Genomic DNA, 244780 nt, shown 5'->3' on the forward strand with positions numbered 1-244780 from the left:
CTGAAACTCTAGCAAACACCAGCTAAGAGAACTGAGATAAAAAGCACTGTTTTGATCCCTTTTACTGGAAACCTAAAATACCATATTTCTTTCTGCAGATAAATACATCTGAAATAAATAAATATAAAATTATTAACTAGTTAAGGAAATTACCTTTTAAGCCTCCACTCTGAATCTTATCATCATATGTAAACTTCCCAAATTATACGGTTAGGAAGTACCACTCTCTGCAATGTTCCCTACTCATTTTTACACTATTCATTTGCATTTGGAGGCCAAATTATTTGTGGGAAGGAGTCCATTGGAGTAAAGCCTGAAAAAGGGGGGTAATACAAAGAGGAGAGAATATAATTAAGCTCCTAAGAAAGGAGGATTGCTCCACCTATAGCTACCGCTCTGCTGACTGAACTGTGAAGCAGCAAGAACGGCTTGTTTCCTATTGTGCACTGCCTATGAATACGGAGTTTTAAAATTGATACCTTGACCAAGTCAATTTTGGATATAATCTATTTACAGTTGTTCAGCCTTCCATACAGGGCTTTGTTCACTCTATTCTTTGCAATTTCTGCCATGCAAAACAAATGATTCCTGGTCGAGTTAGAACTTAACTCCTATACATTGAATTTCTGAAGTGATTGGTTTAACTTTGAATCATTTGTAATTTTTGAACTACAGACACAACACACAGGGTTTACTGTTGAGAATCCGAATTTTATTTTTCCTTTTAATAACATGTGCATCAACCTAACTTCCAAGAAAAAAAAAAAAAAGGCATGCTTAGAATGAGCTCAGCTAAAAAGGAAAAAAAAAAAAATATATATGTAGCCCATAAAAGAAAGAAGTCATATTACTGTGGGGGACGAGGGGGTGTCCGGACTCTTAGATGGATTTTTAATCACATTAATTTGTATCATCTATTTGTATGTTTAAATTACAAATACTGATCTCAAAATGAAGACACCCCATCCCCGTTTCTTAAATTTATACAAAGAGATGTGAAAAAAGTACTGACTTAACATTAGCCTTTTGCTTGGGAAAAATCTATAGAAATACAGCTGAAGGTATTTTTTCCTATCCATAGCACATATAAATAAACGTGGTCCTATTTCTTTAGAAATAGATTTATAGTTGTAAAGTGGCTGTGTTTTACAACTACAAAAATATTAATAATTGCATGGTGCCTGCTTCAGTGAGGAGTTATCACCAAGCAGCACTGGTTAGAGGGAGTTAACCACTGAGGTCATCTCCAAACTCAGCACAGAACATGGAGCGGGGCTCTCTACTCCCTTTCTGTTCACCCACCAGCCCTAGAGCTGAAAGACACGTGAAATGTTCTTGACTCTCATCTACCAAATAACAATGTAGACTGCTACTGGCTGTGTAAAACAGGATCTACCTTTCTTATCAAACAGTATAAAACAAATATTTACAGAATTCTCAATTTCTGAAATACTCTGTGATATCCTTCCAACTTTGTATATTAAGTGTCCTCAGATCTTGAGAGAAATCACAATGAAGGCTATATTGATGCTAAATTAAAAAAAAAAAAAGTGGGGTGGCAAGGGAACTGTTACCAAAACATAATTCTAAAAAAGCTGAAAATTAAGTAAACTATAAAATAAAAACTGTCACACAGTGGGCATTTTTATTAGAATAATAAAGGTTCAATGAAATGGCAACAAAGCAGAGATAAATGAGAAAGACAATTTAAGTCAAAAATGGCATATTTCTTTGCTTTAAAGTCCGTCAGCCAGTAAAGAAGTATTTGTATGAAACACATGAAAATGCTGTGAAGGTACAATAACTGAACTGCAATGAATCAAATTTTATGTTTTTCTTTACACGTTCAGCTAAGAGGGAGATAGCCAACATTATTCTGTTGAAGTAATTTCTATTTAAAATAGTCTTATGACAGAAGGCCTTTTCCTGAAGCCCACCTGAAGTGCTTGACAACAGTCTCAATGAAATTAGTCAACCGATTATTCTTTGTCTTCCTTACCCTGTGTCACAACCCAGTAGCTCTGTCAACAGGTTAAAAAAACCCACGGTTAACAGAAAACCCGGCTTACCTATACAAAATAAATGAATTTCAAATGGGTACAGAAAGGACAAAATGGTCAACGGAAGCACACAGGGAAGCTGCTGCCGACTTGGCTTCTAAGACAGCCCTCTCAGCTGGCAATGAAGGGTAAGACCTCTTCCACTGGATGTACCCGGATTGTTGTAATCCGAATTCACCTGTTTGAGGCGCTCTTCTGTTAGCTAGTCCTCTTTCACATGATAAATGTAAACTCAATTTTCATAATCAGATAGCTACTGCATATAGAACATTACAGATACAGACAACAACTTAGCGGGTTACCATCATCTTATATACAACTGATAGCTTTTCACAACATCTAGCATTTTTTCCCCAGAAAAAAACTGACACTACATCAGCTAATGAATTAGTTGAACGCGTGCCACCACAAATGAGACAAGCAGGAGAGCAAGTTTCTTATCTTCAAGGACTGAATCTAACGGCCACACCACTTGTATTATTTCACTTTGTCACTTCAATACAATAAAATAGGATTTTAATGCCATTTCCACTGTTCTTGCATTTGAAAGGCAACTGATGGTTAAAGTGCCTTGAACACGCATAAATTATTTTTATCCCATGACTTTATTTTATGTTTAGAAAGGTGGAACAGCAGAAGGAAAAAAGGCAGGACAAGAGACTCTGGAGTTTTTTTCTTCACATGTATGCAGAGGTGATTATATTATGAGTAGGATTCTGCAAAAATAAACATATTTGATAAATTAAGGTATGAGGAGACAAATGCAAAATTTCTAAACTTTATTACTGCATGATCATAAAAATATTGAAGTTTAACTGCCTGTCTGCTAGTTGTATTAAATTCAAAATATCACCTACTGTAACAACAGAATAATTTTATTAACATGATGTGTGAATCAAAAAATACTGTAATTAATTTTTATGGAAAAAATTTAAAAACATATTAAAGTCGATCAGCAGAAGGAATCTGTGTATGACTGTGTTGGGTATAAACATCTTCAGCAATTATCAGAATGAATTACTTAAAACTACCAGGCTGAGGAATCCATACATGTTAAAACTATCATTAAGAAACTATTCCTTAAAGTTCCTGGTAACTTTTATAAAATGGTCAGAATGAAGCAAGGCTACTACCATTTTGCCACATTTATTCTTTTCATTGGATTTGCAGGGTACAAAACAGAATTACTAACAGTTCACAGGGTTATAAATCCCAAGGGTTGGGAAGGGCCGTAGAGATTAAAGACAAGTAAGGAACAAAGAAAGTTGGGATGGTTTCCTCATAGACAAATATCATCACAACTTAGCTCTTGGGACTGCCCTGGACTCCACTTGAGACAGACACTCTGGCAGGAAAAGGCATGCTTCCAGTAGCAATGGTAATACTAAGATGTCACACTGACCCGCTTAGGGAAGTGACACTCACCATTATGTAAAACACTGGCTGGCTTTAGGCTTCCTCATTTCATTAAAGACAGAAATGCAGCTTATGTTTTTAATGGGTTTCTGTGATTTTCATGAATTTCCTCCCCCGCCATCACCCCAAACCACATTTATAAACAAAAATTTCAAGAGAACTTCGGTGCTGAAGAGGAGAATCTTCATATCAAAAAGGCTCTCCAAATGTTTATTTCTAACATTAACTATTGAGTAATTATGATGAGGAAGATATAACAACCTTAATGACTTTAAAAGAAAATTTTCATACACTGAAGTTGTATAAAACATTTATGAACACAGACACTTAAAAACAATGAATTATTTTTGGATTGTGTTCAAGATGATTGATATTTAGTTTCTAGATACATTTTGTATACATCCATATATACATCTGTCTTAACTTCAGGGAGAGACACAGAACAAAGTAACAAAGCATTACTGGAAAGCTTTCTAACTCCTCCCTCCCTCATTCATTGCTGGGATGCTGTTCTGAGTGATAATGGTCTGAGCTGTGCTTCCTTTTCTAGCTTGCTTTCTCAAACATACTGTCCCTCCAGTAGAGGAAAATAGGTAGTTTGGTTAAAGGGCCTTTTCTGAAATGAATGCAGCAGCTAGGGAGGGAATCTCTTACTTTTCTATTCCTTCCAGTTCTGACTGTGTTGCAGGCTGCCTACCGGGCAAGGCTCACAGATAAAGTGATTAATTAAATATTTTAAATACACGATAATGTCTTAATTATAGCATTTTCCCTTTCTCAACTTTTTCAATAAAAGCAAAAGACTTACTAATTATAATTCTTTAGCAATAATTAGCAGGTTACTAAGCTACTAAGGCAAGTCTTTATACATGTAATACTTTATCTGGAACATACTTCCAATGCCAGACTATAAAATTAGACAAGAGTCCACACATTCAGAAGAGTACTACATACTAAGGCTATCTGAGTAATTTTAAACAGGGGAAATATTTTTAAACATAAGAGAATAAGATTAAGAACAACTGTTAGGATTACCAGTCAAGCCAAATAAATGCTTTGCAACTTAACATACATATAATTATCAATTAAATGTGAACAATGAGGAATAAAATGAGAGCTAGAGTTCAATTCTTTACATGCAGAAAACTTGCGAGCCATATGCATATTATGAAATAGCTTAGCTTTGTTTACCTTTGTTCTGTTCAAAATGAGTTCTAGAGGATATTTTTAGTTCAGCCAGAAGACAAGTATTCAAAAGGAACATTACACATATGAAATGTAGAATTAGTTTCAGAGATCCCTGCCATTAAAATTATTTAATTACACTAAAATTGTTATTAAGGAACAAGCAGGATATAGTCAAGTACAATGATGAACTATAATAATAAGTTAAAAAATATAAATTTTGCATCTAGTCAGTACCAACGCAGTAAGAGGACTTTTACTTAACTTATTACCATTTATTTCTCCTGATGAAGAGCTTCAATAAAAGCATCAAGTTTTTCTTGAATTTCTCTAACTTTCTCTGCAGAGATAAAAAGACAATAAATTAGTTAAAAGTGAATTTATTTTTCAAAGGCGACACAAATCTTAGAAGATAATTATCCAATATATGGTCTGGGATACTCTATTTGGGAAAAGGGAAAAAAATTCCTTTAGCACCCCATACCCCCTTATGTCCAGAAAAGGTTAAATTGGACTGTAGTAGTAGTTCTTAACAATTTTTTGGAAAGGGAAGGAGTGTGGGATTTGTGACAGACCCCTTTCAGAATGCAGTAAGAGTTATGGAATCTTACACAGAAAAATGTATGTATAGATACATATGTAATTGCATATAGAATTTTAAGGAGTTCTCAGGTTCTCTGGAGTCCAACCAAGGACTCAGTTAGCAATATCTGGAACAGAAGAAAATATAAAATAAAATAATGAAACCATTTTTAAAAATTAAAAGAGAATACAGGTGAGCATTTAACAGGCCTTAGACTGGAAAATGATTTTTTAGGATAAACGGGAAATACAAAGGATAAGATTACCAGTATGACCACATTAAAATGTACATTTTATATGTCAAAACAGATAAAAGAAATTGTAGGAAATACTTGCAACAAACATGAAAAGGGCAAAACACTTCAAAAATACATAGAAAAAACGTACTTTTCTAGCTATAAATGAATAAAGTTTAAAAACACTATAGGAACTGAAGACAGACTTACATTATTTTATTTGATTTTAGATTTTCATGTTTATAGGCTTCCAAATAAAATCTGTAACTTCTCTCAGAGATATAAAGATTTCCTTCACAAATATAAACTAGTCACAGTACATGTCAATCTCCAAATGTTAAAAAAATGGACGTTGTGATTTATTCTACTTCACTGCTAACTTAATTATGCAACTCCCCCTTTAAAATATAGCTTGTGGTAAGCACAGTAACAAATATTTTTGTCCTTTTAACACAATTCTACATATTAGTGGGAATTATCAATTACAGTGAAGTGGTTCAAAACTATCGATCTAGAGGCAAAACTGTAAAGCATTCTGCATTATATCTATAGAAAAATCATTATAATATTCAACATGTGTTATCTTTTAAAAAAATATTTATTTATTTACTTATTTTAGAGAAAGAGTGCTTTCAAGTGGGAGGCGGGGCAAAGGGAGAGAATCTCAAGCAGACGGTGCTGAGCATGGAGCCTGATGCGGGGATCATCTCATGATCATGACCTGAGCTGAAACTTCAGGTTTCAGACACCCAAGTGACTGAGCCACCCAAGCACCCCAACATTTGTATCTTTTATATTTAAAAATAAATAATCTGCAATTGAAGACATAGTATTTCTATCAGTGAGACAGCAGTTTTGATGAATAGCCAATGAAAGGAAGACCTGTCCTCTTCACGAATTCTTACTAACATTGCAGGAACTCAACAAAGCCTACATGGCTGCATATCAAGAATATGTCTTCATCTTTTTTTGCCAGTAATTTAACACTCCTACCTCTTCGTATGACTCTGAGACTAACACAAAATCTATAGGGAAAAAAAAAAAGTGTATTGTTTTAATCAAACTATTTACTGAGCAAACATGAGAATAGTTATCGCAGAGATGGCAATAATTCCTTATATGTGAAAGTAAACTAGAGAAACCAGAAACAATAATCCCAACCCATCTCTTAGAAGTTTAGTCTGTACTTTTTGATAGTCAGTACTATTTGTAAAAGAAAAGTCAAACCAAAAATATACATCCTTTCTCAAAATAAGGTCATATTCTTATTTTTAAAATTAATTCATTTGTTGCTTAGAAATAGCTTCACCTATTTTCTTCAGTGGGTATTTACAGAGTTCCACATAGTGCAGTTCATCAGCTGAAGAATTTTTTTAAAAAAAGGGAGATTAGGAGAAAAGGAGTTTTCTAAGTTGTCTCACAGAATTTTGGAAATGAACAGGGTTTTTAAAAAATCATCTGGTTTAAACAGCACAACACATGGAAATCTAAAACAGGTGTTTAAAGCCTTGGCAGCTCCTCTAAACATTTCACTGTGAACTATTTCTACTTGGGAAAGCTGTACTGTGTAAGAGGAAATCTGATTCTATTTGCTCCATGATCTGCGTACAATCAGGCAGCTGCAGGGCCAGCTCTATCCATCCTTTTGCCCTGTCCCTGACCTTCATCCTCAGCTGGACAGACGACCTGTGAGCGGGTGGTACAGTAGTATCACTCACAGGAGACTGTTCAGAGCAAGGTCTATTTGTATTGAAAGAGACCAAGGGCCACTCTTTTTTTATTTTTTTAATATTTATTTATTTATTTTTATTAACATATAATTATTTGTTTCAGGGGCACGGGTCTGTGATTCATCACTCTAACACAATTCACAGCGCTCACCAGAGCACATACCCTCCCCAATGTCCACCACCCAGCCACCTCATCCCTCCCACCCCCTCCATTCCAGCAACCCTCAGTTTATTTCCTGAGATTAAGAGTCTCTTATGGTTTATCTCCCTCTCCGGTTTCATCTTGTTTCATTTTTCCCTCCCATCCCCTATGATCCTCTGTCTTGTTTCTCAAATTCTTCATATGAGTGAGATCATATGATAATTGTCTTTCTCTGATTCACTTATTTTGCTTAGCATAGTATCCTCTAGTTCCATCCATGTTGTGACAAATGGCAAGATTTCATTTCTTTGATGGCTGCATAATATTCCATTGTATATTTATACCACATCTTCTTTATCCATTCATCTGTTGAGGGATATCCAGGCTCTACTTTGGCTATCGTGGACACTGCTGCTGTAAACATCGGGGTGCAGGTGCCCCTTCGGATCCCTACATTTGTATCTTTGGGGTACATAACCAGTAGTGCAATTGCTGGGTCGCAGGGTAGCTCTATTTTCACCTTTTCGAGGACCCTCCATACTGCTTTCCAGAGTGGCTGCACCACCCTGCACTCCCACCAACAGTGTAGGAGGGTGTCTAACTGTGAAGTCTGAATCAAACTCAAATTCTTCTAAAATTAGAGACACGCAATGTTTTTTTCCAAATGAAAGTAAAAAGACTTACCTAATTGATAACAAAACCACAGAATAAAATTGCCAAATTTCCCTTTCAAAAAGTTGTTTTTTTACAAATTTTATAATTGGAGCATCAAGACACCGTGACACTATACTCTGAAACCTCAAGAATGACACAAAGGGTATTTGAGTAAGTAATTAGGAAGTAATGGGGATAGATGAGAAGAGAGGAGGGGGTGGAGGTAAACATTAAAAGAAAAAAGAATAGTTGTGATAAACATATCCTTTTTACACTAACTTTAAAAATTCACTTCTGTGTTTGTTCCTTCATTTTCTACAGTGCACTTAATGGAGTGACATGGGGACAGAGATGCTATCCTGCCTTTGAGAAGAACTCCTTGATCACCTCCTACCTACCTCATTATAAGTCTATGAAGTGTCTACTATATTTGGGATGATTTTAAATCCCACATTTCACTTGGTCCTCATACGACCAAAAGTGTCACTGCCAAAGATGAGGATATTAAGCCCGGAGAGTTCGCTTTGTGACATCCCTCTGATCAGAAACATACTAGATCTGCTACAGACTCTAAATGGTGAGAAAACCAATGCTATTATTTCAAGTGTATTTGTTTTAAGTTTTACCTTTTATGTGAAGTAAGACACACTGTGGTAAAAGTTAGGGAATGGACTAGTTACCAAGCATGTTCCCAAGTAGTTCTGTGCCTAGGAATGACTAAAAAACATATAATAAATATTATTACCTCTTGAGGAGACTAGATCTACACACATTTGAAGAAATCCTTGGAAAACAATACAAAAGTATGAAACTGGACAAAAAAAGTTCAGCATCTTCAGTGTCTACAATATCAGACTCAATATACATGCTCAATAAATACTTGACAGGTGGTAAGCGAAGTTCCCAAAAATAGAGCACAGAAAATAAAGGCTGTAGGTTATTAAGAAGGAAAGTATCACTTGACAGGCTTCCTGGGTGTTAAGCCAATGACGCAGAGGGCAGACGCCAGGAGCACAAGAACTACAGCCAGCCTGGGAACAGGAGGCAGGGTACATACACACTGACAATGAAGGTCAAGGAAAGCTGGTGGGTCACCTGAACCACATAAGCAACACAGAACAGAGAATACTCGGATCCAACAATACAATACCGGTGGAAAGAGAAACTTCCATTTAATTATTTCACTTTATTAAGAAGACTAAACTATGCTGACTGTGCACGCGCACACACACATACATACACACAAACACAGAGCTTTAGAAAGTAGACTGATTTCATTCTTTGCAAAGAAGCTATATTACAAATAATAAACAGCATTATTTCTTATATTTGAATTCATTCATTTTAAATTCTAAGTTTTCAGCACTTCTTATATACAAACTATGCCATCTAACTGCACCCAGGAAATAGTTATCCATAAAAATAAGGTTAAGTGTTAGCAACTAAAACTTTCTACTTTCTGATCCTTTCAAATTAATGTCCCAGTATTAGTGTTTTCAAATTCTAAGATCTTACTGTATTTAACTATTTAGAAATTACTTTCCCACGGAAATGTGTGTACAGATTAGCATGGCTAATTACAAAACAAACTCCTTTTTCTATTAAATATCTGCACTAAATATTTATAGCTAGAGAATTCTTATAAAATTTCAGATTAACTTGATAAATTAAACCAACTCAGGAAGGGATTAACAAACCGCTATTTCTGTTTGAACTGCTATTTCGGTTCTGAAATAGGCAATTCTACATGTAGTGAATACGGAGTCTACTTTCCATTTACCCAATGTTTACTTAAAAGATGAACTATTTCAAACATCAATTCATTGTGCTTCTTGATTGAGTCATGAATATTCCCATAATCCCCACCTCATAAACCGTCCGTCTCAGTGAATGAAGTTCCTTCTCTTTTTTCTTTTCTTCAGATGACCTGACACCCATTCATGTTTTGGGTCTCTTTATCTCCACATGAAATGATACTGCTACTCTCAATTTCTTTTTGAATCTTCTGATACTTGCTCAAAAAGTCTCAAATATAGACTAATCTGTAATTAGGTTTTGAATACACTGTGAATACCAAAAGGCCAGACCTGGGAGAAGGTTCACTTCAGTGGTTAATAACAGTTTAGAATAGGAACAAAGAATCACACACAAAACACTACCACATGCGCTGAAATAAATCTTTTACAACTTGAGGTTTTTAAAGAAAGCACAAAGAAACAAACTGTAAACTTACTAATACAGTGTACTTTAAGCAAACCACACATCCAAAGATTAAAACGTACCTTAACAGAACTGTTTTATAACATGCTGCATACATACTTTGTACCAAGCTTGAGGACACCTTGTAGGTGAGATTCTGCTATAAAAAAGCTGTTCACTAAAGGAACAGTTCTTAACATGTAATATATGTTGCTCCTAAAAAGGTTTGCTTTTTATCAGACAATTATACTATAAGTGCTCTTTAGAAGTTCAGTATTTAGAGGAATTATCTAGAGAACAGGGAAACAAGGAAAAAAACAAATGAAAAAGGTAACAAGAGACCAGATTTAAAGTTCTTAAAGGTATAGTCAAAACAGATTTAGCACAAGAAAAAATGTGCACCTTTTACAGTCGAGAGGAAAAACCAAAGAGATAGTCAAAGGTGTATAGCTAAATCTAATACTTATCTTCTGAATCTTGGCACTGTAGTTTTTTTTCCCTACAAACAGGCATGACTATTTTTAAACAGTCATTAATGAAGACGAACAGAATACTTCTGCTTGTTACAGAAAAAGGAGGCATTATTTCCTATGTTCTGGAAAGCTGTTTGAGACTGATATAGTAATTTCAAAGCTGGGTGGGGTCCCTGACTTCTAGGGGTCCGCTAAAGGTGGTAATAGAGTTGTCTGGGTTATTTCCATTGTCTCAAAAGTTCAAATGGAAATCTTTGGCCAGAATTACATCTACTCTCAGAACAATTATTATTTAGGCAGATAGAAGATATAATTGTAACTCCATGTTTCTTTCTTTTTTTTTTTTAAAGATTTTATTTATTTATTTGTCAGAGAGAGAGAGAGAGAGCACAGGCAGAGGGAAAGAGAAGCAGGCTCCCCACTGAGCAGGGAGCCCGACACGGGGCTCGATCCCAGGACCCCGAGGTTTCTTATGAAAAATATATTACTGTAGACAGATCTTCCAAAACACAGGACTTCACAGGAGTATACAATGAAAGGAGTGTTTGATGACAACAAATGTTAGAAACCCCTGGACTAACACCCCTAATAATCAATGAAGTAGTAATTTTTTTGGTTTTTATAAAGATGAGAACATAATGGATTAAAAGCTATATAACAGCGTGGTCAGGAGAAACAAGGCTTCTAGCCCTGGCTTTGCCTTTAACTTCATGATCACAGTCATGTCACAGCCCCAGTTTCTTTATCTATAATATGAAGGAATCTATCCAGAAGAGTTCAAAGCCTGTATTGCTTTAAAACTTAGGACTGAAATTTACTATTCTAACTGATCATATGTTTTAACTGCATCCTTTTTAAACTTAATTGTCTTGTTTGTGCCTTAATATTTTAATTTATTTGATATTAAGCTCTGAGTAAAAATTCAACTGCAAATGACAGTATTACTCTCACAGGGCTACATAATTTTAGAAACATCAGTTTTATACTGTTGTTTTTTTTCCCCCAGGAATCAGTGTGGGACTGCTTGCATGAATTATCTACATACAAAAAAGTGTCATTTAATATCACTTGGCCTAGCACAGAACTTGCTACGCAATAGATGCCTATGAATATTCATTTACTGTTGAGTAATCTACTTAACCAAAACATGAATCAAACACTAAAGATGACTATTTTAAAAATTTGCTGCAATCAGACCCACAAAACAATCTGATTTAGAAAGAAAGCTGCCTTAAGAAAGTCTATGAGATAAACTGCAACTTAGGTCTGGTGAATATATAAATAAATTCAGCTTTCCTTCTCTTTCTCTTTTTCTTTCTTTTTAAAAACTCTTAACTGTAAGCATTTCTACCAGGCTCTTTTGGCCAATATAACCAAAACATCCTAAAACACTTTCATGATATATTAAAGCTAATTCTCCAAAAGACTTCAGTATGAATGAACACAGAGTAGCCTTACCCTCAGGTCTTTCACTTTTTTTTTTTTTTTTAAAGATTTTATTTATTTATTTGACAGAGAGAGAATGAGAGACAGAGAGCATGAGAGGGAGGAGGGTCAGAGGGAGAAGCAGACTCCCTGCCGAGCAGGGAGCCCGATGCGGGACTCGATCCAGGGACTCCAGGATCATGACCTGAGCCGAAGGCAGTCGCTTAACCAACTGAGCCACCCAGGCGCCCCTGGTCTTTCACTTTTATAAGCAGATGGCAATTGTAATGTCATCTCAGCTAACTATTAATGCTTATGGATCTGCCCTTAATTAATAGAGTAGCTCCATTCCAGGTGTTTGTCATTGTCAATGAGTATAAAACCTTGAACTTTCTGCCACCTGATTATTACAAGGCTCAGCTGAAAAAAGAAATCATATGCATGGAAGACTGTATGGGGGATACTAGATATTAGATACTACGGAAGTTCATCTTTAGATAAGTCAAATAGCTATGTATCTGGACTGCAATTTATGTTATTAGCCTACATTGAGCTGAAACCAAGTTAAGAGCCCCATGAAATTCATGATTATCTGTAGTCATTTGATTTACTCTATCTTATATTATAAATCAGTGTTCTGTCTGTGAGGATGGATGAAATTTCCCTCAGGCGTTGTATACCAGGAACACCTATGCTTCCACTAAGCAACTGCTCTGTCCGACAGTCACCAGCAATGCCACGTAATCAACTTCGCTTTCCATTTTGCATCAGCTGTCTAGGAAACTCAGAGCTAAATTTGTAGGTTACCTGCAAAACAGAAGAACCCCTGAGCAAGCATTTTGAGGGGTACCAATCTTATCCCAAGTTTCACATTATTTCACCTGCCTTACCTTTCTCTTTCCTTTCACCCAACTTTCCACTTAAGCACTTTTACATTTTGTACAGGATAGATCTTTGCAAACTGCCTCAAACCCTTTTTGAAATAGGGCAGGGAATAAATAAACAAGCTAAAATACTAGTTCATAGAAGATGTACCATGAGGTGGCTGATTCATACAACACACTATAAAACTTGAAAAGTGGTCTTTTTTTGCTGGTAATGTTTTTAAAATCAGTATTTTAAAAACATTTTGGGGAGACAATATTTGTCCTATTAACCTTCTCTAAGTAATTTCTGCATGGGAGAAAAAAATATTTTTATTTCTGCCCAATGCTTGGAAAATCCAATGATATAAATATGGATACTTAAAGCATTTCTTTTTAGCAATCAAAGAAAAAATAATAAATTTTTATGGGACTCATGATTGTCTTTAAAATGTAAAAGTTAAACTCTAGCATAAGATTAATAATCATCTGTGAATTATTTTATTCTGTATCCAGTACATAAAACAGTCCATATTAATTACATCTATCAAATCAAATTATGGTGAAGAAAATCTTTAAAAGTTATTTTATATACTAAGTCATTAATGATACATTGCTTTATTTGCCCCCCAAAAAGTTTAAATAAATACACTATTTCAAAATGAATACATTCCTTTCATCTCCACAGAAAAATCTAAACATCAAAATAATTTCTAAACTATGGTTTAGGTAATTAATTGAGAAGGCTAAAAAATCTTTAGCATAATGACCAGTAAAATATTTGGTCCCAATCAATTAAGAAAGTTTGAAAATAATCCATTTTTTTTTTTCTATTTTCCTCTTCTTCTTTAAAGTATATTTTATTCTGAATTTTGTTAGAAGGAAAGTTGAAACATTTTAAGAAAAGGAAAACCACCCAGGCAGCCCTTAAAGAGACAGGACATCATTTATCACCTGCAAAGACAGATTTATAAGAAGAGGGCCCCTTCTGTTCCTTTAAGACTGCAAAACAGATGGGAAGTGAATGGACAGTCAATGGGACAAGAAAACACATGGGAGGTGCTGCTGTATGTATGTTCCCAGCATAAGAAAGAGGTCAAGATTGTAACTGCATGACTGGGTCCTGGAAAGGGTCTTTCTTCAAGCTGTTACAAAGACAAACGCTGTTCCTCATCCTGCTGTCAAACTGTTATAAATATTGGTTTGTCAAAAGACCTTCAGTGCTGAAGCTTTAAAAAGGAGGCGTAACAGATGAATGAGTCACAAGAAATGATTCTTAAACAGTCAGCTCTTTAATGTAATTTTTAAAAGTAAAAGAAAATATGAGAATAGAGACTGTAATTCTGATTTATGAACCTAACCAAAAGTTTATGAAAAAAATATGGAACTAAAAATTGCAGGTTTTAATAAAGTTATGAATTAAGTGAGATGAAAAACAAAAATGAAATACAATGATACTTCTTAACTAAGATGCTGCACTAGGACAAAGGATTATTATTAAACTTATCACGAGAAGAGCTAAGAGGAATTCATGTTTTATTAGGCTGATTCTGTAAGTTTTCAGTTATTTCTCACTACGACCCTGTAAACAGGTATCATTGTTGATGTTGATTCCAGAAGTCAGAATAAGACTCAAAGAAATGAAAATAACTTCAGAATTAGTTTTACATATTCATTAATTCAGAAAGTCACCTTTACATTTTGTCACAATTTCTTATTACCTACAGAAAAGGAAAATCACAAAATTGAAATAGCAATACAGAATACACAGATTTATAAACCTGTATATTTATCTTTTTTGAAGAATGAAACCAGTACATATGTCTTTAGAAGACAAATTCATTGTTCTAGATTCTTAATAATTAGTTTAGGAGAGTAGGCTCAGAAACTAGCACATTGAAAGTAATATAAAAAAGGAAGCCAAATTATATGAATTTGATCACCCACAAGCACAAACCCAAAGACTAAAGATGAGCAGATCCCAAAACAAATCTAAAAAGACACTATCTCTAACACATGTTGTTAGCCCCAGCTTTGCCATAAATATTTATGCAACTAGCTAAATTGTTTCCCTCAATGATCATTAATTTCCCCATCCAAACGACGGGGGACAATACCTTACAAGCCTCTTATGCCTTTACAAGGCAAACATGGACAAATATAACACTCTCTGTAAAGCGCAAAGCTCTATACAAATGTCAGAGACAGTTGTAGAGCTCCAAGCAGGATTTGGATCCCAAAGTACCAAATGCTGCAGTTACATGGGAATAGATACTTTCTATTCCTTAATGCTCACCTAGCTCACTGCTTTCCCTTGATTGTCAGCAATCTTGGAAAAAACAAATTTGGCAGAAGTGAGAATAAAAGATTACAAAGTTAAGAGAGTGGATGGTTAAAGTGGAGGTAGCAGGCAAACATTCGAAGGTTCTTCTGGATAAGAAAGTCAAGATCAAGGCAGAGTGCACGGAAGAATCAATCCAATGGTTTTAAGATGGGGATGACGTGAACATCTTTGGAGAAAGGACAAACATAATGCAGGCATAAGCACACACAGGAAGTGCCAGCGTCCTGGATACAGGTGGGGATTAACTTTCAAAGCAGAGTGATTTTCTGTGTATGTTTTGCTACAATATAGCCTTTGGAATACCTGACCTATTTAAAGTAACTAGTACCATATGAAGAAAAAGAGGAGAAATTTAGCTTACTCTGATAAATGAGAGACCAGAAATAGGAGCAATGGCAACGAAGTGAAGACTGGTAGTATAAGAGAAAGCCAAGCTAAGATCTCCTCATGAAAAATGTGTTCCAGAAATGCCCAGAAATTATGTCCCTAAGACCACATTAAAATTTTTGCTAGAATACAATGTTACAGTTGGTTATCTCTGGATAGTGGCAATTGTTTTAAAAAATTCTGCTATCTCTAGTTTCTAATTTTCTTTTCAAAGACTATTTATTTGACAGAGAGAGAGGGCAAGCACAAGCAGGGGGAGCAGCAGGGGGAGTGGTAGAGGGAGAGGGAGAAGTAGGATCCCCACTGAGCAGGAGCCTGATGTGGGGTCGAAAGGCAGATGCTTAACAGACTGAGCCACCCAGGCGCCCATTATTATCTAATTTTCCACAATGCATATATATGTACTAGTTCTGTGATAATAAGAGGGATTAAAACAAACACCTGAAATACTGGTAGTGTACTTGGTGGAGACAGGTAGTATGTACCTATGACTCAGAGAATGAAGTGGTGCCTCAAGGAGACTAAACAAGCGAGGTTAGAAAGACTTGAATTCCTTCACCCAGGAAACAGACCTAACTGAAGGGAATAAAAAAACCAGCAAACTCGTTTCTACAATGCACAATACTAAGAAGAGATGAAACAGCTGTTCTAAGAGAAATGAAAGTGGACTATTTTCATATGTAGTAGGTAACAATGAAGCAGGGAAAATCTATTCTCTTGCATGGGTTGCATGAGCTTGAAAACTTCACCAGTTTAAGAAAGATTTCAATTCATTTACAGATGACAGATCCACAGTTGGCATTTACTGGAAATCAGAAGAATTCAAAGTGAATCCCAACCACTAACGAAGACCCCATGATGAGCAATTACCGTCTAGTCCCATGAAATGTCTCTTGTCATCACAATCACCAAGAAATTATTTGGGAAAATATTCGGTCACTTTTAAGACTGATTATATCATGAATTACCTTTGTCATTTCTATGAATACAATAATTAAGAATATGAAATTTCTAAGGTAATTCTGCATTATGCTTATTTGGGAAAAGAGAGTTTAGAAATGTATAAAATAGTAAACAGTTAAAATTTCTTTTGCCTTTAACTCCCCTCTCCAACTACCCTGAGAACCCTACTTCATAGAGGTTACCAGTTCAGTGTGTACCAATTCATCCTCCATGACCATTCCTTTTAAAAATATTTATTCATATCCTGCTTAATTTTATTTAACATAGTGTTCCACAGGCCGGTAGACTGTTTTATGATTAGATTTGGTTTTCAATGACTAGATTTCGTTTTTTTCCATCTTAGCAAGGGAGAGAATACATAAAACAATTAAAAAACAAAACAAAATTTAATCCGAACTTTAAAGATGTTACTTCATTCTAGTACCTTCTTAGTAGCTCGGGCAAAAAATTTGAATTTCTAGCTGAAAATATGCACACTGGCCCTTTTATACATAACAATATACACATAAACACGTATCACAACATGTAAATAAAACCTACTTCAAAATGATAAACAAAGACCTTTCTTTATTCTTTTTTTTTTTTTTTAAAGATTTTTTATTTATTTATTTGAGAGAGAGAGAATAAGAGAGAGAGCACATGAGAGGGGGGAGGGTCAGAGGGAGAAGCAGACTCCCCGCTGAGCAGGGAGCCCGATGCGGGACTCGATCCAGGGACTCCAGGATCATGACCTGAGCCGAAGGCAGTCGCTTAACCAACTGAGCCACCCAGGCGCCCCGACCTTTCTTTATTCTTACTTTAAATAAGTTAAAATGTGAGTTTAAGGCAAAAAGAATATACTTGCTAATAAGACACTGAATACCAGTAGCCTGTATAAGATTACAAAGAAGTAAATACCATTTTAATCTTTACCAATTTACCAATATCCTCAATGTTGCCTTTAAAAGATAGACTTAGGCCATGAAAAATGTGCTTGATTCTAAATGCCCCATTTTGAGTCTGGATTTTCTCATCAATAACCTGGAAAGCACACCTCAGGCTCGTCACATGGAATTCTGTGTGTAAATAACTACTTCTCTAACACAGAGGACTCTCCCTGAGGATTACTTTATTCTCTGTGCGGCCTTTCTCTCTTTTTTTCTCTCTCACTGCAACACAAAGCAGAGTCTACTTCACCTATGCAGACTCAAGGTAAAAATAATCCTTCACTATCTTCCTTAGTTTGTCAATTTCACCTGACTATAAAAAATACTATTTCACAAAGGCAAAATGTAAAATTCAACTGCTTTTACCCTGAACAGATGCCTTAAAGACCTCAAACACTGGTAACACAAAACAGAAAGAAGTTTATCTTATTCTGTATCAACAAGAGAAACATTCCAATCTTTCCATTTTTTAAAATATACTAATTTCTACTAATAACCATTCCAAAAAGTACACAAAGATATTAAAAGTACACAAAAATATTAAAGAGAATGAAAATAATTCCAATCAACTTAAAAGTGCCTAACAAACATAAAAAGTTATTAAACTGTTTTGGTAAATTGGATGGATTGGCAATTAGGAAATCACTGGGGACCTACTAGAAGAAAGTGGTTTCATTAGGAATGAAAGCCATATCACAAGATGTCAGCAAGGGAGTGGGTTGGTGGAGACAGGGGCCAACGTAGCAGATGCAAGCTGTTCTACAAAAGAAATGATATGGTAGGGGCGCCTGGGTGGCTCAGTTGGTTAAGCAACTGCCTTCGGCTCAGGTCATGATTCTGGAGTCCCGGGATTGAGTCCCACATCGGGCTCCCTGCTCGGCAGGGAGTCTGCTTCTCCCTCTGACCCTCTCATGCTCTCTCTATCTCATTCTCTCTCTCAAATAAATAAATAAAATCTTTAAAAAAAAAAAAAAAAAAAAAAAAAGAAATGATATGGTAGCTTTCTGGCATGACAGAGTGTTAGAAAGGTTCCTTACGATAAGAGTTAGCATCCTTCTTCCTCTTTTTTAAGCCAGGAGGTGGAGGACGCTAATAAAGAGTCTGTATTAAAAGGTCATGATTAAATAGTCATTGAACACATACAGTATATACCATACAAGATATGGTGAATTTATGAAAGAACCAAATCACTTTAGCAGAAAAGATGAATCAAAATAGACATGAAATTTTTTTTAAAGATTTGAGAGAGAGAGTGCGTGCACAAGCGGGGGAGGGGCACAGGGAGAAGCAGACTCCCTGCCGAGCAGGGAGCCAGATGCGGGACTCAATCCCAGGACCCTGGGATCATGACCTGAGCTGAAGGCAGGCGCTTAACCGACAGAGCCACGCAGGCAGCCCCCCAATTTTTCTTTCTTAAACTGGTTATTTTAGTTGATCTACAGTTGCCTACAGTGGGAAGTCTGCCTTCTGCTCAATTAAACCACACTGGCAGTACCTCAGTAAGGTATTCAATCACTGGAGGAAGGTAAGTAAGTAGGGAGAAGGAAAAGTCCTGGTTGAGCAAGTGATAATAGTCTGGATGGAAGTAGGCACAGTGAGAGACATAAAAAACAGACAAAGGGAAAAGACTGCTTAGAAATGTGCTAGAAGCAAGGAGAGATGAGAAAACAGTACCGAGGTCTTACAAGTATTGGCCAAAAAGAAATGTAGTAACAGTAGTCAGATATAAGTGAAATTACAGGGGTTACAGTCCTTATACTTTGTGTTTTCTCTCCAGGGCACCTTACTCTATCCTCCGTGATTGTGCCTTTAAAAAAAAAAAAAAAAAATCCTCTCTGGGCCTTTGTATCTAGAATTCTACAATTCAATGCCACTCATTCCTTTTTCAAATCTCTTAAAAATTCATTTTCTTTGGTTACATCAACAGACACAAAGTGAATATGCTACTACAGATAGAGTTCAAATAACTTACCAAATTTTCAACAGTCACACGGTTTCTAAGACTCTACTAAAAGAAGATGTATGTCAATTTTATCCCAATTAATAAAACGACAATTTTTAATTGCTGTGAATAGGAAGAATTCTCTAGAGTATGGACTTGGGGGCAGGAGAGTGGGTAGCGGTGGTGCCCAGCAAAAATCCCCTATGGAGACTTGTTAAAATTTGCATGCCAGAGCCCTACCCCTAGATAAATAGTTTTATTTTTTTTATTTTTTTTTAAAGATTTTTATTTATTTATTTATTTGAGAGAGAGAAACAGCATGAGAGGGGAGAGGGTCAGAGGGAGAAGCAGGCTTCCCGCTGAGCCGGGAGCCCGATGTGGGACTCGATCCCAGGACTCTGGGACCATGACCTGAGCCGAAGGCAGTCGCTCAACCAACTGAGCCACCCAGGCGCCCAGAAAAATAGTTTTAAATATGAGTTCCCTTTTCTATAATTTTAAGTTCCAGATTCTGAGTATAATAATCATTTTTTACGATAATTTTCAGCCTCACACTACTTCATGGCCACTATTTTCATCCATAATGGCCCTTCAAAGATATGGCAGGTATGGAAGAAGTTTAGGAATGTGGAGTAACCAACTGAAATTAAATTTGAGAGTATCCCGTTAGTCTTCCTTTCTAAATAAGGAACAACAAAATCATTCTGGCTGAGGGTTCCATCTAGATATGTTCTAACTACTTTTTACTCAAGTTTTAACATGGCATGAAGATACATTTTTAACTATCCTATAAATTAGAATTATGCTTTATTTATTTAAAGTCACTGGTCTTTTTTTTTAAGATTTATTTATTTTAGAGAGAGAGCGAGTGTGCACACACATGGGGGGGGAGGGGCAGAGGAAAAGGAAGAGAGAATCTCCTAGAGCAGACTCCCCGCTGAGTGCAGAGCCCAATGTAAGGGCTTGATCCCAGGACCCTGAGATCATGACCTGAGCTGAAATTAAGTCAGCTGCTTAACTGACTGAGACACTCAGGCACCCTTAGAATTGTTTTAGATCTAATAAAAAATCTTAAAAAAATTTTTAATTGAAGTATAGTTGACACACAATGTTACATTAGTTTCAGGTGTATAACACAGTGATTCGACAAGTCTGTTCTTCTATGCTCACCACAAGTGTAGCTACCATCTGTCACCATACAACGCTATTATAATACCATTGACTCTATTCCCTATGCTGTACCAATAAAGGATCTTTTTAAATTTGAGCAGCTATGGTGCATTTCTCTTCCAATTTTAGCTTTTAAAATGGCAGTACTGGTTCATTCTAACGTCATGCCCTTTATATCACCATAATTTCAAAAATACACTAGGAACAAAGTTTTCATTCTAAGAATGATTTCTGTTAGTGAATATCTGGTAGCTCAGAGAAAAATAAAATTTCCATCTAAGCTTTTAAAGTCAAAACTGAATCTCACACACACTAAGATACAAAGCTGGTAACTGCTCCTTTCTAATTATCAAGAGAAAGCACAGGATGGATTATAAGAGGAGACTGGGAAAGTGAAGAGACCCAAAGACAAGCCCCACCAGCACTGTATACCCCCAAGAGAAACAAACTTTAAGTTTTAAGAAACAACTGCTGGCTGTCTGGGAGATGCCCAGGCATCAACCAATAAAGCACAGTCAACAGAGGCGAGAGGCCGAGCACGCTGCTGTGACTCCTACTCTCCAATCCCCGGGCTCCAGTGAAAGGCCAGCTGTTGCCACCTGGTGCAGGGAGTCAGCAGAGCAAATTAACTGCAGGAGAAAAAGGCCGCGGATACTGGAAAACTCCAACTGGCTAGGCTCTATAGGCTATACTATTTTAAACATTGGGGACATCAAACTGTATCATTAAAATAAAATAAGCCTATGCAATGACAGCCCAAGTAAAGGAGTTTATCACTGTTTCACATTTCACTAGTAAACAAGAACGGAAATATGAAGTTAACTAATTTTTACCGAAGCACATCTTCAATTCATATAAAGTACAAGAGGCAGGAAGCAATACACTGAAGCCTATTATCACAGATTTCAATACTCCCAGTGCAAAACTCCCCACCGCCCCTCAACTTAGAGTAATAGTCTTTATGCTCAAGTAAAGATTCTCTATCTGTTCCAACTGGATCTTAAGACTTTAAGCATAAACACATCACACTGAAAAGCTGTGTCTCAATTTTGGGCAACTTACATACTACTTAATTAACTATGGTGGAATTTGATAGAGTATAATTTGAGACAAGTTTAAGTCATAAATTAACTTCTTCAATCAGGTCAGTGGCTTGCTTTACACTTTAGTGTTCCCTTATCCAGATATTCTATCAAAGTTTTCATATCATTTGGGAGTTTAAATATTAAATCACTAATGTGTATGTTTTTCTGACCCACTCTGTAAAGGACACTGTTAACTATAACCTTCCAAATGTAAAGGACCATATTTTGTGTAATTATATTTTTCAAAGGCTTGAGTTTTGTTCTCAAATTAGTTTGGCAGAGTAGTTAAAAGACCTGAACGCAAATCCTGGCTTTACCACTTACTACCTATGTGTTTCTAGGCTTCCATTTCTTTATCTATAAAATAAGAAAAATGACTACCTATGAGAATGCATATAAGGCACACACACTAACATCAGGCACAGGGAACGTATCCAAATATTAATTCATATTCGTAAACAGTTTCAAGTTCTAATACAAAAATGAAAAGAAATAGATTATAAAATAAGAAGGGAAGACTGTAGATCTTAGAGATCTAAATGATTTGTAATGCCCCTTTAATTCCTGGATATCAATGTGATTCTCTGATTATGTACACAGACAATGAAAAGTAATTTGGGCTTTAGTGAACAAAAATTGAGAAAGAAATCTAAGCTCTATATCCCAAGCAATTGATAATAAAGGTCCAAAACTCACAATAACCTAGTTAACAACTGACACAACATTCATATAACAAATAATAAAAGAATTCCATGCTGTTTTGCTGGACTTCAGTTTAGCAACATTACAGCAATTGTTACCAGCGCCCAAATACTCCATTTCCAGGGTGGGACAGAGAATAAATTCCAAAATGTCTGTGAGATGTTAGCATTGTCATTTGTTTCATATGATGACAATCATAAAACAGATTTTATAAATCATAAAACAGTGCATTATGGAAAAACTTTGAATTGAGCTATATACCATACCAATCTTCCCCTCTTCAAAGAAAGCATTTAAAAATATAGTCTGTTTCAATAAATATACTAAAAACATTATTACAAATTATACTGGGAATCCAAATAGATTTTATCTAAGTGGACATTGTATTTATCTATAAAAAAATCCTTTAAAATAAAATTTGCTATAAAGTCAAAAGAATTTCATCAAGGTCATGGCATATTTCAACACTAAATAGTTCTAAGTGTAATTAGATGCTGCACATAAGGAATTTAGGTGGAAAGATGAGCTATGCAGGACGTGGGGCACCTGGCTGGCTCAGCCGGTAGAGCATGCGACTCTTGATCTCAGGGTCATGAGTTCGAGCCCCACATTGGACGTGGAGCCTACTTAAAAAAAAAAAAAAAAACAAACAAACATCTAGGAGGTAACTCAGCCTCAACATATTCAGAAATCATATTTTTTAAAATTCTCATTTTCTCTAAATTATTTTCATATGACTATGATCCATTTACATAAACAAATCCAGTTATAAAAACAAAATTAAACCATTTTTTACCTTTTTTAATGTAAAAATAATTTCAGATATGGAGAAAAGTTGTAAGAACACTACAAAGAATATATTTTTCCTGAATAATTTACTGTAATTACATCTCATAAACCCCAAATATTGTATTGTGTACTAGCTACAAATACAGATATCTTCCTAAATAATCCCACTTTTACAATCAAAATTTAAAAATTAACACTGATATATCACTACCATGTAACACCCCATTCAACTTTTACCAATTGTCCCATTAATGTCCTGTACAGCAACAAAATTAGGTTCAGGGTCACACACTGCATTTTGTTTTCATGTTCTTTAGTCTCCTTCGACCTGAAATACTTCCTCACTATTTTCTTGTTTCTCATGATCTTGATACATTTGAAGATTACAGGCCAGTTATTCTGTAGACTGTGCCTCAATCTGGGTTTGTCTGATTTATCTTCATGATTGGATTTAAGGTACACATCCTTTGGTAAAAATATCCAAGAAGTGATGCTGGGCATTTTTTCACTGCCATTCTACAAGGTGGCACACAGTTCTAATTTCACCATTACTGATAATATTAACTTTGACAGCTTGATTAAGGTGGTTATTGCCAGGCTTCTTCATTGTAAAGTTACTCTTTTTTCTTTTTTAATTATTTTGTGTGGAGATACTTTGTGTGATTATACAAATATCCCATTCCTCATCACTGATTTTGTTCATTTATATAACTATTTTATTCAGTGGGTTACAACTTGTACTTGTCATTATTTATTTTGATACCTCAATTGTCCTAGTTTGGCCAGCTGGAGCCTTTTAAAGCTGGCTTTTGCACCTTGCTGACATGTCCCCTTCATCCTTCAAATACTTCCTTATTTTGTCATCTTAGGATGCTCCAGGTTCATCTTTCTTGCTCCAGCTATGGAATCCACCACCTCTCCAAAGAGTCCTGTTTCCTATGTATGACTTCTCTTCTTGAGACTAGAAGGGGGTAGGCTCTTGTTTCATTTCTTTGACCTTCCTAACTCAGGACAATCAGTTGATGAATCTCCAAAGTAAAGTGGTGAAAGGATTTAAAATCGAGCAAGTTTAATAAGATTGGCAAAAAATATGATGCACCAAACTTTCCCAAACTCCACAATACTCTACCCCTGTACTATTTTGAAATTGTAGTAAAAGCTCTTTTGACTGTTTCCCTTTCTCTAAATTCCATCTACACACGATATTCTAGTTGAATATGCTATATACTAAAAACTTTGATCCAAGTAATACAGTAGTTACTGTTAAAACTTTGAAAGTTTTCTGGCTAAAAGAATCCATGACCATATTCCCAAGTGTTACACTAAAGATAAACAGTATAGAAAAGGTACTCCCAAGAGTCTTTTCCAACTAATAGACAACGTCATGGCTCATCTCCTCCTTTAGTGTGAACGATGAAGCTGAGTCACTGGTGAAACACTTGCTTCCAAGGACGTTATTTGGTACATTAAAATGACCATAATTTTATATGTACAAAAACAGTAAATCATTTCAAGGGAGTCATAGAGTACTTTCTCAGGAAAACGAGCAGGATAACGTAAGACTTGGCTTGACAGTGCACAAATCTGTGTTAGCAATTCACTTTCTTGAAATAATCAAATTGGGACTGGAAAGTAATGGGGGTTATATAAGGCTCTCTTACAAAACATGAGAAAAGACATTATTTTTCATTACTTAAAATTATATATGCTGGTAAAATTCAGTGAAGTATTTTGCTGTCTGATAACCATGTCCTGAGGGATACAAAAGAAATAGATTTGTACACCTTGCGACACTGACACACCTCTTCCTGTAACAGCACTAATATAGCATAAAATTGTGAAGCAGGGACTTGCAAGTGGTTTTTGAAGTAATTCTCCCAAAGCCCCTCCTAGCAATATAATAACTACTGGAGTCATTTTTACAAACAAGAGGCTAAGACTCTGAGAGATACCCTGCCTAAGATAACACAGCTAGTGAACGGCAGTTCATATTCAAACACAGATCTTCTGCGAGTTAGCACAAACTTAATTATTCTGATAAAGTGACATGAAAGAAATTAAAAGAAAAGCAAAAGAAAATGGAAATAAAAGCTAAAATGAGATACGTTTTTAAAAAAAGACTATTTAAGGGAAGAGAGGACAGAAAGAGAACAAATGACAAGAGGCAGCGGCGACGGCGGTGATGGAGCGCGCTGCTGAGGCGCGGGGTGTTAAGCAGGACAACCGCTGCTTTCTCTTGGACATTTTAGGGAGCGTATTGTAGTGACCTAAGTTCAGATTAGAAATGGTTTTCAAATGTGATGAACTTTCTTACATATCAGAAAAATCCTAAGACACTAAATTTAAGTATATACTGAAAGGAAAAATACTTTGTTTCATGAAATTAAATGAGGGGAAACTTGTACCAAGGTAAGCTCAAACAGAAGGACCAACCTCAGTATTTTTATTTTTATTTAATATTACTCTTTCATGGATTTCCTTGGGTTCTCAAGGATCTAAGTAAATCTTAATATGCAATCCAAATACCTTAAAGCTAGGAACCAACTAGCATTCAGGAAAGAACCAAACATCCCCCCCAAACAAAGTGAAAAGGTGATCAGGAAGGCCAAGCTAGATTGGAGGTGGGGGAGGGGTGGCAGAAGGGAAAGCCTTGTGGGTCTAGTGTAGTTGTTAAAGCCCGACCTGGCTGAAGAGGGTGTTCACATGGGGGTGCTGGGGGCTTGACCCAGTAGTGAGGAGAGTAGCCCTGTAGGAGGGCAGTCCAGTCTGGTGCACAGTATGGGAGCATATGTAGGGTGAAGGGGTTGTCCTCTACAAAAGCATGGCCTGGCTTCAGGTGAGGAGGATGTCCTGCTGCAGGGGAAGAGGTGGGAAGGATAAAGGGGGATACGTCTGGTACACAATGCCAGAGCATGAGCTCAGTGAAAAGGGTGTCAATACAGGGCGAGTCACTGTGGTGGTGGCCTGGAGTTGGGTGGTTAGAGTCTGAACTGGGTGAAAAGGATGCTGTGCAATGAAGGGAACAGTGACAAGTTTAGTTACATACAGGAAGACTGATCAAAGGAAGTAAATATTAAGGAGACTTGGAGACAGATTTCTCATGGTTAGAAAAAGGAGAAAACTAGGATGAACTCTGTACTACTGAATTAAAATGGGAAGTATCAGTGTCAACTTATGATTTTCAATACAGACATATACCTATGGTTAGGAATATAGATGTAAATGTGTGTAAATGTGTCTACACACACACACACACACACACACACACACGCATGCAAAATCTGTTCCCCAGCTCTTTCCATTGAGACGGTCTGGGAACAGTGATATTCCAGTAACAATCAGCATATCTAGTTCCCCACTCTTGATTTCTAAATACCATTCTCCAAAAAAAGGAAGCTGGATTAGGGAAAGTACAAGATGAGCGTGGAACATCTTGTTACATGGAAGGACAACACTAGGATGACACATGACACTTGAATGGGGTCTGAAAATTAGATGCAGTAATGTATCAGTGTCAACATCCTGATTTTGATGGTTGCATTATGGTTGCTAGGAGAAAATCCTTGTTTCTAAGAAACACACATTAAAGTACTTGAAAATGATGGGGCTACGGGTCAGCAACTTTCTCTCAAATAGTTCATGGAAAAAAGTTCTTGTATATACTTTTCTCCAGTTTGTGATTAAACGGATGAATGGATACGGGGAAGGAGAAAAGGCAGTCAGGTGAAGGGTAGGAAGAACTACTTACTGAGGTCTTCAGCCAGCTGAACTCGTTTGCCAGTGAGCAGTTTTACCTTCTTCTCGCTGTCTTCAGCAAAATCTTCCAATACCTCTTTCACATTTTTCTCTAATCGCCTGACTGTTCAAAGTAAACAAAAAACTTGAGGAGCATCATTTTTATGAATGCACAGGGAGGATAAATTAGCAATATTTGGAGAGTAAGTCCCAATTGTTCTCATCATGTTAGATCTATTCAGTTCCGACTTCTCACAGATATAGGGAGAATCTGTACCTGTCATACAGTACTTTTATCCAACATGAATCTAATACATATTTCAGAGAAAGTCATATTCTCAAGTCCTAACACTTTAAAGAAGTGAGGATTTCCCCCAAAAAACTTAAGTGTTGCTTAGGAGTCCTTTTCTAACAGTTTTTGTGTAATGAAGGGAGACTCCTGCTATGTTTTATCTCCCATCTTTTCCAATTATGATTTATTTTCGTTAATATTTTAAGGGCAGATTATAGTTCTTAATTTTTCTAACAAGTCTATTTTTTTTAAATTTATTTTTAATTTATTTGATAGAAAGTGCGCGTGTGGGGTGGGCAGGGGTAGAGGGAGAGGGAGAGAGAGAGAATCTCAAGCAGACTCAATTTCATGACCCTGAGATCATGACTTGAGCAGAAATCAAGAGTCAGAGGCTTAACCAACTGAGCCACCCAGGTGCCCCTAACGAATCTATTTTTAAAGAAGTATTTTGATATCCTTCCATTAAAAATGAGTTATTACTATTTTTTTGATGTTAGAAAGTGGTCCCTCTGTGGCTTACCTTCAGTGTTTGTAAGTTGCTGCCTTAAAGTATTTGCAGTGATAGCAAGCATGCGCTGTATTCGCCAAAACAGGACGACATCATTGCATTCCAACTGAAATTTAGGTAATTAAAATTACCAGATGCAAATTTAAAAATGAAAACCACGATCATAAACACATATGACTACTGAAGTTAGTACCTATACCCTAAACTTTAATAAAAACCCTCATATTTACCTAATAGATGTATTCCTATTGTAGATATAAGCCACTGAATCTTTTCTGCACAGGTCCATGAACATCTGCATGATTTCGCGTCAATCTGCCCCCCCCAACCACAGAGGTTTGATTCCAATGACAAAGCAAATAAACTTGGGAAGTAGAGAATTGCACGACATTATATACAAGTAGAAATTCATAGCACATACCCTTAATTTTTATTTAATTTCAGCTAACAACCATGTTAGCTTAAATATACCCTTAGGTTAACCTCTTTTCTTTGTGCACTCAAGCCAGTTTTGAAATGCAATTGTATATAAAAGTAAATTAATAATATGTTATGTTTTAAAAGAAGCTTATTCTATAGAAAGGCCCCTCAACAATTATGCAAAAAACTTGCCACTTTTTACATAGATATATTTAAATACAAATTTATTTTAAGCTGTAGAAAACTCAAAAGCTTATTTTAGGGGTCTCAAATAAGATCACTGACTAACAGAGAGCTCTTTCAGAAGGATACTTTAAAAAGCATTTCTGCTTGTAAGAAAATGCTCAAAATACATGAGTCTGCTGCCACCTAGGGGTTACTCTGTGAAACGTGGCATTAACGTACAACCTTATATACTTCTTTTAAATAATTGTTTAGAGATTTTAATGATATAAAGAAAGAATTACAATACAGGAAAAAGCACAATAAAAACTGTTTTTGCAGTATGATTTCCACTATCCAAATGGATTGTTACATCATACACATGCACACACAACTTAGAAAGAATTGAACAGATATATATATAAATGTTAACTAAAATTACTTCTGGGTCAGGGGATTATAAGTGATTTATTCCTCAATAGGGAATATTTAAATTAAGAGACTATTTCCTTTTGCAATTTTTTTTTACATTTGTTCATTGCATTTCCACAACAAGAATGTATTATTTTCTAACATAAAAAAGTTAATTCTTTTTTTTTAAGATTTTGTTTATTGATTTATTATCAGAGAGAGAGCAAGCACAAGCAAGTGGCAGAAGGAGAGGTAGAAGCAGACTCCCCGCTGAGCAGAGAGCCCAACATGGGACTCGATCACAGAACCCTGAGATAATGATCTGAGCTGAAGGCAGACGCTTAAATGACTGAGCCACCCAGGTGCCCCAAAAAGTTAATTCTTAAAAAAAAATTTAAAAAGTGGTTTAGCGCCTATTATTCGCATACAAAATATTATAGTGTGTAAAATATAAACTGGAATACCTTAGAAAAGACAGCAGTTAGGTTATTCTTCATCAATCACACATTCTTTCCCCAGCAGAACAAAGGATTTAAAACTAATGCTAAAGTTATAGTTTAAGCATGTAAACGATCACTAAAAGCATTTCCCCTTGTTTTTGGACACCTTACCTCAGAATCTACAAAATGCCTTTGGTAGTAGTAAAAGCCTCTTCGACAAAGGTTACAATGGTTTAGAGCTGTTTTTAAGAAGTGTCTTCTATAAACTTGGTGCCAAGTATCCTTAATCTAAAATGAAAAAAGAAAACAAAAAACTGAGTTACTGTACACTCTGCAGGTTGACCAAACACATTCTGAAAAGTCATCCAAGAGTTTACTTATAAAAAAAAATAATTAAAACTAATAGTAATGTTATTATTCTACCAACCTTTTTTATCCATTAAAAAAATTTTTTTTAAGACAAAGATTAGATTTACCACTCCTCTGACTCCTTACCAGTTTACGTACTTCTAAATATGCAATGTTTTTAACAAGCATTGTTATTATATTCATATAATCATCCTGTAGGGTATATAGGGTTGAGATTATTATCTTCCCTAGTAAGAGGTAAGGAGCCCCAAGGAAAAAGGGGTAGTGAGCCAAATCTAAGGACAGAGTTTTAGGACTAGGAAGCTGGTCTCAGACCATGTCTATCAATGCAACAATATTTCCTTTTTGATTACTACATTTCATTGTTACCACAACAAAATGAACCCTCCGATGTCATTACTATGTAGAGTGTTCAAGGTTCTTTCACACCATTATCTTTTCTGAGCATGACAATAATAATGTTAAGTAGGTATAACAAGTATCACCAACACTATATGACAGATGAGGAAAGTGGAAGTTCAAAGAGATTATATTAGTTACTAAAGGTACTATTACTAATGAATGGGATGAAACTGTGCTAGTATTCACATCTCTGACATCTAGCCCATCTGCTATTCTTGTCATAATACTTCGCTATTTCATAGCTTCATAAAGTACCCTGAACAAAATGTCTCTTGGAAAAAACTAGAGATTTTCTTGCTCAGAAAAAGTAATTAAGATATATAGCCAATCCACATCCTAATATGTGGGCAAAGTCCAAATGTGGATAAATTAAATTTATATTCAACTAACAGTTTCATGTAATTATCATTAGTTTTAATTTCATTTTCAATTTATAAATAATGCTAGATATAACAGCTTGAACTGCTCTGAGTTTTACCCGCTTTCTTTTCTTGTTCTGACCTCTGGTAGAATTTATATTAAGTATACTCATTTCTCAAATGTAGAAACATAAATAGTAGATAATCTCTAAAAGAATTTATGTGTGGCTCTGAAATTTCTTACAGGATTATTTTTCCCCTTAGAATTATTTTTCTAATTGGGTTTCACTTAACTTAAGCTAATATTAAAATGAAATTTCGATCCCTTACACCTTAACTGGGGGCACACTGGCCCAGAAAGTTATTTTTTAAAAATTTTCCCAAATAAGCATCATGAAGGTAAAGTAAAACACAGTCTAAACTGTAATTATTTTTATTCTTGTATTTATTACGAATGAGGAAAATGAGATAGAAGCCTAAGGCACTATCCAATTTAATAAAAACTTAACATTCATATTTTTTCTAAACCCACTCATACCTGATTAAGGTACATTTGACTGAGAAAACACACATACAAAAGAACCGTATCGAAGCAGAACTTATATTTTGCAATCTGAAGCAGTGCAGCAGGGTGCAGAGATGTGGCTGGGCTTCACCCCCCTCCTGCCAGAGCTCCCTGCTGAACTTGCCCAGGTATATCACCTTTTCAAGTCTCAATATCCTTGCTTACAAATTAAAGCATTACACTTAAGAAAGCAATACTGAGAATAAATCTCTACTCTGTACACAGTCAAAATGACTGTTTTTACTGTCAGCAAAAGTCCACACGACCAAAGTCAAATTAAAGCACTTAAATACCCAAATAACACATGAGAAGTAGTCACATGTCACCGCAAGAAACAGAGATTCAGGAAGCATGTGCATGCTTATCAGCAGTACGTATTACCAAGCTTGGGTCCACTTCTACTCCTCGGGATTCAAGGTTCTTTCGGACCGTAGTTATCTCGTCGCTCGCGAGATAGGCTGGGTGATCCTCGGTGCACTTCAACATCTTCTCCAATTCGTTCTTGGTTTCATTGTGGACAAACTTTAAATTGTTTCAAAGAGGACTTGTTTTATGGTTCATGACTTGGCACACTTACAAAAAATTTTACTAAATATACTGCTATTGAACAATAGGGGACACGAGCTCCACACAAGCAACAAAAAGAACATAATACCCTGGCTTATAAATACAGCACAACCGGCTTACAAAGGCAGGGTAAGCTGGACTCAGTGAGGCAAAAAAAAAAAAAAAAAAGGCCTTATTTGTTACATATTTCACTTTTGCTGAAATGTTTCATTGTCGAAGTTACAGTACCAGGTACCTTACTATATAGCTTCTTGACCTTAGGGTGGGATATCGCTCTAGGAAAAAGGACCCTGAATACATGGGAAGAGATAATGTTCTATAAATGCCTCGTATCTAAGAACTAGATGACTCTAAGGACTTGCACCTGCTGACATGTTTCTTTTCTGATAAATTAAATATGAAATTCATAGTTGGGATTTTTTTTTTTTAAGATTTTATTTATTTATTTGAGAGAGAGAATGAGAGAGAGAGAGCGAGCACATGAAAGGGGGGAGGGTCAGAGGGAGAAGCAGACTCCCTGCTGAGCAGGGAGCCCGATGCTGGACTCGATCCTGGGACTCCAGGATTATGACCTGAGCCGAAGGCAGTCGCTTAACCAACTGAGCCACCCAGGCGACCCATAGTTGGGATTTTTTTAAAAAAAGTATGTTCATTAAAAATTGTGCTTTAGATTGCTTCTGCAAGGTACCTATCATCTACCCCTTTTAAGATTTTATTTTTATTTTATTTATTTTAAAGATTTTTATTTATTTGCGAGAGAGCAAGCAAGCATGAGAGAGAAAAGCAGGAGAGAGAGAGAGCACAAGCAGGGGAGGGGCAGAGAGAGAGGGAGAAGCAGACTCCCTGATGAGCAGGGAGCCCCATGTGGGGCTCCATCCCAGGACCTTGGGATCATGACCTGAGCCGAAGGCAGACACTTAACCAACTGAGTCACCCAGGTACCCCTAAGATTTTTATTTTCAAGTAATCTCTATACCCAACTGGGGCTCGAGCTTAAAACCCTGAGATCAAGGGTAGCACCCTCTACTGACTGAGCCTGCTGGGTGTGCCAAGGTACCTATCATTCTTAAATATACTTCCAAACTCTTCTCTATAATTGTTCACAGTCTTATGACCAAAGGAGGAAAACATATACACACTAGTGATAAATTTGAAAATAAGACTCCTATACAGTGTCAAATTACGTTTATCTTTTCTTTTTTCAATCCTTTCAAAATTGCATGGTAAAAGAAACTAGCTTCAAATTCACTGATTACTCTAAACAAGCTACTACCACAACACTTTGCCCCAAACTATAGCAAGCTACAGTATCTGAGTACTTATAGAAGAATAAAATGTAAATGTAAATAACTGGCTTATAAGTGAAACTACTAGTTAATATTCTCTGAAAACATGACACTTTAGAAGAGCTATTACTTAATGAAGAGAAATTTTACAGTTTCCTTAAACATCTGCTCTTGGTCTGAAGTAAGAAGGAAATCTCTAAGTTAGAGGATATTCCCCAACTCTTGTCCTGTTTTCACTTCTGTCTGTCCACCCGTCCCCTGATCACATTGGGTCTTCAGGAGAACACTACTCTCCCATCCATCCTGAACAAGATCTCCACAGTTCAGTTCAGACAAGGTGAGAATGTTTCAAAGGGATGGATTTTTACCTAGAAAACTAAGGAAAATATAACAATATAAAAGCACAAAATAGTTCTCAGAGCATAGACTTCTTATCTTTAACACAGGACAATCTTAAATTTCTTTTCCTACTAAATCAGTCATTCAAAAAGACAGAAAGAATTATTACACAGTCATCTAAACTTGCAGTGTGAGATATGGGGATAATCTCAACCTCTTCCAGAATCTGTTTCTCACAGTAACCTCTAGGAATGAGGTCTAGAATAGTGGTTTTCAACAGGGAGCAGGAGGGATAAAAAGGTTAGAGAATGAGAACTTGATTCAGTGAGTCTGACAGGAGGGGCTTTCTTTTGAAACAGAAAATGAAACACAACACATTCAAACACTTCCCCAGGCGGTCCTGATGTCCCTCCCCCTATATTCCCAATTATGGCCTCTGTTCTATAGTCAGTCTGGGTCTTACACATGCTGCCCTGAAATCCTGAGAAGGCTCTTCTCTGAAGGGTTTCCACAGTCCTCTCCTAGGCCACAGATCCTTGCATTTATCTTAAAACTAATTCCTCTACTTCTCTTGCAGGAATCCCGTATGGGTTCAAATTCCTGAGAAAATAACTTACAACTAAGAATTATTTCTCTCTGAGAGTGTTTGACCAAAGCATATTTGCCACTAGTTGCTGAGGCAAGTTGCCATCTTTGATTATTCTGGAAACTTTAGGTCTAATTTCCCTTAAGCCATGATGGTCTGAAACCATTTTTCTTCCAAGTTTATCTGCCTCATGCCAGTTCTTTTCAATCAATTCTTCTTCTAGTCAAAATCGGAAACCTCTGATGGATCTCCTAGAAATTCTTTTCTGACAGACTTCGTCCTCTCATCCCATGTGTCGTGAGAGATAACTGATGCTCCCTGAAAACACACATGATCCAACCACTAACTCTGTCCACTTCCTCAGCTTCTCTCCAGTCTCTTAATGACTCATTTTTCCACAAGAATCCTATCAAAAAAAAGAGAAGAGGAAGACTGTCCCTTCACTTTTTTTAAGACAAACTGGAATTCACATCTGATAGACAGCTTATGAAACAGAAAATGCATGAAACTAAAAAAAGATATCTCTACCTATATCTCTACATGTATATATAGGGTGTTGATTGATTATATAACTTAATTCTGTATTTAAGATGAAAAGAAAAAAGAAAACAGGAATGACATGACCTTTGATAGTTTTCCATTTTTTAAATTTTTTCTCTTGATATTTCTGTATCTTGGTCTCCTTTCTCTAACTACACGGATTCAAAGACAAAAGCAAAGAAGGGAGATTGGATTCCACCTCTTTTTCTTATTCATTACTTCCTTCACTTATGTATTTTGGTTCTATATCCTGTTTTCTCGCTTCTGTTTAAGGAATGAACATAAGAATGAGATGTGGTGTAAAAAGAGAAGCCGTAACAATAAGGAATAAAAAGACGATAGGGGATGGGGACTTGAATGATCTGTACATCTTTCCTGTATTCATTTGTCAAGTTATTTATACTTGCCTTTACCATTTTGTTCTACTGAAGTGCTCATTAAATATTTATTGAATGAATAAATTCTATAGTTCTACTTCCTATGTGAATTTTTATACCTATTTTGGGAACACAACAGCAAACTAACAGAAAAATCCAGAGGTAACAACAGATGAGGTAAAAAAAAGTCACTATAAGCTTATATTCTAATCACTTTCACTCTACATCCTTTAAATTCTTGTCATTTTTTATTTCTGTTCATAACTTTAATTTTCACTTTACCTCAAATAGGGAATTGAAATGAACAAAGTAATCTACCACAAAAGGGGCATGGCTCATTTCCTCTTCCTTTTAATAACACAGCTACTTCACTTAAAAAACAAAAACAAAAACAAAACAAAAAACCAACTTTCTTTTGTAGTTTTCTATTTATTCTAAAGATTCATTATATTTTAGAAAGGCTGATAAAAAACATTTGAAATTATTAAGCTTGGACTGGAGGCATGCAAAACTTGTATTTAATGCTTGAATTAAAATAAACAAAATTATATCATAACACAGAGATTTGTTTGTCTTTACCTGTTCTTGGGTCCGGTTCTTCCAGTATAACCACCTCTTTTTCCAATCTGGACCTATCATGTTTTCAATTGTGTTTTCAGCTAGAAAAATTAAAAAAAATTTTAATTCATCAAGAAATTTTATCACTTACCAAGTTCATAAATTGTAACTAATAGTAAATAGTTTTGTTTTCTTAACTATTTCAAACTGCTATATCAATATAAAGTCAGTTGAAATAAATAAAAAGACTACATGATGGTTATGGTACATATATAAGAAATTTATTTTAATTATGTATGTTTACAATCTATGAAAGGTACAACTGCTTATAAAGTTCCTGTAAGTATAGAGGCAAACACTAAAATAGTCTTCAATTATAGTTTTTTAGAATGTAAGTACATATAAACATGTGTCCAGTTTACTTAATATTTTCAGTAGCTACTAAGCAGTTGACTGAAAAATCTCACAAAAAATATTTAACTATAGTATTAATGACAAAGACTATAAAATGTTTGTTTCATTTATTTTTTAAAAGCTTTTTTTTTTTTTTAACAAATGTTCATCAAGTTGGATAACTCCTTTACCACTGGGAATACTCAAAACTCAATAACCTGTGTCCCTACTTACTATCCTTGAGACGAGCTTGAAGAGCTTCTTCCATAAAATAAATAGCTGCATCCCACTGCTGTTTATCAGATATGGAACGGTCTTCTAAAGCATTGTGCTGAATAACCCTCTGAAATAAGAAGGAAAGAAAAACAGCTAATTTGATTTATGCCTTATCATCTTAGTAATTTTATTCAAATAGACAGCTTATCAAATACACAAAATAATAGATGCACCTAAACATAAAAGTATGTCGCTCCCATGCAAATGCAGGAGGTCCTATTATCTGCCTATTGTCAGCTTTCTCCCAAAAGAATGAACAGTGAAGATTTTTTCCTATACCAAATTAAATGAACTATGTCTAAGATAGAGAGAGGCATATTATACATGTAACTACATAAAATCTGCACCTAGAACCCTAGTACTCAGGAGTTAATGATTCAGATCTTCGCTACCTCTCCTTTTTTGCCATATGATCTGTGTGTCTGCATTCTTAGAAAAGAGGAGAACAACAACCACTGTCTCACTGTTAACATCAATGAAAAGTATAAAGGAGAGAAGCTTAAAAGGTCTGGACAGCTATAAGCAAATGTGAGTTATTTATTATAAGAAAACTGATTTCTAAATTTTGTAATTTTTAAATGAATGAACGAAAAAAGACACTTCTCGAAGGAAGCTAGTCTTAATAAGGTATTTAACAAGAATGAATATAGTTTTCAGGGCGCCTGGGTGACTCAGTTGGTTAAGCGGCTGCCTTCGGCTCAGGTCATGATCCCAGGGTCCTGGAATCGAGCCCCGCATCAGGCTCCTTGCTCAGTAGAGAGCCTGCTTCTCTCTCTTTCTGCCTGCCTGCTCCCCCTGCTTGTGCTCTCTCTCTCTCTGTGCCAAATAAATAAAATCTTTAAAAAAAAAAAAAAAAAGGATGAATATAGTTTTCAAACATGAAGACAAAACACTTGTTTAAAAATTAATTATAATTACAACCAGCCCCCAGTGAGATACGCATTTTCCTAGAAAACTCTTCTATCTTATCTTTCAAGGGTGCCTCCTTGGAACTGTCTGAGCAGAGCAGGGGCTTAACAAGGTTTATGGTGATGCAAACGTTCTACATAACAAAAGATCTGTTGGAGGTGGAGCATTTGGTGAAGGTCAAGAGCCAGGCTTTGTAATTAGAGCAGGGCTTGAGTCTGAGCTTTGCCAAGGACAATAATAGGACTGCTTAAGAACTAAATAAAATAGTACTTACAAAATATATTGTAGAGTTTCTGGCACCTTTTAAGCATTCAACATGTGGTATTTAGCATTATTTCAGGAATCTAATATTTTATGACTCAAATCCACTGAAAAGCAATGCATCTAATTCCTTTCATTACCACCAAGGGTAAAATGAGAAGCAGCTATCTGAGCCATCTGTGGTTCAGGCCCATGTAATGGCTAGTGGACAACAATTTGTGGAAGTTTATAGAAGCCTGTTTACTGCGAAGTTTCAGAGAAAAGTTTTTCTAGAAAACTTTTTTTTCTCTGAAATGACAGCCCTGGAAGAAATAGTAGAGAACCTTTAAAGGGCTGATTACAGATAGTTAAACTATTTATTTCCTTCATTATTTTAAATTCAGAACCTAATTGAAATGGTCATATAAAAATAACTTCCTATAAAAAGGGTATCAATTTGAGAAATTGTATAAAACTGTGAGGCTGACACTGTAATATACAAATGATGTACCAAGCTGTCCTCCGCAAAATCATTCCACTTGTGGCGTTTAATACTTTCTTCCTTAACAGCCTCTTTAAGTTTATCAAATATGTCATCATGCTCTTTCCCTTTTGGTTCTGTCATGAAGCGGGAAAATTCTTCTTGTAGGGTCTCCCAAGCAACCTAGATTTAAAAGAAAAAAAGCTGTATTCATACTACTTATTTTAATACGTAACATGACAAACACGTGAAGTTAAGCCAAATAGATGTAGTAAGTTAGCTTATCACAAAATACATATTGAAACCACAATTTTTTTTTTTTTTTAAAGAAGGCAGCAAATACAAACTCTGGCCTAGAGATCTCACACTGGTAGCTGGTGGGATAGATCTGGCGTCCTGACGTTTTGCTAGACATACACAGTGTTTTAAATTTTAAAAAATTAGTAGCCAACACTAAAAACAGACTTCATATAAAACCTGTGTTTCCAGCCTCTCTTGAACTATCTGGCAGCACTGTACCCGCATTCCTATATAATACCAACTGGAACTGAACAGGGGCCGCCCCCTTGAGATAGGTTTGCACTCCAATCAGCCACCACATTTAGTGCACTTATTTATTTCATTCTGTACAACATGTGAGTTTGCCTGCTTCTTCCATACTGTAGAAAGTTTAAAATGTCATAATGATTTAGTCTTCTTCACATCTTTGTGAAGATCTAATCTTCTTCACATCTTTGCCTTTATGCAAATATATGAAGCAATGCATCAATACCTTCAATCATATTGAATATTACTTATACTGAGTATTCAATATAAGTAACATTCAACCTATACTATAGCTAACTCGTAATTACCTGGCCAGTGAAAGAAGAGCATAGTGTTAAAAGTAAGAACTAAACCTACTTATGATTAAGTGGGCTAGTTAATGTTGTATTTTTTATTTAGCCCTCCTCATTTTAAACCATGACATAAACAACGTGACTGTCCAAGAATACCCAGTGAGGTATTAGAATCTATGTTTCCCGACCCTTCAGCAGATCCACAGCTTTCTGCCACACCCAGGCATGAAGGGAGAAAGCAGCAGGAAAGAGAATGACCACTTCCCTGCCGAGCCTTAGGATGTGACAATATCCTACCATGGGACCGGGCCAGCTGTGAAAAGAGCTAGTGGAGTGGCGGCGGCAGCCCTCTAGTTATTTTAGGGGTCAATGTGTCGAGAACTGACAGGGGTCAGCTGTATGCAGCTTTGGCAGAACAGCTGTCAGTTCTTAGAAAGAGAAGATTGAAGAAGCTGAGAAAAGAGGTGAAGCCAGGAGTGAAGGACAGGAAAGGGGGAAACACACCCAAATAATTAAAAATTAGCTGACATTTTCTTTTTCAGGTAATAAGAAATAAAATTATCTTTAACACCAAGTCTAACTTTGTGAGCAACCTCACACAGAAGGACAGGACACGCGGAGTCTTTGCTAGAATAATCATTCTTCAGAGTAATGCGTATGGCAGATCAACTTAGATGATGGTCATCATCCTAACAGCAGATGGCACTTACTGTGCAGTTACTGTGAGCCACTTATGTTTAAATATTTTACATATTACATCCATTTACATATTCACTTAGTCCTTAGAACAATCTGTGAGGCAGGCAATATTATCATCCCTAACGTACAGACAAATAAACAGAAAGCTGAAGCAGCTAGTCCAAGGGTCACATAGCTACTAAGTGGTAGAGACCACGTGTAACAGAAAAGCATTCTTCAAGGTACTTTCTTATAATTCCTAGTGTAACCTTCTGGCAGGATCCTAACTAAGGAAATGATTATTTAAGTGTAATTGAGCTCTGTAGAAAATCAATAAATGAAATGTTTTATTCATTAAACATTTTCCTTATGGAATCCTTATCCACAGAAAAAGCTAAAAACATCTCACATTCAAGCAAATTCTGCTGGTTTTGTTACATGCTATCTTTGGAATAGAACCAATATCCTCAGACCAGCAGCATACCAATTAGTAAATTTTTATAACGGTAGTCAAGGTAGTAGCATTAAGGTTAATCCCAACATAGAGATGAGGAGTAAAGAATAAATGGAGCATAAGGACCCATTAGGAGAGACAGTGGCTGTGATGGGAATAAAACCTAAAATTCACAGCTCCTACTCCCTTCAGATAATGCTTCTTACCCATTTAATTAAATTATATCCTAACCTCTACTGCTTTATTAGGAAGCTGTTTATCAGTCCACTGTTTAAGCTTGATATCCACTGTCGTATTAAAAGTCCCTGAATTCATGGTCTGTGCAGCTGGGAGATAGATGTTTTCAATCACATGAGTTGACACTCTTTCCCACAAAGACTGCTGAAGGATTTCTTCCCTGAAATTAAAAAAAAAAAAGTTTCAAAAACACCGAATTTAAATATAATAGTTTTTAAAAACAGCTTTATTGAAGTAATATTCACTTACAATAAATTGCACATATTTAAAGCTTTGACATATGAATACACCTGTGTGCGCCACCACAATCAAGATAATGAACTTACCCATCATCTCCAAAAGTTCTAACCATCGGATCCACTTTGTTACAAGAGATTAGCTTATATTTTCTAGAATTGCATATAAATGCAATCATACAGTATACTCTTTTGTCTGTCTTCTTTCACTCAGCATATTTTGAGATTCAACCATATTGTTGTGTATATCCATGTTTCACTTCTTTTTATTGCTGAGTAGTATTCCACTATATGAATCTATTTATCTATTTACCTGCTAATGGACATCTGGGCTGCTTCCCATTATTGGCTATTCTAAATAAAGCTGCTATGAGCATTCGCTGTATGGACATACACTGTTGCTCCTCTTGGGTAAAATATCTAGGGCTGGAATAGCTGTATCATATGGCAATTATATAAATAACTTTTTATGGTACTGCCAAACAGTTTTTCAAAATGGCTGAACTATTTTACATTCCCACTGGCACAGGATGAGAGTTCTAGATGCTCTACATCTTGCCAACATTTGATATGGTTAGTCATTCTGCCAGGTTTACAGTGGTATCTCATTGTGGTTTTCATTTGCATTTCCCTAATGACTAATACTTCTGAGCATCTTTTCATGTGCTTATTTGCCTCATATTAATACATACTTTTTATGTACTGACTGTGAAGTGGAGTCCAAGTCTGAGAACTTGTTGGTATAATTTTAACAATTTATCAGACCACAGCACAAAGCACAAAGATGCTTTGGGATATTGCTAGGTAAAACTGTCGAACACATCATGATAAATAAAGGTAACAATATAAAAGATGGATAATCAAGTTGAGAATCCTTCCTGCTTTAAAGACACCTCAGAAGAACACAGATCTCTAAACAAGAAAAAGACAACTATTTCAATCAAGAAAAAAAACTGAACTCTCAAGAAAATATTTGGCTTCTCCCAAACTAATTTCTACTGTAAGATAATACTATAACATACAAAAACATTCTGCTTGCCAAAAGTGGTCAGTTTTAAGAGTAACTTCACCCCTCTACTACACAGCCATAAAGCTCAGGGTAGCAGAAACAGCTGTCGAAAGGCCAAGCTGCAATTTTCTTGGTTGAGCAGTGTCAACATTCCCTTCTATCCAAAACTCCTCATATTTACTCAACATCTTGTGTGAAATCAAGTATACTGAGTCAATGAGCTTAGCTGCTGGTTTCCCCTTGCTAACTTTCGGGTCTTTTTTCAGTGACAACCAGAACACCAAAGAGCGTGAGGTAAGGATACACGACCAGAAGGACACAGTCAATTTAGTCATGCTGTTAATGACAGATAATGACAGGGGGAGAATTTTAGGAGCAAGCTGGAAGAAAAGAAGCTTCTCAGGGTCTCCTATTCAGATATAATTTTAAACACAAATTCAAGATTTTGAAAGATGAACAAAAGGCCAGGATCCAGCCTCTGACCATCAAGCTTTCTGCTGCTCCTGCCTCAGAACAGAGTTGGTCTGTTATCTCTTCCTCAGAGTCTGGGCATCCCAGACACCCTTTCAAGGAGATAATAACAAAATCCCGGACCATCAAATCCTGACAAGCCTAAGGTAACTTTCTCACAGGAGGCTGTTTTCCAGTCCACCACAGGTAGCTGCTGTCACCGATCCTCACCCCACCCTCCTCGCGCCTTTTACCACCAAGCTGCTGTCCTGTCCACACTCCCCCTGCTCCCCTTCATCATAATCATGTTCAGTGTGCCCCCAATACTCTGTCCGGAACAAACAAACCACTTTACATTCTCACTCTTTCCCTCTTCCTTACATCCTCAAACCCTTCCTGGCTCTCCCTTCCAGACAGTGGCTGACCTTATATTCTGCTGACCGGAAGGTGCTCAGAGTTAGGAAGTGGAAGCTGTGTTCTCCTCACCCCACAATCTCTCTTCCAGACCATTAGTCCTCAACTCTCACGCAAAAATCCCTGTGGGCTGAGGCCAGCGTATGTGCTTACACCATCTGCCACCCTGACGTGCACCCTTACTTACATTTCCTAGCATATGTTATGTGACTGTAGACTTCTCTATCCTAAATTTTGCCACCATCTAGGGATAATTCCACAAATACACAAAATACAATTAACATTATAGTTCTACGTATTCCTCTCATTATCTCCAGGAACTTTACCTCCATTTTTACTCCATTCTAATGAAAACATTTTTCAAAATGGAAATTTCTTGTTTTAAAGCAGAGGACTCACTCTATATAATAATTTCAACCAATACAGAAAATGTAAGAAGTCCTCCATAATTCCTCTTTCAGTAGTACAATCACTATTCAGCTTAATTTATCAATAAAAACATTGAATCCTTGAATAAATATTTGTGTGTTTACATATTACACAGACTGTTTTATAAATACTTTTTATTTTTTATTTATTTATTTTTTAAAGATTTATTTGGCAGAGAGAGACACAGCAAGAGAGGGAACACAAGCAGGGGGAGTGGGAGAGGGAGAAGCAGGCTTCCCACTGAGCAGGGAGCCCGATGCCAGGCTCGATCCCAGGACTCTTGAGATCATGACCTGAGCCGAAGGCAGATGCTTAACGACTGAGCCACCCAGGTGCCCCTATAAATACTTTTTAAAAGTTAAAAGCATGTTATACAGTTTTCCATGTTATACATTTCCATTCCATGGGCACCACAGTAACCCACTCTATGAATAAATCAAATATATTAATTCCAAATAGAAAACATAAGGTTTCAATTTTTTTACACTTACACACAAAACAATGGTGAAGATTCTTATGTGTTCATCTTTGTCAAATATATCTTCATTCCTACAAATTCACAGCAATATAATTACTGGATAAAAATGCACTCACTGTTTAACTGACTTCTCCATTACCTATACATCCAATCACTAAATCCTGTCAATTCTATCTTCTAGGTAACTTCTCAGACATTTCAAAACTGTCTCCTCTTCTCCATCTGCACAACCACTATTCAAGTTCCTGCCACCATCACCTCTCATCTACATAATTTCAACAGCCAACGGCCTCTTTGCTCACTGCCCCCTTCTTCATAGCATTCCACTTTCCCTACTACAAAGATCATTCTAAAATAAAACGCGAATCTGCCCTAAAGTTATTCAGTGGCCCTCAGTGCTCGTGGGATAAATTCCAAGCTTCTGAACATGGCTTGCATGGCCCTTCATAATCTATATCTTGTTTGTATCTACTGTTTTATCTCCTGCCACTTGCCTCCTTCTATGCTAAAGCCATAGGTAACAGTCTTCAGCTACCTTTGTCACTTTGCTTGCTCTCACCTCCTGGGCTCTGCAATTTTCCTGTCACTGCCTTCACCTAACACCTTTTACCCTTTAAATCTAGGATTATGATATCAGAAATCTTTTTTAATTCCTCAACTCTGAGTTAGGGAACTCAACTGTGCATTCCCATTTTCCCTTCACTCTTTTAACAAAATAAACTTAATACTTTTAACCAAAAGTTAAATGCGTACCATCATACCATTTTTTAAAAAGTGAATTTCTATCAATACAGTCAGCTATCCTTCTAAATGACATATAAAAAAGAGATAAATCTATAATAACGGTCACATAATGTTAATGGTACACCAATATCTCCTGCTTAATGTTAGTAATCAATTCCTGATAATCAGGTATATTATGTGAAATCGCTGAGAGCCTATTTCTGCCTAAATGCATCATATGTCAAATATAAACCCCCAACAACTTTCTTAAAATATAGTTACAGTAGAGTAGAACGCCTGTAAGCAAATTATAAACTATCACATTTAGGACATAAAATACTTGTAACCCTGCTTCCAGATCACCAAGTATAGATCAAGTAGTCCTGGCAATTAAATAATTAATATCTTAGTCACCCTAAAATATCACATAAAGCATATGCAACACACACACACACAAAATACTACTTAAGACAATAACAACTACATCACAAAAATAAAATGTTTTGGGTACAATGCAGTTGAATTCAGTGTGGTATGAACAGTTATAATTAGGACCTGCTATTTTGATCTACATTTGTGTTAAGCTATAGAGCCTGAAAAAAAAAAAGCCAATGAAAAGATACAGACATCTGATCCATCAGCTCACAGAATAAACCTCTAGCAGCTAGATGTCCTACTTCTTTCCCTTGACTTCTCAATAGGCAGCCTGGAAATACAGGCTTCTCATCCCTTCACAATTCCCTTCAGCCACCTGCATGTTACATAAATGACATCTATCTTCATTGCTCACTTTAGTGCAGGTATATTTTGATTTCTGACTGCTCTGCCCAAACAAAACTACCCATTTCATTTGATGATGCCAGGAATTTACAGACGCACCATATTTTTCTCCCATAGACAGCATTAGTTATAATAGTTTACAAATCACTTTTCATGTACATTATCCTCATACAACCTAGTATGACAAGTAGTATTCATTCTTTGTGTGCACATGTGTGCACAGGTGTGTGTGTGTGTGTGTTCACACACTCTATCTCTTGCAATTTCAAAAGCTAACTGGCTTACAGAAAGCCACAGAACTGGCTTAAAATACAAATAATAACAAAGATAAGCTGGGTTGTATATATACCTGATTAATCAATCAACAAAATAGATAAGATCAGAATCCTTTTGGGGATAAGGAGAGGAGACTGAAAATAGGCAAATTTTGGCTCCCTGAAGAGAAAGAAAGAACACTGAGGGGGAAACTAACAATACTAAATAAACTAACAATACTGAATACTGAGTTCAAATTTAAGGACTGGACACTATTCTCTAGGCTCAATTTGGATCATCTTAAACTGAGCAAACAGAAGAACAGAAAATATTTAGTTCTAGTCCAAGAATGATAAATTTTTAAAAACACTATAGATTTCATTAGAAAGATAATTTATGCACAAGGAATTTGTTAATTAAAATGATTGCAAAAAAAATCAAGGCTATTTATACATATCTTGCTTGAGTTACACAGAACCTATTTTGGTTTCAGTGCCAACAAATTTAAGAGTGCCAAAATTCATTTAAACATAAATAGAAGGTGATAGTTTGCCCCGAAAGAGATTTGCATGACTATTTTTCAAAAGGATGACTTTACCTGCTATTTAAAAAAAATCTCCAATAAAATTCAACTTGAAATAAGATTTGTACAAAACATGAGGCACATATTACAAAAAGTACCAATTGTTCTTACTCAGAAATGAGAACCTGAAAATATATACTCCTTTCCCTTTACAAATTAATTTTCTCTATAGTTTTGTTCTCTGTGATTAATCTAACAAGAGCAACCAGCTTTTTAAAATTTATTTTTTTAATTTAAATTCAATTAATTAACATATAGTGTATTATGAGTTTCAGAGATAGAGGTCAGTGATCATCAGTCTTATATAATACCCAATGCTCATTAACATCACGTGCCCTCCTTAATGCCCATTACCCTGTTACCCCATCCCTCCATCCACCACCCTCCCTCCAGCAACCCTCAGTTTGTTTCCTATGATTAAGAGTCTCTTATGGTTTGTCTCCCTCTCTGATTTCATCTTGTTTTATTTTTCCCTCCCTTCCCCTATAAGAGCAACCAGTTTTGATAGACTGATCTTTATCTAAAACACAACTTGATGAAATTTTTGCCTAAATGACTTGACAGAAATCAAAATTATATACAAGGTAAAGCAAGCCTAAGACAAATTAAGATTTAAAAAGACCATGGAGAAAGCAATTTTTCAGAATATCTCTTCTGAAAGATAATAAATACATAATTTATTGTACTTAAATACTTAATTAGACTACAATAGTGGTTAGATTTTGCAAAAAGAAATATTTTTATGCTATTGCCTATTTACTGTTTTGGGGGATGAGCCAAGGCTACAATAAATCACTGCTTTATCAATCTAAATTTTAGTATCTCATTATAATCCATATAGTAAAATCTTTGAGAAAAGGTCAAATACTCACCAATGTTTTGGTGTAACCTGGCTCAGACTGATAACTTCATCGAGGATTTCATTTTTAGCTTTTTCAAATAGTTCGTTCTAGGTAATATAGATACAAGTAAGATTTTCATAACATCAATCTGCCCTGCCATGAGTTTTAGATATCAGTAAAAAGAAGGCCTCTGACATGCTAGTAGGCTGAACTTATGTCTGAAGCATGCATGAACCAGCAAATAACGTTCTTCTCTCCTACCCTCTGTTTTAGGAATACCAGTAGCCAGATAAGGACAAAGACACGGACACAGATGTCTACCTTATTCACTCAATTCTGAGTGTAGTTTTTCATGTAACAAATGTTACATGAAAATATCAATACATATTAATTTAGTCTATTAGCATTAATAAACCGATGCTGTGTTTTACAACAGATGGCATTTTAAAAATCAAAGAAAACCAATATTTAAGTCCCACTAAATTAGAGTATATTTCTCCACAGTAAATGTTGAAAAGGTAAAAAAGTTGATGTATAATTTTAAAAAAGTTTACATTACATAAATATATTAATTCTATTAAATGTTTCTCACTTTTTCAGAAAACATTTTTAAACACTTGCTTTAACATCTTATGATCTATAATTATTTTTTAATATTATGTCCCAAATAATTTAAATTATTGTAGAAGACATAACTGCACTCTTGCAGTTATACAAAGAACTATATTCTTGCAGCTCTAAATTAGTAATCCTATGGTCAAAATCAAAGCAGTTTGGCTTACCAGATTTTGCTTGTCAACATAAATTCTGTTAGAGCACCATATTAAATAAGACATATGCGAAATACATGAGGCACACAAACATTACCCGGTCAAGTTCTCGCAGGCGAGGATAGTTATTCTTCCACTCAGTTTCAAGGTTAAAACGTGTTGCTGAGGAAGAAGGACAGATGTTCCAGTTTCAGGATTCTCTTTCTATCCAGCTGTGGTGGTTACAGGTGATCACACATCTCTCTGTACTAACTGAATTTCTGAGTGTGCATCGATGGCTGCTGAGTATTCTGGCTCTCAACATCTCAGATCTCACTATTGCAACAGCCTCCAAACCAATCTTCTTGACTTGTTTCTCCATCTTCAATCCACATAACACAGAGCTGAAACAGCTTAGTACAGCTGCTAAAGGCATGGACTTTGGAATCACATCACCAGGATTCAAATCCTGGGTCTATTATCTATTGTGTGTGATGCTGGGTGCATCACTTAGGTAAGTTAACTCTGGTGCCCCACTTTCCCCTTCTGTAGAATGGGAACAATAACAATACTCATAGGGTTGCTGAGGGACTAAGCAGGTAGAATTCCCAAGTGGGAAAAGGGAAGGAAAGTATACTCTCAATCAAATGAAACTATGGAAGCAAAGCCACAGAGCAGGAAAGTGTGGGATTCAGGAACTAGGACAAAATAGCTGAAGCCCAGGCTGCTCTGCCTTCCAACACCACTCCGCTCTTCCCCCTGAAATGGGGGAATCTGAGCCCCCTCTAGTTTACTAAGTTTTCTCACAAACACTACTGCAAACTTTCTACTCTGTTTAATCTGCAAAGTGCTCCTTGCGATGTTTCCTCTGAAGGAGAAAGTGTTCTTGAACAACAACTGGAAATTTGTATTTTTTCCATTTTCCACACACTAATAGAAAATGAACTAAAAAGCAACTGTTCAGGGAATAAAGAATCTGCTGGATACCTAAGACTGCCAACTAATAAAATGTCTGAAGTTGTTAGCTTATTTTAAAAAGCCAACTTACCTTTGAAACTATCAGCCTGTTGCTCAACTGACTCTCGTACCATTTTCCAAAAGCAGTCTGAAACAGCAAGGCTTAAATTTCTTGTAGTCACCTGGTGTGCCTTTAGCATGCTTGTCCTATTAAAAAATAACAAGAGCTACAGTACATAAAAATGGCAAAAAGGACAACACTCTCACCACGTTTGAAAATGTGCTTGTTATAAGAGAAGAGTCACTCATATTTTATACCAGCGCTGTTCAATGATGCGGAAAACGACCTCTATCTGAGCTATCCAACATGGTAGCTACTAGCCCCTTGAGGTATTTGAGCCCTTGGAATGTATGGCTGGTGTGACTGAGGAACAGAAGTTTAAATTTCTTTAAAGTTAACTAATTCAAATTTAAGTAACCACCAGAGGCTAGTGCCTATCATGTTGGACAGGTAAGTTCCATATGATTGTCAGCTCCTCCCCACAGATAATGCTCAAGACCATGTTTGCAAGAGCTATCTTGATTTACTATACTAATACAGATGCAAACATACCTTGCCATTTTAAGAGACTCTATATATAAGGTTTTAGTATAATTCAGTTGTCCTTTAGCTCTTCCTTTTTGCTTTTCTCTCAGGATCTTATTTTCTGTTAATTTCTGTCAATAACTATTTAGGGATACCCCTTTGACAACCCCACCCTCCACTCCAACTTTCCCCAATACTGAAGAGAACCAAATACATGTATTCACAACATAACGGTTGAGGGAAATTGGCTGGCTCAGTTGGTAGAGCGTGCAACTCTTTTTTTTTTTTTTTAAAGATTTTATTTATTTAGGAGTGCTTGGGTGGCTCAGTTGTTTAACCATCTGACTCTTGGTTTCAGCTCAGGTCATGATCTTGGGGTCATGAGATCAAGCCCCACGTTGGGCTCCGCGCTTAGCACAGAGTCTGCTTGTCCCTTTCCCTTTGCTCCTCCCCCCGCCTGCCCGCTTTTCTCAAATAAGTAAATAAATAAAATCTTAAAACAATAAAAAAAAGATTTTATTTATTTATTTATTTATTTGAGAGAGAGCTCATGGGCGCGAGCGGGGGGGAGAGGCAGAGGGAGAGACAGAGAGAATCTCAAGCAGACTCCCCACTAAGTGCAGAGCCCAATGTAGGGCTCGATCCCCCAACCCTGAGATCATGACCTGAGCCAAAATCTAGAGCTGGATGCTGAACTGACTAAACCACCCAGGCGCTCTGGTAGAGCACGCGAATCTTGTTGTGAGTTTGATACCCACGTCAGGGGTAGAGTTTACTTAAAATATAAATAAATAAATAAAATAAAGTAAAATACCAGAAGGATGGGTTTCTTTAAAAGATAAACAAATAAAAATGTAAGCGTTGATTTTTAAATATTATTTCATAAGTAAAACAACTAAGGAGGTGTCCGTGTTGTCTTTCAGTGCCCACAGCCCGAGGGGCAGTTTTTTACACCAGCATGTATTATACCAGTGATAAGATGCTCCTAATTCTGAGTAGCTTGAGGACTTGCCTATTAGATACAGATCACTATTTCGGAAAAACGCTGGAAATTCAATGTTAAACTAGCAGCTATAAAACAAACTTTTAAGTGAAAACAGTTTAAGCTACTCCCTCACTACAAAAATCTTCAAATAGTTAAACCATATACCTACTTCAGGAGTTTTGAATTTTCAAAAAATTCTTCTTCATATTCTCTTATAGCTTCAATGCTTTCAGAGCTGTTTCCTAGGGAAAGATGTTGGAGGTCTAAGAAAATTAATCTTATTTGAAAACAACAAGAACTTAAATTATGATAATCCATCTTTGCATACCTTTTCCTGTTACAACAGCAAAATAACCCAGAGCTTTCATTGGGAAGAGTTTTCCTTCAATAATCTGCTGAATCTATTTTTAAAAGTGGGAAATAAATGTGAGATGTAGGTTTATATAATTTTTTTAAAGCACAACATACTATGCAGAAAATTTAATAACGCTGCATATATATGTTCAGTCAAATATATAAATCTGTACAAAAGTATTAAAATGTTTTTTAATCGCTACTTGAGGGGAAAAATGATTATATTTAATTTTACTACACTAAAAGATGCATTATTAAGACCTAAGATGCATTATTAAAACTTGGAATGATGTGCAGTGCTTTGGGGTCAGGCCTCAGTTTAATTTCAGCTCCACCACTTACTACCTATAAGGCCTTAAGAAGCTACTTACTTTTTTCAAAATGACTGTTGAGAAGATTCTCTGAGGCACTACGATACGAACCACAGTGCCAGGCACACAGAGGCACTCAGTAATGGCAGCTGCGATGATTATTTCCCCATACTCTTCTTCAAATAGATAAATTCTAACCAAGTTGGACTGTCTTATCTTACTCTACTTTTAAAAATATTGGGATCCACTGGCTCTCATCTCTTTTAGGGTCAAAACCCCTTTTCTAAATGTAATAAAAACTAGAGACTCTGTCCCCAGAAAAATGCATATTTGCATAGAGATCTATCATTCACAGTTTAAGAGTTCCTGCTCCCAGAAGCCCGTTCACATTAATACTGCAGTAAGAATCCCTTCTCTAAGACAAGTTACACCCCTGAGCTAATGCTGACTCTTTGGTATAAAAAAGGATTGATACAAACTTCAATTGCATTTCAAAAGAAATATAAACTCACTATCCTAGAGAAGAGTGGAAAGGAATGAGAGAAATGAAGGGATGTGGGAAGGAGGCACAGAATTCGCTTCGACCTTGTTTCTCCCTGTCTCCAAACCAGGTCCAATACCACCATAGCAGGCACACACCCCCCCCCCCCCCCGCCCCCCAATATGGCAAAGCAAAGGTCAGGGAAGCTGTGCAGAGAAGAGTTAACATAGCAGCCTGAGACTGCTGTCCTTAGAAAGGCCTGCTCGCCTTTCACTGGCATCTGAGGACCTCATTGGTAAACAATTCCCACATTGATACAAAACTTTCCCCGCATAACAGTGGCTCATTGTGTGAGTAATGTGGTTTCTGCTGAACATCTGCTTTCCTTTGGGTGTCTGGAATTTTGGTACTTGAGGGTGCCTACATGAACAGCCCCCAGTAAAAATCTTAGGTGTTGAGTCTCTCATGAGAAACTTGTTGCTGGAGGGATTAAGTGCTTCCTGCAGGACTCTACTGGGAGAGGGCTCTGGGAAACCTGAGCCTGGTTTCCTCCAGATACCATCTCTTGTACTTTTGCCTTTTGTGATTCTGCTTTGTATCCAATCACTGTTAACAGATGTTAGGTGTAAGGATGACTATGTACTGAGTCCTGTGAGTCCCTCTACAGAATCGGTGAACTTTGGGGTGGTCTATCTTGGGAACCCAGCACAAAAGGCACACTTGCAGCAAGTTTCAGGTGGGAAGGAGAGAAATTCTAAGCAGTAGCACAAGGGATGGGTACTTATACCTGAAGTTGTGCTATGGGGGATCAAGATATAATAACAACAGATGAGAGCCACCATGTATTGTAAGACAGTGCCGAGCACTATTTTAACCACTTCACAACAAATATTTAACTCATTAAATCTTTGCAACCTATGAGATAGTACCCATTATCTTCATTCCCAACAGATGAGGAAGCCGAAAGCATTAAAAAAGTTTAAAAATTTACCCAATATTATACAGCTAGCAAAGAGTAGAGCCAGCATTTGAAACCAAGCAATCTGGCTACAGATTCTGTACTCTCAACCACTACCTTCTGCCTTTACAACTAAGTAAAGAGCATGCCCTAAGTCACAACTTGCACCCTAATAATACTTACAAGGTCATCTTGAAATAAAACTCTTTCGTTGTTACAGGAGAGGGACAGGAGGGACATGTATAAAGTTGCAGAACTTCAGAAATGAAAATGACCCTAAAGATCAACTAGATTAATAGGATGGATTATGCACTAACTAGATGCAGAGAATTAACAAGATTTGCCCAAGGACACACAGCCAGTTGGGGGTGGAGCATGGATAAGAATGCTGAGGCCTGACACCAACCCAGTGCCTTCCCTATTATAAAAATCTGCTTCTTAGTCTTTGATCAGTTAGGAAAGGTAATGTTTGTCTGCAAAAAAAAAAGTATACACAATGTCCAAAAGGAATCTGTAGCGTCACCAGGCCTACACTAATTTATGAACATTAACTAAAAAAAAAAAAAAAATTTAGAAAAGAAACACCACAATCATTATTAATTTGTGGTTAATTAATAAGTGGTTAATGACTGTCAGCATACAAGATTATTTAAATTAGAGTAAGCAATATTAACAGTTTTCTAAGAATTTCTGAAGTAAACAACTGAAAATTATGGAATTTTATTTATACTTCAAAATTGCACTTAAATAATTTATTATAACTTTCTAATACTTTGTTTTTAATGAGAAGAAAAATCCCACTAAAGTATTCCACAAGGAGTTTTTGTTTGCTTGTTTGTTTTTGTTTTTATCACCAGTCCCTATCATGGCTGAAGCTTGTACAAAGAATCTGTTTTCTCATAATGAAGAACTTGCCCTTACCCTGCTTGGGCTAGCCACATTTTTTTCTGCCAGGTCTACTTTGGTCAAAACAAATATTGTCCTCCTTCCATGAGGATCCATTTGACTGACCAAGTCTGTAACAATGCTGCGTTCAGCATCCACAGATCCATCTGAAAAAAATTTGAAAAATGATACTTAACAATTGCAAAGTAGATTTTAAAATTTCTATACGCTACACCCTTATATCTAGATTATAGTAAGAAAAATTTTCTTAATACATTTATCTTAGTTATGAAAAGAAATTCTAGTCAATAAAAAATCTGTGATGCCTACAATGAAATTTTTCAAAATATTCCCAATTTCAATTCCATTTACTAATGAAATGCAAGACATTTATCTTGTATTTTTATGTAACATGCATATTTAGAGCAAAGCTTAGATTGCTAAAGAAGGAAGCTATCAGTGCAATTAAAACCTTTTGATAAGATTTACCTTGAATACATAGTATGATGGCATTAGGATTTTGCATATAAGCTTTGCTGATACTGAAAATAGTTTCCTTCGTGTCAGGAGCCATGCCTGATGTCACAGTCTTGAAGAAAAAGGTTTTAAATGTCATTATACATATTTTCCACAATAGGAACAAGACAAAATACACATTTTGTATATACTTACACTAATCACACCTGGCAAGTCAACAAGCACCATCCTCTGCAGTCCAGGGCCTTTTACATTTAAAGATATGGTCTACTCAGGGAAAAAACAAAACAAAACTCATTGTGGGGGGTTGGTTTGTTAGGAATTTATTGGTGATATATATTCTGAAAATTCTGCACCTCATCCATTCAGAAAGAAGTTACTCTTTTTCTAATCCTTTTAGTTAATTATTCTAGAAAATTACCCACAAAATGATACATTATTTGGAATATTAAAAAAAAATCTATGTATCTTAGAATAGCTGCAATCTAAACACAAATACCAATATCATGATTTATCTGAAATCATTAACTTTGAATTTCCATAGAACATTGTTAAAATGAATTACAACACTTACCTCAGGACTAACAGTACAGCCTTCTTTCACATTTTTCCTCATTCGGAGTTCTATTTCATGTCTTAATGCTGCAAGCTATTAATGGAAAACAACAAAATCCTATGAAAATCTTCAGCTAACAAATATTCCAGTTAGTTGTCTTTCATAAGCTTATAGGAGTTATAAAGTTACACACATGAACCTCCATGTAAATTCTACTTACATCCTCCTCTTTGGTAAGATCGAACTCCCGAGAACTATCTTTAAACAAGGCCACGTGGTGAGGACCTTCACTAAGAGTAACCTGAAATTAATGGAAAATCGAGAGGTAGTAATGTATTTATAATTCATACTGATCCCATAGGACTTACATGGTCTAGAGAGGCCCACTGCACTGCATAAATCTGGGCATGCCCTCATAGTACACATCAGGAACACCCCTGGGGGCTGTCAACATGGCAGTACAGAGACTACAGAATTTTTTATCTGTATTGTCCATACATCTCTTGCATGTGCTGTAATTTCCCAACAAGACTGATGGCTACTCTTTATCTTTCATGACCTAAAATTAAATGCTGCTGCCCCTCTCCTTTCCCCGTCAAGGCTGTAAGACTACTGAGCACAAAACCACCAACCTAAAACTTGAAAAACAAAAGGAAATCTTGGATTTAACTTCACAGGTCAACTTAGGTAAAGGACAATTCATTTATTCAATTTCTATCTATTGAGGGCTAACTGTGTCAAGTGTTCCGGGGGGAAACAAAGAACAGACTGTCCCTGGTTTAGATCTCACTACCTCCTGGGAGAAATACACACAGAGCTAACAGGACAGTGTAGCAAAACCTAGGTGCACACAAGACTGACCACAGGGGAGCTAAGGCAGCCTTCACCCAAGGAGTTAGTGACATCTGCATAAGGAATTTTCTAACAGCTTATATATCAACAGGGCTTTCATGAGAACTTTTAAGTTCACATTCCTTTACTTTTCAGTTGTAAGTTTTCAAGTTTCTTTATAATGATCCGATTTCACTTTTTAAAATACAATTCCTTCTACTGAGACAAGCTAAGCAGGCTAGATAACCAACAAAACTCAGCTGTTTGAAGGCACTGGAGAGCAACCATGGCAGCCTGGACTTGGTCCAAGACCCCAGAGGATTTTAGGGCACACTCCTACGGCTGTTTTCCTTCAGGGTACTTGCAGATTTATGGCACAGGGTAGCATAAGAGAAAAGGTTAAAACTTGAAGCGGTCTTACTGGGTTGAGGAGACAAGATAAGAGATCAGGGTATCAAGCATCCCTGGGTTAAGGTGGTAAAGCCCCAGAAAAAAAGACAGCAGAAATGAATCTCCAAAGACCAAGCCCTACCTTTTGTGCACAATTTCCCCATAAGGTGTTTGCACATGAGTTAACAAAGCAGAAAGAATCTGCTAAAAAGGCTAAAATACTAAGTCAAGATTCTGGCAATCTGTTTAGGAGAGACAAAAATCTGGAGTTCAGAGTCCATCAAGGAGGAGAAGTCCTGGTAAATTCTAGAGGTGTAATGGTGAACTGGAGAGAAGGAAATCTGTCCATGATTTACTTGTCTGCTAGAAGAAAATTAATTCCTTCCTAAAATATAACATCATTCATAATGTTATTTTACCAAAACATCATTCATCATGTTATTCATGTAACAGCCGCTACAATTAGAATGCTAGTGGCAATGTAGAAGGTAGGTTTTTACAATGTTTTTAGAGATGATTATAGAGCAAGATATGAGGTGCAGTCAGATTTCCCCCCACTGGAAATATCCCAAGTGCCCATCAATAGTAAAATGGATCTATACATTTTGGTGCGTTCACACAAAACTACAGAACAATGGAAAAGAAACTAGTTTTACACAACATAGTTGAATTGACACCCAGACCCAAAACAGTGCATTCCGTATAAATCACACTAGACTGCCTGTTGCAGTTATGAACAGACTTCATTTCTGGAAGATTTTAGCATCAGCCTTATTGTCTATTTTGGCCTTCGTTCTTGGTGATGTCAATTTTCTAATTCTCCAATTACTCTACAACCACCAGCTAAAGTAAAAGAAAACACACACACACACACCCCCCCCCCATACAGCTTTCCCTCAAATTTATGTCCACAGATCTTTTTTTTTTTTTTGGAGAGAAAGTGCCCATGTTGGGGGGGCTGCGCAGAAGGACGGACAGAGGGAGAGAGAGACTCTTAAGTAGGCCCCACACCCAGCACAGAGCCCAAAGTGGGTCTCAATCTCATGACCCTGAGATTATGACCTGAGCCAAAACTAAGAGTCGGATACTCAACCGACTGAGCCACCCAGGCACCCCTGTATCCACAGATCTTAATGGAGCCCTTAGTATGGCTCAGGAATCCTATTATCTTGCCTTCTGTCATCAACTCACTTCTGGAGTCACCACTCGCCAAGAAAGACTTCTTAGCTCAATTTTTAATACCTTCCCACCTCTTTACTTCACAGCTGATAATCTAGCCTCTCGTTTCATTGCCTGCTTCCCCTACTAGAATGTATTCTCCATTATGGCAAGGATCTTTGTTTTGTTTAACCAACACACTGCCTAGAACAGTGCTGAATGTATTAAGCACTCCACAACTATTTGTTGAATGAAAGACTATAGCCATAGACTTTCTTCCTGTGACTGTGGATGAACTGTTAGAACGTCTATATATTGCATGCTGAGTCCCAGCCTTTTACCTCAAAGACCCTACTACTGCAATCAATTGTTCCCTGTCTCTTACATCATCATTTTTATCTCTCAAAGTAGATCATTATAATCAGTATGTAAATATCTTTCCCTTGACCCAATACATTTCAACTGCTACTGCCCCATTGCTCTATCTTCTTACAGTAAACCAGGAAAATTATCTACATTTACTGACTCCACTTCCAATATTCTCATCTTCTAACTCAGCCTCTTAGTGACCTCACTCTGAATAAAATCCAGGGTCCTAACAACAGCTCAGGACAGCCCGCCCCTACCACGCCTCTGCCCTCCTCTCTCTCTTCCATCACCTGCTCCGCTCCTGTCACATTCGTCTCCAGGCTGTGCCTCCACCAATTTCCACAATAGGACTAATTCCCAGTGCTATGTATCAATTCTTTTTAGTTACAATTCTTCACTTCAACATAATGAACAAACTTCACTGAAGCAGCTACCTTCCTAAGGAGCTTCCTCCAGATGGCCTACTGTCCTACCTTAACTGGAGAGCGTGTCATCATTTCCCCAGATCCTCGAGGGAATATCCGTGCTTGGGCAATCATTTCCAACACACTAGTTTTTCCAGCACTCTGGTCTCCAACCACAACCACCTTACCATAGAACACATAACATTAATTCAGATTTTTAAATACAGGCTTATATTTAAATAGACAGGAAATACCGCTGAGATTTTTCAGTCTTTTAAAATACCTACAGTTAAATGAGTTTAAAAATCCCATCCATAAAAACAAAGATGGTTGTTACCTCTATGCATATTGAAAATATAAACAGCAAAATATTAATTGGATCCATTATTTATAACCAAATTTTTAATAAAAAGTTGTGCTAATTAAGCCACCACTTCTAAAACCAGATCATTCATGTTCTACAAATCTTTTCCACAGCCAGTTTACTCTTCATAAAGACATTTTCAATTTTATGATGTTAAATTTCACTCACTGACTAATTTCATCCACTGTTCCGGAATTTTAGTTTCATGGATGTTACAAATGCATAATGCCAAGTACCTGATAGCCTTACTTCATTACACATAAATATAAGTAAGCCAATGGACCAAAATAGTCAAACATTCAGTGCTTAAGACATCATCTAGAGCACATAAATAACATTATATAGGTAAAAAATATATGTCTCTATTTATGTCTGTGTGGTGTGTCTGTATGTATATGGCTATACTGTGTGTCTGAGTGTGTATATATATATACACATATATATACATATATACATATATATACACATAGACACACATAACTTTTTTAAACCCTAAAGTGTTCTTTTGCTAAAGAGTAAGTTCACTATGTATTAATTTTTCACTTACCCTTGGCAGATGATCTTGTGTATTGTAACTGGCATCATAATCAGATAGAACATCAAGAACTTCAGAATACATGTCAATCAAAGATTTCTATAAAATTTTAAAAATTAGTATTAAACGATGAACAAATTAAAGAAAATCAGATGTGTCAAGAGAAAAAAAAGCTGATAAATCCAAAACGTTCTTCCATAATGATTGTTTTTTTCTAATTACATAAATAACACTTTCATAGTAAAATGGTATAGAATAAAATTCCATTTTTTCATATTCAATTTATTTAGAGATATGTTGATTTAATATAGTACCTTAACTGAGGATTTCCTAACCTTCCAATTAAATGTTAAAAGAGGGAAGTTACTGTTTAATATCGAAGAGCTAATATTAAATGCCCAACAATTAAAGGCCAGAAGAGCATCAAGGGCAGGCATCCTGCATTGTTTCTCTCTCTAGGACCCAGACAGAACATGGTACCTGGCAAATAATAAGCTTCAAGAAAGTATCTGAAGAACAAATAAATAAATAAATAAACAAGTGAGGAAAAAAAGGACTACTATGCCAAGCATTTAATAATTAAAGACAAGTTTCAATGCAAGGTAGGAAGAAAACGAGGGCCTACATTTCCTTTCATCTTCCTAACACCAAGAAGTAATTAAATGGAAAGCAACTGCTATCCCTTCCACCTAAAAATAAACAAAAAACTCTTGAAATTTTCATTACTATTTCATTTTATGAGAGAAAATACCGTTTTTGAGGTGAACTCTCAAAATATATTAACACTGGACATGACTTTTCTCAATTGCCATGTGTAACTTGTGAATAAAGCCATGCTATCTATCTGTTTTATGCAGACATAATTTAGAGTCAGAACTACTAATACATGTTGGTTAAACTAGAACTACTTATCTTTGGACCTTGGCCTCAGAATACATGTGCCATCATTTATTGTAGGTTTGCTACACACAAAATCTGTTTACTTATATGAGATATAAGTTAAAAATATTACTTCAGCTTAATTCAGCAAATACAGCTTGGTTTAGTGGGCAATAATGAGATTTAACTTACTGATAATGGTGATTACCAACGTGCTGATAAAAATATTAGCATATGCTTTTTACAAAAATGCTTTAAAATGCCCAAGAAACCTTCCAGAAGAAAATGTCTGTATGAAACAAATGTCTGGTGACTATAATTTATGAGGTGTCTTAATATAGGAAAAGACTTCCCTATCTCCCAAGGATATCAGGTTAGAAAGAAAAGGATAGAACACATTACAGCTTTAAAAACTGGTATTGATGAACGCACAATGTGAAGTAGCAAAGTTCTGGAACTAGCAAAATTAAGGTAAACTGAAAATACCTTAAGTTTTCTGTGATGGATGCCTTTGTCATCTTTCTGCAATACTAATTTTCTTAATTCTTTGTTCTCTTTTTCTAACCGTTCCAAGATCCTCTGGTACTTTAACTGTAACAAAATAACACCATAACTATGTAAGAAAAAGATGAGTTAATAATTTAATTAAGTCTAAATTAAAATCTTCCAAAATCCTGAAGTCATATCTCCTGAATATTTAAAATGAATTATTTCATTTAAAAAGCTTCTTCAAAAATGTTGAGAGAATAAAATCAATTATGAAAATTATCTCAAACAGTGGAATTCATTTTTCTATTATAATCTGGCATTTTATTTGGAAAATTCTTTGCTATTTACATTGAAGAAACTGAATTATTTAAAAATACTAAAATGTAAGAATTTAAAGAAGCAAGTTCTTAAGTACACTCTATTGAAACAGTATTTCCTATTACATCAAAAATTTACGTCTTTACTATAGGGATATTTGACAAAAATTCAAATTCTTCCCATTCCCCATATTATTTTATGTTATATATTAAAATGATATAAAATAACAACAGCTAATAGTACCTGAGCATATATTATGTGACAGGCCCAATACTGAGTGTTTTACAAGCATTAGCTTCCTTAAGTCTTTACATGAGGCAAAGGTAACCTAGATTAGGGACCTGAGGTTAGGGACCCTTGATAGCCTATCCAAGGTCACAGGGTTTTGAATATAGGTCAGAGTCAAGAGCTCAAACTCCAAATTTTGGTTACCAAGGCCAGAGATTCCACATTAATTTTTAAAATACTGATATAAAAACAGATTTAAATAAGACTAATACATGTAGACAGCTTGTTTTGCCAAAGTAGATGCTTAGCTATACACTTTTCTTCTCAAATAAATGTGATCCTTTTCTACTTGGTCATTTCAGTTTGTATACCATCATTTCTTCTCTAAACATGAATAATGTTCAGACACTATTAAGAATTACTTGTTCCTACAACCAGCAGAACGTTTATGTCCAACTTCTAATATCATGCCTTTCAAAATGGAAAATCATTCTTAGGAAAATTTTTAGGTTGTTGTAATCTTTCAAGAACAAAGTAAATTAACAGGAAATCAGGGGTCTATCCTCAGAGAATGTCCAACTATAGTCAAATTTTAAAAAAGCATATTCTGCAGAACTCTGTAATATGAGACAGGTAGAACTAGAAGCTAGATTCTACTATAAACATTTTTTAACAATCCTTGTTCATTTATACATTGTATATATAACATATACAACAAAATTCTGACATAAATAGATCTTTGCTGTGTAATATGGTAGCCACTAGGCACTGGAGCTGTTGAGCACTCTGAAATGTAGTTAGTCTGAACTGAGATGTACTGTTAAGTGTAAAATACATACCAGACTTTTATGATTCAGTAAATAAATGAATAAAATACCTCATTACTATTTTTATACTAATTACACGTTTAAATGATACTAATTTGGAATTTACTGGGTTAAATAAAATGTATTATTAAAATCAGTCCTACCTATTCCTTTTTACCTTTTTGGAATGTAAAAATTTTAAATTACACATGTGGCTTGCATTATATTTCTCTTGCACATCACTGATATAGAGAACCTCAGGGCTTATTATAATATTAGGAATTTTTCATACAGTGTTTGTGTCAATGCCCACTGGCTGACACTACAAATTGCACAAGTCAAAGAGTTGATATCAATGAATATATAAGGGTGGTAGGATTTCCACTGGCTCATTTCTTTGTAAATACGGAATCAATTATGGGGTCTACATTTTCTGGGGATGGAACATTTGGTATAGGTGCCAATCTTCAGCCATTCTGCAGAGATGTGTTACTGAGCTGTCCTCCAAAGATCTAGACTAATAGTTCTCAAACTTAAGGATGCATCAGAATAATTTGAGGGCTTTTAAAAAGAAAGATTGCTGGGTTTTACTTCTACAGTTTCTGATTCAAGAGGTTTCGGAAGGGGTCAATAATTTGCATTTCTTTTTTTTTTTTAATTTTTTTATTGTTATGTTAATCCCCATACATTACATCATTAGTTTTAGATATAGTGTTCCATGATTCATTGTTTGTGCATAACACCCAGTGCTCCATGCAGAACGTGCCCTCCTCAATACCCATCACCAGGCTAACCCATCCTCCCAACCCCCTCCCCTCTAGAACCCTCAGTTTGTTTTTCAGAGTCCATCATCTCTCATGGTTCTTCTCCCCCTCCGATTTCCCCCCCTTCATTCTTCCCCTCCTGCTACATTCTTCTTCTTCTTTTTTTCTTTCTTAACATATAATAATTTGCATTTCTAACAAGTTCCTGGAAAGATACTGATGCAACTGCTCCAGAGACCACACTTTGAGACCAAGGATTCCTAACCTCTGGCTGAACTGAAGATTATAATTGCTTGGCTGGGAAGCCTTTAAAAATATATATGGAGATGGCCAGAGCACAAGTGATTCTATGGTATAGTCAGGCATGAGGATCAATGCATAGGTATCAACGAAATCAATGCACAGGTATTAAGAAAAACCTGTAACTCAAAATATACTGTTTAATTTCATCTAGGTTGTCTCTTGTATTTTTTCCCTAAAAAGAGACCCCCTTAAAAAAAAGTTTTCTTCAAAGACAGAAACTTTTTTTTTTTTTAAGATTTTATTATTTATTTATTTGAGAGAGAGAGAGAGAGCACATGGGAGTGGGGGGGCACAAGGAGAAGGAGACTCCCTGATGAGCAGGGAGCTCGAAGCGGAACTCGATCCCGGGACTCCAGGATCATGACCTGAGCCGAAGGCAGTCACTTAACCAACTGAGCCACCCAGGCACCCCAAGACAAAAACTTCTTAATTATTGCACATCATTGTTATCCATGTAAGTTAACATAACTAGATTATATATTATTGTATTTATATTACATCATAATATAGTAGTAATCATAACAATATATTAACTAATGATGGAGTGTGTGATATGGCAATTTTGTACTAGAATTTACCTACTTATCAGATTGCACAGAACTTTAAAATAATGAAAGTTTTATAACAAACTACAGGAGAAGAGCTTTTCAAATTAGTGCCAGAAATACATTTAGAAAAGTCATTATCTGATTAGTTTAGGGATTTAGAGAAGTAAAGGAAAAGATACTGAGGGCTGATTAGAACTACAGTAGACTCAAATCAATTTCTTATATGACTTAAATTAATTAGTCTATCAATGTAAAAATGCAAGCAGAGGTCTATGTAAGAACAAGTTACTTTTCCCCACTTTTTTTTCCATAGCAGTTTTCCTTTAAAATTAGAAGTACAAGATTCACTCAAAAATAGGTTTTTACAAATAAAGGAGTTAAAACCACATTTACCAAGTTTCTTTTTTATTCCTTATTTCTCAATTTTTTGCATTTTTTTTTTTACATCTTTTTATAAGGTCATATCATCAAATCACTCCAAATTTCACTCTCTTAAAAAAATTCCCACATTATCAAACTTAAGATAAAGTCCCTGGTTCTTTTTTTTTTTTTTTAAAGATTTTATTTATTTATTTGACAGAGAGAGAGCCTGCACACTCTCTCTCTCTCTGCAGGGGGAGTGGCAGGCAGAGAGAGGAGAAGCAGACTCCCTACTGAGCAGGGAGCCCGATGTAGGGCTCAATCCCAGAACCCTGGGATCATGACCTGAGCCTAAGGCAGATGCTTAAATGACTGAGGCACGCAGGTGCTCCTAAAGTCCCTGGTTCTTTCTACTCATCAGAATTACCTGAGTATGCAGAAGTTCTTCTTGAAGCTGGTCAATTTTCTCTTTGTCTGTCACCTAAATATTTAAAATAAATTAATTTTATTTCAGTAGAAATAGATTTACATAAAATGTACAGTAAGTTAAATTTTTTGAAAAGTATTTTTAAAAACTACTGACTTTACATGCATATTTAATCAAAGCAAATTTTAAATCAAATAATTTAATAAAGTAAAAAAATCTGTATTCAACACTAAAATTGCTTATCAAAATTTTGTAACTGTATTAATACGTAAAAGCCTTAAAAAGCAATCCTTTTCCAGATGCTATTCTCATCATTTATGATGAATGGCTCGTTAGAAAAATAAGAGATCAACACATATGGTTACTATAGTTTTCATAGGTTGTTTTATACTCAACCCCAGGCATTTGGATGCTTGGAGAAAAAGAGCATTGACACCTACAGAAATGTGTTTTGGGAACTTAGATGCATGTTATCATTTATAGCTACTGAAAAAATTTCACTAGTCATAGTGTGTATGTTAAGCATCTATTACCCATTTCTATTCTGTAAGTAGGGAAGTATTTAATAAATGCAAAGAACAACTTGTATTTTCAGAGCTTTAAGTGGAGCTAGTTGCTTGTTTTTAAATTCAATTCCAGTGCAAGATCTGCTAACCCATAATAGAGTGATTGCAGTAGCAATAAAGTTGAGTAAGGCAACTAAAATTGATTTAAACATAAAACAAAAGTAGGATAAAATCTACAGCTATTGTGGAAACTACTTCCAGTTGTTACTAAAGCTAATAGTTCTAAGATAAAATACCCAAAACAACAAAGAACTTTATTACATTAACAGGCTCTAGTCACAGTATAATTCAAAATATAAAACACAATGATCAATTTTATTAAAATGATATCATTTATGACAAACCCATATAACTGTGCTTTGACTCCTTGGTGAGGTGCAGAAGTTGTCATACTCAGTCTTTCAAAATAATTGTCTAATTTCTGATCATCAAAATTCATAAACATGAATTTATTTCATAGGAGACAAAACTCAAGATAAAATTCATGTAAGTCCTTGTTCACTTTTCTTCAATGGCTACTTAAGCAATCAAGACATTATGGTAGCAACTATATATGAAAAAATTTTAAATGATTTACTTATTGAGGTAGATATTAATAACTCTTATCCACACAAAAAGTTATTTTGAGGTTTTAATTCCTCTTTCCAAATAGTTTCTCAAAATATTCTCCAAACTTCTTTTAAATAAAAATGGTAATACTTGCTACAAACATTATTTTTTCCTTAAAAGTCTATGACTGAAGAAAATATAATATAAAACAAAATTTGTATTACTGTTTTCTCATTCTTGTACAGCAAGCAGAGACTTATGGAGAGAAGCTTTCTCATTTGACCGTGTTTGTGTAAAATGGACAAGAATTATTAACAGTCTCCTAAAATATGAGGAAACAAGCAAGTTGAGAAGGCACCAATAACCCAAAGAACAAAATCTTGAAGACCGATGAAGAAATAAATAATTCCATATTGTTTTCATACAGCATGCCATCATGCTGTAATAATGTGGTCAAAAAATTTTGCTGTGTAGATTAAATTCCCAATTCATTTTAAAAGGTAACTGTGTTCTATTAAATACTCATCCGACTGCAGCTAAGTTAGTATGAAATGTATAAGCAGTATTAGTATAAACTGTTTTAGCTTTGAATGTGAATATTTAATGACTTCTGCAATATACCCTAAATTATAATAGAAAATCCACTAGTACTCTACATCTGGGACAATAATTAAGTAACTAGTACAATTACACAAAAAAGTTAGAATGCTTACTGTAAACCAAGGTCTATAGAAGGTTAACTTGGTAATTTGGTAAAATAAAAAGGGTCTATAAAAAGTTAGAATGATACAAGGTTATTAGACTATCACAATCTTTATGCTAATATTAGTAATTTAGTAACGATGACATGTTAAGATTTTTATAAATTTGGGTTTTTAGAAGTCTTTGGATTTATCATTTGCCCTTCTGGCACAAGTGTTAGGCATAACTCATGTGTGGTTTTATCACTATGCTTCCTATCTACTCAGTTTAATGCAACATCAAAATTAACATTATATTAAAAGACAGGTGTGGTGGCGGATCAGGAATCAGACCTAATACATTCTAGGAAATAAGATGAAAACCTTTAGGTTTACAAAGTAAATATTAAAGATAATGAAAAGATATGAAAAGATACTTTTCTGTATTTTCTTACGGGAACAGCACATATGATTTTTCACCTGTCACTTATTCAATATCTTAACTAGCTAATCTGGGTATATGTAATGTTGATGCATTTTACTGGTAAAGTTCTGCTACTTACGACAAGAGTTAAGTTCTTGTCCCATTGTTCAATATATTCAGTTTGCATTATGAAATTAATTTAAAACTCACCCTGACAGAAATGGGTATCAATGGTCTTGAAACCACAGCTTTTCTACAATTCCACGGCTGTGAATCTGATGGAGAAAGAGCGGAATCCTCCGCAGAAACAAGCTAAAGCTGAAAAAGAAAAACCTTTACTAGCTCCTCACAAAACCAAGCCTGAGTGTTGTATTTTAAGTATTTCTTCCTACTAAGCCATTGTGGCCATTCTGAAATACCGAAATACATAGGTAAAGGACTCGTAAACATTTCCATGTATGTGTATGTATTCATAGGAGGCAAAACTACCAAAGGCAGTTTGAATCTACTGTCTACATGAGCGATAGGGACAGCTTATTAGCTGCTACTAATAAGATATAAAAAAATGAAGGCCTACTTACATTTTCAAGAAGGTAAGGGAGGAAGAATGATTAAAAAGTGACAAAAAGCTGTGGTTCTGCACCTCAAGAAAACCTCAAATGCCTGGAGGAATGACACAAATCTCACGAATTGGGATTCGGATCATGAGGACAGTGAAGGGCTGAAAAAGTCACCTGTGTACCCACTACAGGGAGAAACGGGGGAAGATGCAGTAAGGAAATGATCTTTAGGGACAGTCAGGGGAATGATGTCATTACAGAAGAGCGTGAATTGCTTTTGAAGTTCCATTTACTTTCGCGCTGGGTAACTCCAGAGTGGGCCAGACTACCTGGTGCTCGACTAAGTATGCCTCAATAAACCACACCACAAGGAGATGCAGTCCTGTCAGCTGCTATTTTACAAAGGGGGAAAATGTGGAATAAAAGATTACGTGGACAATCCGATGACCTCAAAAAGAGAAATGAGATCTCTAAACCTGAAAACTGCCTAGTAAAGTAGGCCTCAAATGAACACTAACCTTGGGCAATGCAGAAAATGAACATTATTCACTACTAATATCCCTTAAATCATCTGATTCAAAAGTATATCGATGATCTTAAACCGTATCTTAGAATCTTAGAATGGCAGATCTGTGGGACTCATTTCAAATTATTTTACCATTATGAAAAAACAAGAACTTCTAACTAGAGCTATTCATATTTCTAACTAACATACCAGAACATACCAGTTCTTTCCCCTTCTTTCTGTAACAAACCTAAGGAACAGATGGCTCAGCTTAAGCATCCAATTTGTTAGAATATTTAAATGGCACTTCACTGACATACAGAGCAGAGAATGCTAAAGCACCATTTAAAATAAGCCCTTTCTTGGTTTAACACATCTACTTTAACTCAACCAAATAGGAAAATAACTTATTTTCGATTTCAACCTATGTTGTTCATTCACTGAAAGCTAAATATACAGGAGTTGATTCTACAGCCATGGAATTGAGAAAAGCCAGGAAGTGACTGAAAAGATAAATGAAACTGTGAGGAGTACTCTCAAGTGTTACCCATCACCAAATGAGGTAAGGTTAGTAAGCAAAATTACTGCATCAAATCATTATTTATAATATTGGTTGACTTCAAACCAGAACCTACAGGAAACTAATTAAATGGCTGAATCTCTTTTCCTGAGTAAAATTTGTATATGACTTTTAAAACTTTCCTGATCTAATATATGTAACCTAATTAAGCTGATGTCAAGATCTCAGAATGTAACTTTAAAGTCATTACATTCATTTCATTTTGACTCAAGTCTCTTCAGAACATTAACCTTGGGATCTACACCATGGGACTATCTAACAGCCAAAAGCATCCTTTTAAGGACTTCTTGATTATACCTAAAACCAAACATTTGTACAGATTTATGCTGACTTTTATGAGAATCTGTTCTTCAGCAACCCAAATCGTATCAAATTTCCAGTATTCAATCCTTCGGTAGTCCAAGGTGAAAATTTATTTGTGCTGACTTCACTGATGATTGTGGAAAAACTTAATCAATGAGTTTATCAGGTATTCGAATAATTTTGCAAAATTTATACCAAAATAGTTTTTTTCTATAAGAAATAACCATGTTTTCTGCTGACCCACTTTACTAAAACAAGTAAATTTCATTCTTTAAATAATTTAAATAGTGGTTGTCGACAGTAGTCCTTTACACTTTAGGAATGAAAACTTGGGAGAACCACAGACAAGCTAAAAACTAAAGGTGACTTGATACAATAACTGGACCAAACAAACCACAATTCATAATTCTTCTCTAAATACAAATCCATGGACCCTCACAGAGAATCTCAGTTTGAGAAAATTCCTATGTTTAATATTTTGGGTTTATTTATCCACTTCAGGAAAGTTACATATTTGTATTATGTATCTTTTATATTTTTACTTTGTTAAAAATAATTTCCCATCACTGGAGTCCATGAATGGATTAAGGTGATATGATCTTGGTAGAAATGGCTGATTAGTGTGAATACATCAGTAGCCCCCTTAAATGATCCATCACCTTGCGCTTCTGTTGGGCATAGCTCGTGTTATATTGGCCAGCAGCTCTGCGTGCTTCCTCTTCATGCTCTTGAATTTGCTGTTGTAAGAGAATGAGCTCACCAAGCAGACCCTGCCATGAGTTTACAATGAGGAGAAGAGGAAAATTGGGGAGGAGAACAATGTTAAACCAAAGGGCACAAGCAAGGAACGGGCGTAAGTTAGGGAAGAATGGATAGCTTATAACAAAAACGGAAATGCGTTTCTGTACTTTTAGAGCCGCTATATAACAGGGCTCTATACCACATTTCCATTTCTCCCCTCAGTAAAATTAGATGTCTCAAAATACGAAACAGCAGAGTTTAAAAAGCGAAAAGCAATGTGACTGTCTGCTGAGTAACATGAGCCAGATATATATTAATATACAGTAAAACCTAGACTAACTGGAATGCTCAAGGAAAGTGGCATTGTAGTTAACAACTTATTACTTCAACCCTTATTTTTGAATTGCCAATATGAACTAGTGTATGCTCCTGACTTGATACAAAAGGGGAAAGAAATCTTAATTCTCAACCATAATTCTCACAAGACTGAAATAATAGCTTATTTAATTATTAAATTATTACTCTTAAGTATTTTTCCTTGATATCTAATGACTTAGAGATTACAGCCCCTCAAAACTACTGAGTTTCCAAGCATCAAGTTAATCACAGTTTTACAGTAATTCATATATTCTACATGCCTACGCACACAAGCTTATCTGACTGCAATTTAGGATTCTCTTTCTTCAAATTAAAAAATAATGTTTGAGGCACTGTTTTAAATTCATACAACATAAAGTAAGTATTTGACTGAATTTTCACTTTTTATGAGCTGTTTTGACATTCAGTAGAAACAGCCTCTAAGAACGTAAGTAATCTATCAATTATTAAAGCACAAGCACTATAAAAGAACATAACTGAGATTTGGAAATACAGTTATTATGAAAACTCAAAACGAAACAAAACCCAGTTACCTATGTACAACACAATCACCATTCCTATGTTTAAAATTCATTCCATTTAATAATCATGAAATGTTAACTGGTGCAATTTTTATCACAATGTATTTACATGGGGCTTGGTACTCAATACATGTCATTTTCTGTACAGTATTTTTAATTGCTGGCCTATTAGATAAGAGACCCCAAGAGATGTGGGAGAAAAGACAACTAAGGATTGAAAATGTCACAAGCCTAGTAGTTTTTCAATTAGACACCCTAAAAAAAACGTAAAGTTCCAATGAATGGAGTCACTATTTAATATGCAGAAGAACAGGGCTCTGGGAGAACCATGGGCTCAATTTTTACCACATTATAAAAATAAAAAGAGCTAGGAAAACGAAACTCATTAAAATAATCTAAACTGGCAGTTTCAAATAGCTTCAGAGATTTTTAAAATAATTGTCCAAAGTATTATATTTTATATAATACAACTAGAAAGCTTCCTAAAATGCTGGTTAACATTACATTCAAATTTTAATTAGTAGAATCATCCAGAGGCTTAGTAACTTAACTTTATATAACCCAAAGACTTCTACTATAAATGAAAGTTTTCCAGAAAAGAAATAAATACAAACAGGAAAGCTAATATTCTAGTAAAGCATTTTAAATTAAGGGAAAGTATTGGCATATAATTCGGGAGATTTTTGTCTGAATCTTACATTGAATACATTAGGCTATGCCAACAGTAATAAAACTGGTTGACTTACTATAAATCAAAGGATGAAACTAGTTGAAATTTCTGTGTGACAAGTGAGAGAACATCAAAATGGCAGGTGACATAACTGAACTGTCAACATCTGTTTCCAAATTCATTCATCACGGTGATCTTTAAAGATAGATCTTTTAAATGAATACTTTTAGGGTCATGGATAAATCTAGCAAAGAAAGACAATGCCAACCAACTACTCTCACTGTCCTCATCATTCCTAACTATCTATCATTTTTTCATTTTTTGTATGATTGTTTTTCATAAAGCAGAAAGAAGAGTAATCCAACCTATTTTTATTAATTTAGTTATTTACTATAATCACTTCTCATCATCCAAATGTTCAGATGCCTCAAAACAATACCCTTTTAAAGGCTTCTTCTGTGTTGGCTTATACAGTCGTGTACCTGTACTTTAATTAACATACTACCAGTATTCTAACTTATATAATGCCAAAGCAGTGAGCAAATACTCCACATTTCTTAACTGTGCTGGTCTATCAGGCACATGATTTGTTTTTTACTTATAGCTTAAATACCTCTCCCTAATCCATTGCTTGTATCTATATACCAATTGTATGGTAAACAATATCTATTACATTACAAGCAAACACCCTCTTTTTAGCGACACCTCACTTTCCTTCCAAGTTTGTTACTGAAGCACTGTTATGTGAAGATAGTTGAAATTAACTGTTACCTCCTGAAAAAAGTAGGAAGAAAACAAGAATTAGACACAGAAAAAACTATTTACACTATGCTACATAACTAAAGGAGGTTACCTTTATCCAATTTGGGGCATCAAATCTCACCCTAAATACAGCTTCTGAGCTAATAAGGCCACGTGGAATAAGGAAGGGAAAGAAATGTGACTACTGTGCAAGACACACTCCTTAAATGGACAAAATACATTTTGTTCAATAAATATTTTCCCAAGCTCAGACATTTTTCCCTCAAGAAACAGCACATAATTACGTTAAAATCATATACATTATATATAAACGTAACTGTTGTAAATAGCAATAGTTATTGTAAACAACTACAAATGATATATTCTCTAAACATCTCCTAGTTACTGTCAATTTGACCCCGCAACTCTCAGTCTCATATTTCTACAGTATTGTCAGATTTTTAAAAAATTATAACATTAGATCAAGAAAATCAGCGATAACTCTAGAAACCAAAATATCAGCCAAAAATACTGCAAAAACCTTAAAGTCTTTCTGTTGATAGGAAAGATTTTAAATAATCTTACAATTATAAGTCATTCATATGTGAATACATTTAAAATACTGTATTTATAACAGCATTTTAAAAATTCATAGCAGAACTAGGCTTTTATCCTGTTTGTTTGTATACCTACCACCTAGAATAAGACCTGACACTTGAGATGTGTTATAGCTGACACCTAAAGAAAGACTTGGCACATGTTTGTTCCTTCAATGATCAAATTATGACCTACTTTTACCTAATAATGCACACGAAGTTTCTAGTATAAAATTCAAATTGGGTTTCCAAAAAAATGTGTAATCTGTAAATAAGCTATACATCAGCCCTATAATCTATTTTCCCATTTTTCATCATCTCCAGAACAGACTCCACAGAAATTAAGAAAAGGGGAGGAAATTCATCAAATAATGTTAATAAGCAATTAACTCATACAGTAATTAAGAATGTAAGGTAATAATAATCATTGTCATCCTCATCACCCTAATAGCCAGTATTTGTTTAGTTTTATTAGGTGCAGATCTTGTGCTAAAGGGCTATACATAAAACAACCCTATCAAGCAGGGGTTCCCCCTTTTACAGAAGAGGAAACCAGCAACTCAAGAGTTTGAGCTTGTCCAACCAAGATCACATAGCTCAGAAAGCAGGAAGGACAGCATCTGAATGCAGGCAGCGTGACTACAAAGTCTGTACCTGATGCAGTCCTATCGCCACAATGGTCTATTTACAAAGTGGCCTTGACTCCAGGAGGTTTAATCCACATTTAAAAGAAGAAAATGGTTAATACTACAATACATCAGAAGGCATATTTGAATTACTAAGAAGATGGGCTGGCTGAGTAGTCCACAGAGAACTTAGGACCTACAAACCTAAAATATTCACTACCTAGCCCTTTAACATAAAGTGTGCCAACCCCTGCTTTATTACTTTTCAAAGTAACCTAGGTCCAGAAAAGAACTTTATGAAAGTGAAGACTTCTTTTCACTTTCATTCAAAAAATACTGGTATGAATTAAACTACTTTTCAGAGTTTGAATAATTTTATTTGATTAGCTAGAAATAACTATTTCCCCCCTCCCAGTAATACATAGCTCTGCTCAAGGTATTTATGGTCAATGGAAAAAGGTTTATTAATGGATATCAGAAGGAAATATATCTTTCCATTTGGATTATTTAACCTGCTTCTATTCAGAAATATAATTTCCTATTTTACTACTTGGACAATTTCTACAACTGATAATTTTAAGAGATGAATAAATCAGTCTATTACGGATAGTTATTATCAATATTACAATTCCTACCAAATCCCCTTTGTTCTAAATTGTTACCAAAAAACAGTACTATGTACACAGTATGTACTTAATGTTTCTTAAATGATATAAAAGGACAGTGTGCTTATGAAGGAATAAAATAGGATGGCCTGTTTTGCCATTCCATTTTTCTTTATGCAGTTCTTCCCTCCTTTTCTTCCGCTGATACCTCTGCTTCCCAACTACTACACTCCAGTGCACAAGTGGGTTGGCTTCCTAGCTAAGATTCTAACCTTGTTTGCCAGTTAGCTGCTCAGGAAACTTAAGTTTACTGATCTGTAGTTGCTTGATGATGTTGACTGTGGGAATTTCATTTTGCACAGTTACTACATTATTTGTTGCCTGAGGAATCCCAGAAACATAAATCCTACTTAAGCAATGCTGCTTCATTTTAGTTACCAAGCATAGGTACTACTTTCACATTCTTATGCTCCTCAGTAGATGCCAAATATCAAAGGCCAAGAGAAATTCACATGTGATCAGAGTGAAGACATATAAGATTTTGTGGCCTACTTGTTGGCATTAATGAAATTTATTTACTTCAATTAGCATCTCTTTCACTGTGTTAAATTAATCACTCAATTTTGCTAAAAGCTCAGTATTATCCTAGGTGTTCTGAGGACAGAGATTTTATGATAGAAAGAATGCAAGCCAAAGTAAGTAATGTTTCAGCTGGCAACTGTTTTCAGTGTTAAGAGTATAGTTAATGGAACTAAAATAGTTATGGAAGGTTTGACGAAGAGGACAACAGAGCGAGGCTTTAAGGATGAGAAAAAATTTGGCAGAAAAGGGAAGAGAAAGATATCAGCTGGGAGGTATAAGAGAGGTAAAGCCACAAAAATAAGAATTAGAGTAACATATGGAAAGGAAGAACATTAATTACCATCTAATAATCACACTTAAAACAGTAATACCACTCTTCATGATTTAGACCTTTAAAACGTCCTCCAAGTATTTTCTATAAATTATAAATGTGCTTGTAACCTTCAGAATGACCATATTGCTTACTTCTGTGAGATGTTTATGACCAATCAGAAACATGATAAAACAAAAGTACAGATGTCTCATTTAGCAAGTTAGTTTTCACTACAACAGACAATCTTACTGAATCTAAAAAAGGAGATTCACTAAGTGGTCTTGTCACCTATGTTATGATTGATATACAGAAATCTGCTGATTTGCAAATGATTCACTAAAATAGGCTCACTACTTCAGTTCTCAATTTGCCTTCAGGTGGTTCTGAAGGTCTCCAGGTCTCAAGGATATTATTCAGTTGACATCAAGGGCTCTAATATTTTTCTTCAGTGGATATAAATTTTAAAATTTCTGATTAACAGCATTTATTGAAAAGTGGTTTTGATATTTTTCCATTTTTTAAATTTGGTAATATGTATCAGAACTGCTGGTCAACATGATGTAAACAACTACTGTCCATAAACTGAATGGATATAAATCCAGGCAAAGTCAAAGGAACTTGATGTTTAGTTAGCCTGTGCAGCATCATGCAGAAATATATGCTTTTCCCTTTTTGTAGACTTTTGGTAGACCTCAATTACAACTTTCCCGAGTACCTAAAAGTATAGTGACCCCAGACTGGGAGCCACAGGTAATCAGTTCATTGCGTTATTAATTTTGTCTGATGCAAGTCAAATAATCTGACATCCGTATTCTCTCAACTATGTCATTTTCACTTCAGTTGATTTTGAAAGGTCCTAACTGTTCCTCTACCTGCCAGCATTTCTCCAGATGTGTTCCCGTTTTTTTTATTTACTTATTTATTTTAGAGGGAGGGAGGGAGGGAGAGAGAGAGAGTGGGAGCACATGAGTAGGGGGAGGGGCAGAGGGGAAGCAGGGGAGTCCAACACATGGCCCCATCCTGATGGGGCGAGCACAACCCCAGCTGAAACCAAGTCAAGACACTCAATGGACTGAGCCACCCAGGTGCCCCTGTGTTCTTCTATTAGAAAGGACAAATCTCTTTTCTAGTTCTAGCTGTAGAAATGTTATTACTACTTTAAAAAAAAAATTGGGGGGTGCCTGGGTGGCTCAGTCGTTAAGCGTCTGCCTTCGGCTCAGGTCATGATCGCAGGGTCCTGGGATGGAGCCCATGTTGGGCTCCCTGCTCAGCGGGGGGCCTGCTTCTCCCTTTCCCACTCCTCCTGCTTGTGTTCCCGCTCTTGCTGTCTCCCTGTCAAATAAATAAATAAAATCTTAAAAAAAAATTTAAAAAAAATTGGATTCACATTTACTTTTACATTTCTAGTTTAAGTCTGGCCAGAAATTCTGGTACAACCCAGACAACCACTAAGCTAAGGCACGACTGCTTCAGACTCTGAATACCGTTTTCTATCTGGGACTCTCCTAGGCAAGAGGATCACAGGTAAGAGCCAAGCCTGGAAACACATCATGTTGCATATTAACAAAATTTAAAACCACTAGTTGAGGCTGGAAATACTTTTCCTGTATAGTAAATTCTTAAACTTGCATTTGCTACAATTTAATTTAAACTATAATGAAAGCACCTTAATTACAACTCTAGACTCAGTAATATTAATTGTTGAGCTTTTAATGGGAAAGATAATCACCATAAATTATGAAAAAGTTAAAAGAAAACAGTAGATGAGGACATTTACCTTCAAGCAAAGTAAACTATAAAATAAAGCAGTAAATTTACTTTTATGTCTACTGCGTAAAAAACATCTGAGACTAAAATGATATTCCCAGGGATCCATTCTCTTGCTTCTTCTGTACTGCAAAGCTCCTGATCACTTACCAATTATTCATTAAGCATCTTAGCAGGATTTTAAGGAGATTATCTGAGCTAGACCCTGAAACAAGTTTTTTCATTCACCAAAGCAATCCTTGGCCATAACAGAGAATAGCAAAGATGCCGACCTCCCCTAACTGATCTAGGCAACAAGGCCTCGTCACTCGAAAACCACACTACTAATCCTATAAGAGAGGTTCCTTCTCCCTTGTTAGATTAGCTCTTCTCTGCACATTAAGTCTACCTGCATTAAGGGACAAGGCCTTGGCTCCAAATAAGCTTTGCATAATAGGCTAATTGCTATTCAAATTTTTCTTCCCAGTAGCATGAATAGTCAAGGATGTTCCTTTTGTTAACATGCCAATGGAAAAGGTATCAATCAAGATCAAGTTAAAAGGCAAATACACTTGTACACATACACATATATGCACACACATTTTAAAATGTTTTCTCTAAAAGATCTAGTTAAAAGGCAAGAGAAAAGTCTTTGAAATACTGGAATTTAAACCTGGAATATCACGCAAAAAGTTCAAAGTTAAAGGACAAGGAGAGAGATGGAAACTTATGCATCGGGATTATTTTCTTTCTGCTTTCCAAGTAAACATAAATTTCCCTTCAATTTATAAAAACCATAATAACCTTCAGTATAAAAGTTACATACTCCAAATTTAATTTTAAAATGTTCATTAAATATTTTTTCAGGTATCTATTTATCTAAATATTATTTCAGAAAAACTTCCAAGGAATCAGTTATCTTACCAATTCCAAAAGATGAAAAAAAGGAAGACTAAGAGAATATCAGGTTAACATATGAATATAAATAAAGAGCAATGCCTATGTTATTTTACATCAGCAACTCTACCAAAACTTTCATATGGATTTCAACACAAGTACTGAAATTGACATAACCAAAATAACTCCATACATAATTGTTGACTATTAATGTAACAGAATCAATCTATCCCCTAATAACCCATTTCCTATTCTCTTAATATTTCCACTAAGTATATGCCATGAAACATTAGTCCCTAGAATATATTTCATGGAAAAAGGGTTCTGTTGCTAAATAAATCTGGACAACTCTGTACACTTTGACTTCTGGGATTCACAATGCACACAAGTATATTAACGTCTGAAAAGTCCTAGGAAAAAGAAAAGCCTGTTTATTTTACTTACTCAGCTTTTCCTATACATATTTAACAATAAAGCACTTTGTTGAAAACAATCCTTGTATAACTAATATTTCACAGAGCATATTTGAAGGAAATGGGCTTCTCCAATAATATTTCCAGAACTGTCACATAGTACCTCCACTTTGTACCAAGATTAAAAACACCTCTACTTAGATGCTTTTATATTTGCTCCTCAGATGCTACTGTTTTCAAGTCTTCTAGGTGGGTAAAAACTATTTTATCTCTTTCAAGACTATCTATGTGAAGAGTTCTCCTTTATACTTACCTTTCTATAATGCTTGTCACTTTCAGATCCATGATCTGTTGCTCTAAATGCTGTTTCTCCAGGTGAACCTTAAAGATAAATATGCAGTCCTTTAAATTCTCCATTGCTGTCAATAGCCCAAATTCCAACTTACTTTATTTTTTATTTTTATTTTTTTTAAAGATTTTATTTATCTATTTGACAGAGAGAGAGAGACAGTGAGAGAGGGAACACAAGCAGGGGGAGTGGGAGAGGGAGAAGCAGGCTTCCCACCGAGAAGGGAGCCCGATGTGGGGCTGATCCTAGGACCCTGGGATCATGACCTGAGCCGAAGGCAGACGCTTAACGACTGAGCCACCCAGGCGCCCCATCCAACTTATTTTAAAGGCAAATAGATTTTTAGAGCAAAAATCACTTTGTTGAGAATTAAAAGCTATTCTTATTTGAAGGAACATACTGGTAACCTATGTCAAAAAAAAACAAAAACCTTTTTAAATATTGTAAGACATGTTTAAAATTTCACTGAAAATTACAATTAAAAAAAAGACAATCTTTGATAAGGATTATTTTCCATGAAAGTACTTACAGTTCAGCCATTTACCACTGCCATTACAGACCACAGATAGTAACAAAATAAATTTAAAATGTCAACTGTGACAGGACAGATGAGACAAACTAAAATTACTTTTCATTTCAATTATCAGAAACAATCATATCAAGTTCAAGAAAATATTTTGGTTAAGCAAACTTCCTAATAGTTTTAATCTTATAGATACATATTTAGGAATTTTAGTTTTACTGTAAAATAATTATTTTATTATTTCACCTATAAGATAAGGAGTTTGCCCAATATAGTTCTGGAGTTTTAAAATTCAGCATAAGCAGCATAAATTTGGTCTGAAATTTTATTTGCAACTAGTTTATTAGAAGCATTTAAAAGGCATGTTAAGGTCAGCAAAAATGTCTGTTTACACACCTAACAAGAGAAGTAGGTCAGAAGCTCCTATGACTTCACTAACCAATTTGTGACCTGTGAAAAACCAGCAAAAGGGGAAATAGAAATGTAAAATTTGACAGGAATGAGCAAACAAATGTCTGAGATCGGAGTTATATCATGATAGGGCATGAATTGGGCAAATACACCAGGATTAACCTCAGTAAATTCTACTCATTATGGTACATCATAATTAAGTTTGTTTTAAAATCACCAAATTGGTTCTAACCAATTATGAAAAGCAAGCACATAGGAAGTCTCATCTACTTGTCAGGAACAAGAGATATTTTTTTCCCTCATTGACTAAAGCCAAGCATGTTTAAGCTCTTACAAATTTTCATTTTGTTGCATTAACCAAAATTTAAAACCACTGAGCACCAAAACTTTGTGCGTCTTTTCTTCAAAAACCTGTTTTTCATTTGTACTAAATGTTTTCATTTAAAAGACAGGAATCAACAAATGAATACATCTCAGTATTTTTCCTCTGCGGTTTCTGACATTTTAAGTGAGATCAAATAGGTCCTTCCTTACCTGTGGTGAAAAAGTCCTTCAATAAGCTGAGGCTTTCGACAATCTTATCAAAGTCAGGTGCCAATTTTGCAAGGTCCTCTGAATTAGGAAGTGCTTTTCTAATTTTCTCTGGAGAAGATGAAAAAAATTTCTCAAAATATTTCACTATTATTAATTTCACTATTAAAACATTGATAAAATTTAAATAATATCATATATAAATATATATAAATTTAAATTAAAATATTTTTCCATTTTTCTCCCTATTACAACCACAACTGCTACATGTATCTGAAACAATATGTAATTCTGACGATATTTCACAAGCCATGAAATTTGTTTAAAAAGACTCACCAAATGTCTGGCTTAGATGGACAGCTTTGCTCTATAAGTTAAATGTCTTGAAACAGAAGCACTATAGGAACAATGTTAACACTGTACTGGAATCAGAAATACTTTTAAGGAGAAAATCACAGCAAAGAGGCTAAGAATCAAAGGAAAAAGAGAAAAACGCCTCCTGTAACACCTGGTCCAAACTCAAAAAAAGTAATGAAATCTCAGTTCAAGTTCAGAAACAGAATTCCATTACTTTTCTCTGTCCTTTCACAGACCTTCAGAAAATTCACACTTGTTACTATTTGGAAATAACTGTCTAAGAGGCCAAGGCAAGCTTTGGTTTTATTTTTGCTAGCTTTATTTATAAAATGGTCAGAGTATTTATTTTTGTTTACAAACACTCAACGATTTTGTCGAGGTTTGGTACAACTTTACAGTATCTTCTGATTTAGGATGGGCTTTTCTTAATTTTCTCTGCAGAAGACCAAAACACATAAATATTCTCAAAATAAGAATATATGTCAGATATTGTTCTAGTGCTATAAAAGCATTCACCTGTTCAATCTTCATAGCAACCCTACAAAACAATTATCATCAACCACACTTTACAGGTGAGGAACTGAGGCACTGAGGTTAAGTAGCTGGACCTGCGCACACAGCAGAGAAGCGGGGAGTCAGGCTTCAGCCTAGCTTCAGAATCCAGACCCTCAGCCCCACACTGTGGTACTGGCAAATACATCGAAGTCAAAAGCTCTCCACATGAATATTAGAAAAATACTGAAAGAGTGCTTCAAATTCCTGCAGGTTCCTCTGTCAATGCAGCATGGTTTTATCTTTAAGAAAATGCCGTGTGAATAAGTACATTCCTCCCCCATATACACCTAGGCTAAAAAATTAGACAAAGTCTAAAAAAAAGACTGAGGAAAATAAGTTTTTAATTACCATAACTTAATCTTGGCAATCAGAACTATCAAATATACTTTTTTCTCATCTACCTGTTATAGAAAAGGGGGAACAGTGGCTGACTATGGGGAGAAATTACTACGGACACTAGCAGGCTTTTAGGGACCTGGTTACAAAAAGTAGAGGTAACCAAGGGATCTAGTCAAAATTAACTAGTTAGGTGGGTCATGGTGCATCTGTTCTGGGTAACAATACACAACGCTGAAAGTGATGTCTAGGAAGGCTGCTTAGCTGACAAATTCGTTAGTTAGCAAATGATAAGAAACCAAAGTGTACGTAGACTATGGCTCTAAAATATTAACCACACACACAGACTAGCTACAATTAAAAGAAAATGTCCATAAGGAAGGACAGTGGTGGCTATGTCAGAGTGATGGGCGAGGGCGTTATTTTTTTCCTACCAATTTTTTCTTTGATATTCTATTACTTTTACCATTCAAATAAAACTGCTACACAGTAAGCTCATGAGTGAAGAAACTATCTCAATACCACTATTTCTCTTTCCCAAAGATACTACCAAGAAACGTGTTTCAATGTTGATGATACAAACCTAAATCGATGTACTCATCAATCTCCCACACTATGTCAGGCACAATCCATTTATAGTCACTAAGGTCAGGTATCATATCTTTCCACTGATCAAAAGTCTAAAAGAAAAGAAAGTACGCCAATCAAATGCTCTGAACGTCATACAAAAATAAAGAAAAACTACCTTAATTTATCTAATTAAAACATGTTAATCTACTACGAACGATGTATTATGTTCAAACATTTTAGAAACAAAAGTAGCCTCGGCTCTTCTAAAAACAAATTAGCTGGCAAGCATATAAAATATGTAAATATTCCTTTACAAAATATGGAAAACGTAAAAATTCAAAACACAGTCTTATTTCAAACAGGTTTCATGACCTGGTTTTAAACAATACTGTGGAACAGAAGACAAACCAGGGGTGTCGCCTCTACTCCCAAAGCTGCCAAAAAGTGGTTGTGTTAGCATGCCACCTACTTTCCTGTCTGAGCTACTAAGTGGCAAGCTGAAAATCAAACCTAGGTGACCTCACCCCAGCCCAGTGCTCCCTTCCACTAGGCCATTCTCATTTCCTTTAAGTATAACCAAGATTCAAAGAGCATTTTTCTGTTAGCACCATTAAAACAATTTAGCACATGGTAGAGATACACAATACGTTTTTAAATATCTAATTATATTCTATTGCACTAAAGAAAAATGGTTTGTGCTATAAAACCCTCAAATAATCATGCTAAAATAATTGCAAAAGCAGTAGAAATCAGACTCACCTTTTTGGCTGTATAGCCACCCCCAACAGCAGATCCTAGTATGAGATATCGAAGTTTTAAGAGTCTTGCAGCTAATCTCGCTGGCCAAAAATTCCTGCGTGGCTGGTAGCCATATTTAATGGGAGAAAGTTTCAATTTACGTAAGGGAAGGTTAGTTAAAGAGGAGAACTGATGAAATGATGTCCTGAATTGGGGTCTTTGAAGCTTTAAGGTAGGATGATGTGAATGATAAATACTTCTTGAAACCAGATGCAGTTTTTGTAGTGGTAAGCTTCCTTTGATTCCAGAGCTATGTTTCACTAAGGATTGGCAGACCTCACTAAAAAAAAAAAGAGCACGGGACAAAGATCAGACTGCGTAACAATGCAAAGGAAATGATATAAAAAGAGCAATATACCCAAGAGAAAACACACAGGCGGGCATGTGACCAACCACATTATGTCAGACCGTACCTCGCATTTTCTAACCATTTACTACACGCCAGGCACTGTTGCAGCATGTGCTACCTCCTTTAATCCTGCTAAAAATCCTATGGTGAAAATACTGGTATTATCTCCATTCTACCAATGAGGAAAAGGTGGCACACACACATAAATAACTTGCCCAAGTCTACACAGACAGGAGTCAAACCCAGGCAGTGGGACTCCAGAGCCTGCCCTCTCATTTACTTATTTTATTAACTGCTATTCGCTTTCAGTAAAATTGGAAACAAAATGAATGCAAACCTGCTTTTAAGCACAAAAATTCCAACAGCTTAGAATAGCTATTCTTTGGCCTCTCCTCTAGGTCTCAGAATCCTGAGATAGCCCAGGGATAGAAATTAAGGAAAAATCATTAACTACATATAAGGTACCTGACTGAAAGTTTCTGAATAGAGTAAGATTAATTAAAGAGTAATAAAAGAAGATACTAAAGGCAATGTGCAACAATCTGAATATTTGTGTCCTCCCCCAATTTATATATGGAAGCCTAATTCTCAACATGAAGTATTTGGAGGTGACGCCTTTGGGAGGTAACTTGCTTTGTATGTGGTCATGGACATGGAGCCCCTGTGTTGGGATTGGTACCCTTATAAGGAGATGAAGAGTACAGATCGATCTCTCCCTCTCTGTCATGTGAGGACACAGAAGAAAGATGCCCGTCTATGAACCAGGAAGCGAGTCCTTACCATACACTAAATATGCTGGCACCTTGATCTTGGAGCTCTCAACCTCCAAGAACCGTGAGAAATAAATGTCTACTGTTAAAACCACTCAGCTTTTGGTAATATGGGGAGTGATAAGGTGATTGTATATCAGTTGTGCAGATATAAGAGAACAGACTAGAGTGAGTTAAGGTGGCAGCACTGAAAAAGGAAGGGAATGGTAGATACCAGAATGACAGACTAGACACGGGAGACAAGGGAAAAGAGTAAATAGTAATCCTGATGTTTTCGCTGGGAGACTAACATTACCACTTACAGATATAAAAAAAAAAAATCAAGAGCCAAACCAACTGGGGGGAACAGCCCATGGTTCCATAACGTTTAGCTCAAACTTCTTTCAGCTCTATCCTTACAGCCACTTAGTGTTTTGAGCCAGATAAACTTTGGTTCCATTTATAGTTTCACTGCTTACCTGTGTGCAATCAAGGGCAAATTATGAACTTGCCAAAGCCTCAGTTTTTTAAAATCTGTTAGAATGGGATAATAGCTATATCAGAGTTATTGTCAATAATCACTGATTCAAGTTATCTTCTTCTCAGACCATAATCCCCTTCGATACAAATATCTTTGATCCTACTGGAACAACCAAGTCACAGATCCTTCTATCTTCTTAACCTATTAGTCTCCACCTTATCTATTTACCTACTTACCTAATTACCCACCTTATAATAAATAGTTCATAGTTTCAATGACTCTTTTGCAAATAATCTAAACTCAGTTGCCCTCTGGTTTTTTGTTACACTTGTCTGGCAAAATACAAACCCTAGATGAACTTTATTATCACTTTAAGCCTGTACCAAGGGAATGAAGCACTACTGAAGAAAATTGCATCTACTGGACAGACATCTCACCTTGGTCCCCAAGAACGCCTGACAATCTTACATTTTTCCACTCTCTGCTAGGACTATTTCAGATGTTCTCCACCCTCCTCTACCCTCCCACGTTCTCCCTATACTTCCTGCAATTTTCTGGAGAAAATGGAAGCCATCAGAAGGAGACATCCTGTTACTTCCTACTGCATCTACACCCACCCTGCTCTAGCTCCCTGTCCCCTCGGGTCCTGAGCCCTGAGCCCTGTGAGATTAGTTAGTACTCCTCTTCCCTTCAAAGGCAAATCCCTCTGTTTCCTTGGAATTCTTCCTGCCTTTTCAGGAATCACTAGTCAAGTCTTTCTCAATTTAAAGAAGAGAGAAAAAACAGACACTGGTTCCCTGCTCTAGCTATTCTATTAAAAGCCAAACCAACCTGATTTCCATTTGTATCACTTCAGTGAAACAGCCCTTACTGAGTGTCCTGATGCCTTCCAATGGGTATTTATTTTTTCAATTCTCATTTTCTCTCTCTCAGCAGTATCTGACAGTGTTGACCCCCTCCTTGCTGGAACTCCCTTTACACCGATAGTCACTAGCTTTACTCCTATTCACTGGCAACTCTTTTTCAGGCACCCCCCCCCAGCTACCCCCCTTTTTTTATTTTAGAGAGAGACAGACAGAGAGCTTGTGAGCAGAGTGGGGGGTGGGGCAGAGGGAGAGGGAGAGAGAATCCCAAGCAGACTCCCCGGTGAGTGCGAAGCCCAACACGGGCTTGATCCTAGGACCCAGAGATCACCACGCCAAGGGAAATCAAGAATCAGATGCTCAACCAACTGAACCACCCAGGTGCCCCTCCCCAACTACCTTTTAAATGTTGGGAGTTCATGGGACTTTAGATATAAAGTCACTTCTCTTCTCATTCTATTCACTCTTCCCAGGCAATCTTATCTATACCCATTTCCTCAATTACCACATACATACTCATGTTTCTCAAAACTTGTATGTCTAATACAAATAGCTAAGTTCCAGATCCTTGTGTCCAAATGCCTACTGAACATCACCCCTTAAATATCAAAAAGTACCTCAAATGTCCAAATCCATGATATCCTTCCTCCCTCCTCCCAAACCCTGACCCCCCCTCTAGTACTTCCTATCTCAGGAAATGGCACAAACACCTGTCCAGCTGCACAAGCCACAAACTTGGGGTTCATTCTTGATACCTTCCTCATCCTCAAGTTCTACTTCAACACAGATCTCTAATCTTCCATTTCTCCCATCTCTACTACCACCGTTCCTTACGTTGGCTGCTGTTAACAGTCTCGACTGAGGGGTTCTCCACAGCACAGTCAGAGCACTCTTCTGAAATGTACATCTGATCACTGTCACTCACCTGCATAAATCTCAGTATCTCCTACATTCAGAATAAAATCCAAACTCCTGGTCTATAAAGCCCTCCAGGGTCTGGTCCTGCCTCTCTCCCTCTCACCTCCCAGCTGCACCCAGACCAGTTTTCATCTAGCTCCTGGACTGTGCCATACTCCTTCCCACCTCAGGGCCTTGATACCCACTGTACTTGGACAAACTCTTCTACCTATTTAACTCCCGCTACTCCTGTTAACTCTGGTCACAAATGGTTTCACTTCAGCATTCCCTCCTCTCCTGGAACCTATATTCTAATTTGAGTCCCTTGCTACAGTTCTTGGCTCCCTGTGCTTTTTCTTCAGTGCACATAAAATTGGTATTACATAATATTGTAATTATTGGATTAATATTTGTCTCTACCAGTAAACTGCAATCTTCATAAGGCCAGGGCAGTCCTGTTTTGCTTGTCATTGTATTTCTAAAGCCTGGCCCAGTGCTTCACAAGTAGTACATGCTTAATAATTTTGCTGAATGAACATATGTTATTGGGAGAATAGCAAAAACAAAACAAAACAAAAGGTGAAAGAACCTAGCAATGACCATAGAGTAAGTGCTCAATAAATGTCATTTCAACATTAACTGCACTAACCTCTACTAATGTATCAATGAGTAGCCCTCTATCCCTCAGAAGTTGTTTGCTTTTTTTCAAGAAAGGAGTTAATCCAAATATATATCCAAATAGATAAACTCCAGACCCAAGGAGTCCTGTTGCTAAGATGCTATTACAAAGTTTATTGAATTAAACATGTCTTTAAGAGCTTAATAAATGTCTGAAAGGAATTCATGGAAATTAAGGCTGTAATAGCCAATAAAAAAAGATGAATAGCAACACCAGAAAATGTATTAAGGAAATTCTTGGGAACTTAGAACATAAAGAAAAATGGTGGAAATCAGTAGAAAAAAGTTAAGTGACTCAGAGAAGTGGTATCCAAAATGGGGATGTGTGTGGAATGCGTTCCATAGGATACACAAAATGACTCACTGGGATTCAGGAAGAAAGTACCAAAGCTTCTAGATACAGTATTTTTTGTATCTCATCCTTCAAGATTATGTTAGGGTAGAATTATAATGTAAATAATTAATACAGAGATATATATAATTTAAAAATAAGTGGGCATATACACATATTGTAGCATATGCCTACTATTTTTTTTTAACATATGATAAGCACAGATCATATTTTGCAAATCATGGACATACAGGATCAATCTAAGAAGACCAATTCACCTAACAGGAGTCTAAAAACAAAGAGGAAAAATGAAAGGAAGAAAATAAAGAAAGAAAATAAAGAAAGAAGAAAAACTTCCCAGAACTGAAGAATCTTCTTAACAGAAAGGCCCACTAGTACCAAGCCAGATTTGGGGTGGAGGTTGAAGGGGGGGACCCACACCTTTGTCAAGGACAAAGCCTTGAGAAATTAAAGATAAGGCCAAGATCCTGAAAGCTTCCATGAAGGGAAAAACAGGATACCTACAAATACCCAAAAATCAGATTGTCCCAAGAGTCTGTATTAGTGACAAAGGATGCTAGAAAAAAATGTAGAAATGCCTTTACCATTCTGAAAGAAAAGTATTTTGAATATAGATTTCTATATCTGGCCAAACTAAAAATCAATGTGATGCAAAACAACCCCCCCCATGACTCCCGAAATCATGTATTCTCTCTCATCTATCATCTCTTTTAACCTATGTATCATCTCCTAATACAAATTCTTTTTTCAACAAATTTACACAAACATTTATTGCACCTAAATAAGTGTTGGTCACTGATCTTCTTATATTACCGTATGTATTTAGATATATTATATCAAAAAATGTTTATGTTCCCATCTGTTTAAGAATGGGAATTTAAATGTACTCCTTCATAACAAACACGCAAAAGAAATACAGCAAAAGACAAATTCCAGAGCTTGAGGCTTCTGACCTTCCACATCTCTACTTCTGCAGGGGAGCTAAACTGTGCTATCAACATAAACACTTTTAAGCCATGACTCTATGGAGTCAATGGTAACTTAAACAATTTAGCGCAACAGCATCCACCTGAATAAACAAATATCAGTTATTAATCAGTCTGTTGTTAAGCTCAAATTTTAAAGTTTTCCTACATATCTCTTTTGTTCCAATGAAGTATGCTATTTTCTGCAAAGTCTTTTCTCCCTTTTTATTTAAATAAAATTAGATATGTTTCTCCAGGAAACAGTGAGGAGTAGAAATAAAAAGGTAGTAAATAATTTCCTGCAGTATCAAGGGCTGTGGATTTACTCAGAAACTCAAATTCCATAAAATTAGAAATAACTATTCAGTTATTCTGACTATAGCTATTGTATGTCATCCAGTTCTAAATTTAGACTCAACCTTCATAAAAATGGATTCCATTCCTTATAAAAAATAGAAATTACCTACACCCTTTAAACAACGTTATGAAAAAAATTCAAGACAGGTGTTTAGAAGCTAATTCAGGAAAACCAAGTTTTTCTAACCTTATTTGATGCATATTACTTCTTATCAACAGCCTGCAACAATGAGTTAAGCCTGAAAGTATTTAAGGATATTAGAACACAAATACGTGTAAAGATACAGTCAAATTTAAATCTTATTAAAATGTATATAGTAACCCACAGAAATGAAAAGATTCTAAGATTTTTTACTTGGGCTTAAACCAGGCCAGGGCAGCAATAACAGTGTGATTAGAAAGTTGGTGCTATATTCACCACTTTGCATCCAAAGCAAGTCTTCCTGCCTAAAAATGAAAAGCTGCTATTAAGAGGGCATCTCTAACCACCATCTCTGACACCATTTGCGTCACTGCCCAGAACTGACTCCAAAGCAAGTCTACTCAGCGGATTAGGACAAGAGGCAGGGTCCTCTTCACTCTGGGAGAAGAACTTGTACCCGCAAGAGCAATGTACACCTGGCATGGAGGTAGAAGAAAAAGAGTTAAGAGAGCGGCGGAGAGGGTGACACATGAACAGAGCCAGAGGCCGGGGAGGTAGAGGGCAGAAACAAGAAGCAACCAGAGACAGCGATAACAGCAAGGGCAGAAAGGTGAAAGGGGCAGGGACAAAAGGACAATACAGACAGGCCAAGACTGAAAGGAGCCCAGAATCTTCGAATGGCAAAGGAACAGGAACAAGGGCCAGGACTGCAGCCGGCACCTCAGGTAAGCCCGCTCAGGGCTCCTGTTAACTACAGGTCCTCAAAAATATCCCGGAATCCTCCAACCACCCTCCGCCTGGCCTGAGAGTTATGTGCACATTCTGGAGGTAGTGATGAAATAACTCGGTTTTTCGGAGGCCCCAGAAATAACGGGGCCAGGTCGGAGCCCACACTTACCAGGCCACGGCGGCCCGGCGTAGTCGCCACATCCCGCCGGCGAGGAAGTCACACAGGCGCCGACAGGGCCACGCGGCAGCCCGGGTGTCAGCCCCCGTCCGGCCCTTGCTCCAGGAATGACCCAGGAAGAAGCCCTCGGCAACAAGGGCACAGAGCAGCCACTGCGGCCCTCCCAATGGCGCATGGACTTCCGCGAGAGCCCGCCCGGCAGCCGTACTCCGTCCGTCAGAAAAACAAGCACCCCGCACCCTTCCTGGGAGGGCAGCACAAACGGTCCGCGGAGGAGTAGTGTCCGCGCTCGGAGCCTCCAGAGGAAACAAACACTTTCCGCTTCCCCTCACCCTTTCCCTCCCGCTGTGTTTCCGGGTTGGAATTACGAAATTTGAGCTTCCCAGGTCAAAGATTTGGAGAGGGGAGGAGGTGAGAGTGGGGCAGGGCCTGGCAGGGTGTAGGGCGAGGAAAGCGGATTGATAAATTCTCACTGGGTAGCTACCGGTTTAAGAAAATTTAGGTATTGATGGAGCATAGAGGAGCCTACGTAGCATCAAATGAATACAGTAATAGTGTAATAGAATAATAAAAACCAGTGGTTGCCCCACTCTTTTGTTCGGTGTCCTTGTTTACAAAGCACTTTCAGAACAATCTTGGGAAGCAAGAGGAGTCACGGATTGGTTAAGTGCTTTAGGATCTGAAGGATCTCTGAGAAGGGCTCGGATCAATTAGACCAGCTGTGGGTTTGGGATAAGTTTGTGCACTTCATAAAGGCATCACAACTTATTTTTAATTCACTTTTTAAATGGCTTTCATTTGGCTTTTAATCCCACTAATTTATCGAAATGGCATCTGTCAAAGGCTCCAACAATTCCAAATTATCAGTGGTCCTTGGACCTCAGCATTCAGCTTAGAATGTTGGTGCTCAGCACTCTCCTTAGTTGGCTTCCTTCTCTGGGTTTTGGGGACATAACATTCTCCTTTTTCTCCAGGAGCTGCTGCTCCCCATTCTCCTTTGCTGGTTCTTCCTCTCCCCAAACTCTCAGTGTAGGAGAGTTCCAAATCTCAGAGATCCTGGGCCCCTTTCCTTCTCTATCTTCATTCTCTCCCTACCTTATTTGAATCAGTTCTATGACTTTAAATACTGTTTTCCCTTAACACTCTTGTGTTTTATTAGGAAACTGGGACCCATAAAAGGGATGTGGCCTGTGAAAGGTAATGAAGTCAATTAGTGACCAAAATGAAAGGGCCCTGTGCCCCCCTCTTCATTTCAACGGCCTTCCCCCCCCCCAATTCCTCTGCCCTTAATCATCAGAATCCTAAATCAGTCTCCATCCATTCACAACAAAGCCAAGTATTAGACCCAACCCTTGGTAGTAAACTTTCCAAATGCAGGACTCTGGGGGATTTTCTTTCTTTATTGTGGTGACTTTTAATGGCAGGTCCAGATAGGAACTTGCTATATTGTGCAAACTGTAGCCTTTTCCAGGATTGCAGAGTTGTGCAAAAATTCCTTTGTTACTGTTACTTCCCAGTTGTTTTAGAAAAAAAATAAGAGAAACCAAATAATGGTAACCCCTTTCATACATGGGTTACCTTTACATTTCACAAAGGGCCCCCCCCCTTTTTTTTTTTTTTGCAATTCTACTTCTAGGCACTTAGCCTGAATCATTCCTTCATGTGCAAAGACAAATGCATGTTTATTTTTGCATTGCATGAAATAGTGAAAGATTGGACTCAACATCGTTAAAAGATAAACTGAGGCATAATAAAAATTGTAAGTGTTTATTTGATTAAAAATTGATTTGAATTAAGCAGTGCCAAGCCAGAACTCTATCAACAGGAGCCAGGGACAAGACTTTTATAGAGAAGACAGGGAAGCAAAAGCGAGGAAATTTGGCTATAGCTTACATGATTGCCTTATTTGGGAAAGTCTAGTTGACTGCGATTGGTTGCCTTAGGTATTGCTTTCTTTCTTTCTTTTTTATTTAAATACAATTAGCCAACATATAGTACATCATTTGTTTCAGATGTAGAGTTCAGTAATTCATCAGTATTGCTTTCTTAAGCTTAAAGCATTTATAGGCTTAAGTTTTGGTTTGCTTAGTAGGCTGCCAAGGCATTAGAACCAAGTTGGTCTATATATTCAGCACATTCCCAACATAATCCCAGCAGGCATATATTGTAGAAATTAACTAAATATTCTAAAATGTATATAGAAATGCAAAGTGTCTAGAATGTCTAAAACAAAGAACAAGAAGAGTATTTATAACCAACTGACTTTAAGACTTAATATTATAATCAAGACAGTATAGTACTGGGATAAGAACAAATAGATCAAGGGACAAAATTAGAGGGTTCAGAAATAGATCTCCGTTTGTGCAGTCAATTGGTTTTTGGCAAAAGCACCAAAGCAATTCAATAAAGATAGAAGTCTTTTTAATAAATGATGTGAGAACAATTGGATATCTATATGGGAAAAAATATACCCTACACATGCTATACATAAAATTTAGTATAAATTTATATCATATGCAAAAATTAGTATACATAAACAAAAGTTATATAAGCTGGGACATAGCCCTAAATGTAAAAATAGAAACTATAAACCGCTTGAGAAAATATAGATTATCTTTGCAACTTAGTAGACAAAGAGTAGACAAAGTAGACAAAGATTTCTTAGGTCACAGAACATAATACCACAAAATTAAAATTGATAAATTAGACTACATCAAACTAAAATACTTCTACTCATGAAATAACAACACTGAGAAAATTTAATAGACAAACATCAAATTTGGAGAAGATATTATTAGAATATTTATCTGACAATGTATACATGTCCAGAATATATAAGAAATTCTTACAACTCAGTAATAAGATAAACAACCTGCTATGGTTTGAACGTTTGTACTAAGGCCCATTTTGTTGGAATTAGGGGCCTTTGGAAGGCCTAAATCATGTGAGGGGAGCCCTCATGAATGGGATTAGCCTCTTATAGAAGAGACCCCACAGAGCTCCCTAACTTTTCCACGCTGTGAAGTTACAGCAAAAAAGACAGCCATTTATGAACCAGAAAGCAGACTCTCACTGACCAGAACAAGACCATGCTGGTGCCTTGATCTTGGACTTCCCAGCCTCTAGAACTGTGAGAAACTTCTGTCTTTATAAGCTACCCAATTTATGGTATTTTGTTATAGCAGCCCAAATGGACTAAGACAAAACCCAGTTAAAAATTCAAACAAACACTACACAAAGGAAGATGTGTGTGTGTGTGTGTGTGTGTGTGTGTGTGTGTGTGTATCTATATCTATCCAAAGAACACATACAGTGCTTAGTGTTATTAGTCATCAAGGAAATGCAAATTAAAACCACAATGACATAACACTGTATCTTCACTAAAACTGCTAGCTTTAAAAAAACTGACAATACCAAGTGTCAGTTTCTTACAAAGTTAAACATACACCTCCCCTTTGGTCTAGGAATTCCCGTCATACAGATTTATCTAAGAGAAATAAAAACATGTCGTGCACAAAAAGGCTTGTATAAAAATGTTCATAGCAGCTTTACTCACAGAACTGGAAGCCAACCAAATGTGCATCAATAAGAAAATGGATAAATGAATTTATACAAGGAAATACTACTCAGCAGCAAACGGGGAAGAACTACTGGACATGTAACAACATGAATCAGACTAACAGACATGCTGAAATCAAAAGAAGATGTTCCACTTATAGGAAAATGGGTGTTAGGAGTGGGAAAGGAACTTGGAGAACTTTTTAGGTAGATGGGAATGTTAGGGGTCTGAATTACTTGGATGTATCTGTTTATCATAATGTGCAGCTAAGAACTGTGCATTCCAAGTTTCAGATATATGTATGTACATTTTGTATGCATCTATAAATTGATTGAGTGGGGAGGGTTGAAGTAGGTGGAGATTAGATGGAACAAGAGTGACAAAGTGTTGATAATGATGAAAGCTGGGTGGTAGGTACATGAGGGCTCTTTATACTTTTCTGTTCACTTTGTATGTATTGGAAATTTTCATCATAATGGCTTTAAAATTTATCACATACTTCTTGAAAAAATGATGCAGGAAGAAAAATAAAATGAATGTGACAGAAAGGCAGTCTTGTGGGTAAAAGAAGGAGGAGCAGAGGCTGAATAGGAAAGCCTGTGTACGATGTAGAATTCATTCCAGCTGTATTCGTTTCCTATTGGGCTATAACAAATTACCCCAAATGTAATGGCTTAAAACAAAACAAATTTATTATCTTACTGTTCTAGGGGTCAAAAGTAAAAAATGGGTTTCACTGGGCTAAAAATGTGTACAGTGCTGCTTCCTTTTGGGGGCTCTCAGGAAGAAGCTGGCTTTTTGCCTTTTACAGCGTTTAGAGGCTGCCCACGTTCCTTGGCTTCAGGCTCATTTCCGTCTTCAAAGCTAGCAATGACTGGCTGAATCTTTGGAACATCATCTGCCTTTGACACTGACTCTCCTGCTTCCCTCTTCCACATTTAGGGACCCTTGTGGTTTCATTGGGCCCATCCAGATAATCTAGGGTAATCTTCCTATTTTAAAGTCAGCTGGTTAGCAATCTTAATTCCATCTGCATCCTTAATTCTCCTTTGCCATATTCACAGGTTCCAAGGATTAGGATGCAGACTTCTTTGTGGGAGGCATTATTCTGCTTACCTCACAGCTCCATTTAAATTCTTTTCAACGATCTCTCTCTGATACTAAGGAGTGTGTGTGTGTGTGTGTGTGTGTGTGTGTGTGTTTGAAGTATCAAATTTATGGAGCTCAGCCACACTTGGAAATAGCTGTAGTTTTAAAATTGTACTTCTAATATTTGTTCTTTATCATTTTCTTAGTTTTAATGACTTTCATACCTTTGTTTTCTTTTCCTGCAATCTAAGAAGAAATCTCAAGTCCACATTCCATGCCACAAATTTCATTTTCTGCAGTGGCACTTTTGCCTTCTAAGTAGTTTCTTAAAAGTTACTTTTACATTGTAAGTCTTGAAATGTTTCCTTTGCTTATCTTTACTGCTTTCTGTACCTGTGTTTTAGCGGTCAAGCTTTTTTCATCATGTTAAAGATGCAAAATTATTGTCTAAAATTTTTTCTTGTCCCTATAGTGAATAAACTCATAGATAATAAATTCACTGATATGATCTTTCTCTGGATCTTTTTATTATAATGACTATAGTGATTACTATGACCAGTGGACACCCATGTAATGTGCTAGGGGCTATGTTACCCTTTATGTATAATATCTCCTTCCATTCTTTCCTACAGTATTTTTTCACAGGCTTCATCTTTTTCCCCCCTTCCTTGTTCTTCTAAGGCCAGAGGGTTTACTTTGTTTTATGAAGCAAAAGATGTATTGACCGATGACTATAATTTTTCATTCTGCTGCATAGGTCTTATCCTTAGTGGTTATTCCTCCATGAATCTGGTTAAAAATGTTCATATTTTTGTTGAGTTTTCACAGGCATTTTAGTAATTGATTAGGAAAAAAAAAACCGCACCAAGGACTGCTAGTCAAATACCTATTGGCTGAGAAGATGTGGCTCCATTGTAGATACTCAAACTGAAGACTTGCTTCAGCTGTACACACTACTCAGTTGAGGTAAACTTTTGAATTGAATTTATGCTATTTTTCCAGACTTCTCCTTTCCTTCCCCCATTGAAAGGGTAGGCAGTTTTTGTAATTTCCTTGCCTCAGGGATGTTAGCAGGAAGGAACTGTGGGGAATTCAATGGCTCTTTTGGTGAAAGCTCTCTAAGAAACCTTAAGTCTGTGCTGGGATTTTGCTAGGAGCCTGGGAATAGAGAGAGGGCCATATAGAAGCAAAAGTTGGAGGGTAGAGATTCCTAGAGGCCAGAAAGAGGAGAATGTTCTCCCTTAACTACCGTTCCCGTACTTGGAAGAGATCAAGACCTCTGAGGGTTCTCAGCCCCCCAAAAGATTCCACCTAAGCATGATCAGAAATGGCCGGTCCATCAGATTCAAAAGGATCATGAGGACTAGGAATTTGGGGGACAGCAGAGGTTACCTATGACCACTAATTATAAAAAGAGCTATTTTCTATGCACATGGTTATCTATATCCAGTAAATCTGTGTGGTGAAATAATTATGTAATAGCATGCTACTGTGTGTCTCTTTCCAAGTCTGCATTCACTGACATCTTGTTGGTAGTTTGAAATTAGTTTTGGTGACAGTATTTACATCATAGAAGTAAGCAAACGCTACCAATTGGGGCTCAATTTATTATTCTGTTGATTGTTTAGTCTTAAGAAAGTTATGGAAAAACAGTAATACTATGGGTTGAATTTTAAAGTGTATTGTGTCTGTGGCTATTTCATTGTGAAGAGCATGGAAAACTGAGGAAATATTCTTCCAGTATTTAAAACCTTTTATGTGATTCAGTAAAGAAGTCATGCACGTTTTCATGAATTATTTAAATTCTCACATATGTCTTTGTTGTTTCACTTTCTTCTTACTTGTTAATATATAGGCAAATAGCAATCAATATTCATGTCAGACTTAAACTCATAGGTCAATGATGTGAGCCAACTTCTTTGCTGAATAGATAGCAATCAAAATAATCAAGCATTTATTCCTAGTAAAATGTATAATAAACATGCATATATATGCATAATGTGTTTTGTAGAGCTGGTTGCTGAACATTTAGCAGCATACCACTGGTATGTATATGTATGCTTGAGCAATTCACTGGTTATTTCCTTTGATCTATTTCCATCTTTCCGTAATTGAAAACTTTTGCCATTTAGTTCTTAATTTGTTTTGAAGTTTCCTATATCTCTGACCGCTTATACGCTGTCTCATTTTGGGGGGCCAATGCCATGACCAAAGCCGGCAGAAGTATTACTTTCGTCCACTCTCTAGGTTCTGAGGTTTTCTCCCTACTGCTTGGAGGTATTTTTGCTCACACTTTGGAACATTTGCTTTTTGCTTCCTTTTTAGACTAAAAATATATCCTCTACTTCCACCATGTTCCCAAACTTGGCCTGTGCAAGAAATAAAATACATATTAGTCCTTAAGTAATTCTGAGAGGCAGTCTGTTCTAGGATTACCTATACAAATTCCTTTCCAGCTTGCTAGGTTCTCCTTCAACAAGAGTAGTTTGAACTATGTGCCTTGCAGAGGGATAGGCTCCCACATCCTTGCTGCTCATTGTTGTAAGCTGTTGACAGCCTCGTTACTTTCTCATTTTTTGAGTGGTCTTGAGTTTCTTCTGCATTAGGAAGGGCCAAGACGAGCAGTTGAGGCAGTAGCTTGTTACAAGTGCTATAATCCTAATATAGCTCATGAACACCATCAGAAAAGTGAGATCTACCATCTCCTTGTCTGGAGACCCACCTACATAGCATTGGTGCCAGCATTTAGAGAAGACAAAGTGATTCATTTACCTGTTTATTCCAGTAGGAGAGATGATAGGAGTTCACAGTACCCAAGGAGTTCTTAACAAGCAGGATTGGATTTACACATTTACATAAAACAAACACAAATTAGAACCCCTTCTTCCTTTGTTTCCTTTGTTTGCCATCTTGTTTCTTCCTTGGAGATGGGTGAGATTTAGAAAAGTGGAAAGGATAGGGGGAAGAAATACTGTAAGGATGTGTGTGGTGAATTTGGGGTTCAATGACTATTTTAGGTTTTTACTTCTGCATCATTCTGTTACCATGACATTATACTATGGGCTAATGTGTCTATCTCATTATAAAAAAAGCTAATAGACATTGAGGCATTTAGAGTTTTGCCTGGTATATAGTAAGCACTTACTAGTTGTATTAGTTGAGGTAGGATGAGATATGTTGCTCTAGAAAATATATTCCCAAATCTCAAGGACTTAATCACAAACAGAGCTATATCCTATTCAAATGACAGTCTTATGTACAATGGGGGGTTTTCTTAAAAGCTGGAGACTCAGACCTGCAGGTTGCTTCCTGCTGGAGCCTACCACATCTGAAACATCTGGTCTTCAAGGTCACTTTGAAGAGCCCAGAGGGTTGTCTAGGATGATTGTTAAAGACTAGAATAGAATAGAAATCACTTGGAAATGACCATTCTGAGAATGGTCAATAGGTCAAAGATCACTTCTGCCCACCTTTTATTGGCCAGAACCTCATCACACGGCCAACTTAACCACAGGTAAAGCTGGGAACTACAGAGGAGCACATGAAAGCTGTGTAGACTGCCTAGCTCTGCCATTATGAGCATCAGCTATAACAACAACAACAACAATTATAATTGTATTATTCTCCAACGATAGTGTTATTATTCTCCAAGAATGGAATATTATCTTCTGGTTATGTTTGCTATCTATATTTCCATTGAACTTAAGAGTTTTAGATTACTTTGTAACCTATGTCCATCAATGTCTAAAACACCATGAAACCTACTTTTATTTTATTCTCCATAATGGGAGAGTAACCTAATCTTATTTTACTCTCCATATCAGGAGTACCACCATATTGATAGCCATTGAATTTCCTATAAACCAACTAAACAAGGGCTCAGAGTTAAAATTCAGTTGATGTAAAGAAATGAAATACTTATTGCACACCTGAGTTTGCAGTCTGAGACTGATTCCTACCGCATTAAAGTATATACTCTACACAGAGAGATTGAAAGAGATTGAAGTATTCTCAATTTTCAGGACCATTCCATGGGCCTGTCAATAAGGCCTGGCTATTTTAAGAGCACTGGAAGTAAAGGTTATTGTGAGCTACAGCCTTCCACATGTTAAGCTGCAGCTTAGAGATCTGATTGAGAAAGGGTTGGAATTGGTAGTCCTACTGCATCAGCAAAAAAGCATGAGAAAGACTGTGCTCTAGTGCTTACCCTCCAGTTTCATCAGGAGACAGGGTTTAAGGCTACAAGTTCTGCCAATGAGCAGTGCAGATAATAGGATTTCCATTTTGTATTTTTGTGAGTTTAGAGAAATATATTAGTTTTCTCAAGGTCACACAGTCATTTGGATGTGTTTAGTATATTTAGGGCTCAAAATGTAAACCATTTCCCTGGAAGAGTTTTGGCAGTGAAAACTGGAAATTAGGTTCAGAATAGATCGTAAAGTGGTTTGAAGATGTCCAATTATGGTTGGATATTTTTCTTTTGGCAAAAGGGCCTATGTGCAGTTTCTTTGCAAGGAAGCACCATGATCCAAATTGTATTCCATGGAGGTTAATCTACCAGTGGGGGGAGGGTTGGTTAAAGGTGGGAAGCTACAAGCAGAGAGCCTAGTTAGGAGGATATCATAATTATCCCAAGGTGATCTGATCTAGATTATGGTTAAGGGGTCAAAGATAGCAATTAATTTTTAAGCATAAGTGGCTGAATTTAGATTTTCTATATTAAGGCTGAAAGACATTTATATGCTTGTAAAATGAACTTTTTTGATGTCATGTTTCTTTTCCCCTATTTAATCTGCCATGTTTCATCCCATTGAATTGTCAGCCTGCATAAGATCATTTCAGTAGCACTTCCTTAGGAATGAGAAGGCCATTGGGAGAAGTCAGGATGCTTTCAACCCAAATTTCCATCACCTGTCATCTGGCTTGATGAGTAGCACTTTCAATGGGAGATGTCAGGGTGGTAGTCTTCAACAAAGAATGATCTCTGGGCAGGGGCCTTGGGGGCATCACATCCAGTGCTGCTGCCTTACTAACTTTTAAGGTCTGAAGAGCTTCCGCCATCTTGATTGACTAACAGACATTTACCAGTGTGTTAAAAGATGTGATAAAAGATACGAATCAGCAGCCAGATGAAGAGATGCATAGGGTGAGGTGTGGAGAAAGGGTGCAAGCTTCCATGTCTTCTCCAGGCTGCCACTCTCCCCGCATCTCCACGTCTTCACCAACCTGGAAGCTCCTTTCCTTTCCTCTTTTCAAGTATCCATTCTATCTGATGGCTATTATATCCTTATTTCCTTCCAGCAGTGTCTTTGCCAGCTGTGGGAGCACAGACATCTTCATGGTCCCGTTCTGGAGTTTGGTTCTATGAATTGTTCTTTTCTGTGTGGTCTCCAGGCCCCTTTCTCCAACTCTTCTAATGATTCTCTGAGCTGCCCACTAGTATTTAATACATTCCTTTTTTGCTCAATTTTCCCAGAGGCCATTTCTGTTACTTCCAAATAAAAACCATAACTGGTTCATTCCTTAAATTTGATGCCATAACCCAGATGTTAACTACAACCACCCTGCCCTGATGATTTAGATAAGATTGATTCAAACCATATTCAGTGGATTGTAGAAAGTCCAATGTCTTCTCCAACATTTCTACAAATTCTGTCAGAGATTTAAGCTCTCTTGGACACGTCTGACTCAGATCTTTTGCTTCCTCCAAATCGGGATTTCTCAACCTTGACATTTTAGGCTGGACAATTCTTTATTGTGGGTGGCTGTCTTGCACATTGGAGGAATTTTGGCAGCATTCCTGGCTTCTGCCCACTCGATGCTGGTGGCTGCCCTCTCCCAGTTATGACAATCGAAAGTGTCTCCAGACATTTCTAAATGTTGCCTGGGGGGAGTAAAGTCACTCCTAGTTGGGAACCGCTATCCTAAACTAGTTCAGTGTAGGAATTGACACCTGTAGTCCCTGTTGTCACCAAGTCAACATAGGTGTGATACTCAAACATTTTTCTTAATTTCCACTTTTTTTTTTTTTTTTTTTTAAGTCACAAAAGGTATCTATACTGGTAGCAAATTTGATGGAAGTTCTGGAGAAATTCAGAGATTTTCATCATGAATATTCAACCAAATCAAATTTGTCAGATGCCCATGTTCTTAAAAACTTCTCTTGGTCATTTTTGCAACTTGGGCTCTAGCCTCTGGCCACGTTGCTTGTCCCTCCTTGGTTTCTCTTCTTTATCTCTCTTTACCTTTTCTATTCTCTGTTCTTCTCTACTTCCAAATTTCTGTCCATTTTCAATTCAAAGTGGCTTAGTTATATCGTTTTATTTCTCAGTGCCAGCTCATCCTCTTAGGGTCTCACCTTCCACTCCTAATTGGCAAATCAAAGTATTTTTCAAAACAAAAAAGGCCCTTCTCCCATAGTAATTCTGGAACCTATTATGGAGATAATTAAAATAGAATCTTGTTGCAATTCTCACTACAAGCTCCCTTTGTGTAGCTACAGTAGTATTAATCCCCTTTTGTAGGAAGGAAGCTGTTCTAATTATCTGTTGCAGCATAACTGACCAAAACCTAGTGGCTTAAAACAACAACCATTACATCGTATTTCTCTTCAAATGGCACATCCACATGGTTAGCTTGGGCTCCTCCAGCAGGATGCTCTTGGACTAGTTCATTTTTTACACGGTGGCTCAGGGCTCCTAGAGGAAAGGTTTTATGTGACAGGAGGAGAGAGCCGTACGAATCTCGTAAGTCTTGAGCCTTTAATGTCACTTTTGCCGTATGGGTCAAAGTCATCCCAAGCCTGTCAGATTCAAGTCAATGTGTGGTATCTTTATTTTACCACGGTACATCCTCTGGCCATAAATTTTGACATTACTCCTTCATGCAAATTACCCTCTTCCCCTTCCAGGAGCCCCAAGAGTTTCATTCCATTATAACATCAGACTCAGACTTGAGGTCTAGGTTTTTGATGCATCAAAGAACTGGAAAAAAAGAGCTAAGAGAGCTTGGTGCTCGGAAAGCCAAGGAAGAAGTGGATCCCAAGGAGAGTGGTCAGTGGGGTTAAAGATCAAGTAACCGAGACTGAGGAGAGGAGAGCTTTGACTGGGGCCAGTGGAAGGCTTAGGTCCTCTCTTCCCCTGTCCTTCACTGTGGTGGAGATGCTGGGAGCCAGAGACCTTGTTTATTTCCCTTCTTATATATAATTTCCTTTTTCTGATGGTATAGAATAAGTTTCTTCTAGAAATTCAGAAAATATGGAATATTATAAAAAAGAAAGTATAATGCATAAATAACCACTGAGACCTTTCATTGAATTGATTTCTCTACTCTTTATATGAACATGTATACTTACATATGCATATATATGTGAGCATGTATGTATATATTCATTCCTTTTTACTCCCTTCCTTCGTACGTTGTTCAATCACCAGCAAAACTTTTCTGTGTGCACTCAGAGTAAGGTTACAACAGGAATGCGAAGAGAAAGGAAGGAGGCAATTATCAGCATTTACGTTTTCTAAATAGACTTGAAATTCCTGGAAGAGACATTACTTAGAGAAAAAGGATTTCCGAGTCTCCAAGTTTGCCTGGGGGAACAAAAACTTAATTTTATTTTTATAAATAATAGGCTGTGGAAGCATGAGTGAAGTAAGAGCCAATTTTCCTGCCATAAATTTGATAGAAAAGTCACAGCTGAGGAAGGAGAGATTTGGGAGGTGTGACTGGGTTTGGTGCTGGTGTCGGTCTCAGGGGCACTTCCGTAGTTTGTGGAACGATGGAAGTCCTAGAGGGATGGGGCTGGGACCTGAAGCAGAGAACTGAATCCTGCTTCCTGGGGAAATCTGAGGGGGCAGTGACGATGGCACAGAAGTCCCTCAGGCTCACATGTCGCAGCAGTAGTGGAGTAGAAATGGGCAAAACCAGGCAAGTCTAGCTGGAGACCACACCCCACATTGCCTGTGGCCCAGCAGGAAAAGTGCTCTAGAGTTTCATTTGCTCCAAAGGGATAGAGAAGGCAGAGATAAAACTCAAGATGAAGCCACGCATGTCACAGCGGAGGCAAGCCTAGCACAAGCAAATGACCAGATAAACAAAGACAGGTGATGGCTCCACTTATGCCAATGGAGGACAGAGAGGACAGAGTTTGGGTAAGGAGCAGCCTTTCCTCACTCTGTGACACCAAAATCCAGTGAACATAGGTGCCAATTTAATGGAAGGGGGAGGGAAGGAGTAAATCCTTAAATGATTATTTAAACACAGAGTGCTGAGGAATACCCCGGGGTGACTAGCTTTTTCTGCCATCAGGCAAAATGAGGGATTAAAACAAAATCAAGTTGACTTATAAAAAAAAAGTTACATTTTCTGCACACTGTGACCTGAGAACTATGTGTCATTGTTTATTTGTGTATGTGTATATATGGTCATCTATATTATCCCCTGAAGTTTTGATCACAATGTTGATAGAGTTTTACTAAACATTGTATCATGAACAGTTAAACCATGTCATTAAATATTTTCAGGAATGCCTTTATCGACTGCACAATAGTCCAGTATATAGATACAGTTTTCCTTCTTTCCCGTTCCTTTCCTCCACAATTCCCTGATTGTTAAACACTTACTTTGTTTCAGATTTTTCATTGTTATATGTAAAATTTTTAAAAATATTTTATTTTTTTAAGATTTTATTTATTTATTTGAGAGAGAGCGAAAGCGATCACAGAGGCAGAGGGAGAAGCTGACTTGCTGCTCAGCAGGGAGCCCGATGCGGGGCTCGATCGATCAATGCCAGGACCCTGAGATCATGACCTGAGCTGAAGGCAGATGCTTAACCGACTGAACCACCCAGGCGCCCACATTTTCTTTTTAATATTTTAAACCTTTTTCTGTAACTTGCATTATTTCCTAGGGAACAGTTTCCAAAAGTGAAATTACTGGGTGAAGATGCATAAACATTTTTAAGTCTTCCCATTCACACTATCAAACTCTCCCCCTAGCCCCTAACTATGCCTTTTACATTCACACCGGCCAGTTTCCTCACATAAATGTGTCTCTCCTCCGAGATCATCCAGGAAGGTAAAGTTCTGTGTAAGTGAACAGACTGGGGAATGGTTCCAGGAGAGTAAAGGCCCTTAAGTATATTTTGGCTCTTGTCTGGACTTTGAAACATCAAAAGTGACTGGCACAGGTAGACTGTCCTTTTGCCACTAAATGTATATAAAATATCAAGCCACTAGAGGGCAGAATTATCTCACTAAACCAAGGGTTTTTGTTGTTTGTTTGTTTTTGTAAAGCCCAAGCTAGTTTATAACATCAATCCAGATCAAAATCCTGACATTGCCATCAACGCGGCTTCAATTATTTCAACAAGGTGATAAACAAAGGCAGGGATGCTAGAAATTTAAACCAGGCAGTTCCCAATTACTGTAATGAACACATTGCATTCACACTGCTTTTTAAAGACTGAACTTTTAATATTAGAATAGTTTTCGATTTACAGAAAAATTGTGAAAATAGTACAGACTTCCCATGTGCTCCAAACCCAGTTTTCCCTATTGTTAACATCTTGCTTTAGTATTTCATATTTATCACAACTAATGGACTAATATAGACTGATTGCTATTAAGTAAAGTCTATAATTTATTCAGATTTTCTTAGTTTTAACCCAATGTTCTTTATTTGTTCCAGGACACCACATTACATTTAGTTGTCATGTCTCCTTAGGCTCCTCTTGCCTGTGACAGTTTATCAAACTTGCCTTGTTTTTGATGACCGTGACAGTTTTGAGGAGTACTGGGCAGGTATTTTGTGGAATGTCCTTCTACTGGGGTTTGTCTAATGTTTTTCTGACTATTAGGCCAGAATTATGAGTTTTTGGGGTGGGGGAAAACATAACAGAGGCAAAGTGCCATTCCTGTCTCATCATGGTAAGGGCACATACCACTGACATGATTTATCATTGTTCATGTTGATCTCCATCACTTGACTGAGGTGGACCTTGTCAGGTTTCTCCACCACAAAGTTACTCCTTTTTTTTTTTTTTTTTTTGCTCTTTCTATACTCTACTCTTTGGGAAGGAAGTCATTGCGTGCAGCCCACACATGAGTGGAGAGCTATGTTACCCTCCCGGGGTGGGGTAGTATCTACATAAATTATTTGAATTCTTTTGCATAGGAGATTGATCTCTTCTCCCTGATTTACTTATTTACTCTATCCTTTATCAGTGTGGACTCATGGATATCTATTTAATACTTTGGGTTATAATCCAAATCCAATTTTTAAACTTTGTTGCTCAGATTGTTTTAGCTTTGGCCATTGGGAGCTCTTTAGTTGCTCCAGTACCTTCCTGATATATCCCCACCATCGTTTCGTTTTGTTTTTGAGCACTTCTTTACTTTCTGGCACTATAAGAGGCCCCAGGCTCATCTTGTATATTTGTTGCTTTAGTCCTGGAATCAGCCATTTTTTTTTCCAATTTTTATTGGAAAATGGTATTGGAAACAAAGATCTGAGTGCTAGGTGTATGTTCTCTCATGTACACATTTTGCACACTTTTCTTCTCCTAACAGCACTGTAAAGTTACTAGTCCTATTTTATAGATGAGCAATCTTGGCAGCCTTGCACAGGCTCCCCCATTTAGTTGTAGAGTCTGGCCTCCCATCTGGACTTGGAGTGACTACAGACCCATGTCCCTTTCAGTATGCCCAGAAATAATGGCTAAAGCAAAGAGGAGTGTCCATTATTGCGTGCAATTGGATGAATGATTTTGCCTTTACTTTTACGTCTTCCCCCAGAGAAAGAAGCGGCTTTTGTCATAGAATCAATTGTTTGCCAAAGCTCTCTGGTAGTCAAAGGCAAGGGGTGGTGCTTCTGGGGCTTCCATTTCACAGAAGGCACCACTGTGGATCTTAGATCTCAGGCAGGCTGCCTTGCCCAGGCTCATGCAAGCAGAGGAAGGGGAATCTGTCTGGGGGAGCCTGGGCAGGCTATGAACAGGACCAGGGCCAGTCGGCTTTGGGAGAAGCAGGGACTGGAGGCGAGAAAAGAAACAAGGGACATTACAGACATAAAAATTTCTGGAAGAAGTAAACATCCTCGGGAAAAAGAGAAGGCCTAATGCATGGGAGCTAAATCTCTATTTCTTGGGCAATTCAGGGAGTTTGGTGCATCCTTAACAAGGATTCATCTCCTGCCACCAAGTGACGTGTACAACTTCTTTATTTTGGTATTTTCTGTGCAATTGGGATAAACTTGCATTACATTTCCAACTCCATGTTCTTGGGAATACTATTAACTTCTAGCTTATGGTTGCCTTCAAAGAGAATGACCTTCTGAAGCTCCCAATGGGGGCAAGCAAGAAACATGGGCTGTAGTAGAAGTTAAAAGAACTTAAAGAAATTAGGCTATAGCAAAAAACATGCTTAATAACATTTTTTTCTGATTATGACATTAAAGTATGTTTGTTATGGAATAATAGAGGATACAGATAAATGAATAAAGCAAAGAATTATCCCACTCAGAGATATTCACGGTTAGGGCTTTGCTCTATTTCTTCTTTTCCTTTCTCTGTTTTTTTTTTCTTGTCCATGCATCCATGGATAATATTGGGCTAGTGTTGCATATAAAACTTTGCATCTTGCTCTTCGCTTAATATTCAATTACCTTTTCCACATTACTAAATATTCCTAAAAATTTGATATCTGATAGATACATAATACCCCATCAAATTGGATATATTCAGTTTGAACTATGCTGTCATGAATTTTTGTTTACATTCATTTCGAATACAGCCAAAATTATCCCCTGCAGAACAATTTCTAGAAATGGAATGAAGTGATGATAATAAAAGTGTCTACCTCATAGAGTTGATGACTGGAAAAAGGAGGTGAGGTGAGTTAGCTTACACCAGTGTTTGGTACAGGCAAGCATTCAATGGATGTTGGGATTGATTATTGTAAATACATTCCGCTTGATAAATACTAACAAATAGTCTTCCAGGAAACTCCTTTTCATTCTTAATATGAGCATGTTATCAGATACTTTAATAGTAATCGAAACTATTGTGAACCATTAACTCTAGGCTTTGTGAATGCCATCTGGGATAAGAGATGGGGTCTTGGCAAAAGGGATTGAAGAAATTAGGAGTAGACCTCCCAAAGAGTGAAGGGGTGAGAAAAATCCTGGAAAGGAGTGGTGAGATCCATTGTCATGGATCTAATGGGAGTGTAACCAGGGCGTATGCTGAGATACTGGGTGTGTACATGTATGTGTGTGCATGCATGTGTGTGTATGTGTGTATGTGACATTGTGACATCAGTTTTGGACCGCACACCCTGGTGCAGTCACAGATTCTTGACGGAAGAATACAAGCTAAGTGGGGTCACCAGTGCTTTGAGGAAGGAGGCAGGCCAGCTGGTATCCAGATACATGGAATGTTCAGTTGTGGCTCGAGACCTTCTGTTCTATCATAGGAGTTATAAAGATCGAAGGAAAGAAAAGCCTGGGGATTCAAAATTAAAAATAATCACTGAGGTAGTAAATTCTAATAAATGAAACTGGAATTTAGGGCAGTGGCAAGAAGAGTAGGTTAAGAAACAAAAGATAGGGATGTCTGGGTGGCTCAGTGGGTTAAGTGTCTGCCTTCGGCTCAGGTCATGATCCCAGGGTTCTGGGATCGAGCCCCACATCGGGCTCCTTGCTCAGCGGGAAGCTTGTTCTCCCTCTCCCTCTGACCGCCCCCCCCCCCCGCCCACTCGTGTGCGCTCTCTCTCTCTCAAATAAATCAATAAATCTTAAAAAAAAAAAAAAAGAAAGAAAGAAAGAAGAGGCAGGTTCCAGAGAACCATGGTCTAAAACGCACCTGTGTTACCTGGAGGGGAAGAAAGTGCTTGACTTGTTCCTGTCAGCAACTGCACAGGCTTGTGATTTGAGGACGCAAACATTCCCTCCTATGTTGCCCTCACCTCCCTCACCTCACAGATGCTCAGTGATGACAGCCACATGACCTGCCCCTCATGGAGCCCTCAAGTCTGTACTGGGCAGTACTAAGTGCTTTACAATGTCACGAGGATGGGGCAAATAGTATCAGTGCTATTGTACAGACGAGGAAACTGAGGCTCAGAGCAGTGAAGAGTCTTGTTCAAAGGCACACGGCGAAAGAACGAGAGACAGGAAGTGGAGGTGTTTCCCACCTCCTATTCCACCATAAGTGACTATTTCATAGTGTTTGGTGTGCAAGCTCCCGGCCCGGATGCCAGCAGAGTGCCCACTGGGGAAGGCGCCCTGTGTGGTGGCGGTGGGGGCAGCACGGCGGGGGGGAGGAGAAGAAGAGGCCGGGACACCTCATGACAGAGTGCGACTTCTGAGCGGGACTTGGATCGCCAACCTCTAACGCTCCTTCCCAGGCCAAGATAATCTGGCTCTGCATTTCTCTCATTTACAGGGCTGGGGTTCCCTCGTTAGTGAGTGAGTGAGACTGGCAAAGGTTGGCTATGAATCTTGCCCTTTTCTGTGCTCTCTGATGGCCTTTCAAAGAGCCCTCAGAAACTCCGGGTCCCAAAACTGCCCTCCCTTATATTAAACCAGCCCCTATTAAGAGCTTCGCAGAAGTCAGAGTGTGCAATAACAACAGCAATTGTTGCGCACGCTGACTCAGTGCTAAGCGCTTCATGTGCCTCTTCTCTCCTAAGCTTCTCGTCAACTCCAGGAGATTAGAGGTCAAGGAATTTGTTCTCGATCACACTGACCAGAAGTGGCAAGACAATCATTGGAGCCCAAGCTCTCTGACATTAAGGCTAATACCCTTTTCTACTTTATTGAAGTATAACTGAATTACAATAAACTGGACATATATAAGGTGCAAAAGATGCCAGGTGCACACCTGTGAAGCCATCTCCCCAATCAGCTTCCACCTGTAATATCAGCCCCATCCTTCTACATGATGAGAAGTCAGATATTTGGGGAGGACCAACTTGTGCTTTCTAAATCTCCCATTCTTCAAGATAAGCACCTTCATTAGTTTCTGTAAATTCATTTCATAGTACACCTGAGTTTCTTTTATCAGCTTGCTAACCCTCCCATAGGGATTTTGCCAGGTGATCGGATATTTGGATAATTCTCCAATCTGTCAAAAGCCATTCAAGGTTTTGTCACGAAGCCCATAGGTTGGGACCAGGCCTGCAGGTGGCAGCCAACAATGCCTACAGCAAGGCCCACATAGGCAGGCACACCAGTGCTGGGAGGTCTCCAGGTTAGCAGGCCCTGCTCTGAATGCTCTCGTGCAAATAGGCTGATGCCCTTCAAGAAGCTATCAATTTATATGTGTGTTTATTTTAGAAAGATCAATAAAGACATTTGCATTGTCTTTTCCCCCATTTTTAATATATGTATGGAAGACAAAATTTCCAAGTACAGGTTATCTTCAACTTTTGCTACTAAATATATATATTTAAAATGTTTATATTTAATATCTTTAAAAATATTCTTATAAGTTTTCTGACACTAGGTTGGGCATGTATACATTATCTTATATATCCTTACTACATCCCATAGAATAGAGTAGTAGCAGTCCATTTCACAGGTGAAAAACTGAAGCTTCGGCTAATTAAGTGACCTGGCAAATTTTCCACTGCTATTAAATGGTAGAGCCATATTATACAGTGTCTCCTCTGAGGCTGCATCTGGTTTGAGCACATCGAGGGTTTGGGAGGTGGATGGCAGAAGGAAACAGGGATCAGTGACTAAAATCCTAAGTCCAAGGACTCCTTTGGTTAAATACCCTCAAATATACCACAACACCCCCACATACATACATTTCCTGCTGTTACAAAAGTGGGATTATATTCTATACAGTGTTCTGAAACTTAACTTTACAGGTATGTAAAGCTTGCCATGACAATAGACCTACCTTATTCTTTTATTTACCTTTTTTTTTTTAAAGATTTTATTTATTTATTGGAGAGAGAGAGAAAAAGAGAGAGCATGAGCTGTGGGGAGGAACAGAGGGAGAGGGAGAAGCAGACTCCCCTCTGAGCAGGGAGCCGGATATGAGGCCCAACCCCGGGACTCCAAGATCATGAACTGAGCCAAAGGCAGATGCTTAACTGACTGAGTGAGCCACCAGGCGCCCCTATTTACCTTTTAAAAATGTAGATCTTGTGTTTTCACTCCCAGGGACTCTGATTTGGTAGGTCTGGGTTTAGATCAGGGCTTTTGGAGTCGAAGAGCTCCTGAGGTGACTGACTGCCACCACTGGTAAAGAACTTGTGTCGTTCAATGCCTCCCCCTGCAGGGTGAAGGAGAAATAAACGGAGTAACAACAAGGCACACATCTAGACAACTACAAGGGCCCGGGAGCCAGAGAAAGACAGAGAGGAATGGGGAGAAGACTGGACTCAAGTCCCTGTGGGGGAAGAAGTACAGTAATACTCCTGTGGCAGATCACAGGAAGAAAGGTGTGGGTTTTGTAAGGACTTAAAAAGGAGGGAAGTACCAGGACAGTGACAGCCCCCAGACCCCTCTGGAAGAACAGAGACTAGGCTGGAGGCTGAATGGTTTACTTTAAAGTCGCAATTGCGTGGCAAACACTGTGTTAACTTGTTAATTTGAGGTGCTTTGGCAGAGTTGATGGAGGTTTGTGGGGAGAGCTAAAAAACCTCAGAGAGAACCCCCTCTGATGTCACACTAACTGGGGGAGGGTCTGAGTCCTAGGAGTGCCTTAGTTTCACTTCTTACTCTTTTTTCCATCAGGAAATAACATATTCCACCGCCCATTTGCTTAGGGCCTTGAAAGATATGTATAATATGGGCAAATAAAAGCTCTGAACTTCATTAGTTGTTCATTTCAGTCTTCTCCCAAAATATCATTGATTGATCCCCTTGAAAGTTCCCTATCTTCGGTGCGGCTTTCTTGTTGATGAAAATAATAACTAGCATAAAGTAGACACCAGGAAGGAGGTAAACAAAGAGGCCCAACAGCAGTCCTACTTTGCCTCTCTCTTTCCATCTTCAGCATGGATCTGTTCTTGATTCCCACCAGGTGGCTCAGCCCTGTGCCTGGGTCATTCTGGGCCCACGGTGGAGGTTCTGAAGTCAGCCTAGCCTGGCTCTCTGTTGCTCAACGATGCCACACTCTCGGCCAGTTTGACCGGATGTGGTGCCCTGGTTCTTCTAATTGGGCTCCTGCTTCATTTCCTAAGTCTCGGTCCCACGTTGCTGTCTGGAGGCCCACATTAAGCCCAGCTCCTTCCTGGAACGAAGGACTAATCATTTCTTTCCAGGCTCTGACCTGGAATTGGAACCTTGCCCCAGGCCCAAAGTCTCTGGTTGGGATTGGTCACTAGAGGACAGACTCCTGGAGCCAGCTTCCTATCTGGATTTCCAGGTATCACCTGCCTTATAGCTGACCTCTAGCTTGTTGGGAACATTCCATTTCTGTTTTATGTCCCTCCCCCAACCCCCTTGGCCAACTTCTCTCTTGAGCTATAAGCAAAGATTGCCGTGAGTTTCAGTTGCTTGCTAGATTGAACTTCCTTTGTTAGTCCCTGCAATTTCATCAGTTCCCCAAGTGCTGATTTTTTTACCCCAGTGGGTGTGTCCAATGCCATGTCCCAAACCCTCTTTATCCTGCTCAAATAGTTGGATACACCCTACAATTCTGTGATATAGCCATAGCCTTACACAATGGGTGGGTTCTGGGAATTTTTTATTTAAATCAAACTTTTCCAATGAAATTCGTTTTTAAATATTCTAGGGAGAATGTTTCAAATATCTTACTCTGATTCTTTTACAAAAGGTGGACAGCAATATGGTGATACATGAACACTCAAGTCCCTGATTGGAGTCCCATCTCTCACAGATTTTAACTTTGGGCAAATCATTGTACAGTTTTCCTGGAACTCTTTCTTTACCTGAAAAACAATGAGGTCATTTATTAATTTCTAAGGCTGAGTTGTAACAGTCTGTGATTCTTTTTTTTTTTAAGATTTATTTATTTATGTGTGAGAGAGAGAGAGAGCGTGGGGGCGGGGGCAGAGGGAGAGGGAGAGAGAGAATCCTCAAGCAGTCTCTGCACTGAGCACGAGCCTGATGCGGGGCTCGATCCCAGGACGCTGAGTTCATGACCTGAGCCGGATCCAAGAGTCAGCCGCTTGACCGCTTAACGAACTGAGCTACCCAGGCACCCCCTGTGATTCTTAATCGTTGCTTTCTAACACGTATTATTTTGTATATTCAAATTTCTAGCCTGAAAGTTCTCAAAATTAAGTACACTGTCATGAAGTTTCTGCCTGGGGATTTACTCTTTTGGCTTTTATTAGTATTATTTTTTTAATAGACTGTCCTTCATGACCTGGAATTACCATATTAGTTGCCAAGTGAGGTAAGCTTCACGGAAGAGAAGCCACCTTATCCCTAGAGAGGAGTCCTTTATTTTATTTTTGGAAAGAACAGAATGCAAGGGGATGGGGCTTTTCTGAGTGTGGATATATGGGCCACTCCAAGCCACCTTAAAGAAGGTCAGACCCCAGTGCTGAGCAGGGAGAATCAGGAGCAATACCTCTGAGAAGTAGAAACAGCCATTAGCCAGCTCTTTTCTTCTGTAATTAATGGGGAAGCCCTGTATCTTTGTATTAGACCCTTTAATCTAAGGGTTGCTAAATGTTTTACAAACATTAATTAATTCAATTAAACTTCACCTCACCACCTTGAGGCAGGAAATTCCTCTTTGGGACATCACATCTTTGCTTGTTCCAGTATCATCCACACGTTATGCATTAGTGCAGATTAGGATAATGAATAATAACAGTAAAACCTTGAGTTTAGATAAAATTCTATAACTAAAGATCTCAAGTACTCTACAAAGAGCAGATTTGGGTAATGAGGACTGACGAGGAAGCTTGAGGCAGCTCATTGCCAATGATGACAAGGTAGCAACGTTACACGTGTTTCAGGTTCCACTCCGTGCTGAGGACACATGACCTTGAACAGTTCTTTGTGACCCCTTTGTGACTCAGTTCCTACAGCTCTCAAGTGGAGGCAATAATATTACTCACCTCCGTACCTCACAGAGATGTTGCAAGGAATAATGTTTGTAATATGCTGTGGAGTTCTCAGATGAAAGGTGGAAATTAATATATGATGAAACATTAATACCACTTATCTTCACACCCTCTAAATGGGTTAGGCTAGTGAAGTATCAGCATCCCCACAGCCTGACAGAGACTAGTACTGCCTTTATTTCCACTTAACATCTATTATATACACCCAAAGAGGTTGAGGATTGCTCAGAGCAGCAGGATTGCTCCTAGGATAAATGAAAGCAAGCTAAGATACCAGATCAACAAAGAGGTAGCTAATTATTTATTTTCTTCTTCTTTTTCAGTCTTATTTAAGATGGAGTGTTTAAGAAGAAATGAGTGCAGAGGGAGAATCAGGGAATGGCTGAAGCAACTTTTCTTCGGACATTCCTCTCAATTCTAAGTCATCAGCATCTGTGCATGATTCACAGTCTCTGAATGAGCTCATGGGCAAATCCTCCTCTGTGCCTTTGCCTTCTGTCTCCTTTTTCAATAATGTTTTCCCTATCCATCTCCATTTACCTAGGCCGACATAGGGCTCCCTACCTCCATGGAACCTTCCTGGCCTCACTCTCTACCTGAACTCCCTCTGCCACTCCTTTATAGTTAGCACATGTTTCGGAATGTATATTTTGATGTTGGTGTTGCTTTCCAGTAGACTTAACTCTTCAAGGGCATATTCTATTAATCTCTATTTTTTACCTAGTACAGGTCTTGGCATAATGAAGTTAATCGAATAAGTATTAAATAAATGAATAAGTGGAATCTGTCAACAAAATGTCAAGATTCGAGTTCAGACCACACCAAATCCACACCTGCTATTCTCACCACACTGTATCGTACATGTAGTACAGAATCGAAATACTGAACAGGCAAAACTAGGGACAGACAGACTGATTGAAACTTTCAACCCCTTCGGGTAAATACCAAGGAATATGATTGCTGGATCACATGTTAAGATGTCTAATTTTGTAAGAAACCTCTAAACTGTCTTCCAACGTGACTGTACCCTTTTGCATTCCCACCAGCAATGAATGAGGAGAGTTCCTGTTGCTCCACGTCCTTGTCAGCATTTGGTGGTGTCAGTGCTTTCAATTTTGGCCATTTTATAGGTGTGCAGTGGTATCTCGTTGTTTTAATTTGCATTTCCCTGTTAACATTATCAAATGTGTTGAAAACATATGTCTACACAAAAGTCTACACATGAATGTATGCAGCTTTATCTGTAGTTGCCAAAAATTGGAAGCAACCAAGAGGTCCTTTGGGAAGTGAATGGATAAATAAACTGTGGTACATCCAGGCAATGAAATATTATTCAACTCTAAAAGGGAATGAGACATGGAGGGAACTTATATGCATATGACTAAGTGAAAGAAGTCACTCTGAGAAGGCAACATACTGTATGATTCCAAATGTATACCATTCTGGAAAAAGCAAAACAATGGGATAGTAAAAGAATCAGTGGTTGGTAGGGGTTAGGAGAGACATAGGGATGAGTAAAGGGAACAGAGGGAATTTTGAGGATAGTGGAACTACTCTGTATGATACTGTGATGGTGGATACATACGTCGTTATACATCGGTCAAAACTCATAGGATGTATGACACCAAGAGTAAATCCTAACCTCAGCTATGGACTTTGGGTGAAAATGATGAGTTGAGGTTGGTTCATCGATGGTAACAAATGTATCACTCTGGTGGGGGTTGCCGATAGTAGGGGAGGATGTGTATAGGCAAGAAGTATATGGGAATCTTCTGCTCAGTTTTGGTGTGAAACTAAGACTGCTCTAAAAATAGTCTACTAAATTTTTTTAATGAAAAGAATACACTTTCCAACAGGGAAACTGAAGATGTAACTTCCAGTGTTCAAGGGAACTCTCCAAAGGCATATGCTACCTAAAAAGACTGAGTCACTTTAGAACCTGCTTATGCAATGATTCCTATAATATTTACACACAAAAATGTGAGTATTTATGACACCACTTTGCCCTCTCTGGTGTCATTACTCATTGCATTAAGTCCAGACCTCCCTGGAATGCCCTTGATCTGTATTTTTTGCCACATCTCACTCCCCTCTTCTTCCATCACACACACACCCTGGTTATAGCAAAGGTGATGCGCGCCCTCTGGACAAACCTGTGTTTCTCCTTCTGATGGCTTCCCAGCTTCAAATATTTTTTCCTGTGGCCCTACTCCCAGTCTGGGCTCTACCATCTCCACCTATTAAGGCCTTCCCTGTCTGTTTTCAAGGCCCTTCTCAAATGCTTCCTCCACACAAAGGCTTTCCTAGCCAAATAAAGGCAACATCCCTTGCAGAACACTTTGGATATGCCAAATAAACATGCATATAATCTGGAAGAGCACCGCCTATAAGTCATGCTGCCAGAGAGGCACTGGGATGTTTTACTATTAGAATTCTCTGAGGAACATGAAGAAGCTGTCACTATTTCAAAGTCCTCAGTCCTACTGGGCCATGTTGTTGGAAATGATTTTCTACAGATTTTCCTGATTTTCACAAAAGTTTTTCTTAGGGACTGATTTTGCTATTCGAGTGTGGCTTAAATATTGTTATTGCATAACCAGATTCCTTGAGTGAAGTAAGTTTGTGTGAGGGTTTTCCTTTAACCCTTAATCACACACTCATCTTCACCCACAATGGTGCCTGCATTGCCAGATGTATCCAGGAACCCAGTCAGAAGCCCACAGTGCAGGGATTACCAATTACCAATTATGGACACTAGAATGAAATCCTCTTAACTACACACCAGCGCAGATGTGGTTTCACCACGTCACATACTAACACTCCTCAACCTCCATCAGTTGAGACAAAGTCTGAAATCGTCTTGTTTTGTTTCTTTATCTGCTAAATATTGGAATGACTACCTGCTGGAGTTCCAACATGTTCACTTACCTTTCTGGAGGTATAATTTTTTATTGAGCCATAACTCACATTCATAAACTTCACTCTTTAGAAGTATACAATTCAGTGAATTTTAGTATATTCACTAAGTTGTGTAGCCACAACTACTATCTGCTTCCAGAACATTTTTATCCCCCTAAAAAAAAATCCCATATTCCTTGTATTTTGATCTTTTTGATCAAATACAAATTTCACTTATTTATTTGATTAAATTGTGCTAATAACTTTTGGAAATTCAGTGAACAGCATATATATATATATAGTATATAATATTATAATAGCTTAGTATTTTTAATGTTTATCTTGCTTATACTTTACCATTTGATCAAGGTTTTACATGTGCATGTGCACACACACACACACACACACACACTTTAGTCTTGGTTTTGTTAGGGCTACTAGGGCCAGGTTGGGATATTAGTGCCAAGAATTGTAGCTTGAAGGAGTGAGTGGACACAGTGAAGGTAAAAATAACTCTCCTTTATTGAATACATACTGTTTCCCATGTACTATTCCTCACTTATGTGGGCAAATGGAGGCTTATAAAGTTTATGAAACTTATTATCCCTAAGATGGCAGAATTAGCCCACCTTGGTTCACAGCCCAAATTCAAACCCAGGCTCTCCAGATTCAGTGTACATACCCTTAACTACTATGTTCTACTTCCTGCTCTTACCTTGGACATTTAGTTTAATTATACCAACAGCTCTTGATCAGGGCTGTGCAGTGTGCTTTCACAAGTCCTCGTGCAATGCCTCGGATTACTGGATGAGAAGAGACCGCTCCTGTAGGTGAAGTAATCACACAGCTCAACCAACTCGGACAAGCAGCTGGAATCCAGGGTTCTCTCCAGAGCCAACGTGGATGTGTGTTCCCCTACACCATGTTGAGACTTCTTTTTTTGGGGGGGGTTGATTAGGACTTTATTTAGAAAAATGGAAGTATGTATGGAGAGAATATGTATATTATGTTTATATTTAACAGAATATAGGTTCTAAACACTTTACTTATTTATTTATTTTTATTTATTATTTATTTTTTATTATGTTCAGTTAGCCACCACATTTGATGTAGTGTTCAATGATTCATCAGTTGCATATAACACCCTGTGCTCATCACACACATGCCCTCCTTAGTACCCATCACCCGGCTACCCCATCTCCCCCCCCACCGAAACCCTCAGTTTGTTTCCCGGAGTCCAGAGTCTCTCATGGTGTGTCTTCCTCTCTGATTCCCCACCTTCAGATTCCCTCCCTTCCCCTGTGGTCCTCCCTGCTATTCCTTATGTTCCACATATGAGTGAAACCATATGATAATTGTCTTCTGACAGTTCTCTTAGACTTCTATTCCAGGTTTCATAATAACGCAATGCCTTCTATCTCGTATTTATTTGCATGTTTGAATGCCTACATCAGTCTTAGGGTAGCAGATATGACTTGATTTATATGTGTAGTCCCTGTGCTCAGATAATGTATATTGAATGGATGTGTGGATAAATTAAACAATGAGTCTTGCCACGAAGTCACTTGAATTTTCGGTTTCTAGACCTCCTTAAGAGTTTAACCACCAAGATTTTAATGAAAGAGCACATAAAATAGCTTGATCACACCATTGTTCTCTCTCTCTCTTTTTTTGCAAAAGTAAACTTAATTCCACATACACGTTGAGTAGAATGCTTTTTGCATACACAAAGAAATGTGGTCACAAATAACTTTGGAGGAGGATTAGTCATAACTTGTACCTTTTGTAAGCAAAATGAATGAGGATACTATTAAAAGCTGGTGGATTGGGGCTTTCATTAATCGAATAAAATCTGCAGCTCTGTTAGCCTTCCCCACCCCCAATTCCTTAGCCTCTGTGAATAAAGCAGTGACCTGGGAGTTCTTGAGCCCGCTCCCCCACTCCTTGGAAAGGTCCTGCCAACTCTGCATTGTCCTGTTGGATTTGCAGTCAGATGTCTTATGCTGGCAGGCACTGGGCAGGCAATGAGTTCTTTCCCTGGAAGTTGGGCACAAAAAGACCGGCATGGGAGCAGCCTGTTTGGGGACAGCTGCTCTGGGACAATGCAGTAAGCAAGGCAGAAATTCCTCGGAGCAGAGGGTGACTCGTGGGAGGAGTTCAGTTTGCTAAGTGTTGTCATTTGCTGAGAGTAGGTGTGTGCTCAAGAAGGAGTCTTAACCTGGAGGATCATTAACTCTTTCCGTCCACTGGCGAGCTGCGGTGGCTTGGCAAGTTAGTCCCGGAGGCTCCTGCTCAGGAAGGCCAGGGAGGAGGAGTGGAGTCACTTTTTCATGGGGGACCACTTTGAGAAGGGCCAGCACGCTCTGCTCAATGAAGGAGAAGAGAATGAGATGGTAAGATTCTAGCCACACTCCCCTCTTCCCCTTCCCATTCCCCAGCCTCCAATACTGTCCCCTGCCACACACACACACACACACACACACACACATATGCGCGCGAGCGGGTACGCACACTCTCAGACACACTCATGTGCTTCTCTGCAATTTGACTCTGGTATTATGTGAGAAAAGGTAGTGTCCAAGAGATTTCTCTGTCCCGTAAGTGTAATCTCTGACAGCAGAAATTTGCTAGGATGAAAACATTGTATTCATTTTATCAAGAAGGGATAGACACAGAGAGAGAAGCACAATACCACTTTATGATGCATTTTTGAGCCTCACGAGTCTAGCAAGTTCTGTTCAGAACTTTAATAATTTCAGCAAACCTCTAATGTTGGAAGCAGTGTATTCCTTGATAGGAAGAAGTGGAAGAGCAACTGTGAGGTAGGAATGCGGCTGAGTCTCTGATTGTCTTCTCTTCTCACATATGTGTTCCCAAAGAATGTTGGGTGGGGAAAACATAAAATATTAACAATTATCAGCCTATACACTTTTCTGTTTACTTCTCAAATTTTGCTTGTAGGTCTCTAGTTATGGAGATTGGTTACAGACAACTTTCTGTATGTAGTTCATTGTCTCTTTTATTTTAGATGTGCTCTCCTCTGGGGAACTATAGGAAAATCAGAGATGATTCTTATGCTCTTGCTGAATTTAAGCTGTATTTCTCAATTACAGAGTAATCAAGAGAGAGTTAGAAATGTGTACTTTTGGTTAATAAGGCCTTTCTGCTAATTGTGTTATGCCCGTAGTGGTGTAATTAAAATGCCATACTCCCATTCTATAATAGCATTTTATCTTCCTGGAATTAATATAGAAATAACAAACCCAAAAGATATTTATTTAAATTTTTTCTTGGCTAATTGCTTTAGCCCTGACTATTAAATTCTTTGTTCCTGAACTGGTCTTTCAAGTTTAATCTGCTTACCTGTTCCTATAGCAACAACATTTTTTTGGACCTTCAAGAGTAGATCCCTTGTGCTATCAAAGCTGAAAAAATTGTAAGGAAATAAAAGGCACCCAAATGGACATGAGCTTCTTAACCATCTCCTTACTTCTTTCAGATTGGGCTGCCGAATGACAATTATCTTTAGGCCCTACACAAACATCCCTCGAAATGACTTTCTAATGCTATGTTGGCTATAGTCCTTACTTCTCCAAAGTGTTTTCTTTGGAGAGTCAATATTCTATTATTGTCTGTATTCAGTTGACAATTTGACCCTCATCTGGAATGCTCTTCACCAGAAGGCAGGGGCTCCTCCCTCACATCCTCAGATGGAAACACACCCACTCTTTTCTCATACACTCATTTCTGCTCTTTGACAATTTACCACTCAATAGTCATTGAGAGTCATCCACTTGCTAGCAGACATTCCCAGTACTGGGGAAACGACTGTCCTTCTTTAGCCTACACACTGCAGCGTGGCGATTTTGTTCAGACTTCATCTTCATAATGGCACTGCCTAGTGAGTCAGGGTGTCCACTTCATGTTGTATGCAGCTGAAAGTCCAGTTAGGAGAGGACCTTTGGTATGGAAAGGGGACTCTGTGTTTTATGGACTGGACTCGTCTGGCCAGCGGTCTCAGCAGAGGTGAAGCCATTAGTATGCAGTCTTGAGCTCTCCATCTTTTTCCGCCCGGAGAAACCTGGCCACCTGCCTGTTGCTGTGTCTGACTCTGTCCCTTTGTCACTCACTACTCCATTCCCCACGCCCCCTTCGCCTATCGCTGTAAACCTGCAAAATTCTGAAGATCTCTTTTTATTTATTTGGTTTTGATAGAGTACCATTGACATACAATGTCGTGTTAGTTTCAGGTGTACAGTATAGTGATTTGACAATTCTCTACATTATGAAATGCTCACCACAATAAGTGTGGTTACCATCTGTCACCAGACAATGTTATTACAATTTTAGTGACTATATTCCCTATGCTGTACTTTTCATCCCCGTAACTTTTTCATTTTATAACCAGAAGTTTGTAGCTCTTTGTCCCTTTCACCAATTTTGCCCATTCCCTCAGTGCCCTCCCCTCTGGCAACCACCAGTTTGTTCTTTGTGTTTATGAGCCTGTTTTTGTTTGTTTGTTTGTTTTATTTTGTTTTTTAGATTCCGCATATGGGTGAAATCATATGGTATTTGTCTTTCTCTGTCTGACTTCACTTAGCATAATACCTTCTACGTCCATCCATGGTGTTGTGAATGGGAAGATCTCACAAAAATTATCAAGATATCTTCAAGATATTCCATGTGTTTTTATAGTGAGTTTTAGTTTACCAAGTATTTTCTTGGCCACTTGCTAATTTGGTTTTTATTATACTTTGTGAGGTACATGCTATGATTTCCACTTTAAAGATGAAGAAATTGATGCACTGAGAATTTGCTTGTCTAAGGTGGCATCAGCCAATAAGTCCAGGAGCTGAGGCACCACATTAATTAAGTTGGCACCTCTTTTGTCTCTGGACCTAAACATAGCCCAGTGATACCTTTTTCAGTTCTCCAGGACATTATACTCTTAACAGAACACACTTCCTCCCTTAAGATAACAGAGCTTAGGAGAATGTCTGATCTTAGATTCCCCAGGATCTATTTTGTTATATATAATTTGTAGACTTGTATTTCCTGAATAAGTCTGTCTCCTCTGGCTTGAATTTTAATCCCTTTTAGAAAGCCAAAAAATTGTCTAGAAGTGTGTCACATCAAAGTGTTTATAGTTTCTTGCTTTATAATATACACCATTTGGACCTTTGCAGAAGACATTCCTCCAATGATAGAAATGACTTCAGATTTCAAGAAAAAACAACATTCTAGGGTTTAGCCCTCATGTCAAATGAAGAACAGGAATATTTCCAGGCCTAACGATGCCTGGACTGTTTTCCATTCTAGAATAAAAGAAAGAGGAACTAAAGAGCAACGCTAGGTGATATGAAAGTAATATTCTTAAGTGCAAAATGAGACAGGAGTCAGGAGAAGAAAGAATTTGTTCAAAGGACAAGGAAGAAAAGGGGAGAAAGTAACCTTGAGAGCAGGTTCACCCAGATGACTGCCTTGTAGCCTCAAAGAGCAGACTGATGCCTAGCCAGTGCTGCAAGTGGATCAGAGGCCTGGCTCTCACTAGTCTTGGGCTAGTCACTTGCTGCTTTACCCTGTTTCCAAATCTGTCCAGTAGGAATGGTCTTTCCTACTCTACTGTCTCATAAGGCTTTTATGAGGATGAGCTGAAATAATCTCTGAGGAAGTGTTTTGAGAAATATAAAATTCTAAGTGAGTGTAAGCTGCTATTATCTAAACAAAGATAGGAAGAATCAGGGCTTCAGAAATTAACCAGTTGAATAACTACTAACCCCGAAGTGAGGTCATCTCTTCTCATTAAATAACCACAAGTAAGGACTGTATACTTTTACTCACAAGCTATAGTGACCATTTATAAATGGAGAGGAGCTGAACTACCTTATACCCAACCTTGTAGTGCTTACTTTGGGAAAACCTCAACTCTTCTTCGAACTAACTTCCAATCAGGAGTATCAGATTGCCTGGGAGCTCGAATTCCTTTGAATTCTGTGGATACATATTTATGTTTTGAAATGCCTTAGAAATACTAAGTGCTCGGGTGCTTGGGTGGCTCAGTCGGTTAAGCAGCTGCTTTAGTTTGGGTCGTGATCCCAGGGTCCTGGGATAGAGCCTCGGGCTCCCTGCTCAGTGGGGAATCTGCTTCTCCCCTTTCCCTCTGCTCTCTCTGTCAAATAAATAAATAAAATCTTAAAAAAAAAAAGAAATACTAAATGCTCATTTCCTTATACCATGACTTAACAAAGTGGTTAATTGATTAATATCGTGGTTTAGTTGTTTAGAACGCTGCTCACCGTTATCCTTCGTTACACCCTAATGAAATCATACTCCTTTTGGGGAAGTGCTTTATTTTTATTCTAGTGAGGCTTTTTTTTTTTTTTTTTAAAGATTTATTTATTTATTTGAGAGAGCGAGAATGAGAGAGAGAGAGAGAGTACATGAGAGGGGGGAGGGTTAGAGGGAGAAGCAGGCTCCTTGCTGAGCAGGGAGCCCGATGCAGGACTCGATCCAGGGACTCCAGGTCATGACCTGAGCCGAAGGCAGTCGCTTAACCAACTGAGCCACCCAGGCGCCCAAGTGAGACTTGTTTTTAAAAGTAGTGTTCCCTGATTTTTTTTCTTTCCTAATTTCTAGCAAATAAGAAAGAAAATAAAACCCTTGATTTTTCTGATTATAAAGATAACATATGTTTACTATAAAAATATTGAAATGACATATAAAAATCTAAAAAATGAAGTAAATATGATTTATAAATCTTCCACTCAGACACAATCAGTATTGTTGACCCTCCTTCTAAAGACTTATAAAAGATGAATCCAGGGCGCCTGGGTGGCTCAGTTGGTTAGGCGACTGCCTTCGGCTCGGGTCATGATCCTGGAGTCCCTGGATCGAGTCCCGCATCGGGCTCCCTGCTCAGCAAGGAGCCTGCTTCTCCCTCTGACCCTCCCCCCTCTCATGTGCTCTCTCTCTCTCATTCTCTCTGTCTCAAATAAATAAATAAAAAATCTTTAAAAAAAAAAAAAAAAAGATGAATCCACAAAATTCATCTAACTCATCTAATAGACAAAACTTTCTAATTTTTTATTACATTTTAATATTCTCTATACCGTTCTGTTTATTTACGTCTGTGTATCTGTATCATGGGAATACTACATAGTGGTGTGCTACTGTTCATCTCTTTCAACTCCATATTCAGTAGCCTGAAATGAATAATGTTGGGAGTATTTATGCCGTAGAAATTGGTAAATGCTACCCAGGACTTGAGTCTTGCCCCACCTGAAGGCCAGTTGTTAAATATTTACCAGCATACCACTGAACATATTATTTCTTTAAGACTTCCCTTTTCCCCCAATACATGTCTAAATACAGTAAGCATGTTGTATTTGGATATCATCTGTTTATTTGTACTATGCATCATGCCAAAACACAATAAAAGCAATCATAGTCTATTCTAAAAAGCATGCATACACATATTCACAAATATATTTTTTTAAACAAAAAATGGAGTCATTCCATCTATATGTTTTTTAAGCTGTCCTTTTCATTACACCTAAGAATTTATAATGCCTATATTTTTCTCTTGAGAATTGTAGCTCCACATAACTATTTTAACATTTAAATTGTATCTGGATGAACTATGCTATATTAAGCAAATCTCTCATGTTGCACGCTTTGTTAATTCTAAATTTTTGGGCTGTGATGGACAGCTTTGTACATGTAATTTCACATATTTGTCAGATTATTTCCTTAGAATAAAGTCCTAAAAATAGCATTGATGCACAAAAGGGGATGTGTGTTTTAAATTTTGATTGATACGTAATGCTAAATTGCCTTTCAGAAGATTGTGCTTTTACCAATTTACACTCTGACTAGCTCTCTTTTTTGAGAATACTTGCTTTTTCTACCATACTTGCCAATGTTGAACATTATCAATCTTTTTAACTTGGGTTCACCTGCTATATGAAAATGATACTTTATGGCTGTATTATTTCTGCATTTCCTTGATTTGAAATTGAGCACATCTCAATAAGTTTATTAGCATTTGTTTTTTTGACTAGACTCTCTTAATGTTATAGCTCATGTTTTATCAACTAGTAGACTGGTTAAGTAAAACCTGTTGAATTGGGAAAAGCAAGAGAAATTCTCTTTGAACTTCCATGTCGTTTCTGAGAGTAAGAAGTTAGTACTGCCCTGAGCGCATAATAAGGCAGCAGGGTGGTGTGTGGTCTTTGCCACATTGGAAGCCCCATCGTGCCTTCAGCATGAGCAAGGGGCATCTGTCCTCACCAATTAACTGGCTCACTTTCACAGCTGATGTTTGTCTTTTCTTCTCTAACACCAGGAAGCAAAAGCACCTCCCCCCACCTCAATAGCCACTTATTTATTATGCTCCATGAGCACCTCCGAGTTGTTTGCCAATGTTAACTAGTGAACCCACAGATCTCATAGTGGGGGAATTGTGTTCAGACTGAGACATTTTGTCAGTTGAAATGTTCAGGAAGCTGGGCTACTGGCCAAGTCTAGTGTCTTTATTCTTGATTCATTGCTGCAGAACTCCCATGAAGTCAACTCATCTTTGATATAAACTCTTGAGGGGTAACATTTAACTGCTTTTTGAGGACAGGGACCCTGCTTAGTTCACCTTTGTATGGCCTCCCCCTTCCCTTTCCCACTATTCCCAGAATTGAGTATAGTGCTTGGCACAAACAGTCAGGGTATATTTGATAGCGTAATTCCAAGCTCCATTAACCTGTAGTTTTGCATTCTGAGAAGAACAGGGAGACAGCAGGGCTTAAAAGGAGAAACAGTTTGAATAATAAAAAACAAAACTTAGTTAGGAAATTTTGTGTTATTTATTTGGAATGGCCAGTCATTTTGTGAATTTATCAATTGACTCCTCTTTCCCCCAAGCACAAACAAAGCTTATTCTTCGGAGTTAATTAACCATACTATACTATTTTTCTATGAGATACTTTATGCTATCCTTTTATCCGTTCATGTATAAACTCAACAAATATTTACCAAATGCTTACTCTGTGCCAGGACTTCTCTGTGCTAACCAAGGAGGATTTTGAGTGAATAGCAAAAAGCTTTTGTTTTTAAGGAGTTCACAGTCGAGCAGGCAGAACTGAGTACATAATTTGTGGGGCCCAGTGCAAAATGAAAATGAGTTGCCCCTTGTTCAACAATTATTAAGAATTTCAGGATGGCTCTAGCAGAGCATTAAACCGAGTTCAGGGCCCTTTTGAGAGCAGGGCCCTGTGGGATTAGACAGACACGTGGCCATGTAGCTGGCCCTACAAGTGGGGCAGCCAGGAGTGCAAACTCAATGAAACTGTGATAAAACAGGTGCCACTGAGGGAGTCACACACACAGAGCTGTGGGGGCACAGAATAAGGAGCAGCACAGTCAAGGGGGGAGATGGCATCTAATTTCCCTGGAGGGGTAGGTGAGGGCCCGAAAGTGAAAGACTTTATAAGACACGCTCACAAGTGCACATTTTATCTTTTCCAATGATTCCCAAACACTGGCCCATGAAAAAAACTGTACCAGAAACAAGTTGGGGAGTATATAAAGAGAAGATTCAGTATGCAACTGCAGCCTTGACGTAGAGGATGCTGAGTAGAGGAGGGATTTGAAAGATACTTAGAAATTAGAATTGAAAAGACTTCATAATCCATAGACCATGGGGTAAGAGAGAAGGGGTGAATAGGATGAGTAGGACTAAGGATGTCTTTAAGGTTCCTAGTCTGTACAATGGGAGGAGATGACGCAAGTGCTGAATCCCGCAGGGAAAAGTAGGAACAGGTTGGGAGTGGAAATGACTACAGCAGTAGCAGATACTTAGATGGTGATTGATCTGGACCAGGAAATTTACATATAGTAATGTATTTAATTCTCTCAGAAACCTTAAGAGGAATTATCATCTCTCTTCTGCACATGTAGGAACTGAGGTGTAGAGAGGTTAAGTAACTTGACCAAGCTCATTTGGCTAAGTATATGGAAGGCTATGGCTTAAGACCCCAGTTTAAACATAACAGTTCACTGCCTCTTTTCTTTCTTTCTTTCTTTCTTTCTTTCTTTCTTTCTTTCTTTCTTTCTTTCTTTCTTTCTTTCTTTCAAGATTTATGTATTTATTTTAGGTGGGGAGGGGCAGAGGGAGAAGGAGAGAATCTCAAGCGGACTCCATGCTGTGCGCGAGCCCGACGCGGGCTGATCCCATGGCCCCAAGATCCTGACCTGACCTGAAATCGAGAGTCAGTCACTTAACTGACTGAGCCACCCAGCCACCTTGGTTTACTGCCTCTTACTTTTGCTAAATTCTGGATGCACTGTTTTAGTTGTTAATGGTGGCAAAAATGGCAGGGCTTAAATGAAAGAAACACAACATTAGGAGACTGGAGACCAGCATTGTTGTGTTGGCTCTGCCATTATTTATTCTTATACCCTTAAAGCAAATCATGGTCACATCTCTTTCGCTTTGTCTCATTTATAAGGTGGAAATAATAATACCTTACTAGTTTGAACCAGGGACCAATGCAGGTGGTTTCTTGAGGTCCTCTCCAACACACACAAGGATATGATTTCAAAAGTTTTAAAACAGATAGATAAAATCACTATGAAATGTCTTAGGAAATTTAAGTGACACTTTTGATTTTTTTCAAAGCACTTTAATTTTTTAGTAAAGGAAAGGAGAACATATCTGGAGACATCAAGTGGGAACTGGAAATTTATGGCAGTTGTTATGTGAATTAGTTATGAATAAAGAGTAAATCCATTGGTAAACGATTAACCAATGCTGAACCCTATAGGGTCCTCAGGCCTACAGAAACAGAGCACAGGAACTTGACCTTCAAAAGCATTGGTGCATTGGTGATGTGTCCAGATTCATTCCTGGGTGCCATTTTCAAGTCTTTGTTGCTATTTTAAAGCTTTGTGAAGACTAGCCAGAGTGGGGTCCCCTACCTCCGTGGCCTACAGCTATTTCTGGATGCCTGTCATGTAAACCTCGGTGAGCTGTCTGAAACCACAGCCTGGGTAGAGATGGAAGGCAGCTCAGAACACTGCCTCCTCAGTTCTATCCTCAGCCTAAGGCTACTCTTCTGGACAATGAGCACAGCTATGCCCTAGATGCCTCCTCAGAAATCAGAACAGAGAGGAGGCCCAGTGTACTGCATACTTTCCAGAGAAATATGTCCCTCAGGGTAGGACACTTTCTGATTTTCGTGGTTGTATACACAGGGCTCTGGCTGGGACTGTAAGATTTTAGCATTTCCAGAATCTATTAGCATCTTGGAGCCATGGATGGAGGATTTTGAAGCTCTGGTACTCAAGTCTCAGAATCAGTAGAGATGATACTGTGATATCAATGTTTTGAGGCTAGTTCAAAAACAAAAGGATCCAAGAAATGAGTTTGGCTAGATAAGTGGTTACTTTTACTTGCTTTTTAGTGGAAAAATAAGGTTGATTTTTATGGCACACATTTACCTGCAACTTTGCTCTGTTTCAACTTGGAATCATCAAGCAAAGTAAGGATCTTCAGCTTGGAGACCAAGCCACCCTGTGTAGGTTTTTCCTTTAGCCAATTTCAACAGGCAATTACTTACATGCCATTTGCTCTGCTTACCCAAATGTGGTCTGCTTGTTTTTCCAGAATACATTATGTACTTTCTTTGCCAGGGACATGTCTCCACCTTGATACCTGGCCATCTGAGTCCTGCCTATTCACCAGAAGCCATCTCAAATCTGATTCCCTTCCTAAAGGCCATCTGGGAGCACCTGGGTCACACTTCATCACTTGCTTGTCTGGAGTAGATATGAATGCCTATCTTGGCAATTTTCACTAGGTTTTATAGTAGAGTCATGTGTTTATCCTTCTCCCCCAACCGTTGTGAGTTGTTATCAGCAGATATGGGCCTTATTTCATGTCTGTATCTTATATGCAACACTGAAGTTACTTAACATGTTTCTGATAAGGTGAACTGAAGATGTTTGTGCACATCTTAAAAGAGTTTTTATCTTCTTTACGAACTCTTGAGTGGTCAATGCCAATTTTACAAAAGGAAACACTGAGAAATTATATAATTTGTCCAAGTCTGGAAGCTAAGAAGCAGCAAAAACAGATCTGGAACCTAGGCAGCTGGACGCCAAAGCTCCTACTCTAACTGCCTTAGGCCTTTGACGTGGCCTCATGTTACTACTACCACCACCACTGCTAGTACTACTATTGCTGCTACCACTACTGTGACCACTTCAACAACTGCGTAAATAAGCCCAAGACCATATTAGTTTAGCAGCTGTTTTATACTTTGTACTCATTTTAAGCTTGTGAGAGACAAAGCTTCCAGGTCTGTTTTTACAAAAGTCACAGCTCTCTGATCTTTTGGGCACAGAAGGAAACAGGGGCACAGATGCTGGAATCAGATCAGCCCTCAGTGCGTGTCTGCATTACTGAAGTGGTCTCTCCTTGTGCTCTCACCCCTCCCCCCGGGGTGGTCTCCTTGGCTTGTCACTCAGTGCTAAGCTTCTAGTAGGGGTAGAGAAGGTTCCCCGTTGCCCTCGTTCTACTTAGTCTTGGGCAGTCCCTTTGTGTCTGGGCTTAGAGGAGTGGGAGTGGTGCTTTATTAATATTCCTGTTCGTCCTCTGCATGGCAGCTACCTCTGTCTTTTATCTGAAGTTGGCTTCAGGTGGGAGTTTTCTGCCCTCTCCTAGCAGTTACCTGGGCTTGATTTTGTAGAATCTTGGCTTCAGGATGGTAAGTTGTAGAAGCTATTTGCTTCTATCCTTCATCCAGCATCAATTGATTTTTGCCTTCATCCTGGTAGAGGATTTCTTACTTAGAAGTAATTGACCTGTGTTCATTTGGGCCATAATGGTTTTATTTTCAAACTTTACTTGGGGCCCTCTGGTAACTGAAAATATTACATATCCTCAGGTACTATACCAATGGAAAAAAATTGCCCTTCTTTCAAGAGTCTCAGCAAAATGCTCGTTTTGTTTTCTAACTGGCTCTGATTAGATCATCCCCCCTCCTTTTAAAGATTTTATTTGTTTGACAGAGAGAGAGAGAACAGGTGAGATCTTGACCTGAGCTGAAGGCAGACGCTTTTACTGACTGAGCCACCCAGGCACCCCGATCATCTCCCTTTTCAAACTTATTAGTGGGGCCAGAAGAATACCAAGCTCTTAGTTACACGTCCACGTCTGGAGTTAGGGTCAAAGTTAGCTCTACATGAAGCACAGCTGATGATGAGGAAGTGGTGGTGTGACAGAAAAAAGTGAGTGAGATAAGTGGGGATTGAGTGGTCTCAACAAAAAAATACAAATGGATAAACAGAATGTCTAATACGATAGTCAATAAATAATAGTTTAATTGAACTGAACAGATAGTGTTTAAAGTGGACAGGTCCCCCACATGATTATTTTTGCTAGAGAGAATATAAAATTTAGAGCTCTCCTACTGGTATTTTAGATATCTGTGAAGAAGTAGAAAAGGACCTTTAAAACATACATATTTATTTTTCAGATGTTAAAAGTGAAACATATTTAGTGATTAAAATGTGTGTAATACTGGGGCGCCTGGGTGGCTCAGTCGATTAAGTGGCCAACTCTTGATTTCGACTCAGGTAATGATCTCAGGGTCCTGGGATGGAGCCTCTGGTGAGGCTGCTTGCTCAGTGGCTAGTCTGCTTGGGGTTTCTCTCTCCCTCTCTCTCTGTCCCTTCCCTGCCTCTTGTGTGCGTGCACACGCGTGCGCCCCCCCTCAAATAAATAAATAAATCTTAAAAAAAAATAAATAGAATGTGCTCAACACAGATGTAAAAGAAGAATCATGATTATTCCATCACCCAAGGTACATGTCGTTAGTGTTTTATCTGATGTATTTGTCTTCCAGTCTTTCTTGTTTGTGCCTCACCTTATTTCAATTAAATTTGAAATTGTACTGTATACTTTCATGTTGTCTCTCTTTACTTAATATTATTACGTATATTTTTCCTCATATTATTAAAATACTTAATAAATATTATTTTAATGCCTATATAATATTTAATAATTACCCTATTCTTTTATTCAAAGATTGCTTTCTATTTGTTACTACTACTAATATTGCAGTGAACATATTTGCATACAAGTCTTTATTCTGTGTTTTGCATAAGTTAGAGGGATTGCTTTTTTTTTTTTTTTTAAGACCAAGAGTCTTTCTTAGTGGCCTAAAATCATACCTTTGGAGGTGTGCACATTCTTTCAAAATCCCTCTTAGCAGTAGACATCTAGGCTAATAAGGAATTGCCAGGATGGGATCTGCTTCTGATGCTCAGAAAGGCCGTGTTTGCCATTGTCTATCCCAGAGAACTATGAGGAGAGAGTGTGTACTAGGAAGTTGTGAAGCTTCTGTTTACTTAATGGTTTTTCATGCAGAAAGCATCATGTGCATATAAAGGGTCAGTTCTGACCATAGCAGACGACGAGGCTCTAGTAACAAACTGCGGGCCCTTTATATTTCATTTCAGAAAATTTCCCATGTAGCTTCCTCCTGCTGTTTCTTCTGTAGGAGGAATAAGTAAAAGCTAGAATTCCTATTATTTTGGTAGCAAATTCTATCCCCTGTGATCACAGTTAGAGTATCTGTTCTTTAATAAAGGCCTGATTGTGGGGTCCTTCAACCTTATGGGGAGAAAAATCTAATCATCTTCCTTCTGAACTTTTACACAAGTTCCCAGAACAGGGAAACAATTTTATTTTTGAGTTTTAATATTATTGAAATAATTGCCTACAGAGTATCCCAATTAAAAAATAGCCAAATAATATACAAATAAAAGTGGAATATTTTGCTACCCCGAGGGAGGATATGCTTTTCTATTTAATTTTTAATGACTTATTGATCAACTATTCACCGCTGTATCTCCAATGCTTAGAAAAAATATAAATACACAATATGTATTGGTGGATGAATATAGCTAGTTACAGTTACATTCCAAAACTATATAAAATGGCATATATTGGGGCACCTGGATGCCTCAGCCATTAAGTGTCTGCCTTCGGCTCAGGTCATGGTCCCAGGGTCCTGGGATCAAGCCCATATTGGGCTCCCTGCTCGGCAGGAAGCCTGCTTCTCCCTCTCTCACTCCCCCTGCTTGTGTTCCTACTCTCGGTATCTCTCTGTCAAATAAATAAATAAAATCTTAAAAAAAAAAAAAAAAAGAAATAGCATACAGATCTAAAGGTAAATAAGGATTAGAATTCAGAAAAATAGAGGATTGAATTATTATACTTCATTTCACCTGTTCCATAGAATCAACTTTCCAATAACCCAAACTTTGTCTTTCTCCTGCTTATTACTTGCCCATCCAAGCTTTCCTTAAATGCCCTCAGAAAAGGAAACTTAGCATGACAAGTCATTTCCTTGTGAGACAGAATGACTATTGTAAAGACTCTTCCTATGTTGAACTGAAATATGGTTCCATTAACCTGAATTCATTAGTCCTACTTCTTTTGCCTTTTGGGGCCACCTGTCAAAAATCAACTTCCTATTCTCAGGCATTTAAAAATTGTTCCTATATGTCCCCCATCTTCATCCCTCCTGGCATCTCTTCTTCAATCTAAACACACTCAGTTTCTTCAACCACTCTTCATGTGGCATAGTTCACATTTATTGACTACTTACTAGGTCCTGTGCCCATTGCTTAGCTCTTCCATGTGATACTTTATTCACAGTAACCTCATTGGGTAGATACTCTCACTATAGGCACAAAGACCAAATGTTTCTATTGTTTCTCTGTGGCAGGGGTCCACAAACTATTGACTGTGGGTGACATCTGGCTCACTGACTTATCTGAAAATAAAATTTTATTGGAAAACAGCCTCCTACATTTGTTTACAGATTGTCTCTGGCTGCTGTTGTACTGCAGTGACAGAGCTGAATGGTTGTTAGAGAGAACACGTGGCTCATGAGGCTGAAAATATTTTCCATCTGGTACTTCACAGAAGAAGTTTGCTGAGCCTACCCTTTTCCTTCTGATCTCTCTCTTTTTTTTTTCTGATCTTATTAAAAATTTTTTTTTCTTTATTGCCATACTAAAGTGTTACTTGTTAGGGTTGTCCAAGTTTTGCATCCACCAGTGATGGTTTAGGAGAGCTCTGGAAAGGCTCAGGCTGGGTGGTGTTTAAGGATTTAAATGGCTGTCAGTGTGGTCAGTAGATATTTACAAACTGCTGTGGTGGAAAGTGCCCTGTTTGGAAGCCTGGGTTCTTTCTAATCTGGATTCTTCCATTAATCGTTCATTTTGTGTGAGGAGTTTCCCCTTGCTGGGCCTCTGTTTTTTTTCCATCTCTAAATAGATCTAGATCTATAGGATCTGTCTGATGTAGTTACATACTTATCTTCATTTTGAGGTTGCCCAGACCCTTACTTACCAGCATGAACATTGGTGACCAGATATATAAGAAGCTTCCCCTGTTGGAAAGAGTACAGCCATGTATAACCAAGAGCCAGTGGATCCTTATATTTCCCAAATTATGGAATTTCAGATAGAGAAAGTCACTCAAAGATAATCCAGTCCAACACATTCATTTTTTTAAAGTTATTTTTTGTAAAGATAATTTTAGATTCGCATTCAGTTGCAAGAAATAATACACAGAGATTCTGTGTATGCTTTACCCATTTTCCCCATTGGTAATATCTTGCAAAACTATAGTAAAATATCACAATCAGGGAATTCACTCTGATAGGTCAAGGTACACAACATTTCCATCATCACAAGTATCCTTCGTTTTGCCTTTTTATAGCCACATCCATTTTTTTCCCCATCGATCCCTACTCCTTAAGCCCTGGCAACCACTATTCTGCTTTCTGTTTCTGTAATTTTCTCATATCAAGAATGTTATATAAATAAGATCATACAGTATGTGAACTTTGGGATTGACTTTTTTTACCCAGCATAATTCCCTAGAGATTGATCTAAGTTGTTTTGTGTATCAATAGTTCATTCTTTTTTATTGCTGAGTAGTTTTTGGTGATATTTCATGGTGCCATGGTTTATTTAAACCATTAATCTGTTGAAAGACATTGTAGTTGTTTCCAGTGTTTGGCTATTATGAATAAAATTGCTGTAAACATTTTTGAATAGGTTTTTATGTGAGCATAGGTTTTTATTTTTCTGGGATAAATGCTCAGGAGAGCAATTGCTGGGTTGCATGGTAGTTTCATGTTTAGTTTTTAAGGAAACGACCAAACTGTTTTCCAGTGTGGTTGTACTATTTACATTCCCATTGGCAATGTATGAGTGATCCTGGTTCTCCAAATCCTCACCAGCATTTGCTGTTTTCACTATTTTTTATCTTAACCATTCTGACAATTTATCTCTAACCATTCTCTATATAGCTATATAGTAATATCTCATTGTGGTTTCAATTTGAATTTTCTTAATAGCTAATGATTTTGAAGATCTTTTTGTGTGCTTATTTGCCATGGGTATTTTCATGTCTTTTGTCAATTATCTAATTGAATTGTTTGATATTTTACTGTTGCGATTTGGGTGTTCTTTATGTATTCTAGATACTAGTTCTTTATTGAATATGTGGTGGCAATGTGTTTGTAATGTGGATGTCCAATTGCTCCAGCACTACTTGTTGAAAAGGTTATTTTTTTCTTCATTGAATTGCTTTTGCACATTTGTCAAAAATCAATTGGGCAGAGTTATATAGGTCTGTTTCTTGTTTTTTATTCTGTTCCATTGATCTATGTGCCAGTGTTACACAGTCTTGATTAAGGAAGTGTATAATAATTCCTGAAATCAGGTAGACTTGTTGCTTCCACTTCATTCTCATTTTTTCAAAATTGTTTTAGCTGATATAGTTCATTTGCTTTCCATATAAATTTTAGAATAATTTTGTTTATATCTACAAAAAATCTTACTGAGATTTTGATAGGAATTGTGTTAAATCTATATATTAAATTTGGGAGAATTAAAATCTTTGCTATGTTAAGTTTTCCACACCATGAACATGGTATATCTCTCCATTTATTTAGAATCTTCTTTGATTTCTCTTATTAGCATTTTATAGTTTTCAAAATGCAAGTCCTGTGTGTGTTTTGTTAGATTTACACCTAAGTATTTCATTTTTTGAGAGATTGTAAATGGTCTTGTATTTCAAATTTTGGTATTCAATGTTATAGAAATACAATTAATTGATTTTTATATGTTTATCTTGCATCTTATTACTATGATTAACTACCATTAGTTCTACGAGGGTTTTTTTTTGTAGATTCCTTGAGATTTTCTATACAAAAATCTATCACATGCAAGTAGAAACAGTTTTAAATCTGTATGCTGTTTGTTTCTTTTTCTTGTCTAGCTACAACTCTTATGTTGAATAAAAGCAGTGAAAGTAGACATCCTCATCTTGTTCCTAATCTCAGTGGGAAAATATTCGCTGTTTCATCATTAAATTTAGTGCTACCTGTATGTTTCTAAAGATGCTCTTTATGAAGTTGAAGAAGTTCGTTTTCATTCCTATTTCCCTAAGAATTTTTATCATGAATGTGTGTGAAATTTTGTCAAAAGTTTTTTTCTGTGTCAATTGTTATGATCATGTGATCTTTAAATTAAAAAAAACATTTTTTTAGTCTGTTAACATGGTGGATTACATTGATTGATTTTTGAGTGTTAAAGTAGCTTCCTATCCTTGGAATAAATCCTACTTGGTAATGGTTTATAATTCTCTTACCATATTGCTGAATTCTATTTGTTAATATTTTGTTGAAGATTTTTGCTTCTATGTTCCTGAAGAAGATTGGTCTAGAGTTCCTTTATTTTCTTTCCCCTTCCTCCCTCCTTCCCTCCCTCCCTCCCTCCCTTCCTTCCCTTTCTCCCTCCCTCCCTTCCTACTTCCCTCCTTCCTTCCTCCCTCATTTATTAAGCACTTAATATGTGTGAGTCCCTGTGCAAGCTATTAGGTATACAATGAAAAGTCCTAGGGCTCAATATCTGGTGGAGGATAGACTTCGGTGGGCTGGTGCTCTGACAGAATATACAAGTTTCTGTGAGAACACAGAAGAAGCTACAACCAATTCCTGGATGACTTCAGTGGGAAAGTGCCGATTGAAAAGAATCTAGATGCATGAATAGGAGTTTAGCAGCAAGCCCAGTTAGGGTGAAGGACATTCCAAGTCAAGGAGACACAATGTACAAAGGTACTGAGATGTAAAGGAACAAAGCACATTCCATTCAGAGAACTGAATGCAGCTTGGCAAAGCTGGTGTGCAGGGTGTATGTGTGTGGGGGGGAGTGGGACCGGGAGAACAGAGAGTTGAGGCTGAAAAGATAGCGTGGGGAAGATTAGGAAGAACTCTGCATGCCATTCTAAAGGGATTTAAGGGTTTTAAGTAGGTAACCAACCACACTGGTTTGCCTGGACTTTCTGGACATTAGCACTAAAGGTCACATCCTGAGAAATCCTTCAGTATTGGACAAACTGGATGGTTGGTCACTCTAATAAGGAATTGAAATCAGATGTCTGCTTGAGAAAGGTAACTCTGTAACAATGTGAACAACAGTGTAGAGAGAAGTGAAACTGGGACATGATGACTCTTGCAGTGATTCTAGTGTGAGCACTGGTTGAACTAATAAGGCAGGAGTATCAGGGATGGAGAAGAGGAGACCAATTTGAGAAATATCTAGGGGACATGATCACTAGACCTTGGACTAATTAGATGTTGAGGGAGAAGGAGAAGAATATTAAAGAGAATTCCTGGATTTCTGAATCTTATAATTGGATGTGTAGTGGTGGTGGTGGTGGTAATGCAGGGAGAGAGGAGTGTGTGGTTAATGAGTTCGATTTTAAACTTAGGATTAATTCTGACTGAGGAGGCGTCAGAGAGAGAGAGTCTTATATGAATGGTGTTTTTAAAGATTGCTAGGATTTTTTTTTTTTTCTGGGAGAGGGTATTGCAAAATTGTGGGGTGTGACTCTTGATAAGTGTTAAAAGTTATTGCTTTGGGTTCAAGGCCATGCATGCCCAACAAGCATTGGTAGAACCTTCAGAAGCAGAAGTAGAACTCATTTGAGAGTGTGTGGCAGTTTTTGAAATGTCATAAATGTGCAATATATATATATACAGCCAATTTAATAATAATTCGAAACTGGTATGATCATTGCCTGAGTCAGAAGAGAGAATACTGCTAGCACTCCAGAGGTTCTCCTGGGGCCTGCCCTAACTATGACCCATCTCTGCTGTCTGCCCCTACTCCATGCAGAAGTGACCTCTCACCTGGCTTGTATAATTATAATTTTCTTGCCTTTAAAAATATTTTTCTAACTATGTATGCATACCATAACAATATTTTTGAGGTTTCTGTGATTGAAATCACACTGATTATATTCTTTTGTGTTTTGCTGCTTTTGCTTATTGGATTGGTGAGATATATATTACTGCACAAAATTATAGTTTATTTGCATTGTGTCAGAATATATCATTGTAAGACTATACTTTCTAAAAAGTCAATTCTATTGTTGATGGACTTTTGGATTGTTTCCAGCTTTGAATTTTTCTTGTTTGTATTTCCTGGTACCCGGGTACACCCAGTTACTCCTGGTAACTCTGGTAAAGTTTCTGTAGAGGAGATACAAGTAGAAGTGCTGAATCACACACTGTGTGTATCTTTAACCTCACTGTGTAATGCCAAAGTGCTTTCCAAAGTGGTCTTGACAATTTATTTCTCAACAGCAATGCTCAGGAAGGATTCCTCATTCTGAAAACGAGTGGTGACCATTGTTCTAGCGAATGCTTTCAACTCACTTCCAAACTGTGGAAAAGATTTCCAGCCTTCTTAATGAGAGAGCTTGGTAATCTAGTGCTTTTCAAAATGATTTTTATCTATGCAGGCCCTGTTTAGGCATAAACTTGTAATGGAAATCAATATACTTATATCGATTTTATGTTGTTTGAACAGGTAGAAATGGAGTTGTTCTGGTTGAAAGGGCAGTGTTTGGTGCGTGCGTGTGTGCTAAGTGGGAGGGAGCTCAGAGTACACCTGCTGGGCCCCAGCCTAATGTCTGGCACATGGTGTAATTATTAGTAGAGTTGTCTGAAAATGGAACAGCCTTTCCCAGCAAGTAGAGTTTGCTTCATTGGAGGTGTGGGAGTTTCACATTATGAAAGAAATATGAGATCGGGTTATCTCTGATCTTTCTCTCTCTCAGAGTTCATGACAGCATACTTCTCCCTCTTTCATTTTCTAAAATCTTATGGTAAGTAACAAATAATCATACCTGGGGAGAAAGATGAATAATAATACTTAGGGATACAATTTAGGGTTGGGATAAATTCTCTATTGGTCAAAGAGTAGGAGGCTGACTTTGGAAGGAGATCATTGCTTTTCCTCTGCTCTCTCTCTCTCTCTGTGCTTTTATCTGAGAATTCTCTTAAAATCTCAGCTTTTGGGGTGCCTGGTGGCTCAGTCGGTGAACATCTGACTCTTGGTTTCGGCTTAGGTCATGATCTCATGGGTTGTGAGATTGAGCCCTGTGTTGGGCTCTGTGCTCAGCAGGGAGTCTGCTTGAAGATTCTCTCCCTCTGCCCCTCCTGCCACTCTCTCTCTTTCTTATAAATAAATAAATCTTTAAAAAAGTCTCAGCTTTCTTCCCTGAAAAATGATGTTTGACTGGATGTTTGCTATGATTCATCAGGTGTTAATAGTCAATGATTACCATTTTTGGCCTCTCTGTTTACCAGTCTAATAATATTCCAATCTAAGGAATTAACATATAATTGGTGCCATTGGTGCATTCAAACAATATCTGTGGGCCTATCATGTCCTGGGAACTGTTCTACTCTGTGACAGGGATCCAGCAATGAACAAGATAGACCAAAGCTCTGCTCTTGTGGAACTTACATGCTAGGAACGGATCACAAAAAAATAAACAAATAAAAATATTAGATGGAGATAAGGGCTTGTAGAGGTTTAAAATAGGATGATATGCTAAAGAGTGATTGGGTGGCTTCCTGAGACCCTGTGGTCAAGGAAGCTGAGATCTTAATGTTAAGGAGGGGCCAGACACGTCAGGGCATACCTCAGGGTTTAATAATTAATCTTAAGTCTAATTGCCCTCATAATAACAACAGCCTCTATTCGAATAATGCTTCTACCACTGTTATTCCATTTCATTGTCATAACAGTTTTGTGAACATTAGTGTTCTTAACTTTTAGATGGGGTAATGACTTCCGGATGATAAAATTAGTAAGTGGCAAAATGAATGCCAGTCTTGAACCCAAGTGTTTGGCCTTTAAATGTGGCCTTTTCCCCTGCCCTGCCCAGTCTTGGATCTTCTTTATCCTGTTCAGTGAGTAGGCTGCTCAGACAAGTCAGGAGTCCCACATACTGACCTGTCTGTGCTTTGTCTTACGTCACCCAGACATCATTAGAAGAGAAGTTTTAATTTCAGCACCACACGAGAACCTAGGAAATGTCTCTTGCCCAAGATCACCAGACCAGAAGATTAGGATGTTGCTGGCAGAAACCACTGTCTGGTTGCTGGGTGGAGTCCCTCTTGCCTATTTCCTCTCCCTCTGCAGTTTGAGCTTATGAAAACCTGTTTAAGGGGAATCTAGAACTTGTCTGGGCAGCACCTCCACTAGCTCAAACATTAGCAATTAGCAAGAGTTCAAGCCGTGTCCCTCATGACACTTGTCAAATGAGGATGTCAGAGAGCTAAGGATGGAATGCCTTCAGGAGAGGCAGACTGGGGTTGGGAAGGAAACAGTTTTAAGTAAGAAGGACCTGGCTCTGTTATCTACCAGCAGGGTGACTAAGGGTACATTCTTTAACTTCTTTGAACCCCACCTTCCTTATTTCTTGCCCATGGCTGAAAATAACTTCCTTAGAGAGTTGTGAGGATTAAATCAGAATGTGGAAGAAAATAAATATTTAGGGTGATAAGGACATACTAGAAGTTTTTTACATGAACTGATTTTTCATGAGCTTCAGCTAAGCTAGATGGACAATTAGGCAGGGTATTACCAACCTGTCTGCCACTGACAGGTGGGACAGTTTGTTTTTCAGCCAGCCAACTGGTGTGACAAAGAGGAGTTTCCATAGCCCAGGCTGGCAGCATCCTGAGCAGAGAAGAAACCCCGCTAAGTCAAAGGACACTAAAGTCCCATACACGTCTCTTCTTCCTGTTCTCATAATCAGATTCTGCCCAGCTAGAAAGGCTGTAGGCAGCAGCCTCTTCCCCTGACTTTGCCTGAGGACACCAGTTTTAGGGAAGCCACGAGAGGTCCACTTGCCGGGTGTGGAGGGGGAAAGATGGAGGTGTAGATTTTAAGGATTCAGCAACTTTTGGCCACTGGCCAGCTGCAGTAGAATACACATCCCTGAATCCCAAAGTCCCTCCCAAAAGTGCATTAACTGGCCTGACATGACTGGGTTAATTCTAACACCACAGTACACTGACTTTCTACCTTAAACTGGCATTTTGTCCTGAAATACACCTCCATATTTTCAGACTCCACACCTTTGCTCGGGGCTTGTTCCTCTGATTGGAGTGACTCTTCTACCTTCCTTTCCTGACTGTTGAAATTCCAATCCTCTCCAAGTCCACCTCGAGGAACAATGCTCCCGGAAAGCGCTTCCTAATTATCATCTCAGTTGGACATCCTCATCTCTTTGAACCTAATAGCATTTTTCTCCCAATGTTCTTCAGATGACACTTAATATTTTCTGCCCAGAATCATATTTTAATTTAATTACTAATTTATTTAATTCATTATCTCCCTTCTCAGCCCCTGGAGGGTGGGAAACTTACCTCTAGCAGACCTACTTTACCCATGGCCTTAGACACAGTGGGCAATTTGAGTCGAACTTAAGGAAAGATGCCTGAAGACTTTATGCTTGGAGGTAGCACCTAAACATTTTTATGATGAATTTCTTAGTTCTGGGGCCTGACACCTGACACAGGTGTCATTCCACTGTTTCCCATAGTAATTGTGTGAAGTAAGGCTTTAGCAAGAGAACCAGGAGTCAATGGCCAGAGAAATGACATTCCAAAGCTAGGAATGAGAGAGAAGTGAGAATCCAGAGCTGGGAGTGAAATTAAGTGACATTCCAACTATTTGTCATGGGATAGTGAATGGTGGACAGGTCACTAGACTCCTAAGGATCCCCTCAAGGCACAAGCTTGCCATGAGTTAATGGAATTCAACATTGTTAATGGAAAATGGTACTCAGCTGTTAAGTAGTGACGTATTTCTTTATTTCGAAAGTCACTTTTTAGTTGGAGTGGTGATATTTTCTTTATCCATTTCTAAAATAATTTTGTTTTTTTGTAGAGGAATTTCCAAGACTGGGAAATTAGTATAGTTTACTCACAGGTAATTGTGAACACACCTTTTGGTCCAGAGCAGCAGCCTGGGCAGCAGAGGTCTAAATCAGTTTGCTCCTTGCAGTCCAGGCCCCTGTTTTGCTTCTGTTGAAGGTAAGGAGCTTGTGAGACTCAGTCTTAACCTTTAGCATCTTTTCAGCTCCCAGAGACAAACAATAAGGAGGAAGAAAAAGAAAAATGAAAGCGCTTGTTTAAGAAACCCAGCACTAAAGATTAACTTGAGTGTAATGCAAATACATTTCCTAATGACCAAAGCAGAGCAGTATTTTGAGGTTGTTTGTTTCCTTTTCCCCATACCTTGGAATGATTTAATTTTTAGAGAATCCAAGAAATGGATACGGTTAAACTAGGGCTAGGAACAGGAAGAGGAAGTGTTCATTACCTTCCAGACCAACCTTCCTTCCTTCCTTCCTTCCTTCCTTCCTTCCTTCCTCCTTCCCTCTTTCCTTCCTTCCTTCCCTCCTTCCTTCCTTCCTCCCTTCCCTCTTTCCCTTAGTACACTCACTCACTGATTTAGTCATCCATTCAGCACGTATTTGCTGAGTGCCTACTACATGCAGATAATGTGCCAGGGGCTAGGTAAACATATTGGAGGAAACAAACTTGAAAGGATCCTGAACTGATAGAACTTAAAGTCTTGTGGGGGGTGGAAAAGAGGGAGTTAGAGCAGCAAGCAAAATATACTAAGTACAAATTGTGAAAATGCTAAAAAGGTATTATAAAGGGTGGGTGAGATCAGGGGCTTATATAGGAGATTGGCTAAGACCTCTCTGAGAAGAACAGACTTAAAGGAGGCTTCCACAGACGAGAGATAGCCAGCCGTGGGAAGACCCCGAGGCAGAAAAGGGCTCCGGGACTGTGGCTGGCGTGGCCAGGGCAGAATGAAGTGGTGCAAGAGTAGCTTAGTTTGGGGAGGGAGGCAGGTGCAGACCACGAGGGCAATTTGCTTTCTCTCTTAACACTTCAGTTTTCCTCATCTGCAAAATGAGCTGCTGCACCCACTACTGATCTTAGTGGGCACTTATCGTGAAGTGTGAATCTTTTTTTACCATAGATTTCAGTATCAAAATTCTCTATGCCAAGGAGGACATCCTAGGCACTAGGACCTAAAGACTTGCTTAGGTTTGGTGGGGGAAACTCATTACCCACTCAGGTCTCTCAATCTCAGCTTTGTTTGGGGCCAGAGAAGTTTTTGTTGTGGAGGTTGAAGAGTAGCTGTCCTCTGCACTATAAGATGTTTAACTGCGTTGAGGGATATTTAATAGCATTCCTAGCCTTGACATAGAAGCTATGTCAGTATCACCTCTCACCTAGTTGAGAGTGACCAGAAATATCTCCAGCTATTGCCAAATGTCCCCTGGTGGCAGAGTCACTCCTGGTTGAGAACCACTGGCCTACAGGATGAGGCTGTAACTCTGATGAGTGGGCCCAGTATGAGATGAGAAATGAATCTGACATATGGCCTCAGTGTGGAGGGAAAGAGAAAGCATGGCAGGGACCATGAGAGATAGGGGACCACCTACTCATTTAAAGGGGGGCATCTCTTACTCTGATCAATTCTTTCTTCCTTTTTTCCTTCAGGTGCTCACAATTAGATTGTCCATAATCCTTGGTTCCTGACACTCTCATTGCTTGTCAATGCTGCATTGCATTAATTCAGTTAGCTCTTTAATCAGTTCTTTATAATAAAGTGATGACCCCACCACTCCCAGCAAAAGCTAGGACCTTGACAATAGTCTACATTTGACAATGTGGTCCTGCCTTGCCTCAGTGGGGTAACCATTGTCCTATATTGTGCCTTCATCAATCCCTTGCCTTCATCAATCAATGCTTTCCTTTTGATGTAGCTTTCTTTTATTTAAGTCTATCCCAAAAATACATTTTAAATTTTTGTTGTTTTTAACTTTGTAAAAATGTTTCTATGCTTATGTAATTGTCTGCACTGACTTTTATCACTTACTAGTATGTTACTAAGAGTCATCCACATTGTGGAGTCTTGGCTGGAGCTGATTTGTCTGAAGTGCTGTGTAAGAGCCCATTGTATGAATATACTGCAGGGCCTCCTCCTCTCTCTCAACGGATGGTGTTGGGATAATTCCTGGGTTATTTGGTGCTTTCCAGCTGATTGTTCTGGCACAAGAATATGGGTACAGAGCTGTCATGATTTCTGATTTATCTTAAAGAAAAGCTGGAAATCGGAATGTTTATGTGAAAGTAACTGGGGGACCAATATAAAGTTTTAAGAAATGCTTACCAGGCCAACAAGAAACCTGTCTGCAGGCCATTCTTCTTGAGCCTCCAGTTTAAGATTTCTATATTCGTTCATTCAGGTTGAGAATATCTCACTTTGATCTTGAAGTCAAATGAACTTAGGGGACCTTTGGGAAATCATCCTTCAGCATTAAAGTGTCAAGCAAGAAACTACTGAGGTGGTCCATATATACAATGGAATATTACTCAGCCATCAGAAAAGATGAATACCCAACTTTTACATCAACATGGATGGGACTGGAGGAGATTATGCTAAGTGAAATAAGCCAAGCAGAGAAAGTCAATTATCATATGGTTTCACTTATTTGTGGAACATAAGGAATAACATGGAGGACATTAAGAGAAGGAAGGGAAAAATGGGCGGGGGGAATTGGAGGGAGAGATGAACCATGAGAGACTATGGACCTGAGAAACAAACAGGGTTTTAGAGGGGAGGGGGGAGGGGGGATTGGTTAGCCCGGTGATGGGTATTAAGGAGGGCACGTACTGCATGGAGCACTGGGTGTTATACGAAAACAATGGATCGTGGATCACTACATCAAAAACTAATGATGTATTGTATGGTGACTAACATAACATAATAAAATTAAAAAAAAAAAGAAACTACTGAGGTAGAAATTGGAGTAGGGTGTGTGGTGGGGATAAACAGTGATATAAATTGCATTCATTTAGTACAATTTAGTACAGTGAAACATTCTCTTCAGACCCAAAATTTGGAAATAAGGGAAAAAAGATTATCATAAAGGAGATAAACTTTTAAAAAACAAATCACTTAAACTTTCAAATATTTAATGGAGCCAGTAAAGAAATGCAAAATTGTCTTAAAGAGAATAAATGGCTTCCAGGCTAATGGGATTTGACTGTAATTTGATTGAATGAATTACAATGTTTATTTATATATTTATTTTTTTAATTTATTTGACAGAGAGAGACACAACGAGAGAGGGAACACAAGCAGGGGGAGTGGGAGAGGGAGAAGCAGGCTTCCCACGGAGCAGGGAGCCCAATGTGGGGCTCGATCCCAGGACCTTGGGACCATGACCTGAGCTGAAGGCAGACGCCCAATGACTGAGCCACCCAGGCACCCGAATTACAATGTTTAAAGAAGCCATGTCAGTCAGGGTAGGAGATGGTCAGAGAAGAGTCCAGAGCCCATTTTAAGTACTATGCTTGCATACAGCTCCACTGGCAGGACAGCCACCCCCAGAGACAGTGCTGTTGGGAAGAGAACAAACTCTTAATACCTACCCATGTATTCATCTGGTCTTGTGATGGTTACATACATCTCACTCTCTCATTCCAACCAGTCTCTTGGACCTGGTGAGCTTGAATCTTCTCTCTGAGAAGAGTTCTGCCAGCAGGCTCTGGGACTAGAAGGCTGAGAGCCACTTTCAGGATTTGGTGAGCCCCCAGATGATGACATTACCCTTGAAGCTTCCTGGAGTCAGCCAATGTCCTGCTCTCATCACCCTCTCATGTGCATTTTCAGAAGCATTGTCTTCATACCTCTACGCTCATTAAATGCTCACCTAGTGTCAGGCCCTAAGTTCAGGTACAGAGTGTAAACTCTGGAAAGATCAGCCTTGATTCAGCCTTATGAACCTTCTAGGGAAGGGTCTTACTTAGACTGTGGGAACTCCCTAATCTCTATGGAGAAGTCTATTTGTAAGCATCTGTGTGTATTTTTTTTCTGGCGATAGGGTCTACAGACTTAAGGGGGTCTGTTGGTTGAGGTAGTTGAAACCACTGCTTTGGATCACATAAGTTTGACTTCTTGAATGTAGGGGCTCTGCAGAGGAGAAGACCTGGACACCTGGCAGCCAAAGATTAAGCCCTTAGGAATGCAAAGGACCTAGATCTCCAGGGACAGAGGGAACAGAAGAATCTGTGGGTAGCAGGGGAGATAAAGAAAGGGACAGTGTGCTATTTCATAATGCATGTAGACTGCCATGAGTGTGATATTCTTTTGACATTTTCTCTCTCTCTCTCTTTTTTTTTTGGCCGATAGATTCCTTTTTGTGGGAGGTAAGGGTAGGTGGAGTGCAGAGTAGCAAGATGGTTCCCTCAAGCATTTTCAGGGATGTGGGAGGCACTCCATAATATAGGAGGTAAACTGCTACAGGGTCATAACAAACAGCACCATGCTAATTTTTGCAATTTTAAATCCAATATCTATTAATAGTCCCTGCAAAGCAATTTACTTCTAGTCAGTACAATTCAACTCACTTCAATAAGCAGTAATTGAACACTCCTTGTCCACATTATTCCAGCCTTTCTACCAAAAGTTTGGTAATGGATTATTGGTCATGAACTACTAACTGATATAGTGTCCACAGAACTGAGAGCAGGCAAGCTTTGAAAGCAACACTCTGGTGTAACTAGGGGATATTCACCTGGCCTGCCTGTGACACTCCTGGTCTACTGCTGTACCAGTGTTTTTATTGGTAGCACCCAATTCAGATGACAATTTATATAGTCATTCCTCTATATAATCCTTTTATTGCTCTAACCTTGTTTATTCTTATCTGTTTGTGTGTCTCCCTTTCCATTAAACTAATGAGCTCCTTGAGGCTAGAGGCATTGTCTCCTTCATCTCTGTGTCTAGCACATGTCTGCTCTTTGGTGGACACTTAAAAATTGTTTGTTAAATTAAGCTGAAATCTAAGGCAGAATGAAGAAGAGCCTTAGAGTGGAAATGACCAGCTCACATTATTCACCCTGTGCTGCAGAGGTCTAGACCCGGAGGTCTAGTTTTGAGTTACTGATGAGCCTTATGCTTTGAGAAACTTATTTAATCTCTTTCAACTAAATGGGAGAGTAGATGAAAATCCTTGGTGAAGGGCTTTGAAGTGCTCAATAAATGTTAGCTGCTATCATTGTTACCAGTAATAGTTGCTAGTCATATCTATTATATATAATAACTTTAAACTTCAGTTTTCTTAGCTGGAAATTCAAGATAGTAATTCCTGCTTACATTATTTTGATAATGAACATGAAGACAATTTGGAAACTATAGAGGGCTCTCATTGCATAGCCCATAAAAGAATGCATGGTAACAGGGAGATTTGTGCTTCTAGAATTGGCGTAACTCAGGCATATTGCATGGGGGGCTCAATTGATGGACAATATAAATAAACTTTTAAATATAACATTCAAGAAAATATGATATAATGTCTAGGTTGTCAGGTAGAAGTTGACCTGTTCCAAAATGTAGGAACATTAAAAAGCACATGGGAAAAGATGATGGGGGTAGACTCAGGACAGGTATGGGATTTAGGATTGGGATCCTGCTCAATGTGGGGTCAACAAAGCATTGCTTCAGGAATGATGAGTAGGCAGAACCATTCCTGGCTTGGCAGCTGGAGAGCAAGAGCTAGAGTTTGGAACAAAAGAGGATTCATGGCAAGATAGACATTCTAGTTTGCAAAATCAGCCAAGAGCTTATGTTTCTGAGTTAATGTGAACACTTTATCCCAGGCGTGGCAAATGTGGACAATACCTAAGGCAGACAGTCAGCACCTGCATGCACTGCTAATAGGAGGAAGGCCCCCAAAAATTACACATGAAAACAGCTTTTAGCCAAGGATCACAGAAACCCCTCTGATAATGTAATCTTTATCAGGTGAGACAGAGAAGGTGGCTGATTTAAAGTTACATGTTCCAGCTCCCTTGTTATCCTAACAGGCAATCCTAGCAGGAGCAGAACTATTGACACTAGGAATTCTTAGATCTAAATGCCAATAAACTGAGGGGTAGAATTTCAGGTCTACTTCCGAGAAAATGGCTAGATGATAGTAGAAGTAGCAGTGCCAGCAGCATGAGCAGCAGCGGCAATAAACGCATGCGTAGCACTTACACATAGTAACTCATTTAATCTTTACCATAACCCTGTGAAGTGGGTCCTATCACCACCCCATCTTATGGATGAGAAACTGAAGAATAAAGAGGCTAAATAACTTGCTTAGGGTCACACCCAGGAAGTGGCAGAGTTAGGCTTTCAATCCAATGTGTCTTGGTCCAGAGAATGTGCTTTTTACCAAGATACTCGACTTCTCAGTTTTGGCTATGAGAATCAGTAGAACGTATACTTTTGACTTTGTGTGATGTAACTGTGGAACTGAGGCCATAAACTTAAGGGCTGGTTTTCCATTCTGTCTCAGACTATACTTGGAAGGAAGAAGGTTGTCCGGATTATAAATATATTAGAAGACTCTTATCTTGCTCATATTTGTATCATCCAGGGTCTCAAATCTCCTCCCAGCTCATAGCAAGGGTTCAATAACCCAAATAGTTTCTATGGGTTTTCCCCCATGGTGTAAAATTCTTTTTGCAACTGAACAAAGGTAGAGGGTGGGAATGCACAACTCCAGCCCAAACCCCCGACGGCAGGTTCGCAGTGAGTTGTTCGTCCTCTTGTGGGTCAAACACTTTCATCACATCCAGACTCCACTCAGGGCCTGGTTCTATCCTGCCCATGTGGCTGCTGGTCCCAGCCAGGGGAATCATTGGTTGTTGCTGTCATCTGTTCCTCCCATCACATATCTCATGGTCATGTCTGTGAAGGCTGTGGATCAAACCTGGGTTTGAATCTTGGAAGCAGAACTTCCTAGCTCTGTGGCCTTGGCCAGGTCTTTCCATTCAGGCTTTCTGAGCTCAGCCTTATCATTTATGAATGAGGGTAATATTATCCTATTCAAGGAATGCTCAAGAGACTTAAGATAACGTGTCACCTAACACAGTGTTTGGCACAGGATAGCCAGGTGCTCGAATTATAGAAACTGAGTTTCCCAGTTTGATTGTGACTTCCTGGAGGCCTGGGATCCTGTGGTATTTTGTTAGGGATTCTTCTCCACTTTCTCAATCTCTCCTCGACTTCTTCACTCTCCGCCCCCAGTTTTATCACCAAAATCCCAACTGGTTCATTTGCTATTTACTGTGCTTAACCAATATTTGGGGTCATTTTGGTTCTTCTCCAGGAGATATTTGGCTACCGGACTCAAGGCTGCCGGAAAACCCTCTGTCTTGCTGGATCCATCTTCTCATTTGGGATTCTCCCCTTGGTGTTTTACTGGAGACCCGCTTGGCATGTGTGGGCAAATTGTGTCCCATGTTCCTTGCAAGAGGCAGACGTCGTGTTGCTGAGGACAACAGTAAGTGTGCATCTGGCTTTGTACCTGGTGGCCCTTTCTCCTGAACAGCTCATTACAGGATGGCTGTGGGAGATGTGCACATGGAAAATTCCATCACAGCCTTGCATTTATTTACCAAGAACCCAATAATTTGTGTATGATGGGATTTCATTAAGAAGACCTACTTCACAGGGTATTCCTTTTAAACTTGTGAGTCTTATGAATATTAGAGCCTGAATAACCATCTGAATAGCTAAAAGTCAGGGGGTAATGTGAAGTAGTTAAGTCAGGCAACAAGATAAAAAATTCACATGGATGCTTCTCCTATGTCCTGATGTATCATACCTATCCTAGTCCCTTTGGAGCAACTTTGCAGGAAGGGATGGGGAGTGGTGGGGAGGAGATGGGGAGCACCCCTCTGAAGAGGATGCTGTCTTCTGTTGATTTGAAAGAGCCACAATCTTTGAGGGAGTGTGTTGCATCCTGCAGATATGCTAGGGTAAAAAAAAAAAAAAAATGCAGCCATCTTGTTCTGAGCTCATTTTCTCTCTCTGCTAATACAAGGTCCTCGTGTTAGGCGAGTTTCCCTGAATTTGCTCAGCTATTACTTCCTCCTAACATTCATTACACTTAGGCAACGTATGTCGTTCCTGTTTCTGCTGGAATGTCAGCTCCACAAGGGAAGGGATTATTTCTAATTTGCTAATTGCTGCATCCCTAGTTCCTGTATGTGGTGGGGATTCCATAAATATGTGGTGGCTGATAGGCTGAAGTGGCTATTCCTATTGATGGGAGTCAAAGTAGAGTCTCACAGAATGACCCATCTCTGGCTGACTTTTAGTGAGCGTTTCTCACAACGCATCAGCCCAAATGACCCAGAATGACAACCAAACTATTGATAAATGAACCTCTGCTGGGCTATTAGCTTCTTTCTATATATAGCAATCTCTCTAGATAAACACACTATTTAATGCAGCAAGAGGGGAGGTTAGCAACAAGTCTTTTTTTTTTTTTTTTAAAGATTTTATTTATTTATTTATTTGAGACAGAGAGAGAGAGCACATGAGATGGGGGAGGGTCAGAGGGAGAAGCAGGGAGCCCGATGCGGGACTCGATCCAGGGACTCCAGGATCATGACCTGAGCCGAAGGTAGTCGCTTAACCAACTGAGCCACCCAGGCGCCCTAGCAACAAGTCTTATAACTATGATACAGGAGGCACTTCCTCCTAAGTTCTATTATCGTTCTCAGGGGGCAATGCTCTTGCTGCTGCAGAAACAACCTCAGGAACAGAAAAGTTTTCTGCCTTTCAGAGTGTACCACCAGACTCTTTGGATCTGAGAATGGCTGGCTGGCCAAGCTGTACTGTCTGAGATTGCTGGCAGCGTCAAGGCACATATAGGAATAGGAGGAAATGAACAAGAAAATGGCAAGGGAAGGGAGGAAAATGAGAGAACTGGAGGGGGAAGTGTATAAAGGGAAAATGAAGAGGGAGAAAAGAGAAAGAAACATCCAGTAAGAGAAATAAACAAATTGTCAGCCAACAGGGAATGAATGTACAGTTTGGGATACGGGATTCAAGAGGTCCTAGCACTCTAGATGTGTTACACTCACTCAGGAGTGTTACTTAACCTTTCAGGACCTCAAAATCTCCACTTGGGAAATAGGCCTAGGAAATGTACTTGTTCTTGCTTGCATTGGTGTGAGGATGAAGTGAGGTTATGTATGTAAAAGCCCTTTGCAAACTGTAAAATATGTGATCAAAGACCATTTTAATTGTGACTGAGTGTGAACGTATTATTGCTGTAGCAGCTCCGAGAGCTTGCTGTACAAAAGATCCTGCTATAGACTAGGTGCACCACATGTAACGGTCTGCTTGTCTGGATGTTGTGTCCTTCCCTTTTTAGCCAGGAGCATTCCCTCCCAGGATGGGGGACATGGGAAAGAGGTCTAGCGCCTGCGAATCCCCCAAACTCATCCATGCTCAATAAGGTCACCTCTCCTGGTTGCATGTGGTCAACTTTGCAACTGGATACATATTGGAAAAATTTTAAAAAGCACTGGTGTCTTAGGGTGCTGTGATCCATCCTCCTCCTCTTTCTTTGTCTCTTTCAAAGCCTTTTAAGCCCTTCTCCCATTTCACTGCCCTCCACGACTAATCAGAGCAGTCTAAACCAGCTTCAATCTTGCCTTTTTCATCTTGATTTCAACTTTAATTTTTAATTACCTCCTCTTATGTGTCATTTTAAATGGATTTGCTATGCCAGAGACTTTCCAAATAAATGAGGTTCTAAATTAGTCTTTATGTAATTAGACAAGAACTCAATTATATCAAACATTCTTACTATCTGAGCCTTAGATAAAAATGTGCTTTGGGCCCCAATAGTTTAAGTCTGTGGCTAGGTTATTTGCATTAAATGACACCTTAAAATTTTTTTATTTGAATTATATTATGACAGCTGGGCTATAAAGACTTCCCATTAAAGAGAGCTAAAAAGACTCCTACCTGAAAATGTGTTATATGTCTATTTTTCATGTTATTAAAAAAATCAGTACTTGGTATTTATCATCAATCTCACACTGGTAAGATTACAGATCATTATTACAGATACTGATTAGGTAGTCGTTTCTTAACATTAAAAAAAAGGGGAGGCCATGATGTAACTGACTAAAAAGTCGTTAGCACTCAGTTTATTTTCAGTTCCCCATTTCTTATTAAGCCCCTCTAACAGGGAGATTTTTCCAAAATATAAGAGTAATTACACTTTTATTTTATAATTTTAAAAGTGGCATTTTATTCATTATTCATCTACTTCTGGATTTTAACTGATAACTGTAGGGTTGCCACATTTCTATGCAAATAATATGATTTACATTCATTGGTGTTTTGAATTAAGATGCTCCTGATGATTTCCATAGTTTTCATCTTTATTATAATTACAGATGCATTTTTTTCCTTCCCTGTCATATGTCACATGTTGTCAAAGATCCATGATGTGCAGAGGAGAATGTGATGAGTGGTTACTAGGCTGAGTCAGGGTGTTTCATTTCAGTGTTTTAATGGGGAGCATTTCCCTTCTGTTTTACCTAAAGATGTCAGTGCTAGGGGCTTTAGTTAGGAAACTCAGAAATTCTGCAAATCAGCCATGCAAATGGCATCCAAAGTCCCCCAGCTCCCCAGGATGCTCTTCAGCCACCAGTGTTTGTATTCACATATTCTGGATCCCTGACTCATCTCTCCCTCTTTCTCTTAGCCTGGTCTTTCCAAGTCCAGTTGCCTCACATCAACACCATTTCCTAAGGGAGCCAGATACTTTTTGTCTATGCTTTTACTCGTAACATTTCTTCTGCTCTTCTCTATCCTCTTCATTCATTCAGTTATTTATTCATTCACTAAATACCTCCTGAGCACCAGTCATGTACCAGACATTGTTATAGGTACTGGGAATATGATGGCTATGACCAAAACAGATAGAAATCCCTGTCCAGTAGAGTGACATTCTGGTGAGGACTCAACTCATACATGCACACACTCACACACACATTTTCTATAGAGTGAATATAGAAAGTAGGTGTTCTACCTCTATTTATGAAAACCTACTCATCCCTTAGCCATCTACCTCCTTCTCCATTGCTGATCCATTCTCTGCCTCAATTCTGGGGGGAATTAATTACCTTTCCTTCATTCTCTTTCACCTCTGACTGCTATAATGCTTTTTGCAATCTGCCTTGTATTAAAATGTTATTCATTTCACATTTTATAAAACAGCATCTCATTGACTATTTCAAATAATTCCCATAACATTCCTGGAAAGTGGGCATTATCATCTGTCTCTATTTTACAGATGAGGATACAGATAACACCTTTGCAGTCTGGTAAACCTAGTAAATATCACCCAGGCTTTCCCCCTCCCTACCCCTCTCTCCCTCTTTCCCTCCTTCGTAAATTTGATGAGCACAGGTTGTATGCCAGCCACAGTGGTAGCTCATGAGCAGGGAGTGGGGCATAACAATTAGTCAAATCAAGGTTCTTGACCTCATGAAGTTCATTAGATCACTACACAAATAACTGTAAACATCCAGTTGTTATAAGTGCTGCTTAGGAAAGGTTCATGGTTATGGTAGGATTATAAGATAGGGTTTTGACCAAGTCAAGAAAGCCTTTCCAAGCTCCAAAGGATGATGAGTCAAAAGGTGATGGTGGCTGGTGGGGAGGGGCACATGGGAAATAACCCAGGAAAAGGGAATAGTGTAGACTTGCACCTGCCTTCTGACCCTCTAAATCCAGAGTTTTTTCCCACTATGCTACAATTTATAGTTTTTTAAAAATAGTTTATAGTTTTTTTATAGTTTTTTCTTTTATTAGGTTATAGGCTTTTTGAAAACGGTAACTATGACCTACTTTTCACTCTCCACATCATCTAGTACGTGGCCACAGCAGGTGTTCGATATTTATTTTATTCAATTAAATAAATTGAATTTAATCTGTAACAAATGGTCTTATGGTTTTTACCAGCACTTTCTTTTTTTAAATTTATTTTTTATTTTATTATGTTATGTTAATCACCATACATTACATCATTAGTTTTTGATGTAGTGTTCCATGATTCATTGTTTGCATATAACACCCAGTGCTCCATTCAGTACATGCCCTCTTTAATACCCATCACCAGGCTAACCCATCCCCCCCACCCCCTCCCCTCTAGAACCCTCAATTTGTTTCTCAGAGTCCATAGTCTCTCATTTACCAGCACTTTCTTACAAAGATGCTAAAGTTAAAGGTCATGGTTGAGAAAGTCAGAGAAGATAGTATTATATTTCTTTTAGGTACACATTTCCTCTTCTGACTCACATTCCCCCACCCCCTATTTCAATGTGGTTTTTCCTTAGACCTCCAGTCAGAGAGCCCTGAGATTCTGTGTGTTCTCCTATCAGAAATGATTCTGTTAAGACAAATCATTTTTAAGCCATTATCTTAGGGCTATTTATTTATTTACTTATTTTTTTAGTGTACACTTTAATCCCCATAACCTATTTTACCCATCCCCCTCCCACCTCCTCTCCAGTAACCATCAGTTTGTTGTCTCCAGGTAAGTCTGTTTCTTGGTTTGTCTCTTTCTCTCTCTCTTTTGTCTCCCTTTGCTTGTTTGTTTTGTTCCTTAAATTCCACATATGAGTGAAATCATACGGTGTTTGTCTTCCTTTGACTGACTTATTTCACTTAGATTTATACTCTCTGGCTCCATCCATGGCTTGCAAATGGCAAGATTTCATTCTTTTTTATGGTTGAATAATAGTCTAGTGTGTGTGTGTGTGTGTGTGTGTGTGTGTGTGTGTATCACATCTTCTTTATCCATTCATCTATCGATGGACACTTGGGCTGTTCCCATAATTTGGCTATTGTAAATAATGCTGCAATAAACATAAGAGTGCATATATCCTTTCAAGTTAGCGTTTTTTGTATTTTTTGGGTCAATACCCAGTAGTACAATTACTGGATTGTAGAGTAGTTTTATTTTTATATTTTTAAGGAACCTCCATACTGTTTTCCACAGTGGCCGCACCAGTTTGCATTCCCACCAACAGTGTGTGAGGGTTCCTTTTTTTCCACATCCTCACCAACATTTGTTTCTTGTATTTTTTATTTTAGCCATTCTGACCAGTGTGAGGTGATATCTCATTGTAGTTTTGATCTGCCTTTCCCTGATGATGAGTGATATTGAACATCTTTTCATGTGTCTGTTGGCCATGTATATGTCCTTTTGGGAGAAATGTCTGTTCATGTCTTCTGCCCATTTTTTAATTGAATTATTTGTTTTTTGGGTGTTGAGTTGTACCAGTTCTTTATATATTTTGGATACTAAGCCTTTATCAGATATGTCATTAGCAAATATCTTTTCCCACTCACTAGGTTGCCTTTTAGTTTTGTTGATTGTTTCCTTCACTGTGCAGAAGCTTTTATTTTGATATAGTCCTAATAGTTTATGCTTGTTTTTATTTCTCTTGTCTCAGGAGACATATCTAGTAAAAATGTTACTATGGCTGATGTCAGAGAAATTGCTGCCTGTGCTCTCTTCTAGGATTTTTTTAAAAAGATTTAATTTATTTATTTGTCAGAGAGAGAGAGAGCACAAGCAGGGGGAGCAGCAGGCAGAGGGAGAAGCAGGCTCCTTGCTGAGCAAGGAGCCCGGTGCAGGACTCGATCCCAGGACCCTGGGATCATGACCAGAGCTGAAGGCACACGGTTAGCCAACTGAGCCACCCAGGCGTCCCTCTTCTAGGATTTTTATGGTTTTAGGTTTTACATTTAGGCCATTGATCCATTTTGAATTTATTTTTGTGTTTGGTGTGAGAAAGTGGTCCAGTTTCATTCTTTTGCATGTAGCTGTCCATTTTCTTAACACCATTTGTCGAAGAGACTGTCTTTTTCTCATTGTATATTCTTTCCTCCTTTGTCGAAGATTAATTGACCATATAATTGTGGGTTTATTTCTGAGTTTTCTATTCTGTTCCATTGATCTATGTGTTTATTTTTGTGCCAGTACCATGCTGTTGTGTTTACTAACACAGGGCCATTTGTACTGTGATTTACAGTTTGTGGGGTATTTGCATATATGTTGCCTCATTTGTTCTTTTCTGGTAGAGATTATTTTTTCCCTGTTTTACAGATGGACCCATAGAGAAGTATAAAGAAGAGTTCAGGGTCCCATAACTGTAAGCAGTGAAAGAAAAACTTCTATTGAGAGCTGAACTGGAGTTGGAACTCGAGATCTTATTATCCCTTGGTCAGTGAGCAGGCTCCACAGAGGCAATAATGTAAAATGGTGGAAGAGTAGAGTCTGAAGCCTGACTGCCTGGGTTTCATTCCCAGTGTTGCTTTTGACCTACTTTGAGCAATGTATTAGCTTAGGCTGCCATAATAGCATACCACAGACTGGGTGCTTTAAAAAACAGAAAGTTCAAGATCAAGGTGTTGACAGGATTAGTTTCTGGTGAGACCTTTCTTCCTGGCTTGCAAATGGGCAGCTACCTTCTCTCGGTGTTCTCATGTGGTACAGGGAGAGGTCTAGTTCTTCCTCTTCTTATAAGGGCACCAGTCCTACCGGATTAGGACCTCACTCTTATGCTCTCACTTAATCTTAATTATTTCCTGAAGGCCCTACCTCCAAATGCACTCACACTGGGGGGTAGGGCTTCAACATATGGAATCAATTCATAACAGGCAAGTTACTTACCAGCCCCCTTACTCGGCCTCCACTTCCTCTTCTTGTGTTAAGTGGGGCTAACAATAGTACCTGCCACATTTTCATGAGAAATAAGTGAGATGGTACATGTAATGTGCTTTGATGAAATCCGTGCCTGGCATGTAGTCATTCCACGGGCCTTGGTTACTACACACTTTGTAAAACCAATTTTGACTTTTATTTGTTACTTCTTACTATGCACTGCATCTCCAGATATTTCAGACAATGAGTCAGATAACTTACTACCCATTCTTCCCTCAGAAAATGATCATGAAAACAAACAAAATACTTAATCTCTCCAAACGTATATGCTGAATTGTTCAGGATTACCTTTTTTTTTTTTTCATACAAACATAGATATAGCCTTTGCTTTGTCATATAACTTCCCTGCTTTGTTTACTCCCCATAGCACCCCTTCCCCCTTTTTTGGTCAACATGTCCCAAGAGTACTGAGACAATAATTAGTGTGAGATTTCTTCAATGCACAGAACTTTCTTTCTCTATTTTATAACTAAATCCTATATTCTAGCCAATATCAACTTTTTCCAGCTAAGCAACTTTGGGAATATGAGGTCAAGCTATTAAGAGTATCAATGGGTATGACCAAGGAGGAAAGGAAAGAAAAAAAAGTGATAATTAAATATAGAAAGAGTAGTATTTTGCCAAAGTCATGGGTCTGTAAAGGCAGCATAGTGTTTTAGAAAGAACCTGAAAAATGTAAGTTATTATTACTTTATCCATAATCCTCTAAGTACTTCATTTTAGCTAGAGTTTATGCTTTTAGCATTGTGATGTATCCATGTTCAAGTGAAAAGTACTGACATTCTGATATCTCTTTGGACCTTTGCAATGGGTTACTTTTCTTCTTCTTTTTAAAATTTTTTAATTTTTAATTTTTTTAAAAGATTTTATTTATTTATTTGAGAGAGAGAGAGCACGAGCAAGAGAAGAGGCAGAAGGAGAAGCAGGCTTCCCGCTGAGCAGGGAGCCCAATGTGGGGCTCCATCCCAGGACCCTGGGATCATGACCTGAGCCAAAGGCAGATGCTTAACTGACTGAGCCATCCAGGCACCCTGGGTTACTTTTCTTCTTAAGGCAAGCTCAGAAGTATATTTTGTGTAGCAAACTCCTACACAAGGAGGTCAGTCACAGCATCGGCATGAACTTAAAGTGACCATTACAGTACTCTAAAATTCCCACAGATAAGACAGGCATTACAAAAAGTTGTAAGAAGATAAGCAAGGCCACTCACTATGTGCCAATATAAAAGTTAGCCTGGCATTTCAAAGTTCAGAAATTGCAAGGCCACAGGAAATAAAAAATGCCCAGGTTCGCTCCACCCTTTTCTGTCCAGGTCAAACAAAGTTCCCCTGTGTACATTTCAGTTCTTTGAAATGCACTCTTGGATTATTTTAAATTCTACTCTTAGAATTCAGAGACTGAGCTGGTTAATTCTCTTGATAAAAAGAAGGTAAAGCCTGCTCAGTGAGACTTGAGGTGTTAAATGTCTAGATTTGCCAAGCAAACAGTGTGGATTATTTGCATTACAAAGCAGTTATTTAAAGTGGTAGCTTCTCTGGTGCACTTAAGTCTCTTACGGATCATTAACTGCTTGAGAGAGCTGGGAAACAGTGAAGTGAAATAGCCATTTCCAGGTAAAACTGCTTCTTTTTCGGAAAGGAAAAATAAATCGAGAGACTCTCAGAGACTCTCACATTTCCTCAAAGGGAGTTCCTACTTACAGAAAGATCTCAGGAACAACATACTGTAAAAAATAAGGCACAGAGCCATAGGCCAACGAGCATCTGTTGCACTCAGCTACAGGTCAGACCTTGGACCAGGTGCATTATGTATTATTGCATTTAATGCTTCAAGCATCCATGAAATGTGGTATTCTCATCCCCACTTGCTGGATGCAAAGTAGGCTCAGAGAGTTGCAATGATTTTCAAGATGGTTCAGAGCTGAGACCTGCTCAGGAAGGGGCCTGTGCTTTTTCCATGTTGGACAACACCAAACCAAAAACTGGGAGAAGCTGATGGTGCTATCTGGAGTGCCCACCTCACACTGACACACTTTTCCCTCCATTTCTTTGCCTGCTTTTTTTTTTTCTTAAAAAGTTGGATAAATTTCTCAATGAATGATTTTACAGAGGGTTTAACATGGCAGTACGCAAGAGGAAAATCAGTATTATTACCCACTCTAAGAAAAATGGTTGTCTCATATGGTATCTTTACTTACCTGTAGAATTATAGTTTGCATTATATCGGTGGCCCAGGTGGCTCAGTAGGTTAAGCGTTGGACAGTTGACACTTGATTTTGGCTCAGGTCATGATTTCAGGGTGGTGAGACTGAGCCCGGAGTCAGGCTCCCTTTTCTATTCTCCCCACTCCACCCCCCCCCTCCACACCCATGCTCTCTCTCTTTCAAAAAAAAAAAAAAGATTTATACTTTCCATTATATAGAATTATGGGTTATAGGGTTTGGGGGTAAGAGGGATGGTAAGAAATAAACTTAAAGGCAAATATATCCAAACACCTTTGATTTCATTATGACACAGTTTATGTAATAAGATGGAGGCATATAGATGAATTTTGGTCTCCTACTTACCTAGACTTAAGGCATGCAGTTAGTGCATTGGATTAACGCTGGCCTGGGAAAGCTTGGGAGTTCCAGTGTTCCACTTCACCATTCCCTTTTTAGGCATTATAACCTAGAGGTCTGTTTGCTGTCACACAGGGCCAAAGGGTGACAGCTTAGTTTTAGGAATTGGATTCTCTGCTGTCAAGAGAGAAGAGATTGTGAGAAACTGGAGGCTATTTGTTACATGGTGCAGATTTCATGGTAATTTTCATACATGAGCCAAAAACCATGGACAACTTGTTTGAAACAAAGAGGAAGGAGCCAAGATTTGGAGTGGGAAGACCTGGCTTCAGGTCTCAGTTCTGGCCTTTCTACCCATACCAGACTGGCCTGGTTTGAGCCTCCCTGATGGAGTATATGGAACAGAAGTGCTAAATCAATGTTAACTATTTCTTCTTATTATTAGATATTCAAACAAAACCCCCTCACAACAACACACCCTTTGACCCACCTGAGGTGGTCAAAGGCAAAGCCATATAGTGCTCAAATATGTCAACGTCAAGTGGTGTCTTATGGAGTTGTTACGTATCCAGCAATACCTAGAACATGTCCACCAGCTCAGTGGCTCAGTCTTTAGAAATTTAGCCGTCTTCAGTCATTTTTAGGCTCTGAAGGTAACTCCATGCAAATCTGGTTTAATTTGATTTAGTTATATATATATATATATTTTTTTTCTTTTTTTAAATGAGAGTAATAGCCAAGTTTACTGGTTTTTAGAATTAATTCATTAACTTTCAAATTTCTACTGTTTTCCCCCTTCTGTTCTTCTGTTTCCTCCCTTCTCCTTCCCTTTCCTTCTCTCCCTTCCTTGTCCCCCCTTCAATCCCCACACCCTTTGCTTTGCTTTTCCCTCTTTCCCCTCCACCCTACCTCTCTGTCTCTCTCTGGTTTGGCCTCTGTCTGTCTCTCAGAAGCTGTGTTAGGCCTGGCTGAGCACAGATACCCATCAGATGCAGTCCCTACCCACAGTCCAAGAGGAGTGATAAGGTGACAGGTAAAGGTTCAAGTACCCTGATAGTTTAGGGGAAAGAGAAATTAGAGAGTTTCCCATGATGTGAACTTTGAGCTGGGCCCTAAAGGATGGTTAGGCTAGCCATATGAAGGCTTAAAGAGAGTAAAGAAGGACATGTATTCCAGGCTAAGGATGCCGAAGGAGCAAAGCCATGGAAGTGGGCTTCTCTTGAGGAGACTCAATGTAAGAGATTAGCTCCAACAACGAGTGTATCTTCTCCTCTCTGACCTTTTGCAGCATCAGCTGGGACATTCTTCCCAGCAAATGTGGGTTTGGTGGAGATAATTCCCAGCTCTGACCTACATTCTTTAGGCATCAAATTGTTTCCCAGACTGGACTTCCCTTGCCATCCTTCCTAGCTCCTGAAGTGTCCCAGTCATCCTAGTGGATTTTATGCATAGCATTAACCCATTCAGATAATAACCACAGTTATTACCATGTCTGTCTCTGAGGTACCATTGTGGTGCCTGTTACTCAATCCAGTGCTGCTCACTCTAGTTTTATTCTGTGATGAAGTCAGCAGTGAACTTCAAAGGAAGAGGCTTCAGTTAGGCTCATGCAGGAAGGTACCTCCTTCAATCCTACCTGTGCTAAACTCTTGACAGTTACCTCTGGGCACCTTCAAACCATGCATTCAGTCATGGACAAACATCCATTCATTCACTCTCACCGGGCAGGTCACAGTTCTCCACATGGATAGGGATATAAGGGACAATAGAACACGGTTCCTGGGGGCGGAGCAAGATGGCAGAGGAGTAGGAGACCTGGATTTCGTCTCCTCTCAGGAATTCAGCTGGATAGGGATCAAACCATTCTGAACACCTACAAACTCAACAGGAGATCAAAGAAAAGAAGAGCAACAACTCTCTGAACAGAAAAGCGACCACTTTCTGGAAGGTAGGACGTGCGGAGAAGTGAATCCGAGGCGATATTCGGGAGGATAGACGGCGGGGGAGGGGCCTCCATCGGCGGCTTCTGGCAAGTGATAGAGCCACGGAGCACAAAGTCGGAACTTTTAGAAGTCTGCTCCGCTGAGGGACGGCACTCTGGTGGCGAAGTGGGGGGTGGAACCCTCGCGGGACAGTGTGGTCTCAGGACCCTCGGGGTCACAGAAAGACCGGGGGTGCCTGAGTGCGGCAGAGCTCCCAGGTATCGGAGCAGGGAAGCCGGCTGCAGAGACGGAGCCCAGGCGCGGGCTCTCAGCTCGGGGTTGCTATAAACCGTGATCCGCGGCACAGTCGGGCCACTGCTCCTCCAGCAGGGACCCAACAAGCGGCAGATCCGGGGAGACTCACCTTCTTCCCCCGGGAGGAGAGGTGCGGGAGCGCACCGCGGGGATCTGCTGGGTTTGGAGACTCCACCCGGGGTCGGGTGCCAGATAGAAAGGCGCGGTCACAGGCCGGATGAGCGCGGAGTGCGGCGGGAGACCGGGGAGACGGGAGTGACTGACGGCTTTTCTCTGGGGGCTCACTGAGGAGCGGGACCCCGAGTTCTCGGCTCCGCCGGGGCGGAGACTGGGAGGCCACCATTTTCACTCTCCACCTCCAAACCTGTGCGGAGAGCTTGCAGGGAACAAAAGCTCCGGAGAGCAAACCCGAGCAGATTACTTAGCCCGGACCGGCAAGGGCGGGGCAATTTTGCCTCCAGCAAAGACATTTGGGAACCACGGCAACAGGCCCCTCCCCCAGAAGATCAGCGAGAACAGCCAGCCAAGACCAAGTTTACTGATCAATGAGAACGGCAGAACTCCAGCGCTAGGGGAATACTGCACATAGAATTCATGGCTTTTTTACCATGATTCTTTAGTCTTTCAAAGTTAATTATTTTTTTAACTGTCTTTTTTTCTTTTTTCCTTTTTTCTTTTTTTTTTGAATTTTTCTTTCTCCCTTTTTCAACCAACATCTTATCAATCCCTTTTTAAAAAAAAAAAACATTTTTATTTTTCATTTTTAAAGTCATATTCTATCCCTTCATAGTAGTTACCCGTATTTTTGGCATATATATATAAGTTGTTCTCTCTTTAAAATCTTGAGATAGTTTCTTCTAACAGATCAAAATATACTCTAAATCTCTAGTGTATGGTTTTTTTCTACTCCCCTGCCTGATCACATTCTCTCCCTTTTTTCTTTCTTTCTTTTTTTTTTAATCCTCTTCTTTCTTTTTTCAAACAACTTATCAAATCCTTTTTAAAAATTTTTTATAATTTCATTCTTTACAGTCATATTCCATCCCTTCATCATATCAACCCTTATTTTTGTACATATATAAGTTTTTCTTTCTTTAAAATTTTGGGAGGGACTTTCTTTTAACAGACCAAAATACACCCAAAATCTAGTGTGTGGCACTGATCTATAATCCAGCCTGATCATATTTGATCACATTCTGTTTTTGTTTTGTTTTGTTTTGTTCTGCTTTTGTTTGTTTTTATCTTTATCTTTATCTTTTTTCTTTTTTTCTTTCCTTTTCTTTTTTCTCTCTTTCCCTTTCTTTTCCCACTGCTTCAGGTCTTTTCTGATTTGTTTAGAGTATATTTTCTGGGGACGTTGTTACCCTGCTAGCATTTTGTTCTCTCATTAATCTATTCTCCTCTGCACAAAATGACAAGACGGAAAAAATCACCTCAACAAAAAGAACAAGAGGTAGTACCGACTGCCAGGGACCTACTCAATACGGACATTAGTACGATGTCAGATCTAGAGTTCAGAATCATCACTTTAAAGATACTAGCTGGGCTTGAAAAAAACATGGAAGTTATTAGAGAAACCCTTTCTGGAGAAGTAAAAGAACTAAAATCGAACCAAGTAGAAATCAAAAAGGCTATTAATGAGGTGCAATCAAATATGGGGGCACTAACTGCTAGGATAAATGAGGCAGAAGAAAGAATCAGTGAGATAGAAGACCAAATGATGGAAAATAAAGAAGCTGAGAAAAAGAGAGATAAACAACTACTGGATCACGAGGGCAGAATTCGAGAGATAAACGATACCATAAGACGAAACAACATTAGAATAATTGGGATCCCAGAAGAAGAAGAAAGAGAGAGAGGTGCAGAAGGTATAATGGAGCAAATTATAGCAGAGAACTTCCCTAATTTGGGGAAGGAAACAGGCATCAAAATCCAGGAAGCACAGAGAACCCCTCTCAAAATCAATAAAAATAGGTCAACACCCCGACATCTAATAGTAAAACTTACGAGTCTCAGAGACAAAGAGAAAATCCTGAAAGCAGCTCGGGAGAAGAGATATGTAACCTACAATGGTAGAAACATTAGATTGGCAACAGACTTATCCACAGAGACCTGGCAGGCCAGAAAGGACTGGCAGGACATATTCAGAGCACTAAATGAGAAAAATATGCAGCCAAGAATACTATATCCAGCTAGGCTGTCATTGAAAATTGAAGGAGAGATAAAAAGCTTCCAGGACAAACAAAAACTAAAGGAATTTGCAAACACGAAACCAGCCCTACAACAAATATTGAAAGGGGTCCTCTAAGCAAAGAGAGAGCCTAAAAGCAACATAGACCAGAAAGGAACACAAACAATATACAGTAACAGTCACTTTACAGGCAATACAATGGCACTGAACTCCTATCTTTCAATAGTTACCCTGAATGTAAATGGGCTAAATGCCCCAATCAAAAGACACAGGCTATCAGATTGGATTAAAAAACAAGACCCATCCATATGCTGTCTGCAAGAGACTCATTTTAGACCCAAAGACACCCCCAGATTGAAAGTGAGGGGGTGGAAAACTATTTACCATGCTAATGGACACCAAAAGAAAGCTGGGGTGGCAATCCTTATATCAGACAAATTAGATTTTAAACCAAAGACTGTAATAAGAGATGAGGAAGGACACTATATCATACTTAAAGGGTCTATCCAACAAGAAGATCTAACAATTGTAAATATCTATGCCCCTAACATGGGAGCAGCCAATTATATAAGGCAATTAATAACAAAAGCAAAGAAACACATCGACAACAATACAATAATAGTGGGGGACTTTAACACCCCCCTCACTGAAATGGACAGATCGTCTAAGCAAAAGATCAACAAGGAAATAAAGACTTTAAATGACACACTGGACCAAATGGACTTCACAGACATATTCAGAACATTCCATCCCAAAGCAACGGAATACACATTCTTCTCTAGTGCCCATGGAACATTCTCCAGAATAGATCACATCCTAGGTCATAAATCAGGTCTCAACCGGTACCAGAAGATTGGGATCATCCCCTGCCTATTTTCAGACCACAATGCTTTGAAACTAGAACTCAATCACAAGAGGAAAGTCAGAAAGAACTCAAATACATGGAGGCTAAAGAGCATCCTACTGAAGAATGAATGGGTCAACCAGGAAATTAAAGAAGAATTAAAAAAATTCATGGAAACCAATGAAAATGAAAACACAACTATTCAAAATCTTTGGGATACAGCAAAGGCAGTCCTAAGAGGAAAGTATATAGCAATACAAGCCTTTCTCAAGAAACAAGAAAGGTCTCAAGTACACAACCTAACTCTACACCTAAAGGAGCTGGAGAAAGAACAGCAAATAAAGCCTAAACCCAGCAGGAGAAGAGAAATAATAAAGATCAGAGCAGAAATCAATGAAATAGAAACCAAAAGAACAGTAGAACAGATCAACGAAACTAGGAGCTGGTTCTTTGAAAGAATTAACAAGATTGATAAGCCCCTGGCCAGACTTATCAAAAAGAAAAGAGAAATGACCCAAATCAACAAAATCATGAATGAAAGAGGAGAAATCACAACCAACACCAAAGAAATACAAACAATTATAAGAACATATTATGAGCAACTCTATGCCAACAAATTAGATAACCTGGAAGTAATGGATGCATTCCTAGAGATGTATCAACTACCAAAACTGAACCAGGAAGAAATAGAACACCTGAACAGACCTATAACCACTAAGGAAATAGAAGCAGTCATCAAAAATCTCCCAAAACACAAAAGCCCAGGGCCAGATGGCTTCCCAGGGGAATTCTACCAAACATTTCAAGAAGAATTAATACCTATCCTTCTGAAACTGTTCCAAAAAATAGAAATGGAAGGAAAACTTCCAAACTCATTTTATGAGGCCAGCATTACCTTGATCCCAAAACCAGACAAAGACCCCATCAAAAAGGAGAATTACAGACCAATATCCCTGATGAACATGGATGCAAAAATTCTCACCAAAATACTAGCCAATAGGATCCAACAGTACATTAAAAGGATTATTCACCACGACCAAGTGGGATTTATCCCTGGGCTGCAAGGTTGGTTCAACATCCGCAAATCAATCAACGTGATACAATACATTAACAAAAGAAAAAACAAGAACCATATGATCCTCTCAATAGATGCAGAAAAAGCATTTGACAAAGTACAGCATCCTTTCTTGATCAAAACTCTTCAGAGTGTAGGGATAGAGGGTACATACCTCAATATCATAAAAGCCATCTATGAAAAACCTACAGCGAATATCATTCTCAATGGGGAAAAACAGAGCTTTCCCCCTAAGGTCAGGAACGCGGCAGGGATGTCCACTATCACCACTGCTATTCAACATAGTATTGGAAGTCCTAGCCACAGCAATCAGACAACAAAAAGAAATCAAAGGCATCCAAATTGGCAAAGAAGAAGTCAAACTCTCACTCTTTGCAGATGATATGATACTTTATGTGGAAAATCCCAAAGACTCCACCCCAAAACTGCTAGAACTCATACAGGAATTCAGTCAAGTGGCAGGATATAAAATCAATGCACAGAAGTCAGTGGCATTCCTATACACCAACAACAAGTCAGAAGAAAGAGAAATTAAGGAGTCGATCCCATTTACAATTGCACCCAAAACCATAAGATACCTAGGAATAAATCTAACCAAAGAGGCAAAGGATCTGTACTCAGAAAACTATAAAATACTCATGAAAGAAATTGAGGAAGACACAAAGAAATGGAAAAACGTTCCATGCTCATGGATTGGAAGAACAAATATTGTGAAGATGTCAATCCTACCTAGAGCAATCTACACATTCAATGCAATCCCCATCAAAATACCATCCACTTTCTTCAAAGAAATGGAACAAATAATCCTAAAATTTGTATGGAACCAGAAAAGACCCCGCATAGCCAGAGGAATGTTGAAAAAGAAAAGCAAAGCTGGCAGCATCACAATTCCAGACTTCCAGCTCTACTACAAAGCTGTCATCATCAAGACAGTATGGTACTGGCACAAAAACAGACACATAGATCAATGGAACAGAATAGAGAGCCCAGAAATGGACCCTCAACTCTATGGTCAACTAATCTTTCACAAAGCAGGAAAGAATGTCCAATGGAAAAAAGACAGTCTCTTCAACAAATGGTGTTGGGAAAATTGGACAGCCACATGCAGAAGAATGAAACTGGACCATTTCCTTACACCACACACAAAAATAGACTCCAAATGGTTGAAAGACCTCAATGTGAGACAGGAGTCCATCAAAATCCTAAAGGAGAACACAGGCAGCAACCTCTTCGACCTCAGCCGCAGCAACTTCTTCCTAGAAACATCGCCAAAGGCAAGGGAAGCAAGGGCAAAAATGAACTATTGGGACTTCATCAAGATCAAAAGCTTTTGCAAAGCCAAGGAAACAGTCAACAAAACCAAAAGACAACTGACAGAATGGGAGAAGATATTTGCAAATGACATATCAGATAAAGGGCTAGTATCCAAAATCTATAAAGAACTCATCAAACTCAACACCCAAAGAACAAAGAATCCAATCAAGAAATGGGCAGAAGACATGAACAGACATTTTTCCAAAGAAGACATCCAAATGGCCAACAGACACATGAAAAAGTGTTCAATATCGCTCGGCATCAGGGAAATCCAAATCAAAACCTCAATGAGATACCACCTCACACCAGTCAGAATGGCTAAAATTAACAAGTCAGGAAATGACAGATGTTGGCGGGGATGCGGAGAAAGGGGAACCCTCCTACACTGTTGGTGGGAATGCAAGCTGGTGCAGCCACTCTGGAAAACAGTATGGAGGTTCCTCAAAAAGTTGAAAATAGAGCTACCATATGATCCAGCAATTGCACTACTGGGTATTTACCCCAAAGATACAAAAGTAGGGACCCGAAAGGCTACGTGCACCCCGATGTTTATAGCAGCAATGTCCACAATAGCCAAACTGTGGAAAGAGCCAAGATGTCCATCGACAGATGAATGGATAAAGAAGATGTGGTATATATATACAATGGAATATTATGCAGCCATCAAAAGGAATAAGATCTTGCCATTTGCAACGACGTGGATGGAACTGGAGGGTATTATGCTGAGCGAAATAAGTCAAACAGAGAAAGACATGTATCATATGACCTCACTGATATGAGGAATTCTTAATCTCAGGAAACAAACTGAGGGTTGCTGGAGTGGGGGGTGGGGTGGGAGGGATGGGGTGACTGGGTGATGGACACTGGGGAGGGTATGTGTTCTGGTAAGCGCTGTGAACTGTGCAAGACTGTTGAATCTCAGATCTGTACCTCTGAAACAAATAATGCAATATATGTTAAGAAAGAAAAAAAGAAGAAGAAGAATGTAGCAGGAGGGGAAGAATGAAGGGGGGGAAATCGGAGGGGGAGAAGAACCATGAGAGACGATGGACTCTGAAAAACAAACTGAGGGTTCTAGAGGGGAGGGGGTTGGGAGGATGGGTTAGCCTGGTGATGGGTATTGAGGAGGGCACGTTCTGCATGGAGCACTGGGTGTTATGCACAAACAATGAATCATGGAACACTATATCTAAAACTAATGATGTAATGTAGGGGGATTAACATAACAATAAAAAAATTAAAAAAAAAAAAAAAAAAAAGAACACGGTTCCTACCTTCCAGATGGTCTAGATGAACTAAGAGAATACAAAGAAGAAAGTGATTAGGATGGAACTGGAGAGGATTATGCTAAGTGAAATAAGTCAAGCAGGGCAAGACAATTATCATACGGTTTCACTCATATGTGGAACATAAGGAATAGCATGGAGGACCACAGGAAAAGGGAGGGAAAACTGAATGGGAAGAAATCAGAGAGGGAGACAAACAACTGAGAGACTCTGGACTCTGGGAAACAAACTGAGGGTTACAGAAAGGATGGGGGTGGGGGGATGGTGTAACCAGGTGATAGTATTAAGGAGGGCAAGTGATGTGATGAACACTGGGTGTTATATGCAACTAATGAATCATTGAACACTACATCAAAAACTAATGATGTACTATATGTTGACTAACTGAACATAATAATAAAAAAAAAGTGGGGGAGGTTGGGATCTTTAGGAGTGAGGATAGTGATATTCTCACCCCCCCGCCCCGCACTCCCCCCCCCCCCGCCCCCACAAGATAGTGTTACAGGGGCTGTCCTGGAAGAGGTAGAATTGAATTAAGCCTGGAAACCCTGGGATGGTTTGATTGATCTGGCTTCCCCATCCTCAGAGACCAGAAGAAACCCTTTGGAGTGCTTGCTTGTTTGCCTTTTTTTTCCTGTGAAATTTTGCATCTGGCTGTGGCCTCATGGCTTGGAGAGTAATAGGGAAAACTAGCTCTTTTCTGAGAATCTACCTCCCTGCCTTGAATTTTGTTATATGTGCCATTGACTCATATTCACATCCAGATTCCTCAATAAATGATGACAGGCTTTTTCCTTCAAGGCTTTATATCTACTAGTGTTCAAGGGCGTGTAATTTTGTGTAGAATGTTTATTAACTCCATAAACTTACAGGATTATATTAAAATGATGTTTCCTAAGTTGGATTTTAGCCTGATGACTTCTCTTAACTTCATGGGGGTTTTGGTGTCTATTTCCTCAGGATGAATTCCAAACTTACTCATGGAAAAAGGTAATGTGGATCTACCTGTCATCATTAAACAGAGAGTTTGGTGTCACTCCTGACCACACTCTCATTACAGATGAGGAGTACATCATAAATAGAGCCATCAGAAAGCCAGACCTAAAGGTAAGTAAATCATGGTAACTGCAGATTCTAGAGAAATGTAATTTTTCTCCCACAGAATGTAAGTTTAGATCCTCCACCATGCCAATCCTCTACAGTATACATAGAACCTTATAAAGAACATGTACTTTGGAGATAGACAGAGCTGAGTTCAAATCTCAGCTTCATCCTTTTAAACTGTACAGCCTTGGATCTGTTACTAAACTCTGCTGAGCCTGTTTCTTCATGTATAAAATAATGATGATAATGCCTACCTCTAATGTTCATTGATGACATTCAATAAGTTAAGGAATACAAAGATCAATATGGTGCCAGGTACATAGTAGATTCTCTGTACACATTAGCTCTTAGTACCATCAGGCCCTGTATGATAACCTATGAAACAGGGTTTCTCTTACTGAAAGATAATCACCCAGAAACATCCCAGGGGCTTTGCTTATGTCTGCAAAATGACCTTATTTTGAATTCTCTCATTCAAATGTATTTGGGTTACTCCCTCTTCTCCATATTAAATTAATACTACTTAGATTATGACTAGCTAACATTCATATTAAAGACATATTTTATAAGACAGACTGTTTTCTCTTAAATTTATGTGTGTGTAGACAGCTAATGAGCTCAAGGTCAATTTTTAAAAATAATAAAAGTCAGTTGCTGAGTTTCTCTATTGTCAATTGTTATCACCCAATTGTCTTAACTGCCCAAACAAACAAAAACAAAAGAGGTCAAACACCTTCAACTAGCAGATTGCATAATCTGTCAGGTGGTTATTCACCTGGAAAAGCAGGCATCCCAAATCAATTTTATGGACCTGAGATTATTATTGACCTCCACCTTCTTTAATTGCATCAAACAAATAAATGGACAACAAGATGAAGAAATGTTCAAATAAACAAAATGTAAAGAAGGGGCAGAAGTCTTGAAATGGAAAGCTCTGGCACCAGGCTTGATATCCTCATTTACCACATATGGCTTAGAGAGTTTGGCTAATTGCTGCCTCTCTGAGCCTTGAGCTTCTCATTTATAAAATGAGAGCAATAACTCCTTCTGTGCCTATTTCTCAGGCCATTGTAAACCTGAGATGAGAAGGTGGACATTAAGGTGATTGGTGAACTGTGCTGAACTACATTCATAAAGGACAGAAACTTCCATTGACATTGGAGGAGGTTCCACAGGCTCAGCCATGACAATACTGACGGTGACGGTGAGGAGAGCAACAGTACCAACATGACAACCATTTAGGCCCTTCAGGGAGAGCTTGGAGACCTGCAGCAAAAGAGCTCTGTCAGGTTTACAAATGCAGGCTAAGAGGAGACTCTAAGGATCATTGTGGGATCACAGGCAAAAGGAAAACCCAGTGCTTAACCTGTTAAACAGGATGCTCTCACAACGTGTTTCAACAAGAAATGAGCAGCAGGAAGCCTGGGGAGGGGCAAGCTTCTGAGCAGAAAGATGAAAATCACCCCACCTCATACCCCTGACGTCCTAATTACTATTTCCTGGTCTGAAGTTCTGGGAAATGGGCAAATAAACTCCACCCCATGCAAATATTTTACTTCACATCTTACTGGAATCTAGAGCCTCTGAAGGGGATGAGGGAGGCAGAGAAACTCCAGGCAGAGATGATTCCTGCTAGGGGAATGTTAAAGATATTTGAAAGGTCTATGATGGGGGATCATTCTTCTCACTCTGTGAGGATTGGCCTCAAGAAATTATCAGGAGATAATGGAACTTTCTATTTTCTGGCCTGAGGTAAAATTTACCAGCAACCTCTTTATTCCCCGTTATTGCTGCCTTCATCTGCTGATGTTCTGGTCTATTATGTTTTATAAGCTTCTCAGTCTCAGTCTGAGCTTTCACATCCTCTGGATTTAGGCTCCCTAATGGAGCAGGGGCCTCACATTCTCCCACAGCTTGCCCTTTAAAAATGTTCTAACTCAGATTTTTGAACCTATGTAATTAATAAAGGAGGCAACCCTCACTTTCTACAGCTTGAATCCTGGCAGCGATGGGATTTTTCAGACCTTCTTCTGAGACTGTCTTGAACATTATATCCTTTGAGAGACTGGACTTTGGAGCCAGATGGGTTTGAGTTCAAATTCAACCCCTGCTTCTTAATAGGTGTGATCTTGACTTAATCAAAATGAACTTCAGGGATGAAGGATGAAGTGAAGGTGAAAATAATACTTGTCCTGCCAGAGGATGATGAAAAAGACTAAAGAGAATGTGTGAAAAGCCCCCAAGTCCTCAACAGACAGTAGCTGTGAGTACAGTCCAGCTCAGCTTGCAGAATTACAGGGACTGAACAGGAAAGGCAGGTGTGAGGCAGGAAGCGTGAGGTCCCAACGTGGTCCATGACTGCCTTCACACACTCTTTCCTTACTCCAACTTGAAGCTTGTGAAGGAAGAATCGCTCCCAGCAGCAGTGCACTCCAATTTTATATATTGAAAATCAATTGGAAAATAGGATTTATTTTTTTAAAGTTATTTTGCAACCAGTCTTGCTGAAATAAATCCATTCTGTAAAATAAAACATACAGTATTTAACACTCTTACCGGGTAACTCTGAATGTCTGTGTGTGTGTGTGTGTGCACAAGGATGTGCACAAGGATGTGCACACACATATATTTATCGAACAGTGTTAAGATTCATTTACTGTAACCCAGGTCTTGAAGCTTAGGGATTTAACCTCTATTTCTAGTTGTCATGTGGTTGTACAAAGCATTCATTTACTTATTTACTAAATAATGTGTCGAACACTTACTATGTTTCAGCTATATGCTCTTCCCAGTTCTAGAATTTATCTAATGATTATACGGATACTATTCATGGGTATAGAACGTACTCAGAAGAGCTGCGGTGGAAATTAGAGATAATCTGCTCAATTGCCTCAATTTATGCATGGGGAAACTAAGGTGTAGAAAAATTTACTTGAATTTCTCAAGGACACAATTATCAGAGTAGCTATAAAAAGAAGAACACAGTTTCTCAACTTTGGCCACACATTAGAACTATCTGAGGAAAATTTAAGAATATTTAAATTGCAAACCAGACAAATGAAATCAGAATCTCTTGGGGGTGGAACCCAGACATTAGTATTTTTTAAAGCTTCCTAGTTAATTCCAGTGGGCAAAATGAGGTTATAAGCATTGCTCCATAACAGTATCACAGTCTCACTGTATCTCTTTGTGCTCAGTTACATCACCAGTTGATGAAAATTCAGATTTGCATATAAAGTTGCTTAAAGAAATTCAGAAACAAGAATGCCTAATTGCCATCAGCATTAATCTTATCTTTCCTTTTCACTGCCTGCACCCTCAGACCCTCACTTCCTGGAGCACATTTTCTTTCTTTCTTTCTTTCTTTCTTTCTTTCTTTCTTTCTTTCTTTCTTTCTTTCTTTCTTTCTTTCTTTCTTTCTTTCTTCTTTCTTTCTTTCTTTCTTTCTTTCTTCTTTTTTAATTTATTTGACAGAGAGAGAGACAGTGAGAGAGGGAACACAAGCAGGGGGAGTAAGAGAGGGAGAAGCAGGCTTCCCGCCAAGCAGGGAGCCCAATGCGGGGCTCGATCTCAGGACCCTGGGATCATGACCTGAACTGAAGGCAGACGCTTAACGACTGAGCCACCCAGGCGCCCCTGGAGCACATTTTCTTGCAATAGCCTGCTCACTGTCTTCTAGAACTTGCTGCCAGTCTAATCTTTGTCATTGTCTCTTCTATAGTTTTCTCTGGAAGTCCTTGCCTACAAGAAAATGTCCTAGATACCTCATCCTAGCATTTAAGGCTATACACTCTTTATTTTCTTTCTTTCTTTCTTTCTTTCTTTCTTTCTTTCTTTCTTTCTTTCTTTCTTTCTTTCTTCTTTCTTTCTTTCTTCTTTCTTTCTTTCTCTTTCTTTCTTTCTTTCTTTCTTTCTTTCTTTCTTTCTTTCTTTTTCTTTCTTTCTTTTTTTCTTTCTTTCATCTTTATTTATCTTTCTAGCCTCATTCTCCAGTCTGTGATCAAATAGCCCACTCATTTGCCCCTCCCCACAACTAACTTGTGCATAATCTCTTTGAAATGCCCTCTTTCCTTCTCATCTGAGCAAAAATCTTCCAACCCTTCAAGGCTGCAGCTCAGATGTCATCTCCTCCATGATGCCTTCCGTCATCTGTCCTCTCTATATTTCTATTTTAATACTATAAATTTTACTTTATTATATTTTTGTTTCTTTGATATGTATATGTTTGTATGGTATAGTTTTCTCTCTTTTTTTAAGGTTTATTTTTATTTATTTGAGAGAGAGAGAGAGAGCGCATGCGCGAGCAGGAGCAGGAGGGGCAGAGGGAGAGGGAAAGAGAATCTGAAGCTCCAACTTCAAGCTCAGTGCAGAGCTCTACCTAGGGCTCCATCTCATGACTGTGAGATCAGGGCCCTGAGATCACGACCTGAGCCAAAACCAAGAACTGGCCACTTAACTGACGGCACCACCCAGGTGTCCCTACTTTTCTCTTTGGTAGATTTTCTTCCCTTGTTGGGTTATCAAATAGTGGAATGCAGAGACTGAGTTTTGTTCACATGCTCATCCATATAGTATGCCCATGATACACATCAACTGAATGATAACTTCTAATAAGGAATGCCATTTGTGTATTAGGGAAGGTTGGGATAAGTTAGGAAAGGATAATCTTAAGTAAGTATATTAGGGCTCTATCTTTGCTTCTTCCCCAGATGCTTCTTTAGCCACTGAACTGCTATGTATTCACTGATCCTTAAACTAGAGACTTTCTTAGTACTTTTCTTTTGCAGGTGAGATGCATAAAAGTGCAGAAAATAAGGTATGTTTGGAACAACTTAGAAGGACAGTTCCAGAAAATCGGGTAAGTTGTTTTAGCAGTTTCATCCAAAAGAGAAATTTATCTCAAAAATATTATTTCTAAGTATGTTTTTCTCATTATTATTATTTCAGCTGTTTGGAAGACTGGCTCAGTTCTACCAAGATACATCTAAAATTTGGATCAGGTCTAACAAGAGAAGAACAAGAGATTAGGTACCACGCCTACTGTTACCTACATCAGCTCAAAAGGACAGTTACCATTAGCCAAATAGAGAGCCCAGCACATAGTTATCTTAGCTGGTCCATATCAGAAAACCTTGTAATGCTCTATTCAGTATTTTTAAATTAAATGCATGCACATACATTATCTCACTTCATTAGAGCAACCTTGTGGGGGAGGTAGAACAAACATCCTTATCCTCCCAATATAACACATGAGAAATCTGAGGCTCACAGAGGTATGATGGCCCAAACGAGGTCACACAGATGGGAGGTGAAAGAAGAGCTGAGTCTTAGAAGGGCACAGTGTGGAATGTTAAGAGTGTCTCAAAATCTCACTGTAGGGTTTTGAGCAAGTAACTTCTCATCTCTGGGATTTGATTGCCTAATTTTTAACAAGGGGAGGAGGATTCTGTAAACTTCTTGCTGGTCCTAAGTTTCTATGATTCTCACATTCTCCTCCACCCCCTTTCCCAGTAATTGAAGGGACCTAGAGCCTTCCTGCATCAGCATCACCTAGAAGCTTGTTAGAAATGCAGAATCTAGGGGTGCCTGGGTGGCTCAGTTGGTTAAGCATCTGCCTTTGGCTTGTGTCATGATCTCAGGGTCCTGGGATCGAGCCCCACATCGGGCTCCCTGCTCAGTGGGGAACCTGCTTCTCCCACTCCCCTCTGCTGCTCCCCCTGCTTGTGCTCTCTCTCTCTGTCAAATAAATAAATAAATAAAATCTTAAAAAAAAAAAAAGAATCTTAGAGCACACATCATCCTTAATTGAATCAGAGTCTTCCCATTGACAAGATCATGAAGTCATCTGTATGAGCATTAAAGTTTAAGGAGGCACTGCTCTAATATATTTGCCCAAGCTATTTGATCTGAGAGTCTATATAGAAGGCACAGAGAGAGTGGTTGGTGTTCCCAACAGCAAAATAACTCATAAAGGGTCATTGCTCTGCATAATCAAAGACACATATCTCTAGGTTTTCAATTAAAGGGCTGTATAACTGTGTGTGAGAGCTATTTTTGAGATCCCAACATCTTTTCTTAAAACAAATTCTGCAGCTTCCCAGAGCTGAACAGGAGTAGGCAGGTAGGTCTGGTATTTCCAACCAGTAAAACAATTTTCTTGTAATGATCCCTCCATCCCACATCCACAGAGCCAAATTTGGGGACAGAGTTGAAAGAGTGCCAATCTTGAAACTACTTGGATGAGGCCATGGCTAAATTAAATACCCAAATTGCCATCAGGGAAACATTTAGATCCGAGGAAGAGTCTAATTCAGTAGATGCAATATGATCATGTTTATTGTTTTTGCCCTTGGGAACTCTCCCCTTCCTCAGTTATTTTGAACAGGATGGGGGCATTATGTAACAAGGGGGGCTTTTGTTGATTGTGAGAAAGTGAATAGACCTTTTTTTGAATGAGTAAAAAATGGGTTTCATTTTTATTATTAATAACTGACTGATCTATGATCTCTCCCTATAGGAGGTTAATATGCGGGCCTAACACTATCGATGTTGAAATCACACCAATTTGGAAACTACTCATCAAGGAGGTAATCAGTACTTTCTCTTGGTGCTGGCTGGAGAATAAAGTTTAGTTCTAGTCAAAAGATCAAAAATGCTACTTGTTAATACATAACTGTAATTTGGGATATTTTAAAAAAATACAAAGTATAGTTTCTTCATACCTCTTTTCTACTCTTTTTCGTGGAGACCATCTTTTGAACATGTTGCCTGATTCAGTATAAGATATGATGCCCATGTATCTACTTATCCTTTTATAACTGAATAAACATATATCTCTCTTTCCTTTTTAATCCTATGTTTCTTAGTCTGTCTCAACTTTGTGAAACTAAAATAATCATTGAAAATTTAAAAACTCAGAACTTTTCTTATGGGCAACAATATACAATTTCCTCAGCATCTAAAATTATAGGAAGAAAAACGTCTGCTTGGACTTACTAGTTTTCTCCATCTCAATGTGTATGTGGGAGGAAAAAAAGGACTTGACCATCATTTATTGAGTTGAATTTTTCCTCTTTGACTTTACTACTGGGCTTATTTTTCATTTTGCCATGATTATTATGAAACTGTAACCATACAGCTGTACTCTGGGTCTTTTCCTTCACTTCACTACTTGCTTTATACAAAGCATACTAAACTCAAGGTACTTTCTCAATATTTCTAGTAAGCTTTCTTTCAGGCATGGGAGGAAGGAAGCAAAAGAGACTGATAGGAAATGTTTCTGTGTGCTCCTTCCTTAACCAGAGGCAAGGATTACTGTTCCTATCCTAGACAAATGGAAATAAACTAGAGCGTATTGGAGTAAGGGCGCAATAAGTCTTAAACCAAAATAGGCTAACGACTGTTGGGAGTTAGCCTCTCCTTTCTCCCACAGTGTTCTACATGTTCAGTGACAGTTTCCCACTTTCAGCCTGGCTCTCTACTTATGAACAATTGTAGTCTTCAACTTAGTCATTAATCTAAAGTATTTTGATGGCTTTGAAGATAGCAGATAGTGTGTCATAGGGAAGAACAACAGACTTGAGAACATTTTAACTTTGTAAACCTGAATACTTTAACTTTGTAAACCTGAAGTGTTAACTTCACCCTTCTGATGGCCAGTACAGTAAACTGGACCTGGTAATATCCATACCTTTCACCCTTGCGATGGTCAACGTGAGGACCCGTGAGACACTACTTTGTAAATGATAAAGTGCAGGAGTGATCAAAAGTGCTCCAGGGCCAGATTCCTTGGGTTTAAGCCCTAATCTGTGACTCTTGCAACTGTGTGACCTTGAGCAAGTTTGTCAAGGTCTGAGGCTCAGCTTCTCCATCTTTGTAATGGTGATAAGTAATAGCTTCTGGGTAATAAGGTAATTATGGAAATTAAAAGAGAAAATTCAGGTAAAGTTGCTTAGTGCAGTGTCTGGCACATGACAATTGCTGAATAAATATAATAAGAATGAGAATATTGTGTGGGGTGATTTGTGTCACAGAGATGCCTATGAAAGCAAACAAGTCAATGAATAGCTAAATGTGAAGACTAAATACTCCTTTGTCTTTCTGTTTTCCTGCCAACAGGTTTTAAATCCATTTTACATATTTCAACTCTTCAGTGTCTGTTTGTGGTTTAGTGAAGACTATAAGGAATATGCTTTTGCCATCATAATCATGTCCATCATGTCCATAGCTTTGACGGTATATGATCTCAGAGAGGTGAGTTTTTTCCACCAATCTTGTGGCGGCAGAAAGGGAACAGTAGGGACTTTATTGAAATTTTGTTAGAAAGAAGAATCAGGAAATATTCATTGCCCACTCCACAATAAATTAGACCAAGTTTGTGAATATCTAGCACAAATACTGATGCCGAATAATGTTAGTTCTTTTCCTTCCCTCACATCCCAATTCCTAACCTTCCAAGTTATTTTTTCCCCTCTTTAGTTTACTCAGGCTGATCAGCCAGAAGAATTTACAAGTATCTATGAATAGTGAGTAAGTGAAAAAAATATATGCAGAGAACACTGTTGGATCTTGAAGATGGTAGAAGAGGGTGGAAGGTGGAAGAGTCTATTTAATAATGACTCTTTTGCCCTTTTTGTTTGGTTGGTACTTATTTGTTAAACTGTTAAAGTCCAACACTTGGCTTTCTTTATGCCCACACCAAGGGATCTAAGTGTTTTTGGGAAAAAGTCGTGTAGAACAGATTGGTTGATCACACTTCCCCATTCTCAAAATTAAAGTTTCAAACCAATCTCTCCTCACCTTTTATGAGATGCCCAATTGCTCTTCTATCACTTCTCTAATTCAGCAGATAATCTCACCACTTGTTCCACAAAGAAGATAGAAGCTATAAGACAGGAATTTGCTCAACTCCCCACTCTCCAACTGCCAAATGACCTTGTCTCTGCCTACCTCCTGCCCTGCCCTCTCATTACAGAGGAGAAATGGCCCTCTGCCTGTGCTTGCAATAACACCCTTTCCCACCTGCTCAGGGTGCTTACGTGGGCACGGAATGACTTCCTCACTCCCTCCCTCAAGGGCCTTTCCATCAGCATTAAACATGCTCAAGGGAGGTAACAATCCCTTCTCTTGACAAAGCTTCTACCTTTAGCTACTACTCTACCTCTCTTCTCCCTTTTACAGCAAAACTTCTTTATGCATGCTCTCATCACTTACTCATCTCCCTCTCACTTCTCACTATACTGACCTGATTTTCACTTTTGTGACTCCATTAAAAAACTCCTAAGGTCACCACTATAATCCTATGGCCATAGGTAGTTTAAAATTCTTTTTTTAAATTCCTTTTTTAAACTAGTTATTTTTTTCTTAGTGGAAGGAGTAATATATGGACACAATTTTTAAAAAGCTCAAATAGAACAATACAGTGTAAATAAAAAGTAAATATCCCTCCCACCTTGGTTCTCCCAGTATCCAGATCCCCTTTCTGAAGGCATCCACTGCGGCCGAATGTTCTGTAACGTTCAGCAGTATTAAACACATATGCACTAATTTGTTTCACACGAATGGAAATACACTAGGTACACTGTTCTGCACTTGCATTTTCACCTAATATATCTTAAATATCTTTCCATATCTGCACAAATATGTTTTCTTTAGATGTACCATAATTTTTAAACCAATCTTATGTTGATGGATAGTTAGGTTGTTTCTAGTCTTTTGCTATTAAAATAATGACAGTGCTTGCTCATGTACCTGTTCACACCTAAACATATATGTGTGTTTATAAATATATATAAATTACAAGTATGCATAATTTATATTACATGTAGATATGTATATAACAGGTATATATGTCTGCTTATATATAATTGGTATGGAGATATAAAAAAATTTCTATACTTGAAATTACTTAATTATAAACTAGGTATATTATTTTAATAGATGTGGTCAAAATGCCTCTGAAACAGGGAATACTAATTTACACTCTTCCCAATAGTAGATGAGTGTTGGTTTTCCTTATCTTTGCCAATGTAAGTGAAAATAGAATCCTGTAACTTCAACAGCATGTTTTCCATTACGAGTTGAGAACTTGCTCATGTCCTAAGCTGCTTGTATTTTTTCACTGCAAACTGTATTCGTGTCCTTCATTAATTTTTATTAGGTTGCTGATTTTATAGTCTCCCTACCACAGTGGACATTTTTTTTCACATTGCAGCTTTCAGTAAACCTCTCAGTTGCATTTGACGGTTAACTGCTCCATTGCTTCTTTTTGAAGTGCTCTTTCCTTTAGGCTTCAAAGACACACACTCTCCATCCTCTCTAGTTCTTTTTCAATCTTTTTTTATAGTTCATCCTCCTCTACCTGGCCTTTCTTTGGGGAGGGGTGTCTCAACATCAAAGCAATATGCAAAGTATATAATGTATATTCTATCTCATATACAATGTATGCTCTATCTTCCTCTCCCCCTCCACTTATGCAACCATGTTTATTTGTTTCTTGTGTTTTCTTCCAAAGAAATCTTTAGGCAAATCAAGCAAATGCAAATATATGTATTTTGTTTTTCTTTCTTTCTTATATAAAAGGTAGCATCATTATATTATTTCCTACCTAGTTTTATTATTACTACTACTACTAATATGTATTGTTGGCCTTTTCATGTGAGTATATTGAGAGATTCTTCATTATTCTTATAGCTGTATACCAATGAATTCTAAAATGACTTCTAAATTTATATATATTTCAAATCCAAATATTTCTTTTGAGTTTGAGATTCATAGATTCAACAATCTATTTGATTCAAAGTCAATTCATTAGGGAAGATTTCCACTGCTTCCATTGGCTATATATGCTCCAAAAGCACATGTTTTTCCCTTATTACTGATTGTAATGATACATTTATGTTTGTGATTATTTGATTAACAATATTTTTTCCAGTGGGTTGTAAATTCCTTGCTAGTAAGAACCATATCCATTTTTTTTTTTTTTTTTGACCATTCCATCCCCACCTCTTAGCATAGTCCCTGGCACATAAAGGTTGTTTAATAAATGTTGAGTGGATGCAAAAATGACTAAAAGAATCAGTTAAGAGTAGAACACTCTGTCTTTCACCTTATATTATTCTACTAATCATTCTTAGGACATATTAATCAGATTTGTAAATGATTTGATGCTAGGAGATTTAGGGGGTGTCTTAAATGGCAAAATCAGAATAAAAAAATGAATACACTAAATGATTAGATTTAACCACTAGAACCAGGTAGTTCTTTTACACAACAATTTCTTAATAAACGTGAAATCTAATATAATTTTATTGTATTTTTCTTTTCTATCCTGTTATTGATTCACTCTCAATGTCTTGTGTATTTCTTTTTTATTATTATGTTATGTTAATCACCATACATTACATCATTAGTTTTTGATGTAGTGTTCCATGATTCATTGTTTGTGTATAACACCCAGTGCTCCATGCAGAACGTGCCCTCTTTAACACCCATCACCAGGCTAACCCATCCCACCACCCCCCTCCCCTCTAGAACCCTCAGTTTGTTTTTCAGAGTCCATCGTCTCTCATGATTCATCTCCCCCTCTGATTTCCCCCCCTTCATTCTTCCCCTCCCGCTATCTTCTTCTTCTTCTTCTTTTTTTTTTTAACATATATTGTATTATTTGTTTCAGAGGTACAGGTCTGTGATTCAATAGTCTTGCACAATTCACAGTGCTCACCATAGAACATACCCTCCCCAATGTCTATCACCCAGCCACCCCATCCCTCCCACCCCCCCACCACTCCAGCAACCCTCCGTTTGTTTCCTGAGATTAAGAATTCCTCATATCAGTGAGGTCATATGATACATGTCTTTCTCTGATTGACTTATTTCGCTCAGCATAACACCCTCCAGTTCCATCCAAGTCGTTGCAAATGGCAAGATTTCAATCCTTTTGATGGCTGCATAATATTCCATTGTATATATATACCACATCTTCTTTATCCATTCATCTGTCGATGGACATCTTGGCTCTTTCCACAGTTTGGCTATTGTGGACATTGCTGCTATAAACATCGGGGTGCACGTACCCCTTCAGATCCCTACATTTGTATCTTTGGGGTAAATACCCAGTAGTGCAATTGCTGGATCGTATGGTAGCTCTATTTTCAACTTTTTGAGGAACCTCCACACTGTTTTCCAGAGTGGCTGCACCAGCTTGCATTCCCACCAACAGTGTAGGAGGGTTCCCCTTTCTCCACCTCCCTGCCAACATCTGTCGTTTCCTGACTTGTTCATTTTAGCCATTCTGACTGGTGTGAGGTGGTATCTCACTGAGGTTTTGATTTGGATTTCTCTGATGCCGAGAGATGTTGAGCACTTTTTCATGTGTCTGTTGGCCATTTGGATGTCTTCTTTGCAGAAATGTCTGTTCATGTCTTCTGCCCATTTCTTGATTGGATCATTTGTTCTTTGGGTGTTGAGTTTGAGAAGTTCTTTATAGATTTTGGATATTAGCCCTTTATCTGATATGTCATTTGCAAATATCTTCTCCCATTCTGTCGGTTGTCTTTTGGTTTTGTTGCCTGTTTCTTTTGCTGTGCAAAAACTTTTTATCTTGATGAAGTCCCAATAGTTCATTTTTGCCCTTGCTTCCCTTGCCTATGGCGATGTTTCTAGGAAGAAGTTGCTGCAGCTGAGGTCGAAGAGGTTGCTGCCTGTGTTCTCCTTTAGGATTTTGATGGACTCCTGTCTCACATTGAGGTCTTTCAACCATTTTGAGTCTATTTTTGTGGGTGGTGTAAGGAAATGGTCCAGTTTCATTCTTCTGCATGTGGCTGTCCAATTTTCCCAACACCATTTGTTGAAGAGACTGTCTTTTTTCCATTGGACATTCTTTCCTGCTTTGTCGAAGATGAATTGACCATAGAGTTGAGGGTCCATTTCTGGGCTCTCTATTCTGTTCCATTGATCTATGTGTCTGTTTTTGTGCTAGTACCATACTGTCTTGATGATGACAGCTTTGTAATGGAGCTGGGAGTCCGGAATCGTGATGCCGTCAGCTTTGCTTTTCTTTTTCAACATTCCTCTGGCTATTCAGGGTCTTTTCTGGTTCCATACAAATTTTAGGATTATTTGTTCCATTTCTTTGAAAAAAGTGGATGGTATTTTGATGGGGATTGCATTGAATGTGTAGATTGCTCTAGGTAGCATTGACATCTTCACAATATTTGTTCTTCCAATCCATGAGCATGGAACGTTTTTCCATTTCTTTGTGTCTTCCTCAATTTCTTTCATGAGTATTTTATAGTTTTCTGAGTACAGATCCTTTGCCTCTTTGGTTAGATTTATTCCTAGGTATCTTATGGTTTTGGGTGCAATTGTAAATGGGATCGACTCCTTAATTTCTCTTTCTTCTGTCTTGTTGTTGGTGTATAGGAATGCCACTGATTTCTGTGCATTGATTTTATATCCTGCCACTTTACTGAATTCCTGTATGAGTTCTAGCAGTTTTGGGGTGGCATCTTTTGGGTTTTCCACATAAAGTATCATATCATCTGCAAAGAGTGAGAGTTTGACTTCTTCTTTGGCGATTTGGATGCCTTTGATTTCTTTTTGTTGTCTGATTGCTGTGGCTAGAACTTCTAATACTATGTTGAATAGCAGTGGTGATAGTGGACATCCCTGCTGTGTTCCTGACCTTAGGGGGAAAGCTCTCCATTTTTCCCGATTGAGAATGATATTTGCTGTGGGTTTTTCATAGATGGCTTTTATGATATTGAGGTAGGTACCCTCTATTCCTATACTCTGAAGAGTTTTGATCAAGAAAGAATGCTATACTTTGTCACATGCTTTTTTTGCATCTATTGAGAGGATCATATGGTTCTTGTTCTTTCTTTTATTAATGTATTGTATCACATTGATTGATTTGTGGATGTTGAACCAACCTTGCAGCCCAGGGATAAATCCCACTTGGTTGTGGTGAATAATCCTTTTAATGTACTGTTGGATCCTATTGGCTAGTATTTTGGTGAGAATTTTGGCATCCATGTTCATCAAGGATATTGGTCTGTAATTCCCCTTTTTGATGGGGTCTTTGTCTGGTTTGGGGATCAAGGTAATGGTGGCCTCATAAAATGAGTTTGGAAGTTTTCCTTCCATTTCTATTTTTTGGAACAGTTTCGGAAGAATACGTATTAATTCCTCTTTAAGTGTTTGGTAGAATTCCCCTGGGAAGCCATCTGGCCCTGGGCTTTTGTTTGTTGGGAGATTTTTGATGACTGCTTCACTTTCCTTAGTGGTTATAGGTCTGTTCAGGTTTTCTATTTCTTTTCCTGGTTCAGTTTGGTAGTTGATACATCTCTAGGAATGCATCCATTTCTTCCAGGTTATCTAATTTGCTGGCATATAGTTACTCATAATATGTTCTTATAATTGTTTGTATTTCTTTGGTGTTGGTTGTGATCTCTCCTCTTTCAGTCATGATTTTGTTTATTTGGGTCATTTCTCTTTTCTTTTTGATAAGTATGGCCAGGGGTTTATCAATCTTGTTAATTCTCAAAGAACCAGCTCCTAGTTTCGTTGATCTGTTCCACTGTTCTTTTGGTTTTTATTTCATTGATTTCTGCCTGATCTTTATTATTTCTTTTCTCCTGCTGGGTTTAGGCTTTATTTGCTGTTCTTTCTCTAGTTCCTTTAGGTGTAGGGTTAGGTTGTGTATTTGAGACCTTTCTTGTTTCTTGAGAAAGGCTTGTATTGCTATATACTTTCCTCTTAGGACCACCTTTGCTGCATCCCAAAGATTTGGAACAGTTGTGTTTTCATTTTCATTTGTTTCCATGAAGTTTTTAAATTTTTGTTTAATTCCTGGTTGACTGATTCATTCTTTAGTAGGATGCGCTTTAGCTTCCATGTATTTGAGTTCTTTCCGACTTTCCTCTTGTGATTGAGTTCTAGTTTCAAAGCATTGTGGTCCGAAAATATGCAGGGAATGATCCCAATCTTTTGGTACCGGTTGAGACCTGATTTGTGACCTAGGATGTGATCTATTCTGGATCTAATGTTCCATGGGCACTAGAGAAGAATGTGTATTCTGCTGCTTTGGGATGGAATGTTCTGAATATATCTGTGAAGTTCATTTGGTCCAGTGTGTCATTTAAAGTCTTCATTTCCTTGTTGATCTTTTGCTTAGATGATCTGTCCATTTCAGTGAGGGGGGTGTTAAAGTCCCCCACTATTATTGTATTGTTGTTGATGTGTTTCTTTGCTTTTGTTATTAATTGGCTTATATAATTGGCTGCTCCCATGTTAGGGGCAGAGATATTTACAATTGTTAGATCTTCTTGTTGGATAGACCCTTTAAGTAGGATATAGTGTCCTTCCTCATCTCTTATTACAGTCTTTGGTTTAAAATCTAATTTGTCTGATATAAGGATTGCCACCCCAGCTTTCTTTTGATGTCCATTAGCATGGTAAATTGTTTTCCACCCCCCACCTTCAATCTGGGGGTGTCTTTGGGTCTAAAATGAGTCTCTTGCAGACAGTGTATCGATGGGTCTTGTTTTTTTATCCAATATGATAGCCTGTGTCTTTTGATTGGGGCATTTAGCCCATTTACATTCAGGGTAACTATTGAAAGATAGGAATTTAGTGCCATTGTATTGCCTGTAAGGTGACTGTTACTGTATATTGTCTGTGTTCCTTTCTGGTCTATGTTGCTTTTAGGCTCTCTCTTTGCTTAGAGGACCCCTTTCAATATTTCTTGTAGGGCTGGTTTTGTGTTTGCAAATTCCTTTAGCTTTTGTTTGTCCTGGAAGCTTTTTATCTCTCCTTCTATTTTCATTGACAGCCTAGCTGTATATAGTATTCTTGGCTGCATATTTTTCTCATTTAGTGCTCTGAATATATCCTGCCAGTCCTTTCTGGCCTGCCAGGTCTTGGTGGATAGGTCTGTTTCCAATCTAATGTTTCTACCACTGTAGGTTACATATCTCTTCTCCCGAACTGCTTTCAGGATTGTCTCTTTGTTTCTGAGACTCGTAAGTTTTACTATTAGATGTCAGGGTGTTGACCTATTTTTATTGCTTTTGAGAGGGGTTCTCTGTGCCTCCTGGATTTTAATGCCTGTTTCCTTCCCCAAATTAGGGAAGTTCTCTGCTATAATTTGCTCCAATATACCTTCTGCCCCTCTCTCTCTTTCTTCTTCTTCTGGGATCCCAATTATTCTAATGTTGTTTTGTCTTATGGTATCGCTTATCTCTCAAATTCTGCCCTCGTGATCCAGTAGTTGTTTATCTCTCTTTTTCTCAGCTTCTTTATTTTCCATCATTTGGTGTTCTGTATCACTAACTCTCTCTTCTGCCTCATTTATCCTAGCAGTTAGAGTCTCCATTTTTGATTGCACCTCATTAATGGCCTTTTTGATTTTGACTTGGTTAGATTTTAGTTCTTTTTTTTCTCCAGAAAAGGTTTCTCTAATAACTTCCATGCTTTTTTTAAGCCCCGCTAGTATCTTTAAAATCATCATTCTGAACTCTAGTTCCAATGTCTCACTAATGTCCATATTGAGTAGGTCCCTGACAGTCGGTCCTGCCTCTTGTTCTTTTTGTTGAGGTGATTTTTTCCATCTTGTCATTTTGTCCAGAGGAGAATAGATGAATGAGAGAACAAAATGCTAACAGGGTAACAACGTCCCCAGAAAATATACACTAAACAAATCAGAAAAGATGTGAAACTGGGGGAAAAGAAAGGGAAAGAAAGAGAAAAGAAGAAAAAAAGAAAAAAGAAAAAGATAAAAACAAACAAAAACAAAACAAAACAAAAAAACCAGAATATGATCAAATATGATCAGGCTGGTGCATTGATCAGTGCCACACACTAGATTTTGGGTGTATTTTGGTCTGTTAGAAGAAAGTGCCTCCCGAAATTTTAATGAAAGAAAAACTTATATATGTACAAAAATAAGGGTTAATACGATGAAGGGATGGAATATGACTGTAAAGATGAAAATTATAAAATATTTTATAAAAGGAATTGATAAGATAAGAAGTTGGTTGAAAAAAGAAAGAAGAGGATTTAAAAAAAAAAAGGGAGAGAATGTGATCAGGCAGGAGACTAGAACAAAGCCATACACTAGAGATTTAGGGTATATTTTGATCTGTTAGAAGAAACTGTATCTCAAAATTTTAAAGAGAGAACAACTTATATATATATACCAAAAATAAGGGTAACTACTATGAAGGGATAGAATAGGACTCTAAAAATGAAAAATAATAAATATTTTTAAAAAAGGGGGTTGATAAGATGTTGGCTGAAAAGGGGAAAAAGAAAAATTCAAAAAAAAAATAAGACAGTTAAAAAAAATTAACTTTGAAAGACTAAAAAATCATGGTAAAAAAGCCATGGATTCTATGTGCAGGATTCCCCTACCGCTGGAGTTCTGCCGTTCTCATTGATCAGTAAACTTGGTCTTGGCTGGCTGTTCTCGCTGATCTTCTGGGGGAGGGGCCTGTTGCCATGGTTCCCAAATGTCTTTGCCGGAGGCGGAATTGCCCCGCCCTTGCCGGTCAGGGCTAAGTCATCTGCTCGGGTTTGCTCTGGGAGCTTTTGTTCCCTGCAAGCTTTCTGTACAGCTTTGGAGGCGGAGAGTGAAAATGGCGGCCTCCCAATCTCCGCCCTGGAGGAGCCGAGAACTCGGGGCCCCGCTCCTCAGTGAGCCCCCAGAGAAAAGCAGTCAGTCACTCCCATCTCCCGGTCTCTGGCCGCACTCTGTGCTCACCTGGCCTGTGACCCAGCATTTCTATCTCTGGCTCACGACCCCGTGTGGAGTCTCCAAACCCAGCAGATCCCTGCGGTGCGCTCCCGTGCTGCTCCTCCCAGGGGAGGAAGGGGAGTCTCCCCGGATCTGCCGCTTGTTGGGTCCCTGCTGGAGGAGCAGGGGCCCGACTGTGCCGCGGATCACGGTTTATGGCAACCCCGAGCTGAGAGCCCGCGCCTGGGTTCTGTCTCTGCAGCCGGCTTCCCCGCTCCAATACCTGGGAGCTCTGCTGCACTCAGGCACCCCCGGTCTTTCTGTGACCCCGAGGGTCCTGAGACCACACTGTCCCGTGAGGGTTCCACCCCCCGCTTAGCCACCGGAGCGACGTCCCTCAGCGGAGCCGACTTCTAAAAGTTCCAATTTTGTGCTCCACGGCTCTATCACTTGCCAGTAGCGGCTGACGGAGTCCCCTCCCCCGCCGTCTATCCTCCCGAATATCGCCTCAGATTCACTTCTCCACATGTCCTACCTTCCAGAAAGTGGTTGCTTTTCTGTTCAGAGAGTTGTTGCTATTCTTTTCTTCGATCTCCTGTTGAGTTCATAGGTGTTCAGAATGGTTTGATCTCTATCCAGCTGAGTTCCTGGGACCAGACGAAATCCAGGTCTCCTACTCCTCTGCCATCTTGCTCCTCTCCCTTCTTGTGTATTTCATATATTAAAACAACATATACTGTGAGGAAATAGCAGGTACCACCAAACTCCTTATAAAGTTATAGATTAGGAACTCTGATGTGGGATAACTCAAGGCTGAAATAATGCTTAGTTCTCAAAGCTATTTGGGTACAAACACATATCTCGAATGATTAAAGTTCTTGATGTTCTCTACTTAAAGAACTAAACACAAATCTATGGTTATCAAAAACTACTTTGAGTGAACCAAGCATGCTGGGAAATTCCTTTCTACCAAAGAACACATACTTCTTATTGTTGGTGAACAGCCCAGCAAGTTGGATGACTTTTCAGTTGACTGATAGGCTACTTAGTCTTTTGTTTTTAGCCAGTGTATTCAGTCGGGAACAAGACAGTGCTCCATCTTTAAAGAAACTAACACTTTACTTAATTAATACCTGGGGCCTATCCTCAAATAAATAAGCCTTTTTCTATTTTCCATTCTTCTTTTTCAGCAATCTGTAAAACTCCACCATCTAGTTGCGTCACATAATAGCATTACAGTCTCTGTATGTGGGAGAAAAGGTAAGTCTCATTATTTTAGATCTATGTGTGTTCATATGGAATCAAAACAGGATTTAAATTTGTATCTCTGTTTCTACTACTCTCATCTTCATATGCATTTTTTTCTGTACATTTACTTGAAGAGATGAGGTCCTTGAGACATTTTCACCCTAAAAAACTTTATTGAGGTAAAATTGACATATAATTAATGGAACCAGTTTAAAATGTACAATTTGATAGATTTTGACTTATGTATATCCATGTAACTATCCATGAAACCATCACCACAATAAAGATAATGACTATCCATTACCCCCAAAGGTTGCCTTGTGCCTGTTTGTAATCATTCTTTTCAACCTCTCTCTCCCCATCCCCATCCTCAGGCAACCACTTTACATGTTTAGAATTTTATATAAATGGTTGTACACTAGGCATTTTTTGTCTTTTATAACATATTCGGGTTAATTTTACAGGGGTCAAAGTTCCTAATTATTTTTAAATGCGTCCTTTTGTTAAAGTATGTCAATAGTTTATTCCTTTTTATTCCTGAGTAGAATCCCAGTGTATGGATAGACTAGTTTGTACATCCATTCACCTACTGATGGAAATTTGGGTTGTTCCTAGTATTGAGCTATTACAAAAAATGCCTCAATGAAAATTTGGGTTCAAGTCTTTGCATGGACATACACTTTCATTTTGTACGGGAAAATACATAACTGTGGAATGGCTGGGTCATATGGACAGGTAAATGTTTAACTTTTTAAGAAACTGCCAAACTGTTTTCCATAGTGTTTGTACCATTTTACATTTTTACTAATATGAGAATTGCAATTGCTCCACATTCTTGTCTAGTAGTCAGTTTTATAAAATTTTAGCCATTTTAACAGATGTGTAGTGGGATGTCATTGTAGTTTTAATTTGAATTTCCCTAATGACTAATGGCACTGACCATCTTTTCAAGTGCTTATTTTCTACTTATATATCCTCTTTGGTGAAGTGTCTGTTCAAATCTTTTGCTTATTAGGTTGTTTTTCTAATTATTAACTTTTGAGAAGTTCTTTCTATATTCTGAATCCAAATCCTTTATCACAAATATGATTTGCAAAGATCTTCTCTCACTCTATGACTTATCTTTTCCATTCTTTTTACAGTGTCTCCCAAAGGGTGGATATTTCTACTTTTGTTAAAGTCAAGTTTATCAGATTTTCCTTCTGTGGATCTTGCTTTTTGTGTCATATCTAAGACATCTTTGCCTAATCCAAGGTTATTAAGCTTTTCTATGGTGTCCTAATGTAAATAAATGCTTAATATGTAAGTTCTTAATGAATATCTATTCAATAAATTGAGGTGAGGTACTTTTTGAGATTCAAAAATGCATTTTTTATAACAATACGATAGGAAAATATTGGTTATTTTCTGCCTAGAATGAGTTCATCGAATCCTTCTCAATATGAAGGGTTACAAGCTGGAGCCTTACTTGGAAATCCTACACATCTGGGAAACTTGTTAATGGTTAGGGTAGATTGAACAGATTTAACAGTATTTAACAACTTTGTTGCATAGGAAGGTGGGGAGTACAAAGTAGGGAATTTTCCTAAAGGATTGATTAGTCTGATCAATGCATTTTATCAAGAAATGATCCACAGTTTTCAAAATGAGATAGTAATTATGAATATAGCCTGGTGGATATAATTCTAGTCTTTCTTTATCCAATGCTATGAACATATCTATCTGGTTCCCAGGAGTGAGGGCTATAATTAACAACTGCAACAGATATTTTCCTATAACACAAAGAAGCAAACAACAATCTGTAAAATTTGTAGCCCAAGCAGAAATGATTTGGGTTCCAGGATCAAAATGTCACATAAAATATAGTGATGCCCCTTCTCACACTTCATCTCAGACCTCCAAGAAATGGGGTTCATTACAAAAGGGAAATGTCCTGCATGAGAGAGAGAGAGAGAGAAAGACACATTCAGATCAAATCAAGTGTTGCCTTTTTGTTTTAACAGTTGGTTAGCAAAACCCAGGCTGTTTGCTTAGCTTTATTTACTTATGGTGGCTAAGAGTTTGTGGTTGCTGCTGGAAAATTAGGTGCTTAGTAGGGTTTATAACCAAATTAGCTTTGGTGAGTAGAGGAATTTTTTTTTTTAATATTTTTATTTATTTGACAGAGAGAAAGATAGCCAAAAAGGGAACACAAGCAGGGGGAGTGGGCAGAGGGAGAAACAGGCTTCCCGCTGAGCAGGGAGCCCGATGCGGGGCTCGATCCCAGGACCCTGGGATCATGACCTGAGCTGAAGGCAGATGCTTAATGACTGAGCCACCCAGGCGCCCCGAGGAATATGTTTTTGAACTCATAAATAATCGGCAACACTGCCACCTATTCCTCTTTTTTTTTTTTTTTTTTAAGATTTTATTTATTTATTTGACAGAGAGAGAGCAGGAGAGTGGCAGAAGGAGAGGGAGAAACAGGCCCCCTGTCGAGCAGGGAGCCCCATCACTGCCACCTATTCCTTTCATGAGACTATTGTTGAAGTCCTTGGTGGTTAGCTGATAACCATGAGAGTATTGTTTCGTTTTTTTCTCCAGGTGTAAAAGGCCTTCTCCAGACTAGACATCATTAGTGAGCCTTCTAATGGACAAATATACTTGCAATCTTTCAGGACAATTCTTTGCTCCCTACTATAAATTAGCATAGATCTGGTCTTCTAGTTATTTCTCCCTTCAGGCGCAAGAGGAAAGTTAATATAATAGGTGGAGTTCTGCCCACTGTGAAGGTTTTCTTCTCCATAGTTATTCTGGGACTCTTTTAAGCCAGGATCTAATACCATGAAATGTTTGGGATTCTTTTTTGTCTATTAACGGCCATAAAAAACTTCATCTGAGGTCTTAGATGTACATTGAGAAAGAGACAACAGAATGACAGAATTGGGAAGACATGTTGGGAGGTGAGAAAACTGTTCTTGAAATTCACTTGGACTTTCAACATCTGTTTAAGTCTTACTTTGTGTATAACTCTTCTACTTGATAATTGAATGCTGTTGGGAACTCATAATTTATATGGCCAGTCATATCAGATAATGGTAAATTCATGATAGGTGGGTATTCTCCCTTAGAGGTTAACAGCAACAAACAAAAAACAAACACTACATTGTTTTCTAGAATGTTCAAAGTTTTAGGTTTCACATTTAGATCTATAATGTATTCTGAGGTTTTTTTTTAATTGAAGTTCATTCTTTGCAAATAGACATTCAAATGTTCCAGTACCATTTGTTGAAAAGCCTATCCTTTCTCCACTGAGTTGCCTTTGCATCTTGGTCAAAAATCAGTTGCTCATACACAGGTGGAACTGTTTCTGGACTCCCTATTCTATTCTCCTGATCTATCTGCTTGTCTTTATACCAGGGCCACCATATGGCTTTATAGTATTATTTAACTAAGCTAATGGTAGTCCTTTAGCTTTGTTCTTCTTTTTCAGTGTTGCTTTGGTGATATTGGGACCTTTGACTTTAGAATCAACCTGTCAATTTCTAATAAGAAAAAACATGATGAGATTTTGATTAGGATCGTGCTGGATCTATAGATCCATAATTTGTGGAAATTTGTGGAAAATTGACATATTAATAAGTTTGGGTCTTCTGACTTATGGATATAGTATGTGTCTACATTATTCAATCTTGGTTAATTTGGTCTTTGATTTCTCTCAGCGATGTTTTGCAGTTTTTGGTGTATGGGTCTTATACACTCTAAGATGCATTCCTAAATATTTCATGATTTTGATGCTATGGTGAATGGTATTTTTAAATGTATATGTTCAATTGTTCATTTGCTAGTAGTTTTTTCAAATGCATGTGATGATTAGTCTCTGTAGACTGTCATGTCTGTATTCTGAAGTTCGGGAGACCTCTGGATTTTGTCTGGGTTCCCCCTCCCTGCACAGTGGCCTGGGAACTCTCTAAAGGCAGTAAGCTGAGCAATTGTAGGGCACCTTCCCTTGTTTCCTGTCTTTTGTTGTTTATGTTCAGTTTAAATGGTTTAAAACCATTGTTTCATATATTTTGTATGGTTTTGGTTGTTTCAGATGGGAAGATAAATCTGTTCCTTTTTACTACATCTTGGCTGGAAGTAAAACTTCACCTTTTAAAAATACCCTGATCATTTTCTTGCTTAACTTTTTGTGATGAAACATTTTGCATACATATAACAATGGGGAGAATACGATAATTAAACCCCATGTAGCTATCACTCAGACTCAACAATTATCAACAATTTTCCTCCCTCACTCTGGATTATTTTGGAACTATCCCAGATATCATATAATTTCATTTGAAAAAAATTCAGTATATATAAAATATAAAGATTCCTTTTTAATTCCTTTACCTAAAAAAACTAAAATAACTCCATAATTTAAAAAATCAATTATATAGAAGGGTTTGAATTTTTCCAATTGAATCACAAGTGTGGGTTTATACATGTATATGTATTTTCATATCAGGATCCAAATAAAGTCCACATACTGCAATTAGTTGATAAGTCTCAAGTTGAACTCTACACGTTCCCTCCTTTATATCTTACTTTTTTCCTTGCAAATTTTTTGTTGAAGAAAGTAAGAGGTTCATCCTATGGGTTCTACTGTTCGGATTATATTGATTACATATTCATAAAGTTATTTAACATGATTTTCTATAGCTTGCACTTCCCGTTAATTGGTCGTTAGATCTGGGGCTTGAGTTTTTGGCAAGAATACTTCATAGTTGATATCGCGTACTTCCAAAGGGTGGTACGTACTATCTGATTATCTTCTTTTTGTGATTTTAGCAGACATAAATGTTTATGATCTAGATTAACTATTTCATTAGGAGTTTCCTAATTTCTACTTCTATCATACCATCTTCACATACTAAGAGGAGTATTTCTATAAAGAAAAACACCCTCCTCAACTATTTCATTACTCTGAGATTCAGTTTGTTTAAGAAAGACAGGATTAATATTTGATTATTCACTTTTATGTACCAGCTTTCAAAATAATGGGTTGATCCTCTAGCATTATCCAAAGGACTTTTTAGAGTCATTATGGCTTCATATGGGTTGGCACATTTCCATCCATGGCAATTTTTATTCTTACTGTGCTCAAATGGTCTCGTCTTTGGCCATTGAGTGCCTCCTCAGGTTGGCTTCTGAATTCTTTTGCTGTGACCCCAGTAGTCTTTAAAAGTTTTATTGCTCTCTGATATGATATGATATTCCAAACTTACCTTGTACAATTCCTGCTCCAAACCTGGACACATCCATTTTTCCAAAGAGCTCTTAGATATGGTTAGAGACCTCAACCAGAGCACTCAGAGTGCTCATTTCTACCGTGTTAGTCACTATTGCTTGGCCTTTTCAGAAGACAGACCTAGTCTTCCGACATTTCTTTTTAGAGAGGGAGAGAGAAAGGGTGGGGGAAGGGCAGAGGGAGAGAGAGAATTTTAAGCAGGCTCCATGCCCAGCACAGAGCCTGACAGGGGGCTCGATCTCACAACCCTGAGATCATGACCCGAGTCGTAATCAAAGAGTCGGATGCTTAACTGATAATCACCCAGGACCCCATCTTCTGACATTTCTAATTCAAGTTTAGAACTATGGGCTTTTTACTTAACTTTGTTGATTGTACTTTTTTCTCTCCTTTATCTCAAAAGTTGCAATTCTCAATGACAGCAACCAATTACTCATTTGCTCTATACCTCATACACAGTAATCTCAGAGTTGAAAGCCAAAACACCTAGGAGGAATATAATTCCTAAAGACAATTTGAGATTTTGGAAGGCAGCTATGCTCACCACTCTACCACCAACGCCGGCTTGACAATTTGAGATTTTGTTGGAGTTCTTTTCCCCTGTTTGTGATATACCATATGAAATGTACAAATTATACTTTTTAAAAAAAACTTATGTTTCAAAGTTACTCAGAATGGTTCTTCTCTCTATGGTTATGCCAGCAACTCAATAAGTTCATCTCATTCATTTTGCCTTAGATTTTTAGTGTTAACTTTTCAAATATATTTTTGTATTAGTTTATGTGGGTATTATACACAAATATATATTATATAAAGTATATAATTATAAATTTAGTAAAATTACATATTAAATATATAAATTATTTAAAATATATACTATATAAAATCATATAAAATATCTACATGGTTCAAAAGTTAAATCTGTAAGTCAAAACATTCAGGAGAGCTTTGCTCCTATCCCTCTTTTCTCAACCTTGTGCACTCACTCTCTCTATAAGAATCATTTTTGTTTGTTTTTGATTTATTCTTACATTTAAAAGATACAGAGACATTATATATAACATCCATATCTACATAGTATATATACAGAATAGTGTATATATTTACACTACTGCTTAGATAACAGGGGTATACCATACACGTTTAGCTCATATTTTCTGTTATGTTTGCTTTACACGCTTTTTTTTTAAAATATTGAGACATAGTTGACATACTATGTCATATTAGTTCAGGTGTATTTACGTACTTAACTATGTTTCCTAGAGATTCTTTCATAGCGGGATATATAAATATTTTTTGCTCATTATTTCAGCTTTCTAGTACTTTTGTGTATGGAGGAACATTGTTTATTCAATCATTTCTCTATTTTTTTTTAAAGATTTTATTTATTTATTTTGACAGAGAGACACAGTGAGAGAGGGAACACAAGCAGAGGGAGTGGGAGAAGGAGAAGCAGGCTTCCCGCTGAGCAGGAAGCCCAATGCGGGGCTCGATCCCAGGACCCTGGGATCATGACCTGAGCCGAAGGCAGACGCTTAACGACTGAGCCACCCAGGCACCCCCAATCATTTCTCTATTGAAGGATTTTATTTTTTAGTTTTTTACTATTACAGATAGTGCTATAATAAAAAGCCTTGTGCATATATCTGTCTTTTCTTATTTCCACCAGTCTATCTTTGGCATAGATTTCCAGAAGTAAAATTGCTGAGTTAAAGAATAAATGCATGTATGTACTTTTGCTAGATAGATATAGCCAAATTTCTTTCCATGGAGATTGTACCAGTTTGCATTTGTGCCAGAAATGCGTGTTTCCTCATACCCTTGTCGACAGAATATGCTGGCAAACCTTTAGGTTTTTCTAATTAGCTAGGTGGGCAATGTTAGATGTATTTCCTTTTTTCTTTTTTTAGGAAATAACTTAAAACTTACAGAAAAGTTGCAAGAATAATTCAAATAACTTTTTCCCTGAGCCATTTGAGAGTAAGTTGCCAACATACAGCTCTATGACTCCTACATATTTTAGTGTATATTTCTTTTTTTTTTTCTTAAAGATCTTATTTATTTATTTGATAGAGAGATAGCGAGAGCAGGAACACAAGCAGGGGGAGTGGGAGAGGGAGAAGCAGGCTTCCCTCTGAGCAGAGAGCCCGATCTAGGGCTCGATCCCAGGACGCTGGGATCATGAGCTGAGCCAAAGGCAGATGCTTAATGATTGAGCCACCCAGGCGCCCCTATTTTAGTGTATATTTCTTAAAGACAAGGACATTCTCCTACATAAATGACAGTGTAGCCATTAATATCAAGAAGTTAATATTGACATATTAATAGCAACTGATGCTCAGACCCCATTCAAGTTCTGCCAGTGGTCTTAATAATGTTCTTTATAGGAAAGGATTTGGAATTACACAATAGTATTGTTAGACACATCTCTTTAATCTTTAATCTTTCCTTGACTTCATGACCTTGACTCCTTTCACTCTGGTTATTTTGTGGAATGTCTCTCAATTTGGATTTGTCTGATATTTCCTCATAGTTAAATTCAGGTTACACACTTTTGGCTGGAATATCATAGAAGTGATGCCGTGTCCTCATTGTTTCCTCTCAGGTGGTACATAATTTAAATTTGTTATATTACTGGTGATGTTAACTTGGATCACTTAATTAAACAGTATCTGCCAGGTTTCTCCATTGTAAATTTACTCTTTTGCCCTTTGTAATTAATAGTTATTTTGTTGAGAGATACTTTGAGACTATATAAACAAGCCACCCTCATTAAATTTACCTACTAGTTGTACATTGCTATTTCTTGGCTAAATTATTACTTTGATAGTTGCCAAATGGTGATTTTCTAATTGTATCTTTTCTCCTACATTAATTGTAATTTTACTGTAAGAAAAAGCTATCTTTTCTCCCCATTTATTTATCCATTCACTTATGTCATGTGGACTCATGAATTCCTATTTTATTTTATGGGTTATAGTTCATTTATCATCATTTACTGTAATGATCAAATCATTACAGATTTAGGCAGTGAGAGCCCCTTAAGTTGGCTTTGATGTTTTTTCTATCTGTCTCCATCTTTCCTTGAGCGCTTTTTTACTTAATGGAGCAACAAAATGTTTTAGCTTATATGATACTTCTCTTGGCCCAGCCTTGTAATCAGCCATTTCCTTAAGGAACCCTGATTCTTTTTTGGGGGGGAGGAATAGAATTTTTTTTTTTTTAAAGATTTTATTTATTTATTTGACAGAGAGAGAGCACAAGTAGGCAGAGTGACAGGCAGATGGAGAGGGAGAAACAGGCTCTCTGCTGAGCAGGGAGCTGGATGTGGGGCTCGATCCCAAGACCCCAGGATCATGACCTGAGCCGAAAGCAGCCGCTTAACGGACTGAGCCACCCAGGCGCCCCGAGGAATTGAATTTAGAAACCAAAATTTGGGCACTAGATATGCACATTATTATTTGGGTTTCACGGCTCCTAGGCCCTCTCAGACAACATAATTAACGAATATACGTATAAAAAAAGACAAGCAAACATATATGTGTGTATTCTCACATACATATTCATTTACATCTATATTATTTTTCTATTTATCTATTGAAAACCGTCAATTTACATTGTTGTCTCCAATTCTAATCCAATACCACAGAGTTCAGTCTAGTTTTATTTCCGTCTATATTTGTAACTTCCTTTCTTCATGAGAAACCTGGCTCTCATCAGCCTCATTATACTACTTATTCTATCAATCCCTGCTGAGCGTAACCCGTCATCTATCATTACTGATGCTTTCCCCCACTTCCATGTAGACATATTTTTCACTGCTTGGACTCCAACATCCCGCACCAGGCCACTGTCAACATGGGGGCCCTTCTCTCCCTCCTTGGGCTCTGACCCCCTGCACCATGCCATGTGAACACCTGTGCATCCTTGTTAAGCTCCAAAACCTGCAGCTGGCTGCCACCCACATCCCCAACCTTCTGCAAGGATGCCTAGCTTGTTTGACCTCGATAGCTTTGGGACTGAGTAAGGAAGGAAAGAAATACAAGAAAGCAGACAGGAAGAAAGGAAGGAAGGAAGGCAGTTAGGAAGGAAGGAATTTTCAATTTTTAAGTTCAAATGTTTAATATGTTGCTTCATTGTGTGTGTGCATGCGCAGGTGTGAACTGCTAACATCTCTAGCAATTTTGCTATAGTCATTTGCTATACATCTCTCTCTCTTTTTTAGGAGTTCTTTATATATTAGGAATATTAATCTTTTGTAATGTCATGTAAGTTTCAGACATGTTTTCTGAATTTGTCTTTAGTTTTTTTCTGTTTATTTATTGTTTTACCATACAAAGGTTTTTATTTTATGTAATCTGTTATTTTTCTCTTATTGTTTCCAGATTTTGAATCGATGTTGAGGGACAGCTTTCTTTTTAAAAATGCCCTGGTTGCTTTTTCATTGATTTCCAATTAAGGTAGTTGTTGGACTGTGTTTCTGTGGGAAAAAAAATCTGACTTGACTCTGCCATCTCACACTTTCAGCTGGAGTCCAAGAGCTGGAATCACGCTTCCTGGTACCTGGAGATCTATTAGTTTTGACAGGGAACAAAGTGCAAATGCCATGTGATGCCATCCTGATTGATGGCAGCTGTGTGGTAGATGAAGGCATGCTGACAGGTACGGTTCCGTCTCACGACTTACAGCCTCCGTAAGCTCTCCTGGGTTCCTCCTCTTCCTGAACAACGATGGCAAAGCACGGGGCTGCTATGGGACCTTTCCACTTCCACAAGTCTTACTTGACTGTCCTGCTCTGGATGGTTCTGAGGGTTCAAATGAAAGCTGCTTTCTATGTGCTAAGTTTGACACAGTTGTAACTTTCTGAGAGCTTAGCATTTTCTTCTTGAACAAAGGGTATTACAACCCTGTCATTCTACTTTAAAAGGTTGCGGAGGTCATTAGACGTTTCAGAGTCATCTGTGACTTTTATGTTTAGTGTTTTCATATAAAATATATCTTCAGATAAACTTGGAGGATGATGACATCCTGTTGATGTCATCTAGAAACCCAGAAGGTCAAATCCAAGCTCTTTCTGGCTTGGCTTGACCATGTCGAAAAGTTCATGACACAGGATTTGGCACATCTGCTACTATGAAAATACACACTGGGAATTTTGGACTACCTGTATTTCATTTTTAAATAGCATGCTGGAGCTGGGAGGGACCTTAGAGGTCACTGCATCTCATGGATATGGAAGCTGAGGTCTAGAGAGGAGAAGTGACTTGTTCAAGGTCACAGTGCTTTGAGTTCTCACGCATACATATGAGGAGATGTTTTGCCAACATTTCTGTAAGATAAAGAAGAATCATAAAGTCTTTTTCACAGGTGGACCAGGGGGTTGAGAAGACACATTGATATACTGTGGTTCCCATGAAAGCCCAAATTGAATCCATTTCTCCTGGGCAGCCCAGGAAGGCATGAAATAAGAGACAAGAACACACATCTTTCTTCTATTAACTTTACCAAAAATATATTTTTTAAAATATTTTATTTATTTATTTGACAGAGAGAGAGAGCAAGAGAGGGGACACAAGCAGGGGGAGTGGGAGAGGGAGAAACAGGCTTCCCGCCGAGCAGGGAGCCCGATGCGGGACTCAATCCCGGGGCCCTGGGATCATGACCTGAGCCGAAGGCAGATGTTTGACAACTGAGCCACCCAGGTGCCCCCCAAAAATATTTTTTAGATGTGTGGCAGGCCAGGTTTCTTCCTATAAGGAACACATAGATTTGTAAAAATCCCTTAGTGCTGGGACTCTTGCAATACTAAGGACCATTTTCCTGCAAAAGTGCAGAATATATATCTGACTTTGTACTGCCCACTCTGCAAAGACCAGTGGAGGGTTTACAAGGTTTGTTTCCCAGAACAGGCCCTAATTATTTCCATAACTTCATTCACCACCTTGTATTAGCACTTCAACGTGCTTCAATCTGTCCCCACTGCATGGCAAAAGTCACCCATGTCCCAATTGCCAAATCCAAAGGATTCTTCAGATTTCTTTTCTTATGGCCCTCTCTGCTGCTTTTGACTATTCTGACCATCTCTTCCTTTGGAAAACTCTCTTCTCCCTAATTTTCCAAGACAGCCTGTCTCTCCAAGTTCTTCTACCACTGATGACACCATCCAGTGTCCTATGCTGCTTCTCCTTCCCCATACTCTTGATTGTTGGTGCTGCTCAGAGCTATGTCCTAGCCCTATCCTCTTCTACCCTCACATGTGGTCCCTAAGTAATCTCATCTCTCCCATGGCTTCAATCATAGTCAGCAAGGTGGTGAATCTGACTAAATGTCTCTGGTCAAGACCTCTCCCCTGAACTCCAGACCCAAATAAATAAACGCAAGACATCTCAGCAGAGCCATTCCACAAGGCATCTCCAACTCATGGTGACCATAAGGCAATTCTTCCTTCCTCCTATAATCCCTGTGTTGATGACTACCACCACCCTCTGCTCATTCTCCCAAGTTGGAAACCAGGAAGCCATTTTGAATTTCTCTGTCCCTATGACCTGCCAAGATAAAAACTCCCCAAGTTTTGTAACTTCTCGCCTCCTTATTTCTCAAATCCAGCACTTCCTCTCTACTCCCACTGCCAACTGCCGTAGTTCAGATCTCGTTCTCTCCAACTGGATGTCCAGCCTCCAACCTCACCAGACTTCAATCCACTCTCATACAGCAGACAGAGTGCTCTCTCTTATACACAAATATGATGTTAGTCTCCTGAATAAAGCAGTGAAATATCTCCCCACCCCCTTCTGCCACTAATGCCTACAAAAACCATTTAAACCCTTAAATATGTGCACCTGGGCCCTCCATGCTTTGACTCCTACACAGCTCTCATGGCCACTCACTCCCCAACACCCCACATTCTGGATTGCACAACTTGCTATTCCCTACATAGCTATTTCTAGCCTTTTTAAGCACCCATGTGTGATGTTACAAAACTTATAGTATTTATAATACATTATACTTATTTGCCTGGACTACAAATCTCCTAAAAACAAGAACCATATTTCTTTCTCCTTGTATCCCTAAAACCTAGGGTTGTCCTTGCCTCCATGGCAAGCTTAGAACAAATGTCTGCCACATGCTGAGTGAGGGCATGCATGATTCAAAAGAGTGAAGGCTCCTCACCTCACAAAATGAGATGCTCGTTTTCTATAGGAGAAAGCATTCCAGTGACTAAAACTCCATTACCCAAGACGGAGAGCTCTGAGCCCTGGAAAACACAGAGTGAAGCCGACTATAAATGGCATGTCCTCTTCTGTGGGACAGAGATTATCCAAGCCAGGGGAGCCTGTTCTGGGACCGTGAGAGCAGTGGTGCTGCGGACTGGTGAGTTACCAGCTCTTCTTCTGTCTTGTCACTTTAATGAAATATTTCTGCTTCATTTATCTAGTGCCTTAAATTTACTAGGTAAGGAATAGTCTTTAGGTAATAAGCCAAATATATGTAAATTCATATATTTTAAGTGTGAATTGCACTATGGTGTATGCCTTTGAGTAAAAACAATCCTGAAGACAATTACTACTTATGTGTTTTGTGGTTTATAAGCTATTTCCATATATGAAACCAATACAGCAAAGATGCCTGTTCCCACTTTGTACATAAATAGGCTGAGCTCAGCACAATCCAAGCAGGCTTAAAAAAAAAAAATTACACAGCCAGTTGCTGACAGAGCTGGACCTAGAACCTAGAGCTTTTAACCCCAAATCCCAAGTTCTTTCTAAGCAGGGCTAGAAACTGAAACTTGACACTGAAAAGTGTTAGAAATGAAGTCCATCGGTATTTACTGGGCCATATGGTTTAAATTCAAGTAACATGAGTGTGTGTGTGTGTGTGTGTGTGTGTGTGTGAATGCTCATGAGTCGTTTCCTTAAACTGAAATTATACTAGGGAGTGCCTGGGTGGCTCTCAAGAGTCAAGTGTCAGACTCTTAATTTTGGCTCGGGTCATGATTTGAGCTGGGCACTCAGCGCGAGTCTGCTTGTCCCTCTCCCTCTGCCCCTAACTGTTCTCGAGCATGCCTTCTCTCAAACAAATAAAATCTAAAAAAATGAAGTTACACTTGGAAAAGCTGTGTTCTGATCCCAGTGTGGTGGTTTCCTTGCTCTGGGATGCATTGAAATTGAAAGTAGAAGAAAGATCAGAGAGTAATAGACTCTGAAATAGGCATGGTGAGATATTTCCGTTCAGCACTCAGGTATTTTCCCAATTATCCTTTAATTTTCTTTGGGCTTAAGAGCTGTTTAAATATCTCCAGAAAAAAACAAAGGCCATGTTGAGGCTTAGAAGAGCACTAGCAGTAGGATTTTTCATCCTGAGAATGTGGAGTGTGTGTTTGTTATTTCAGGATTCAACACTGCAAAAGGGGACCTCGTGAGATCCATTCTTTACCCGAAGCCAATGAATTTTAGGCTCTACAGGGACGCCATCAGGTTCCTCCTGTGCCTTGTAGGGACAGCAGCGATCGGGATGATCTATACTTTGTGCGTCTATGTGCTCAGTGGGGTAAGCTGCTTTTGTTCTTTTACTACCTGCACGTATACACTCATCTATGTATAATTTAGACTCTGCGCGTTAACCTTAATCTCAGGCATGGTTTACAAACCTGGGAACAAAGGCAAACACTGAAAACCTGCACATATACTCACAGTTCCCCAATATCAGCGATTGATCACCAAGTAATATAACAATCAGATCCAGAGGGACAAAACACTATTTATTGAACTATCAACATGCCTCTCGTCTGGTACACTTCTCCTTATGCTATTTTTTCATTTTCAATCTGAGAATATATTCATTCCAATAATGTAGTGTTTTGTAGTTATTAAATAAGGAATTTAAAATAAAAGCCAGATACCCAATGTTGGTGAGGTCATGGCAGACTTGTACATTGTTCTCTGCTTGTAGTAGAATGAAGCATTACAAACCTTTTCATTGTACTTTGGAAAATTTATGAGAGCCATACTCTTTGACCCTTTCATGTCATTTCTGGGAATTTGACCAAAGAAGTAAAAAAAAAAAAAGAAGAAGAAGAAGAAGGAAAAAAGCCATATGCACAATGCTGTTCAGGACTGATTTACCTGATTTACGTGTAAGAGCTAAAGAGTGACTTTTTGTCCCAGGATCCTCCTGAGGAGGTGGTGAAGAAAGCCCTCGATGTCATCACAATTGCAGTTCCTCCTGCTCTGCCCGCTGCTTTGACCACGGGCATTATCTATGCCCAGAGGAGGCTGAAGAAGAGAGGCATCTTTTGCATCAGCCCCCAGAGGATCAATGTATGTGGACAATTAAACCTTGTCTGCTTTGACAAGGTATGTGTGTTTCATCCTCGTTCTCATCGCCATTTTGTCATCGTTGTCATCGGGTGGAGGTGCTTCACACTCCTCTGGAGCAGGAAACAGAGGATGTGGCATCTGACTTCATTTTATCTCTGGTTGGGTGTGTGATCTAGGAAAGGCACATCTCTTGAGCTCTCAGATTCTGGGGTTTAGAGGAGGGAGAGTAGATACTGAATAGATGAATCTTTTTACAGTCCTTCCAGCTCCAATATTCTATAAAACACAGTTAATTAAACAGGCATTCTGTCCCTCCTCAGTCAAAACCCCATACAAAGAACAAAACTGAAACCCTTTACTATGGTCATTGCTGTATCCCTAATGCTGAGAATCTTGCTTAGTGTATAGTCCGTGCTCAATAAATATTTATTGAGTTAGTGAATGAATAGAAAAAGGAAGAGTTTATTTAACTGTGTTTTACTTGGGTGATTGGACTTGGTTATATGAAGACCCCAGTCAAATCCTTACTGTAATTTCCCACCTGTACTATATTGCTTAAGATGATCCTTGATTATATGCCAGTTATTCCCAATGAGCCTCTTATTCTATCTTCTCTTGACTGTATTCTTTTGGTCTGTGCCTATACTGGGTGAGGGTGGGAGCTGTGAGAGGGGAAGACGGAGAAGACGGGCTGTTTTGTGCCCAGGTCTTCATTTATAAAGATGACTGATGACTGCAGAGAGGTCATTGCCTTTGAGAGAAGTTTAACATTACTCACAGTTCTCCTGGTAAGGAGAGGCACGGCTCGCCATGTGGGGCCACGGGAGGAATGCCAGTCTTTGATGAGGTAGCAAAGCAGGACTGAGGGAAATGCTCGGGACGTGGTCTTTATTGGGGTCTCTCCAGGGAAGGCAAGTCAGGCCATAGCTTATGATTGGCTAGTTTGAATGATTTGGGTGAGCTTTGGGCTGTAGGGTTTTCTCTGGCACTTGGCCCTGGGATGATGAAGGCGGAGAACTATTGCCTCCTGAGGAGGAGGGGCCACATAGAAGATTGGTTACTTTGCATGTCAAACACATGCTGAATCCCTTACCATCTCCTCCTTGGGCCTGGCAAAAGAAGCAGGGTGGGAAAGACCATTATAACATGAATTTGAATAAAATAAGTAATAATTATGAGTAATTATCATTACAATTCGGTCCTACTCTATGTCAGACATTAAGTTAAGCACTTTGTATTACCTCATTTGATGTTCATGACAACCTTATCTGATTATAAACATGTTATAGGAAAGGGTTCTGATGTGCAGAGTGATTAAATAATTTGCCCAGCTGGTGTTTTAAATGAATCCAAACTCTTCATCATTATCCTGCACTGAGAGAAATACCAATAAGCACCTTTTTTTTTTTAGGTGTCAAATAGCAAACCATCTGTTTAGAGCAGGGACAGTCTACTCCCATTACTTATTATCTTCTGCTATAAAAACTGGGACTCACCCTTTTTAGAGCTCTTACAGGCTTACGGAGGCTTTCCCATCCATTTACTCTACCATTAGATCCTCAAGACCAGCCTCTGGAGTATGTAAGACAGATACTGTTTCTTCCTTTTATCACCAGCTTGGCCAGACAACTGGTGTGAGCTCATCAAAGCTTCTGCCCAGGACCCCCGATACCCACCTGATTGTGTCCTTCCTTGAAGTGCTGATCTCAGTAATGTGTTCTTGACATATAGTTCCCTGTTAAAACATACCTTATGGGTTGTCATTATGGGGCTGCCAGATCTTCAGAGTAAACCGAGTGCTTGTTTCTGTTTAGACAGGCACCTTAACAAGGGAAGGTTTGGATCTCTGGGGAGTCGTGCCCTGCGATAGGAGTGGGTGAGTACTCTGGACCGAATTCTTTGGCATTTCTCTTTTCCCAGAAAAAAATACTGTACATTTTCTCCTGAAAATTAATAATGAAGATATTTTGACTTTGGCTTTGGAGCAGTGGCTGCCACAGTACCTTCATGTAATTTCTCTTTTTGAACACTTCCAAGTCTTACTAAAACATGCGTATCTCCCTCCACCCCACCCCCTGCCCGGTGCCACTCACAAACCTAGGAGGAGGATGGGTTTCAAGTCCTTGCTAAAATGTAATTTGCAAAAAAAAATTTTTTTTTAATACAATGTAATTTGCTGTCAGCATATTAGTCAGGGGCCTGAAGTTGACTCAATGTACCTAATTACCTCAGGGAGGTACATTCCTGCTACAAACTGAAACCTTTAGGTGCGCCAGGAGGAAGAACACTGCATGGACTTGGGTACACTGAATTGCAGGAGGAGGAACACCTGTGGAACCTTTGCTAATGCACTCATTTCCCTTGGTACCGTAGTTCTGGAAGCTCCACCTTTTGGTTGCTGGAAACTCTTCCTGTCCAGCCAGAAAAGACTCAGTTTTGGCAATTTTCTGCTCCGGGTGGTAGGATTTGCACAGCTCTCTTGTGTGGCCCTCTCGTGGCCATGTCTGACTTTGCAGCCCTGCCTGCTTTTTCTCACCACTACCTCCACTTGTGATCAGAACAGGAAACATTTGATATTTACATTTGGTTTTTTTAATGAAAGTGTTTCCCTCTCACACGTACAACTTCCACCACAAAAGCATCTATTACATAAAGGGTACATTGTGGTTTTTCTGTGTTATGCAGATGACATAGAATTTATCCATAAAAGATTTTAATTACATGTGTTTAATACATTTTCATATTAAAATGTTATTTATAAACAAGTCTCTTTCCTGGGTTAAAAAATAAATCTTGGTGCTTCTAGTCACTTTAGTCCACAGAAGAAACCTCTTCTAAGTATTAAACGTTCTAAAGTTCTTTCCATTTTCTCTCAAAGATGGATTTAGGTATATACCTGGTCTTCCTGTTAACGAGTATGTTTCTACTTCAGCTTCTACAAAAAGTGTATGCATTTATTCAAATATGCGAGCATCCTGAGAGCAGTGTGTTTCTTATTTACATTTGTGCTCCTCGCGCTGTGGCATTATACCAGCTACACAGAGTACATGCACAGCAAATGTTTGTTTTATTAAAATGAACTCACTATGTTCCATCTTTTGAATGCTTTTCTGCTTACTGAACGGACATCATCTTATTCGAAAAACTTTCTCCTTCTAAAAGTAGCTTGTCAAATTTAAATAAAAACAACTGATATAATGTTTAGGTTATTGATTGATTAATTAGGCCTGCCACTCTTTCTTCCTCTTTTCCTTCCTTCCTTCCCTCGGAAAGGTCAAAGTTGGTTTTAAATGACTAAAAGGGAAATTTAAAATTTGAAAAAAAATTGATAAATTTAATTAATAACACCGGAAAAACCTGATTCAATACTAGGTAAGAAGCATCTGACTTATAGGCTATTAAATATCTTCTTGTAAAAGGTAAGCTCATCTTTAATACTTCTTATCTTTTCCCAAAAGGCCTGCCCAATGTGCCCGATACTTCCAGAACCATCAGAAGGCTACCTGGGCTATTTGAGTGGGATCAATCATAAACATTCAAATAAGAATACAAGGACAAGGATGAGAGAGAGTTCTATTTATTTGTTGTGCAAACCAGGGTTTGGCCCAATCCTCAGGAACTCAGAATTACATATTCAGAATTACATAGTGATGAGAGTGTGTGTGCCATCTTAAAAATAAGATTTTCTTCCCCCCGCCCCCCGATCTGTATTGGCTTTTCAGTGTGAGCTTAAGCTTCTGTGTTAATCACACTGCTGGTGATTGCTTAATGTTTACCGAAATACTGGGGGTTATACTGAAAACCACTAAGACAAATTGAACTTTTGATATGTAATAATAGATACAATCAACAGGGTCAGTAGTCAGCCAAGAGGTTTTTGAACTTGTAGGGAAGCTTGAATGAGGAAGCCAGGAAGAAATATGGATGAATTATGAGCTAACACTGTGATGTGGTTGCTTTCAAAAAGAAAAGGCTAGAGCAACCTAAGGCCATATTTCATGAGAAATAATAATCTGAGACTGCATTTGAAGACAAACTATGACAAATAAAAAGAAAGATCTTGAAAGAACCTCAAAGACCTTTCCCACACTTGCTGAACTTATAGAAGGATGATGACTAAACGAAACAGTAGTGATCTGGTGGGGGGGATTAGAGAATGAGTACTAATGTAACAAACCATGCTAAATTAATTTTTAAATGGATATTTACTTCCAGAAGCTCCATTTTGGCATGGAGGGAGAGGACCAAAGCCCCTTTTCTTTTCTCCTTTAGCTTCCAGGAGATCCACAGCTTTGCCTCGGGCAGGTCTTTGCCATGGGGCCCGCTGTGTGCAGCCATGGCCACCTGCCACTCTCTGATTCTTCTCGATGGGACCATCCAGGGAGATCCTCTGGATCTCAAGATGTTTGAAGCTACCACCTGGGTAAGACCCTGCTCTTCAGCGAAGCTCAGAAGCACCTTCAATGTCAGGACAACATGGATTTCATAGTTACTCAGTGCTTACAAATGTGAGGTTTACAATAAAGAGTTGCATGTAGTAGTGACAGGCAAACTAATCTAAGCCTGTACATCTGTACAATGCGACTAATAATAGTATCTCCATTGTAGGGTTATTGTGAGCATTAAATGGAATGATGCTGAAAAAAAATCCCTGGTAATGTGCTTGGCATATTCCGGGTTAATAGGATTAATGTAATTATGATTATTACATATCTTCCAACTCGAGACAATATAATTACTGTGTAATTATTTTCCAACTCTTGAGCAATGTCTGATTTAAAATTTTTCTAGAACATGGGGATTAGGGGACGCCTGGGTGGCTCAGTTGGTTAAGCATCTGCCTTCAGCTCAGGTCATGATGCCAGGGTCCTGGGATCGAGTCCCACATCAGGCTCCTTGCTCAGCGGGAAACCTGCTTCTCCCTCTGCTTGCTGCTCTCCCTGCTTGCGTGCTCTCTCTCTCTGACAAATAAATAAACAAAATCTTAAAAAAAAAAAAAAAAAGAACATGGGGATTAGGAAACAGCACTGTCTCCTGTGCTTAGGATAACTCATTGTTACCAAAAGTTTTATTCCTAGTCATTGAATATTGATTTTGTTTCTAAAGCTAGAAACAATAGAAAGGGAAACCATGAAAGAACTTTTGTTGAGACTCTGAAGTAGATTTAAGAACAAATGGTGTAGTTCAGGACTTCCCAGTTCTGGTTTTGACTCTGTTCTGACTGCTCGGCCCTGTGAAGTCAGCTCTCTTGTTGGGGCTTCGGCTCTCATGACCTTAAAGTGACGGGACTGAATTAGATCAGCAGAGTTCCTACAAAACAAACAAATAAAGCAAAACAAAACAAAGCAACCAAGCTGGAATCTTTTCTTAAAAGGAAACCTTATTTGCATAGTTGCATATAACACCCAGTGCTCATCACAACATGATGTACTATATGGTGGCTAACTGAACATAATAAAAAAAATAAATAAATAAAAGAAAAACGCATCTGTCTTCTTGGAAAAAAAAAGAAAACCTTATTCAGAAGCATTCTATAAAAAAAAAAAACAGTTGGAGTTGCTGTGGTTGAGATAGAAGACAGGGAGTACCATGTGAGGTGCGGGAAATGCCCTCCACCTACTTAGCCACAAGCCCACCTCCCCCCACTACATCCTGCTTCAGCTCTAGACCCCTATGAAACATGTGTTAGCCCCGCTGAAGGGGACAATCTCTAGAGTTCCTTCCAGCTCTAGTGGGGCATGGTTCTGTAGTAGGCTGGTGTAACTTCGCCAGTCCCCCATCCTTCCTGGGTTACTGTTTCGGTATCTTTAAGTAGGAACTAAAATTTCTTCCCTGAGATTTTTTTCAGCTGCTGGATGATATGATTACAAAGCATTTTGACATCTTTGGGTAAAAGGTTGTTTTGACTATAATTTAGGGTTATTATTTCAGCAATTACTGAGTGTTTACTGAACACTAGCCATGTACATCACAGTCCCTGCCCTGCCTGGCCCTGAGGACTATCGATTCAAATTAGACAGAGAGGGAAGGGCAGAAACAGCCTCAAACTCCAGGAGAACAAAGACCCTCACACACAAGTCTGGCTCTTCATTCTCACTATTTTCAAGTTAAGCTCTTCAGAAGTGGAGAATGAACTTTATGCAGCACATTCCAACAGAGAAAGCAGGATAAATTGCATGAATAATTCAGAATTATCTTCCCTTCAAGTTCTGCTGCATTTCCAATGTACTTTTTTTCCCCCTGTGGTGAAATAAGTCTGGTTCACCTCCATCTAGCTGAGGGAGGAGACACGGAGAAAACATTGAAGTGGTCTGAGGATTTTCTCAAAGGGCGTGTTTGAGCCTGGTATTAGTAGATGAACAATAAATAAATAAATCTCTACAATGAAATATCTCATTTGTGAAATAGGAGATGGCTCTTTCTGGGGACGATTTCCACATCAAGGGAGTGCCGGCACATGCCATGGTAGTTAAGCCTTGCAAAACAGCCAGCCAGGTAAGCCTTGCCTACTCTCTGCCCCACAATGCTCAAACTCAAAGGGAAAGTCTCAGGCCTACAATTTTGAAAGGACACAGATGTGTCTTCTTTGAATTCCATATGTGAAAATTGCTAAGACCTTGCTTCCTGTATTTGCTAAAATAAGGATTGAGGGAGGAGTAATTAATTCCTAATAGCTAGGAGCTATGTCGGTATGTCCCTCTCCATTCCTCATCCCTCAACCAGGTCCCAGTGGAAGGAATTGCTATCCTGCGTCAGTTCCCATTCTCATCAGCATTGCAGAGGATGACAGTCATTGCCCAAGAGATGGGGGGTGACCGGCTGGCATTCATGAAAGGTGCACCAGAAAGGGTGGCCAGTTTTTGCCAACCTGAGACAGGTAAGTGAATAGACATGTAGTACAACTGACAAATCTGTATTTCCAGCCCAAATGTGTCCCATCAGCACTAGATCTATGAGTCTAATTGCCTACTGGTCATTGCTAATGTGGTGACTCAGCTGACATCCCAAACTCAATACTTACCTTTCTTACTTCCTGTATTTTCCATCTTGGTGAATGGTACTACCCCTAGTTTAGGATTTGTCCCTGATTCTTCCCTCTCTTTCAGAACCTCTGTTTTATCAATTGCTAATCCATGGCCCTGTCACTACATCAACTTAGGCCCTCATCCCTCCACTGGATCACTTCAGTATCTGGTGAATCAACCTCCAGCCCCCAGTCTCTCCTACTCTGATTCACCTTTTATACTGTGACCAGATTGGTTTTTCCACCACATAGTATAACCATGTTGTTACTTTCTTTCTTTTATTCTTTCCATTGCTTCCCACAGGCTCCAGGATAGTCTCATACTCCTTTAGGATCATATATAAGTCCTTCATGATCTGACTCCTATCATACTTTCCAGATATGCCTTACCACTCCTATCCTTACTTCTTGTGCTTCCTTGAACTGAATTCACTGTCTCGCTGTCTTGTGTCTCCATATCTGAGCATATGATGCTCCCTTGGCCAAAATGCCTTTCTTCCTCCTTCATCTACCCACTTTCTGCCAGTATGGTATAAACCCCTCGAAGTGTTTCCATGGCACATTGCAATTGCTTCCTTCCTTCCTTCCTTCCTTCCTTCCTTCCTTCCTTCCTTCCTTCCTTCCCTCCTTCCTTCCCTCCTTCCTTCTTTCCTCCTCTCCTCTCCTCTCTTCTCTTCTCCTCTCTTTTTTTTCCTTTTCTTTTTTCTCTTCTCTTCTCTTCTCCTTTCTCTTCTCTTCTCTTCTTTTCTTTTCTTGAATGCTTTATTCTCATTTCAGTTTCACTGGATCCCAAGAGGTCAATCTTGACAATGTAATTATGTTTAGGGTTCCCACCAACTTGTTTGCGTATCTTTTTAGAAGTGTGTTTTCTTGGGAAAGAGTTGGATCTGTTTGTAGAGAATTTCTCCACCAGTACTGGCTGAGTAAATGTTGCGTACTAATCTTGCATTATTTTCTGAACAGTACCAACTAGTTTTGTTAGCGAACTTCAGAGTTATACAACACAGGGCTTCCGGGTCATAGCACTGGCCTACAAGAAGCTGGAAATGGATCATCACAGCACTGCCTTGACAAGGTATGTGGGGAGGATTTGATAAGGCAGGATGGTTTGCTGGGCAGTGGACTGGGCAGTGGACTGAGCAACATAGCTTGCTGGAATTGTGTGCATAAAGTGTCTCTGAACTTGGTAAGCAGGGATACAGTCATCCCTGTCTTGCTTCAATCCCAAAGCTGAAATGAACACTGGGAGAATTTATGAGAAATAGCTGTATAAACTATAAAATACGACATAATTGTACAGCTTTGTGAAAACAGATATGAATATAACCAGTGTTTCAGAGAGTTTGAAATTATGTTTATGACCTCATTTTGTACCAGATACAAGTAGCTAATTTTTTTTAGAGTTAGGGAATCGGTTGAGAGTTAGAAAACATAACATTTGTCTGAAAAAAATTCTCAATAAATACTCACCTTAATGAAACAAATAAGTAGAGCTTAGATTTAACGCATAATCCAGGTAGCAAGAAAAGCTTTAGAGGAGCTGTTCTAGAGAAAGTTTTGATATGTAAAAAAGGTGCTTACAAGCTAAAATGGACTGGAGTATTTATTAGTTCAAATTTATTGTTTCACTTTCCACGAGTTAGAGATTACTGTGTTTATTTTGCCTTCACTGCCATGTCCAATACTCTGTGTCAGCTTCTATGGGTAACACTGCTGTGGAGATAATCAAGGCTTATTTTGTTATTTTGGATTTTAAGTTCAGGAGGTCTAACGTAATTGTGTGCAACCCCGTCAGGTTCAGATTACTGTAATTATATTTTGTACCATTTCCTTTAAGATAAAAAATTCATATGTAATATGATCTGCACACACTGTCTGTAAAAAATAAGTATAACGCCGTCTTCTATAGTAAAAATAGAAGCAAAAATACAATTCATGACAAAAAGTAATAATTCGATATTTGCTCAGCTGAATCCACGAAATCAAACTGAAAGGAAATCAAACTGAAGCGAAATCAAACTGAAGCGATATGTTGCTTGCACCTGTGTGTAGAATCACGGTGGGGGGGGGGTGCGGTGGGCTGCAACAGCTAGGAGTGCAGACTGATGCATGTGTGTTTACATATTGAAGTCTCAAATACCACCAGCAGTCCTGTGGTCAGAGAGATGACTCTGAAATGGTTACAAACTCTTGGTTAAACTGAATAAAACAGTACAATCTCTTTTCAATTTACATGGTAGTTGCATTCTTGAAAAATTCAACAGAATATCAAAAATGTGCAAAAATACTTTGTGTTTATATGTAAAATACAGCAAGGGGAAGGGTAAGAAATTTATATTTGTTTAATATAATATTAGTAGTATTAGATGTATTATAATAATACAGTGTACTATATAGTATAATAAAAGTGCATTATAAACAGTATAAGCCTATACTGGCTTAGGAAAGTATAAATGATTTTTTAATGTTCATGAACGTCCTGTAAAATATTCAAAAGGCATGTGGGATGCAGGGGAATTCTTCATTGTGCATTTCCAAAATGTCCTCCAGCAGCAAGTAGCACTCCTGTTGAGAACCACCCAAATGCCCTAGCTCGGTCACCTTGTGACTGGGCAGAGAAGGAAGTAGCTCATTGAAAATCACTGAGTATTGGATTCCTGTGGCCAGCTTAGATTGACCCTTAAAACTTTGGCTATTACAACTCTGGGTATTTGTTGTAATTTAATCGATGCAAGCCATTCAAGTACTCAAGTCAGAGAGCTAAAAGTGAACTTTGAGATTGGATCTCACATTTTAAAGAAAAGAAAACTTGGGTCCAGGATGTCGCAGAATTGGGAATCTAACTTTGTTTCCTGAGAATCCGTTGACAGATATATATCAAGATTCTGGCTACTATGCTGCTACTTCTGATTATTATAATAAAATATTTGCATATCTACAAGTTTCAAAATCATGGCTTTGGGGCTGGTGCAGATAACAAAGCACTAACGGTGAAGGCACATAAGCAATAGGGAATGGTGAGGGCTGTGGCACACAGGAGCATACATGCCCCGGCTAACAGCATTGAAATTCCAACTTGTCAGTCTGGTAAGATCTAAACACTTGTAGGATCTAATAGGATCTAATCTTAGGTTGTCAATTTGCCTCTCCTCTACATCTATTCCTAGCTAAGCTAATTTACCTAGCCTTTGCTAATCCCTAATTAGAGCAGAACATTCTTTCTTTCTTGGGGGGATGTGTGTGCGAGTGTATATGTGTGTATATGTGTGTGTGTTTACTCAAAGTGGTTCCAGCACTGATGTCATAATTTCTTTGAGTGTTCTTGGCCCAGTTTTTGCATATTTCAACCTTTAAAAATTGCATGGATTTTAAGAACATGAAGTTTAATCTCGTGGATGACAATGCTCCCTTTGTATCATATTCTCCATTCTTTATTATTTTTGGATGTTTCAGGAGGAGGTATAATGTCTGTGCAGGAGGCAGGAAAAGAGAGCTCACTATTGCAAGTTGCAAAGCTTGAGATCCCTCAAGAGACCACTTCTCTTTACTTCTTGGTTCATATTGAAACTCATGAAAAGAAGAATCATGTAGTGTTAGAGCTAGAGGAGATCTTGAAGATTAGTTTTACCACCTTCTTTTACAAAATAAGAAATAGATTACCAGACCAAGAAAGTGATTTGCCCATGGTCATACAGCAAGATAGTGGCAAATCTGAGATTAGAAGTATAGTCTCTTGATTATTGTATATTGAACCCTATGAACACCATGTGCCAGAGGAACCAGAAATAGGAGTGCCAAGGTAGGCTGCAGATTATGTCAGATGGTAGACCCTGTGGCCATTTTCTTGACCCAGTCTGGTGCCTTGCGGTTGGCTTATGTAATATCTCTGAAAATATCTAAAGCCTGAGGCTTGGATACAAGCCTAGAAAGGCTTTAGATATTTAGAAAGATTGGAGGACCTCAATCAGGGATGAACTAAGTTATTGTTCAAAGAACAGCTCAAATATCTTCTGTCCAGGAAAGTTTCTCCAATCACTCCACCCAAAAATGATTACATCTTCCTCTCTGACTCCATAGGACCATTATTTGTACATCATGGTAATTTTCCCAGTCTTCCATATGACTGAGGTAGTCAAGTCTAATGCTGTCCTGCTGGTTAAACATGAAATCTCTGGAGTTAGGGGTTACTGTAGTTTCTGCATATTCTCTCCCCTTTTTCCTTCGTCCTGTTCCTTTCACCTATTTAGATATTTAGTAAATGGTCAATCACTTGACAGACTGACTGGCTTTGCTTTCCATGAGAACCTTTTGGCAGCAGAATTTCTGAAAGAGGAAATAAATTTTCCTAGGCTGCCTGTCAAACAAATGGTCCCATCGGACACCAGAGCACTTCAACTAAGGGTACCCGGGCTGAGCACTTCCTTGGTGTTGGGCACCATGCGCATGTTGTTGAACCTGTTGCTAAACCAGGCAGGCTTGCCCTCGGGTTGTTGAGACAGATCAGATAGAGAAGAATGGTGAGTGATACATGAACAAATAAAATGCATGCTACTCTGAGGTAGAGGTAAGATGCTGAGGGAGCAATTATTTCTACCTGGGGAGGTTTTTGTTGGGAGGTACGTGTGAATTGGCCCTCAAAATGTAAATAGGAAGTTGAAATGGTAGATCATGGGGGAACTTACAACCTTTTCCATGAAATAAGAAAGAATGTCTTACGGCAGTCCAGAGCAAAGGTTTTGAGATGGTTGAGTACAGACCATAGCATGGTGGCTAGTTCACCTCGTCTGGAAGTTAGGGTAGTTGAAGAATTTAGTGATAGAGAAAGCTGGAAAGATAGCTTGAACCAGATTGTGCAGACTTAGTGCCAGGTTCAGAAGAATGGGGAGTTCCTGGGGCGAGGAGTGCAAACTATGCCCACGTCCTTCCAGACACTCTGGTGGAGGTGTTAGCAGTGTCCTCGGAGCATGGCTAACTCAAGTCCCTGCCCCTGGCTGACACGAGGCCCAGCACTGAGAGACCCAGGGCAAGCAAGGCCAGATGCTTTCCTGGGTGCTGCTTTCATCCGTATTTCAGCCAGAATTAGGCAATACTGGTGTCTTGCTCTTTTGTCTGCTAGAGGTGTCTGGGTCTCAGATAAATGGATCATGGCAGAATTTTGGGGCCTCCAGCCCCAAAAGTGCTCCCCTGCACTTAATCCTGTGGAATGTCATGGTAATGTTCTTGTGGTGAATGGGAGCCTCAGAGGCCCCACTTCCTTGCAGAAACATTTACACTTTATGCAGAAGAGCAATGCTGCCTGCTGACAGAAGAAGTGAAGGGAGGAGCTTGGCTTTAAAAGAGGGGCTGTTTTTTGAGCCTCATATCTCCTGGGGCTAAAGTAGTATCGCTTATAGGTTTGGATTCTGGAGAAACTGGTACTTTGTTGTTCTGGAGCCTCACTTACTTTTCATGATGTTCTATACCAGAGCTGGAACTCCTCTCTGGTGGTTGCTAACAGGTGAGGTGCTGGAAATCAGATTAGCTACAGCAGAAAAAAGACTTTGGGTCATTAAATTCATTCTCTATGAAAGTTAAAACAAATCTTTTGCTTGGGGTGCCTGGGTGGCTCAGTTGGTTAAGCGTCTGCCTTTGGCTCAGGTCGTGGTCCTGGGGTCCTGTGATGGAGCTCCACATCAGGCTCAGCAGGGAGCTTCTGAGCTTCTCCCTCTGCTTCTCTCTCTCAAATAAATAGAATCTTTAAAAATAAAACAAATCTTTTGCTTAATAAATATTCTCTCTTCCAATTGATTCAGTCAGAGTAAATGTCTCAGTGTCCTTCATGTCCCGTCCTGTCTTCTTTTTTTTTTTCCAGTTTTTAAAAATTTTTTTATTGTTATGTTAATCCCCATACATTACATCATTAGTTTTAGATGTAGTGTTCCATGATTCATTGTTTGTGAATAACACCCAGTGCTCCATGCAGAACGTGCCCTCTTTAATATCCATCACCAGGCTAACCCATCCTCCCACCCCCCTCCCCTCTAGAACCCTCAGTTTGTTTTTCAGAGTCCATCGACTCTCATGGTTCTTCTCCCCCTCCGAGTTCCCCCCCTTCATTCTTCCCCTCCTGCTACATTCTTCTTCTTCTTTTTTTCTTTCTTAACATATATTGCATTATTTGTTTCAGAGGTACAGATCTGAGATTCAACAATCTCACACAATTCACAGCGCTCACCAGAGCACACACCCTCCCCAGTGTCCATCACCCAGTCACCCCATCCCTCCCACCCCACCCCCCACTCCAGCAACCCTCAGTTTGTTTCCTGAGATTAAGAATTCCTCATATCAGTGAGGTCATATGATACATGTCTTTCTCTGACTTATTTCGCTCAGCATAATACCCTCCAGTTCCATCCACGTCGTTGCAAATGGCAAGATCTCATTCTTTTTGATGGCTGCATAATATTCCATTGTATATATATACCACATCTTCTTTATCCATTCATCTGTCGATGGACATCTTGGCTCTTTCCACAGTTTGGCTATTGTGGACATTGCTGCTATAAACATCGGGGTGCACGTACCCTTTCTGATCCCTACTTTTGTATCTTTGGGGTAAATACCCAGTAGTGCAATTGCTGGATCGTATGGTAGCTCTATTTTCAACTTTTTGAGGAACCGTCCTGTCTTCTTTCTGGGTATTTCCTGGCATGTATTCAGTGGTTAAGGAATGGTGCTTAAGTGAGTGAGTGGGAACCATTCTGATAAGGAACATATTTGCCTTTGTTTTTGTTTTTCTTCCCCTAAGAAAGACCATAATGTGCTATTTCTGCTCAATTATATGTGTATATTTCCAGGGACAAAGTAGAATCAGACCTGATATTTCTGGGATTGCTAATCTTGGAGAATCGGTTGAAGGACGAGACAAAACCTGTTCTGGAAGAGCTCATCTCAGCCCGGATAAGAACTGTAATGGTCACAGGTATAGAACAAAGTGTACGTGAAAACAGAAAGAATTTGATGTGGAAATAGACAAGATTCACTCATTTCCCAAAGATTGTTGACTACCTACTGTGGGTTGGACACCATTCTAGGTATTGGAGATTAGCAAAAGAAAAGGCAAAGTTACTGCTCTCACCAAGTTTCTATTCAGGTGGGGTGAGATAGAAAATCAATCAATTGATCAAATAAGCAGCTAGCAATAAGAGTTATGAGGTACATGAAACAAAACAGGGTGATGTGGTAAAGTATGTTTGACCAGCTAATTTATATGTGGTGTCCTTTTGGAGAGGGGCCATTTGAGATAATACCTGCCTGATAAGAAGATGTGAGCCATGCAAAGATGAGGATTTTTGGTGTTAAATGTTAGAGGAAGAGAAATGCTTAGTCAGCGTGGTCTGCAAACTCCACCGAAGGCCCATCAATATTGAGACTTATGATTCTGGTGGTAAAAAAATGCTATCCCCGTATTTCTCTCAAACCCAAAATCACACAAACAGGAAAGTGGTGAGAAAGGATCATGCAAGAGAGGTCTGTGGAATTTCTTAATGAATGCTTCTGAGTGGAATAGATGATTTCTTAATGCATTCATTTATTTGAGTGCATGCCTTTCTTTCCCTGCTTTTAAGTCAGATGCATTTAACTCTGATAATTGTGTCACCAAGACACAATATTTCCCCACCGGAACCCATATTCCCCAGCCACTTCCCCTGAACCCAATGTCACTACAGGGAACCCTAGGATACTTCTACTTTCTCCTCTGTACCTCTCTATCCCCCATTCTAACCCCACAATCCAAGAGACTTTGGGGTCACTTTTACCGTCTCCCTTTTTAGTCCCTCAATCCAACTTCTAGGTATTGCTGAGTTAATTTACTACTTAGAATTCCCTTTACATTATGACCCTTCTGTTTCAAAAATCTTTCAACACTTATTTGACACATTCTCACAGTCTATCCTTAGTATTAAATAAGAACACATCATTCTGTACCCCACCTCTTCGCTTTTGCCCTCACATAGGATTTCTGTTCTGTTTCTTGGCTTGCCTGGTTAAATTTTTTTTTTCTCAAGAGTTGTCCTTGGATAGGATGAAAGGGTGATATGCTCTCTGATTTCTTACATATACCAGATATCTTTCTTTGCTCTGACAGGTGAATGATTTCTTGTCTGGGTATAGGACTTGGGGGTTATAGTCCTTTTTTTTTTCTTAATGATCTCTAGGTGTTATTACAGTTCTAATGACAGTCCACTGTAGGTAATTTGTTCTCTTCTGTATATAATCCTTTTCTTTAATTTTGGAGTTTAGAAATACTACTAGGGTATGTCTATATGTTTGTCTTTTTTTTCATTAATTTAGTATGGAACATAGTGAGCACTTTTAATCTATCTTCTTCCTGTCAAGAAAATTTCTTCTATTGTTCATTTTAATTATTGCATTTGTTCTGTCTCTTCCTTTTTCCCTTCTGGAATTTCTATTATTCACATGATACACTTCCTGGATCTATCCTCTCAGTCTCTTATCTTTTTTCTTGTGATTCTTGTATTTGTTATAATTTTGCTTTGTGCTTTAAGATTTTTTTTTTTTGCATCCAGTTTTTCCAAACCACAAACTCAGGTTCCAAAAATGACCATTATCTCCCTCAAATCACCTCTTAAATGTTAAGTTCTGAAATCATGTTTTGGGGTGAGAATGGCCCTTAAAACCCTTCTTTTCTTTTTTTTTTTTTGGTGGTGGTGGTGGGTAGGGAGAGGAGGGCACATTTGAGTTTTCTTAAGCACACTCATTATTTTTTTTTTTTTTAAAGATTTTTTATTTATTTATTTGAGAGAGAGAGAATGAGAGAGAGCAAGCACATGAGAGGGGGGAGGGTCAGAGGGAGAAGCAGACTCCCCGCCGAGCAGGGAGCCCGATGCGGGACTCGATCCAGGGACTCCAGGATCATGACCTGAGCCGAAGGCAGTCGCTTAACCAACTGAGCCACCCAGGCGCCCAAGCACACTCATTATTTTTAACGTTTTATGTAGGATTCATCTATCTTCAGCAACTACTCTATTTTGCTTGTCGTGTGTTCTGGTTGTTCTGCCTGATCTTTTCCTGTTTAGCTTCTGGGATTTCTTAAATAGGTTGTTATATTTCTCTGTCAGGTCATTGAGGCTCAGGCCTGGGCTGAATATCCCAAACAGTTGAACTTCTGGGGTGGTGGGTAGCAAAATGGTCCTGTGTTGCAAAGCAGCCCAACTCTTGGTGCCCTGCTGAGGCATGTGGAGGACACCTCTTAGCTCTCAGGGCTCCAGCCTCAGAGTAGAGAAGCTCTTGCCCACTGGTTAGCTCTTCTGGAGATTCTCATAAGTGCTTCGGTAGAAACCTGAAGAAAGCCATGTTAGGGCTCAGCCAGGTGTTATATTATTTATTGTTTAGTGGTTGCTCTGGGAATCACAACATCGGTACCTACCCTTCAAGAAGGCTTACAACCAGAAAAGTCCTCTGCCTTCTGTCCTTTAAGTTACAGTTGTCATGTATATGCAACAAATTATCTTAGTTTCCCTTCCTCTACGAATGTCTTTATTTCTCTTCATTTCTGAAGGATACCGTCACTAGCTATAGGAGTCTGAGTTGACTGTTCTTTCTTTAGCCCTTCAAGGATATCCCACTGTCATCTTGTCTCCATGATTTTTGATGAGAAATCTGTGATAATTTGAATAATCATTCCCTAATATATAATATATTGTTTTCTCTAGCTGCTTTTAAGATATTTTCTTTATCTTTGTTTTTTGAAGTTTGATTATAAGGTTTCTGTGTATGGTTCTCACCGAGTTTATCTTGCTTGGGATTCACTGAGCTTCTTAAATTTATAAATTTAAATATTTTACCATATTTAGGAACTTCTCTGTTTTATTTCTTCAAAATATTTTTTTCCTGTTCTCATCTCTTTCTCCTCTCCTTCCTGGACTCTAATGAGATGAATGTTGTTATTCTTCCACTCTGTTCTTTCGTTTTTAAATTTTTCTCTCTCTTTTTCAGATTGTATAACTTCTATTAATCTATCTTCAAATTCACTGACTCCTTTTCCTGTCGTCTCCATTCTGCTTTTGAGAGCATCCAATGAATTTTTTATTTCAGTTATTATATTGTTCAATTCTGAAGTAGTCATTTGGTTCTTATTTATAGAGTATATTTTTTTCTCTTGAGAACTTCTGTCTTATCATTTATTTTAAGAGTGTTAACCTTCACCTCATGGAGGAGGCTTATAAGAGCTGCTTTAAAAACATTGTCTGGTAAGTCCAACATCTGGGTCATCCTTGGATAAGCAACTGTTGATTGCTTTTTTTCTTTTTCTTGAGAATTGACCACATTTTCCAGGTTTTTCTGTATGTTGAATATCCTGAACATTTAAACTATTATATTGTGAGACTTTAGATCCTGTTAAAATCCTCTAGAGAATGTTGAGGTTGTTTTTGTTTGTTTGCTTTAGCAAGCAAAACTCTAGGACATGAGAGGTGATTAATATCATCGTTCAGTTCTTGAGGCTTCTGCTCTTCTCTGGGTTTGTTCTGCACGTGCACAACTCTGAGTTGAGTTCATATACTGAGTTAGTCTTTTGTCTAGCTGTCTCCTTTCTTGGGTCTGCCCTATAATTCTTCAGCCTTCAGGCTCTTTTTCTTCTGGTTTCTCTGGCCAGAAAGACTAAGTTTCTCTTGGAGTTTTAGCTTCCTTCACAGCTCTGGGACTGGGGTTCACACTCAGGTCAAACATGTGAGAGGAAAGAGGAAAAAAAAAAAAGCCAAGAATATCACCACCTTGTAGATTGTTTCTCCAGATTCGATTCCCTTCCACATTCTGCCTGCTTATGTTTACTGTCAAAAGCCTTGGATAGTTGCGTTTTGTAGTTTTCTACTGTAATCAGTGGGAGAGATAGATTTTAGTGGTTTTATTCCAGTTTGGCTGAAAGTGGAGCCACCTGATACTATATTAAATCAGTGGGATTTTGCTAAATGTTTACCAAGTTAACAAATGATGGAAATAGATTTGAAATTTGCCTTTTTATTTTTTCTTCCCACTCTCTGGAAAAGAATATACTGGTAGGTTATGAAATAACCAGATGAAAAGCAACAAGAATCACAAAAGGGATCATGAATCTATGGAGAATCAGAGTGAGAGAGACTTAGAAATCATTTCTTTTCACACACCTAAAATAAGTTCTGAACTCCTTACTCTAGTTTTCCAGGCCATACATGAATTGATTCTATTTCTTCAACCTCATCTTGCTATACTCCTCCTTTCTTGTAGGTGACAATCTTCAGACTGCAATAACAGTGGCCAGGAAGTCTGGAATGGTTTCTGAAAGCCAAAAAGTCATTCTTATTGAAGCGAATGAAACCACTGGGTCCCCATCAGCATCTATAACTTGGAAATTAGTAGAAGAAAAGAAACACATTGGATATAGCAATCAGGTATACTTAAAAACAGACCTTCTGCCATATTATGGCTCACAGTGTTGGCTACTGAGAAGCTTTGACTGGCGAGATGTACAGGTCAGTTAGGGTCAACATATTTCTCTAAATGTCTAACACATATGCAGTCTGAAGAACTCTTATCAGTTTCTCATACTGTCCTACTGAGCTTTAATGTATAGTGCTTTCCTGGGTGCTGGGAAGAATCCATTCTTTTAAGTGTAGTAAAGTTGTTGGCTCTATATGAGAAAGAATGTAGTAAGCAGGACTGTGAATCTAATTTCTCATCTTCCTCTTGCTTGCTAGTCATCCCATTGGGTCCAAGGGAGATTTAGTCCCTGGGAGAGAAACTGCTGTGTGCATTGGAAAATTAGACTATGTCTTCAGGGTAGGAAAAAAGTTTTATACATTTATTCCCAATCTTGTCAGTATCTTATCTCTATTGTGTCCTTGTGGAACAATATTAATTCTATAAGAAAACAAATTGTAAGTTCTCACTTCAGGGAGAGATTTGTTAAGCTGCAGTGCTTTGTATTTTACACTTGAAATGTGTGAAATGTGCTCTTCTCTGGGACTCACCAAGATCAAATCAGGATGAGAACAAGACATGAGTAAGTGCTATTTTCCTATTCACTAGAGGCTGTGATGTGCAAAGATTGATCCAGCAAAGAGAAAGTGCTTCTCTGAGGAATCAGAGCTGTAGTGTGACTCTTAAAGAGAGACCCCAGACTGTCATCATTGCCTTCTCTTTGATATATTTGTGGTCCTTTACCACTCTATCATGTGTCTAAAGTAACTGTGTCTTGCTTTGCAGGATAACTACATTAATATCAGGGAAGAGGTCTCTGATAATGGCAGAGAAGGAAGTTACCATTTTGCCTTAAGTGGAAAATCTTTTCAAGTTATAAGTCAACATTTCAGCAGCCTACTGCCAAAGGTAAGTTCTAAGAGGCTATCAATCTCCCAGTAAAGATGCTGATGGTGTCCCAGTAAAGATGCTGATGATGTCACTTATAGAGCATGTTCCTAAGTAATTTCAAGCCTCTCTAGGTAATATATACCTATTGAATATATCATAAAAGAGGCAAATATTTTTGTTGTCTCATTTCTTACTAGATTTAAAATTAGTAAATTTGATTAGCCAATTTCTCATCATCTATAGGAATAAAGTATTAGGGACTTCTCAAGTCATAAGGATTGCTTTTGGGTGGCTGTCTTTATATTGCCGTGGTGAGGGGTCTCCTAGTATAGTGGAAATCCAGCAATTATACAGGAAGGCAGGCCAAGAATAGAGGAATTCCATTAGGTTTTTGATAGAGAACCTCTATACAAAAGAGAGTCAAACTTAACACTTTTCTGATGAAGAACAAACTCATAGTGGGGGAAGGTAAGTATAACATATAACATGTAGACCAACTAGAAAAAGACTGTATCCAGTGTAATCCAAAAATAAATTGTTTTTATTCTTTTTTTTAATTCAATTGCTTATCCTCTTAGGTACTATTTAGGGGAAAAAATAATAAAGACTTTGAGACTGGTCAAACATTAAGCTGAGTTACTGCCGAGAAGAGCAGGGAATATGCAGCTCTAACACAAAAGAATTTAGATTCTATAGGATAAAGCTCAGGTGGATGGAGCTGGTATAGGTTTAATATCTCCAAACCATCAGTGTTCCATAGCCCAAATTAAGCTTGGGATATCAGCTGAGCTTCACAATTGGTCAAGTCCAGATGGTATGGTTAAATCAAAGACCACAAATTGTCACTATTTCATCATTAGGCTGTTTTTCTGCTAGTTCTGAACAATTTTCTGAGAAGCAGTTACTTCCTTTCCTTTTCCTGGGATGTTAACCTCTGGATATCCTGCAATTTCTCCTATTCTACTGGTTCAAGATTCCATTAAGCTCGGGATTTTTTGACCACACTTTCTATGGCAGCTCAGCTAAATTCCTGAAGATCACCATTTTAATCAAATATTTTTATTACGTCTTTACTGATTTTTGGTCTCCTTGGTCACTTATTTTACGACCAAGTTCTCAACGTCTTAAAATCCCAAAATGGACTTCTTGGAAACAAACTATTTTCGCCATTCATGGATTTTATTACCCAGTCAGTGTCCTGAGTATTATCAATTATTTCATGTATGCATAACTGACATGATAAAGTTTCTCTCGGACTCCTTACAGATACTGATCAATGGGACCATCTTTGCAAGAATGTCTCCTGGGCAGAAATCCAGTCTGGTGGAAGAATTTCAGAAACTGGAGTAGGTTCTTTGCCATTTCAGGTGGTATGAAGTGCCTGGAGGCATGACAGTCAGGGAGAGTGTAAGAGGTACAGGAAGTCACCTACGTTGGCTAAGGCACGGGTTCTTAACCTAACTGCATATGACAGTTACTTCAGGAGTTTTGAAAAAGTAGCACTACCAGGACCCCATTGTCCAGAGATTCTGATTTAGTTGCTCATTTGAGGCTTGGACATCAGTGTTTTTTCAAAGCTCCTCAAATAAGTCAATTTTGCATCCAGAGTTGAGAACCACTGGACTAGAACATGGGGCATGAAAGTGTATGGTGAGAAATGAACCTGGAAGGGTACTTTGAGTTCAGCTCCTGAAGGTACAATGAGAATTTAGACTTTATTTTTATAAGTTATTATTACAGTTCTGATATAAGGAGATTCATATGGCAAGAGATTCACATAACCTTAAAAATATTAAAACATTTATATGACAGAGCATCCTTTCTGTCTTAAATCAGAAAAATAATTCTCTTCTAACACAAGGGTCTCCATTACAGAAAAGACAGTTCAAATAATGTGCCCATTATTTAGGACCCTTTATTTCTTGTTAATAGAACCCATGGAGTCCTGGAAGCTTTCTTTACTTCTGGTGCTAGACCACGTAGATGTGACTCCTACTCATTCCCACTTCATCCTCCTACTTGATTTAGTCACTAGGCAAGCTTCTTGATTCAGAAAGCCCTGTCTTCTCCACATGGTTGACAATCCAGATAGTAAACGAGTATGACAGTGTGGAAGAGAAGTATAGCCAATTCTGTAAATGCTGTGAGAACACTCCTACCTTAAAAAGCAGACTATCCATAATATTTGTCAACAATGAAAGCCCGAGTCTGTACTCAACCTCAAAAAGTGATCCTGAAGCAGGGATGTGTTTTCTTTCTTCGAAGTCTGGGCCCGGCACTGCATTTTTTAGTAGAGCGACTGCTAAGATGGCAGATCTCCTCTCCTGTTACTATTAACAGTACCAACAAGTAATTTTTGTTTCTTGTTTTAGAAATTATAAGGCACTTTTCCATACAGCACCTCACTGAATACTTATAACACTTTGTAGGAGAGAAAAATGATAGCCCCAATGGTCAAGAGATCAGGTCAAAGATCTCAGTCTGGTTTCAAATCTGATGCCCTCTTCACTGTGCCATGGTGTCACATCATCTAACTGTGAACGTCCCACTTTACAGCCAACAAAGCTGCTTCCTAAACAGCAATGTGCAGGGTCTCCCTGAAATGCTTGGAGTCAGGAATGCTGTGCTAGACTGCTGAGTCACACTTTACTTTTAGTCAAACTAGACTCTTAGGGAAACTCCCTTAAAATAAATAATCAGTTCGAATCCTCAGTAATGAAGTTCATCTTATCTTTTTAATTAGAGAAATTAGCCAGTAAAATTGCTTTGATATCCCTTACATTTGACATGGTTCCCTTTTAGTTACTTTGTAGGTATGTGCGGTGATGGGGCCAATGACTGTGGGGTAAGTAGCTGCCGGTGTGTGGGGCCATCGTTGCACTAGAACAGACCAAGACTTACACTTGATTGTGCTTGCCTGGAGTTTACTTTAGAGATAGTATCCCTGGGATATACACTACCTCCATTTTTCTTGATGGAGAAACTGATATGAGGGTTTGGGAGGGTTTTGATCAAAGCCACACAATGACTCAGTGGTTGGTATAGACCAAATGGGGTAGAATATGGCTCTGGACTCCCCACTTCTTTGGCTAAGTGTCCCAGTGCCATCTTTTTCTTATATAGCAGGCAGAGCAAAATCTGGTCATCTCCTGGCTAGTGCTTGGGTCCACAAACCACACTGGCTAGCTTGACAGGCTCTTCTCATGTGGCCTCAGGAGAGATGTATGAGAGTGTGTATGGAGAGTAAGCTGACCCTTTGCTTTCAGGCTTTGAAAATGGCTCACGTGGGCATCTCTTTATCAGAGCAGGAGGCATCTGTGGCCTCACCTTTCACTTCGAAAACTCCAAACATTGAGTGTGTACCTCACCTTATCAAGTAAGTAGACGCTTTCCACCAGTATTGTTTTAATCTCTTTCGACTTTTAGGTGCAGATCCCATTGTTCTGCCAGGGAAAGAGCCAGGAAACTTTGTGTCCCTGGGTGGGGAGGGTGCTTTGCAGGACAATGCAGTCAACCATTCTACTCCCAAGTGGACTTACCAGGAGTTAAAAATAACTGTGGGAGAACAGTGGCATTTCTAATGAAAACCACTCAATAGGTTATTTTTAGAAAATTGGAATCTGGAACTTGTTACTGCTTTGAAAGTGTCGATCATACTCTTATTATTGTTATTTTTACACGGATCTCCTTAGATGTTTTATGATGGGGGGATGGACAGAAACGTTCTCTTCCCCACTTTTGCCCTCTTTCCCTCTTGACTCTTTATGCTTCTTTGGAATATCCTTTCCATCCCCAGTTTTCAAAATACTTACTCATCTTTGCTGCTCCTACTAAAATTTCCCTTGATGCTTTATCTCCACTTCCCAGAATATGTCCTTCAGCTGTATTTTATTTGAATGATAAAGACGGTTAGCATTGTGGCCATTTTGGGCTGTTATAACTAGCATGTATTTACAGTTTGTGAAGTGCTTTAATACCTACTATCTTATACTTCAAAACAGCATGGAGATGTAGGAATGGTCATTTTTTTTTTTTTTTTGCAAATAATGAAATTGATGTTCAATTGATGTGCCCAAGCTCAAACAGCCATATAGGATTAGAAATTCTTAAAATTGATTTTATTTAAATATTTTTTATCTACAAATACCATACTATTCCCACCACATTACAATAATAATGATTTGGCTAGCTCCTCCCAATTTTTAAAAAATTTATGCATGTATTTGACAAATATTTATAGAGTAGGCACTTAGTTCCAGGGACTGGTGGAGACACTGAAGACCCAGAAGAGAGTAAATCACACATCCCTTGATCTCATAAAGTTTTCTTCTGGTGAAGAAGTCAGGTAATAAACACATACACGGACAAATCAAGGGTAATGGGAAAAGTAGGAAAGGGACTTGGGGGGCAGGTGGAATTGGCTGCTGCAGGTGGATGGTATGTGAAAGCCTTTCTAAGGAGGTGAGAGATGAAGAGAAAGTATGTTCTGGTAGAGCAAATGATAGCAGCAGAGCCCCAAAACAGGAAAAAGCCTGTTTTGAAATCAGGTTTTGGAATCCCAGGAAAACATTATGACCAGAAGGAAATTTAAACTCTATTTTCTTTCCAATGAAAGAGATAAAAGTGACGTTTCATAAGTAATCTATTTTATGCTTTCAATATATACTATTTACTCAAAGTCAATAAACAGTAACAGAAACAAGCATGCTCATTGTTTCCAGTCTACTTAAATTCCATATATGACTAATTTGAGTGCAGGTGTTGTTCTAGTCCAGTTTCAGAAAAAGTTGGGATTGCCAAATGAGATGTGAATGAAGTGAAACACCTGCATGAAAATAGCCCCTAAGCCTGCAATCTTATTTAAATCCCTTAGTTCACAGATGAAGAAACTGTAACAGAAGGAAACTGACCTTCCAAATGACATCAGTGTGTAGGTGTGAGATCTGGGACTAGTTCCCAGGCCCTCTGACTCTGGACTGACATAGTCCCCACAGAGAGGACAAGACTAACACTCGACCTGGGCTCCATAGCTGGACCAAGCGTGTGGACCTTGGCCCGGAATCAGTGTTTCCTGAAAATCTAGTCATTTAGCATATTCTGACAGCCAGCTCCAACTGGCTCAAGGCTGTCCAGTCTGTCAGACAAACAGTTGAATAATCAGGTTTTTGATTTTTTTCTCCTGAGCTCAGCTGAACAGCACAGAGTAACTGACCTCATTTTTTTCTATTCCTTTCACTTCCTCACTTTTTCATTTCTTTTCTCACACAGGGAAGGACGTGCAGCTCTGGTTACGTCATTTTGCATGTTTAAGTACATGGCTCTGTACAGCATGATTCAGTATGTTGGTGTTCTGCTGCTCTACTGGGTATGACTGGGGACCTGAGCTCTTGGTTAGTGAGGACCAAAACCAGTGGTGGTGCCCTCCTAATCAGCAATGCCTCTTAAGGAAGAGTGCATGTGGGGAACTTCGAGCACCAATAGCCCCTCTAAAACTACCTTTATTTATTTTTTTATAAGTATTTTATTTTTTTAATTTTTAAAATTTAAATTCAATTAGATGAATGTACACAGGAAAAGTTGATGGTGTCAATTCTTTGACTCTCTGACATTTTTTAATGCAGTGGTCGCTGAGGATCAGAACACAGCACTTTCTCGCTGTTGCTTCTGCCTCCTTGGACCAGGTCTCTATCTTCCCTGTTCCAGTGTGACTCAACCCTAGTGTACCATTCATTAGAGAGACGATTCTCTGATTGGGGTTGCTGGTAAATGTTTCATAGCCGGCTCTCTCTGGAAAAACAAGCCCTGCTTATTAAAGTTTTCCAGCTTTCATGGTATCAGTACTCCCACCATGGCTGGTTTCAAGCTGTCTACCTGCTGTCACTGAGCATGGAGTTGGGAAGAGATATACAGTAGCTTGCCATTATGTAGTATTTGCACCGCAGAGATACAAGAGTTGTAAATACCTTAAAGAGCATAGATAATAGCACAATGTAGGAAAATGGTTAGGAAGTGCTGGGTTTTGGGTATTTATTAGCTTTGTTTTTAGCACAATGTATTTAATGGTAGATTTGTATGACTTAAATTTTTATAATGACTGTGTTTAACAACCAGTTCAAAAAGATCCCTGAAAACTTAGCAATTAACTCTCATGAGTTAGTACAAGTAGCATATTGCTGATTCCTTAGATTCATCTCTATGTCCTGCCCTCTTGCTTCTGGATTGAAGGTTTTAGTTCTGTTATTTTAAGATTACCTATGTCTTTTCCCACTCATTAACGAATGAGCCAGAGAAGGAGAAGCTATGTAGGTAAAATTGTGTAAGATCACCACATACTTAACACTTGTTACTCCTGGGAACCCACTCTTCTATTGTGCCAGACCAAACCCTGACTTCTCTGCTAGCAGGTAGAAAAGAGATCAGAGATGAATGTAGTAGAGTGAGATGTCCCCCTCAACAAGAGGATGCTGATTCGCAAAAGGCCCAGCCCAAAGAGCACACGAAGGTGGCCTCCTGGCTAGAGAGGTTCTCACAGCCTTGTCTTTGGTACTCTCACCCTGGCTGCACCATCTCCTTGGTAAAATCCTATGTTGCAGTGACGAAATGAATGTAGTTGATGTCAGGCTTCATCCAGAAGGTCATAACTTTTTTGAGCCTCTTTCCTTTTTATTTTCAGGAGACAAACAGCCTTTCAAATTACCAGTTTCTGTTCCAGGATCTGGCCATCACAACTCTTATTGGCATAACAAGTAAGACATTTTTAAAACTTTCTTTGCTCCCTCAATGTACTTCCCTCTGCCCCTCTGAAGGTCCACCAGGAGAGACACCAGTTGTAGACTCAGGGATGAGGGACTTATTCCCGTTTGTACATACAGAGAGGGAAAGAGGAAATAGGACCCCTACTTTTGAGAGTTGGGTTGAAAGAAAAGTGTTAGCAAAGGAAAATATGGCTAGTTCTTTTGCTGTTTTCCACAAAATATGGGGCTTCCATAATGGTCACTAAACATTTAAGATGAAAAATGAACTTTGAAAATCAGGAATGCTGACTTTAGTATGCTTTCTGTTATAATTACAGTTAAAATGTGCCCAGTTTATAGAAGCTGAATGGTTTTTATGTTTCCCAACTTTAAATCCTAGCCTTTGGGGGTTTTGAATGGAGATTGAAGATAATCTTTCCATCAGGCCACTCCCACTCCCACCTCTGAATTGTCTCCCCAATTTTCCTGCTGTAGGATTTCCCCCCAACCCATCCACTCCCCATCATCTTTACCATATTCTCTGCTTTGCTCTCTGTTAAATATAAATGCCAACAATTCCATCTGTACTTTTAATCCTACCTCCTCCTACCTTCTCAAGGATTTTGTTTCTGTAATAATCTCTTTCTCCATCATCATCAACTTTTCTCTGGTCTGCTGGATCATTTTCATCAGCATATAAATATATTTTCTTATCTTCTACCAGATCTGATATTCAACAAAATCATTAACTACTGACTGAGTGCCGAGTTTGTACTACCTACTGAAATAGACACCTAGAACATAGCAGTGAAAGAAAAAAACAAATAAAAATTCCCTTCCTTACATTCTAGTAAAATAGCACCACTATCTACCTAGTTGTTCAAAGACCTGGAGCCATCCTTAGTTTCGCTTTTCATTACCCATCACATCCCATACCTTTGAAGTTCCAGTTGGCTCTACCTGCAGAAGCTATCCTGCATCTTTCCTCTCCATCCGCAGCTCTGTAGCCCTGGTCACCGAGCAATGTCACCTCCCTTGTGGATTCCTGCAACAACCTTACAACTGATCTTGCTTCCCCTCACCCCCATTTACCTTTCCAAGGGTAGTAAGAATGTTATTTTTAAGAACTAAATTTTATTGTCATCCACTTGCTTAAAATGCTTTGGCCCCTGCCTGCTTCACCTTCATTTCCAACCACATTGCTACCCACTTGTTCCAGGCACCCCAGTTTTTCAGTCTCTTGAGCACTGCCAAACTTGTGGTCACCACAGTACCTTTGTTTTTGTTATTTCCTTTGCCTAAAACACTCTCCCCTTCAATCTTTATATGGCTTTGAATTTTCTTATTATTCAGATCTCAGCTCGCATGTCACCACTTCAGGAAGGTCAGTTTAAGTAGTCACCAAGCCAATTATTCTCTATCACACAATTGTGCTTTATTTTATTTTATTTTATTATTTTATTTTATTGGTTCCCAGGTTTTGTTCAAGAACTCACACAAAGATTCCAGATAAATGAGTTTTAATCCTCATCTTCCTCCTCTTCCTCGTCCTGGTTAATCTGGAAGTATTGCAATTTGTAATTCTCTTTGCTGTTAGCAACTACACTCAACCAATCACATGGATTATTCTAATTCAATATTTTTTGATGAGATATTTCAAATGCCTTTTGGAAAAAGTCACCTCAGAAGTTACCATAATCTTGCTCTTGCTCCTTTCAGTGGTTACAACCTCTCCACTGAGATTCCCAGCTTTTCTATTCATTTTGATTCTCACCCGAAGAAACTGCTCAAAACTGGCAGCATCTGTGATTCTCTCTTCTACAGGGTGGGTGTAATCAAGGGCAAATTTCAGAACTTGCTACTTCTTTTTTTTTTTTTGCTTCCCTTTGCCATAAGCTTTTTCACAGGGGCTTGGTGGCAATGGAGGCAAGAAACACAACTGTGCTCTGTTTTTTTTCGTGTATGGCACAGTCTAAAATTATGATATTTATCTATGTTTTTATTTGCATTTTCCTGCCTCCCCTCTCCCAGAGTGTGTGCGTTGTGAGAACAGCACCTTGTCTGTCTTGACTACTGTTGTGTTCCCAACACTATTGACAGTGCTAACATATCTGAGGGGCTCATGAAATACTGGTCAAATCTCTGGAAAGTACACCCTCGGACAGTCCATACTGTTAAGAGAGTTCTCCTTCATTTTAAGGCAAACCTATCTCTGTGGAACTTCTACCCATCCCAGTTCTGCCATTTGTGGTGGCGCAGGGTAGTCTGGGTTTTCTCCTCAGGACAGTCTTTCTTCCAGATTTTTGAAAACACTCCTCATGTCTTTCATGATTGTTCTCTGCTCAGTAGCAAGCATCTCCAGGTTTTCCTCTGTTTTTTTGATAAATACTTGATTATTTTTTGTTCTTATGATTATTAATATATATTCATTGTGAAACGAAGATGGAAAACATTGCAAGATATAACAAAGAAAAAAAAACCACTGTTATTCTACCATTCAGAACTAACCAATTAAAGGGTTTTGATATATATGTGTAAATGAAGAAATTTGAAGTATGTTCTCTATATAGTTGTGCGTACATTTTTTCATTTAACTTTATAAGTACTTTTTTAAAGGTTTTATTTAAATTCAAGTTAGTTAACATATAGTGTATTATTAGTGTCAGGGGTAGAGTTTAGTGATCCATCAGTGGCATATAACACCCAGTGCTCATTCTATCAAGTGCCCTCCTTAATGTTCATCTCCTAATCACCCCATCCATCCCCCCACCCACCTCCCCTCTCACAACCCCCAGCTTGTTTCCTATAGTTAAGAGTCTCTTATGGTTTGCTTCCCTCTCTGTTTTTATCTTATTTTCCCTTCCTTTCCCCTATGTTATTTTAACGTCATTAAATAGTTTCTTTTTTATTTTGGTAAGACGTATATAACATAAAATTTGTTGTTTTCAACATTTTTAAGTATCTAGTTCAGGAGCATGAATGACATTCACAGTGTTGTGCAACCCATTACCACTACCTACTTCCTAAATTTTTCATCACCCCAAACAGAAACTGTACCCGTTAAGTAACAGCTCCCCATTGTTCCTCTTCCCAGCCTCTGGCAGGTAACCTCTAATCTACTTTTGGTTTCTATAAATTTGCTTTTTCAAGATATTTCATATAAATAAAACCATACAATATTTGTTCCTTTGTGTCTGGCTTATATCAATTATCGTAGTGTTTCCAAGGTTTACCTATGTTGTAGCATGTCTCAGAATTTCATTCCTTTTTTATGGCTGGGTAATATTCTATTCCATGTGTATACCACATTTTGTTTATCCATTTATTTGTTGATGGACTTGAGCTGCTTTCACCTTTTGGCTATTGTAAAGAGTGCTGCAATGAACATCTGCATAAAGGATCTGCTTGAATCCCTGTTTTTATTTTGGGTATAGGAATGGAATTGCTGGGTCCTATTGTCATCATATATTTAGCTCTTTGAGAAACACCCAAACTACTTTCCAGAGTGACTACATCATTTTCCACTCTCACAAGCGTTGTATGAGGATCTCAATTTCTCCAGTCTCATCCACACTTGTTATTTAACTTAAAAAAATTATTTTCACATCCTAGTCAGTATGGAATGGTATCTTATTATAGTTTTGAATTTGTTTCCCTAATAACTAATCATGTTGAGTATATTTTCATGTACTTACTGGTCATTTGTATGTCTTTTTTTTGAGAAATGTTTCTTTAAGTCTTTTGCTCATTTCTTAACTGGATTTTTGTCTTTCGGTTGTTGAGCTCTAGAGTTCTTCAGATGTTGTGGATGTTAAAACCTTCTCAGATACACTATTGCAGAAATTTTCTCCCATTCTATGTTGTTTTTTCCTTTTCTTGATAATGTCCTTTGATGTATAAAAGTTTCTAATTATGATTAAGTCCAATGTATCTATATGTTTCTTTTATAGCTCATGCTTTAGGTGTCATATCTAAGAATCCATTGTCAAATCTAAGGTTGTGTAGATTTACCCTGTGTTTTCTAAAAAGAATTTTATGGTTTTTGGCTATTATACTTAAGTCATTGATTTGTGTGTGTGTGTGTATGTGTGTGTGTATTAATTTCTCTATATGGTGTGAAGTTGGGGTCCAATTTCATTTATTTGGCATGTGGAAATCTAGTTGTCCCAGCCCCATTTGTTAAAAAGACTCTTCTTTCCCCCATTGGATAGTCTTAACACTCATAATGAAAATAATCGGCCATGGATATATGGGTTTATTTCTAGACCCTCAATTCTATTCCACTGGTCTAAATGCCATTACCTTATGCTATTACCACAGTGTTCTGATTACTTTTTTTTATAGTAAGTTTGAAATCGGGAAGTGTTGGGTCCTCCAACATTGTTCTTTTTCAAAATTGTTTTGACTATTCAGGGCCCCCTTTAATTCCACATGAATTTGAAGATCAAATTTAATATTCTGAAAAAAAGCCATTTGAATTTTGATGGAGATTGTGTTGAATCTATAGATCACCTTGGATAATATTGAAATCTTAACAGTATTAAGTCTTCCAATCCATGAACATCTGATGTATTTCCTTTTGTTTATGTTTTGCTTAATTTATTTTAGCAAAGTTTTGTGATTTTTGGTGTTTAACTCTTTCTCCTCTTTGGCTAAACTTATTCCTAGATATTTTACGGTTTTGAATGCTTTTGAAAATGGGATTGTTCTCTTAATTTCTTTTTAAAATTGTTTATTGCCAATGTATAGAAACACAACTGATTTTTATGTGTTGATCTTATATCCTGCAATGTAGCTGAATGTGTTTATTAACTCTAGTAGCTTGCTTTCTTTCTCTTCTTCTTTTCTTTCTTTCTTTCTTTCTTTCTTTCTTTCTTTCTTTCTTTCTTTCTTTCTTTCAACAGCTTAAGTAGGAGTTTATTTTTTTTAAGTAAGCTCTATGCTCAGTGTGGGGTTCAAACTAATGATTCCGAGATCAAGACTACATGCTCTCCCCACTGAGCCAGCTGGGTGCCCCTCTAGTTACTTTCTTGTGTATTCTTTGGGATTCCCAATATACAGGATTATGTCACTTGTGAATAGAGATAGTTTTACTTCTTCCTTCCAATTTGGATGACTTTAGTTCTTTTCCTTTTCTAATTGCTCTGGATAGAACTTTCAGTACAATGTTGAATAGCAGTCATGAAATGGGAATTCTTGTCTTGTTCCTATCTTAGGGGGAAAGCTCTCAGCCTTTCACCCTTGGATATGATGCTAGCTCTGAATAACTTGTAATCATGGGGATTTCATGTAGCATCCTAAATTTATAATAATCTACTTTGAATTGATACCTTAACTTTAATAGCATGCAGAACACTGCTACTTCACAACTCTGTCTCCTCCTTTTATATTGTTGTTGCCACAAATTACATCTTTATCCATTGTGTGCCCAACAACATAGATATATAATTATTTTTTATGTGTTGTCTTTTAAACCATGTAGGAATAAAAAGTGGAATTAAAAACCAAAAATAAAATAAAAGAGTCTTTTATATTTGCTCAAATAGTTACTTTTACTGGACAAAATGTAGTGTCAATGAAGAAGTAGAAATTATAAAAAAGGATTCTTTAAAAAGACTTTCTTTTGGCTCTTTTTCATATTTTCTATTTCTTTATTGACATTTTCATTTTGTTCATACATTGCTTCCTGATTTCTTTGAGCATATTTGAAACAGTTGTTTTAAAGTCTTTGTCCAATACGTCCAATGCCCAGGCTTCCTCAGAGATGATTTCTATCAATTTATTTTGTTCCATTGAATATTATAGTGTCATACTCTGGAAATCAGATTTACCCCCTTCCCTAGGGCTTGATGGTTTTTGTTTTGCTATTTTTTGAAGACTATCAGAGTCCATTTGTTTAGTGACTTCCCCAAACTATTTTTGCAGACTGTATCAGTTATTATGTGTGGTCAATGAAATCTCTGTTCCTTTGGCTTTTGCTCAGGTAGTGTTTTGATTGAGATTTTTCTCGACCTCCATGATTTTAAAACCATGAACAAAGAAGAACCTCTCACCGTCTTTGCAGATTTATTCTGTGCTCGGGCACTTCAACACTTAGCCAGGCTTGTACTGAGTACAAAGATCATCCAGAGCTGAAAACTGAGGGGCTGTTCTGGTCTTTTCTGAGCATGTATCTTACCTTAGGTGTGTGCATGGCTTCCTATAGTCCCCAATATACGCAGGTGCTTTTGAATGCCATAATATCCCGAAGAAACTTTCTTTAGCTTTTCTTTATATTGGCTGTTATTTTATGTCTCAACTGTAATCTTTTGCTCCAGGTGATTGTGGGTAGTTGGTTAGGCTTACAATGTTTTCAAGCAGTGTATGTTGCTGTCCTGAGTTAAATTTTGCATTAGGTGAGAGAGATGAGGACCTTGCACCAGTCCTTCAGGTAACCCCCAACAGATTAGAACAGACCCACACAATAATTTGTGATAAAGTCTGCTCCTTTCCTCCTGTGACCAGATACCAGAGTCCTCTCCACATTAGGAGTGTGAACAACCAACTTTGAGGTTGCCACTGAGCTGAAGAAGGGTATGGCAAGGCCAAGTAAAAATGACACAGAACCTTCCTACCATTTTTAAGCTGCCTTTTTTTTTTTTGATTTAGCGTATGTTTGATTGCTATAAGCCTTTGTTTTTCAGAGTTCTGATGAAGTTAGTTTTGACAGTTTCTGCTTGTTTTTTGATGTTTCTGTGGAAGGTTGGGAACTTGGAGCTGCTTGCTCTGCCATTTTTCTGATATCACTCCTCATTTTGTCATTGAATATTTTAAAGCATTACTTCTAAGTGACTGTGTGTTGTTTCATTATATAGATGTACCATAATTTACTGTAAATGATGCAGTAATGAACATCTTTCTATACCTCTGAATTTTTTAGCTTAGGTAAATTTCCAGGAATGACCATGTCAAATGTTATGAACAATTTTCAATCTTTTCATATTTATTGTCAAATTGCCTGGCAGAAGGTTTGTGTCAATGTACATTCCCATAATCTGTGTATGAGAGTATGCATTTCATCATGTCCTCACCTATAATTTGGTGGCCTTTTCTCATTTAACAGGCAAAAATAAGAGTGTCTCATGATTGTTCTGTCTGCTCTCTTAGGAATTTCTCATATGACTTGCGTTGGAGTCCATTTGTTATTTTGTTCCCTCAAAAAAATGATGTACTTCAGTTTGTCAATTTGCTTGGATGTGTGGGCCCAAGAAGTTACACTGTTCTTCTGATGAAGAATAGAACATTTTCCTGCTCTCACAAATATAAAACTTGAATTTATTTTGTAGTGAACTTGAATGGTGCCTACCCCAAGCTGGTGCCTTTCAGGCCTGCAGGACGGCTGATCTCCCCACCTCTGCTGCTCTCTGTGATTTTCAACATTCTTCTCAGCCTGGCTATGCACATTGTGGGCTTCATTCTGGTTCAGAGGCAGCCTTGGTATTCCATGGAGATGCACAGGTACTATCAAAGCCCCAATTCCAGCATCTCACATTCTAATTTCTTTCTTTCTTTCTTTTTTTTTTTAGGATTTTATTTATTTGAGAGAGAGAATGAGATAGAGAGAGAGCATGAGAGGGGGAGGGTCAGAAGGAGAAGCAGACTCCCTGCTGAGCAGGGAGCCCGATGCGGGACTCGATCCCGGGACTCCAGGATCACGACCTGAGCCAAAGGCAGTCGCTTAACCAACTGAGCCACCCAGGCGCCCTCACATTCTAATTTCTATCAAATATCATTTGACCCTTATGACAGGAAACAAATGGTTCTTCATTCTTCTAGAAGCATTGGCTTCTTTAAGTCCCTTGGGAAAATTTCCAGTGATCTTCTCTTCCCTGTAGCACAGTTTGAGGATATCATTCTTTGGCACTTACCTTTGCCTGTCTTGTGTCATGATGATCTATGACCATCTTTTATATCTAGGGTGACCATGCATTATAGTTTGCCCAGTCAGCCCCACTTTAAGCCTGATATAACAATGAACTTATGTGTAATTAATTAATTAATTACTGAAGTATAATTGGCATACAATGTTATATTAGTTTCAGGTGTACAAGCTATCGATTTGGCAATTCTGTACATCATTCAGTGCTTACCATGATAAGTGGTAACCATCTGTCACCATATGTTACTATGATATTAGTGATTATATTCCCTATGCTGTACTTTGCATCCCTGTGACTTATTCACTTGTAACTGGAAGTTTGTACATCTTAATCCCCTTTATCTATTTTCCCCGTCCCCCCCACTCATGTCTCCTCTGGCAACTACCAGTTTTTCTGATGATATTTGTCTTTTCCTTTCACATTCAAATCTGTTCTTATTGTATGACAAATTATATGGTCACCCTATTTATGAATGTTTAGAGATCTTAAGCGATGAGAGGGAAGAATCATGGCTTACTCACGTCTTTCCCACATAGCCAAAATACACATGATGGTTGTCCAATTTATTGAATATATAACTTGCTTATCTAGCTATCCCCTATCTATCTATCTATCTATCTATCTATCTATCTATCTATCTATATCTATCTATCATCTATCTATCTTTTATCTATTCATCTATCCAAAATATAGATCTATCTGTGCTGGTTTCCTTCTCCTTACTTTTCAGTATATTCTTTACCAAAGTATAAATAAGTACACTGAGAGCATGGAGTCCTGTAGATACAAATGTTCCATAAAGACCTGTCATCTTACTTCATTACCTTTTTGTTTCCTTTTCAGTGTCTGCACACTGCAAAATGAAAGCATCTCAAAGTTAATCATTTCTCCAACTGCTCCAGAAAAAATTGGAAGTAATGGTGCCTTCATAAGCTTTGAGAACACTACCATATGGTTCTTGGGAACAATCAACTGTATCATTGTGGCTCTTATTTTCTCTAAAGGAAAACCATTTAGGCAGCCCATCTATACAAACTGTGAGTAGCATTGTACCAGATCAGAGGTGAGAGGTCACCAGAGGGAACAGATATCCCTAGGTCACTTGGGAGCAGCTGCAGAGTTGATGCTTATCTTGGGTTTGCTGACTTCTACTCTAGGGCTCTCTAAAACACATTGTGCAGCCTCATCCTTTGCTCCTTCCCTCAAAGCTGCATTAAATTCTAGGGTTTCTTTCTCTACTCTTTCCTTCACCAGAAGTTTGTATCTAGCTGTCTTTTCATGGCATCACTCCAAATAGGGATGGCTCATTTATTTCCTTACTTGTCAGTACGTGTCAGAATTCATCCAGGAGGAAGTGGAGAGAAGTGTCACAGCACTCAGTTGGAACATATCTCCTGCCATTAAGACAATGGTTAAGATGGCATTGTGTGGTTGGCAGGCTGGGAGTGGGTCCCTCCTGAAGGAACCTGGCCATAGTGATTGTGGAGGCTCTTGGCCAAAGTACCTGCCACCACCTTGCATTCTGGGCTGGGGTGGGGAGTGTGTTAGAAGAAGTGGGTGACCTGATTAGCCCTTGGAACATTTATTTGTAGGCCACCACTGCCTCTCTAATTGGGAAAATTTAGAAGCACAGGTTGAAGAATCAATATCCTCATAAAAATTTGTTTGTTCAGAGAAAATTATTTTACCCTTCTCCTTCTTAAGATGAGAAAGCAGTCAAATGCTGACCTGTACATGACTGCAATTTAAACATTTGATTATTTACAGCCCTCCTTTTTTTCCAGAAAAGGATTTGAGGCAGGTGTTTTGCATTAAAGAAACTCAGATACTTAAATGTCTTCAAGGCATTTTTTGAAAATATATTATGTCAGTGTTGCTCTCTCTATATTTCTTACTTTTATTAATTGAAGCTTACAACATGCATGTGAAAATTTCCACTTGCCTCAAGGACATGCATAGAAATTGTGGAGGTGAGACCCATTGCATAGAAATGAGTACTTTCCATTTATTATGCTGTGTTTGGATGTAGAAATCAAGTAAATTTAATCAGCGTTAATCTAGAATATGTCTATCAATAGATGTGACACTCTATACTCTGATTTCTCTAAATGATAGCTTGTGTTCTTATTTCCTCAGATATATTTGTCCTTGTGCTGGTCATACAGCTGAGTGTGTGTCTCTTCATCCTATTTGCTGATATTCCAGAATTATATAGGCGTTTGGATGTAAGTCTTATCTCTGGGATATGACGATGATGGTTCATAGTTATATAACACCCTGACTTCAAGAAGCAGGTCACAATTGCAGTTGACACAGATTCTTGACACTGATTATTCTTTTCGAATAGTAGAGTTAAAAAGAATACTGGCTTTATTCATATTTTCTATTTAAGCTGGCCAGGAAATAAGATTCTATCTAGTCTCGATTTCCAAGTATTTCAGAAACATCGAGCATTTTTTTTTAAAAGATCCCTGTAAGAATAGAAAAATCTATTTATATATATTCTCTTTCAAGTGTGAGAGATTTCTTCCTAAATGTTTCTGTTTTGAAGCTGTTGGAAACAGTTTGCCTATAACACTTACCTCGTTAATTCTCAAATTTGTATTTACATCTTTTTAAAAAAAACTCTTTAAAAACGTGTTTGTCTATATGTTCCTATGTTCATCATAGCCATGGGCTATGTTAGGCACTGGTAATATGAGAATGAACAAGATAGGATCTTGATCGTCGTGAAACGTGTCTTTGAGATGGAGAGGTAGCCAGGCAGGCTCATGGAGCACTAAGTAAAAAAGCTCACTTCCTTTTACCATCTCTTCTCTATTCTATTTATTGGTCTAAAGGACATTTGGTAATAATGAACTTCTAATTCAAAAGCATAGGCTAAAGGAATAGAAATATATATTTTCCCTTGCTCAGATATGTAAAATTTGTCTCTTAGAGAGTTTGAAATTTGTCTCAAAATTACACAACATAAGACAATTCATGAGGTAAGGTATGGCTCTTTGCAAGCAAGTTTTGCTTTTTTTTTTAAGATTTTACTTATTCATTTGAGAGAGAGTGAATGAGGGGAGGGGAGAGCACAAGGCTAAGAGGAGGGGCAGAGGGAGAGGGAGAAGCAGACTCCCCTCTGAGCAGGGAGCCGGATGCGGGGCTCAATCCTAGGGCCCCAGGATCATGACCTGAGCCGAAGGCAGACACTTAACCAACTGAGCCACCCAGGTGCCCCGGCTGCAGTGCAATTCTAAAAAAGCCCAAACACAGTTGCCCATCAGAGGTGTCTAATGTCTCACAAGAATGAGTGCAGTGGGCAGGCTTGCCATCCTTAGTTATTAGCTATGAGCAACCCATGGGAAGTGTGGCCTCAGGGTAGACATGGTGGGAGATTCTGAGCGTAGCACTAGAGCGCCTGCCACTTATTCTCCCAGTAGGACACCTGAATGGAGCGTGTTCATGGCTGCCCCAACCACATACATGATCCCTCACCTTGTTCTTTCATGAGACAGTGTATTTTGGTAATTGTTCCATAGCAGTACATAAAGCTTCCTCATTCCTTTTTTATGCTAATATAATTATTTCAATATACATATATGTACCATAATTTATATGTAGTCCCCTATTGATAGACATTTAGGTTGCTTCCAGTGTTTGCTATTACAAACAAAGCTGCAATGAAATAACCTTATACATATATCATTTCAGGCACATACAAATATGTCTCTAGGATAAATTCCCAGAAATGATTTTGAACTTTTAATTTTAATAGCATTGCCCTCCACAGAGTTGTACCAGTTTTTAATCCCCCGGTGTAGAAGGCAGTGTATGAGGCAGTGCTGGGTCCAGCAGTGTGCGCTTGGCTTCATTTCAGCCATCTATCCATCCATCCATCCATCCATCCATCCATCCATCCATCCATCCCTTCATTTATCCAGCCAGCCAGCCATTCAGTATACATATCTATTATATATATCGTGTGCCTGGGGAGGGATTGGGAAAAATGCAGAGAAACTGGGAAGAAAAGGCGTGAAGTGCCAGCTTGAGTTCAGCCCTGCTTGCTCCATTGGTGAGTACCCTCATCATGGCACTATGCAGCTGGGTACACACGGTCCTGAGCGGGAAGCCCTGACTTGAGGCTCAGAAGCAGGGCCCAGCTGAGGGGAGATGTGGCACCAGAGAGTAGAGGGCAACACCGCTCATTTTGGAGGTTTGACACACGTACCCTCAGAGCCTTCTGGGAATAGGGCCACGTTCCTGTATTCCCTCGCAAAAGCAAACAATGGAAGCAAACAAAAAACACTTATCAAATTTATCAAGTTTTGATCAAATTTATTTTAGGAAATTTAGAAATTACAGAGGAACCAAAAAATAAAAAGAAGAAGAAAGAAAGATAAGAGAAAATAAAGCAACAATCATAGTTTACAAGTCATTGGAATCGTTGGGTATAATCCTTCCACATTGTTTGATACATGCATAAAAATATGTCTTATTATATGTATTATGTATGTATGTGTATCTAATATGTACATATATAATATACACATAATGCATGTCTATTACATCCATGATCTATAACCTATGAAAATGTACACCATGAACATGTGAACATTTTTCTGGCGTTTATTTGTCTTCAAACTAACAGTGATTCTCCATCTCCCACCAGCTGCTCTGCACTCCTATTCTGTGGAGGGTCTACATCATCATTATGCTCAGTTCCAATTTCATTGTGTCCCTTGTTGTGGAGGTAAGTGCCCTGGGGCTGCTGATCATTTGGGCCAGAGATGGACAGGGTATTCTTTGGGAGTCTGAAAAAAGGAACAGCTTAATTGATAAGACTCAGCAGTGCAAGGGGTTCCCTTCCTCAGCCACATGAGCAATGGTGCTTTCACCTGGTGAATTCCAAACAAGGTGTTAGTTTTCCTGCCTGCAGAGTGGACCTGGAGAGAATGGAATTATGATGTCTAAAGTCCTGTTCATTTCTAAAATCCACAAATAGAGAACCAACTCATTTGATTTTTTGAAATTAAATATGATTCACATACTATAAAATCCACCTTCTTAAAGTATGCAGTTCAGTGGTTTTTAGTATATTCACTGAGTTGTGCAACCATCACCACTAATTCCAGAACATTCTCATCACTCCAGAAGAAATCCTGTACCCATTAGCAGTCACTCCTCATTGCCCCTTACCCCTCTTTAACCCCTTGGCAAACACTAATTTACTTTCTGTCCCTATGGATTTGCCTATTCTGGACATTTCACATAAAGGGAATCACATAATATATGGCCTTTTGTGTCTGGCTTCTTTCACTTATTACTTTTACTTTACAGATGGGAAATAAGATTCATAGTGAGCTTTTCCTGGCTTTTATTCTTCATCTCCCAGTTGCTCCATTTCTTTAGTAAAATGTGTCTGTGCTCCCTCTTTCTTTGGCTGTGGTTCACTCTCTCCTCCTTCCGTGCTATTAGACAACCTCTCCACTCTTCAGAGCCTACTGAAGGACAGGGGGCATCCCTAGGAAAGGCATCTGTGTCAAAGGAGAGGTGAGCATCAGGATTCAATCTGCCCCCCATTCCTACTTCTGGTTGCAAACCCAGCCTCGTTCCAGTGAGGGGGGGATTCGTGGTGGGTGGAGAGTACCTGGAACTTGACTTCCCTGCAGAACCTTCCATATCAGGCAGGGTAAAAACTGCTAGTTTTTGTAGGGCATTTGTTTGCTAGGGCATACATAGGCTAGTTTGCTAGGGCATAGAATTAAGGTACTGGAGCCTCTCTCTGTATGCAAAACCAGGGCCTCTCAAACTTGAATGGGCATCAGAGTCACCTGGAGGATTTGTTAAAACACAGGTTGTCCAGGCCTTCCCCTAGCATTTCTGATTCAATAGGTCTGGAATAGGCGCAAGTTTTTATTTCTTTTTTTTTTTTTTTAAGATTTTTTTATTTATTCATTTGAGAGAGATAGAGAGAGAGACAGCATGAGCAGGGAGAGAGGCAGAGGAGAGGGAGAAGCAGGTTCCCCACCGAGCCAGGACCCCGGGATCATGACCCGAGCCGAAGGCAGATGCTTAACCATCTGAGCCACCCAGGTGACCCGCAAGTTTTTATTTCTAATAGGTTGTCAGTTGATTCTGATACTGCTGGTTGAGAAACTACATTGAGAAGTACCATGCTAACCCATATGGGTCTCCAAAGCCACCAAATTAGTAAAAGAGCATCACATGAGTGTCCTCATACCTAGTTGCAGAAGGGTGAACTTTGTCCTTTAAGGGATAATCTTATGTATGTATCTTGTCCCTGGCAGCAATCACATTATTTCCTCCGTGTAGTACATCTGCCTCCATGTCTGCGTATTGAAATGCTATTTCATCCTCTGTGGCACATCTGTAGGACTCTCCTCTTCATGAATCTTTCCCAAAGCCTGGGTAGGTTAGGCAAATACCAGTGGCTTAAACAGTAAAAATATTTATTGCTTCACTTAAGAGGATAGGAGTTAAGTGGTTTCCGGGCTGGTTTAGTAGCTCAGTGGTGTCACTGGGGATCATCAGTCTTTCACTTTTCAGTCTCTCCATCTTTAGATATTGGCCTTTCACGTTTGTGTGTATTGCTTATGTGTCCAGATCACTTCCAGGTCGCTGGGCATTATCTCTGTTTTCATGCAGGAAGAAAATGGAAGGAGAGGCGCCAGCAAGCTTTTTCCCCTCAAGTAGGAACGCTTCATGAGGAAACAAAATAATTTCGTACAGCCACCCTCCGGACTCTCTCTTATGCCTCATTGGTTAGAACTGTGTCTGATTGTCATCCTGAGTAGGAAAGGATTCTGGGAAAGTAGAACTATGCCAAAAGATTAGACAGATTGGCTTAGACTGTGTGTGAGTTTTTTCCTTTTAGGTAGGCAGGAAAAAGTTGGGAGGAATGTGCTGAGCAACAAAGTAGGAGGACTTCTCCAGCCCTTTCCCTAGCATTTCTGATTCAATAGGTCTGGTGACAGGTGACAGGTAACTGAGCAATGAAGTTTGCCATAATCCCCTAGTAGGAAGCCATTCAACTGCCACTATATTTGCAGTTAAGAGCATAAGCCAGGAGTAGTCTACCTGGGTTTGAATCCTGGCTCTACCCTTTCTTGCTGCCTGACTCTGGGCAACACCTGCTATTCCACTCCTCTGTGTCTGTTTCTTCATCTGAAAAATAGTGATAATAAGGGTACCTTATCTCATCGGGTTACTGTGAGCATGAACTGTGAATACAGAAAAGCACACAGTAAATATTTGATAAATATAAACTATTATTATTGTATTATCTCTTGCGGTACTTAGTATTTCTCACTTTAAATCTATCAATCATTCAGGCTTTCATTTGTTCATTTGCTCTTTCCACAAGCACTTGTTGACCATGTGGCATGTCCTAGGGCACAATGTGACATGGATTCTGATGACCTTGTCCATTGCTCACAGTTTAGAGTAAGCAAGAGGAGAAATGCCACAGTTATTTGTGTATAGGCTGTGTATGGATATAAACTGTGCTGGCAAGAACTCATCTCAGTACCTACAGTATCTAAGACCCTGCTTTATTCTAATAGAAACTGGGTAAAGTTTTGTTCAGTTATTAAATGTAAGAAGTGATGCTGCTCGCTTGCAGCAGAGGAAGAGGGTCATTTGATACTCATGAAAGATTAAGTTTCTCCTCTGTTCCTTGTGTTGAGTGAGACATGGAGACAGGCATGGATGTTTAGTGTGGGTTCCCGGCAGCTTTTGCACTGAGAAATAACACTGTGAGGTCCCAGCTCTCACCTCCAGGCTCTTCCACTGCCGTCTCCAGTTGTTTGAAGTTACCTTTCTGCTGTCAGGAGGCACTCAGGAGCAAACCAAAGCCATTTGAGTCTGTGGTGAAGGCAGTTGTAATGGAGAATTACGGACACTTAATTTCTTGCCGTATGAGGTGAGCCTAGCAGAGCAGGTAAAGACCTCAGACAGTCATGGATGCAGCAAGATGTTCTTCTCAGGTAGTTGTAGGGATGTCTGACAGCGGATGCTAAAGATTCCTGGGATGGGCATGCTAACTCCATACTCCCTGGATAGCCTGTGACAGAGATGGTCCAGAGAGGTTTTGGGGGACAGGCATGAGGGATGGCTGGCCTCCTTCCGTATAGTCCTGAATAGTGCCTGGTCCACTAAGAGGTCTAACCCTACGCCTAATCTTAGAACGGCCCAGCAAACAGTTTTGAATGGAACCTATCCTCACTTTGCTTCCTCACGATGTAACCTCCAACTGAAAGGCAGAGGAGCTAATGCGGGTAGCTTTAATTCTCCTCCCCCTTTTTTTTTATTACTTATGTGTTTGTATATATATGTCATATATATGAATTATTTTAGTAGCCAGTCTGAAGAGCTTGTGTAGTGAAGTTCTGTTTTTTGTTTTTTAAGAAATGGTATTTCATAAAGGGGTGAAACAAAAAAAGTTTCTAGTTCTACATTTAATTTGCAATGTAGAGTGACAGGACAGATCACTTCTTGGTGCTTTAGCTTCCCTTTCCAGAGCAGCAGAGGGATACAGGTATCAGAATTCTACATAATTCTAGAATTATGAAAACACTCTGCATGGCATATAGCACTAAAGTCTGTGTGTGTCTCTGTTTTGCTTTGTTTCATTTGTTTTGTTTAAAACCTGCTAAGATTTCCTAGAGGTAAGTTAAATTTTAAGACCTTTAATTGGATACCTATGATCCTGCCTTATTCCAGCTCTAAAGAGAACTACTGTTCTCTTGTTAATTAGGAAGGACCAAAAAACTTTGGTATGGGAAAGTAGAATCACAAATCTGGCTAGGTGAGCCCTGCCCGAGAGGTTTGCAAGATGCTCTTGAGATGGCTGTGTGGGTGTTTCACAGCCTGTTAGCAGATGATCCATTTTTAGAGGACAATTCAGACTAGCTGTACCCATTATTTCCATGGGCAATGGGACTCAAATGGCAAAGATGGGTGTATTTTAGGAAAACTGCTACTCTGGCAAAGTTCCTTGTAAAATCCCATAGAATTGACTCTTCCAATTTAGCAAAGATACCACTGACAAACACCAAAATAAGTTTTAATTCTGTGGGACAGCAGGATTTTCATATTTTTCTTTTTGTTTCTTTCATGATAACTTCTAAGATGGTTAGCTTTTATGGCTAAATATGATAAAAATGAAAAATTAAAAAATAACCTCTCATGCATTCTGTGTTGTGAGTTATAATTTGGGCTCTATTTGAGGCTCAGTCTAATTCACGAGATAAAATGGCAGTCTAAAATGTTTCCAAAGAGACATAGTTTTTGTAATTTTAAAAAATGCATTGCAATGAAATATTTGTAGGTGAAGGTCAGAGGCCACAGTCAACATAGTGCATAACCATTTGTTAAATAGTTCAGAAGGGTGGTAAAGGGAGGACCTATACCATGCCATGTCCTGCATTGTAGGGAGAGTTACATAATTTTTATGACAAATGTAACAGGAAGGAATTATTATTTCTGTTCACTGAGGCTCAGAGAAGGTAATTAATTTGCCCATAGTAGGTGTCAGAGCTGGAACTTGAATTCAGGTCTGTCTAAGTCCAAGACTGTGGTGCATATTTCCACTTTACTGACCTATGTTCGTAACTATGCATTTAAGTGCCAGGGCATACCAAAGCCACATCATGCCCTTGGCACATCTTTCTAAAGGGTAATTCCATTTGGTGGTAAGTAATTTTAAATATCATTTTATATTAAATCAAATATGGGTGTGGCATGGAGTGATCGGCAGAATTTGAATGATTTTAAATTTAATTTATATACAAGATTCAGAAGAAATTTCATCCTCAAGGCAGCCTACTTCAAACTGTTTCCAGACTCTTGAAACTATGTTCCTCTCTCCCAGAGAAGTTCCTTAAGTGGAAGAGTTTGAGAGGCTGAGACCTAACCCAGGAAACCACATTGGAATTGTTTGTCCAGGCCTCACGTTTTTTGTCAAGCTGGATCTAAGCAGCCAATGTGGTGGTTCCTTCTTAGGGTCTATGGAGGGCCATAGCCTGGAAATATTTGACCTCTGGTTGTAAAGGGTAACTCTTTTATTTTGCAGGAGGCCATCATTGAAAATCGAGCCCTGTGGATGACATTCAAAAGGTGTTTTGGCTATCAATCAAAAAGTCAGTATCGGATATGGCAGAGGGCCTTGGCAAATGACCCTAGTTGGCCGCTGCTAAACCAAACATCCTACTCTGACATGCCAGGGTGTGGAAGGGGAGTGTCTTACAGCAATCCGGTGTTTGAGAGCAATGAAGAACATCTCTGAAGCCAGTGTGATATTCAAGTTGACAAAACATAGAAACAATGACAAAAGAGACCAATTTCAGTGATTTTCAAGCAATGAGACTCTTCTAAAATCAGCTGGAGTTTTTGGAATCAAAAACCTATCCAATCATGGTGGTAAATTAAAATCTACATGACAAAATACTTTCTACAGAGCAGAACACTGCCCCAGAAGAGTGTTTTCCTCTTGGCTTCTGAGAATATTGAGGGTGTTAGTAAATCAAGAATGGGCCAAGGATGGCAATTGGCCAAGAGATTGGGAGGCTAATGGACAAGGAGAATATATAATCTTTCTTCTTGGATAACATTTTTTAAATGAGTTGAGAGAAAATAGTACTGTGTGTAGTCCTAGAATTGTAACATGTGAAAGATCACTTTTCAATTCGTATTTTATTGGTGGAAAAACAAATGCATGGGAGCCATCACACAAATTTTCACTGTCCGGTTCCTTTGTAGTACTTTCAGAGTTGAGACAATTCCTTCTGCCTCTGGCCTTTTCCTATGTATTAGTAAGGATGGGCTGAGCTGATGCTGCAATAACAAACAACTCCCTTGTCTCAGTGGCTTAACACACAAGAGCTTCTTTCGTGGCCCAGGTGACTCTGTAGACTCGCCTTCCTCACAGTGCTGGTTGCTTCAATCTGTTGGCCCCACTGACTGAAAAGAAGGACTCCATGTTCACTGTGATGGGGAAGGAAGAGTCTGGAGCTCACACAAAGGCTTTCCACTGCCTCACTCCAGAAGTGGATGCATCTCTTCCACTACTCATATCTCATTTATCAAGGATTTGGCAAAGAAGCTGGGAAGTACAGTCACCTGTATTTAGGGCTGGTTTCATGGATGTATGACCTGTGCAGTCACCTAGGGCCCCATGCTTAGAAGGGCCACACCCTTATTTTAATGCTTTGCTGTTGCCATCTTGAAATTCTAAATTTTGAAATTCCCACATTTTCATTTTGGATTCAGCCCCACAAATTATGTAGTTGGTCCAGCTTGTGTTCCTAGGAAAGAAAGGAAAGTAGCACATATCAAAGAGCCCAGGCACTGTCCTCTAAGCTCTGCAGCCCCTTCCCCTGTGAACATTTCCTATATTTTAGGAACTCCACATCTCACATATCCAACTTCAACTATTTCCACTCCTCTTCTCTATTATTTTTGAGAAAAGTTAGTCATGTGCTACAACATTATATGTTATCATTGACGTAAGTCCTTACACAGTCTACATATTTCTTCAGTCCGAGGCTTCAATTTTCCGAAAATAGAAATAGCCCTTATTTTTATCACTATTACAATTTTGTTATATTGGATTCATTTAGCATAGAAAACACCCAGGTTTCTGTTAGCTCAGCAGACAACTCTGAGTTCTAGGACAATATCCACAAATAGTATTTTAAAGCAAAAGCCAAATTTTCATTACAAACATCAAATGCTAAGTGAATGTTCTGGGTAGGGGGTGGGTCCTAGGCTGGGTTTGTTACTTGTTTTTTTTTTTTTTTAATTTTATTTTATTATGTTAGTCACCATACAATACATCATTAGTTTTTGAAGTAGTGGCTTTGTTACTTGTTGATAGCATATGCAAGCATTGCCTTCCCTGGCTGAATTCCTGAGGATGGTTGGAGGCTCTGTGACTATAGATAATACTGGGAACATGGTTTTTCTCAGCCATGAAAGTACCTTGTTGCTTCTGGTTTTAAAATAGGGTGTGAAGAATCATTTAAATAGGGTGCAGAATCATTGCCTTCGTTGATACAGGAAGAAATGCTTCCTTTTACAAAGTTAGCCTCAGCAGTGATATGTTAGTTCTGTATGTCTTTTTCTAAGACTCATAGTTTACCCAATTTTTAAGAGTGGAGGGTTGTGGACAGGGCAAGCTCGAGAGGGTCTACAACCTGGTGACGGGCAAGAGCAGCACATGCATTCACACCTAGAAAAGCCCCTTGCCAGGTGCGGTCACCTCCATTAGCTCATTTGAATTGCATGATTCTCTCCGGACTCAGGCAAGGAAGGACTTAAGATCTACTTTTACAGGTGAGAAAACTGAGATTCAGAGTAAGGCAAGCAGACCCTGGCCTCAGACACAGATCTTCCGAGCAAACCTTCTGTTGTTTCCAAATACCTCCTAATTACAAAGCTCCAGCAGGGCAGGGTGTTTGGGGTGATCTCACAGTCAAACAAAGAATGAGTTTCTTATTTGCCAGGCGGAAGGAGGCAACCCTTTGCTAATCCCAGGGCCTAATGTTCAAATGAATGCCAGGCATCCTGCCAGGCTTGGGCTAGAGGTATGTTCAAAACAAAACAAAACTAAAACCCATGAGTGTCTGTCTGAGACTCTGAATTGCATTGCCATGGTCCTAAGTGATTCAGTCACTGAGGATTGAATCTAAAATCTTTGTCAAAAGGGACTTATTCTAAAGACTGTACTTGAAATTAACTATATCTTAGAGGTAGTGAGAACATGCTTAACTTGGAAAAGCAGGGCTGGTGGCATATTGTCAAAGGATGTAAGAGTTGTTTTTCAAATACTTGAAGGGTTTCAATGGGAGAGAAGGCTCCCACCTGTGCCAGGTGGCATGATCAGTGGGTAAAGGGCATGGTGGGAAAGACCACTATCCCAATGACACAAACAGAAGTGGAATCTGGTGACCTCATGAAGTGTGTGCTCCGTGACATTGGAGGTGCAAGTGGATATTCAAAGACCAATTAGAGATGGAAGTCAAATATCAGATGGAATTAAATTACTTGCAAGATCCCTTTCAGGCTTGATATGCATATGTCTCAGTTTTATGCTATGATGTGAACCATTAATTGTCATTACCCACATAGAATATCAGACTGCATACTGTGGGGAGATGAGCTTGGGAGGACAGGCTCCCAGCTGTGTGGGGCCTGCAGTGTGGACAAATGGGCTTGACTGCTCTGTGCTTTGGAAGGTGGCTTTTGATAGAGATAAGATTCTAGAAAATAGGTGCCCACTGATGGGTCCTGACTGACAGCTGGGGAATACTTCTGATGTATGTATTTTTCATAGAAAGAGAAGTTTGAAAATTTCAGTAA

General features: G+C 38.5%; 2 protein-coding genes and 1 pseudogene across 9 annotated transcripts; 1 reads left to right on the top strand and 2 right to left on the bottom strand.

Annotated features, from left to right (window-relative positions):
* Positions 1-1623: 1623 nt before the first annotated feature.
* Positions 1624-86813, bottom strand: OPA1 (OPA1 mitochondrial dynamin like GTPase). Of its 4 annotated transcripts, XM_036102059.2 has the most exons (31): positions 86525-86813; positions 79755-80073; positions 79009-79105; positions 77181-77288; positions 76632-76685; positions 75677-75744; positions 67194-67304; positions 62368-62421; positions 58611-58715; positions 57258-57344; positions 56416-56529; positions 53415-53495; positions 53213-53287; positions 52834-52905; positions 52651-52750; positions 52198-52328; positions 49501-49573; positions 49342-49414; positions 47693-47808; positions 46763-46827; positions 45926-46002; positions 39691-39856; positions 37519-37671; positions 35817-35925; positions 35211-35290; positions 31318-31458; positions 29413-29529; positions 27821-27914; positions 27022-27132; positions 4934-5001; positions 1624-2776 (listed from the first exon to the last, which is right to left on the bottom strand). In XM_036102059.2, exons 1-30 carry the CDS (start codon positions 86554-86556, stop codon positions 4937-4939), a joined length of 3048 nt encoding a protein of 1015 aa, XP_035957952.2. In that variant the 5' UTR covers positions 86557-86813; the 3' UTR covers positions 1624-2776; positions 4934-4936. The 4 variants fall into 4 exon arrangements, with proteins under 4 accessions (XP_035957952.2, XP_077924024.1, XP_077924025.1 ...); XM_078067898.1 differs by lacking the exon at positions 76632-76685 and having other exon boundaries at positions 86525-86812; XM_078067899.1 differs by lacking the exon at positions 67194-67304 and having other exon boundaries at positions 86525-86812.
* Positions 86814-114142: 27329 nt separating this feature from the next.
* Positions 114143-243009, top strand: ATP13A4 (ATPase 13A4). 5 transcript variants are annotated; one of them, XM_078067904.1, is made up of 30 exons: positions 114143-114528; positions 143769-143942; positions 163673-163819; positions 168604-168674; positions 168764-168844; positions 170334-170403; positions 171935-172069; positions 182741-182810; positions 192598-192732; positions 195271-195441; positions 196460-196617; positions 197235-197423; positions 199202-199263; positions 201660-201810; positions 203796-203882; positions 204111-204264; positions 205375-205486; positions 211248-211372; positions 215677-215840; positions 216655-216777; positions 218026-218105; positions 219562-219604; positions 220026-220135; positions 222028-222124; positions 223433-223505; positions 230819-230990; positions 232256-232449; positions 233549-233637; positions 236070-236150; positions 241494-243009. In XM_078067904.1, the coding sequence occupies exons 1-30, from the start codon at positions 114466-114468 to the stop codon at positions 241704-241706; spliced, it is 3594 nt and encodes a 1197-aa protein (XP_077924030.1). In that variant the 5' UTR covers positions 114143-114465; the 3' UTR covers positions 241707-243009. The 5 variants fall into 5 exon arrangements, with proteins under 5 accessions (XP_077924030.1, XP_077924031.1, XP_077924036.1 ...); XM_078067905.1 differs by having other exon boundaries at positions 197235-197387; XM_078067916.1 differs by lacking the exon at positions 114143-114528 and adding an exon at positions 114655-114957.
* On the bottom strand, positions 225014-226572 carry LOC118533316 (large ribosomal subunit protein eL22 pseudogene; annotated as a pseudogene).
* Positions 243010-244780: the final 1771 nt, after the last annotated feature.

Source organism: Halichoerus grypus, chromosome 1, assembly GCF_964656455.1.
Source record: "Halichoerus grypus chromosome 1, mHalGry1.hap1.1, whole genome shotgun sequence".
Taxonomy (NCBI): Eukaryota; Metazoa; Chordata; class Mammalia; order Carnivora; family Phocidae; genus Halichoerus; species Halichoerus grypus.

What these genes read in the sequence shown, in the direction of transcription:
- OPA1 (XM_036102059.2), bottom strand. Translation starts at nt 86,556, where the DNA reads ATGTGGCGACTACGCCGGGCCGCCGTGGCCTG. An exon ending in CACAAGATCATCTGCCAAGG is followed by an intron (nt 56,530 to 57,257) that starts GTAAGTGAAAAA and finishes TTCTATGGTAAG; the next exon opens with GTGGTTGTGGTTGGAGACCA. An exon ending in GAAAATTCAAAACTCCTGAA is followed by an intron (nt 47,809 to 49,341) that starts GTAGGTATATGG and finishes ATTTTTTAATAG; the next exon opens with GACAAGCATGCTAAAGGCAC.
- ATP13A4 (XM_078067904.1), top strand. Translation starts at nt 114,466, where the DNA reads ATGGGGGACCACTTTGAGAAGGGCCAGCACGCTCTGCTCAATGAAGGA. An exon ending in AGCAGTGGTGCTGCGGACTG is followed by an intron (nt 195,442 to 196,459) that starts GTGAGTTACCAG and finishes TTGTTATTTCAG; the next exon opens with GATTCAACACTGCAAAAGGG. An exon ending in AAGAACTGTAATGGTCACAG is followed by an intron (nt 211,373 to 215,676) that starts GTATAGAACAAA and finishes CCTTTCTTGTAG; the next exon opens with GTGACAATCTTCAGACTGCA.